Below are 288358 nucleotides of genomic sequence, written 5' to 3'. Positions count from 1 at the left end.
TGCAATAAACGAAATCCATATGAAATAGCAATAGCTTCCCAAGATAATTCCCTTAGTAAAGCATACGAATTCCAAATAACAGCCGAAGTCAAGAATCAGGATACAAGATGAACTGACTTTAATTCACACACACAGCCTTTTATGCAAGTCCCCATGCAAGGGGACATCCCACAGGGAGGGACAACATGTAACCAATCCCGTACAATAAAAACATAAAGCACACCCAGCACAAACACATAATTCCCTCCCCTAGCCCTGGAGATAATCAAGTCTGATAAAGTAATAACTTGATTATCTCCAGGCAGAAAAATCACTGTTTTCCCCAATATCTGGAACACCCCTTTATACATGGAGTATCCCCACAAATATGTCCCCTGATAGCCCCGATCTTGGTGATCAACATATTCAAATTTCACCCAGATCGGTTCAGGGGTTCTCAAAAACCATGGAAGTCCTTTGTGACCGGTTCACTGTGGGTGGGCTGCCCAAAACAGTTCCACAAGTTTGGGTGGTTTTGCCGGTCACTTTAGAAAAGGGAGAAAAATGAATAAAAGTACCGAATGGATTCCCCTGGCTCCTAGCAGCAATTGTTCCCCTCATTCGTATGCACAACCGTACCAAATAGCGCTCTTCTAGCTAATCGGTATATATAGTTCCCGGTGTTCGGGAAGTCGAGTGTCCGATTTTAGTTCCAGACACTCGACGACCAAGTCCCGCTGCCTTTGTTCGTATGAAAAAAGATGGCCGCGATTTTCTCAGCCACGTGGCATTCGGCAGTACGAACGCTGGCCGCACACGTAGGGGGTTTAATTGATGCCGGTTTTTAAGTTAAATGAGCCAGGGGGTGGTCTTTGTTCGGCAGTTTCATCTGCCGACTGGAAACTTGAAGAAATAGAAGGGAAACATGCAAAAATACCGAATACAGGGGTAATTTCTTCACACTGCTCCCCTATAAGTAAATAGGTCAGCATACCTACCTAGACCCTGTCGGGTTGGCTTGGGGATGCCCGAGAAAAAGTATGTTTTAGGAGTCCAGTTCGGTCTGTCGGGACAGACCATTCGCATTACCGTTTTGTTTGCCCGGACGGTATTGCATGGTAAAGTTATATGGTTGGAGGGCTAGGCTCCACCGTAATAGCCTGGGGTTGTCGCCAGCTACCCGGTTAAGCCACACAAGGGGGTTGTGGTCGGTCATAAGGGTGTAACGAAAATATACCCCAACACGCAGGATTCAACTAAACAGAAGACAACACAGAGGGGGAGATACGTCTGCGGACCTTAGAGTGGCCGGACTCGACGTATATAGGAGAAGTACAGAGTCAGGTGCCATCCGTGGTCAAGGGCACAAAGAGACAGCGTAAACTAGGACTAGCCGGGGTCTGGTACACAGTAAACAGCAAGCCGGCAAACAGAACAGATAAGGATAAAGAGATAACTTAGTCAGAAAACAAAGCCAAGGTCAAGTACGAAGGAACACAACTGAATACAACAAGGGAACTGAAACAGAAACCACGATAGGGCAAGGAACTAAGGGAAAAAGGGGAGTATATATATCTTAACATCTATTTTGATTGGTCCCTGTTACATCCACGCCCCCAAAAGGTAAGTGTATGGGGAGTGCGGCATGACAGGGACCAATGGGAGGCCTTTGCCAATTTAGGCTTCCACTGTCCCTTTAAGAGCGTGCCCGAGACCCGCGGCGTGCTCTTAGAGTCAGGCGGGACACGTGACAGCTTCTCGCGGTCACTGCCCGCCTTCCTGTTGCAGCCGTCGGATGAGTCGCGTGCGGCTTGAACAGAGGACCCCGGCCGGCCGCTGGAAAGGGTAATTACTGCTACAGTACCCCACCCTGAGAACACGCCATCCGGGCGGAGAGGGCCAGGCCTGGCAGGAAAACGAGAATGCAAGGAACGCACAAGGCGAGGAGCGTGAACAGCGTCAGCGGAAATCCAACTGTGCTCCTCAGGCCCATAGCCCTTCCAATGCACCAGATATTGAAGTCGACCCCTAAGGAAACGAGAGTCAAGAACGGCAGAAACTTCAAACTCCTCATGACCCTCCACAGAGACAGGAGGGGGAGGGGGAGGGGGAGGAGGAGTATGCCGGGTATAGCGGTTGCGTACGTAAGGCTTCAACAATGAACTGTGAAAGACATTAGGAATACGCAGATTCTTAGGAAGACCCAAGGCATACGAAACAGGATTAACCTTATGCAAAACACGATAAGGACCAATAAAGCAGGGAGCCAATTTCATAGAAGGCACCCGGAGGCGAATATTTCGCGTGGAAAAGCAAAACCCTGTCCCCCACGACATAAGAAGGAGCCGCCCTGCGATGCTTGTCAGCCTGCACCTTCTGGCGAGCAGCGGAATCCACCAAAGACCGCAAACCAGCCAAATGCTCATCCAGAACTGGCATGCCCTGTGAGGAGAAAGCAGCCGGAAGAACAACGGGATGCTGGCCATAGACAACGTAAAAAGGACTTTTGCCGGAAGAATCATGAGTAGCGTTATTCCGAGCAAACTCAGCCCAAGGAAGAAGGTCAGCCCAATTGTTCTGATGGTGGGATACGAAACAACGAAGGTACTGCTCCAGAGATTGATTGGCACGTTCAGCAGCTCCATTAGACTGGGGGTGGTAAGCGGAAGAAAATGAGAGAGTAATACCCATTTCTGAACAAAAGGCTTTCCAGAACCTGGAAATAAATGGACTACCCCTATCGGACACAATAGATACGGGAATGCCATGCAACCGAAACACCTCTCTAGCGAAGATAAATGCCAGTTCCTTAGACGTGGGCAGCTTGCGAAGAGACACAAAGTGAGCCATCTTGGAAAACCGACCTACTATCATTAGGATAACCGTGTTACCATTCGAAGGGGGTAATTCAACAATAAAATCCATGGACAGGTTAGACCAAGGTCTCTCGGGAACGGGCAACGGATGCAACAGCCCACAAGGAACTCTACGAGAAGATTTCATACAGGCACAAGTAGTACAAGCACTTATATAGTCAGTAACATCCCTGCGTAAAGAATCCCACCAAAAATACCGAGAAACAGCTGACACCGTTTTGGAAATACCAGGATGTCCAGCAGTCTTAGTGTCATGATACAACGACAGAATATCCCGTCTCTCGGGAACATCGTCGAATAGTTTATCAGTAGGCCTCTCGCTAGGTGCCATGCTTTGTTTCGCTTGTATGGTCTGCAAGAGGGACGAGGAAATAGACAAAATAGTAGTAGCTATTATCCTGTCTGGGGGAATGACAGGAGTGACATCAATCTCCTGTTTGTCAGCAGGTTTGAACTGTCTGGACAGAGCGTCCGCTTTAGTGCTGCGATCACCTGGCCTATAGGTGATAATATAATTGAAATGGGATGAAAACAGTGACCACCTAGCCTGCCTAGAAGACAATCTTTTAGCCTCACTAAGGTAGGATAGGTTCTTGTGATCCGTAAATATGAGGATGGGATCCTTAGTTCCTTCTAACAAATGTCTCCATTCTTTGAGTGCTAAAATAATAGCAAGGAGTTCGCGATTACCCACATCATAATTATTTTCTGCTTTGTTTTTTTGTTTTAAATATGTTTATTGGTTTCGTGTCTTGAGTTCACGTATCAAACAAATTTTCATTAAAGCGTACAGTCGCCTACGCAGAGGCTTAAGTATCGGTTCATAAAAGTAGATGCGGATTATCGCCTGCGCAGAGGCGATTTGATCAGAACATTCGAACATGCATATATTTTATAGGAATGCATTTGCAGGTATAACTGCACCAACTGTGCACACTGTATCTATTTAACGTTATTCTAGCTGCACATGGGTGTGAAGCTGCATGGTTAAGTATCCCAGAACTGCGCTTTGTGGGCATGAGAAAACCAATAAGGCAAAGAAAACAAAGACATAACTGTATGCATTGTGTATAAGCTCATATATATCCGCTTAAACATAAAAGCAGATCAGGATCAGTATCTATTTAGAATGCTGTAATCATCTGCAGCTAACTTTTAGCCTTTATGGGCACCCTGGCATAAACAGCGTATACGTTGCTAAACAAATATAAACCCTTTCCAACTTTTAACCTAGGGGGCATAACAGTTTTTAAGCTGCTGTGCATTTAGGATACAGGGAAGCTATCGGGCTATCATGTATGCGGAAATAAGTGACTTTACAGGCTATCAAGCAACAGGAAGCCTTTAAGTATGCAACGGCAGACAACATCAATCCTTGGCCCCTATGGGTGTCATAGTGTGCCCTGTATATTTCTTTGGCATTTCAGGCCGACATAGCGATTTTAAATACGAAAAACAAAGAGGATAGAAAAAAAAATAAGAAAAATTGCAACTGTCAAGATACTAATGCAAGCTATCAATCGACAGGTTGGTTATGTTAGTCCCCACAGTGTATAGTGAAGCCATCTGGTTGTCCAGTATGCAGAGATATGCGACTATACAGCTTATCATGTATCTGGCAGCTATTATGTATGCGGCATTAGGCAGCGTCGGTCTTTGGCCCCTAGGGGCATTATAGCATAGACTGGGTTCCTTTAGCATTTTAAGTTAACATGGTAATGGCAAATTGGCATCAAATAAGCATAGTAAGTAAAAACTGAATGACAGTGTAGTGTCCTGTTGCTCGGTCATTAAGGTGTTTCACCAGTTATCGTTCCGTGGAACTAGTTTGAGAGTCTCTCCACTGGAGGTGGCGATGTAATGCCTGATGTGAAGCACTGTCCAGCGCGGGGCCAATGGACCCACCCGGTATAACATTGCCGTGGCCTCTTGCAGGCTTGTGTCTGGGTGTATATGCTTGCCTAGCTGGTTATTCAGTGCAGGGCCCCTCCCGCTCCCCCGGTGTGACCAACCCCCCCTTTGTTCCACTCCAGGTCTGCTCTGGCCGGTCGGCCCGGAGAGTAGCAGTGCTGTGGGCACTCAAGGACAGCAGCAGCCCGGCAGACTCCCACCCCTGAAAAGTCCTCGGGCCCCTCGTCCCCTGCACCTCCCCATCACCTGCAGTTCCCCTGCGAAGCTCCAGCTCCGTTGTGCCTCCCCCCTCTCCGGTCACATACTTGTCGCCGGTGTTCGCCTCCCCGGCTACCGGTCCGCCGAGGGTCCAGCTCACCCCGGCTCCACAGGGCTCTCAGAGTTGGGGGCAGGCCTCCCTGAACCACCACCAAATCCAGGGGTTAGAGCCGGCTCCGCGTCGACCTTTCTGCTGCCCGGAGGGGTCCAACTGTGGGATCAGTCTCCCCGGTAGACCAGGGCGACCCCGCCTGATTCCCAGTAGTGTGTGCGCAGAGTAGCCATCTTGGTGCCACGTGGGAAAGGGCTCCCCAGTGTGTAGGTCCTCCGCCTCCAGTCTCCGGAGCGTTGACTTGTGGGCCGGGATCACCCCCGCCGGCCCAAGGGGGGGGAAACGGGGCCGGACCCCCTCCTCTCCCTCAGCCATCCGATCTCGTGGATCCTGCCATCCCCTTGTGCGGGTATGTCCCATAGGCTCAGCTCGGTCGGGTCGTGCGGCTGTGGCTTAGCGGGTGTCACTGTAGCTTGCTCCTGTGTCTCTCCCCGCTCAGGGCTTGTTTTTGCCCCTTCTCCGGATGGGTTTTGGTGCAGTATTGTGGCTTTTTTTGCGTTTTTAAGCGTTTTTAGGCAATCCAGAGCCAGAGCTGACATGGCTTGCTGCCGCTCGGCTCGGCGGCCCGGCCCCCCTTATTTTCTGCTTTGGACATTTGTTTGGAAAAGAAACCACAAGGATGCAATGGCTTTTCATGCGACTCTCTTTGGGATAAGACAGCACCTACCCCGATATCGGAAGCATCAACTTCAAGAATATAGGGCAGTGAGGGGACAGGATGCTGTAAAATAGGTGTAGATGCGAACGTAGTTTTAAGAAATTCAAAAGCCTGAAGTGCCTCGGGAGACCAGACACGTGTATTGCCATCCTTTTTTGTTATTCGGGTGATAGGTGCTACAATAGAGGAAAAACCTCTAATAAAGCGTCTATAATAGTTAGAGAAACCAAGAAAACGCTGAATGGCTTTCAAACCTTGTGGTAGAGGCCATTCTATGACAGCAGAAAGCTTCTGGGGATCCATACGAAAACCTTTCGCGGAAATCAAATATCCCAAAAACTGGACTTCGGATTGGTCGAATAGACATTTTTCCAGTTTACAATAAAGACCATTAGCAAGAAGGGTCTTCAGGACTGTTGTAACATGTCTGTGATGAGTGTGTAAATCTGTAGAGTATATTAATATGTCGTCCAAGTACACAATTACAAATGTGCGAATAAAGTCTCTTAGGACGTCATTAATAAATTCTTGAAATACTGCTGGGGCATTACATAGACCAAATGGCATCACAGTATACTCGTAATGGCCAGATCTAGTGTTGGATGCCGTCTTCCATTCGTGGTCTTTCTTAATACGTATTAAATTGTATGCACCTCTAAGATCCAATTTAGTGAATACAGTAGCATGTTTTAGCCTGTCAAATAATTCCGTGATTAAAGGTATAGGGTATGCATTTTTTTATTTTTTTTTTTAAATTCTTTATTTTTGTTGTGCGGGTGGTACATGGTATCAACAGATGCCACAACGGCGTATTGCAAGATTTATACATTTTAGACAGTGGCATAGAGATTCGCACATGTTATGTGTTTTTATCCAGCGTAACTAACGATTGTAGTGCCATAGTTAAAGTAAATGAAGAAAATGAAAACAAGTTATGCTTGACCATGCTAGATTAGCTGTATTAGTGTAGTTAGATCTATATGCTGGGTTACATGCTAGTTGAGTCGTCATAGTAGTCGCTTATGTAAATGCTATGTGTTTGCACATTTAGCTTATCCCAGCTAGCTAAATAGTGATTGTTCTGACAGGCATACTTATGAATACCCTACACTTACACAGAACATTAGCTTATCACAGTTGCAGAAAACCTTTGCATAGAACAATTGCATAGAACGTTTGCATATATTTGCATAGAACAATTGCATAGAACGTTTGCATATATTTGCATATATGGATTGCATAGGACGTTTGCATATAAAATTAGCATATATCGGTTGCATAAAATATTTGCATATCATTATTGCATGGGCCGTTTGCATATAATATTTGCATATAGCATTTGTGATAGAGTTAGTAAAAGCAAAAAAGACATAGTGGGGTATTCAGCTTGTGAGCAGGGTCGCGTGTGTGAAGAGACTGATCTGCTAAGAGGGTGAGAAGGGGACATCAGCGCTGTCATGGACGCTCCGTGCGCCATCAGTATGAACCCAAAGGAAGACCCGTTCTGTCCATCAGCATTGGGGGCTGACAGGGTAAAGTAGGAACTATTAACTGTCCCCAGTGAGGCATGCCCGCTTATGAGGCACCAAAGTAGTACCTTCAGCCGATGCCCAGTGCGTTTACTTGTCCCTTGCTGTCTGTGTTTGACTCTGCAGAGGCTCCCCTGGACTGGGGCTCAGCTCCGGCAGCATGTAGCAGAGTGTGCAGCTTTACGGCGCCCTGATTTGCGGCTGTGGCTTAGAGGGATTGTGACAAGCTGTGCCGTGCACCGGTTCCCGGGTCGGGTGGGTGGTTTGTGAAGTAATCCCCAAGCTCACTTGTGTGCTGCTCGGTGTCCATGTTATATTGTGCGCTGGTTAGGGGTTAGGTGTTGGTCGGCCATCTTGGGGCACGCCATCCAGGCCGCAATGCTCAGCCGGGACCGGAGTGGAGGTGTTGGGGGTATGCAGTGGTGGTCGCCTGTGGGGACCGGGATGACTCCCCGGTCCAGAGGGGGGGGGGGGGCAGAGCGCCGGTCGGAGAACCGGGCAAGCTTGTAGGCCTCCGGCCTCTACCGGGTTACTTTGGTGCTGCTGGGGGTCTTGTTGGGTATCACCTGAATCCCCATCGCCTGACCAGTGCTGTGATCACAAATTCAGGTCGGTGTCTGCTTGTGGCCCGCAGTTAGCACCGATATTCCAGCTCAGAAGCAGGAGCTCAGACGAAACACGTCTGATCCGACCGGCGGTCAGGCCCCGCCCCCCTGAGGGTATGCATTTTTGATGGTGATTTTATTTAGACCTCTATAATCGATGCACGGTCTTAAATCACCTTCTTTCTTCGATACAAAGAAGAACCCCGCTCCAGCCGGAGAAGAGGATCTCCTAATAAACCCCTTTTCTAGTGATTCCTTAATATATTCCTCCATGACACGGTTTTCTTGAACAGATAAAGGGTACACCCTGCCCTTAGGAGGTATAGGGCCAGGCAATAAATCGATAGCCCAATCGTAGGGTAGGCGGTAATTTGTCAGCCTCTCTTTTATCGAAGACAGTCTTGAGAAATAAGTACTGAGGGGGTATTACAATAGACAAAGGAGGAGTAGTTGGAATATTAATAGAACTCAAAGGGGTGATTTCAATAGTACAAGACTTGTGGCAGGCTTTGCTCCATGATTTTATTTGCCCTGACTCCCAGTCGAAAATGGGATTGTGAGCACGTGAGAAGAGGGAGAGGTAATGACCTGGAACCAAATGGTTTCAAAGTGTAAAACCCCTGTATACATGTGTAAAGGTACAGTTTCATGAGTAACAACTAGAGAACTTAATGGTCTACCATCTATGGCCTCAATGGCCAAGGCTATCTCCTTCTCTCTGATGGGAATGTTGTTTTTCTTAAAATTTTCAGCTGCCCTGGAGTCAACCAGAGCGTATATGTTCTCAGCTATGCAACTCTCTCCCATATGTAAAGAAACAGGGAGAAGCAAACGGTTAGGAGGCAACTTAGGAGACTTAGATATCACACCCAAGGCCAGTCCCCTATAAGGTCTTAGGTGCGAGAGTTTTCCGGAAGCAAAGGACATTCCTTTACCATATGGTCTCTCCTACCACAGTATAGGCAGAGCCCGTCCCTTCTCCTATGTAATTTTTCAGTATCAGAGAGTTTGGCAACCCCTAATTGCATGGGTTCCTCCTACGATACTTTAACACTCTCAGGTTTATCAACTCTGGGGTTAATAGGTGTAACCAAACGTCTATTCCTGTTCTTCGTATAGAGCCTGTCACGAATCCTATTATCTATATCAATGAGGTAGTCAATAAGGTCCTCTAATGCAATAGGAAGCTCCTTAGCTGCTACCTCATCCAATATAGTGTCAGATAAACCTTCCATGAATGCAGTAGTTAACCCATTGTTGGTCCAATCTACCTGTGAAGCAAGGGTACGAAACTGAATAGCATAGTCAGCCACAGACCTAGAACCCTGTTTAATTCTCATTAATGCTCTTGCGGCATTTTTTTTAACTTTTTGTTGTGTCAAAAGTTCTACGAAAAGCCGTAAGAAAACTATTGAAATCATGCACCATAGGTCCATTAGCCTCCCAAATAGGATTTGCCCACTCAAGTGCTTTATCGGTAAGCTGGTGCATACGGAACCCCACCTTAGACCTTTCTGTGGAAAAGGAACGTGGATACATCTCAAAGTGGAATTCTATTTGATTAATGAAACCTCTGCATGTCTTAGAGTCCCCTCCATACCTAGGAGGAGGTGTTAAATGGGCCAAAGTATTAGGCAAAGTAGATACTTCAGGAAGAAGAGGTGTAGGAGGGTTAGGTGTGGTTGCTGGAATAGTTCTAGATAAGAGCGTCTGGAGAGCCTGGGCTATCTGATCCATACGGTGATCCTGCTCTACAAATCTAGCCTCATGAGACGCCATCTGCTGAGCCAAATCTGCGGGGTCCATGGCCCTATCGTAATGTAACGAAAATATACCCCAACATGCAGGATTCAACTAAACAGAAGACAACACAGAGGGGAGATACCATCTACCGGACCTTAGAGTGGCCGGACTCGACGTATATAGGAGAAGTACAGAGTCAGGTGCGATCCGTGGTCAAGGGCACAAAGAGACAGCGTAAACTAGGACTAGCCGGGGTCTGGTACACAGTAAACAGCAAGCCGGCAAACAGAACAGATAAGGATAAAGAGATAACGTAGTCAGAAAACAAAGCCAAGGTCAAGTACGACTGTACACAACTGAATACAACAAGCGCTAAAGGGAACTGAAACAGAAACCACGATAGGGCAAGGAACTAAGGGAAAAAGGGGAGTATATATATCTTAACATCTATTTTGATTGGTCCCTGTCACATCCACGCCCCCAAAAGGTAAGTGTATGGGGAGTGTGGCATGACAGGGACCAATGGGAGGCCTTTGCCAATTTAGGCTCCCACTGTCCCTTTAAGAGCGCGCCCGAGACCCACGGCGTGCTCTTAGAGTCAGGCGGGACACGTGACCGCTTCTCGCGGTCACTGCCCGCCTTCCTGTTGCAGCCGTCGGATGAGCCGCGCGCGGCTTGAACAGAGGACCCCGGACGGCCCCTGGAAAGGGTAAGTACCACTACAAAGGGTAAATGCCGGTCCATACAGATATGGCTGGAGTTTCTTGAGTGCCCAAACGAGAGCTAAGCACTCTTTCTCCACGGTGGCATAGCTGACCTCTCTGGGCAAAAGTTTACGGCTGAGATAAGCCACCGGGTGTTCCATGCCGTCGTCTCCCACTTGGCTCAACACGGCTCCCAACCCAAACATGGAGGCATCTGTGTGGACAAGAAATTGTTTAGTGTGGTTGGGTGCTGCCAACACAGGAGCCCCACTCAATGCCGCTTTATGTTTCTGGAAAGCGTCTGCGCACTCTGGGGTCCAGGAGACCTGTTTTGGTAGGGCCTTTTTGGTAAGGTCGGTGAGAGGTTTCGCCAGGGCGCTGTACTCTGGGACAAACTTTCGGTAATAACCGGCCATCCCTAAAAAGGCTAGTACCTGGGTTTTGGTACGGGGTTGGGGCCAATTAGCTATGGCCTCTACCTTAGCTGGCTCTGGAAGCTGCCTACTGGAACCCACCCTGTGGCCGAGATACTGTACCTCGGCCATGCCTACATGGCATTTGTCCGGTTTCAAGGTGAGCCCTGCGAGGTGGATTCGCTTGAGTACCCTGGACACGTGACCCAGATGGTCCCCCCATGTGCGGCTGTAGATGGCAATATCATCTAGATACGCACATGCAAAGTCCTGAAACCCCTCCAGGAGCCTATCGGCCATCCTCTGAAACGTAGTATTTTACATACTACACTATTGGTTGTCCGTCTTTCCCTTTCTGTCTTTTCATATGAGAGGAACCACTGCATTGGTAGAGGACATCACCAGCTAAGACCATTTGTAAGGACACAATAGTTGGACTTCTTTTTTCTCTGGACTTTACTCCGAATTTGTTTTTATTGTAAGCGCAGCCTTTTCTATTGTTTTTTACTTACCGTATATACTCGAGTATAAGCCGACCCGAATATAAGCCGAGGCCCCTAATTTTATCCCAAAAAACTGGGAAAACTTATTGACTCGAGTATAAGACTAGGGTGGGAAATGCAGCAGCTACTGGTAAATTTCTAAATAAAATTAGATCCTAAAAAAAATATATTAATTGAATATTTATTTACAGTGTGTGTATAATGAATGCAGTGTGTGCGTATGTGTGTGTGTATGAGTGCAGCGTGTGTGTATGAGTGCAGCGTGTGTGTATGAGTGCAGCGTGTGTGCATGAATGCAGTGTGTGTGTGCATGAATGCAGTGTGTGTGTGCATGAATGCAGTGTGTGTGTGTATGAATGCAGTGTGTGAATGCAGTGTGTGCAGGGCCTGTGCAAGGATATTTGCCGCCGTAGGCAAAAAAAATTTTGCCGCCCCCTCCCCCCCCATATGTCCTGACTTCCCCTCCTCCTCCCTTAGTGGTCCTTACCTCCCCACCCCCGTGTTCCTTCACCCCCCCCCCAGTGGTCCTGACTCACCCCTCCCCTAGTGGTCCTTACCCTCCCCTCCCCTAGTGGTCCTTACTTCCCCCTCCCCTAGTGGTCCTTACTTCCCCCTCCCCTCCCCTAGTGGTCCTTATCCCACCCCCTCCCTCTCATAGTGGTCCTTATCCCCCTTCTCCCTCCCATAGTGTTCCTTATCCCCCCCATCCCTCCCATAGTGGTCCATATACCCGCCCCTCCCTCCCATAGTGGTCCTTATCCCACCCCCTCCCTCCCATAGTGGTCCTTATCCCACCCCCTCCCTCCCATAGTGGTCCTTATCCCCCCCCTCCCTCCAATAGTGGTCCTTATCCCCCCTCCCTCCCATAGTGGTCCTTATACCCCCCTCCCTCCCATAGCGGTCCTTATACCCCCCTCCCTCCCATAGTGGTCCTTAACCCACCCCCTCCCTCCCATAGTGGTCCTTATACCCCCCCCCCCCCCCATAGTGGTCCTTATATCCCTTTTTTTTGTTATTATTAAAAAAAAATATTATTTTTATTTTTTTATTATTTCTTTTTATTTATATATTTTTTTTTTCGTCCCCCCTCCCTGCTTGATATATGGCAGGGAGGGGGGCTCTCCTTCCCTGGTGGTCCAGTGGCAGTTCAGTGGGGGGGAGAGGGGGGCTGGCAGAGCTGTAACTTACCTGTTCTGCAGCTCCTGTCAGCTCTCCTCCTCTGCGCCGTCCGTTCTGCTCTTCTGTCAGCTTACACTGTAAGTCTCGCGAGAGCCGCGGCTCTCGCGAGACTTACAGTGTAAGCTGACAGAAGAGCAGAACGGATGGCGCAGAGGAGGAGAGAGCTGACAGGAGCTGCAGAACAGGTAAGTTACAGCTCTGCCAGCACCCCTCTCCCCCCAGTCTGTATTATGGCAATGCAAATTGCCATAATACAGACCTTGACTCGAGTATAAGCCGAGTTGGGGTTTTTCAGCCCAAAAAATGGGCTGAAAAACTCGGCTTATACTCGAGTATATACGGTATCTAGTTTTAAAGGGTCTGAGGGATCCCCTTTTAATAGGTTGCTGCTTTTAAGTTACCTAGCGCTGTATCTTTGTTACCATTTCTTAAATTTCCCTTTTGGGATAGCTGCTTCCTAACTTTTTACAATATGTCTATCTTTGAATATAGGAACAAATTTACCATTGATGTCAATAATGTATTTAATACAGAGGTAATTAACTCTATACAAACAATTCCTCATTATTCTAATCAACAAGATTTGTTTATGAAATTAGAAAAAGCCCTATCCACAGAAATTAAGCTTAAATGGGAAATTGCCACCTTTAAAAAATACATAGACGAGCAAATTACCCCCCCGTGGTTTAAGGCTTCTAAAACTACCCACCTCTGACCAAGATGACCTAGAGTTCATGGAGGAGTGGAATAATAAATTAGAGTTATGTACTTTTGGTTTAATGGAAACATTAATAGTTAAAAAAAGTAAAAAAGTGTCTATTTTAGATATTGAGATAAATGAGCTTAGAGAGAAACTCTTACCATTTACCGAAACTAAGGCTTATAAACAAAACTCTGTACTAATTCAGAACAAAATTGAAAAGGTTGAAGTTGACACAAAACACTTAAAAATCAAAAAATATATCCGAGATAAAACTGATTATTCGAACAAACAAGTGAGAACCTACCATTTAAAAAAAAAATTTTTAAATATAGAATTTCCGATTACCCCTGTTATTTATTTTCTTCCCAAAATTCATAAGAATGAACAACACCCCCCAGGTAGACCAATCGTTTCTGGGATTGGTTCCCTTTTATGTAACCTGTCTAAATATATTGATACCCTTCTTCAACCTTCGGTCAAACTCATGAAATCCTATTTAAAAGACTCTATGTCACTTTTAAAATTTTTAAATGATTTTAGCTGGAAAAATAGTTTTATATTAGTTACATGTGATGTACAGTCCCTTTATACTATTATTCCTCATGACATTGGCTGTCAAGCTATAAAATAAATTTTAACTCATGAAGCTAGGATTCCTGACACTCAAATTGATTTTATAATAGAAGGTATTAATATTATTTTAAAAAATAATTATTTCTGGTTTTTAGACTCATTTTATTTACAAAAAAGAGGTACTGCTATGGAGACTAGGTTTGCCCCAGCTATGCCAATTTGTTTATGGCTGACTGGGAATCAGAAGCTATTTGGGGCCATCATCAATGGCGGGCAAACCTAGTCTCTTATTTTAGATACATAGACGACCTCTTTTTTATTTGGGATGGACCAGAGAATCATCTTATTGATTTTATTAATCATTTAAACAACAACAATAGGGGTATTATTCTCACACATTAATTTAGTAATAAATCCATTCATTTTTTAGATCTTAACATTTTTATAAATAAAGGACAACTCCAAACAAAAACGTTTTTTAAAAAAGTATGCGTAAACACGGCTATAGATAAATCTAGTTGCCATTATAAACCATGGCTCGAGAGTGCCCCTAAGAGTCAGTTTTTACGCCTTCGTAGAAACTGCTCAGAACTTACTGATTTCAATGAACAAGCAGAATTTTTAAAAAACAAATTTATGGAAAAAAAATATTTAGAATCAGATTTAAATACTACAATTAATACAGTGAAACAAAAAGAACGAAAATAACTTCTGACGTACAAAAATAAAGAAAATAACGAACCAATAGTACTCCCAATTATTTTTAATTTTAACAATAAAAATAATGATGTTAAAAAAATAATAAGAAAACACTGGCACATATTGAAACACGATGAAATACTTAATCCTATTATACCTACTTTTTTTTTTTTTTTTTATTAATCACGTTTTATTGAATTATACATGTATATATATCAGTAGGCAAATTTGGGCCCGCAGGCCCGCAGAAAAGGCGTAATATATTAAGAACAAGGTTAACATAGTAGGAACGTAACACTATACAATACATATCATAGAGTATAAATATTGACTGTTGCAGGCTCAGGTAACAGTAGAGCGCTAGTGTCAAGTGATATCTCGTTCCTTCTTAAGAGGTGCAACATCATAGCTCTTGTTAGTTACGTTATTTACCAGGTTCAATCAACCGCGGGCTAGAACTGTGCGGGTAAATCTAAAGGCATAAGAGCCTTGGGTTCATGTGTGATCCAGTGGTTGGTGATAAGAGTCTTAAGTGGGGTGTATGAGAGTGTAGTGTGGTGCAGTGTGTTAGTGTGTGGTATAACCCGAGTGGGTTCGATGTTGTTGGTGGCGTTGAAAAGGAGTGGTACTGGACGATCAAGGAGTAAGCGGGGGGCAGAGCAGGATTAACGAGGTTGCATAATAGTGTAAAGGGACCCCTCCATTTACATGAGTTTCTAATCGAGGTTTCTACGGGCATGTCTCGACTGCTCCTATGTGTCGTGGAGGAGCCGGTTAGAGAGGGCCTCGTCTCTTCGTTTAGTCTCCCAGTTCCCGGCTGGCCCGTCTAATGGTTTTTTGGTTCTCATGTCGGGTCGTGTATTGTCTGAATGCGTATATCGCGGTTAGGGCGTGCTAGGGGTATCGTGGTGAGAGGTGTGTGATGATGGGGGTGTGGGAGTCGAGCCAAGTCTGATCCCATATGGTCAGGTGAGGGTTCTATTAGGGTAGCCAGAGAGTACGAGGTTGTGAAAGTCCCGTAGGTGGTCATCAGTGGGTCTCGTGTTGCCCCGAGTGTCAAGATGTGTGGTGCGTCTGATTCGGTCTCGTCTGGCCGCTACTATCGTGCCTTGCGTGAGTTGACCACCTGTAGATACTAGATCAGTACGTTGGGTGTTTTGTATTTGGTCAGGTGTAGGGGTCGTATGGCGTCAGATCTATGTCGGATCTCCCCGTCTTTCCCATATGGGCAAGGAGAGCCTTAAGGTTCGGCCTTCTCATCCCGAATAGGTTCATGGTCATGTTATTGTCACACAGTACAAGTATGGGCAGCTTATGGGTGTGAGTCCGTTGGATAGTCTCGTGTATGTGGGTGTGTTCCCCATGAGCTTTCCTGTCGTTATGAGTTAGTCGTGGTGTTGTGTACGTCTTGTCAGAGAGATGTGGTCGGTCCGTGGGGTGTGGTGGCAACCGTTGCCAACTGATTAGAGTCGCTGTAGGTCGTATGGGTGTAAGGCTGGTGGTTCACGAGGGCTGCGCCATCCCCCGGGCCCAAGCCCCCCCCCCGACGGTACCCCCCTACGATCTCGTCCGAAAGTCGAGCCATGGCGCCCAGACAGCCACGTATTTTGCTTCCCTGCCCGTCAATTCCGCCTGAAGCGATTCCGCTGCTCTGATGTCGTCGACCCTGTGTATCCACTCTTCCCTGGTGGGGGTATCTGTTGTCCTCCAGTGTACCGGGATGAGTGACTTGGCCGCATTCAAAAGATGGCGTAAGACTGACCTTTTGTAGACAGATAGTGACTGTGGGGATATGTGCAATAGGGCCAATTCTGCCGTCCATTCGGTGTCCTCTTCAAGGATTAGGTGGATATCTGATTCAATTTGATCCCAAAATGGTGCGATGAGTCTACATTCCCACCAGATGTGTAGTAGGGTCCCGTTGTCTTCCTGACACCTCCAGCATGTCGGTGGGGTGGTAGGGAAGATCCTATGTAGTAGTGCTGGTGTTCTATACCACATGGATATCAGTTTGTAATTTACTTCCTGATAACGAGAGCTGGAGGAGCTCTTATGTTGCCATATCAGAGCTTTCTCCCATTGTGTCTGGGTGAAAGTCTTGTCCATGGCCCATTCCCATCTTCGTTGGAAGGCATTGGTGTCTGTTGTGGGCTCGGTCAGCAGGTATTGGTAGAGATTCGAGATGGTCCTCTCAAGCGGTGCACCTCGGGTACAGAGGTTTTCATATCGTGTCAGTTCCTTCTGTAGTTTGTCCTTGTGAGGTAGAGAGGCTAAGTAGTGCTTCAGTTGAATATACCGGAGAGTGATCATCGGGGATCGGTGTCGGCCTTCTAGTAGTGTGTCCAGTGTCTTTAGGGTGCCGTCCTGGGTGACCATCCGTATCGGGATGTAATCCTCCTCCCCTAGGAATTTCCACGCCTCTGTGGGTAGTCCTCCCCCTATATTGGGGTTGTGGGCAATCGGCATCAGGGGGCTCGGGGTTGGGGATATCCCGGGTGTCTCCCGGAGGCTCTCCCATGTGAGTAATGTGTGCGCCACCGGGCCCTCGTCCTGTCTCCTGCTGCCCCTTGTCGCCCGTCTCTTCCACACCGACGCCTTCAGCTTTGCTGTGTCGCCCTCCCTGTCCAGGTCCACCCATTGTTTGTCCGTGGTTGTCTCATGCCACTCGAGGATACGCTGTAGTGTTGCCGCCTGGTGATATTTTTTGAAGTCCGGCAACGCCAGGCCCCCCCTATGTCTGGGTAGGCATAGTAGGTCATGGCGCAGCCTGGATCTTTCCCCTCTCCATATGTAGTGGATGACCGCCGATTTGAGTCTCGAGAAGAATGTCGATGGTAAGGCTATGGGTGTGGTTTGGAACAAGTAGAGGACCCACGGGAGTATGTTCATTTTGAGGACCGCTATGCGGCCGTGCCAGGTTATGTGCGAATGTGCCCACCTCTTCAGGTCGAATTCAATCTTCTCAAGGAGCGGTGTGAAGTTAAGATTATATATGTCTCGTGGGTATTTCATCGCCCCCGTACACCAGCGAAAGGGGAATAGAGGGCCCAGGGCCTTGTAGTCTGCTGGCTGGGTGGTGATGTTGAGTGCCTCGCATTTTGCTAGATTCAGCTTGAATCCGGAGATCTGGCCGAATTTGTCGATTTCGGACAGTATGCAAGGCAGTGTGATCCGTGGCTGGGAGACAAAGAATAGGAGGTCATCCGCATATGCGGCCACTTTATGTTCCGTGCCTTGCCATGAGTATCCATGTATGTCCGGGTGGTTTCGGACCGCCTGTAGGAGCGGCTCCAGGGAGAGGGCGAACAGGAGAGGCGACAAGGGGCAGCCCTGTCTGGTGCCGTTCGTAATGCTAAAGTTTGTAGTTAGCGCACCGTTGACCCGAACTGACGCCCTTGGAGAACTATATAAAGCCGCGATCCATGCCATAGTCCGCTGTCCAACGCCCATATGTCGAAGCGTTTGGGACATATATGACCAATCCACCCGGTCAAACGCCTTCTCCGCGTCTGTGGATAATAATAGGAGGGGTTTCCGGTATTTCCGTGCGTGGTGTTGTATGGAAAACAGGCGCAATGTACTGTCCCGTGCCTCTCGGCCTGGGATAAATCCCGTCTGGTCTACATGAACAAGGTTCGGTAGGACCCTTTGGAGTCTGGTAGCTAGGACTTTTGTTAGGAGCTTCGTATCTACGTTCAGCAGGGAAATTGGGCGATAGCTGCTGCATTGTTCTGGGTCCTTCCCAGGTTTAAGTATCACCGTGATAGTAGCCATTAAGGATTCCATGCCGAATTGTGCCCCTTCCGCCACCTTGTTGACAGCTTTAGTTAGCCATGGCAGTAATAGCTGGGCGAAGTGTTTGTAATAGCCTGTAGAGAATCCGTCCGGTCCCGGGGCCTTCCCCGTCTTCGTACTTTTAAGCGCTGCGGCTAGGTCATCGGTCGTAATTAGTTCGTCAAGCATAAGTGTCGCTTCTGGGTTTATTCTCGTTCGGATATTGTCCTGTAGGTATGTCCGCTCTCGTTGCTCCAAGTCTCGTCGATGTGATGGGTCTCGGGGTTGGCGTAGGTTATATAATGAGGCATAGTATTCCCGAAACTTCCGTGCTATGTCCTCGGGGAATTGTGATGTGGCTCCCGAGGTCAGGCGAATCTTGCGCACCTGTGTGCGTGTTGCATCCCCTCGTAGTAGCCGTGCTAAGAATTTTCCCCCTTTGTTCACGTGTGTGTAGAAGAAGTTTTTCGATCTTTGAAGCGAACGTAGGTGTCGTTGTGTGAGTAGGGCTGTCAGGTTGCGTCGGGCTTCTGTCAGTTCGGCATATGTTTCGACTAGTTGGGAGCGTTTGTGTTGGAGCTCGAGACGTGATATGGTGCAGTACAGGGCGGACATTGCCTGTGTTGACTCACTTCTCTTGCGAGTCGCGATACCGATAAGAGTGCCACGTATGACACTCTTATGTGCTTCCCAAACGGACACCGGGGATGTTTCGTCGATCCCATTCTCCTCAAAGTAGCGTTCCAAGGCCTTGGAGACCTCAGTCCGTACCGCTAGGTCTTGGAGTAGGGACTCGTTCAGGCGCCAGGACCTGATTGCCGGCTTGAATAACGGGGATTCCAATTCTATCTGGACCGAGCCGTGATCAGACCATGTTGCCGGTTCAATGGATGCCTTCCTCAATCGCGATAGGCCTTCCTGTTTAATGAAAATATAGTCAATCCGGGAGTAACGGTTATGTATTGTCGAGTAGTGTGTATAGTCTCTGCTAGTGGGGTATAGCGTTCTCCAGCAGTCAACCAAGGATAATTCCCCCAGAGACCTGCGTATGGATCTAATGTGGGTCTGTGGAAGGCTGCTGTGTCCCGTAGAGGAGTCCGTAAGTGGGTCTAGTGGGGCATTAAAATCCCCCCCTACAATCAAGGCACCCTCCGAGAAGTCGTGTAGTTTACGCAGTGTTTTCCGTAGAAATCGTGCTTGCTTCGAATTGGGAGCATAAATAGATGCGAATGTGAATATTCTGTCGGCTATCGTTCCTTTGAGGAAAAGGAAACAGCCCTGGTCGTCTGTCATCCTGTCTAGTTCTTGAAATCCTAAGTCGGCAGCTATAAGTATTGCTACTCCTGCCCGTCGAGCCAGTGGGTGATTGTTACAGTAGCTGATCGGGTAGTAAGCGGAGCTTGGGCGCCGCGCCATCTCGAAAGTGGGTTTCTTGGAGCAGTGCGATCGATATGTGCTTTCACCTCAGCGTCCTCAGCAGGTGGGTGCGCCGTTCTGGCATGTTCAGGCCTCTGCAATTAAGCGTCATGACTGTCATAGGGGAGCGTTGGTACGCCATGGTCCCGTCCGCTGCTAGGTGGTTCGGATCTCAGGAGGTCCGCCCGAGCGGTGCAAGGCCCCCGGTCGACGGCGCAGCCCCGCGAGTGTGTGTGTGTAGTGCTGTCCTATGGGGGCCCGTGTGTCCGGTCGAAGTTTATGTGGAGGGTCGTGTGAGTAGCAGGTGGTCTCGTTTATCGTCTGTCGTGTCCCCGTCCCTCCCCTCGTAGTTCCAACGTCCAGTCCTTTCGAGTGTGGGACTAAAAAAGGGGGGCGATGTACGTGCAGGTGTACGTGTATGTATGTGGGGGGGTTTATAGGTGTCGAATGTAGGTGTGAAGTAGGTAGCGTGAGTTGGGAGATTAAAATAGGGGTGGGCAGAGGGAGCCCCCCTGTGGGGAAGTATCCCCGTGGGATAGACGTTGATACTATCCCAGAGTCTCCTTCGAGAAGGAGTAACACTTACTCCTCGGCGTGAGTGGCCAGGCTTCACCCCGATAACCAGATCGGTGAGTGAGTGTGCCTGTGGCTCCGTCGAGTTACTTGCGTAAGTGGTTATGTAGAGCAATGGTTGGGGTCGAAACCGTATATAGTGAAGCGTATCTATATATGTAATCAGGTATGGGTCAATAATACCCGCTCCAGCCGGTTCCTAGCCCGCGTGTTGTTGATCATGGGAGATATAAATGTACCCGAAGGTGTCCAGTCCAGCAACATATACAAATAAAAAAGAATCAGTTAACAGTAATAACAGTTGGGAAACATAAGGCCTTCAACATCCTCCATTGGTCCTGTCAGCCACCATTCATCTCTGCCTAGTTCCCCTATCAGGATTTAGGTGATTCATTCTGTCCCCCCTTCCCTCTCCGCCCCGTTCCATATGTCCCGCCGGCCCAGAACATTAGGTGTAGTGGTTTTTAATTAGGTTATGGTAGCCCAGTCCCCCCCGTCCTATATCCCATGCAGAGTGCTCTCGGGTGCGGGTGGTCCCACTGAGTGCACGAATATAGTATGTGGGTATGGGCCTCATCCTTCCGATGATCTCAGAAGTATACGTGGTTGTGCAGCTCATATCGCAGTGAGTGGGGATTATTGTAAATAATAGTGGTAGTGGCAGGGTCCAACTCCCACACCATGGGTATTACGGCGGTTCCCCTCTCCAAGCCCCCCCCCCTCTTTCCCCCCCCCCCCCCCGTTAGTCGCCACTCCCTCCCTCCTCCCCCCAGCTAGCCCCCCTTCTCCTAATTATGTCCTCTACTCCTCTCTCCCCTCCTCTCTCTCCCACCCACCTCCCCCCGTCTCCCCCCTCCCCCCCGCAGAGTCCCACTCCCTGTTGCATGTCACCCAAGCTCTCTTTCTCCGTTATGTTACTTTCCCATCAATAATAGAGGCATACACATCTGGTCTCTCAGATCTCCCCTCCCCTCCTAGCTCCCTCCCCCCGTAGGCAATTCAAAGCTTATCTTAGCGTGGTGCTATCAGATCAATTAATGCGTGGTATATATAAGGTTGGCAAACATCAGCTTGTGTCTACATACTAAGTGCAGATAACCATATTTGTAAAGAAAAGCAATGATACTTATCATGTCCAAGATTCAAATTCTGAGAAGCAGTATGCTGGTACAGTCTCGGTATGCGAATCAGAGAGTCCCATCCCACAGTATTAAATCGTGCATCAAGGTGAGGGTTCAGCCCGATGCCCCCAGGAAGGGGGGGGGTGATCAGCCCAACTTGCCCCACCATTTCCCCCATCCCAAAAATGCCAGTTAGGAGCCCCTTAATAAGCATCCGTGGAGGAAGTTCTGCGTGCAGGAGAAAGGGGGCGAGGGGAGAAGGAGGGAGAGAGAACGGGGTCCGCAGATGGCAATAAACGTGGTAGTCAGCTAGAGTGTCATTAGGGGGGTATGGGCCGTGTCCACTATGTTCGGTAGATATGCCATGTATGAGAGGGCCAGCGGTCAGGTCCCGGCCAGTCCGGCAAGGGGAGGACAGTACCTTAATGTTGGGAACGTCACTTTATTGATGAATCGGTGGGTCCACGAGGTCGGTCTTCAGTTCTGGGCCTCACGTGCTCCGCGACGGTGATGAGCAGGTCCCGGTGGTGAGTGGTTTCTGTGTCGGCGGGGCATACGTTGTGGTCTCAGTCCGGGCCCCAGGATCCAGTTCGGTATAGGTGTAGGGGGGAGCCCCAACTCTTCCAGAAAGCTGGGGGCCTCGTCCGGCCCGCGGAGCGTTATCCAGCCATTCCGGTGTCTTGCCGATAAGGAGAATGGGAAGCCCCACCTGTACGGTATATTGCGGTCTCTTAGTAAGGAGGTGATAGGCCGCAGAGCCCTTCTAGCGTCCAGGGTGGTCGGAGACAGATCATTGAATAGCGAGACTTGCGCACCATGATAGTCCCATGTGGGCCGGGCTCTAGCTGCCTTCATGATGGCGTCTTTCGTGGCGAATGAGTGAATGCAGCAGATTATGTCTCTGGGGCCTTCCTCTAGTGATCGAGGACGTAGGGCCCTATGTGCCCTTTCATATCTGAGCGGTGGTAGGGCGTCACCAGGTAGGATCAGATGAAACAACGCTGTTAGGGTACCTTCTATGTCTTCTTCGCCTTCTGCCTCGGGCATACCGCGGACCCTAATATTGCATCTACGGCCGCGGTTGTCGAGGTCTTCGACTGACCTCCTCATTTGGAGCAGGAGATCACCCTGTCTCGTTAAGGCAGTATCGGTTGCCGTTATCCTGTGTGTTTGGGCCTCGTGGGAGTGTTCCAGGGCCTGTAGTCGGGTGCCTTGTGCCGTCACCTCCGTCCGGAGACCGGCTAGTTCTGCCCGCATTGCGTCCTGGATCGTGGTCGTCAGGACCAGGAGGTCCGCTTTCGTGGCCATCGTGGCCATAGCTGCTGATATAGTGCGGAGTTAGTCTCCGATGCCTTCCAATGTAGGTGCAGGGGTGCCGTCGTGTCCTGAGGATTGTGCCGCCATGTTGAGGCCTTTGGCCTCGTCGTGTATTTCGGCCGGTGCTTGCAAAAAGTCATCCATCGTACCATGAGATTGGCTGGACTGGGAGTGTCTGGGGGTCCCAGGGGGGTCGCCCCTACGGTTTCGTCCCATGAGTGCTGATATTTAGCTTTAAATTATGGCTTTTGGTGAGCCGGTGGAGCGGAGCTCAGTGCTTATGCTTCCATCCCGGTCGACGTCCAAGCCACGCCCCCCTATTATACCTACTCATCCAAATATTGTTTTTAGAGGAGCACCTAATTTTAAATCTATTTTAACTACAAATTTTACTAAAAAATCTCCCTCTAAAAATCTATCCTTTTTTCCCCAGACAAAAGGTTTTTACAAATATAAACAATGCATCGTATGCAAAACCACAGACAATTCTATTTCATCTAAAGTCACAAATTTTATGTCTAATCGGACAAAAAAAGTGTATAATATTCATGATTTTATATGTTGCAATACGAAAAATGTTATTTATCTGCTCGAGTGCCCATGTGGCCTCCAATATGTGGGGATGACCACAAGGTGCTTAAAGATAAGACTGAGCGAACATTGCAGAAATATCAAAAATGGATACTTAAACCATACAGTATCCAAACATTTAATTATGCACAATAAAGACCCACGCCTACTAAAATGTATTGGTATAAAAAAATGTTCCACCTCTTGGCGTGGAGGTGATATAAAAAAGCTGCTTGGAAAAACAGAGATGGAATGGGTGTATAAACTTCAGACTCTTATACCCCATGGTCTTAATGCAGATTTTGATTTACATATTTTTTTATAATATTGTTGCCTGTACCTTTAAATAATTATGCTTTTATTGTTATTTATGGATAATGTATTTTTTATATTTAGATACTCTTATCATTGTTTTACTTTTACTTTTTTATGTTTATAAGTTCCCCTTTTTAAGCCTTTGCCATGTATTTATTATTGCATATTGCCTTTTTTTTAGTATATCTATTTATTCATCTGCTGTACCTGTCCCCATTATTGCTGGCTAAACTACATTTCCCTACATGCACTGCAGCTATATCCTCCAATTTGCAGGAAGTGCCGAATACCATGTGACCTATTTCGATCTGTTTTTAAGTCCATTTCTCCTCCTCGTTTTATATTTGTAACTCTATATATCACCCTGTACAGGCTCTAATTATGCAATCCATTGTTTATTTTTCTGTTACATGTGACCGCTTTTTGCGGCCATTTTGACTACATTTCCCATGTGGCATTGTGTTCTACTTCTGAAATGTGGAAGTGCTGTTTGGTCATGTGACTTTTTATTAATGTTTTAAAACACATTTGATCACCTTCGTTTTTTATTTAAACACATCAACCTCATGTCATAGTGCTATTATCTATATACTCATTGAGTTATTTATGCAATTTAATGTTTTAATTATATTTTTATTTCTAATTGGTTGTACCACTTTTGGCGCCAAATTCAAATGAGCCCTATCCTTATAAAACACCTATTAGCCAGGTATCATATGTAAATCCATTTGAAAAAGTCTTTTTTGAAGAAACGCGTTATGGAAACCTAAATTATTGTGTTTTTAAATATAGTAAAGTATTTTTTGGTCATTTGTTTGTGCCAATAATCTTTTTTATAGACACATATTTCATTTTACCCTGGCTTTTTAATTTTATTTTTACATTTTATTTTTATTGGTTTTATTAACACCTTGAAAACCCCTGGAAGTTTCCTGCACTTAAAGAAATCCTAGGTGGGGATCAATCCACCAAAGCTGTCAACATAGAGCAGTCGGTCTGCTCTTGGTTTATAAGTACATTCTTTTATTATTTTATCCACATTGCTATACAGTGAGCACTATCGGATATTTCTTTTATTTCCGAGAACTGGACACCAAGAACAGAGAGGAACCCATCAAAATCCCATAAGCGGGGATCAAACCGCTGTATGCGCTTCATTCCAGAGCTAGGACATTAGCTCTGGGAAATGTGAGTTCTATATTATTATTATTTCCATTTACAATAGTATTTTACATACCACACTATTGGTTGTCCGTCTTTCCCTTTCTGTCTTTTCATATGAGAGGAACCACTGCATTGGTAGAGGACATCACCAGCTAAGACCATTTGTAAGGACACAACAGTTGGACTTCTTTTTTCTCTGGACTTTACTCCGAATTTGTTTTTATTGTAAGCGCAGCCTTTTCTATTGTTTTTTACTTATCTAGTTTTAAAGGGTCTGAGGGATCCCCTTTTAATAGGTTGCTGCTTTTAAGTTACCTAGCGCTGTCTCATCTTTATCTTTGTATCCTCTGAAACGTAGCCGGGGCATTCTTCATCCCAAAGGGCATAACCTTGAATTGGTATAGCCGACGAATGCCGACTTGGGAATGGCCGCAGGCTCCAAGGGGATCTGCCAATACCCTTTGCACAGGTCCAGGGTAGTCAAGTAATTCCCCCCCGCCATACGGTCTAAGAGCTCATCTATTCTGGGCATGGGGTATGCGTCCATTATGGTACGATCATTAAGCCTCCGATAGTCTACACAGAAGGGAGTGGTGCCATCGCGCTTCGGTACTAGTACTACCGGGGAAGCCCAAGTACTTTGTGAGGGTTCTATAACCCCTAGCTGTAGCATATCCCTTAACTTGGTGAGCATACTCTCACGTACTGCCTCAGTTAGGGACATAGGTCGTGCTTTCTTGTTGCACACAATGAGTGGCTGGAGCCGTGTAGTTAGGCTTAAAAGTCGGTCTGCTCACCCCTTGTTCCTTCCTCCTGTTATCCTAATATTCATCCGCTAATCTGGCGGCTTCCTCCACAGTTTTAGGTTTTCTATCTTTTACCCAGTCTTTTATATCCTCTGCAGTGTGATTAAAAAAATTGCTCCAATAACATGAGCTGTAAAGCATCCTCCAGGGTGGTTGCTTGCCAGCCCTTCATCCAATTACGGGCGGCCCTGTGTAGCCGAAAAGCCCATTCAGTATGTGAATCTCTCCCCGTCTTCCGCAGATCTCTAAACTTTTTCCGGTATGCCTCAGGGGTTACAGCATATCTGGCCAACAAAATGTCTTTTATTTTTTCATAATTATGTATGTCCCCCTCAGGTACTGCTCGCAACGCCTCTGCTGCTCTTCCTGACAACTTGCTGCTAAGTACTGCAGCCCATTTTGTGGAGTCTAATCCCTCCAGTGCACATTGACGTTCAAAGTCTTGCAAATAACTGTCAATTTCCATTTCATTGTCATTAAACGATTTAAATGCTGCATAATTTACCTTCTTTGGTAGGTCATTAGTACTTCCCGGGGAGTGTAGTAAATCTCCCTGTGACGGTCTGTCCCGGTCCTCTCGCTCTTTTTGCGATTGTCTGGCTTGTGCCATGACCTGCAGAACCGCCTCTGTAGCTGGGTTGGGTCCCAATAGACTGAGCATCCATCTGATGTCCTTCTGCATCACGGTTTCTTCCTCTTGTTCCATCTCTGTATTACTGGTACTGTCGCTCTGTATTAATTCTGCAATTAACGTGGCTTTTGTCTTGTTGCTTGCCACTATGCCTCGAGCTTCCAGTAAATCCTTTAGCGTGGTTCTTTTAAGTAGCTGGTACTGCTGAGCCATTCATTCCCTTGCTTGGTTTGAAACGTCCATTCGGGATTCGAATCCCTCCGCTTGGCTCCAGTTGTAAGGAAACCAAGTGTATTTAAACCTCCTTCGGTAGTTTCCTCCCGAACCGCCAGAGCCTAGTATATATAGCTCTCCGTTCGGTAGTTGCAATAAACGAAATCCATACGAAATAGCAATAGCTTCCCAAGATAATTCCCTTAGTAAAGCATACGAATTCCAAATACCAGCCGAAGTCAAGAATCAGGATACAAGATGAGCTGGCTTTAATTCACACACACAGCCTTTTATGCAAGTCCCCATGCAAGGGGACATCCCACAGGGAGGGACAACATGTAACCAATCCCGTACAATAAAAACATAAAGCACAAACACACAATTCCCTCCCCTAGCCCTGGAGATAATCAAGTCTGATAAAGTAATAACTTGATTATCTCCAGGCAGAAAAATCACTGTTTTCCCCAATATCTGGAACACATGGAGTATCCCCACAAATAATATGTCCCCTGATAGCCCCGATGGGTGACCGACATATTCAAATTTCACCCAGATCGTTTCAGGGGTTCTCAAAAACCATGGAAGTCCTTTGTGACCGGTTCACCGTGGGTGGGCTGCCCAAAACAGTTCCACAAGTTTGGGTGGTTTTGCCGGTCACTTTAGAAAAGGGAGAAAAACGAATAAAAGTACCGAATGGATTCCCCTGGCTCCTAGCAGCGATTGTTCCCCTCATTCGTATGCACAACCGTAGCGAATAGCGCTCTTCTAGTTAATCGGTACATATAGTTCCAACGTTCGTGTGTTTGAGACCGGTGTTCGGGAAGTCGAGAGTCCGATTTTAGTTCCAGACACTCGATGACCAAGTCCCGCTGCCTTTGTTCGTATGAAAAAAGATGGCTGCAATTTTCTCAGCCACGTGGCATTCGGCAGTACGAACGCTGGCCGCACACGTAGGGGGTTTAATTGATGCCGGTTTTGAAGTTAAATGAGCCAGGGGGTGGTCTTTGTTTCGGCAGTTTCATCTGCCGACTGGAAATAGAAGGGAAACATGCAGAAATACCGAATACAGGGGTCATTTCTTCACAATGTATATTATTAAAGGGACACTCCAGGCTCCCACACACGTTAGATGCACTGTGTAGGTTAGGTTACAGTTATACTGGGTGGGTGTATATTATTAAAGGGACACTCCAGGCTCCCACACACGTTAGATGCACTGTGTAGGTTAGGTTACAGTTATACTGGGTGGGTGTATATTATTAAAGGGACACTCCAGGCTCCCACACACGTTAGATGCACTGTGTAGCTTAGGTTACAGTTAGTTATGCTGGGTGGATTTATATTATTAAAGGGACACTCCAGGCTCCCACACACATTAGATGCACTGTGTAGGTTAGGTTACAGTTATACTGGGTGGGTGTATATTATTAAAGGGACACTCCAGGCTCCCACACACGTTAGATGCACTGTGTAGGTTAGGTTACAGTTATACTGGGTGGGTGTATATTATTAAAGGGACACTCCAGGCTCCCACACACATTAGATGCACCATGTAGGTTAGGTTACAGTTAGTTATACTGGGTGGGTTTATATTATTAAAGGGACACTCCAGGCTCCCACACACGTTAGATGCACTGTGGAGGTTAGGTTACAGTTAGTTATACTGGGTGGGTTTATATTATTAAAGGGACACTCCAGGCTCCCACATACGTTGGGTGCACTGTGGAGGTTAGGTTACAGTTAGTTATACTGGGCGGGTTTATATTATTAAACGGACACTCCAGGCTCCCACACACGTTGGGTGCACTGTGTAGGTTAGGTTACAGTTAGTTATACTGGGTGGGTTTATATTATTAAAGGGACACTCCAGGCTCCCACACATGGTAGGTGCACTGTGTAGGTTAGGTTACAGTTAGTTATACTGGTTGGGTTTATATTATTAAAGGGACACTCCAGGCTCCCACACACGTTAGATGCACCATGTAGGTTAGGTTACAGTTAGTTATACTGGGTGGGTTTATATTATTAAAGGGACACTCCAGGCTCCCACACACGTTAGGAGCACTGTGTAGGTTAGGTTACAGTTATACTGGGTGGGTTTTTATTATTAAAGAGACACTCCAGGCTCCCACTCACATTAGGAGCACTGTGTAGGTTAGGATACAGTTATACTGGGTGGGTTTATATTATTAAAGAGACACTCCAGGCTCCCACACACGTTAGGAGCACTGTGTAGGTTAGGTTACAGTTATTTATACTGGGTGGGCTTATATTATTAAAGAGACACTCCTTCCCAAGAGCTGGCTCATATATTTATACACAAAATAGTCAGATTTCATGGTATTCCGCTCAATATTGTGTCAGATAGGGGTTCCCAATTTGTGTCATGATTTTGGAGAGCATTTAACAAACAGTTGGGTATAGAATTATCATTTTCATCATCATACCATCCCCAAACCAATGGCACGGCTGAGAGAGCCGACCAATCATTGGAACAATATTTGAGATGTTTTATTAATGGCACTCAGGAAAACTGGTCTGATTTGCTACCATGGGCCGAATTCGGCAGAAATAATGCAATCCATGACTCATCTGGACATAGTCCATTTTTGGTTAACAACGGTCGTCATCCTACTGTCCTCCCTGAGGTGTTCTCTGACACGGCTTTTCCCGCTCTGGATGACCATCTCATATGTATACGTGAGATTTGGACTAAGGTCCACACATCTTTAGAAACAGCTACTGCTCTTTTCAAAATGCATGCCAATATGAAGTGTGTTGCCAACCCTGGTTACTAGGTGGATGACAAGGTCTGGCCCTCCACACGGAATATTAAACTCAAGGTCCCTAGAATGAAGTTTGCACCCAGGTTCATTGGGCCCTTTAGAATAATTTGCCGGATTAATCCTGTGTCTTATTCTCTGGCTCTCCCCACCTCTCTGCGTATACCTAAGTCAAGGTGGTTGACTTAGGCATCAAGTGCGGAGGGTCCTCATTTTATGACTATCGCAAATCAGTGTCGGCCAAGGCAGCTACTCATCTGGCACAGTTCAACATAAGAATCGACTGGTGCCAGATGGACACAGAACTGTTTTGCCGTCACTTTGCCAGTTTGAGGCCCCCGTCCTGTGCCTCCTGTGTTGTTCCACTTCTCACTCCACCGACTTGTGCCCTTGCGACGCAGACCCTTCCATTTCCACATCCACTTTTCACCACTCCTTCACCCCACACACAAGACAGGAAGGCGGGCAGAGAGACAAGCTGGACAGACCCATTTCATTCCTGGATTCCTATCTGTAGTCACACCCAGCTAGGCATTTGGTAGTTTTTCTGATGACGGGTTTCTCACAGGGGTTTTCACATGGGCCTTATTGCCATCCCCACAGGTACACTTGAAAGCCCTAAATGCTAATATCTGCATTCTATGACTCGCTTACGGTGGACCACCTTCTGTCCACAATCAAGGCTGGTGTCATGTTCAGCTCTTGCTCATCTTATACAAATACTCCAATAAAAAACTTTGTTTATTAACCTCTCTGCACCTAATTTCTTCCTCCATTCCCAGCATCAACTCTCTCATACCCGCTGAGGAGTTCTCACTATAATATGCCAAAACTGACAATGCCATGCAAGCTACTATCTCAGCGGTAGTAAGGCATGGTTAGGCAAGACAGGTATAACCAACGACTTTAAACTGCTACCCATTCACCCTTCACTACGGCACTTGTACGGTGTTAAATGGAGGGATAAGTATTTTTTCTCTACCCGGCTCACGTTCGGGTCTAGGAGCAGCCCCGAGTTATTTGACATCATCACAGAAACCCTCTGCTGGCTGCTCCTAAACATAATCAGGTGTCCGTCAGTTATCCACTATCTGGACATTTTTAGTTGTCTGTACCAGACTCACATACACCTAGCAGTATTCACAGCATCACATCCCCTTTTCACTACACTCGGGGTCCCCCAGTCACCAAGCAAATTTATAGTTTTTAAAATACGACAGTTTGAAGATGGCAACCGCCAGTGAAGTGAGCAATTTGGAGCAGTTTGTTTTTAACCTCTCTTCTCTGCCCTATTTGGAATCTATTAGTTCCTGTTGGCAGTTGGTGGAATGTTCGAGGGATTTGAAAGCTCTTCTCTGCTCTATTTGGAATCTATTAGTTCCTGTTGGCAGTTGGTGGAATGTTCTAGGGATTTGAAAGCTCTTCTCTGCTCTATTTGGAATCTATTAGTTCCTGTTGGCAGTTGGTGGAATGTTCGAGGGATTTGAAAGCTCTTCTCTGCCCTGTTTGGAATCTATTAGTTCCTGTTGGCAGTTGGTGGAATGTTCGAGGGATTTGAAAGATATGAAAGCTCTTCTCTGCCCTATTTGGAATCTATTAGTTCCTGTTGACAGTTGGTGGAATGTTCGAGGGATTTGGCAGATTTGGAAGCTCTTCTCTGTCCTATTTGGAATCTATTAGTTCCTGTTGACAGTTGGTGGAATGTTCGAGGGATTTGACAGATTTGGAAGCTCTTCTCTGTCCTATTTGGAATATATTAGTTCCTGTTGACAGTTGGTGGAATGTTCGAGGGATTTGAAAGATTTGAAAGCTCTTCTCTGCTCTATTTGGAATCTATTAGTTCCTGTTGGCAGTTGGTGGAATGTTCTAGGGATTTGAAAGCTCTTCTCTGCTCTATTTGGAATCTATTAGTTCCTGTTGGCAGTTGGTGGAATGTTCGAGGGATTTGAAAGCTCTTCTCTGCCCTGTTTGGAATCTATTAGTTCCTGTTGGCAGTTGGTGGAATGTTCGAGGGATTTGAAAGATATGAAAGCTCTTCTCTGCCCTATTTGGAATCTATTAGTTCCTGTTGACAGTTGGTGGAATGTTCGAGGGATTTGGCAGATTTGGAAGCTCTTCTCTGTCCTATTTGGAATCTATTAGTTCCTGTTGACAGTTGGTGGAATGTTCGAGGGATTTGACAGATTTGGAAGCTCTTCTCTGTCCTATTTGGAATATATTAGTTCCTGTTGACAGTTGGTGGAATGTTCGAGGGATTTGAAAGATTTGAAAGCTCTTCTCTGCCCTATTTGGAATCTATTAGTTCCTGTTTGCAGTTGGTGGAATGTTCGAGGGATTTGAAAGATTTGGAAGCTCTTCTCTGCCCTATTTGGAATCTATTAGTTCCTGTTGACAGTTGGTGGAATGTTTGAGGGATTTGACAGATTTGGAAGCTCTTCTCTGTCCTATTTGGAATATATTAGTTTCTGTTGACAGTTGGTGGAATATTCGAGGGATTTGAAAGATTTGAAAGCTCTTCTCCGCCCTATTTAAGTGTTCTTGCATAGCAAGACCACTTAATGTTATCTCACATATATATTATTATTCTTATTATAGCCAAATTTACCACCCTAACTCCTCCCACAGTTTTTACACTACATAGACAAAAATATACCAAAACGTGCAGATTGTTCCCCATCGGATTGCTATTACTTTGTGGAACGTTTCGCCGAATGGTTCTCGGAATATCGTCGTTCTTGAGGCAAAATTGGTCCCATAGGAATGAATGGCAAAGCTAGAGTGGGAGCTGGCAAAAGCTGAAAAATCAGGACATGATTTCTAAACTGCCACCACTCCCTCATTTTCAGGCCCACCTACACAAATCTTATATCAAAACGTTCAGCTATCCCTGCTGCCACTAGAAATGTCCACGGCTAAGCCATAGTCCTGATAGTTTTCACAATATGACCATTTGTTTGCAACTCACGCCGTCCATTGACATTCATTGAAACTCCACTCTGCAAAGCTCACATTTGAAGGGCAATTTCTAAACTGCGACTGTGCCTCCATTGTTAATATTGCAGAGACATACTATACATCAAAATGTAGGTCTGGGTCTTGTGATTCTCACAATATAAAGCTCTTCACTGTAGGATTTATAGTTTTTAAAATACGACCGTTTGAAGATGGCAACCGCCAAAATACTCTGACCTGTGCCAGGCTGCAGCAGCAAGTGAGGTCATAGACAGGGCCTTTTGTACACCTGCTAATGTTTTTATAACTGTATGTTTTAATGTAACTGTGAAGCACTTTGGGCAACAACGTTGCAATTAAATGTGCTATATAAATAAATAATAACAGTTACTCCGCCCACTCCAGTTGTAGACTACTGGTGGAGGCAAGAACACTTCACACATTTTCCCCAGACATTGTAGCTTTTCTATTTGGAATCTATTAGTTCCTGTTGGCAGTTGGTGGAATGTTCGAGGGATGTGAAAGATTTGAAGATCTTCTCTGCCCTTGCTGTAGAGTGAGTTGCCATCAGAACCCAGGTGTGTGAGCAGCCAGCAGAGTGTTCCGGAACACAGAGGCTGCTCGATGAAACACATTCTCTAAACTGCTGTCATTCCTACAGTTTGGATAACACAAAAGTGATCACTATCACATTTAATAAATTTATTTCCATGTTAGTCAATTCGTTATACCTGTAACAGAAACACAGTAACATACAATGTTACAACAATACAGCTAATCAATGTTTCATAAAGTTACTCTGCCCAGTTCAACCTTTCCACAGTTTCTCCAGCTACTCCGCCCACTCCACCCAGTTACTCCGCCCACTCCAACCACACAACAGTTACTCCAGCCACTCCACCCAGTTACTCCTCCCACTCCATCTGTAGACTACTGGTGGAGGCAAGAACACTGCACATAATTTCCCCAGAAATTGTAGCTTTTCTAGTTTGTAATGTTATTATATGGACATGCTGTATATATTATATAATGTTATTATATGAACATGCTGTGTATATAATATATAATGTTATTATATGGACATGCTGTATATAATATATAATGTTATTATATGAACATGCTATATATAATATATAATGTTATTATATGAACATGCAATATATAATATATAATGTTATTATATGAACATGCTGTATATAATGTTATTATATGGACAATCTATATATAATATATAATGTTATTATATGAACATGCTGTATATAATATATAATGTTATTATATGGACATGCTGTATATATAATATATAATGTTACTATATGAACATGCTGTATATATAATATATAATGTTATTATATGGACATGCTGTATATAATATATAATGTTATTATATGAACATGCTGATGACACTCAGATATACCTCTCCTCACCGGACCTCTCCCCGGCCGTCCTGCAACGTGTCACTGCTTGCCTCTCTTCCATCTCTGACTGGATGTCGTCACGCTTTCTCAAACTTAACCTCTCAAAAACTGAACTCCTTGTCTTTCCTCCTCCTAATACTGATCCTCCTCTCTCACTCTCCCTTCAAGTCAGTGATATCCACATAAGTCCATCCCTACAAGCGCGCTGTCTTGGCGTCATACTTGACTCTGGTCTCACCTTTGAGTCTCACATCCAGTTTGTTGCCAAGTCCTGTAGGTTCCAACTCAAAAACATAGCCCGCATCCGCCCCTTTCTTACGCAAGATGCTACCAAGGAGCTTGTCCATGCTCTAGTAATTTCCCGCATGGATTACTGTAACCCTCTCCTGATTGGTCTCCCCAAAAGCCGTACTGCCCCGCTACAGTCTGTAATGAATGCTGCAGCTAGACTGATTTTCCTATCCAGTCGGTCCTCTCACACCTCGCCCCTCTGCCAGTCCTTACATTGGCTCCCTGTATCCTATAGGAGTCAATTCAAAGTGCTAACCCATACATTTAAAGCACTGAACAATTCCAACCCCTCTTATATCTCTTCACTGATCCAGAGGTATGCCCCTCCTCGTACCCTCCGCTCTGCCCGCGACCACCTCCTGACCGCTGCTCGCACCCGTACGGCCAACTCACGCTTGCAGGACTTCTCACGGGCGGCTCCTCTCCTATGGAATAACTTGCCTACTGCCATCAGACTCTCCCCTAGTCTTCAATCATTTAAGAAGGGCCTTAAAACCCATCTCTTCAGGAAAGCGTATGGCCTCCCAGAGTAATCTCTCCCTTACATACCTGTCGCTTGCTCTCCTATGGGATAGTGCTTTGCTCTCTCCTCCAGCTCTGCTTCACTCCTACTTGATATTTCCTATCCTAATGTTTCTAATACCCCACCTCCTATAGACTGTAAGCTCATTTGAGCAGGGTCCTCTTCAACCTATCATTCCTGTAAGTTTTCTTGTAATTGTCTTATTTATTGTTAGATCCCCCCTCTCAAAATATTGTAAAGCGCTACGGAATCTGTTGGCGCTATATAAATGGCAATAATAATAATAATAATAATAATATAATGTTATTATATGGACATGCTGTATATATAATATATAATGTTATTATATGGACAATCTATATATAATATATAATGTTATTATATGGACATGCTGTATATAATATATAATGTTATTATATGGACATGATGTATATATAATATATAATGTTATTATATGGACAATCTATATATAATATATAATGTTATTATATGGACATGCTGTATATAATATATAATGTTATTATATGGACATGCTGTATATATAATATATAATGTTATTATATGGACAATCTATATATAATATATAATGTTATTATATGAACATGCTATATATAATATATAATGTTATTATATGAACATGCAATATATAATGTATAATGTTATTATATGAACATGCTGTATATAATATATAATGTTATTATATGGACATGCTGTATATATAATATATAATGTTATTATATGGACAATCTATATATAATATATAATGTTATTATATGAACATGCTGTATATAATATATAATGTTACTATATGAACATGCTGTATATATAATATATAATGTTATTATATGGACATGCTGTATATAATATATAATGTTATTATATGAACATGCTGTATATAATATATAATGTTATTATATGGACATGCTGTATATATAATATATAATGTTATTATATGGACAATCTATATATAATATATAATGTTATTATATGGACATGCTGTATATAATATATAATGTTATTATATGGACATGCTGTATATATAATATATAATGTTATTATATGGACAATCTATATATAATATATAATGTTATTATATGGACATGCTGTATATAATATATAATGTTATTATATGGACATGCTGTATATATAATATATAATGTTATTATATGGACAATCTATATATAATATATAATGTTATTATATGAACATGCTGTATATAATATATAATGTTATTATATGAACATGCTATATATAATATATAATGTTACTATATGGACATGCTGTATATAGTATATAATGTTATTACATGGACATGCTGTATATAATATATAATGTTATTATATGGACATGCTATATATAATATATAATGTTATTATATGGACATGCTGTATATATAATATATAATGTTATTATATGGACATGCTGTATATAATATATAATGTTACTATATGGACATGCTGTATATAATATATAATGTTATTATATGGACATGCTATATATAATATATAATGTTACTATATGGACATGCTGTATATAATATATAATGTTATTATATGGACATGCTGTATATAATATATAATGTTATTATATGGACAATCTATATATAATATATAATGTTATTATATGGACATGCTGTATATAATATATAATGTTATTATATGGACATGCTGTATATATAATATATAATGTTATTATATGGACAATCTATATATAATATATAATGTTATTATATGGACATGCTGTATATAATATATAATGTTATTATATGGACATGCTGTATATATAATATATAATGTTATTATATGGACAATCTATATATAATATATAATGTTATTATATGAACATGCTGTATATAATATATAATGTTATTATATGAACATGCTATATATAATATATAATGTTACTATATGGACATGCTGTATATAATATATAATGTTATTACATGGACATGCTGTATATAATATATAATGTTATTATATGGACATGCTATATATAATATATAATGTTATTATATGGACATGCTGTATATATAATATATAATGTTATTATATGGACATGCTGTATATAATATATAATGTTACTATATGGACATGCTGTATATAATATATAATGTTATTATATGGACATGCTATATATAATATATAATGTTACTATATGGACATGCTGTATATAATATATAATGTTATTATATGGACATGCTGTATATAATATATAATGTTATTATATGAAGATGCTGTATATAATATATAATGTTACTATATGGACATGCAATATATAATATATAATGTTATTATATGGACATGCTGTATATAATATATAATGTTATTATATGGACATGCTATATATAATATATAATGTTATTATATGGACATGCTATATATAATATATGTTATTATATGGACATGCTGTATATAATATATAATGTTATTATATGGATATGCTGTATATATAATATATAATGTTATTATATGGACATGCTGTATATAATATATAATGTTATTATATGGACATGCTGTATATAATATATAATGTTATTATATGGACATGCTGTATATAATATATAATGTTATTATATGGACATGCTGTATATAATATATAATGTTACTATATGGACATGCTGTATATAATATATAATGTTATTATATGGACATGCTGTATATAATATATAATGTTATTATATGGACATGCTGTATATAATATATAATGTTATTATATGGACATGCTGTATATAATATATAATGTTATTATATGGACATGCTGTATCTAATATATAATGTTATTATATGGACATGCTGTATATAATATATAATGTTATTATATGGACATGCTGTATATAATATATAATGTTATTATATGGACATGCTGTATATAATATATAATGTTATTATATGGACATGCTGTATATAATATATAATGTTATTATATGGACATGCTGTATATAATATATAATGTTATTATATGGACATGCTGTATATAATATATAATGTTATTACATGGACATGCTGTATATAATATATAATGTTACTATATGGACATGCTGTATATAATATATAATGTTATTATATGGACATGCTGTATATAATATATAATGTTATTATATGGACATGCTGTATATATAATATAATGCTATTATATGGACATGCTGTATATAATATATAATGTTATTATATGGACATGCTGTATATATAATATAATGCTATTATATGGACATGCTGTATATAATATATAATGTTATTATATGGACATGCTGTATATATAATATATAATGTTACTATATGGACATGCTGTATATAATATATAATGTTACTATATGGACATGCTGTATATATAATATATAATGTTATTATATGGACATGCTGTATATAATATATAATGTTACTATATGGACATGCTGTATATAATATATAATGTTACTATATGGACATGCTGTATATAATATATAATGTTATTATATGAACATGCTGTATATAATATATAATGTTATTATATGGACATGCTGTATATAATATATAATGTTACTATATGGACATGCTATATATAATATATGTTATTATATGGACATGCTGTATATAATATATGATGTTATTACATGGACATGCTGTATATAATATATAATGTTATTATATGGACATGCTGTATATAATATATAATGTTATTACATGGACATGCTGTATATAATATATAATGTTACTATATGGACATGCTGTATATAATATATAATGTTACTATATGGACATGCTGTATATATAATATATAATGTTATTATATGGACATGCTGTATATAATGTATAATGTTATTATATGGACATGCTGTATATAATATATAATGTTACTATATGGACATGCTATATATAATATATGTTATTATATGGACATGCTGTATATAATATATAATGTTACTATATGGACATGCTATATATAATATATGTTATTATATGGACATGCTGTATATAATATATAATGTTATTACATGGACATGCTGTATATAATATATAATGTTATTATATGGACATGCTATATATAATATATAATGTTACTACATGGACATGCTGTATATTTTATATAATGTTACTATATGGACATGCTGTATATATAATATATAATGTTATTATATGGACATGCTGTATATATAATATATAATGTTACTATATGGACATGCTGTATATAATATATAATGTTATTACATGGACATGCTGTATATAATATATAATGTTATTACATGGACATGCTATATATAATATATAATGTTACTACATGGACATGCTGTATATATAATATATAATGTTACTATATGGACATGCTGTATATAATATATAATGTTATTACATGGACATGCTGTATATAATATATAATGTTATTATATGGACATGCTGTATATATAATATATAATGTTACTATATGGACATGCTGTATATAATATATAATGTTACTATATGGACATGCTGTATATAATATATGTTATTATATGGACATGCTATATATAATATATAATGTTATTATATGGACATGCTATATATAATATATGTTATTATATGGACATGCTATATATAATATATAATGTTATTATATGGACATGCTATATATAATATATGTTATTATATGAACATGCTATATATAATATATAATGTTATTATACATTGCGTGCAGAATTATTAGGCAAATGAGTATTTTGACCACATCATCCTCTTTATGCATGTTGTCTTACTCCAAGCTGTATAGGCTCGAAAGCCTACTACCAATTAAGCATATTAGGTGATGTGCATCTCTGTAATGAGAAGGGGTGTGGTCTAATGACATCAACACCCTATATCAGGTGTGCATAATTATTAGGCAACCTCCTTTCCTTTGGCAAAATGGGTCAAAAGAAGGACTTGACAGGCTCAGAAAAGTTAAAAATAGTGAGATATCTTGCAGAGGGATGCAGCACTCTTAAAATTGCAAAGCTTCTGAAGCGTGATCATCGAACAATCAAGCGTTTCATTCAAAATAGTCAACAGGGTCGCAAGAAGCGTGTGGAGAAACCAAGGCGCAAAATAACTGCCCATGAACTGAGAAAAGTCAAGCGTGCAGCTGCCAAGATGCCACTTGCCACCAGTCTGGCCATATTTCAGAGCTGCAACATCACTAGAGTGCCCAAAAGCACAAGGTGTGCAATACTCAGAGACATGGTCAAGGTAAGAAAGGCTGAAAGACGACCACCACTGAACAAGACACACAAGCTGAAACGTCAAGACTGGGCCAAGAAATATCTCAAGACTGATTTTTCTAAGGTTTTATGGACTGATGAAATGAGAGTGAGTCTTGATGGGCCAGATGGATGGATTGGTAAAGGGCAGAGAGCTCCAGTCTGACTCAGACGCCAGCAAGGTGGAGGTGGAGTACTGGTTTGGGCTGGTATCATCAAAGATGAGCTTGTGGGGCCTTTTCGGGTTGAGGATGGAGTCAAGCTCAACTCCCAGTTTCTGGAAGACACCTTCTTCAAGCAGTGGTACAGGAAGAAGTCTGCATCCTTCAAGAAAAACATGATTTTCATGCAGGACAATGCTCCATCACACGCGTCCAAGTACTCCACAGCGTGGCTGGCAAGAAAGGGTATAAAAGAAGAAAATCTAATGACATGGCCTCCTTGTTCACCTGATCTGAACCCCATTGAGAACCTGTGGTCCATCATCAAATGTGAGATTTACAAGGAGGGAAAACAGTACACCTCTCTGAACAGTGTCTGGGAGGCTGTGGTTGCTGCTGCACGCAATGTTGATGGTGAACAGATCAAAACACTGACAGAATCCATGGATGGCAGGCTTTTGAGTGTCCTTGCAAAGAAAGGTGGCTATATTGGTCACTGATTTGTTTTTGTTATGTTTTTGAATGTCAGAAATGTATATTTGTGAATGTTGAGATGTTATCTTGGTTTCACTGGTAAAAATAAATAATTGAAATGGGTATATATTTGTTTTTTGTTAAGTTGCCTAATAATTATGCACAATAATAGTCACCTGCACACACAGATATCCCCCTAAAATAGCTATAACTAAAAACAAACTAAAAACTACTTCCAAAAATATTCAGCTTTGATATTAATGAGTTTTTTACGTTCATTGAGAACATGGTTGTTGTTCAATAATAAAATTAATCCTCAAAAATACAACTTGCCTAATAATTCTGCACTCCCTGTATGGACATGCTGTATATAATATATAATGTTACTACATGGACATGCTGTATATAATATATAATGTTATTATATGGACATGCTGTATATAATATATAATGTTATTATATGAAGATGCTGTATATAATATATAATGTTATTATATGGACATGCTGTATATATAATGTTATTATATGGACATGCTATATATAATATATAATGTTATTATATGGACATGCTGTATATAATATATAATGTTACTATATGGACATGCTGTATATAATATATAATGTTATTACATGGACATGCTGTATATAATATATAATGTTATTATATGAAGATGCTGTATATAACATATAATGTTATTATATGGACATGCTGTATATATAATGTTATTATATGGACATGCTGTATATATAATATATAATGTTATTATATGGACATGCTGTATATAATATATAATGTTATTATATGAAGATGCTGTATATAATATATAATGTTATTATATGGACATGCTGTATATATAATGTTATTATATGGACATGCTGTATATATAATATATAATGTTATTATATGGACATGCTGTATATAATATATAATGTTATTATATGAAGATGCTGTATATAATATATAATGTTATTATATGGACATGCTGTATATATAATGTTATTATATGGACATGCTATATATAATATATAATGTTATTATATGGACATGCTGTATATAATATATAATGTTACTATATGGACATGCTGTATATAATATATAATGTTATTACATGGACATGCTGTATATAATATATAATGTTATTATATGGACATGCTGTATATATAATATATAATGTTACTATATGGACATGCTATATATAATATATGTTATTATATGGACATGCTATATATAATATATAATGTTATTATATGGACATGCTATATATAATATATGTTATTATATGGACATGCTATATATAATATATAATGTTATTATATGGACATGCTGTATATATAATGTTATTATATGGACATGCTGTATATATAATATATAATGTTATTATATGGACATGCTGTATATAATATATAATGTTATTATATGAAGATGCTGTATATAACATATAATGTTATTATATGGACATGCTGTATATATAATGTTATTATATGGACATGCTGTATATATAATATATAATGTTATTATATGGACATGCTGTATATAATATATAATGTTATTATATGAAGATGCTGTATATAATATATAATGTTATTATATGGACATGCTGTATATATAATGTTATTATATGGACATGCTATATATAATATATAATGTTATTATATGGACATGCTGTATATAATATATAATGTTACTATATGGACATGCTGTATATAATATATAATGTTATTACATGGACATGCTGTATATAATATATAATGTTATTATATGGACATGCTGTATATATAATATATAATGTTACTATATGGACATGCTATATATAATATATGTTATTATATGGACATGCTATATATAATATATAATGTTATTATATGGACATGCTATATATAATATATGTTATTATATGGACATGCTATATATAATATATAATGTTATTATATGGACATGCTATATATAATATATGTTATTATATGGACATGCTATATGTAATATATAATGTTATTATATGGACATGCTATATATAATATATAATGTTACTATATGGACATGCTGTATATAATATATGTTATTATATGGACATGCTATATATAATATATAATGTTATTATATGGACATGCTATATATAATATATGTTATTATATGGACATGCTATATATAATATATAATGTTACTATATGGACATGCTGTATATAATATATGTTATTATATGGACATGCTATATATAATATATAATGTTATTATATGGACATGCTATATATAATATATGTTATTATATGGACATGCTATATATAATATATAATGTTATTATACGGACATGCTATATATAATATATGTTATTATATGAACATGCTATATATAATATATAATGTTATTATATGGACATGCTGTATATAATATATAATGTTACTACATGGACATGCTATATATAATATATAATGTTACTACATGGACATGCTGTATATAATATATAATGTTACTACATGGACATGCTGTATATAATATATAATGTTATTATATGGACATGCTGTATATAATATATAATGTTACTACATGGACATGCTGTATATAATATATAATGTTACTACATGGACATGCTGTATATAATATATAATGTTATTATATGGACATGCTGTATATAATATATAATGTTATTATATGGACATGCTGTATATATAATATATAATGTTATTATATGGACATGCTATATATAATATATAATGTTATTACATGGACATGCTATATATAATATATAATGTTATTATATGGACATGCTATATATAATATATAATGTTACTATATGGACATGCTGTATATAATATATAATGTTATTATATGGACATGCTGTATATAATATATAATGTTATTATATGAACATGCTGTATATAATATATAATGTTATTACATGGACATGCTGTATATATAATATATAATGTTACTATATGGACATGCTGTATATAATATATAATGTTATTACATGGACATGCTGTATATAATATATAATGTTACTATATGGACATGCTGTATATAATATATAATGTTATTATATGGACATGCTGTATATAATATATAATGTTATTACATGGACATGCTGTATATAATATATAATGTTATTATATGGACATGCTATATATAATATATAATGTTATTATATGGACATGCTATATATAATATATGTTATTATATGGACATGCTATATATAATATATAATGTTATTATATGGACATGCTGTATATAATATATAATGTTACTATATGGACATGCTGTATATAATATATAATGTTACTATATGGACATGCTGTATATAATATATAATGTTATTATATGGACATGCTGTATATAATATATAATGCTATTATATGGACATGCTGTATATAATATATAATGTTATTATATGAACATGCTATATATAATATATAATGTTATTACATGGACATGCTGTATATAATATATAATGTTATTATATGGACATGCTGTATATAATATATAATGTTATTATATGGACATGCTGTATATATAATGTTATTATATGGACATGCTGTATATATAATATATAATGTTATTATATGGACATGCTGTATATAATATATAATGTTATTATATGAAGATGCTGTATATAACATATAATGTTATTATATGGACATGCTGTATATATAATGTTATTATATGGACATGCTGTATATATAATATATAATGTTATTATATGGACATGCTGTATATAATATATAATGTTATTATATGAAGATGCTGTATATAATATATAATGTTATTATATGGACATGCTGTATATATAATGTTATTATATGGACATGCTATATATAATATATAATGTTATTATATGGACATGCTGTATATAATATATAATGTTACTATATGGACATGCTGTATATAATATATAATGTTATTACATGGACATGCTGTATATAATATATAATGTTATTATATGGACATGCTGTATATATAATATATAATGTTACTATATGGACATGCTATATATAATATATGTTATTATATGGACATGCTATATATAATATATAATGTTATTATATGGACATGCTATATATAATATATGTTATTATATGGACATGCTATATATAATATATAATGTTATTATATGGACATGCTATATATAATATATGTTATTATATGGACATGCTATATGTAATATATAATGTTATTATATGGACATGCTATATATAATATATAATGTTACTATATGGACATGCTGTATATAATATATGTTATTATATGGACATGCTATATATAATATATAATGTTATTATATGGACATGCTATATATAATATATGTTATTATATGGACATGCTATATATAATATATAATGTTACTATATGGACATGCTGTATATAATATATGTTATTATATGGACATGCTATATATAATATATAATGTTATTATATGGACATGCTATATATAATATATGTTATTATATGGACATGCTATATATAATATATAATGTTATTATACGGACATGCTATATATAATATATGTTATTATATGAACATGCTATATATAATATATAATGTTATTATATGGACATGCTGTATATAATATATAATGTTACTACATGGACATGCTATATATAATATATAATGTTACTACATGGACATGCTGTATATAATATATAATGTTACTACATGGACATGCTGTATATAATATATAATGTTATTATATGGACATGCTGTATATAATATATAATGTTACTACATGGACATGCTGTATATAATATATAATGTTACTACATGGACATGCTGTATATAATATATAATGTTATTATATGGACATGCTGTATATAATATATAATGTTATTATATGGACATGCTGTATATATAATATATAATGTTATTATATGGACATGCTATATATAATATATAATGTTATTACATGGACATGCTATATATAATATATAATGTTATTATATGGACATGCTATATATAATATATAATGTTACTATATGGACATGCTGTATATAATATATAATGTTATTATATGGACATGCTGTATATAATATATAATGTTATTATATGAACATGCTGTATATAATATATAATGTTATTACATGGACATGCTGTATATATAATATATAATGTTACTATATGGACATGCTGTATATAATATATAATGTTATTACATGGACATGCTGTATATAATATATAATGTTACTATATGGACATGCTGTATATAATATATAATGTTATTATATGGACATGCTGTATATAATATATAATGTTATTACATGGACATGCTGTATATAATATATAATGTTATTATATGGACATGCTATATATAATATATAATGTTATTATATGGACATGCTATATATAATATATGTTATTATATGGACATGCTATATATAATATATAATGTTATTATATGGACATGCTGTATATAATATATAATGTTACTATATGGACATGCTGTATATAATATATAATGTTACTATATGGACATGCTGTATATAATATATAATGTTATTATATGGACATGCTGTATATAATATATAATGCTATTATATGGACATGCTGTATATAATATATAATGTTATTATATGAACATGCTATATATAATATATAATGTTATTACATGGACATGCTGTATATAATATATAATGTTATTATATGGACATGCTGTATATAATATATAATGTTATTATATGGACATGCTGTATATAATATATGTTATTATATGGACATGCTATATATAATATATAATGTTATTATATGGACATGCTGTATATAATATATAATGTTACTATATAGACATGCTGTATATAATATATAATGTTATTACATGGACATGCTGTATATAATATATAATGTTATTATATGGACATGCTGTATATATAATATATAATGTTACTATATGGACATGCTATATATAATATATGTTATTATATGGACATGCTATATATAATATATAATGTTATTATATGGACATGCTATATATAATATATGTTATTATATGGACATGCTATATATAATATATAATGTTATTATATGGACATGCTATATATAATATATAATGTTACTATATGGACATGCTGTATATAATATATGTTATTATATGGACATGCTATATATAATATATAATGTTATTATATGGACATGCTATATATAATATATGTTATTATATGGACATGCTATATATAATATATAATGTTACTATATGGACATGCTGTATATAATATATGTTATTATATGGACATGCTATTTATAATATATAATGTTATTATATGGACATGCTATATATAATATATGTTATTATATGGACATGCTATATATAATATATAATGTTACTATATGGACATGCTGTATATATAATATAATGTTATTATATGGACATGCTGTATATAATATATAATGTTATTACATGGACATGCTGTATATAATATATAATGTTATTACATGGACATGCTGTATATATAATATATAATGTTACTATATGGACATGCTGTATATATAATATAATGTTATTATATGGACATGCTGTATATAATATATAATGTTATTACATGGACATGCTGTATATAATATATAATGTTATTACATGGACATGCTGTATATAATATATAATGTTATTATATGGACATGCTGTATATATAATATATAATGTTATTATATGAACATGCTGTATATAATATATAATGTTATTACATGGACATGCTGTATATAATATATAATGTTACTATATGGACATGCTGTATATAATATATAATGTTATTATATGGACATGCTGTATATAATATATAATGTTATTACATGGACATGCTGTATATAATATATAATGTTATTACATGGACATGCTGTATATAATATATGTTATTACATGGACATGCTATATATAATATATAATGTTATTATATGGACATGCTGTATATAATATATAATGTTATTATATGGACATGCTGTATATAATATATAATGTTATGACATGGACATGCTGTATATAATATATAATGTTATTATATGGACATGCTATATATAATATATAATGTTATTAAATGGACATGCTATATATAATATATGTTATTATATGGACATGCTATATATAATATATAATGTTATTATATGGACATGCTGTATATAATATATAATGTTACTATATGGACATGCTGTATATAATATATAATGTTATTACATGGACATGCTGTATATAATATATAATGTTATTATATGGACATGCTGTATATATAATATATAATGTTACTATATGGACATGCTATATATAATATATGTTATTATATGGACATGCTATATATAATATATAATGTTATTATATGGACATGCTATATATAATATATGTTATTATATGGACATGCTAAATATAATATATGTTATTATATGGACATGCTATATATAATATATAATGTTATTATATGGACATGCTATATATAATATATAATGTTACTATATGGACATGCTGTATATAATATATGTTATTATATGGACATGCTATATATAATATATAATGTTATTATATGGACATGCTATATATAATATATGTTATTATATGGACATGCTATATATAATATATAATGTTACTATATGGACATGCTGTATATAATATATGTTATTATATGGACATGCTATTTATAATATATAATGTTATTATATGGACATGCTATATATAATATATGTTATTATATGGACATGCTATATATAATATATAATGTTACTATATGGACATGCTGTATATAATATATAATGTTACTACATGGACATGCTGTATATAATATATAATGTTATTATATGGACATGCTGTATATAATATATAATGTTATTATATGGACATGCTTTATATATAATATATAATGTTATTATATGGACATGCTATATATAATATATAATGTTATTACATGGACATGCTATATATAATATATAATGTTATTATATGGACATGCTATATATAATATATAATGTTACTATATGGACATGCTGTATATAATATATAATGTTATTATATGGACATGCTGTATATAATATATAATGTTATTATATGAACATGCTGTATATAATATATAATGTTATTACATGGACATGCTGTATATATAATATATAATGTTACTATATGGACATGCTGTATATAATATATAATGTTATTACATGGACATGCTGTATATAATATATAATGTTACTATATGGACATGCTGTATATAATATATAATGTTATTATATGGACATGCTGTATATAATATATAATGTTATTACATGGACATGCTGTATATAATATATAATGTTACTATATGGACATGCTGTATATAATATATAATGTTATTATATGGACATGCTGTATATAATATATAATGCTATTATATGGACATGCTGTATATAATATATAATGTTATTATATGAACATGCTATATATAATATATAATGTTATTACATGGACATGCTGTATATAATATATAATGTTATTATATGGACATGCTGTATATAATATATAATGTTATTATATGGACATGCTGTATATAATATATGTTATTATATGGACATGCTATATATAATATATAATGTTATTATATGGACATGCTGTATATAATATATAATGTTACTATATAGACATGCTGTATATAATATATAATGTTATTACATGGACATGCTGTATATAATATATAATGTTATTATATGGACATGCTGTATATATAATATATAATGTTACTATATGGACATGCTATATATAATATATGTTATTATATGGACATGCTATATATAATATATAATGTTATTATATGGACATGCTATATATAATATATGTTATTATATGGACATGCTATATATAATATATAATGTTATTATATGGACATGCTATATATAATATATAATGTTACTATATGGACATGCTGTATATAATATATGTTATTATATGGACATGCTATATATAATATATAATGTTATTATATGGACATGCTATATATAATATATGTTATTATATGGACATGCTATATATAATATATAATGTTACTATATGGACATGCTGTATATAATATATGTTATTATATGGACATGCTATTTATAATATATAATGTTATTATATGGACATGCTATATATAATATATGTTATTATATGGACATGCTATATATAATATATAATGTTACTATATGGACATGCTGTATATATAATATAATGTTATTATATGGACATGCTGTATATAATATATAATGTTATTACATGGACATGCTGTATATAATATATAATGTTATTACATGGACATGCTGTATATATAATATATAATGTTACTATATGGACATGCTGTATATATAATATAATGTTATTATATGGACATGCTGTATATAATATATAATGTTATTACATGGACATGCTGTATATAATATATAATGTTATTACATGGACATGCTGTATATAATATATAATGTTATTATATGGACATGCTGTATATATAATATATAATGTTATTATATGAACATGCTGTATATAATATATAATGTTACTATATGGACATGCTGTATATAATATATAATGTTATTATATGGACATGCTGTATATAATATATAATGTTATTACATGGACATGCTGTATATAATATATAATGTTATTACATGGACATGCTGTATATAATATATGTTATTACATGGACATGCTATATATAATATATAATGTTATTATATGGACATGCTGTATATAATATATAATGTTATTATATGGACATGCTGTATATAATATATAATGTTATGACATGGACATGCTGTATATAATATATAATGTTATTATATGGACATGCTATATATAATATATAATGTTATTAAATGGACATGCTATATATAATATATGTTATTATATGGACATGCTATATATAATATATAATGTTATTATATGGACATGCTGTATATAATATATAATGTTACTATATGGACATGCTGTATATAATATATAATGTTATTACATGGACATGCTGTATATAATATATAATGTTATTATATGGACATGCTGTATATAATATATAATGTTATTACATGGACATGCTGTATATAATATATAATGTTATTATATGGACATGCTGTATATATAATATATAATGTTATTATATGAACATGCTGTATATAATATATAATGTTACTATATGGACATGCTGTATATAATATATAATGTTATTATATGGACATGCTGTATATAATATATAATGTTATTACATGGACATGCTGTATATAATATATAATGTTATTACATGGACATGCTGTATATAATATATGTTATTACATGGACATGCTATATATAATATATAATGTTATTATATGGACATGCTGTATATAATATATAATGTTATTATATGGACATGCTGTATATAATATATAATGTTATGACATGGACATGCTGTATATAATATATAATGTTATTATATGGACATGCTATATATAATATATAATGTTATTAAATGGACATGCTATATATAATATATGTTATTATATGGACATGCTATATATAATATATAATGTTATTATATGGACATGCTGTATATAATATATAATGTTACTATATGGACATGCTGTATATAATATATAATGTTATTACATGGACATGCTGTATATAATATATAATGTTATTATATGGACATGCTGTATATATAATATATAATGTTACTATATGGACATGCTATATATAATATATGTTATTATATGGACATGCTATATATAATATATAATGTTATTATATGGACATGCTATATATAATATATGTTATTATATGGACATGCTAAATATAATATATGTTATTATATGGACATGCTATATATAATATATAATGTTATTATATGGACATGCTATATATAATATATAATGTTACTATATGGACATGCTGTATATAATATATGTTATTATATGGACATGCTATATATAATATATAATGTTATTATATGGACATGCTATATATAATATATGTTATTATATGGACATGCTATATATAATATATAATGTTACTATATGGACATGCTGTATATAATATATGTTATTATATGGACATGCTATTTATAATATATAATGTTATTATATGGACATGCTATATATAATATATGTTATTATATGGACATGCTATATATAATATATAATGTTACTATATGGACATGCTGTATATATAATATAATGTTATTATATGGACATGCTGTATATAATATATAATGTTATTACATGGACATGCTGTATATAATATATAATGTTATTACATGGACATGCTGTATATATAATATATAATGTTACTATATGGACATGCTGTATATATAATATAATGTTATTATATGGACATGCTGTATATAATATATAATGTTATTACATGGACATGCTGTATATAATATATAATGTTATTACATGGACATGCTGTATATAATATATAATGTTATTATATGGACATGCTGTATATATAATATATAATGTTATTATATGAACATGCTGTATATAATATATAATGTTATTACATGGACATGCTGTATATAATATATAATGTTACTATATGGACATGCTGTATATAATATATAATGTTACTATATGGACATGCTGTATATAATATATAATGTTATTATATGGACATGCTGTATATAATATATAATGTTATTATATGGACATGCTGTATATAATATATAATGTTATTATATGAACATGCTATATATAATATATAATGTTATTACATGGACATGCTGTATATAATATATAATGTTATTATCTGGACATGCTGTATATATAATATATAATGTTATTACATGGACATGCTGTATATAATATATGTTATTATATGGACATGCTATATATAATATATAATGTTATTATATGGACATGCTGTATATAATATATAATGTTATTATATGGACATGCTGTATATAATATATAATGTTACTACATGGACATGCTGTATATAATATATAATGTTATTATATGGACATGCTGTATATAATATATAATGTTATTATATGGACATGCTGTATATATAATATATAATGTTACTATATGGACATGCTGTATATAATATATAATGTTACTATATGGACATGCTGTATATATAATATATAATGTTATTACATGGACATGCTGTATATAATATATAATGTTATTATATGGACATGCTGTATATAATATATAATGTTATTACATGGACATGCTGTATATAATATATAATGTTATTACATGGACATGCTGTATATAATATATAATGTTACTATATGGACATGCTGTATATAATATATAATGTTATTACATGGACATGCTATATATAATATATAATGTTATTATATGGACATGCAGTATATATAATATATAATGTTACTATATGGACATGCTGTATATAATATATAATGTTATTATATGGACATGCTGTATATAATATATAATGTTACTATATGGACATGCTGTATATAATATATAATGTTATTATATGGACATGCTATATATAATATATAATGTTATTATATGGACATGCTGTATATAATATATAATGTTATTATATGGACATGCTGTATATAATATATAATGTTATTATATGGACATGCTGTATATAATATATAATGTTATTATATGTACATGCTATATATAATATATAATGTTACTATATGGACATGCTGTATATAATATATGTTATTATATGGACATGCTATTTATAATATATAATGTTATTATATGGACATGCTGTTATGGTACTTTTTGAAAGTAAACCAAAATGTTCAAAGTCTATCTGTTCCTGTCCAAATCAATAAAGTTAAATTGCGTATATACGCTGAAGTAATTAAGTCTGACACGCAAGGTTCAGGTTAAAATAACTTCGAGAAAGTTTATTGGCAAGTGAAGAAAAAGCGGGCGCGCAGGCCCTTTTAAGAGGCATTTTGCGTCATCATTGATTATTAGAATATCAGCAAATAAACATCATCAATTGGATTAATTGTTAAGTGACGGGGTTAGTGTCTTACCTATTGGTTCGTAAAATTAAGAGGTTAGTCCCGTGCCCACCCATCAGAGGTGGGATTATTCTGGACACGGGTGGGGGACAAGGGGGTCCTAAGCGTCATTTTACACGGTCAATGATATCAGGCTTTATGTCCAGGTGCAAGGTCTCTTATGAATAGAACATTTCATTACTACTGTGTTCTGTGGCCTTCAAACTGTACTATCTTACAAGCTCTAAGGAGTAGCCAGCAAGTCTTAAGGAGTAGCCAGCACCTCCTGGTACTTGTCCTTGAAGGAAACACGGTCTTTGTCTACTGTATTAATTGGGTTGAGAAGTTCAGTCACATAATGTAGTTTTAAAATGAACAAGTTAAGTCATGAGGACAAAATGGAGGATTGAAGAAGTCAGGTTAGGAGGACAAAATGGAGGACGAAGTCACAGTATAAAGTTAAAATGGAGTTAGTACAATAATTCAATACAAGTACAATAAAGATTTTTAATAATTCCACATCAGTCCCCCCTATGAAATGTTAGATTCTAAGAGATAAAACTTTATTATGTTAGTATCAGAAGACGTGTTAACCCAAAGGCACAGAAACCCCGTGGCCGCTAGCTAGGTGTTAATGCAAAGTGCAAGGCTGTCCCTAGATCTGACCCTAATAGGCTAACCATCCGTCAGTATGGCTCTCGAACGCTTCACACCCAAGGGTATCCCATGGCAGCTAACCCACCACTTCTCCACATGGGGCCTTTACCATTCACTGACAGATGCTGTCCCTGAGCTAGTCCCTTCCTAGAATTCCTGCACTTTATCAACAAAAGGGAATGTTTGCAGCGGCAGACAGGGTGAGTTGATGTCTTGGAATTCTTGGTCATCAACTTCGAGATGGGTCAAAGTGGGTGCTGCTTGGTCAACAGTCTTCATGAGGGATTTTCTCAGACATGGGAGGACACAACAAAAGAGAAGAGCAAAAATAAAAAGAAAAATTAGTATAGCCATACCAATCTGCATTAAAGCCTTTTGCCATCCTGTCATCCAACCAAACCATCTTTCCCAGGGATCTTTTATCCCAGAATTCCTTTTTAACTCTTCAGACAGGTCATTTAATTTTTCTATAGCTAGTGTGACTTTACCATTAGGGCCTGTGTTTTCTGGGATGTAGGTACAACATGTCATAGTGTCGGGCAAAATCTTACAAACCCCTCCTTTTTCGGCTAAGATCATATCTAGGGCCATTCTATTCTGGAAAGTCATTTGGGATGTGGCCTGCAACTGTTCGGCCAACCCCTGGAGGGCGTCTCTGGTGTAATTGACAAAACGCTGTTGATTATAATAAATGTAATTTATCCAATTTAGATTCTTGTTTGCGGTAACTATGGTAAAAATTGATTCAAATCCTGCAGCAACTTCATCCCTAGCTTTAAACTCATTGGGCACCCCCCTGGGCACTCCAATGGCATCAATATATACATGAGGATCAAAACTTCCTTTCACTGGGGCGTCACGTTTAACCTTAGTGTGGCTGAACTCATGGGTGTTGAGGTGTGTGTCAGAAATAATATGTATAGGCATAATGGCCTTAGTCAAAGTACACTCTCCCCACCATTCTGTGTCCATTCTGGATCTTAGCTGTAAATCCCCACACAACCAATAAATGTCTCCTAGTGACCTAGTGTGATGTTGCAGCAAGCGTACAGGGACAGTTCTGTATGTAGCACAATAGCCTTTGGAAAAGTTACCTACAAATTTACCAATACCATCGTACATGGCATAGCAAGTGTAATTACCTTTATATACGGTAATACCATCAGGGGGTTTGACGTCTTTGGCTAGAAGAGGATACTCCTTTGTCCATGCAATACATATGGACCTGTTAAAATTATAGTGATAGGCAAAAAGGCTTAAAACACATTCTTCTATATCTACGGGTAGGATTAAAGGTACGGTACCCAGGTGAGGCCGGGCACCGCCACACACATAACATGCGGTTCTATTATGCTTATTAGCATTATATTTCATCCATTCTAACCATAAATTTACATCATTAAAACCTGTTTCAGCGGCCATGGTATCTTCAAAAGTGGGGTTAGCAATGGCCATCATGTCCTGAAAGGTCTGGATATGAGGTTTTAATGGGTTAGGGACCATATGGGTGGCCCCTTGCCACTCAGAAGAGTTGCACATATCTTTGAGGTAGAAATGCCCTAATTTCTGGTAGGAACCCCTTTTCCAGTACATTCCCATCACATACTGGTCTGCATCTGTTGGGCTTGGGTGCTCAATGTTAAGGATTAATTTCATTGGTGTGCTCCCCCCAGGCTTTCTTAAAGTCATTCTCTGGAGAAGCGATCTACCACGATCATCTACTTTAGCTACGGCACTTTTTGGTTTGTAACCCCAGGCAGGCCCGGCATTCCACCCCGCCGCCCCCCAATGGTCACAATTGTGCCCCCATTGCTTGTCAACTACACAAACATATGGGTCTTTCGAATGAGGGATATCTCTATAGATGCTCTGGATTTGTGGTGTGGGAAATGGGCATTCTACAATATCACAGTAGTCAAAGGTATAAGTAGCCACCTGGGTGCATGATGAATTATACCAGAAGGTGTACCCACTAATGTCTTTGGTAATGGCTACTTGCTGGGCCTTCATAAGGCTAATTAAGGAGAAGATGTACCAGAGATACATGTTTGTGCGATATTCGCTTCCTCTGGGGCAGGAGATTTCTTGCAGTGGGAAGCGTGGATCCAATTTGGCCTACCGGCCAATTTGACGGAGGTTGCGGTAATCAGGAGAACTTGGAATGGACCGTCAAATCTTGGTTCCAGGGTATTTTTCCGCACAAACTTCTTGACCAGGACCCAATCTCCGGGAAGTAGGTTATGGGAACCTGTATCCAATTCGGGATCTGGAATTGAAGAGAAAACTTGGGCATGTATTTTGTTTAGGACATTTGCAAGTTCAGTTACATAGTCTACTAAAACATCTGATTGGAGTTGCAACTGCTGCGGATAATAACAACCTAGTCTGGGTGCTGTCCCAAATAGAACCTCATATGGGGACAGTGAATGCTTCCCTCTAGGTGTGTGCCTAACACTGAATAGAGCTATTGGTAGGCTTTCTGGCCAGGGCATCTTTGTTTCTTGTGACATTTTTAACATTCTGGTTTTTAGAGTGCCATTCATGCGCTCCACTTTACCACTACTTTGTGGGTGGTAAGGGGTATGGAAGGCTAGGGTCACCCCTAGAGCAGTCCAAATTTCTTTAGTCACAGTTGCTGTAAAGGCTGGGCCTTGATCACTCTCAATGACTTCTGGGAGTCCGAATCTGCATACAATATCTGTAATTAGGCGCTTTGCGGTTGTCTTTGCAGTGATATTGGCCACTGGGTAGGCTTCTGGCCAGCCTGAGAACATGTCCACTATTACTAGTGCATATTCATGGGGCCCACTCTTGGGCATTTGGATGTGGTCAATTTGAATTCGTTGGAAGGGGTACATGGGCTTTGCCAGGTTCTTTGCAGGCACCTTGACTGGTCTTCCCGGATTGCATTTTGCACAAATAACACAGGCTTTGCAGAAGTTGCTTATCAATGTTGTGATTCCGGGTGCTTCATAATACTTCTGTATGAGGGCGGCCATCAGTTCTTTTGACAGGTGTGCAGGCCCATGTGCCCATTGGACCACTGCTGGGTATAAATTTCTGGGAAGACAAAATTTGAAGTTGTTGTAATATATTCCGTCCTTTTGGACAGCTCCTTTCTTTTTCCATTTCTGGATTTCTTCAGGAGTGACTGCAGCTTGCTGTTCTTGTAAAATTCGCAAATCAGTAGGAAGAGTTTGCAAGGCAAAAATAGGGACTTCTTCTTCTTGTCTGGACACTTCTTCATCCACTTCCTGCAAATCCCTGGCCGCTAACTTAGCAGCCTGATCAGCCAAATGGTTGCCCTTTGCTTCATCTGTATCCAATTTCCCATGGGCCTTTACTTTCAAAACGGCCACTTCTTTGGGGAGTAGGAGGGCATCCATTAGCTCCTTGATTGCAGTGCTGTGTTTGACTGGTGTACCGGCGGTGGTAAGAAATCCTCTAGTCTTCCAAATTAGGCCGAAGTCATGTGCCACGCCTAGAGCATATCTTGAATCTGTATAGATGTTGGCACGTTTTCCTTCGGAAATTTTGCATGCTGAAGTCAGAGCCTGTAATTCAGCTTCTTGTGCAGACATTGCTGGCGGTAAGGATGATGATTTAATAACTTCATCTGTTGTGGTTACGGCATATCCTGTATGATATGTTCCTCCTTCATCGGCATATCTCGATCCGTCCACAAACAGGGTAAAATCCGGATCTGGTAATGGGTTCTCATGCACAGTTGGTAAGTGCACTGTTTCCATTTTCATCTGTTCAAAACAGTCATGAGGTGTTTCTGGGTCATAATCATTCTTTATGACCAGATCTTGAAATTCCTTTTCCAGGAAATGGCGTGGCCATGCTTCTAGAAGGTCAGTTGTTGGGTATTTGACAATACCATTTTCCTGTAGCTGTTCTTCATTCATGGTGGCCCATAGTTTTGCCATGGGCCCAAGATCATTCCATGACCTTGTCTTCAACTTGGTAACAGGAATATGTGGGATAGCAGTATCCCAATGACGGTAAAGGTAGTTAAGTTGTTGAGGTAGCTGGATCAAGACCATACTATTGCCGTCAGAGTCACAATAGAAGTCTTGTGCAGTAAGCTTTACATCGGTCCGGTGGTAAAGCTCATCTTCATAGCAAGGTTCAGGGGTAATGTTTGGTTTGTACCACGTGGTGCAGAAGGCGTGATCTGGGCCTTCACAGAGAGGTTTTTCACCTTCATAAAATGTCAAATGTGGATGCATGACTTTCTTGATACATCCACAGAGCAGGTGAATGTAGGTTTCATCCGTGATAAATCCATAATAGATACCCCCCTCAGGGAGTGGAAGAAGAGTGGACGGATTAAGCACTTGACATCTTTGGATGGAAATGTTGTCAGGCAAAAGAAGATGACACTGTAAGCGCAGATGTCTGGCTGGAGACACGTGCTTGAGCTGGACTTGGTTGATGATGGCAGAAATGTCATGAGGGGCCAAAACAACCAGAGGGTGGCCAAGGACCAGGTCTGAGGTTCTTTCTATGAGTTCTCTCGCAGCAAAAACAGCCCTGAGACAGGAAGGAGTCCCTCTGGCCACAATGTCCAGTTGACATGAGAAATATCCAATAGGCCTCTGGCGGCCTCTTGAGTCATTAGTTTGGGTGAGGACTCCTGTTGCATGGCCTTGTCTTTCAGAGACGAATAATTTGAAAGGTTTGGAGTAGTCAGGTAGGCCCAAGGCAGGAGCTGAAGCAATGGCACGTTTTAAAGCAACGAAATTGTCCAGGACGTCATTGGTCAGACAAAACGGGTCAGACTTAAGAGCGTCATAGAGAGGTTGCATAAGCAGAGAGGCTTCTGGGATCCATGCTCTGCAGTAGGAAATGAGGCCTAGGAAGGCATGAAGAGACTTTGAAGTCCTTGGAGGTGGAATGTCCAGAACAGCTCTTACCCGGTCCCGAGTAAGATGTCTGGTACCTTGAGATAGGCAATGTCCAAGGAAGATCACTGAAGATTGACAGAATTGTAGCTTGATGAGTGAAGCTTTGCATCCCTGTTCTGCCAAATAGGAAAGAAGACTGATTGAACACCTTTCAGTAGTGGGAATATCATCTCCACACAGCAGTAGATCATCCACATACTGAAGCAGGACAACTTCTGGGTGCTCAGCTTGCCATGGGTCAAGGATGGTGCCCATGGCCTTAGCAAATTGACTTGGAGAATTTTGTGCCCCTTGGGGCATGACAGTCCAGGTATACTGTTGCATCTCATGGGTGAAAGCAAACAGGTATTGGCAGGATGGGTCCAGTGGGACACTGAAAAAAGCATTTGCTAGGTCAATAACTGTGAAGAATTTTGCAGATGGTGGGAGCAGAGTATGAGAGCAGAGTATGAGGATTTGGTACAAGAGGGGTGTCCAGGACTGTAGCTTCATTAACAGCACGGAGATCCTGAACCATCCTGTACTTCTCTGGCTCACCCTTCGGAGTTTTCTTTTTCACAGGAAATAACGGGGTGTTGCATTCAGATTTACATTTGACAAGGGCACCCTTCTCCAAGAGTGCCTTAATGTGGACAGAAATTGCAGCAGACTGTGCTGGTTTTAATGGATATTGTGGTTTTCTTGGTAACTTAGCTCCTGGAATAAGCTTTACCACCACAGGGGGAACATTTAGGTGACCTATGTCCTCTGGGCCTGAGGACCATAACTTTGCGGGCACCTGTGTTTTTAATTCCTCTGGGAAATTGGACCTTAATTCTGCTGTCTCCTCACGGGGCTTTTCTAAATGCAGCATCAGAGGCAAAGAGCATAGGGCTGAAGTGTCTGATACAGACAGAGGTGTAAACATTTCTACCTGCCCATCCGGGGTAAAGGTGATGGATGCTTGCAGGCGTGAGAGGACATCAGCACCTAACAGGTTAATGGGGCATGTGGAGGATACTACAAAGCGAGCGAGCAGGCTAGAGCCAACTCGTAGCGGGGTTGTTAGAGGGCTATGTCTCGGCTGGCCATCCACTCCAACACAAGAGACATCAATATTGGACAGGAAAGATGGGTCTGGCAAGTCTCGTTCTCGTAGAACACTACGGGCTGCACCTGTGTCAACAAGAAATGTGGTAGGGTGGCCTTCAATGGGCAAAGTTACTGTAGCAAGTGGCCCCCCCTTATCCCCTGTAGACACTGCCATAACAGGGGTTAATGACACAGGCTTGCCAATTTCCTAGTCATCTGGTTCCTCAATTATTGGAACCTCCTTCTCAGTCTTAGGGGCCGGGGCAGGCCTGTGTGGCTTTCTTGGCTCTCTCTTGGGTTCCGGGCAATCACTTTTAAAATGCCCTTTGACCTTACAATTAAAACAAACACCTTCCTCTGGTCTGGTACCCTTGGGAATAGGGGTAGTGCGTGCCACCATGAGGGGAGCAGAATTTGGCCTTCTAAGGGTCTGGGCAGACTCTAGGCCCCTAGCAACTAGGAGTAAAGTATCTAGGGGAACAACCTTATATTCGGGGCGTGCAGCAATGATTCCCTTGCGTATTGGGTCTTTAACACCTTGGACGAACGCACCGGACAACATTTGTGAATGAATCTTGTCAGTGAGATCAAACCCCAAATCTGTGAACATTTGGTACAGTCTTGCATGAAACCTTTCCACTGATTCTCCTTTTTCTTGAATAACATCAGTAAGGCCAGCAGCCTGATCCGCAAGTTTGTCCTTAGCCCATTCTCTTAGTTGGGTGCAAAAAGTTACTCCAGAGGGGTAATCAACATCACTGCTGAGTAGATCAGTACTGAGGTGTCGGGCCATGCTCGGCCAATATGCATCCCCTGCTTTAATAGCACAAATACTCAGTAGATCACGCCATGCGGCGGAATAAGTCTTTTGAATTTGAACTACCCCTCGGTAGAAGGGCATAGGCTGTTTTTCTGGGTCAGGGAGTGATTTCATTAGAGCACTAGCTTGAGTGGGATTGAAAGCAACATATTTAGGAGGGGCCTGTTCTCCCCGACCCTTGTGGCCAAAGGGGTCATCGATAGAACGATGAGTTGGGGCTCCCGCGGCAAGCTCTGATGAGACATGGGACACCCTGTCCATCTCGTCATCATCGAATTCTATGATATTGGCTCTTTTGCGTGGTGCAGGGCCCGAATGAGGTGAAAGGATCGGTGGTTGGGAACGAGCCCCAGATGCAGGGGTGGCTAGCGAGTCATAACCTGGGGATAGGTAGTCACCGGGGATTACCGGCATCAGGGCCGAACTGGGGGCCGCCATATTGGTGGCCGGAGAAGGTACTACATTAGGGTTAAGGGAAGAAGCGGCGGCCATGTTGGAAGAGGGCACGTCTGGGGCAGACTGTGCCGGACTGGGCATGACCGGAACCTGGGGAGTGGCTTGGGGAGTGGGTAGTGGATATCCGGGATAGGGCAGGGCCATGGGATATGGGAAGGGGTAGGGCCAGGCTGGGGAGGGGAAGGAGGTGGGGTATTGAGCTGGGGTGGAGATGGGAGGGAACTGAGAGGGATTGGTAGGGGTGGGTGTAGAGGGAGGAGCCGGGGCAAGGGTGGAGGAGGTGGTTAGTTGGGCGGAGGAAGAGGGGAGGGGATCATCAACGGAGAGAGAGTGTAGGGAAGGAATGGCAGGTGAAATTTTAGGGGGAGGTACAGCAGGTAACGTAGGGATGGATGAGGATGATGGGAATGTTAGAGACGGGGAGGGGGAAAAGAAAGATCCATCAGAATTCAGGACTGGGCAGACAGGGGAGGTGACGGGATGGGTGTTAGGAGGATTGGGAGTGGGGAACATAGTCAGCTGGCTATCACCTACTACTGACTGAACCTTGGGGATAGACGTCCCCTGGGCGCCACTTTGGGGCGCTGGCTGAGGGTAAACTCCAGCAACACAGTTATTATGATACACAAACAATTTCACACCTTTGTGATTTATCTCTTCCTCAACCCAACCTTCTAGCTGAATAGCCTTTGCTACTCTGTACCATGCTTCAGCAGTCTTTAATAAACCATTATCTGTAAGCTTGCCTTTCATTTCTGCCAGTAACTTGCGCCAACTTTCTGGTTGCAATCTTCCACCCGTTGGTACAGTAATTTTACATACTTTTGCAATCTTTTCAACACCTTTAACCATCTCCTCACCCTCTCTGTTTTCTACCAAATCACATGCTAACCAGCCCTTACTGGGCTTGCTTAAATCCTGTCCCATAATCCCTTTACCCCTATACCAGCGTCCTGGATATAGAGAGAGAGAGAAGACTGAACAAGAACGTCTACAATGCTCGACTGCCACCCGAGAACCGTGGGACTTTCTCAGGTGCGTCTTCCCAAAACGTAGACTAGTCACTGAATCCGCCTACCCGGGGTGGTAGACACGGATTGGAGCGAGGTGAGAAGTGTGTGACCAATCACTTCTCTTTTAAGAGGAATGGGAGTGGATAGTATAATAATATAGGAAGTATAGAAAAGATGAAAGACAAGGAAAATCCTTAGAGACAGACACAGGAGTTCATGAGACTCCTATTTAGACAAACAAGACAACAATACAATTGAAATACAGTGCATGCATCACAATTCAAATGAAATTAACAATAATCCCTTTCCTTTACTCGTGTGCTTATTCCAAAGTCACCTCCCTCAACCCCGTAGTGTCTCCGCTCGGAGAACGACTTTCGTAAGTCTCACTACCAGCGGCCACGGAAACCAACTGACACCGGTCCGAGTTCCGTCAGCCTCTCTCTACTCTGCAGTCCACAAGAATGTGGCCACGTCTATCCTCACTCCCGTAGTGCCCCTATAAAACCCACTTTATAAGTCTCACTACCACGTGATGCGGAAAACAAGCAATGCCTACTTGAATCCCCCCAGGAAACAGAGTCCCCCTCACAAATAAAACAGAAAACTGGAATTTCACAAGCCCCAGCGCTCAGGGTTGTGGTTACCAAAGAAAAACCGGACTCCCCTCAGCCAAAGCTGTGGGTTACCAAAACCGGACTCCCCTCAGCCGAAGCTGTGGGTTACCAAAACCGGACTCCCCTCAGCCGAAGCTGTGGGTTACCAAAACCGGACTCCCCTCAGCCGAAGCTGTGGGTTACCAAAACCGGACTCCCCTCAGCCGGAGCTGTGGGTTACCAAAACGCTAGCTAGACTGTAAAACGGGCAACAGAAGACCCCCAGGAACACATCCACAGGTCCACCCCCCCTTTATCCCAAAAAGGGGCAAAATACAAACAGATAAGCAGACAAACCGAAGACCCAGGCAAATCCCCTCAGGTCCACCCCCCTTTATCCCAAAATGGGGAAACAGGCAAACAATTCAAACACACCCAGGCAACAGATAGACCAAAATGCAGGTAAACAAGTGAGTAACGAGACACCGGGCAAGATATTACCTGTCTTTGATGTCCTCCCGGGAAGCAGTCACAGACACGTGGACGGGTCAATCAAAGGGGCCGGAACGTACCGGTGGCTCTGCAGAAGTCTCTACCGTGTATCTGGAGGTGATCAATCTCCCTTCCTTCCCCCTGGATTCCTCCGTCCACCCTTGTCTTCCTTAGGACGGCTCACCGGCCGGACATAGCCCGATGCCCCACGTTGGGCGCCAAGTTGTTATGGTACTTTTTGAAAGTAAACCAAAATGTTCAAAGTCTATCTGTTCCTGTCCAAATCAATAAAGTTAAATTGCGTATATACGCTGAAGTAATTAAGTCTGACACGCAAGGTTCAGGTTAAAATAACTTCGAGAAAGTTTATTGGCAAGTGAAGAAAAAGCGGGCGCGCAGGCCCTTTTAAGAGGCATTTTGCGTCATCATTGATTATTAGAATATCAGCAAATAAACATCATCAATTGGATTAATTGTTAAGTGACGGGGTTAGTGTCTTACCTATTGGTTCGTAAAATTAAGAGGTTAGTCCCGTGCCCACCCATCAGAGGTGGGATTATTCTGGACACGGGTGGGGGACAAGGGGGTCCTAAGCGTCATTTTACACGGTCAATGATATCAGGCTTTATGTCCAGGTGCAAGGTCTCTTATGAATAGAACATTTCATTACTACTGTGTTCTGTGGCCTTCAAACTGTACTATCTTACAAGCTCTAAGGAGTAGCCAGCAAGTCTTAAGGAGTAGCCAGCACCTCCTGGTACTTGTCCTTGAAGGAAACACGGTCTTTGTCTACTGTATTAATTGGGTTGAGAAGTTCAGTCACATAATGTAGTTTTAAAATGAACAAGTTAAGTCATGAGGACAAAATGGAGGATTGAAGAAGTCAGGTTAGGAGGACAAAATGGAGGACGAAGTCACAGTATAAAGTTAAAATGGAGTTAGTACAATAATTCAATACAAGTACAATAAAGATTTTTAATAATTCCACATCAATGCTATATATAATATATGTTATTATATGGACATGCTGTATATATAATATAATGTTATTATATGGACATGCTGTATATAATATATAATGTTATTACATGGACATGCTGTATATAATATATAATGTTATTACATGGACATGCTGTATATATAATATATAATGTTACTATATGGACATGCTGTATATATAATATAATGTTATTATATGGACATGCTGTATATAATATATAATGTCATTACATGGACATGCTGTATATAATATATAATGTTATTACATGGACATGCTGTATATAATATATAATGTTATTATATGGACATGCTGTATATATAATATATAATGTTATTATATGAACATGCTGTATATAATATATAATGTTATTACATGGACATGCTGTATATAATATATAATGTTACTATATGGACATGCTGTATATAATATATAATGTTACTATATGGACATGCTGTATATAATATATAATGTTATTACATGGACATGCTATATATAATATATAATGTTATTATATGGACATGCAGTATATAATATATGTTATTACATGGACATGCTATATATAATATATAATGTTATTATATGGACATGCTGTATATAATATATAATGTTATTATATAGACATGCTGTATATAATATATAATGTTATGACATGGACATGCTGTATATAATATATAATGTTATTATATGGACATGCTATATATAATATATAATGTTATTAAATGGACATGCTATATATAATATATGTTATTATATGGACATGCTATATATAATATATAATGTTATTATATGGACATGCTGTATATAATATATAATGTTACTATATGGACATGCTGTATATAATATATAATGTTATTACATGGACATGCTGTATATAATATATAATGTTATTATATGGACATGCTGTATATATAATATATAATGTTACTATATGGACATGCTATATATAATATATGTTATTATATGGACATGCTATATATAATATATAATGTTATTATATGGACATGCTATATATAATATATGTTATTATATGGACATGCTAAATATAATATATGTTATTATATGGACATGCTATATATAATATATAATGTTATTATATGGACATGCTATATATAATATATAATGTTACTATATGGACATGCTGTATATAATATATGTTATTATATGGACATGCTATATATAATATATAATGTTATTATATGGACATGCTATATATAATATATGTTATTATATGGACATGCTATATATAATATATAATGTTACTATATGGACATGCTGTATATAATATATGTTATTATATGGACATGCTATTTATAATATATAATGTTATTATATGGACATGCTATATATAATATATGTTATTATATGGACATGCTATATATAATATATAATGTTACTATATGGACATGCTGTATATATAATATAATGTTATTATATGGACATGCTGTATATAATATATAATGTTATTACATGGACATGCTGTATATAATATATAATGTTATTACATGGACATGCTGTATATATAATATATAATGTTACTATATGGACATGCTGTATATAATATATGTTATTATATGGACATGCTATATATAATATATAATGTTATTATATGGACATGCTATATATAATATATGTTATTATATGGACATGCTATATATAATATATAATGTTACTATATGGACATGCTGTATATAATATATGTTATTATATGGACATGCTATTTATAATATATAATGTTATTATATGGACATGCTATATATAATATATGTTATTATATGGACATGCTATATATAATATATAATGTTACTATATGGACATGCTGTATATATAATATAATGTTATTATATGGACATGCTGTATATAATATATAATGTTATTACATGGACATGCTGTATATAATATATAATGTTATTACATGGACATGCTGTATATATAATATATAATGTTACTATATGGACATGCTGTATATATAATATAATGTTATTATATGGACATGCTGTATATAATATATAATGTTATTACATGGACATGCTGTATATAATATATAATGTTATTACATGGACATGCTGTATATAATATATAATGTTATTATATGGACATGCTGTATATATAATATATAATGTTATTATATGAACATGCTGTATATAATATATAATGTTATTACATGGACATGCTGTATATAATATATAATGTTACTATATGGACATGCTGTATATAATATATAATGTTACTATATGGACATGCTGTATATAATATACAATGTTATTATATGGACATGCTGTATATAATATATAATGTTATTATATGGACATGCTGTATATAATATATAATGTTATTATATGAACATGCTATATATAATATATAATGTTATTACATGGACATGCTGTATATAATATATAATGTTATTATCTGGACATGCTGTATATAATATATAATGTTATTACATGGACATGCTGTATATAATATATGTTATTATATGGACATGCTATATATAATATATAATGTTATTATATGGACATGCTGTATATAATATATAATGTTATTATATGGACATGCTGTATATAATATATAATGTTATTATATGGACATGCTGTATATAATATATAATGTTATTATATGGACATGCTGTATATAATATATAATGTTATTATATGGACATGCTGTATATATAATATATAATGTTACTATATGGACATGCTGTATATAATATATAATGTTACTATATGGACATGCTGTATATATAATATATAATGTTATTACATGGACATGCTGTATATAATATATAATGTTATTATATGGACATGCTGTATATAATATATAATGTTACTATATGGACATGCTGTATATAATATATAATGTTATTATATGGACATGCTGTATATAATATATAATGTTACTATATGGACATGCTGTATATAATATATAATGTTATTATATGGACATGCTATATATAATATATAATGTTATTATATGGACATGCTGTATATAATATATAATGTTATTATATGGACATGCTGTATATAATATATAATGTTATTATATGGACATGCTGTATATAATATATAATGTTATTATATGTACATGCTATATATAATATATAATGTTATTATATGGACATGCTGTATATAATATATAATGTTATTATATGGACATGCTGTATATAATATATAATGTTATTATATGGACATGCTGTATATAATGTTATTATATGGACATGCTGTATATAATATATAATGTTATTATATGGACATGCTGTATATAATATATAATGTTACTATATGACATGCTGTATATAATATATAATGTTATTACATGGACATGCTGTATATAATATATAATGTTACTATATGGACATGCTGTATATATAATATAATGTTATTATATGGACATGCTGTATATAATATATAATGTTATTATATGGACATGCTGTATATAATATATAATGTTACTATATGGACATGCTGTATATATAATATAATGTTATTATATGGACATGCTGTATATAATATATAATGTTAATATATGGACATGCTGTATATAATATATAATGTTACTATATGGACATGCTGTATATAATATATAATGTTATTATATGGACATGCTGTATATATAATATATAATGTTATTACATGGACATGCTGTATATATAATATATAATGTTATTACATGGACATGCTGTATATATAATATATAATGTTATTATATGGACATGCTGTATATAATATATAATGTTATTATATGGACATGCTCTATATAATATATAATGTTAATATATGGACATGCTGTATATAATATACAATGTTATTATATGGACATACTGTATATATAATATATAATGTTATTATATGGACATGCTGTATATAATATATAATGTTATTATATGGACATGCTGTATATAATATATAATGTTAATATATGGACATGCTGTATATAATATATAATGTTAATATATGGACATACTGTATATAATATACAATGTTATTATATGGACATACTGTATATATAATATATAATGTTATTACATGGCCTGTGCTATGTCACAGCTGGTTGCTGCGGGGGATTCTGGGTTTTGTAGTCCCGGCTCAGTGATTGCCATTGAGGGAGAGTCTCCGCGCACTACATGTCCCATCATTCCTTGCGAACATCCAGTCCAGCTCCTGGTTCGTGGCTCCCAGCTTCCTCCAGCCGGACTAGCTTTGTCTCCTGCTCGCAGTGCATGCTGGGCCTCGGGAACAGTAGCATGGCACAGGTAGGGCACAGCCAGCTGCTGGGAGTAGTACATACAGAGCACGGACACCCGGGAGGGGGAGGGGGAGGGGAGGGGGGAGGGGGGGAGCTGGGGTAATATCATACTGTCTGTCTGTCTGTCTCCCATACTGTCTGTCTGTCTGTCTGTCTGCTTCCCATACTGTCTGTCTGCCTGTCTGCTTCCCATACTGTCTGTCTCCCATACTGTCTGTCTGTCTGTCTGCTTCCCATACTGTCTGTCTCCCATACTGTCTGTCTGTCTGTCTGCTTCCCATACTGTCTGTCTGTCTGCTTCCCATACTGTCTGTCTGTCTGTCTGTCTGCTTCCCATACTGTCTGTCTGCTTCCCATACTGTCTGTCTGCTTCCCATACTGTCTGTCTGTCTGTCTGTCTGTCTCCCATACTGTCTGTCTGTTTGTCTGTCTGTCTCCCATACTGTCTGTCTGTCTGTCTGTCTCCCATACTGTCTGTCTGTCTGTCTCCCATACTGTCTGTCTGCTTCCCATACTGTCTGTCTGTCTCCCATACTGTCTGTCTGTCTGCTTCCCATACTGTCTGCTTCCCATACTGCCTGTCTGTCTGTCTGCTTCCCATACTGTCTGTCTGTCTGTCTGTCTGCTTCCCATACTGTCTGTCTGTCTGCTTCCCATACTGTTTGTCTGTCTGCTTCCCATACTGTATGTCTGTCTGCTTCCCATACTGTCTGTCTGCTTCCCATACTGTCTGTCTGCTTCCCATACTGTCTGTCTGTCTGCTTCCCATACTGTCTGTCTGCTTCCCATACTGTCTGTCTGCTTCCCATACTGTCTGTCTACTTCCCATACTGTCTGTATGTCTGTCTGCTTCCCATACTGTCTGTCTGTATGTCTGCTTCCCATACTGTCTGTCTGTCTGCTTCCCATACTGTCTGTCTGTCTGCTTCCCATACTGTCTGTCTGCTTCCCATACTGTCTGTCTGTCTGTCTGCTTCTCATACTGCCTGTCTGTCTGCTTCCCATACTGCCTGTCTGTCTGCTTCCCATACTGTCTGTCTGGTTCCTATACTGTCTGTCTTCTTCTCATTCTGTCTGTCTTCTTCTCATTCTGTCTGTTTGCTTCTCATTCTGTCTGTTTGCTTCTCATACGGTCTCTCTGTCTGTCTCCCATACTGTGTGTCTGTCTGCTTCCCATACTGTGTGTCTGTCTGCTTCCCATACTGTGTGTCTGTCTGCTTCCCATACTGTGTGTCTGTCTGCTTCCCATACTGTGTGTCTGTCTGCTTCTCATACTGTGTGTCTGTCTGCTTCCCATACTTTGTGTCTGTCTGCTTCCCATACTATGTGTCTGTCTGCTTCCCATACTTTGTGTCTGTCTGCTTCCCATACTTTGTGTCTGTCTGCTTCCCATACTTTGTGTCTGTCTGCTTCCCATACTTTGTGTCTGTCTGCTTCCCATACTTTGTGTCTGTCTGCTTCCCATACTTTGTGTCTGTCTGTTTCCCATACTTTGTGTCTGTCTGCTTCCCATACTATGTGTCTGTCTGCTTTCCATACTGCCTGTCTGCTTCCCATACTGTCTGTGTGCTTTCCATACTGTCTGTCTGCTTTCCATACTGTCTGTCTGCTTTCCATACTGTCTGTCTGCTTTCCATACTGTCTGTCTGCTTCCCATACTGTCTGTCTGCTTCCCATTCTGTCTGTCTTCTTCACATTCTGTCTGTCTGCTTCTCATACGGTCTGCCTGTCTGTCTCTCATACTGTGCCTGTCTGCTTCCCACACTGTCTATCTGCTTCCCACACTGTCTGTCTGCTTCCCACACTGTCTGCTTCCCACACTGTCTGTCTGCTTCCCATACTGTCTGTCTGCTTCCCATACTGTCTGTCTGCTTACCATACTGCCTGTCTACTCCCTATACTGTCTGTCTGCTTCCCATACTGTGTGGGTGTCTGTCTGCTTTTCATACTGTCTGTCTATCTGCTTCACATACTGTCTGTGTGCCTGACTGCTTCACATACTGTCTGTGTGCCTGACTGCGTCTCATACTGTCTGTGTGCCTGACTGCGTCTCATACTGTCTGTGTGTGTCTGTCGGCTTCCCATACTGTCTGTGTGTGTCTGTCTGCTTCCCATACTGTCTGTGTCTCATAATGTCTATGTGTCTGTCTGCTTCCCATACTGTCTGCGTGTCTGTCTGCTTCCCATACTGTCTGCGTGTCTGTCTGGTTCCCATACTGTCTGCGTGTCTGTCTGGTTCCCATACTGTCTGCGTGTCTGTCTGGTTCCCATACTGTCTGCGTGTCTGTCTGGTTCCCATACTGTCTGCGTGTCTGTCTGATTCCCATACTGTCTGCGTGTCTGTCTGCTTCTCATACTGTCTGTTTGCTTCTCATACTGTCTGTCTTCTTCTCATTCTGTCTGTCTGCTTCTCATACGGTCTGTCTGTCTCTCATACTGTGCCTGTCTGTCTGCTTCCCACACTGTCTATCTGCTTCCCACACTGTATATCTGCTTCTCACACTGCCTGTCTGCTTTCCATACTGTCTGTCTGCTTACCATACTGTCTGTCTGCTTACCATACTGTCTGTCTGCTTACCATACTGCCTGTCTGTCTACTCCCTATACTGTCTGTCTGCTTTTCATACTGTCTGTCTGTCTGCTTTTCATACTGTCTGTCTGTCTGCTTCACATACTGTCTGTGTGCCTGACTGCTTCACATACTGTCTGTGTGCCTGTCTGCGTCTCATACTGTCTGTGTGTCTGTCTGCTTCTCATACTGTCTGTGTGTGTCTGTCTGCTTCCCATACTGTCTGTCTGTCTGGGTCTCATAATGTCTATGTGTCTGTCTGCTTCTCATACTGTCTGTGTGTCTGGTTCTTATACTGTCTGTCTGCTTCCCATACTGTCTGTATGTCTGCTTCCCATACTGTCTGCATGTCTGTCTGGTTCCCATACTGTCTGCGTGTCTGTCTGCTTCCCATACTGTCTGCGTGTCTGTCTGGTTCCCATACCGTCTGCGTGTCTGTCTGGTTCCCATACCGTCTGCGTGTCTGTCTGGTTCCCATACTGTCTGCGTGTCTGTCTGGTTCCCATACTGTCTGCGTGTCTGTCTGGCTCCCATACTGTCTGCGTGTCTGTCTGGCTCTCATACTGTCTGCGTGTCTGTCTGGCTCCCATACTGTCTGCGTGTCTGTCTGGCTCCCATACTGTCTGCGTGTCTGTCTGGTTCCCATACTGTCTGCTTCTCATACTGTCTGTCTGCTTCTCATACTGTCTGTCTGTTTGCTTCTCATACTGTCTGTCTGTCTGCTTCCTATACTGTCTGTGTGTCTACTTCTCATACTGTCTTTGTGCTTCCCATACTGTCTGTCTGCTTCTCATACTTTCTGTGTGTCTGCTTCTCATACTGTCTGTGTCTGTCTGCTTCCTTTACTGTCTGTGTCTGTCTGCTTCCTTTACTGTCTGTTTGCTTCTTAAATTTGTGTCTCTGTGTCCTGCATTCTGTGTGTCTCTATGTGTACTGAACTCTGTGTGCACCTTGTGGACTTCAATAAAAGTGATGGAAGTTGAATTTGGGGAGACTGTTACAGCCCATGGAATGCAGTGGAAGGACCAGGATTGGCTAATAGGTCTCACACAATTCTTTGAAGGAGCTGATTCAGCTATTCATGGGGAGACAGAGATTGCAGGAGAGCTTACAATCTAACAGAGACCTTTTTTAATTATTTAGACATCTTTCTATAAAGTCTCATTCTCTAGATAAAGAGCTGTTATGCTTACTCTGCTATAGTATGTATTACAAGGATGGACCCCTTTTACCATTTAACTCTCTCTCCACATGCTCCAGGTTCCCCCGACGTTCGATGATGTGGCCGTTTATTTCTCCCAAAGTGAGTGGAAGAGTCTGAGCAGCGCTCAAAGAGAGCTCTACAAGTGTGTGATGAAGGAGAACTATGAGTGTATGCTGTCTCTGGGTAAAGATCTTTTCAATAATCATTTGCTCTTAAAGAATCAGAGAAAATAAAACTGTCCTCACTGTTATTGCTTTCCGTTGATCTGGAGTTAAAGCTGTTCCTGCAGGTGGAACTTTCATTTTAAGAGACAAACCTATAAACATGAATTAATATACTTGTATTTGAGTGATGTCTTGATGTTATTATATATTATTCCTGCTTTGCATTCATCCCTCCTTTGCCTTTTACAGGATATTCCATAGTGAAACCTGATGTTGTGGCCCGGATTGAAGGAGGAGAGGAGCCGTGGTGTGATGCCAGGTCTCTATGTGAAGGGGACGGACCGGTTGGTGTGCCAGGTGAGGATAGAGGTAATTACATATTTTCTCTGTTTCTACTTAATTTGAAGCATGCTTGCAAAAAAAGCTACTCAATAAAATGGTTTTGAAATATATCATTTTACATGGAGGGCACTGGAGATCTGAGTATTATACTGGTTTGGGATAATCTAGAGATATATTTAGTTGACATGTAATGGAGGATGGGAATTGTGCTCCAATATTTTGTAATATTATATTTCACCTCTTGTTTGGTAGATGAGAATCCAAATATGGGACCAGAAGCACTTATTTCAACAGAAAACTGCTGGACGGATATTGCGTTACCAAAGGGTTCATCTTGGGAGTTGGATATGAATTCCTTAGCAGTGGTGCAAATTGAAAACCTGGAGATGGTGTTGGACTCGGAACCAGTGAAGATGCAGATCTCTGCTGAAAAGCCTCATATCTGCAGCCATTGTGGGAAGAGCTTCAACTGCTATGCCTCGGTCATAAGGCATCAAAGAATGTACATGGGCCAGAAGACTCACCATTGTACACACTGCGAGAAAGGCTTCGTACAGAGGTCAGACCTGATGAAACACCAAAGGATTCACACTGGTGAGAAGCCATATCAGTGTAGAGACTGTGATAAGAACTTCACAGAGCGATCTGCCCTTATCAACCACCAGAGAACACACACGGGAGAAAGACCTTACAAATGCTTGGATTGTCCAAAAACCTTTAATCAGAGGTCAGCATTAACAAAGCATCGAAGGACACACACGGGTGAGAGACCGTATTGCTGCTCTATATGCTTAAAGAGCTTCATCCAGAACTCTGATCTGGTGAAACATCTGCGGACACACACTGGGGAAAAACCATATCAATGTCACACATGCAATAAAAGATTTACAGAAAGTTCCGCATTGATTAAACACAAGAGAACACACAATTCTGACCGGACCCACAAATGCTTGCTGTGCAGTAGAAGCTTCTCCCAGAGTTCAGACCTTATTAAACACATGAAGACACACAACAATATTAATACTACTGTGCCTGATGCCGATGAATTGTTAGGCATCCAGTCTGACACTTTAAGCTCGTGTAAGGAAATGATCAAAGCTACTGTTGCTCCTTATGTTTGTGCTGAGTGCGGGAAAACATTTAAACAGTGGGTTTCTTTCATCAGACATCAACAATCTCACTCCAAGGACAGACCGTACAGATGTCCTGAGTGTTGCAAAACCTTCATTCAGAATTCTGATTTAGTGAAACATTTAAGAACACACACAGGGGAGAGGCCCTATCAATGCGAAGAATGTGACAAGGGCTTCATCCAGAAATCTGACCTTGTTAAACATTTAAGGACACACACTGGTGAGCGACCGTTCCATTGCTTACACTGCCAAAAACGCTTTACTGAAAGGTCTGCCTTGACTAAACATCAGAGGATCCATACTGGGGAAAAACCCCACAGGTGTGCAATATGTGAAAAAGGGTTTACTCAGAGGTCAAATCTAATCTTACACCAGAGGATACATACTGGTGAACGCCCCTATAAGTGCGCCCACTGTGCCAGAGGGTTCATCCAAAACTCAGACATGGTAAAGCACCAGAGAATTCACAGAAAACCGCAGTATGTGGTCTCCAAACAACATGGTGATGTTTCATTGCCTGGTTCTCATCCGCAGACTTTCCACAGCCAAGATAAAATTACCCTCTTTACAAAGTTTGATAAAAATATGGTTCTAAGATCCAATCCAGTGGAGCAGTTAGAGAATAAAGTAGGAGAGAACCTATACCAGTGTATTTTATGTGAAAGCAGCTTCCTTCAGAAATCTGCTCTCCACAAACATTGGAGAACTCATACTGGAGACAGGCCATACGCATGCCAACATTGTGAAAAAAACTTCACTGAAATATCGGCACTTATTAAACACCATAGAACTCACACTGGGGAAAGGCCTTATAAATGCACCGTCTGTGAAAAGGATTTTATTCAGAGGTCTGCTCTGACCAAGCACATGAGAAGCCATACTGGAGAAAAGCCTTATTCCTGTCTTCAGTGTGGGAAGAGCTTCATCCAGAACTCCGACCTGGTCAAGCACCAAAGAATCCACACTGGAGAGAAACCGTATCACTGTACGGAATGTAACAAAAACTTTACGGAAGTCTCATCTCTGGTGAAACATCGGAGGACACACACTGGGGAGAGACCATATCCATGTCAACAATGCAAGAAGAGCTTCACACGGAGCTCTGACCTTGCTAAACATATAATGATACATTCTGTAGAAAGCCCACCAATTGCTACTGCCTTCCATGAAATAGTTATTGAAGAACCTGAAAAAATTAGACAGACTTCAGTAGAGCAGACATCTCCATATCAATGTCCAGAATGTGACAAGATGTTCTTGTTGAGACCTGCTCTTATGAAACATCTGAGGACTCATCTGACAGAGAAACGATATCCGTGCAATGAGTGTGATAAGAGCTTCTTTCAAACCTCAGACTTGGTTAAACACCTTCGAACTCACACAGGAGAACGCCCCTATCATTGTGCACAATGTGACAAGGGCTTTATTCAGAACTCTGACCTTGTCAAGCATCACAGAACGCACACTGGTGAGCGACCTTTCACATGCAATGAGTGCGACCGTGGCTTTGTCCAGAGATCAGCCTTGACCAAGCACATGAGAACTCACACTGGAGAAAAGCCATACAGTTGTGAGCAATGTGGGAAATGCTTCATTCAAAACTCCGACTTGGTGAAACATCAGAGGATCCATACAGGAGAAAAGCCTTATCACTGTCCAGAGTGTAACAAGAGCTTCACTGAAGGATCATCTCTGATCAAGCACCGGAGAATTCACAGTCAGGATAGACCCTATCCTTGTGCACAGTGTGGAAAGCGCTTCAGTCAGAGCTCCAATCTCCTGAAACACTTTAAGAGCCACGTAGAAGAAAAGCCACAGATTAATTTGGGAGAGGCCCATAGTGCTTCTTTTCTTGAATCCGTTATAAACAGGCCCAGCACTGGTGGTGATTCTTCAAGTCCTGATAAAGGAAGTAATGTTACTCCCATTCCAGTAATTGGTGCTGGAGAAAAGGTGTTTAAATGCACTGAATGTGAGAAGAGCTTTGCAAATAGATCTGTACTCAATAAACACATGCGAATCCACACCGGAGAGAGACCGTACAAATGCTCCCAGTGTGTACGGAGCTTTATCCAGAAATCTGATCTTGTCAAACATTACCGTATTCACACTGGCGAGAGACCCTATAATTGTAACGATTGCGGGAGGCGCTTTGTGGAAAAGTCTGCTCTCTGTAAGCACCAGCGAACCCATATGAGACAGAGCCAAAGTCCCAAAACTGAGAACATTCAAGAGCCGGACCAGCTACAGCACCATATTACATACTGGGGCGAATCAGAAGATGACCCGCAGAGTTTGATTCCAAAGCTACATGTTGTTAAAGAAGGCAATAACCCTCCAATTATCAGACCATATTATCTGGGCAGCAGCTTCAAAAGTTTTTATCCTTTGTTGAAAAATAAAAGAATGTCACCCAGAAGTCCATCATACAGCTGCCAGCATTGTAGTAAGAATTTCATGCACAAATCTGTTTTCATGAAGCACCAGAAAATGCATGCCGAGGGAGGGAAGTCTCATAATTGTAGTGAGTGCGGCAAAAACTTTTGCCAAAAATCAGCTTTGGTAAAGCACATTCGAAAACACACTGGCGAGAAACCATACAAGTGCACAACGTGTGGGAAATGCTTCGTTCAGAACTCCGATCTTGCCAAGCACATGTGGGTTCACACTAGCGAGAAGCCATACAAGTGTAGTATATGTGAAAAGCGTTTTGTTCAGCGCTCAGCTGTGGTCAAGCACTTGAGGATCCATACTGGTGAAAGACCGTATAGGTGTACAGAATGTAACCGGGGATTTGTTCAGCGATCTGACCTTACAAACCACCAGCGGATCCACACTGGAGAAAAGCCTTATTCCTGCAGTGGGTGTGGCCGTGGCTTCAGTACCCGCTCTGCTTCTCTACGACACCAGCGAGTGTGCTGTTCTGTGAGACTGAACCAATATGCAGAGAACGATGGCAATCTGCAATCCAGTTCTTGGACGAAACCTTCTACAGACTCTGCCATAGCTCCTACCTTAATTGGAGAATCCCCAATCGTGATGGTGAAGATGTAACGAGATTATTTATAAAGTAAACTGTCCTACGGAATGATGTTTTAATGAAGTATGGACTATATGGAAAATATTTTTGGACAGAAAAGAAATACACCTGGACAAAATAACAGTATTGAAACTTATGTTCTGGATACACAGAGAAGGAATATTATTGTGAGCTTTGGTGAAAACCATGGAGAATATTTAATAGGTTTAAATTCTTTTCAGTGAGTTTTTCCTTGCTGCGTGATAGTTAATTATTTGCCTTTATTTACAGGGCACTGAAAGTGTTAACAGATTAAACCCAATACATTTTTTTTGTTTAGGGTGCTGGGCAATCAAAAGGATACAAGCTAAAACAGATAAAATATATAATCTCATTAAGCCAATGTGGCACGACAGTATGTTCCCGAAAAATACAATATTTAGCAGGTAAGCTCCATTTCCCATCTTCAAATAGAAATATGGATTATTTTGGGGGCTAAACATGTCAGGATCACATCTACCCTAGAGGCCAGAATTTCAAATACAACTAAACTAACCGTCCCTTAGTCCCAGTCTTTTTTTTTTTTTTATTCCTTCACCTACTGGGTGTGGGGGGATATTTGTATTTCATGGCTCACCTGTCATTGATTTAATATTGAAATAATTACACAATATATAATTATATGCTCACTGTTTGACCCATACATAGCCTTCTGTAATTTAGTGACCAGTATTATCCATATATAAAAGCAGATGAATGCAGATATATTTGGGCAACGTAACCAGCTTACTTAAACTTCATGCTGAATACTGAACAAATTCATGATGATCCAATTGGTACCGGGCCACAAGAATTCTCTTTACCTGCTCCGAGGGCGGTAACTCATTTCAGTGCGTAAATATTAATGAAACTGAGAGGTTAGCTGAGTTTGTGGCTACTTAGGCATGCCACATGCCAGTGTGTGAGAATGGATCGTTTGGTACTTTGTGAAGAAGAGTGGTGAAATTTTGTCTGGATCCAAATGTTTGTACTTGATTGCCTGTTTTTGGTGAGGTTGTTAGGAATTTTCTAGACCTGAGATGGCAGACCTTTCATTAATAGCTATCAGTGCTCTAGGCCAATGTCACAATCTTAGCCTGAAATTACAATTAATTTGCAGCAGTTTAACGACGTCTCAGAGCTGTTTGTAAAGTGTCATTGTGTCCGTATGAATGTCAGGTCCATGTTACTCATATGTATCTATGGCTCTATCGCCACTGTCCAACGATGATGGGTCTTTTTACAATGTGTGCACCAAAGATGATCTACAGTGGCACGTGGAATTCACGCAGTGTCTAAAATAAATTGATTGGCCAGATTAAACTTTTATTGAATGTGGGATGTTAAAACTCTGTAATTTAAAAAGAATCTCCTGTAGCAAAACAAAGTAAAGTGTTACAGCAATGGCTACAAAGATCTGGTGCCCTAAAGCCAGACTCGGGACACGCATTCTCTGTATGACGTTCCTGCTGATCAGAGAGACTCCAAACCCAACAGTTTAGTGTTAATGTGATAGAACGTATGTGTGGAGTACCACTGGTTTCTGCAGTTGCTTCCAGTCGCCCAGTACTCAGAACAATGAAGAGCGTATAGGGAGAAAGTCGTAAACCACAAGGTCAAATCTTCAAGATCTCGCAATGACATTAATTCCCCAATTCACACTTCAGCATTACAAACCTTTATTTAATTTTGTATCGATTGTGGGTTTCATTCCGTCTGCTATGAAATCGAACGCACACCCTACATATAGATAATATTACTCCGTTAGGCTTGTTCTGTTTTTCTTTTGAAAGACTAATGAAAGTATTTAGAAAACTGGGCAGACTAGATGGGCCGAATGGTTCTTATCTGCCGTCACATTCTATGTTTCTATCAGTTTCCGTATGTTGTGTGAGTACAGTTTGGCCATCTATAGTATCAGCATAGTCGTACAGAATGAATCCATCCAGCAGCACGGACTGTATTGACACAGTCAGTGTAAGTCTCCATGTGGGTGGGCAATGCAAGCTTTGTATCTACTCGTCAACATTCCGTTACATGGGTTCAAGTATCTGCTTCACACAATGAAATGAAAATAGAATTCATGGTATTTATTATAAAAAATGGGAAATGCATCATTTTATCCTGCAATATGTGGAAATAGGTTTATTTTGCATTGTGTGTAATTATATTTACACAATAAAACATTGGATTTTTTTCCTTCAAATTAACATCTTTGTTAAGATGTTTGTGGGTCTACCTTTTGTTCCATTAACCCCCTTGTTCTTCACATGCCATCCACTAATTTACAAGAAGGAATGTGATTTAAGGAGATTAAAATAAAAGCTTCTTAATAAAACTTCAAATAATGTCAATTCATAGACCTTGCAACAGATCATGGGCCATTCCTACGGAGCCATTCCTACAGGGCCATGTGCTGTGTTCAGGCTATAAAGAATACAGGGCGACTGGCAATGGAACAGAGACATGTGGTTTAATTTAGTGACGGCCAACGGTGTCTGAGCGAAATTTCCTCTCAATGCTTGGTTAGCCTTATTGTTCAATGGCTGTAATCGCTTGCCATCAAATAATCAGGTCATTATTTTCTCAGGTTGAGGTGGAAAGCTGTGACTTCCTTCTACTGTCCCACCAAAATGATGCAATTGTTTGCTATCCGTGGGTGATGAATAAAGGGGTGGGGGGATCTGATATGTAACTGCGTCTCTTATAGGGGATAGCAACATTTAGCAGAAGATCAAGGTTCACAGAACAAACAGTAACAAGAGACAGATTCTGGACAATGAGGTAGACATAGTTTATTTCTGACAAACAGTACACAAAATATCTGCAGGATAAGACTCGCGTAACAACACCTCCAGCTCTGACTCCCCAAGTCCTCGAGGCACGCTACAGCACCTCCAGCTCTGACTCCCCAAGTCCTCGAGGCACGCTACAGCACCTCCAGCTCTGACTCCCCAAGTCCTCGAGGCACGCTACAGCACCTCCAGCTCTGACTCCCCAAGTCCTCGAGGCACGCTACAGCACTGCGGCTGTAAACTAATCGAGATCTATTCAGCATTTGAGACCAAAATGAAAGGGCTGGAATAAATGTTTCCAGAAAAAAAATTAAAATGGAATAGAGCAAACCACTAAAAAAGGGGGAAAAAATCAAATATTAAATGATCAAAACCAGTAAGAATAAAAAAAAAAAAAGTGAATCTGGTACAAATGTTTAATATTAAAATAGCTCTCTGTATTAATCTCCTTTCTTTATAAACGATAGAATGGCACACGGTTTGTTGATATAGTCTACAAGAGGGAGTTATTCTGTTCTCTGTATTTGGTGTTCTGGAGAGGCGGTTGGTTGGCAAATTAACCAGTTTACCACATCCTGCCAAACCTGGAACGATTTTACACAACATGCATGGCCCTGCATGGCAAGAACCAAGTCTGTATACACAGGTTTCACTCTCAGTTTGTCGGTAAAGTCTTTAACATTGTCAGCACCTTCCATTAATGTATACATATTTACAGTTTCATGTTCATAAATTAAAATTCTGAAATTATAAAAATATAGATATGCGTATCAGTTCATTATAGGCATCTCCACCGAGGGCCAACTGTTGAATACGTAAAATAACTACCTTCTGATTAATTAATTTGGATTTCTCTAGCACTCTGTCGGTTGACATTGACGGAGCAGGAGTAGACACACAACTTTCATTCATACTCGGGATAAACAAGCTCCTCTGGGTCCGGAAGGGTTCTGATTGCTAGATGTACCACTCGGACAATTGCTTTCTATATCTGCACCAGTGGAGACGCTTCTGTGTTCTGCTGGAGTCACGCCTTTACTGTCCAGATGCACTGTGGCTGGTGAGACATTTTTATTTAATCTTATCCTTCACATATCTGAGACTGTGGACAGGCTGGAGTGGAACTGGTGGGTCATTTGAGAAGTCTAGGGTGTGTCAGAGATACCTGCACAGAAAGGGACATGGTTATGAGGTGTGATTGGTAGCAGTTGGCTGATCGAAAGCCTTTAATCAAAGTTCAATCGTTAAATTCTGAGAAAACGTCAACAAATCAGGATTATTTCAAGAAGCATGTGAAATCCTGTCTATAATCCGTTAAACTCTCAAAACAGGTTTATAATACATTGCTTCCTCTTGTGATTAATCACCAGAATAAACATTAAATGGAAACATTAAATAACATTTTTAATATTATTATAAAACAATTATTCTTTATTACTTTTCTTTCTATCTTTATTAGTGGGTATCTGACGCAGGATTCAAATGAGTAAATCACAACAACTTATACAACTTTTTCTGTACACGTTTTAACCAGCAACTGGGCGCCTCCATCTTAGCTCCCTGTCAATCATTGTTATAAGCTCCGCCCTTTACACCTGGCAGTCAGTATAGAGAGAGCCACCTCCATCTTAGCTCCCTGTCAATCATTGTTATAAGCTCCACCCTTTACACCTGGCAGTCAGTATAGAGAGAGCCACCTCCATCTTCCCTGTCAATCATTGTTATAAGCTCCGCCCTTTACACCTGGCAGTCAGCATAGAGAGAGCCACCTCCATCTTAGCTCCCTGTCAATCATTGTTATAAGCTCCGCCCTTTACACCTGGCAGTCAGTATAGAGAGAGCCGCCTCCATCTTAGCTCCCTGTCAGTCTTTGTTATAAGCTCCGCCCTTTACACCGGGCAGTCAGTATAGAGAGAGCCACCTCCATCTTAGCTCCCTGTCAGTCATTGTTATAAGCTCCGCCCTTTACACCTGGCAGTCAGTATAGAGAGAGCCACCTCCATCTTAGCTCCCTGTCAGTCTTTGTTATAAGCTCCGCCCTTTACACCGGGCAGTCAGTATAGAGAGAGCCACCTCCATCTTAGCTCCCTGTCAGTCTTTGTTATAAGCTCCGCCCTTTACACCGGGCAGTCAGTATAGAGAGAGCCACCTCCATCTTAGCTCCCTGTCAGTCTTTGTTATAAGCTCCGCCCTTTACACCGGGCAGTCAGTATAGAGAGAGCCACCTCCATCTTAGCTCCCTGTCAGTCATTGTTATAAGCTCCGCCCTTTACACCTGGCAGTCAGTATAGAGAGAGCCACCTCCATCTTAGCTCCCTGTCAGTCTTTGTTATAAGCTCCGCCCTTTACACCGGGCAGTCAGTATAGAGAGAGCCACCTCCATCTTAGCTCCCTGTCAGTCATTGTTATAAGCTCCGCCCTTTACACCTGGCAGTCAGTATAGAGAGAGCCACCTCCATCTTAGCTCCCTGTCAGTCTTTGTTATAAGCTCCGCCCTTTACACCGGGCAGTCAGTATAGAGAGAGCCACCTCCATCTTAGCTCCCTGTCAGTCTTTGTTATAAGCTCCGCCCTTTACACCGGGCAGTCAGTATAGAGAGAGCCGCCTCCATCTTAGCTCCCTGTCAGTCTTTGTTATAAGCTCCGCCCTTTACACCGGGCAGTCAGTATAGAGAGAGCCACCTCCATCTTAGCTCCCTGTCAGTCATTGTTATAAGCTCCGCCCTTTGCACCTGGCAGTCAGTATAGAGAGAGCCACCTCCATCTTAGCTCCCTGTCAGTCTTTGTTATAAGCTCCGCCCTTTACACCTGGCAGTCAGTATAGAGAGAGCCACCTCCATCTTAGCTCCCTGTCAGTCATTGTTATAAGCTCCGCCCCTTACACCTGCCATAGAGAGAGCCACCTCCATCTTAGCTCCCTGTCAATCATTGTTATAAGCTCCGCCCTTTACACCTGGCAGTCAGTATAGAGAGAGCCGCCTCCATCTTAGCTCCCTGTCAATCATTGTTATAAGCTCCGCCCCTTACACCTGCCATAGAGAGAGCCACCTCCATCTTAGCTCCCTGTCAATCATTGTTATAAGCTCCGCCCTTTACACCTGGCAGTCAGTATAGAGAGAGCCACCTCCATCTTAGCTCCCTGTCAATCATTGTTATAAGCTCCGCCCTTTACACCTGGCAGTCAGTATAGAGCGAGCAACCTCCATCTTAGCTCCCTGTCAATCATTGTTATAAGCTCCGCCCTTTACACCTGGCAGTCAGTATAGAGCGAGCAACCTCCATCTTAGCTCCCTGTCAATCATTGTTATAAGCTCCGCCCTTTACACCTGGCAGTCAGTATAGAGAGAGCCATCTCCATCTTAGCTCCCTGTCAATCATTGTTATAAGCTCCGCCCTTTACACCTGGCAGTCAGTATAGAGAGCCACCTCCATCTTAGCTCCCTGTCAATCATTGTTATAAGCTTCGCCCTTTACACCTGGCAGTCAGTATAGAGAGAGCCACCTCCATCTTAGCTCCCTGTCAATCATTGTTATAAGCTCCGCCCTTTACACCTGGCAGTCAGTATAGAGCGAGCAACCTCCATATTAGCTCCCTGTCAATCATTGTTATAAGCTCCGCCCTTTACACCTGGCAGTCAGCATAGAGAGAGCCACCTCCATCTTAGCTCCCTGTCAATCATTGTTATAAGCTCCGCCCTTTACACCTGGCAGTCAGTATAGAGCGAGCAACCTCCATCTTAGCTCCCTGTCAATCATTGTTATAAGCTCCGCCCTTTACACCTGGCAGTCAGCATAGAGAGAGCCACCTCCATCTTAGCTCCCTGTCAATCATTGTTATAAGCTCCGCCCTTTACACCTGGCAGTCAGTATAGAGAGAGCCATCTCCATCTTAGCTCCCTGTCAATCATTGTTATAAGCTCTGCCCTTTACACCGGGCAGTCAGTATAGAGAGAGCCACCTCCATCTTAGCTCCCTGTCAGTCATTGTTATAAGCTCCGCCCTTTACACCTGGCAGTCAGTATAGAGAGAGCTGCCTCCATCTTAGCTCCCTGTCAGTCATTGTTATAAGCTCCGCCCCTTACACCTGCCATAGAGAGAGCCACCTCCATCTTAGCTCCCTGTCAGTCATTGTTATAAGCTCCGCCCCTTACACCTGCCATAGAGAGAGCCACCTCCATCTTAGCTCCCTGTCAATCATTGTTATAAGCCCCGCCCTTTACACCTGGCAGTCAGTATAGAGAGAGCCGCCTCCATCTTAGCTCCCTGTCAATCATTGTTATAAGCTCCGCCCCTTACACCTGCCATAGAGAGAGCCACCTCCATCTTAGCTCCCTGTCAATCATTGTTATAAGCTCCGCCCTTTACACCTGGCAGTCAGTATAGAGAGAGCCACCTCCATCTTAGCTCCCTGTCAATCATTGTTATAAGCTCCGCCCTTTACACCTGGCAGTCAGTATAGAGAGAGCCACCTCCATCTTAGCTCCCTGTCAATCATTGTTATAAGCTCCGCCCTTTACACCTGGCAGTCAGTATAGAGAGAGCCACCTCCATCTTCGCTCCCTGTCAATCATTGTTATAAGCTCCGCCCTTTACACCTGGCAGTCAGTATAGAGCGAGCAACCTCCATCTTAGCTCCCTGTCAATCATTGTTATAAGCTCCGCCCTTTACACCTGGCAGTCAGCATAGAGAGAGCCACCTCCATCTTAGCTCCCTGTCAGTCATTGTTATAAGCTCCGCCCTTTACACCTGGCAGTCAGTATAGAGAGAGCCACCTCCATCTTAGCTCCCTGTCAATCATTGTTATAAGCTCCGCCCCTTACACCTGCCATAGAGAGAGCACACAAAGAGGAGATTGGGGTATTTATCACAGTGTTCTAAACACACCGTTAAATTCCATCATTATTTGGACATACTGTATACTGGTTTATTAATGTGATCTAAAAAGTGATGGTTTTTACAGAAATTTTAATCTGAGAAGATTGTCAAATTTAGAATTATGGGAAAAAGATTTGAAACAAAATAGGTTTCTATTAGAAAAAGTGAAGAGAAGAATGACAAATCTGTGGCATAACTGAAAAACGGCCATTATCATAAATGATAATTGGGAAGCAAACGAAGGTACTCATGAAAATGCTAGATTTATTGAATTGCGTCAAATATTTGCTGTTTTTAATTAAATGTAAATGTGTCAGTGACACTTTGATAAACCCCCCCCAATGTTTCTATATCTCCTCTTCATTTGCATTGTGTGCCTTGGCTGAACCGGGTTATGCTGTAATTTGAAAAATCTGTAATATAAACTTTAAATAAAATTGGGCCTTTAAATAAAAAGGTTAAAACAATTATATTATTATATTATAATAATAACAAAGTATTTAACCAGGAAAGGCACATTCAGATTACTCTGGTTTTCAAGTACGTACTGGGGATGTTACCTTAGCCCAACATCCAGGGGTTGTTATAGATGATTTTCAATATTTATTTCAGTATAAATTCCAGAGAATCAATAGTTTCTATTTAATTTTCTATCACTAGGGGATATGATGTGTTTTTTCCCCCCATTCTTGTTTACCAATTCACACGATTTCCAGATAAAGTTAAAATAATCTCTCTCCTTGAGCTATTCCTCAGGGCAAGCAGCACTTAAAGCAGCCACAAGGTATTGTTTGGATAACACATGAAAAGACCTTAAATGTATAACTACGCCATCAGCTGAGCTCCAGAAAACAATTAACATAAAAATAAATATTCTGTATAGACATACACACTATATATGGGTATGGGAGAATTATAAACAGGACACTGGGACCCTCAAATCTAAATAAATTATAGTAGTATCTATTAGAACACATTACCAGATCAGCACCTTATAATTCATTTACTGAGCTCTCTGCTCCTTTAAGTCCTCTCAACCCACGAATCTGGTGAGCTCTGCATGTCCGGCTGTCAACAGCCTATCTTGTTAATCCCATCAGTACTCTTCCAACCTTGTCTCTCTGTCCTGAGTTTATCTTTTTTTACCAGTCCTGCCAATCTTTCGTCTTGAGCTGGTCTTCCACCCATCACTCCTTCAAAGCTTGTCATCTGTCTTTCCTTCTGAGCTGGTCTTCCGCTCCTGCCCATTTCTCCTCCTGATCTGGTTTTCAATCCTACCTGTCTCTCCTCCTGAGCTTGTATTCCACTCCTACATCTCTCTCCTCCTAAACTAGTCTTTCACTTTCACCCATCTCATCACCTTGTCTTTTACCCATCTCCCAAATTGAGTTTGTCTTCCAGCTCACGTCCTGTGCTGGTCTTCCACTTCTGCCATCTCTTGTCCTGAGCTGGTCTTCTCTACTTCCACCCATCTCTCCTCCTGAACTAATCTTCCAGTCTTGCCCATCTGTCCTAGTTAGCTAGTCCATAGCTTGCCTCCACCCATGCCTGTGTCTCGTAAGTTGGTAATTTTCCTACTCGTTCTGGTCTCTCCTTGTCCTGAGCTGGTCTGCTGGAATATAATGCTTCTCCATCTCTATCTCAATTAATGCTTCAGTTCTTGTTTGTCTTGCTTTTTTTAATCCTGCACTAGTTTCAACGTTTAATGAATCCACTTTTGGTTCAGGCAGGATGCAAGCGAACAAGCCTTGTATCTCTGTAGAGGACAATCCTTTCTCTCAGCTCATCGTAAACAAAAACGTTTATAGTAGATGAGAAACCAAACAGCATTTCCTCTTCCTTCCATTCCATCAAGGCATCTTCACGTTTCTGTAAAAAAGAAAAGAACCACAATATAGTAATTACCAAGGGAATTCAACTTGATTAGTCTGTTGCTATTGAAAAGGATGTGTGCACAAGTCTAATGGCAACAAGCCCTTAAATTGCCAGGACACTAAAATAGCACAGATTAAGGTTATATGGACTGGGTAGTTTTATAACAAAGATTACCACTCAGTGACTGTAGAGCAGTAAACCCCTACCTCCTGTGGGGCAAAACTAGGCTAATACGTAAGCAACAACCTCTCTTTCCTCAAAAGCAGTCAGGAATTGTCTGCATGTATCAGCCATCTGTCAAGATATTGAGCAGTGAGAAGAAGACAGTCATGCAGGCTTGAAGGTCAGGAAGGGACATAGTTTGCTAAAGCTGTTAAATGACACCTTGACATGTCTCAATTAGTAGATACAAGAAATGAAGCACTTGGAAAATAGGGACCATACTGCGTTATCATTTGTAATCAGCTTAAAATAATAATAAAAATAAAATTAACATGTGGGCTGCACAAAATTCAAATTGTTTAATTTCTTTTGCTTAACTTTTTTTGGTTCAATCAATATCAGAAGCAGAGATTTGAGATAGGCTGGAAGACAGGGACCTAGGTAAACAGATTGTAAATGGTCAACCAGCCTTTACTGTGCACGAGGAAGGAAGGAACAGAAAGCTTGATTCAGTCTTTGTAACCATTCTGTGTCTTATGTAACACCAAACAGGACGCCAAAAGATTTATTTTAAACGGTTTTAACACAGTATATTTCTTGGTACAAAGCCAATCACCATAGTAGAGATATCACAGGTAATTTCTACATACTGTTTGTCTATGTATACACATAACATACAGACACATTTATGTGAAGACATTACCAGGAGGGGTTGTGCTTTTAAACCACCAGGTGGCGCTCTGGCTGTATTCACTGGGGTGGTTAGTGGATGCTAATGAAGACATGTCTTTCAAGAGCTTCTCCAAGCCACTGAGATGTTCATTAACAGTAGTGACACCTAGAACAAACAACACAGAACAAATCTCAAAGACAATGGGAAATACAGGAGGCATGACATCATAGTTCAGTGATCTGTTTTTGTGGAACTAGGTACTAGGTTTTATTTTAGTGGGGTTTTTTTTTTTTTTTTAACCTCCTTTTCGAAGATTTGTCTCCTGCCCAGATGGACCAGGATGGAGGTGTTTATCCAGATTTCTCCTGCTGTCCCTTGTCAGGTCAATGTATAGCCGCTGCCTCTTCTCCACATCAGAGGGTTTCCTGTGACTGGCTGGTAGGGAAAGGTGGTGATTAAATAAGGAAAGATCCCAAACTAAACAAGGGTGAGAAAGAGACAAAGCTGGGAAATCAGAGAGAGATAAGGAGTAAAGAACAATAGCACAATGTGTAGGAGACATTACACGGATAGAAATGGCAGAAAGTGGAAAAGATAAATGGAGGATATAGACAGCACTAAATAGAGAGAGGGATGAGAGGGCAGGACGAGATAATAGATTGCAAGCATTATTGGGACAACAAAATAATAAAGGAACGATAAATAAAAGAAGAATATACCATACCCTAACCTGACAGCTAATGTTGCTTGATATCAATTTAGGATTAAATAACAAACTGGTGCCTCAATATATAACCAATCCCCCTAGCTCCCGAAGGCTGAAATATAGAAACTTACCCCAAGGATACAGTAAGAACCCTTGCAAAGGGTAATTATGACCGAGGTTGCCATCTCATTAGGAGGGTCCAACATATAGACCAGCGATGACCAAAAGGTAGATCCTCAAATGTTTTAAAAGTACAGATTCCATGACGCTTTGTCATTCTAAAGGAATTTTAAAGACATGCAAAGTATCATGGGAGTTGTAGCTTTACAACATCTGGTGATCGACTTTTTGGGCACCCCTGATCTAAATGTTGAACCCTCCCAATGAGGTGGTGAAATATTGGAAATTTACTGGATTCTGAAAAAAGGCTCATTCCAATCATTTAAACATCTCTTACCATCATTGGAAGCCACTCCTCGTCCAAGCTCTGGGGTCAGATCTTTGGATTTAGCCAGGTGTTCCTCTGTGGTCAGGTCAATACATTGGCTGCTGGTGACCTGGAACGTAGATGGGCTGGTGGCTGCGTGGGAAGAGAACAGACAGCGTCAGACTGTCTAAATTGTCAGTGCTCATTAATGGGCTGCTAATACCAGCCATGTCAGACACACCTGACCTCAATCCCAACTTTTATCAATGATTGTTAAATAATACAGGTATAAATGTCAGCAAACACATGGCCACATGTTTAAACAGAATGCACATTAAAGGGACATGGTAAAACACTGTACTGTTAACAGATTTAGCCACTCACACCCCATGCAGGTGAGAATGAAGAATATACCTTCTCTGGAGATGGGTCTCTGCTGTCTTTCCCGTGTGGAGGATGTGGCACTACCTTCCCTGGAAATGGGTCTCTGATGTCTGTCCATTGTGGAGGATGTGGCTCTACCTTCACTGGAGATGGGTCTCTGCTGTCTGTCCATTGTGGAGGTTGTGGCTCTACCTTCCCTGGAGATGGGTCTCTGCTGTCTGTCTGGTGTATAAGACATGGCACCACCTTCCCTAGAGATGGGTCTCTGCTGTCTGTCTGGTGTACAAGACCTGGCACCACCTTCCCTGGAGATGGGTCTCTGCTGTCTGTCTGGTGTATAAGACATGGCACCACCTTCCCTAGAGATGGGTCTCTGCTGTCTGTCTGGTGTACAAGACGTGGCACTACCTTCCCTGGAGATGGGTCTCTGCTGTCTGTCTGGTGTATAAGACATGGCACCACCTTCCCTAGAGATGGGTCTCTGCTGTCTGTCTGGTGTACAAGACGTGGCACTACCTTCCCTGGAGATGGGTCTCTGCTGTCTGTCCATTGTGGAGGATGTGGCACTACCTTCCCTGGAGATGTGTCTCTGGTGTTTGTCCATTGTGGAGAATGTGGCAGTACCTTCCCTGGAGATGGGTCTCTGCTGTCTGTCCATTGTGGAGGATGTGGCACTACCTTCACTGGAGATGGGTCTCTGCTGTCTGTCCATTGTGGAGGATGTGGCACTACCTTCCCTGGAGATGGGTCTCTGGTGTTTGTCCATTGTGGAGAATGTGGCACTACCTTCCCTGGAGATGGGTCTCTGGTGTTTGTCCAATGTAGAGGATGTGGCAGTACCTTCCCTGGAGATTGGTCTCTGCTGTCTGTCCAGTGTATAAGACAAGGTACCACCTTCCCTGGAGATGGGTCTTTGCTGTCTGTACAGTGTGGAGGATGTGGCATTACCTTCCCTGGAGATTGGTTTCTCTTGTCCGTGCTGTGTATAAGATGTGGTACTACTTTCCCTGGAGATGGGTCTCTGCTGTCTTTCTGGTGCGGAAGAGGTGGCACTACCGTCCCTAGAGATGGGTATCTGTTGTCTGTCCGGTGTGGAAAATATGGCATTACCTTCCCTGGAGATGGGTTTCTGCTGTGTGTCTGATGTAAAGGATGTCACACTAACTTCCCTGGAGATGGGTTTTTGCTGCCTGTCTGGTGTGAAAGAGGTGGAGCAAGTAACCCTGGGGATGGGTCTCTGTTGACATTCTACGACAGAAGTGGTGGTGGTTGTGCCCCCTGAGATGGGTTTCTGGTACTTGTCTACTGAGGGAAGCATGGTGTGCCTCCAGGTGGGTTTTTGTGGCCTCTCAGAGGCGGAAAGAGTAGAGTTCATGCCCAATGAGAGGGGTTTTTGATGCCTATTTAGAGTAGAAGGGGTGGTATTGATGCAGATTGATTCTTCTTCTTCCGTTAAATCGATGCACTGACTGCGGGCAGAAGGGTTCCTCCTGGGACTGTTTGACCCACAGCCTAGTCCGGCATCAGCTTTAGCTGTAAAACCAATATAAAAGTGAGAAACAGCCTAAAGCAGTGATCTACATACTACATTTTTGAGTTATTTACATATATAACTAGTCAGAAATAGCACTATGTAACGATATAACTAGTCAGAAATAGCACTATGTAACGGTATAACTAGTCAGAAATAGCACTATGTAACGGTATAACTAGTCAGAAATAGCACTATGTAACGATATAACTAGTCAGAAATAGCACTATGTAACGATATAACTAGTCAGAAATAGCACTATGTAACGATATAACTAGTCAGAAATAGCACTATGTAACGATATAACTAGTCAGAAATAGCACTATGTAACTATATAACTAGTCAGAAATAGCACTATGTAACGATATAACTAGTCAGAAATAGCACTATGTAACGATATAACTAGTCAGAAATAGCACTATGTAACGATATAACTAGTCATAAATAGCACTATGTAACGATATAACTAGTCAGAAATAGCACTATGTAACGATATAACTAGTCAGAAATAGTGCTATGTAACTATATAACTAGTCAGAAATAGCACTATGTAACGATATAACTAGTCAGAAATAGCACTATGTAACGATATAACTAGTCAGAAATAGCACTATGTAACGATATAACTAGTCAGAAATAGCACTATGTAACGATATAACTAGTCAGAAATAGCACTATGTAACGGTATAACTAGTCAGAAATAGCACTATGTAACTATATAACTAGTCAGAAATAGCACTATGTAACTATATAACTATAACAAATGTTCCACCTGTGAGGAAGGTCCAAACGAATATGGACCAATTCACTGGTGGAGGAGCACCTATTGGGACACTCCAGGGGTGTCCTGGGGCTTAACCCCTATAGCTTAGAATAGTCAAAAAAACCTCAACTGCTGGAGTGAACCAGACTAGTTAGGTGTACAACTGGATATGATGAACGAAATAATATTGGTAATATGACAAATACCGTCTAGTGAAACACCAATAAATAGTAGTGAGAATCTAGCCAAAATGGCTTACCTCTATGTACAAAAAATAATAATAATAAATAAAAGAATGATGCCTATGGACCTACAAGGCTCCCAAATAGCTAACTGGCTGGAGACTTTAATCAGTACAAAAAAATGGTCAAACCCAGAGCTAGGGGCCCATACAGTAGGTATGAGTCAAATGACAAGCATAGGTATCAGGGGTGCTGTCACGTTCAGCTAAACACGGTGCTTGGATCGTGCAGCTGTAAGAGGGGCTATGAACTTGGTAACCAGTGTAATATAAAATCTGATCGGCGGTATACCAAGCAATAGTCCCACTAAAAAGGGGGGTGTCAAAAGATGAGTTAATGTATACTTCTCATAGATGACATAGGGAAGAGGTATATGGATAGAACCTCCCCCTCTATAACTCGATAGCTGTAACACTAAACAGATAATAGTTACAGTATATAACCGAGAAGCCCCAATTAGTACTACTGAGGTATACTTCAGCAGATACAAAACGTGACCCAAACCCTAGTACAAATAGGAGGTAAAAAACACACAAAAGGGTGACTACATGTGTATAACCATACTTAGTATGTTGGTTGCCTACACATGGTGATAGAGATCCCTAAGTGAAAAAACGTGAGTAGAACAGAGAGCCCTTAGAGCCCGACGCGCGTTTCGGTGCTCGCTCTGGATGCACCTTCGTCAGGGGCTAATTTGAGACTGGTCAAAAGTCTCCTTTTAAATGAATCCAAGTCCCAGCCACTTGCTAATTGTCCAATGAAACCGCCGGAATTCAGCGCCAAACCAACCACGTGGGCGTATGTAAATGCCCTGGGTGGATGGACCAATCACTAATCTCCTCGTCAGACGTCATCTGACGTTTCCTTTCGTATGCACTTTTTCTTATCAACACCAGTTTGTTAACCCAATGTGTGCCAAGTGGATTTGGTCTATTATCATACCGATACATATGTAGAGTTGTAGCATTTTGCTACACAGCCGTGTTATTAATCAAATCTTTAGATATTGTTACGGGTTTCAGATACACTTAGATCGAGAGTTCGTCTAAAGTGTTAACATAAAGTATTTTTCTTAGCTCTTCCAGCCTCAGAAAAAACTGAACACTTCCCCATCGTTTGGTCCGATTTGTCCCTTTGGGGACTAAGATCGGATGGAGTGGCTACTGACTTGTAGCGATTGCTGAGAGCCTCCACTGTATTTGGAGTGCCAGTCTTATGCTGACAGCTAGAATAGCATGATAGAGAGATCCTTTATCTTAGGACTAGTGGGGGTCTAACAGTACCCAAAATATCTTTAGCATCTGCATCTAAAATGGGTACACAGCTTTCCATTGCACAAAAGCTTCGGATATACTACCCTTTAAATACCGAGGGATGTCAATAAAACAAGCCTCATGCTGTTATGTAGGGTATGTGTATCTCCACATAGGAGACTTGTGTTGCCTAGTGCAGGTATAGGGTTTTGATCGTGAACACCCTATATTGAGTAGCAGTGCTAGCTGGCAGAGCGCCGCAAAATGTACCAATACTCGCCCTACTATGTCCACCAGGACTGATAAAAGGATGATACGCATAGTGTTCTATTTGTACAGTGGTTATGTACTGGGGTGTTGCAGGTTAGGAGGTAGGTAGTGCGCCCTATGTGTGGATGATCAAATAACGTTATGATGCTTTGGAGTCAACCCTTCGGGCATCTTTGTGCACACAACTCCATAGACATTCATACTATGTTGGGTAACCACCCCTCTATTACATAGGGGATAATGGAAAGTAATCTCTTATTAGTGTATGGATATCTATACTGTGTGGGGTGGAGATTAGAGGCTGGGCAGGGGCTGGGCGGTTGGGCAAGGGACTTGGAATACAAAAGGTGATAGTTATAGTAGTGACCAGAAGGAACTAGATATTTACAGGTATTTACAATATATACATTTCTATTAAAATTGGTAGTAATCAGTATAGCGTGCTTAGGAAGCTGGATTTATCAGGGCACTTTACGGGAGGGTACGGATCATAGTATTGGTAAGGAATGGCGAGACATTCATCCGCAAATGCTGTGTATGTCCAGTAAAGTACTTCTTGGGATGAAATGAACTCACTATCCTTAGTTGGTGAGGAGAGGTTTCATATAAAGGGGGTGTAGGAGAAGCCCTCATTCAATCCGTTTGGAGATAGGGTTTTTAATGTAAAAATCCAATAGCTCTCTCTTTGGAGCAGTTTGGTATCAATATCACCCTTTCTGGGACCTAGCTTCATCTTTTCAATGCCGTTAAAACGTAGGCCTTGTGCTGAGCCACCATGTTTAAATTTTAGATGTCTGGATATGACTGTGTCGATTTGTCTCGTGGGATTTACCGAGTTTACGTGTTCGAGAATCCGGTTCTTGAATGGTCTAAAGGTTTTCCCTACATATTTTAGACCACAGCTACATGTTAGGAGATATACCAGGCCCTCAGTCTGGCAGTTGAAAAAGGTCTTCACTGCATGTGTCTGGGTGTTTGTTGAATTCGAGAAGGTCTTAGAATTTCTACGAATGAACTTGCATGCCTTGCAACGGCCGCATTGGAAAGTGCCTATAGCTGGGGATTTCAGCCAGGTGCCTTCCGACTTAGGTGGTGGAAGGTGGCTGGGTACCAAAATGTCCTTTAAGTTACGCCCTCTTCTGGCTGTAAGTGAGACATATGGGGTAAGGACCTCCTTTAGGTGTTGGTCTTGGTATATGAGGGGCCAGTATCTCCCAAGGATCTGTTTTACTGGGTCCCAGCCGGCGTCAAAAGTGCCGATGCACCGGATTATGTTTCGAGATTTGTCATTCTTCTGTTTATCAATCAGGAGTGTTTCACGTTCAGTCGTTATGGCTCTCTTATAGGCGGATTTGAGACACCTATTGGAATAGCCTTTGGATTTGAACTGCGCCCTTAGGATCTTGGCTTTGCATTTAAATTCTTCAAGGGTAGAACAGTTGCGTCTGACACGCAGGTATTGGCCTGTCGGTATACCCTTTTTAAGAGTGCTGGGGTGATGGCTTTGCCAATTCAGGAAGTTGTTCGTAGCTGTAGGTTTCCTGAAGAGGGTAGTGGAGATACATTGTTCATTCTCCATAGTTTGTAATGTTAGGTCCAGGAAATTTATATATTTTCCGCCTATCTCGTAAGTAAACTTGAGATTCAAGTTGTTTATATTGAGCGCTTTCACAAACTCTTCGAAGTATTCATTAGTTCCTGTCCAGATGATCAGCACGTCATCTATATAGCGTTTCCACATCTTGATGTGGTTATGGTAGTTTGCAAACTCTTGACCAAACACTACGTTATATTCCCACCACCCCAGGTGGAGGTTTGCATACGAAGGGGCACAAGTTGTCCCCATCGCGGTCCCTCTCACCTGGTGGTAGTATGTGCCTTCAAACAAAAAATAGTTGTGCGTTAATACGAACTGTAAGAGTTGCAGCACGAAATGGTTGTGTTGTTGTAACGATGGGTCTCGTGTTTGGAGAAACCATTTGATGTTGTTAAGGCCTATTTTGTGGGGGATGGAACTATACAACCCTTCTACATCAAGGCTACATAGTTTCGCCTCGGGTGGTAAAATCAGGTCATGTAGTACTTTTAAAGTTTGTTTCGTATCCCTAAGGTAGGATGGGAGGGTCTTCACTAGTTCACTCAGTATATGCTCAACGTAGACACTGCAATTCTGCGTAAGATTATTATTGCCCGACACAATAGGTCTACCCGTTAATATTTTTTGTTTTTTATGTATCTTGGGCAGTGAGTAAAAAGTAGCTGTTGTTGGTTTTTTATTAAGCATAAACTTATACTCGTCCATACTTATTAGTTCACTGGAGAGGGCTTGGTCGAGGATGTTTTTCAGTTCTGCAAAAAATCTTTTGGTAGGATCCATGGAAAGTGCCAGATAGGTGTCCTTGTCATCCAGTATACTGTGCACCATTTGGACATAGTGGGTTCTGTCCATTATCACCAGGTTCCCCCCCTTGTCTGATGGTTTGATGATGATCATTTCATTTCTTTTGAGTTTACCTAAGGCTTTTATTTCCAAGGGGTTCAGGTTATTTGGCTGAAAGGGGTACTGGGAATTCGTGTCCAGTGCTTCAATCTCTTTACAGGATAGTTCCACAAATAAGTCTATATACTTGTAATCAGGTATATAGGGTGTAAACCTGCTTTTTGGTTTTAGATTGGTGAACGGTGCTTGCTGTGTACTGAATGGTTCATTATTGCTGAGCAGTTCTACTAAGCTGTCTAGCACGTCCATGTCCCTCGCTTCCAAGCCTAGTCTCGATGCTTGTTTATTTCTTTTAATGCAATGATATTTATGGAGAGCTAGTTTCCTAGCAAATAAGTGGATATCTTTGGTCCAACTAAAGCTATCGAATGTTGGTGTTGGGACAAAGGACAGGCCTTTTTTCAATAGTTCTATTTCCGGGGTAGTCAATTGGTAGGAGGATAAATTAATAATTTGGCTCTCTTGAGTCAGTACGCTTTCCTTCGTTGGAAGCCTCGAGTGCTCTTGCTTCTTGTGTTCCTCTGTGGTTTTGCGTCTTGATTTGCCCTGGCTAAAAAATTAATCCCTTTTTTAAGAATACTTTTGGGATTAGGTTCAGGGAGGGCAGAGGTACTATCAGAGCTGAGTTCTAATTCTGAGCTACTGGTCTCATACTCAGAGGTGGAGAATTGATCAAACTCGACCCTTCTACTCTGTTTAGACCTCTGGTAAATATTCCCTGTTTGGAAGTCTTTGTTGTCCCTTATGAATTTAGAATGTTTGCGTGATTTTATGGTGGATTGGAATCTTTCCAATTGATTTTTCAATTTAATTTCAAGTTGTTCGAAACTGCTCTCAGTCTTAAAGGTTTCGATTTTTTCTATCTCCTCATCCACTTCTTTGTTAATTTTGTCTAGTCTTTGTTTTTCTGATCTACACAAAATATCCATAAATTTACGGGAACAAGTACTAGCTGCCTCCTCCCACTCTTTGATGAATTCTGTACCTTCAATATGGGGCCCTGGTATATTTTGAACTCTCAGGCCCCTTGGTATCAGTTCTTTATTTAGATATTTTTCGAGAGAGGCAACCTCCCAGCCTGCTCTGATCTGTTGTTTAAACAGGTAAGTCAGGTGATTAAATGCTGCATTAATATTAGTGTACGTGACGCTTTCATTCAAGTGCCCTTCAGAGAACACAGTGTCAATGTCCGTATACCAAGCTTCCCTTGTGGCTTTATCTGATAGAAATCCAGCCATGCTAAAGCAACGCTTAATAGGTGATAGGTATTGAAACCCGATAATTAATAAATTTAACAAATGTTCCACCTGTGAGGAAGGTCCAAACGAATATGGACCAATTCACTGGTGGAGGAGCACCTATTGGGACACTCCAGGGGTGTCCTGGGGCTTAACCCCTATAGCTTAGAATAGTCAAAAAAACCTCAACTGCTGGAGTGAACCAGACTAGTTAGGTGTACAACTGGATATGATGAACGAAATAATATTGGTAATATGACAAATACCGTCTAGTGAAACACCAATAAATAGTAGTGAGAATCTAGCCAAAATGGCTTACCTCTATGTACAAAAAATAATAATAATAAATAAAAGAATGATGCCTATGGACCTACAAGGCTCCCAAATAGCTAACTGGCTGGAGACTTTAATCAGTACAAAAAAATGGTCAAACCCAGAGCTAGGGGCCCATACAGTAGGTATGAGTCAAATGACAAGCATAGGTATCAGGGGTGCTGTCACGTTCAGCTAAACACGGTGCTTGGATCGTGCAGCTGTAAGAGGGGCTATGAACTTGGTAACCAGTGTAATATAAAATCTGATCGGCGGTATACCAAGCAATAGTCCCACTAAAAAGGGGGGTGTCAAAAGATGAGTTAATGTATACTTCTCATAGATGACATAGGGAAGAGGTATATGGATAGAACCTCCCCCTCTATAACTCGATAGCTGTAACACTAAACAGATAATAGTTACAGTATATAACCGAGAAGCCCCAATTAGTACTACTGAGGTATACTTCAGCAGATACAAAACGTGACCCAAACCCTAGTACAAATAGGAGGTAAAAAACACACAAAAGGGTGACTACATGTGTATAACCATACTTAGTATGTTGGTTGCCTACACATGGTGATAGAGATCCCTAAGTGAAAAAACGTGAGTAGAACAGAGAGCCCTTAGAGCCCGACGCGCGTTTCGGTGCTCGCTCTGGATGCACCTTCGTCAGGGGCTAATTTGAGACTGGTCAAAAGTCTCCTTTTAAATGAATCCAAGTCCCAGCCACTTGCTAATTGTCCAATGAAACCGCCGGAATTCAGCGCCAAACCAACCACGTGGGCGTATGTAAATGCCCTGGGTGGATGGACCAATCACTAATCTCCTCGTCAGACGTCATCTGACGTTTCCTTTCGTATGCACTTTTTCTTATCAACACCAGTTTGTTAACCCAATGTGTGCCAAGTGGATTTGGTCTATTATCATACCGATACATATGTAGAGTTGTAGCATTTTGCTACACAGCCGTGTTATTAATCAAATCTTTAGATATTGTTACGGGTTTCAGATACACTTAGATCGAGAGTTCGTCTAAAGTGTTAACATAAAGTATTTTTCTTAGCTCTTCCAGCCTCAGAAAAAACTGAACACTTCCCCATCGTTTGGTCCGATTTGTCCCTTTGGGGACTAAGATCGGATGGAGTGGCTACTGACTTGTAGCGATTGCTGAGAGCCTCCACTGTATTTGGAGTGCCAGTCTTATGCTGACAGCTAGAATAGCATGATAGAGAGATCCTTTATCTTAGGACTAGTGGGGGTCTAACAGTACCCAAAATATCTTTAGCATCTGCATCTAAAATGGGTACACAGCTTTCCATTGCACAAAAGCTTCGGATATACTACCCTTTAAATACCGAGGGATGTCAATAAAACAAGCCTCATGCTGTTATGTAGGGTATGTGTATCTCCACATAGGAGACTTGTGTTGCCTAGTGCAGGTATAGGGTTTTGATCGTGAACACCCTATATTGAGTAGCAGTGCTAGCTGGCAGAGCGCCGCAAAATGTACCAATACTCGCCCTACTATGTCCACCAGGACTGATAAAAGGATGATACGCATAGTGTTCTATTTGTACAGTGGTTATGTACTGGGGTGTTGCAGGTTAGGAGGTAGGTAGTGCGCCCTATGTGTGGATGATCAAATAACGTTATGATGCTTTGGAGTCAACCCTTCGGGCATCTCCCGTAAAGTGCCCTGATAAATCCAGCTTCCTAAGCACGCTATACTGATTACTACCAATTTTAATAGAAATGTATATATTGTAAATACCTGTAAATATCTAGTTCCTTCTGGTCACTACTATAACTATCACCTTTTGTATTCCAAGTCCCTTGCCCAACCGCCCAGCCCCTGCCCAGCCTCTAATCTCCACCCCACACAGTATAGATATCCATACACTAATAAGAGATTACTTTCCATTATCCCCTATGTAATAGAGGGGTGGTTACCCAACATAGTATGAATGTCTATGGAGTTGTGTGCACAAAGATGCCCGAAGGGTTGACTCCAAAGCATCATAACGTTATTTGATCATCCACACATAGGGCGCACTACCTACCTCCTAACCTGCAACACCCCAGTACATAACCACTGTACAAATAGAACACTATGCGTATCATCCTTTTATCAGTCCTGGTGGACATAGTAGGGCGAGTATTGGTACATTTTGCGGCGCTCTGCCAGCTAGCACTGCTACTCAATATAGGGTGTTCACGATCAAAACCCTATACCTGCACTAGGCAACACAAGTCTCCTATGTGGAGATACACATACCCTACATAACAGCATGAGGCTTGTTTTATTGACATCCCTCGGTATTTAAAGGGTAGTATATCCGAAGCTTTTGTGCAATGGAAAGCTGTGTACCCATTTTAGATGCAGATGCTAAAGATATTTTGGGTACTGTTAGACCCCCACTAGTCCTAAGATAAAGGATCTCTCTATCATGCTATTCTAGCTGTCAGCATAAGACTGGCACTCCAAATACAGTGGAGGCTCTCAGCAATCGCTACAAGTCAGTAGCCACTCCATCCGATCTTAGTCCCCAAAGGGACAAATCGGACCAAACGATGGGGAAGTGTTCAGTTTTTTCTGAGGCTGGAAGAGCTAAGAAAAATACTTTATGTTAACACTTTAGACGAACTCTCGATCTAAGTGTATCTGAAACCCGTAACAATATCTAAAGATTTGATTAATAACACGGCTGTGTAGCAAAATGCTACAACTCTACATATGTATCGGTATGATAATAGACCAAATCCACTTGGCACACATTGGGTTAACAAACTGGTGTTGATAAGAAAAAGTGCATACGAAAGGAAACGTCAGATGACGTCTGACGAGGAGATTAGTGATTGGTCCATCCACCCAGGGCATTTACATACGCCCACGTGGTTGGTTTGGCGCTGAATTCCGGCGGTTTCATTGGACAATTAGCAAGTGGCTGGGACTTGGATTCATTTAAAAGGAGACTTTTGACCAGTCTCAAATTAGCCCCTGACGAAGGTGCATCCAGAGCGAGCACCGAAACGCGCGTCGGGCTCTAAGGGCTCTCTGTTCTACTCACGTTTTTTCACTTAGGGATCTCTATCACCATGTGTAGGCAACCAACATACTAAGTATGGTTATACACATGTAGTCACCCTTTTGTGTGTTTTTTACCTCCTATTTGTACTAGGGTTTGGGTCACGTTTTGTATCTGCTGAAGTATACCTCAGTAGTACTAATTGGGGCTTCTCGGTTATATACTGTAACTATTATCTGTTTAGTGTTACAGCTATCGAGTTATAGAGGGGGAGGTTCTATCCATATACCTCTTCCCTATGTCATCTATGAGAAGTATACATTAACTCATCTTTTGACACCCCCCTTTTTAGTGGGACTATTGCTTGGTATACCGCCGATCAGATTTTATATTACACTGGTTACCAAGTTCATAGCCCCTCTTACAGCTGCACGATCCAAGCACCGTGTTTAGCTGAACGTGACAGCACCCCTGATACCTATGCTTGTCATTTGACTCATACCTACTGTATGGGCCCCTAGCTCTGGGTTTGACCATTTTTTTGTACTGATTAAAGTCTCCAGCCAGTTAGCTATTTGGGAGCCTTGTAGGTCCATAGGCATCATTCTTTTATTTATTATTATTATTTTTTGTACATAGAGGTAAGCCATTTTGGCTAGATTCTCACTACTATTTATTGGTGTTTCACTAGACGGTATTTGTCATATTACCAATATTATTTCGTTCATCATATCCAGTTGTACACCTAACTAGTCTGGTTCACTCCAGCAGTTGAGGTTTTTTTGACTAACTATATAACTAGTCAGAAATAGCACTATGTAACTATATAACTAGTCAGAAATAGCACTATGTAACGATATAACTAGTCAGAAATAGCACTATGTAACGATATAACTAGTCAGAAATAGTGCTATGTAACGATATAACTAGTCAGAAATAGCACTATGTAACGGTATAACTAGTCAGAAATAGCACTATGTAACTGTCAGGATCGGGACAGGGATCCAACACGCAGAGAACAGGAGAGGAGTACGTATACCGGACCTTAGAATGGCCGGACTAACGGAAGGAAAAAGCAAAGAATGGTCAGAGACAAGCCGAGGTCGAGGGACCGAGAGAACAGGTAAGCGAGAGACAAGCCGAGGTCAAAGGACACGAGAGGTAAACAGGAACGATAGTACAAGCCGAGTCAAAACCAAATAGAACAATAGACATAAGAGCACTGAGGAACCAGACAAGCTAGAACCACGATAGGGCAATGAACCATTACACACATCCCTCTTTTAGACCCTGGTTCTCTAATTGATGGCTCCGCCCTTGCCGAGCCCTGATTCGTTGTTCCGAACTAGATTGACAGGTCGGGATGTGATTGCCGTCATGACGTCGGCTCCCGAGCGTCGTGTCATGAAAAGGAAGCGGGGCTATCGCGGCCGGCGTGGGAATGACTAAGAGAGCTGTGAGGATTGGATGAATCAGCCCCCCTGAGAGAACGGCCGTCGGGAAGTCTAACCTCCTCCGAGGTAGAGACTTCAGGTACCCTGACAGTACCCCCCCCCCCTCAGAAACGCCCACCGGGCGGAAGGAACCGGGGCGAGACGGAAAGCGAGCATGAAAAGCCCTGAGAAGGCGAGGAGCATGCACATCCTCCTGGACCACCCAAGATCTTTCCTCAGGACCATATCCTTTCCAGTCAACAAGATATTGCACCTTCCCCCGAGAAATCCGAGAATCGAGGATGGAATTGATCTCATACTCCTCCTGACCCTCAACCTGGACAGAACGAGGGGAAGGCACAGTGGAGGAAAATCTGTTACACACCAAAGGCTTCAATAAAGAAACATGAAAGGAGTTCGGGATGCGTAAAGCAGGCGGAAGAGCCAGACGATATGCAACAGGATTTATACGACACAGAACCCTGTAAGGACCTATGTAACGAGGAGCAAATTTCATGGAAGGAACTTTCAAGCGGATGTTCCTGGTACTCAACCATACCCTATCACCCGGAGAGAATACCGGAGCCAGCCTTCTGCGTTTGTCAGCGTGTCGTTTGGACACCATGGAATTATGAATAAGAATTTGTCGAGTCTGATCCCACAACTTTCTCAGATTGGCAACATGAATATCAACCGACGGTATCCCCTGGGAGGGGGAGGCCGACGGAAGAACGGAAGGATGAAAGCCATAATTCATGAAAAAGGGGCTAGAACGAGTAGAATCGCAAACACTGTTGTTGTGCGCAAACTCCGCCCAAGGAATCAGACCGACCCAATCGTCCTGGTGTTCAGAAACAAAACAACGCAAGAACTGTTCAACCTTTTGGTTGGTGCGTTCGGCAGCCCCATTGGACTGGGGATGATAGGCAGAGGAAAAAATTTAATTTGATACCAAGCTGAGAACAGAAGGATCTCCAAAACCGGGAAACAAATTGGGAACCTCTATCAGAAACGATTTCAGAAGGAATCCCATGTAAACGAAAAATCTCCCTCGCAAAAATTTCAGCCAATTCGGGAGAAGAGGGCAATTTGATCAGAGGTACAAAATGAGCCATTTTGGTAAACCTGTCAATTACTGTGAGGATAACCGTATGTTTTTTAGAAACCGGTAAATCAACGATGAAGTCCATAGCCAAACAAGACCATGGTTTCACAGGAATTTCTAGGGGGTGCAAAAGCCCACATGGAAGCGTATGAGGTTGTTTAGTCCTCATACAGACATCACATGCCCCGACGAATTCCTTAAGATCCTTACGTAATGAAGGCCACCAGAAATCTTTAGAAATCAGAGAACATGACTTGCGTATGCCAGGATGTCCGGCAAATTTACTGTTATGAAAACACTGCATAAGTTCCAGTTGGAGTTTAGGAGGAACGAAGTAACGGTCCCCCGGAATAGGTCCGGGTGCCAGATGTTGTAACTTCTTGATCTCATCCAGCAACGGAGAGTGAATCTTGATGCTAGTGCTGGCAATAATATTACGCTTGGGAACTATAGAAGAAAAAAACACATCAGGCATAGTAGAAGGTTCATGTTGGCGGGACAATGCATCGGCCTTAGAATTCTTAGAACCAGGTCTATAAGTGAGAACATAGTTGAAATGAGTAAGGAACAAAGACCAACGAGCCTGCCTGGCAGATAATCGCTTGGCTTCCCCTATATATGACAAATTCTTGTGATCCGTCAAAATAGTAACCGGGTGTAAAGTCCCTTCCAACAGATGTCTCCACTCCTTTAAAGCCAAAATTACCGCTAACAGTTCCCTGTCACCAATATCATACCTGCTCTCAGGCCCAGACAATTTCCTGGAAAAAAAACCACAAGGATGCAGTGGTTTATTCAAACTTAACCTTTGGGACAGAATAGCGCCTACACCTGTCTCTGAGGCGTCTACCTCGAGTAAGAAAGGCAAAGATGTGTCTGGATGAACTAATATCGGTGCTGAGGCAAACTGTTCCTTGAGAGTACTGAAAGCAACAAGCGCCTCCGGGGACCATGTCTTAGTATCAGCACCCTGTTTAGTCATGTTGGTAATAGGAGCAATAATAGACGAGTACCCCTTAATGAAGTGCCTGTAGTAATTCGAGAATCCGATAAACCTCTGAATGGCCTTGAGTCCCTTGGGCAATGGCCAATCCAAGATAGATTGGAGTTTAACAGGATCCATCTTAAACCCCTCACCAGAAATAACGTAACCAAGAAAGTTTACCTGAGATTGGTCAAAGCTACACTTCTCCAATTTGCAATACAACCCATGCTGTAGGAGTTTGTGCAATACCCTTCTGACTTGTTTGTGATGAACCTCAGGCTCTTTAGAGTGTATTAGTATATCATCCAAATAAACTATAACACATTCATGTTGAAATTCCCTAAGAACCTCATTAATCAAGTCCTGGAATACAGCAGGGGCATTGCAAAGCCCGAAGGGCATTACCGTGTACTCGTAGTGGCCATACCGGGTATTGAAAGCCGTTTTCCATTCATCGCCCTGCTGAATTCTCACCAAGTTATAAGCTCCCCTCAGATCTAACTTGGTAAAAATCTTAGAGCCTTTAAGGCGATCAAATAGCTCAGTAATTAGGGGAATCGGATAAGCATTTCTGATAGTTATCTTATTCAAGCCCCGATAATCAATGCAAGGCCGTAGTGTACCGTCTTTTTTATCTACAAAAAAGAAACCGGCTCCGGCTGGAGAAGAGGATCTTCTAATAAATCCTTTGTCTAGATTCTCCTGAATGTACTCTTCTAAGACTAAGTTCTTCTTAGTGGATAGAGGATATACATTGCCCCTCGGAGGCATAGTACCAGGTAGGAGATTAATCTTACAATCAAAGGACCTGTGTGGGGGTAAAGTATCAGCCTTCCTCTTATCAAAGACTGCCTTTAAATCCTGGTACTGGGAAGGTATCTGTAATTCTGTGGGCTTGTTAGAGTTACTAGGTGTGTCCACTACGCACAATGGTGAGACTTTCTGTACACAACCTTTCTGGCAACCCTGACCCCAAGAGACTATTTCACCTTGCTCCCAATCAATAGTAGGGTTATGCTTTTTAAGCCAGGGATACCCCAAAACTATAGGAACTGAAGGGGATGAGATAAGCATGAGAGAGATATCCTCCTCGTGTAAAATACCAATGGTTAACTTAACTGGTATAGTTTCACGAGAAATCACAGGATCTGATAAAGGTCTACCATCTATGGCCTCAACGGCCAATGGAGTCTCCTTTAGCTGAGATGGGATAGAGTGGTTTTTGACAAAAGTTTGATCAATAAAGCTTTCAGCTGCTCCGGAATCTATTAATGCCATAGCTTTAAGTACTCCCTTTTCCCAAGTTAAAGAAACCTGTAGTAGTAACCTATGATCCCTGTAATCATATGTAGAGGACAAAATAGAAACACCCAAGGCCTGTCCTCTGGAGAAACTTAGGTGCAAGCGTTTCCCGGACGGTTAGGGCAATTTAGGCGTAAATGCCCGCCTACTCCACAATACATACACCGACCCTCCCTTCTCCTATATTTTTTTTTTTTTTTTTGGTCTGGATGTTTATTTTAATTAATGGTGTACATGTACAGAAAATAAATGGAGACACAATTCTCAATAGCATGTACCATTCTACAGTGAATTTCTCAAATCATCCTTCTTTTCCTTTAAGAAGAGAGTGTGTACGGTTTGGCCTCCCGGCGAGAGCTTCATTTAACAGATGATTCTTTCTTGATGGCTCTGGCAAGCGTAACAATGTTCTGTGCCTGCTTAAGCAAAGGCATGTCTATCATGCTCCCATGGAAAGTGAATGCACCCTTTCCTAATCTTTGGTGCTCTTGAAAAGCAGAAATCAATTCATGGGCCCATTTTATTTTGTCAGCGCTCGGAGTAAACTGCTCTTGGACAATAGGAATCTGGCTCGGGTGAATCACCTGCTTACAGCAGGTGACTTAAAGAGACCAGCTTCATTATATGCTGTAGAATAAATTGCTTTACGGGTAAATCTGCAAGTTGTTACAGAGTCACTTGAGTACGTGGATTATTCAGGCATGGCCCCAGCTCCGCATGTCCTTTGACACCTTTCCTCTCAGCCGGCGCCTTCTGAGTTTATCGGTCTGTCCAGCTGGGAGGTTGCTTGCCACTCCGTGGTTTCCGCGTTTGGTGGGTGAGTGTCCATCTCATTTCAGTGTGTGGGGTGGCTGAGATGTTGTCTTGTTGGATGCCCCATGCTGCTTAGAGCCGGCGCTGGTACGGCAGGGTGCTGTCTCGGCCTCCTATGCTTGAGAATGGGCTGTGGGGCAAATCCACTCAACGGGGTCAGCATCAGCTCTGCTATCACTGGTGTGTTGACACTTGACAGGCTTAGGGATCAGTTTTGTCGGTTCGCGTGGTGCCCGCTGTTCAGCCAGACTGTGCATTTGCACGCTTGTTTGGCGCTTGGCGGCCATCTTGCGGCCCTCCAGAGGGGCACCGTCCGGTGGATGTTGCGCGCCCGGTCAGCCTTCCATGGCCGGCCTGGTGCGGTGGCCGGCACCCTTGCAGACCGGGATAACCCCCCCGGTCCAGAGGGGGGGGGGGGGGGGAGCGAGACGCCGGCCGGAGACCCGGGAGAGCGGCCGACTCGTCCCGCCTCAAGCTCCAGCAGACTCCGGGCCCCTGTCGGGTTGCTGTCGGTGCTCGGGCGGTATCAGTGTGGTACCTGTTGTGGGTCAGTATGTGCGGTTGGCCTCCAGCTAGCTCCGGTTTTCGGACCCTGGAGCGGGAGCTCAGACGGAGCACGTCTGATCCCGCCGGCGGTCAGGCCCCGCCCCCCCCTTCTCCTATATTGTCTTTCATTCTCTGAAAGGCGAGTGTTACCAATTTGTATAGGTTCTGGGAGAGCTAGTATAGTAGATTCAGAATTCTGAAATGCGGGAGTTAGTCTTAAGGAAGGTCTATAACCATTATCACGAGTGTTCTGCCTCTGTCTCATACGTTCATCTATACGAGAAATAAATGAAATTAATTCCTCTAAATTTTCAGGAAAATCCCTTGTGGCAACCTCGTCTAAGATCGCATCTGATAATCCGTTCAGAAATACGTCCATATAGGCTTGTTCATTCCACTTGACCTCTGCCGCCAAGGATCTGAACTCTAGCGCATAATCCACAAGGGTTAGATTATGCTATCTAAGACGTAATAGTAATCTAGCTGCACTGGCCTTTCTCCCTGGGGGATCAAAAGTCCTCCTAAAAGTAGTAATAAACGCATTATAGTTATAGACTACTGGATTATCATTTTCCCACAGCGGGTTAGCCCATCTAAGAGCTTTGTCAATGAGTAGCGAGATTATGAATCCAACCTTCGCCCTGTCAGTAGGGTAGGCGCGGGGTTGTAATTCAAAATGAATTCCTATTTGGTTTAGTAAACCTCGACAGGTATCCGGAGCACCGCCATACCGTAAAGGGGAAGTAACACGGGAAGAAGTTCCCACTGTGGCTACCTCTAGGCCTGAGTTAGCAAGAGAGATAGATGGAGTACGCATCTCCTCTGCTTGATTACTCGGATGGGATAGTAATGCTTGCAGCGCTAGGGCCATTTGGTCCATTCTATGGTCCATGGCTTCAAACCTCGAGTCAGGCGGACCAAGCTGAGCGTTTGTACCTGCAGGATCCATGGCCCTGTCGTAATGTCAGGATCGGGACAGGGATCCAACACGCAGAGTACGAACAGGAGAGGAGTACGTATACCGGACCTTAGAATGGCCGGACTAACGTAAGGAAAAAGCAAAGAATGGTCAGAGACAAGCCGAAGTCGAGGGACCGAGAGAACAGGTAAGCGAGAGACAAGCCGAGGTCAAAGGACACGAGAGGTAAACAGGAACGATAGTACAAGCCGAGTCAAAACCAAATAGAACAATAGACATAAGAGCACTGAGGAACCAGACAAGCTAGAACCACGACAGGGCAATGAACCATTACACACATCCCTCTTTTATACCCTGGTTCTCTAATTGATGACTCCGCCCTTGCCGAGCCCTGATTCGTTGTTCCGAACTAGATTGACAGGTCGGGATGTGATTGCCGTCATGACGTCGGCTCCTGAGCGTCGTGTCATAAAAGGAAGCGGGGCTATCGCGGCCGGCGTGGGAATGACTAAGAGAGCTGTGAGGATTGGATGAATCAGCCCCCCTGAGAGAACGGCCGTCGGGAAGTCTAACCTCCTCCGAGGTAGAGACTTCAGGTACCCTGACAGTAACGATATAACTAGTCAGAAATAGCACTATGTAACGGTATAACTAGTCAGAAATAGCACTATGTAACGATATAACTAATCAGAAATAGCGCTATGTAACTATATAACTAGTCAGAAATAGCACTATGTAACGATATAACTAGTCAGAAATAGCACTATGTAACGATATAACTAGTCAGAAATAGCACTATGTAACGATATAACTAGTCAGAAATAGCACTATGTAACGATATAACTAGTCAGAAATAGCACTATGTAACGATATAACTAGTCAGAAATAGCACTATGTAACGATATAACTAGTCAGAAATAGCACTATGTAACGATATAACTAGTCAGAAATAGCACTATGTAACGATATAACTAGTCAGAAATAGCACTATGTAACGATATAACTAGTCAGAAATAGCACTATGTAACGATATAACTAGTCAGAAATAGCACTATGTAACGATATAACTAGTCAGAAATAGCACTATGTAACGATATAACTAGTCAGAAATAGCACTATGTAACGATATAACTAGTCAGAAATAGCACTATGTAACGATATAACTAGTCAGAAATAGCACTATGTAACGATATAACTAGTCAGAAATAGCACTATGTAACGATATAACTAGTCAGAAATAGCACTATGTAACGATATAACTAGTCAGAAATAGCACTATGTAACGATATAACTAGTCAGAAATAGCACTATGTAACGATATAACTAGTCAGAAATAGCACTATGTAACGATATAACTAGTCAGAAATAGCACTATGTAACGATATAACTAGTCATAAATAGCACTATGTAACGATATAACTAGTCATAAATAGCACTATGTAACGATATAACTAGTCAGAAATAGCACTATGTAACGATATAACTAGTCATAAATAGCACTATGTAACGATATAACTAGTCAGAAATAGCACTATGTAACGATATAACTAGTCAGAAATAGCACTATGTAACGATATAACTAGTCAGAAATAGCACTATGTAACGATATAACTAGTCAGAAATAGCGCTATGTAACGATATAACTAGTCAGAAATAGTGCTATGTAACGATATAACTAGTCAGAAATAGTGCTATGTAACGATATAACTAGTCAGAAATAGCACTATGTAACGATATAACTAGTCAGAAATAGCACTATGTAACTATATAACTAGTCAGAAATAGTGCTATGTAACGATATAACTAGTCAGAAATAGCACTATGTAACGATATAACTAGTCAGAAATAGCACTATGTAACGATATAACTAGTCAGAAATAGCACTATGTAACGATATAACTAGTCAGAAATAGTGCTATGTAACTATATAACTAGTCAGAAATAGCACTATGTAACTATATAACTAGTCAGAAATAGCACTATGTAACGATATAACTAGTCAGAAATAGCGCTATGTAACGATATAACTAGTCAGAAATAGCGCTATGTAACTATATAACTAGTCATAAATAGCACTATGTAACGATATAACTAGTCAGAAATAGCACTATGTAACGATATAACTAGTCAGAAATAGTGCTATGTAACGATATAACTAGTCAGAAATAGCACTATGTAACGATATAACTAGTCAGAAATAGCACTATGTAACGATATAACTAGTCAGAAATAGCACTATGTAACGATATAACTAGTCAGAAATAGTGCTATGTAACGATATAACTAGTCAGAAATAGCACTATGTAACGATATAACTAGTCAGAAATAGCACTATGTAACTATATAACTAGTCAGAAATAGCACTATGTAACTATATAACTAGTCAGAAATAGCACTATGTAACGATATAACTAGTCAGAAATAGCACTATGTAACGATATAACTAGTCATAAATAGCACTATGTAACTATATAACTAGTCAGAAATAGCACTATGTAACGATATAACTAGTCAGAAATAGCACTATGTAACGATATAACTAGTCAGAAATAGTGCTATGTAACGATATAACTAGTCAGAAATAGCACTATGTAACGATATAACTAGTCAGAAATAGCACTATGTAACGATATAACTAGTCATAAATAGCACTATGTAACTATATAACTAGTCAGAAATAGCACTATGTAACGATATAACTAGTCAGAAATAGCACTATGTAACGATATAACTAGTCAGAAATAGCGCTATGTAACGATATAACTAGTCAGAAATAGCACTATGTAACGATATAACTAGTCAGAAATAGCACTATGTAACGATATAACTAGTCAGAAATAGTGCTATGTAACGATATAACTAGTCAGAAATAGCACTATGTAACGATATAACTAGTCAGAAATAGCACTATGTAACGATATAACTAGTCAGAAATAGCACTATGTAACGATATAACTAGTCAGAAATAGCACTATGTAACGATATAACTAGTCAGAAATAGCGCTATGTAACTATATAACTAGTCAGAAATAGTGCTATGTAACTATATAACTAGTCAGAAATAGCACTATGTAACGATATAACTAGTCAGAAATAGCACTATGTAACGATATAACTAGTCAGAAATAGCACTATGTAACGATATAACTAGTCAGAAATAGCACTATGTAACGATATAACTAGTCAGAAATAGCACTGTAAATATTTGTACACAAAAGGCCTATTTCCCTCAAATATTGTTCACAAATCTGTCTAAATCTGTGTCAGTGAGCACTTCTCCTTTGCCGATATAATCCATCCACCTCACAGGTGTGGCATATCAAGATGCAGATTAGACAGCATGATTATTACACAGGTGTGGCTTAGGCTGGCCACAATAAAAGGTCACTCTAAAATGTGCAGTTTTATCACACAGCACAATGCCACAGATGTCGCAAGTTTTAACGGAGCATGCAATTAGCATGCTGACTGCAGGAATTTCCACCAGAGCGGTTGCCTGTGAATTGAATGTTCATTTCTCTACCATAAGCCGTCTCTCCAAAGGCGTTTTAAGGAATTTGGCAGTACATCCAACCAGCCTCACAACTGCAGACCACGTGTAACCACACCAGCCCAGGACCTCTACATCGAGCATCTTTACCTCCAAGATCGTCTGCGACCAGCCACCCGGACAGCTGCTGCAGCAATCGGTTTGCATAACCAAAGAATTTCTGCACAAACTGTCAGAAACCGTCTCAGGGAAGCTCATCTGCAGGCTCGTCGTCCTCATCTGGGTCTCGACCTGACTGCAGTTCGTCGTCATAACCCACTTGAGTGGGCAAATGCTCACATTCAATGGCGTCTGGCACTTTGGCGAGGTGTTCTCTTCACAGATGAATCTCAGTTTTCACTGTACAGGGCGTGTATGGCCTCGTATGGGTAAGCGGTTTGCTGATGTCAACTTTGTGGATCGAGTGGCCCATGGTGGCGATTGGTTTATGGTACGGGCAGGCGTATGTTATGGTCAAGGAACACAGGTGCATTTTATTGATGGCATTTTGAATGCACAGAGATACCGTGATGAGATCCTGAGGCCCCTTGTTGTGCAATTTCACCACGACCATCGACTCCTGTTGCAGCATGATAATGCATGGCCCCATGTTGCAAGGATCTGTACACAATTCCTGGAAGCTGAAAACATCCCAGTTCTTGCATGGCCAGCATAATCACAAGACCTGTCACCCATTGCGCATGTTTGGGATGCTCTGGATCGGCGTATACGACAGCCTGTTCGAGGTCTTGCCAATATCCAGCAACTTTACACAGCCATTAAAGAGGAGTGGACCAACATTCCACAGTCCACAATCAACAACCTGTTCAACGCTATGTGAAGGAGATGTGTTGCACTGCATGAGACAAATGGTGGTCACACCAGATACAGACTGGTTTTCGGACCCCCCCCCGGACACCCCAATACAGTAAAACTGCACATTTTAGAGAGGCCTTTTATTGTGGCCAGCCTAAGGCACACCTGTGCAATAATCACGCTGTCTAATCAGCATCTTGATATGCCACACCTGTGAGGTGGATGGATTATCTCGGCAAAGGAGAAGTGCTCACTAACACAGATTTAGACAGATTTGTAAACAATATTTGAGAGAAATAGGCTTTTGTGTACGTAGAAAAAGTCTTAGATCTTGAGTTCAGCTCCTAAAAAATGGGGGCTAAAACTAAAGTGTTGTGTTTATAATTTTGTTCAGTGTATATAACTAGACGGATATAACACTATGTAACTATATAACTATGTTTCTCCCAGACAGGGTGGAAAATAAGCGACACATAATAAACATGTTTAATGAATCCCACCAGAAAGGATGCAAAGCTTCCCCATTGTCTCCTATAATCCACATTCTGCTGATCTGAGCATGTTAGAATGTAACGTTTATATTAGGAACGTGGCTATAATTGGGCCAGGAGGTAAGTTAGCATGGCAGCGGAGCTATCTGTAACTACCTCACACATTATTCCAGAATGTGGAAATTTCATTGAATAAAAGGTAAGATACGCACAAATTGCAGCCAGTATCAGTTTCATAAACGGCTCCCAGAGAATTACACATCAATAAACGTGCGCACATTTCCATTAATAAAACCTGGGTTTGGGGGTCTGGGAGAACAGCTAGCATTGGTGGCTGGCTCCATATTACCTCCTGCAGTAAGACAGGGCTGACTCTGCTTCTCAGTTAACGGCTGGGGTGACATCTGCCAAACATCTGAGGAAGGAACAGAACGACTAAACAGTAAATTGCTTTTAATACCATGAGGTTACATTACCAATTGACATATTATGCATTTTATCAATGGATTATTTAGCCAGTCAGTCAAGACAATAGCTTTACTCATCTCAAGATTGTATGGACAGTTTATCACCAGCTAACCACCATCTCACTACCTGTTCATCCCCAGCTAACCACCATCTCACTACCTGTTCATCCTCAGCTAACAGCCATCTCACTACCTGTTCATCCTCAGCTAACAGCCATCTCACTACCTGTTCATCCCCAGCTAACCGCCATCTCACTATCTGCTCATTACCAGCTAACCACCAACTCACTACCTGCTCATCCCCAGCTAACCACTAACTCACTGACTGCTCATCCCCAGCTAACCACCAACTCACTACCTGCTCATTACCAGCTAACCACAAACTCACTACCTGTTTGTAAAGAAATCTACACTTTTTGCTTAGTTAACTTTGATTTTCCTAATTCGGTAGATAAACTACCGAACACCAACCACCCCCCGCCCCCTCCCAGCTCATTAAGTACAAAGAAAACTGCAGATTTAGTGCTCTCTCTGTGAGGCCACAGTTTGTATGGCCAAACGCCACGTGCTGGAGAAAATTGTCGGACATCTCGTTGCATGAAAAGAGGCAGAGGGACTTGGTCGTCGAGTGTCTGAAACTACAATTGGACACTCAACTTCCCGAACGCCGGTCAACTATGCGAATGCCTGCTTCTTTTCACCGACCAGCCAGGAGAGCACTATTCGGTAGGTTTGTTTTACCACGAACTGGGGGAACAAAAGCTACCCATGAGCCAGGTGAACAGTTCGTGGATTTGTTCGGTTTTAGAACCCGAAATGGACCGACCGCTACCTGTGAAACTGTGGAACTGTTTGGGGTATAAGACTTTGTTATGACTTCCATGGAACCCCTGAACCGATTTGGGTGATTTTTTGATATGTTGGTCCCCCAGATCCGAGATATCAGGGGATGCAACTTTTGTGGGGTTCCCATGTGTTTTGGGATGTTGTTAAAAGGTATGTTTTCTGTGCCTGGATATAATGGAGTTTAGTACAGTTCCTGACTCAATTATCTCTCAGGCACAGGGGACGGATTACCCTGTTTTGTGTGGGAGTGTCCTGGACCTGAAAGCCAGTGTAATTACAGTGTGTACTTTGCCATAGTCTCCTCTCAGGTCTAACAGGGAATGCCCCTGGAATGGGAGTTGGGAAACCCCTTGCATGGGGAGTTGCATATAAACCGGCCAGTTGGCCTAAATAAATTAATTCCTGTTGTACCCTTCATCTAGTTCAGGGTGATGTTTGGGTATGCATCTGATTACTTGGTGGATTTACTCGTATGCTTTAATTTTGTCTGGAGAACGTTCAAATCAACTCCCGAACTGCGAGCTATAATCATTTACCCTCTAGCAGTTCGGGAGAAAACTAACGAACGGGTATCCGAAATACCAGCGTTCCTAACACTGCTTATCACCAGCTAACCACCAACTCCCTACCTGCTCATCACCAGCCAACTACCATCTCACTACTTCACAATGTCAAAAACTTACTATAAACAAACCGCCTCCTCGCTGCTAACACAATGACAAGTAATCACCAATTCCCTACCAACCCATCACTAACCACCAACTAGCTGCTAAATAACTTCATTATGTTATATTTGCCATTACTCCCCCTTCATTATGTTATATTTGCCATTAATCCCCCTTCATGATGTTATATTTCCCATTAATCCCCCTTCATTATGTTATATTTGCCATTAATCCCCCTTCATTATGTTATATTTGCCATTAATCCCCCTTCATTATGTTATATTTCCCATTAATCCCCCTTCATTATGTTATATTTACCATTAATCTCCCTTTATTATGTTATATTTCCCATTAATCCCCCTTCATTATGTTATATTTCCCATTAATCCCCCTTCATTATGTTATATTTCCCATTAATCCCCCTTCATTATGTTATATTTCCCATTAATCCCCCTTCGTTATGTTATATTTCCCATTAATCCCCCTTCGTTATGTTATATTTCCCATTAATCCCCCTTCATTATGTTATATTTCCCATTAATCCCCCTTCATTATGTTATATTTCCCATTAATCCCCCTTCGTTATGTTATATTTGCCATTAATCCCCCTTCATTATGTTATATTTGCCATTAATCCCCCTTCATGATGTTATATTTGCCATTAATCCCCCTTCATTATGTTATATTTCCCATTAATCCTCCGTCATTATGTTATATTTCCCATTAATCCCCCTTCATTATGTTATATTTCCCATTAATCCCCCTTCATTATGTTATATTTACCATTAATCCCCCTTCATTATGTTATATTTGCCATTAATCCCCCTTCATTATGTTATATTTCCCATTAATCCCCCTTCATTATGTTATATTTGCCATTAATCCCCCTTCATTATGTTATATTTCCCATTAATCCCCCTTCATTATGTTATATTTCCCATTAATCCCCCTTCATTATGTTATATTTCCCATTAATCCCCCTTCGTTATGTTATATTTCCCATTAATCCCCCTTCATTATGTTATATTTCCCATTAATCCTCCGTCATTAGGTTATATTTCCCATTAATCCCCCTTCGTTATGTTATATTTCCCATTAATCCCCCTTCATTATGTTATATTTGCCATTAATCCCCCTTCATTATGTTATATTTGCCATTAATCCCCCTTCATTATGTTATATTTCCCATTAATCCCCCTTCATTATGTTATATTTACCATTAATCCCCCTTCATTATGTTATATTTACCATTAATCCCCCTTCATTATGTTATATTTACCATTAATCCCCCTTCATTATGTTATATTTACCATTAATCCCCCTTCATTATGTTATATTTACCATTAATTCCCCTTCATTATGTTATATTTGCCATTAATCCTCCTTCATTATGTTATATTTCCCATTAATCCCCCTTCATTATGTTATATTTCCCATTAATCCCCCTTCATTATGTTATATTTACCATTAATCCCCCTTCATTATGTTATATTTACCATTAATCCCCCTTCATTATGTTATATTTGCCATTAATCCCCCTTCATTATGTTATATTTCCCATTAATCCCCCTTCATTATGTTATATTTCACATTAATCCTCCTTCATTATGTTATATTTGCCATTAATCCCCCTTCATTATGTTATATTTCCCATTAATCCCCCTTCATTATGTTATATTTACCATTAATCCCCCTTCATTATGTTATATTTCCCATTAATCCCCCTTCATTATGTTATATTTACCATTAATCCCCCTTCATTATGTTATATTTGCCATTAATCCCCCTTCATTATGTTATATTTCCCATTAATCCTCCTTCATTATGTTATATTTCCCATTAATCCCCCTTCGTTATATTTGCCATTAATCCCCCTTCATTATGTTATATTTGCCATTAATCCCCCTTCATTATGTTATATTTGCCATTAATCCCCCTTCATGATGTTATATTTGCCATTAATCCCCCTTCATTATGTTATATTTCCCATTAATCCTCCGTCATTATGTTATATTTCCCATTAATCCCCCTTCATTATGTTATATTTCCCATTAATCCCCCTTCATTATGTTATATTTCCCATTAATCCCCCTTCATTATGTTATATTTGCCATTAATCCCCCTTCATTATGTTATATTTGCCATTAATCCCCCTTCATTATGTTATATTTCCCATTAATCCCCCTTCATTATGTTATATTTGCCATTAATCCTCCTTCATTATGTTATATTTCCCATTAATCCCCCTTCATTATGTTATATTTCCCATTAAACCCCCTTCATTATGTTATATTTCCCATTAATCCCCCTTCATTATGTTATATTTCCCATTAATCCCCATTCATTATGTTATATTTGCCATTAATCCCCCTTCATTATGTTATATTTACCATTAATCCCCCTTCATTATGTTATATTTACCATTAATCCCCCTTCATTATGTTATATTTGCCATTAATCCCCCTTCATTATGTTATATTTCCCATTAATCCCCCTTCATTATGTTATATTTCCCATTAATCCCCCTTCATTATGTTATATTTCCGATTAATGCCCCTTCATTATGTTATATTTCCCATTAATCCCCCTTCATTATGTTATATTTGCCATTAATCCCCCTTCATTATGTTATATTTCCCATTAATCCTCCTTCATTATGTTATATTTCCCATTAATCCCCCTTCGTTATATTTGCCATTAATCCCCCTTCATTATGTTATATTTGCCATTAATCCCCCTTCATTATGTTATATTTGCCATTAATCCCCCTTCATTATGTTATATTTCCCATTAATCCCCCTTCATTATGTTATATTTCCCATTAATCCCCCTTCGTTATGTTATATTTCCCATTAATCCCCCTTCGTTATGTTATATTTCCCATTAATCCCCCTTCATTATGTTATATTTCCCATTAATCCTCCGTCATTATGTTATATTTCCCATTAATCCCCCTTCGTTATGTTATATTTCCCATTAATCCCCCTTCATTATGTTATATTTACCATTAATCCCCCTTCATTATGTTATATTTACCATTAATCCCCCTTCATTATGTTATATTTGCCATTAATCCCCCTTCATTATGTTATATTTGCCATTAATCCCCCTTCATTATGTTATATTTGCCATTAATCCCCCTTCATTATGTTATATTTGCCATTAATCCCCCTTCATTATGTTATATTTCCCATTAATCCCCCTTCATTATGTTATATTTCCCATTAATCCCCCGTCATTATGTTATATTTCCCATTAATCCCCCTTCATTATGTTATATTTCCCATTAATCCCCCTTCATTATGTTATATTTACCATTAATCCCCCTTCATTATGTTATATTTGCCATTAATCCCCCTTCATTATGTTATATTTCCCATTAATCCCCCTTCATTATGTTATATTTCCCATTAATCCCCCTTCATTATGTTATATTTGCCATTAATCCCCCTTCATTATGTTATATTTACCATTAATCCCCCTTCATTATGTTATATTTACCATTAATCCCCCTTCATTATGTTATATTTGCCATTAATCCCCCTTCATTATGTTATATTTGCCATTAATCCCCCTTCATTATGTTATATTTGCCATTAATCCCCCTTCATTATGTTATATTTGCCATTAATCCCCCTTCGTTATGTTATATTTCCCATTAATCCCCCTTCGTTATGTTATATTTCCCATTAATCCTCCGTCATTATGTTATATTTCCCATTAATCCCCCTTCATTATGTTATATTTCCCATTAATCCCCCTTCATTATGTTATATTTACCATTAATCCCCCTTCATTATGTTATATTTGCCATTAATCCCCCTTCATTATGTTATATTTCCCATTAATCCCCCTTCATTATGTTATATTTACCATTAATCCTCCTTCATTATGTTATATTTCCCATTAATCCCCCTTCATTATGTTATATTTCCCATTAATCCCCCTTCATTATGTTATATTTCCCATTAATCCCCCTTCATTATGTTATATTTGCCATTAATCCCCCTTCATTATGTTATATTTGCCATTAATCCCCCTTCATTATGTTATATTTACCATTAATCCTCCTTCATTATGTTATATTTCCCATTAATCCCCCTTCATTATGTTATATTTCCCATTAAACCCCCTTCATTATGTTATATTTCCCATTAATCCCCCATCATTATGTTATATTTCCCATTAATCCCCATTCATTATGTTATATTTGCCATTAATCCCCCTTCATTATGTTATATTTGCCATTAATCCCCCTTCATTATGTTATATTTACCATTAATCCCCTTCATTATGTTATATTTGCCATTAATCCCCCTTCGTTATGTTATATTTCCCATTAATCCCCCTTCATTATGTTATATTTCCCATTAATCCCCCTTCATTATGTTATATTTACCATTAATCCCCCTTCATTATGTTATATTTACCATTAATCCCCCTTCATTATGTTATATTTGCCATTAATCCCCCTTCATTATGTTATATTTCCCATTAATCCCCCTTCATTATGTTATATTTCCCATTAATCCCCCTTCGATATGTTATATTTCCCATTAATCCTCCTTCATTATGTTATATTTCCCATTAATCCTCCTTCATTATGTTATATTTGCCATTAATCCCCCTTCATTATGTTATATTTCCCATTAATCCCCCTTCGTTATGTTATATTTCCCATTAATCCCCCTTCGTTATGTTATATTTCCCATTAATCCCCCTTCGTTATGTTATATTTCCCATTAATCCCCCTTCATTATGTTATATTTCCCATTAATCCCCCTTCGTTATGTTATATTTCCCATTAATCCCCCTTCGTTATGTTATATTTCCCATTAATCCCCCTTCCTTATGTTATATTTCCCATTAATCCCCCTTCCTTATGTTATATTTCCCATTAATCCCCCTTCGTTATGTTATATTTCCCATTAATCCCCCTTCATTATGTTATATTTCCCATTAATCCCCCTTCATTATGTTATATTTCCCATTAATCCCCCTTCATTATGTTATATTTCCCATTAATCCCCCTTCATTATGTTATATTTCCCATTAATCCCCCTTCGTTATGTTATATTTCCCATTAATCCCCCTTCGTTATGTTATATTTCCCATTAATCCCCCTTCGTTATGTTATATTTCCCATTAATCCCCCTTCGTTATGTTATATTTCCCATTAATCCCCCTTCATTATGTTATATTTCCCATTAATCCCCCTTCATTATGTTAAATTTCCCATTAATCCCCCTTCGTTATGTTATATTTCCCATTAATCCCCCTTCGTTATGTTATATTTCCCATTAATCCCCCTTCATTATGTTATATTTCCCATTAATCCCCCTTCGTTATGTTATATTTCCCATTAATCCCCCTTCCTTATGTTATATTTCCCATTAATCCCCCTTCGTTATGTTATATTTCCCATTAATCCCCCTTCGTTATGTTATATTTCCCATTAATCCCCCTTCATTATGTTATATTTCCCATTAATCCCCCTTCATTATGTTATATTTCCCATTAATCCCCCTTCGTTATGTTATATTTCCCATTAATCCCCCTTCATTATGTTATATTTCGCATTAATCCCCCTTCATTATGTTATATTTCCCATTAATCCCCCTTCGTTATGTTATATTTCCCATTAATCCCCCTTCGTTATGTTATATTTCCCATTAATCCCCCTTCATTATGTTATATTTCCCATTAATCCCCCTTCATTATGTTATATTTCCCATTAATCTCCCTTCATTATGTTATATTTCCCATTAATCCCCCTTCATTATGTTATATTTACCATTAATCCTCCTTCATTATGTTATATTTGCCATTAATCCCCCTTCATTATGTTATATTCCCATTAATCCCCCTTCATTATGTTATATTTCTGATTAATGCCCCTTCATTATGTTATATTTCCCATTAATCCCCCTTCATTATGTTATATTTCCCATTAATCCACATTCATTATGTTATATTTCCCATTAATCCCCCTTCATTATGTTATATTTCCCATTAATCCCCCTTCATTATGTTATATTTCCCATTAATCCCCCTTCATTATGTTATATTTGCCATTAATCCCCCTTCATTATGTTATATTTGCCATTAATCCCCCTTCATTATGTTATATTTGCCATTAATCCCCCTTCATTATGTTATATTTCCCATTAATCCCCATTCATTATGTTATATTTCCCATTAATCCCCCTTCATTATGTTATATTTACCATTAATCCCCATGCATTATGTTATATTTCCCATTAATCCCCCTTCATTATGTTATATTTACCATTAATCCCCCTTCATTATGTTATATTTGCCATTAATCCCCCTTCGTTATGTTATATTTCCCATTAATCCCCCTTCGTTATGTTATATTTCCCATTAATCCTCCGTCATTATGTTATATTTCCCATTAATCCCCCTTCATTATGTTATATTTCCCATTAATCCCCCTTCATTATGTTATATTTACCATTAATCCCCCTTCATTATGTTATATTTGCCATTAATCCCCCTTCATTATGTTATATTTCCCATTAATCCCCCTTCATTATGTTATATTTACCATTAATCCTCCTTCATTATGTTATATTTCCCATTAATCCCCCTTCATTATGTTATATTTCCCATTAATCCCCCTTCATTATGTTATATTTCCCATTAATCCCCCTTCATTATGTTATATTTGCCATTAATCCCCCTTCATTATGTTATATTTCCCATTAATCCCCCTTCATTATGTTATATTTACCATTAATCCTCCTTCATTATGTTATATTTACCATTAATCCCCCTTCATTATGTTATATTTGCCATTAATCCCCCTTCATTATGTTATATTTCCCATTAATCCTCCTTCATTATGTTATATTTCCCATTAATCCCCCTTCGTTATATTTGCCATTAATCCCCCTTCATTATGTTATATTTGCCATTAATCCCCCTTCATTATGTTATATTTCCCATTAATCCCCCTTCATTATGTTATATTTCCCATTAATCCCCCTTCATTATGTTATATTTCCCATTAATCCCCCTTCGTTATGTTATATTTCCCATTAATCCCCCTTCATTATGTTATATTTCCCATTAATCCCCCTTCATTATGTTATATTTACCATTAATCTCCCTTCATTATGTTATATTTGCCATTAATCCCCCTTCATTATGTTATATTTCCCATTAATCCCCCTTCATTATGTTATCTTTCCCATTAATCCCCCTTCATTATGTTATATTTCCCATTAATCCCCCTTCATTATGTTATATTTCCCATTAATCCCCCTTCATTATGTTATATTTCCCATTAATCCCCCTTCGTTATGTTATATTTCCCATTAATCCCCCTTCATTATGTTATATTTCCCATTAATCCCCCTTCATTATGTTATATTTCCCATTAATCCCCCTTCGTTATGTTATATTTCCCATTAATCCCCCTTCGTTATGTTATATTTCCCATTAATCCCCCTTCATTATGTTATATTTCCCATTAATCCCCCTTCGTTATGTTATATTTCCCATTAATCCCCCTTCATTATGTTATATTTCCCATTAATCCCCCTTCATTATGTTATATTTCCCATTAATCCCCCTTCGTTATGTTATATTTCCCATTAATCCCCCTTCATTATGTTATATTTCGCATTAATCCCCCTTCATTATGTTATATTTCCCATTAATCCCCCTTCGTTATGTTATATTTCCCATTAATCCCCCTTCGTTATGTTATATTTCCCATTAATCCCCCTTCATTATGTTATATTTCCCATTAATCCCCCTTCATTATGTTATATTTCCCATTAATCCCCCTTCATTATGTTATATTTCCCATTAATCCCCCTTCATTATGTTATATTTACCATTAATCCTCCTTCATTATGTTATATTTGCCATTAATCCCCCTTCATTATGTTATATTCCCATTAATCCCCCTTCATTATGTTATATTTCCCATTAATGCCCCTTCATTATGTTATATTTCCCATTAATCCCCCTTCATTATGTTATATTTCCCATTAATCCACATTCATTATGTTATATTTCCCATTAACCCCCCTTCATTATGTTATATTTCCCATTAATCCCCCTTCATTATGTTATATTTCCCATTAATCCCCCTTCATTATGTTATATTTCCCATTAATCCCCCTTCATTATGTTATATTTGCCATTAATCCCCCTTCATTATGTTATATTTGCCATTAATCCCCCTTCATTATGTTATATTTCCCATTAATCCCCATTCATTATGTTATATTTCCCATTAATCCCCCTTCATTATGTTATATTTACCATTAATCCCCATGCATTATGTTATATTTCCCATTAATCCCCCTTCATTATGTTATATTTACCATTAATCCCCCTTCATTATGTTATATTTGCCATTAATCCCCCTTCATTATGTTATATTTCCCATTAATCCCCCTTCATTATGTTATATTTCCCATTAATCCCCCTTCATTATGTTATATTTACCATTAATTCCCCTTCATTATGTTATATTTGCCATTAATCCTCCTTCATTATGTTATATTTCCCATTAATCCCCCTTCATTATGTTATATTTACCATTAATCCCCCTTCATTATGTTATATTTACCATTAATCCCCCTTCATTATGTTATATTTACCATTAATCCCCCTTCATTATGTTATATTTGCCATTAATCCCCCTTCATTATGTTATATTTCCCATTAATCCCCCTTCATTATGTTATATTTCCCATTAATCCTCCTTCATTATGTTATATTTGCCATTAATCCCCCTTCATTATGTTATATTTCCCATTAATCCCCCTTCATTATGTTATATTTACCATTAATCCCCCTTCATTATGTTATATTTCCCATTAATCCCCCTTCATTATGTTATATTTACCATTAATCCCCCTTCATTATGTTATATTTGCCATTAATCCCCCTTCATTATGTTATATTTCCCATTAATCCTCCTTCATTATGTTATATTTGCCATTAATCCCCCTTCGTTATATTTGCCATTAATCCCCCTTCATTATGTTATATTTGCCATTAATCCCCCTTCATTATGTTATATTTGCCATTAATCCCCCTTCATTATGTTATATTTCCCATTAATCCCCCTTCATTATGTTATATTTCCCATTAATCCTCCGTCATTATGTTATATTTCCCATTAATCCCCCTTCATTATGTTATATTTCCCATTAATCCCCCTTCATTATGTTATATTTACCATTAATCCCCCTTCATTATGTTATATTTGCCATTAATCCCCCTTCATTATGTTATATTTCCCATTAATCCCCCTTCATTATGTTATATTTGCCATTAATCCCCCTTCATTATGTTATATTTGCCATTAATCCCCCTTCATTATGTTATATTTCCCATTAATCCCCCTTCATTATGTTATATTTGCCATTAATCCCCCTTCATTATGTTATATTTACCATTAATCCTCATTCATTATGTTATATTTCCCATTAATCCCCCTTCATTATGTTATATTTCCCATTAAACCCCCTTCATTATGTTATATTTCCCATTAATCCCCCTTCATTATGTTATATTTCCCATTAATCCCCATTCATTATGTTATATTTGCCATTAATCCCCCTTCATTATGTTATATTTACCATTAATCCCCCTTCATTATGTTATATTTACCATTAATCCCCCTTCATTATGTTATATTTGCCATTAATCCCCCTTCATTATGTTATATTTCCCATTAATCCCCCTTCATTATGTTATATTTACCATTAATCCCCCTTCATTATGTTATATTTCCCATTAATCCCCCTTCATTATGTTATATTTACCATTAATCCCCCTTCATTATGTTATATTTGCCATTAATCCCCCTTCATTATGTTATATTTCCCATTAATCCTCCTTCATTATGTTATATTTCCCATTAATCCCCCTTCGTTATATTTGCCATTAATCCCCCTTCATTATGTTATATTTGCCATTAATCCCCCTTCATTATGTTATATTTCCCATTAATCCCCCTTCATTATGTTATATTTCCCATTAATCCCCCTTCATTATGTTATATTTCCCATTAATCCCCCTTCGTTATGTTATATTTCCCATTAATCCCCCTTCATTATGTTATATTTCCCATTAATCCTCCGTCATTAGGTTATATTTCCCATTAATCCCCCTTCGTTATGTTATATTTCCCATTAATCCCCCTTCATTATGTTATATTTGCCATTAATCCCCCTTCATTATGTTATATTTGCCATTAATCCCCCTTCATTATGTTATATTTCCCATTAATCCCCCTTCATTATGTTATATTTACCATTAATCCCCCTTCATTATGTTATATTTACCATTAATCCCCCTTCATTATGTTATATTTACCATTAATTCCCCTTCATTATGTTATATTTGCCATTAATCCTCCTTCATTATGTTATATTTCCCATTAATCCCCCTTCATTATGTTATATTTACCATTAATCCCCCTTCATTATGTTATATTTACCATTAATCCCCCTTCATTATGTTATATTTACCATTAATCCCCCTTCATTATGTTATATTTGCCATTAATCCCCCTTCATTATGTTATATTTCCCATTAATCCCCCTTCATTATGTTATATTTCACATTAATCCTCCTTCATTATGTTATATTTGCCATTAATCCCCCTTCATTATGTTATATTTCCCATTAATCCCCCTTCATTATGTTATATTTACCATTAATCCCCCTTCATTATGTTATATTTCCCATTAATCCCCCTTCATTATGTTATATTTACCATTAATCCCCCTTCATTATGTTATATTTGCCATTAATCCCCCTTCATTATGTTATATTTCCCATTAATCCTCCTTCATTATGTTATATTTCCCATTAATCCCCCTTCGTTATATTTGCCATTAATCCCCCTTCATTATGTTATATTTGCCATTAATCCCCCTTCATTATGTTATATTTGCCATTAATCCCCCTTCATGATGTTATATTTGCCATTAATCCCCCTTCATTATGTTATATTTCCCATTAATCCTCCGTCATTATGTTATATTTCCCATTAATCCCCCTTCATTATGTTATATTTCCCATTAATCCCCCTTCATTATGTTATATTTACCATTAATCCCCCTTCATTATGTTATATTTGCCATTAATCCCCCTTCATTATGTTATATTTCCCATTAATCCCCCTTCATTATGTTATATTTGCCATTAATCCCCCTTCATTATGTTATATTTCCCATTAATCCCCCTTCATTATGTTATATTTCCCATTAATCCCCCTTCATTATGTTATATTTCCCATTAATCCCCCTTCGTTATGTTATATTTCCCATTAATCCCCCTTCATTATGTTATATTTCCCATTAATCCTCCGTCATTAGGTTATATTTCCCATTAATCCCCCTTCGTTATGTTATATTTCCCATTAATCCCCCTTCATTATGTTATATTTGCCATTAATCCCCCTTCATTATGTTATATTTGCCATTAATCCCCCTTCATTATGTTATATTTCCCATTAATCCCCCTTCATTATGTTATATTTACCATTAATCCCCCTTCATTATGTTATATTTACCATTAATCCCCCTTCATTATGTTATATTTACCATTAATCCCCCTTCATTATGTTATATTTACCATTAATCCCCCTTCATTATGTTATATTTACCATTAATTCCCCTTCATTATGTTATATTTGCCATTAATCCTCCTTCATTATGTTATATTTCCCATTAATCCCCCTTCATTATGTTATATTTCCCATTAATCCCCCTTCATTATGTTATATTTACCATTAATCCCCCTTCATTATGTTATATTTACCATTAATCCCCCTTCATTATGTTATATTTGCCATTAATCCCCCTTCATTATGTTATATTTCCCATTAATCCCCCTTCATTATGTTATATTTCACATTAATCCTCCTTCATTATGTTATATTTGCCATTAATCCCCCTTCATTATGTTATATTTCCCATTAATCCCCCTTCATTATGTTATATTTACCATTAATCCCCCTTCATTATGTTATATTTCCCATTAATCCCCCTTCATTATGTTATATTTACCATTAATCCCCCTTCATTATGTTATATTTGCCATTAATCCCCCTTCATTATGTTATATTTCCCATTAATCCCCCTTCGTTATATTTGCCATTAATCCCCCTTCATTATGTTATATTTGCCATTAATCCCCCTTCATTATGTTATATTTGCCATTAATCCCCCTTCATGATGTTATATTTGCCATTAATCCCCCTTCATTATGTTATATTTCCCATTAATCCTCCGTCATTATGTTATATTTCCCATTAATCCCCCTTCATTATGTTATATTTCCCATTAATCCCCCTTCATTATGTTATATTTACCATTAATCCCCCTTCATTATGTTATATTTGCCATTAATCCCCCTTCATTATGTTATATTTCCCATTAATCCCCCTTCATTATGTTATATTTGCCATTAATCCCCCTTCATTATGTTATATTTGCCATTAATCCCCCTTCATTATGTTATATTTCCCATTAATCCCCCTTCATTATGTTATATTTGCCATTAATCCCCCTTCATTATGTTATATTTACCATTAATCCTCCTTCATTATGTTATATTTCCCATTAATCCCCCTTCATTATGTTATATTTCCCATTAAACCCCCTTCATTATGTTATATTTCCCATTAATCCCCCTTCATTATGTTATATTTCCCATTAATCCCCATTCATTATGTTATATTTGCCATTAATCCCCCTTCATTATGTTATATTTACCATTAATCCCCCTTCATTATGTTATATTTACCATTAATCCCCCTTCATTATGTTATATTTGCCATTAATCCCCCTTCATTATGTTATATTTCCCATTAATCCCCCTTCATTATGTTATATTTCCCATTAATCCCCCTTCATTATGTTATATTTCCGATTAATGCCCCTTCATTATGTTATATTTGCCATTAATCCCCCTTGATTATGTTATATTTGCCATTAATCCCCCTTCATTATGTTATATTTCCCATTAATCCTCCTTCATTATGTTATATTTCCCATTAATCCCCCTTCGTTATATTTGCCATTAATCCCCCTTCATTATGTTATATTTGCCATTAATCCCCCTTCATTATGTTATATTTGCCATTAATCCCCCTTCATTATGTTATATTTCCCATTAATCCCCCTTCATTATGTTATATTTCCCATTAATCCCCCTTCGTTATGTTATATTTCCCATTAATCCCCCTTCGTTATGTTATATTTCCCATTAATCCCCCTTCATTATGTTATATTTCCCATTAATCCTCCGTCATTATGTTATATTTCCCATTAATCCCCCTTCGTTATGTTATATTTCCCATTAATCCCCCTTCATTATGTTATATTTACCATTAATCCCCCTTCATTATGTTATATTTACCATTAATCCCCCTTCATTATGTTATATTTGCCATTAATCCCCCTTCATTATGTTATATTTGCCATTAATCCCCCTTCATTATGTTATATTTGCCATTAATCCCCCTTCATTATGTTATATTTGCCATTAATCCCCCTTCATTATGTTATATTTCCCATTAATCCCCCTTCATTATGTTATATTTCCCATTAATCCTCCGTCATTATGTTATATTTCCCATTAATCCCCCTTCATTATGTTATATTTCCCATTAATCCCCCTTCATTATGTTATATTTACCATTAATCCCCCTTCATTATGTTATATTTGCCATTAATCCCCCTTCATTATGTTATATTTCCCATTAATCCCCCTTCATTATGTTATATTTCCCATTAATCCCCCTTCATTATGTTATATTTGCCATTAATCCCCCTTCATTATGTTATATTTACCATTAATCCCCCTTCATTATGTTATATTTACCATTAATCCCCCTTCATTATGTTATATTTGCCATTAATCCCCCTTCATTATGTTATATTTGCCATTAATCCCCCTTCATTATGTTATATTTGCCATTAATCCCCCTTCATTATGTTATATTTGCCATTAATCCCCCTTCGTTATGTTATATTTCCCATTAATCCCCCTTCGTTATGTTATATTTCCCATTAATCCTCCGTCATTATGTTATATTTCCCATTAATCCCCCTTCATTATGTTATATTTCCCATTAATCCCCCTTCATTATGTTATATTTGCCATTAATCCCCCTTCATTATGTTATATTTGCCATTAATCCCCCTTCATTATGTTATATTTCCCATTAATCCCCCTTCATTATGTTATATTTACCATTAATCCTCCTTCATTATGTTATATTTCCCATTAATCCCCCTTCATTATGTTATATTTCCCATTAATCCCCCTTCATTATGTTATATTTCCCATTAATCCCCCTTCATTATGTTATATTTCCCATTAATCCCCCTTCATTATGTTATATTTGCCATTAATCCCCCTTCATTATGTTATATTTACCATTAATCCTCCTTCATTATGTTATATTTCCCATTAATCCCCCTTCATTATGTTATATTTCCCATTAAACCCCCTTCATTATGTTATATTTCCCATTAATCCCCCATCATTATGTTATATTTCCCATTAATCCCCATTCATTATGTTATATTTGCCATTAATCCCCCTTCATTATGTTATATTTGCCATTAATCCCCCTTCATTATGTTATATTTACCATTAATCCCCCTTCATTATGTTATATTTGCCATTAATCCCCCTTCGTTATGTTATATTTCCCATTAATCCCCCTTCATTATGTTATATTTCCCATTAATCCCCCTTCATTATGTTATATTTACCATTAATCCCCCTTCATTATGTTATATTTACCATTAATCCCCCTTCATTATGTTATATTTGCCATTAATCCCCCTTCATTATGTTATATTTCCCATTAATCCCCCTTCATTATGTTATATTTCCCATTAATCCCCCTTCGATATGTTATATTTCCCATTAATCCTCCTTCATTATGTTATATTTCCCATTAATCCCCCTTCGTTATGTTATATTTCCCATTAATCCCCCTTCGTTATGTTATATTTCCCATTAATCCCCCTTCGTTATGTTATATTTCCCATTAATCCCCCTTCATTATGTTATATTTCCCATTAATCCCCCTTCATTATGTTATATTTCCCATTAATCTCCCTTCATTATGTTATATTTCCCATTAATCCCCCTTCATTATGTTATATTTACCATTAATCCTCCTTCATTATGTTATATTTGCCATTAATCCCCCTTCATTATGTTATATTCCCATTAATCCCCCTTCATTATGTTATATTTCCGATTAATGCCCCTTCATTATGTTATATTTCCCATTAATCCCCCTTCATTATGTTATATTTCCCATTAATCCACATTCATTATGTTATATTTCCCATTAATCCCCCTTCATTATGTTATATTTCCCATTAATCCCCCTTCATTATGTTATATTTCCCATTAATCCCCCTTCATTATGTTATATTTCCCATTAATCCCCCTTCATTATGTTATATTTGCCATTAATCCCCCTTCATTATGTTATATTTGCCATTAATCCCCCTTCATTATGTTATATTTCCCATTAATCCCCATTCATTATGTTATATTTCCCATTAATCCCCCTTCATTATGTTATATTTACCATTAATCCCCATGCATTATGTTATATTTCCCATTAATCCCCCTTCATTATGTTATATTTACCATTAATCCCCCTTCATTATGTTATATTTGCCATTAATCCCCCTTCGTTATGTTATATTTCCCATTAATCCCCCTTCGTTATGTTATATTTCCCATTAATCCTCCGTCATTATGTTATATTTCCCATTAATCCCCCTTCATTATGTTATATTTCCCATTAATCCCCCTTCATTATGTTATATTTACCATTAATCCCCCTTCATTATGTTATATTTGCCATTAATCCCCCTTCATTATGTTATATTTCCCATTAATCCCCCTTCATTATGTTATATTTACCATTAATCCTCCTTCATTATGTTATATTTCCCATTAATCCCCCTTCATTATGTTATATTTCCCATTAATCCCCCTTCATTATGTTATATTTCCCATTAATCCCCCTTCATTATGTTATATTTCCCATTAATCCCCCTTCATTATGTTATATTTGCCATTAATCCCCCTTCATTATGTTATATTTACCATTAATCCTCCTTCATTATGTTATATTTCCCATTAATCCCCCTTCATTATGTTATATTTCCCATTAATCCCCCATCATTATGTTATATTTCCCATTAAACCCCCTTCATTATGTTATATTTCCCATTAATCCCCCATCATTATGTTATATTTCCCATTAATCCCCATTCATTATGTTATATTTGCCATTAATCCCCCTTCATTATGTTATATTTGCCATTAATCCCCCTTCATTATGTTATATTTACCATTAATCCCCCTTCATTATGTTATATTTGCCATTAATCCCCCTTCGTTATGTTATATTTCCCATTAATCCCCCTTCATTATGTTATATTTCCCATTAATCCCCCTTCATTATGTTATATTTACCATTAATCCCCCTTCATTATGTTATATTTACCATTAATCCCCCTTCATTATGTTATATTTGCCATTAATCCCCCTTCATTATGTTATATTTCCCATTAATCCCCCTTCATTATGTTATATTTCCCATTAATCCCCCTTCGATATGTTATATTTCCCATTAATCCTCCTTCATTATGTTATATTTCCCATTAATCCTCCTTCATTATGTTATATTTGCCATTAATCCCCCTTCATTATGTTATATTTCCCATTAATCCCCCTTCGTTATGTTATATTTCCCATTAATCCCCCTTCGTTATGTTATATTTCCCATTAATCCCCCTTCGTTATGTTATATTTCCCATTAATCCCCCTTCATTATGTTATATTTCCCATTAATCCCCCTTCATTATGTTATATTTCCCATTAATCCCCCTTCGTTATGTTATATTTCCCATTAATCCCCCTTCGTTATGTTATATTTCCCATTAATCCCCCTTCCTTATGTTATATTTCCCATTAATCCCCCTTCGTTATGTTATATTTCCCATTAATCCCCCTTCATTATGTTATATTTCACATTAATCCCCATTCATTATGTTATATTTCCCATTAATCCCCCTTCATTATGTTATATTTCCCATTAATCCCCCTTCATTATGTTATATTTCCCATTAATCCCCCTTCGTTATGTTATATTTCCCATTAATCCCCCTTCGTTATGTTATATTTCCCATTAATCCCCCTTCGTTATGTTATATTTCCCATTAATCCCCCTTCGTTATGTTATATTTCCCATTAATCCCCCTTCATTATGTTATATTTCCCATTAATCCCCCTTCATTATGTTAAATTTCCCATTAATCCCCCTTCGTTATGTTATATTTCCCATTAATCCCCCTTCGTTATGTTATATTTCCCATTAATCCCCCTTCATTATGTTATATTTCCCATTAATCCCCCTTCGTTATGTTATATTTCCCATTAATCCCCCTTCCTTATGTTATATTTCCCATTAATCCCCCTTCGTTATGTTATATTTCCCATTAATCCCCCTTCGTTATGTTATATTTCCCATTAATCCCCCTTCATTATGTTATATTTCCCATTAATCCCCCTTCATTATGTTATATTTCCCATTAATCCCCCTTCGTTATGTTATATTTCCCATTAATCCCCCTTCATTATGTTATATTTCGCATTAATCCCCCTTCATTATGTTATATTTCCCATTAATCCCCCTTCGTTATGTTATATTTCCCATTAATCCCCCTTCGTTATGTTATATTTCCCATTAATCCCCCTTCATTATGTTATATTTCCCATTAATCCCCCTTCATTATGTTATATTTCCCATTAATCCCCCTTCATTATGTTATATTTCCCATTAATCCCCCTTCATTATGTTATATTTACCATTAATCCTCCTTCATTATGTTATATTTGCCATTAATCCCCCTTCATTATGTTATATTCCCATTAATCCCCCTTCATTATGTTATATTTCCGATTAATGCCCCTTCATTATGTTATATTTCCCATTAATCCCCCTTCATTATGTTATATTTCCCATTAATCCACATTCATTATGTTATATTTCCCATTAATCCCCCTTCATTATGTTATATTTCCCATTAATCCCCCTTCATTATGTTATATTTCCCATTAATCCCCCTTCATTATGTTATATTTCCCATTAATCCCCCTTCATTATGTTATATTTCCCATTAATCCCCCTTCGTTATGTTATATTTCCCATTAATCCCCCTTCATTATGTTATATTTCGCATTAATCCCCCTTCATTATGTTATATTTCCCATTAATCCCCCTTCGTTATGTTATATTTCCCATTAATCCCCCTTCGTTATGTTATATTTCCCATTAATCCCCCTTCATTATGTTATATTTCCCATTAATCCCCCTTCATTATGTTATATTTCCCATTAATCCCCCTTCATTATGTTATATTTCCCATTAATCCCCCTTCATTATGTTATATTTACCATTAATCCTCCTTCATTATGTTATATTTGCCATTAATCCCCCTTCATTATGTTATATTCCCATTAATCCCCCTTCATTATGTTATATTTCCGATTAATGCCCCTTCATTATGTTATATTTCCCATTAATCCCCCTTCATTATGTTATATTTCCCATTAATCCACATTCATTATGTTATATTTCCCATTAATCCCCCTTCATTATGTTATATTTCCCATTAATCCCCCTTCATTATGTTATATTTCCCATTAATCCCCCTTCATTATGTTATATTTCCCATTAATCCCCCTTCATTATGTTATATTTGCCATTAATCCCCCTTCATTATGTTATATTTGCCATTAATCCCCCTTCATTATGTTATATTTCCCATTAATCCCCATTCATTATGTTATATTTCCCATTAATCCCCCTTCATTATGTTATATTTACCATTAATCCCCATGCATTATGTTATATTTCCCATTAATCCCCCTTCATTATGTTATATTTACCATTAATCCCCCTTCATTATGTTATATTTGCCATTAATCCCCCTTCGTTATGTTATATTTCCCATTAATCCCCCTTCGTTATGTTATATTTCCCATTAATCCTCCGTCATTATGTTATATTTCCCATTAATCCCCCTTCATTATGTTATATTTCCCATTAATCCCCCTTCATTATGTTATATTTACCATTAATCCCCCTTCATTATGTTATATTTCCCATTAATCCCCCTTCATTATGTTATATTTCCCATTAATCCTCCGTCATTATGTTATATTTCCCATTAATCCCCCTTCATTATGTTATATTTCCCATTAATCCCCCTTCATTATGTTATATTTACCATTAATCCCCCTTCATTATGTTATATTTGCCATTAATCCCCCTTCATTATGTTATATTTCCCATTAATCCCCCTTCATTATGTTATATTTGCCATTAATCCCCCTTCATTATGTTATATTTGCCATTAATCCCCCTTCATTATGTTATATTTCCCATTAATCCCCCTTCATTATGTTATATTTGCCATTAATCCCCCTTCATTATGTTATATTTACCATTAATCCTCCTTCATTATGTTATATTTCCCATTAATCCCCCTTCATTATGTTATATTTCCCATTAATCCTCCGTCATTATGTTATATTTCCCATTAATCCCCCTTCATTATGTTATATTTCCCATTAATCCCCCTTCATTATGTTATATTTACCATTAATCCCCCTTCATTATGTTATATTTGCCATTAATCCCCCTTCATTATGTTATATTTCCCATTAATCCCCCTTCATTATGTTATATTTACCATTAATCCTCCTTCATTATGTTATATTTGCCATTAATCCCCCTTCATTATGTTATATTTCCCATTAATCCCCCTTCATTATGTTATATTTCCCATTAATCCCCCTTCATTATGTTATATTTGCCATTAATCCCCCTTCATTATGTTATATTTACCATTAATCCCCCTTCATTATGTTATATTTCCCATTAAACCCCCTTCATTATGTTATATTTCCCATTAATCCCCCTTCATTATGTTATATTTGCCATTAATCCCCCTTCATTATGTTATATTTGCCATTAATCCCCCTTCATTATGTTATATTTCCCATTAATCCCCCTTCATTATGTTATATTTCCCATTAATCCCCCTTCGTTATGTTATATTTCCCATTAATCCCCCTTCATTATGTTATATTTCCCATTAATCCTCCGTCATTATGTTATATTTCCCATTAATCCCCCTTCATTATGTTATATTTCCCATTAATCCCCCTTCATTATGTTATATTTACCATTAATCCCCCTTCATTATGTTATATTTGGCATTAATCCCCCTTCATTATGTTATATTTCCCATTAATCCCCCTTCATTATGTTATATTTACCATTAATCCTCCTTCATTATGTTATATTTCCCATTAATCCCCCTTCATTATGTTATATTTCCCATTAATCCCCCTTCATTATGTTATATTTGCCATTAATCCCCCTTCATTATGTTATATTTACCATTAATCCTCCTTCATTATGTTATATTTCCCATTAATCCCCCTTCATTATGTTATATTTCCCATTAAACCCCCTTCATTATGTTATATTTCCCATTAATCCCCCATCATTATGTTATATTTCCCATTAATCCCCCTTCATTATGTTATATTTGCCATTAATCCCCCTTCATTATGTTATATTTGCCATTAATCCCCCTTCATTATGTTATATTTACCATTAATCCCCCTTCATTATGTTATATTTGCCATTAATCCCCCTTCGTTATGTTATATTTCCCATTAATCCCCCTTCATTATGTTATATTTCCCATTAATCCCCCTTCATTATGTTATATTTACCATTAATCCCCCTTCATTATGTTATATTTACCATTAATCCCCCTTCATTATGTTATATTTGCCATTAATCCCCCTTCATTATGTTATATTTCCCATTAATCCCCCTTCATTATGTTATATTTCCCATTAATCCCCCTTCGATATGTTATATTTCCCATTAATCCTCCTTCATTATGTTATATTTCCCATTAATCCTCCTTCATTATGTTATATTTGCCATTAATCCCCCTTCATTATGTTATATTTCCCATTAATCCCCCTTCGTTATGTTATATTTCCCATTAATCCCCCTTCGTTATGTTATATTTCCCATTAATCCCCCTTCGTTATGTTATATTTCCCATTAATCCCCCTTCATTATGTTATATTTCCCATTAATCCCCCTTCATTATGTTATATTTCCCATTAATCCCCCTTCGTTATGTTATATTTCCCATTAATCCCCCTTCGTTATGTTATATTTCCCATTAATCCCCCTTCATTATGTTATATTTCCCATTAATCCCCCTTCGTTATGTTATATTTCCCATTAATCCCCCTTCGTTATGTTATATTTCCCATTAATCCCCCTTCGTTATGTTATATTTCCCATTAATCCCCCTTCGTTATGTTATATTTCCCATTAATCCCCCTTCATTATGTTATATTTCCCATTAATCCCCCTTCGTTATGTTATATTTCCCATTAATCCCCCTTCCTTATGTTATATTTCCCATTAATCCCCCTTCGTTATGTTATATTTCCCATTAATCCCCCTTCATTATGTTATATTTCCCATTAATCCCCCTTCATTATGTTATATTTCCCATTAATCCCCCTTCATTATGTTATATTTACCATTAATCTCCCTTCATTATGTTATATTTGCCATTAATCCCCCTTCATTATGTTATATTTCCCATTAATCCCCCTTCATTATGTTATATTTCCCATTAATCCCCCTTCATTATGTTATATTTCCCATTAATCCCCCTTCGTTATGTTATATTTCCCATTAATCCCCCTTCATTATGTTATATTTCCCATTAATCCCCCTTCGTTATGTTATATTTCCCATTAATCCCCCTTCGTTATGTTATATTTCCCATTAATCCCCCTTCGTTATGTTATATTTCCCATTAATCCCCCTTCATTATGTTATATTTCCCATTAATCCCCCTTCGTTATGTTATATTTCCCATTAATCCCCCTTCATTATGTTATATTTCCCATTAATCCCCCTTCATTATGTTATATTTCCCATTAATCCCCCTTCGTTATGTTATATTTCCCATTAATCCCCCTTCATTATGTTATATTTCGCATTAATCCCCCTTCATTATGTTATATTTCCCATTAATCCCCCTTCGTTATGTTATATTTCCCATTAATCCCCCTTCGTTATGTTATATTTCCCATTAATCCCCCTTCATTATGTTATATTTCCCATTAATCCCCCTTCATTATGTTATATTTCCCATTAATCCCCCTTCATTATGTTATATTTCCCATTAATCCCCCTTCATTATGCTATATTTACCATTAATCCTCCTTCATTATGTTATATTTGCCATTAATCCCCCTTCATTATGTTATATTCCCATTAATCCCCCTTCATTATGTTATATTTCCCATTAATGCCCCTTCATTATGTTATATTTCCCATTAATCCCCCTTCATTATGTTATATTTCCCATTAATCCCCCTTCATTATGTTATATTTGCCATTAATCCCCCTTCATTATGTTATATTTCCCATTAATCCCCCTTCATTATGTTATATTTCCCATTAATCCCCCTTCATTATGTTATATTTACCATTAATCCCCCTTCATTATGTTATATTTACCATTAATTCCCCTTCATTATGTTATATTTGCCATTAATCCTCCTTCATTATGTTATATTTCCCATTAATCCCCCTTCATTATGTTATATTTCCCATTAATCCCCCTTCATTATGTTATATTTACCATTAATCCCCCTTCATTATGTTATATTTACCATTAATCCCCCTTCATTATGTTATATTTGCCATTAATCCCCCTTCATTATGTTATATTTCCCATTAATCCCCCTTCATTATGTTATATTTCCCATTAATCCTCCTTCATTATGTTATATTTGCCATTAATCCCCCTTCATTATGTTATATTTCCCATTAATCCCCCTTCATTATGTTATATTTACCATTAATCCCCCTTCATTATGTTATATTTCCCATTAATCCCCCTTCATTATGTTATATTTACCATTAATCCCCCTTCATTATGTTATATTTGCCATTAATCCCCGTTCATTATGTTATATTTCCCATTAATTCTCCTTCATTATGTTATATTTCCCATTAATCCCCCTTCGTTATATTTGCCATTAATCCCCCTTCATTATGTTATATTTGCCATTAATCCCCCTTCATTATGTTATATTTCCCATTAATCCCCCTTCATTATGTTATATTTCCCATTAATCCCCCTTCATTATGTTATATTTCCCATTAATCCTCCGTCATTATGTTATATTTCCCATTAATCCCCCTTCATTATGTTATATTTCCCATTAATCCCCCTTCATTATGTTATATTTACCATTAATCCCCCTTCATTATGTTATATTTGCCATTAATCCCCCTTCATTATGTTATATTTCCCATTAATCCCCCTTCATTATGTTATATTTGCCATTAATCCCCCTTCATTATGTTATATTTGCCATTAATCCCCCTTCATTATGTTATATTTCCCATTAATCCCCCTTCATTATGTTATATTTGCCATTAATCCCCCTTCATTATGTTATATTTACCATTAATCCTCCTTCATTATGTTATATTTCCCATTAATCCCCCTTCATTATGTTATATTTCCCATTAAACCCCCTTCATTATGTTATATTTCCCATTAATCCCCCTTCATTATGTTATATTTCCCATTAATCCCCATTCATTATGTTATATTTGCCATTAATCCCCCTTCATTATGTTATATTTACCATTAATCCCCCTTCATTATGTTATATTTACCATTAATCCCCCTTCATTATGTTATATTTGCCATTAATCCCCCTTCATTATGTTATATTTCCCATTAATCCCCCTTCATTATGTTATATTTCCCATTAATCCCCCTTCATTATGTTATATTTACCATTAATCCCCCTTCATTATGTTATATTTCCCATTAATCCCCCTTCATTATGTTATATTTACCATTAATCCCCCTTCATTATGTTATATTTGCCATTAATCCCCCTTCATTATGTTATATTTCCCATTAATCCTCCTTCATTATGTTATATTTCCCATTAATCCCCCTTCGTTATATTTGCCATTAATCCCCCTTCATTATGTTATATTTGCCATTAATCCCCCTTCATTATGTTATATTTGCCATTAATCCCCCTTCATTATGTTATATTTCCCATTAATCCCCCTTCATTATGTTATATTTCCCATTAATCCCCCTTCGTTATGTTATATTTCCCATTAATCCCCCTTCATTATGTTATATTTCCCATTAATCCTCCGTCATTATGTTATATTTCCCATTAATCCCCCTTCATTATGTTATATTTCCCATTAATCCCCCTTCATTATGTTATATTTCCCATTAATCCCCCTTCATTATGTTATATTTACCATTAATCCCCCTTCATTATGTTATATTTACCATTAATCCCCCTTCATTATGTTATATTTGCCATTAATCCCCCTTCATTATGTTATATTTCCCATTAATCCCCCTTCATTATGTTATATTTCCCATTAATCCCCCTTCATTATGTTATATTTACCATTAATCCCCCTTCATTATGTTATATTTACCATTAATTCCCCTTCATTATGTTATATTTGCCATTAATCCTCCTTCATTATGTTATATTTCCCATTAATCCCCCTTCATTATGTTATATTTCCCATTAATCCCCCTTCATTATGTTATATTTACCATTAATCCCCCTTCATTATGTTATATTTACCATTAATCCCCCTTCATTATGTTATATTTGCCATTAATCCCCCTTCATTATGTTATATTTCCCATTAATCCCCCTTCATTATGTTATATTTCACATTAATCCTCCTTCATTATGTTATATTTGCCATTAATCCCCCTTCATTATGTTATATTTCCCATTAATCCCCCTTCATTATGTTATATGTACCATTAATCCCCCTTCATTATGTTATATTTCCCATTAATCCCCCTTCATTATGTTATATTTACCATTAATCCCCCTTCATTATGTTATATTTGCCATTAATCCCCCTTCATTATGTTATATTTCCCATTAATCCTCCTTCATTATGTTATATTTCCCATTAATCCCCCTTCGTTATATTTGCCATTAATCCCCCTTCATTATGTTATATTTGCCATTAATCCCCCTTCATTATGTTATATTTGCCATTAATCCCCCTTCATGATGTTATATTTGCCATTAATCCCCCTTCATTATGTTATATTTCCCATTAATCCTCCGTCATTATGTTATATTTGCCATTAATCCCCCTTCATTATGTTATATTTGCCATTAATCCCCCTTCATTATGTTATATTTGCCATTAATCCCCCTTCATTATGTTATATTTCCCATTAATCCCCCTTCATTATGTTATATTTGCCATTAATCCCCCTTCATTATGTTATATTTCCCATTAATCCCCCTTCATTATGTTATATTTCCCATTAATCCCCCTTCATTATGTTATATTTCCCATTAAACCCCCTTCATTATGTTATATTTCCCATTAATCCCCCTTCATTATGTTATATTTCCCATTAATCCCCATTCATTATGTTATATTTGCCATTAATCCCCCTTCATTATGTTATATTTACCATTAATCCCCCTTCATTATGTTATATTTACCATTAATCCCCCTTCATTATGTTATATTTACCATTAATCCCCCTTCATTATGTTATATTTCCCATTAATCCCCCTTCATTATGTTATATTTACCATTAATCCCCCTTCATTATGTTATATTTGCCATTAATCCCCCTTCATTATGTTATATTTCCCATTAATCCTCCTTCATTATGTTATATTTCCCATTAATCCCCCTTCGTTATATTTGCCATTAATCCCCCTTCATTATGTTATATTTGCCATTAATCCCCCTTCATTATGTTATATTTCCCATTAATCCCCCTTCATTATGTTATATTTCCCATTAATCCCCCTTCATTATGTTATATTTCCCATTAATCCCCCTTCGTTATGTTATATTTCCCATTAATCCCCCTTCGTTATGTTATATTTCCCATTAATCCCCCTTCATTATGTTATATTTCCCATTAATCCTCCGTCATTATGTTATATTTCCCATTAATCCCCCTTCATTATGTTATATTTCCCATTAATCCCCCTTCATTATGTTATATTTACCATTAATCCCCCTTCATTATGTTATATTTACCATTAATCCCCCTTCATTATGTTATATTTACCATTAATCCCCCTTCATTATGTTATATTTGCCATTAATCCCCCTTCGTTATGTTATATTTGCCATTAATCCCCCTTCATTATGTTATATTTGCCATTAATCCCCCTTCATTATGTTATATTTGCCATTAATCCCCCTTCATTATGTTATATTTCCCATTAATCCCCCTTCATTATGTTATATTTCCCATTAATCCTCCGTCATTATGTTATATTTCCCATTAATCCCCCTTCATTATGTTATATTTCCCATTAATCCCCCTTCATTATGTTATATTTACCATTAATCCCCCTTCATTATGTTATATTTGCCATTAATCCCCCTTCATTATGTTATATTTCCCATTAATCCCCCTTCATTATGTTATATTTACCATTAATCCTCCTTCATTATGTTATATTTGCCATTAATCCCCCTTCATTATGTTATATTTGCCATTAATCCCCCTTCATTATGTTATATTTCCCATTAATCCCCCTTCATTATGTTATATTTGCCATTAATCCCCCTTCATTATGTTATATTTACCATTAATCCCCCTTCATTATGTTATATTTCCCATTAAACCCCCTTCATTATGTTATATTTCCCATTAATCCCCCTTCATTATGTTATATTTGCCATTAATCCCCCTTCATTATGTTATATTTCCCATTAATCCCCCTTCATTATGTTATATTTCCCATTAATCCCCCTTCATTATGTTATATTTACCATTAATCCCCCTTCATTATGTTATATTTCCCATTAATCCCCCTTCATTATGTTATATTTACCATTAATCCCCCTTCATTATGTTATATTTGCCATTAATCCCCCTTCATTATGTTATATTTCCCATTAATCCTCCTTCATTATGTTATATTTCCCATTAATCCTCCTTCATTATGTTATATTTCCCATTAATCCCCCTTCGTTATATTTGCCATTAATCCCCCTTCATTATGTTATATTTGCCATTAATCCCCCTTCATTATGTTAAATTTGCCATTAATCCCCCTTCATTATGTTAAATTTCCCATTAATCCCCCTTCATTATGTTATATTTCCCATTAATCCCCCTTCGTTATGTTATATTTCCCATTAATCCCCCTTCCTTATGTTATATTTCCCATTAATCCTCCGTCATTATGTTATATTTCCCATTAATCCCCCTTCATTATGTTATATTTCCCATTAATCCCCCTTCATTATGTTATATTTACCATTAATCCCCCTTCATTATGTTATATTTGCCATTAATCCCCCTTCATTATGTTATATTTCCCATTAATCCCCCTTCATTATGTTATATTTCCCATTAATCCTCCTTCATTATGTTATATTTCCCATTAATCCCCCTTCATTATGTTATATTTCCCATTAATCCCCCTTCATTATGTTATATTTGCCATTAATCCCCCTTCATTATGTTATATTTACCATTAATCCTCCTTCATTATGTTATATTTCCCATTAATCCCCCTTCATTATGTTATATTTCCCATTAAACCCCCTTCATTATGTTATATTTCCCATTAATCCCCCATCATTATGTTATATTTCCCATTAATCCCCCTTCATTATGTTATATTTGCCATTAATCCCCCTTCATTATGTTATATTTGCCATTAATCCCCCTTCATTATGTTATATTTGCCATTAATCCCCCTTCATTATGTTATATTTGCCATTAATCCCCCTTCATTATGTTATATTTGCCATTAATCCCCCTTCATTATGTTATATTTACCATTAATCCCCCTTCATTATGTTATATTTACCATTAATCCCCCTTCATTATGTTATATTTCCCATTAATCCCCCTTCATTATGTTAAATTTCCCATTAATCCTCCTTCATTATGTTATATTTCCCATTAATCCCCCTTCATTATGTTATATTTGCCATTAATCCCCCTTCATTATGTTATATTTCCCATTAATTCCCCTTCATTATGTTATATTTCCCATTAATCCCCCTTCATTATGTTATATTTCCCATTAATCCTCCTTCATTATGTTATATTTCCCATTAATCCCCCTTCATTATGTTATATTTCCCATTAATCCCCCTTCATTATGTTATATTTCCCATTAATCCCCCTTCATTATGTTATATTTCCCATTAATCCCCCTTCATTATGTTATATTTGCCATTAATCCCCCTTCATTATGTTATATTTCCCATTAATCCCCCTTCATTATGTTATATTTGCCATTAATCCCCCTTCGTTATGTTATATTTCCCATTAATCCCCCTTCATTATGTTATATTTGCCATTAATCCCCCTTCATTATGTTATATTTCCCATTAATCCCCCTTCATTATGTTATATTTCCCATTAATCCCCCTTCATTATGTTATATTTCCCATTAATCCTCCGTCATTATGTTATATTTCCCATTAATCCCCCTTCATTATGTTATATTTCCCATTAATCTCCCTTCATTATGTTATATTTCCCATTAATCCCCCTTCATTATGTTATATTTCCCATTAATCTCCCTTCATTATGTTATATTTCCCATTAATCCCCCTTCATTATGTTATATTTGCCATTAATCCCCCTTCATTATGTTATATTTGCCATTAATCCCCCTTCATTATGTTATATTTCCCATTAATCCCCCTTCATTATGTGATATTTCCCATTAATCCCCCTTCATTATTTTATATTTCCCATTAATCCTCCTTCGTAACGTTATATTTCCCATTAATCCCCCGTCTAACATACTGCCAAACAAATCATAACCAACAGCTCCTCACCTTCATTGTTCCGCTCACATCTTCTCTTCACACTGGGCTCCTGGTCGCCCTCACTGGATGGGATACTGACCACCGTCAGAGGACTCAGGCATCCAATGTCAGGGACACCATTAACCACCTTCTGTAAGCCAGTGAGGGCAGAGTACGAAGAATCAGCTGCAAGAGAAAAGGAGACATCATGATGACCAAGCTAAGGAAGAAGAGAGGAAGTGACACCACTGATGTAGTGAGAGGTTAGTGTGACAGGATACAGAATATACAGTGTAGATATGTAGATTGTCTTTCATTTGTAATTATATCATAATCTGCCATCATTATACTGTGTACACACTTTAATTACCTTCATTATATCATAATCAGCCTAACTGTACACTTCCTTAACCCTCCTTCATTATGTTATATTAGCCATGAATCCCCCTTCATTATGTTATATTTGCCATTAATCCCCCTTCATTAATTTTATTTACCATAGATATTGATTACATTAATACCCACCTCCACTCACAGGCCAGTCCTCGTCAGTCAGGAAGGAGAAAGATGATTTATGAAAATTTTCAACTGCATTATGTCCATTAGAAGTGTCTGCTGAACAGAGAACAATAAATATAACAGACCCCAGCGGTCACACAATACACAGATAACACAATATAGAGGGGTCATTATCTGCGAATAATGTTACAGGATGATAGGGGAGTCTCACCCAGTACAGGCGGCTCAGTCCTTTTCCTGACTGAGGTCTCCATTGCTGGTTCGCTGGCCGTGGTACTAACAGCAGAGAATGGACTTACACAACCAACCTCGGAAAATCCATTCACCACCTTCTGTAGCCCACTGAGTGCGGAGTATGAGGAATCTGGTGGGACAGGGACACTCTTTACAACCAAGAGAGGACATGCAGGCACTTTGTAGGACAAAGTCCAAGTTGTGGGAGAAACATGTTAATGTGTGTGGTGCGTGAATGGATCCCTGACAGGATTGGTATAGGAGGACACAGAGCAAAGGGAGAGGTAAATGAGAAACGGCCCGTTATATACCATATTTTATCAATGAGCTTTACAAATAAGCCTTACAACTACATAGTATAAGGGCGTATGTACTTGTATAATAAAAGATGCAATATTAAGCTATGCACCCCATTTTATTTAAGGCTTGTTTATTTATTTTTCTAAATAAATTTTGCTGCAACCTTTATAACGACACAATTTCTACTCTGTGTGCTACATTGTGGGCTTAAATCAATAATCCCAACACGTGAAATAAAAGTTACACAGACATCTGCTGGTACTGTGTGTGAGATTTGGTATGTTTTATTATATTGGTACTGTGTGTGAGGTTTGGTATGTTTTATTATATTGGTATTGTGTGTGAGGTTTGTGTTTTATTATATTGGTACTGTGTGTGAGGTTTGGTATGTTTTATTATATTGGTATTGTGTGTGAGGTTTGTGTTTTATTATATTGGTACTGTGTGTGAGGTTTGGTATGTTTTATTATATTGGTATTGTGTGTGAGGTTTGGTATGTTTTATTATATTGGTATTGTGTGTGAGGTTTGTTATGTTTTATTATAATGGTATTGTGTGTGAGGTTTGGTATGTTTTATTATATTGGTATTGTGTGTGAGGTTTGTGTTTTATTATATTGGTACTGTGTGTGAGGTTTGGTATGTTTTATTATATTGGTACAGTGTGTGAGGTTTGGTATGTTTTATTATATTGGTACAGTGTGTGAGGTTTGGTATGTTTTATTATATTGGTACAGTGTGTGAGGTTTGGTATGTTTTATTATAATGGTATTGTGTGTGAGGTTTGTTATGTTTTATTATATTGGTATTGTGTGTGAGGTTTGTTATGTTTTATTATAATGGTATTGTGTGTGAGATTTGGTATGTTTTATTATATTGGCATTGTGTGTGAGGTTTGTGTTTTATTATATTGGTACCGTGTGTGAGGTTTGTTATGTTTTATTATATTGGTACCGTGTGTGAGGTTTGTTATGTTTTATTATATTGGTATTGTGTGTGAGGTTTGGTATGTTTTATTATATTGGTACTGTGGGTGAGATTTGGTATGTTTTATTATATTGGTATTGTGTGTGAGGTTTGAGTTTTATTATATTGGTACCGTGTGTGAGGTTTGTTATGTTTTATTATAATGGTATTGTGTGTGAGGTTTGGCATGTTTTATTATATTGGTATTGTGTGTGAGGTTTGTGTTTTATTATATTGGTACCGTGTGTGAGGTTTGGTATGTTTTATTATAATGGTATTTTAGGTGAGGTGTATAAGGTTTTAATATGTTGGGATTGTGTGTGAGATTGTTTGCAAATTACCTGTGTCTTCGTGATCTGAATGCTTATTTGCAGTTATTTCTGGGAGGTTGGAGCTGGATTGTATCCTAATTGCAGCAAACGGACTCACACATTCCTGCTCAGAAAACCCATGGACCACCTTCTCCAGACCACAGAGAGCTGCATATGAGGCTTTCCCTGCACAGAACACACAGGAGTAGGTTCCATCATACATACAAAGAGACAGCGATCCCTACCCGCAGACAGCGATCCCTACCCGCAGACAGCGATCCCTACCCGCAGACAGCGATCCCTACCCGCAGACAGCGATCCCTACCCGCAGACAGCGATCCCTACCCGCAGACAGCGATCCCTACCCGCAGACAGCGATCCCTACCCACAGACAGCGATCCCTACCCACAGACAGCGATCCCTACCCACAGACAGCGATCCCTACCCACAGACAGCGATCCCTACCCCCAGACAGCGATCCCTACCCCCAGACAGCGATCCCTACCCCCAGACAGCGATCATTACACCCAGACAGCGATCATTACACCCAGACAGCGATCATTACACCCAGACAGCGATCATTACACCCAGACAGCGATCATTACACCCAGACAGCGATCATTACACCCAGACAGCGATCATTACACCCAGACAGCGATCATTACACCCAGACAGCGATCATTACACACAGACAGCGATCATTACACACAGACAGCGATCATTACACCCAGACAGCGATCATTACACCCAGACAGCGATCATTACACCCAGACAGCGATCATTACACCCAGACAGCGATCATTACACCCAGACAGCGATCATTACACCCAGACAGCGATCATTACACACAGACAGCGATCATTACACCCAGACAGCGATCATTGCACCCAGACAGCGATCATTACACACAGACAGCGATCATTACACCCAGACAGCGATCATTACACCCAGACAGCGATCATTACACCCAGACAGCGATCATTACACCCAGACAGCGATCATTACACCCAGACACCGATCATTGCACACAGACAGCGATCATTACACACAGACAGCGATCATTACACACAGACACAGATCGGGGCTAAGCCACCACCAACATTTGCAGCCTTCCACTGCTATCCGGGATGGATGGCTTTGTTTGGATAATGTGGAAACAAAATATGACACTACCTCCAGACAGGTTTGTTGCCAGGCTGTGTGTGCTGGCAGGACCCTGGATTTTACAAAGCTTCTTGGAAATAGTATAATGAAAACCAGAGGAACTGCACACACAAAGCACTACCTCAACAACTATATTAAGTGTTAACAATAGCAGTGCTTAGAGCGTCCCTTAAAGAAACTATCAGAAGATTCAGTGATTTTATTACATGGTTAATGGAAGACGATATGGTACGGTAAAAACGCCATCTAATATGTCATCTTACCGTCCTCAGCAGAACAGCGGCTGCCAGCGTTCACTAGAGTGCTTCTGAGAGGTTCCCGTCCTTTCTCGTTTAATCGAGTAGAACAGGGAGGTCCTAGGGAACAAAGCGTTCGTGTATAAAGTGCCGGGATGTTAACTTGAAGGAAAGGAGGAGAAAGGGCAACTGGCAAAAAATCTATTATTATTACATGCATGTTAAATGGTGAATTAACTGGGCTTATAATTAGAGAATACTAATAGAAATGAGGAAATATTCAGTATAAACAAAATCAGGGAGTAAAGAGATATTTGCTGATGATAATATTACATTAATAGAATCACAAACAAAGCTATTTATAAAAAGAATTACACTTTGTTGACTCCTTTCTTCTCCTATCACAGATTACTTTGAATATATTATTATTCCTGTTTTCTGTGGGGTATATCGAACGCTCGTGTATCTCTCACCGTCACACACTCTGCACTTACCGGGAGCAGATTCCTTACTCTTCCTGACCCCGCTCTCCTCTGCGACTTCAACAGAAACCGGTGGAGCAGCCACTGCTACCAGGGGACTGACTGACCCAAGCTCAGCAAACTCGCTGACGACCTTCTGCAATCCGTCAATCGCAGAGTACGAAGGATCCACTAAGGGGAAAACACAGAAATGAACCCATCCTTCTGGGCCAAGCTTCAAATTGTGAGACAACTCTTAAACAAAGTGTTCCTTCTAAGGTGAACGAGACAACCGTAACACAGAAATATGAAATTAGCGCAGTTCTGTAAAGTAAGTTCATCTAAATCTGTATTGCTAATAATCCAGCACTGGGCTCCTCACACAGTTACCAACCTGTTAATTAAACAAATCCAGCATAGTACAGCACTATAAAAAAAGTACGTCATTCTGGGTAGACTGGAAAATGGAGTTTTAAATCCTTCACTAATGAATTCACACATTTACACAATTCCCTGCATATGAAAAATGGATGGGAACAGTCCCTACACAGTGACTGAGTCACAGACCGGGCGTTATAGACTGAAAGACAACCAAGACAGGGCATTATAGATTAAAAGACAACCAAGACAGGGCATTATAGATTAAAAGACAACCAAGACAGGGCATTATAGATTAAAAGACATCCCAGACAGGGCATTATAGACTAAAAGACATCCCAGACAGGGCGTGAGACAGACAGACATCCAAGACAGGGCGTGAGACAGACAGACATCCAAGACAGGGCGTGAGACAGACAGACATCCAAGACATAGAGTGAGACAGACAGACATCCAAGACAGAGCGTGAGACAGACATCCAAGACAGAGCGTGAGACAGACAGACATCCAAGACAGAGCGTGAGACAGACAGACATCCAAGACAGAGCGTGAGACAGACATCCAAGACAGAGCGTGAGACAGACAGACATCCAAGACAGAGCGTGAGACAGACAGACATCCAAGACAGAGCGTGAGACAGACATCCAAGACAGAGCGTGAGACAGACATCCAAGACAGAGCGTGAGACAGACATCCAAGACAGAGCGTGAGACAGACAGACATCCAAGACAGAGCGTGAGACAGACATCCCAGACAGGGCGTGAGACAGACAGACATCCCAGACAGGGCGTGAGACAGACAGACATCCCAGACAGGGCGTGAGACAGACAGACATCCAAGACAGAGCGTGAGACAGACAGACATCCAAGACAGAGCGTGAGACAGACAGACATCCAAGACAGAGCGTGAGACAGACAGACATCCAAGACAGAGCGTGAGACAGACAGACATCCAAGACAGAGCGTGAGACAGACAGACATCCAAGACAGAGCGTGAGACAGACAGACATCCAAGACAGAGCGTGAGACAGACAGACATCCAAGACAGAGCGTGAGACAGACATCCAAGACAGAGCGTGAGACAGACAGACATCCAAGACAGAGCGTGAGACAGACAGACATCCAAGACAGAGCGTGAGACAGACAGACATCCAAGACAGAGCGTGAGACAGACAGACATCCAAGACAGAGCGTGAGACAGACAGACATCCAAGACAGAGCGTGAGACAGACAGACATCCAAGACAGAGCGTGAGACAGACAGACATCCAAGACAGAGCGTGAGACAGACAGACATCCAAGACAGAGCGTGAGACAGACAGACATCCAAGACAGAGCGTGAGACAGACAGACATCCAAGACAGAGCGTGAGACAGACAGACATCCAAGACAGAGCGTTATAGACTGAAATACTGGCAAGACAGGGCGTGAGACAGACAGACTGGCAAGACAGGGCGTGAGACAGACAGACATCCAAGACAGGGCGTGAGACAGACAGACATCCAAGACAGGGCGTGAGACAGACAGACATCCAAGACAGGGCGTGAGACAGACAGACATCCAAGACAGGGCGTGAGACAGACAGACATCCAAGACACGGCATAAGACAGAGTGGCAAGATGGGGCTTGATACACATAGGGACAGACAAAGCAGAGTGTTAGAGACAGCCAGGTAACCCAGGGCATGATAGACAGACCGGCAAATTGGGGCATTATAGACAGAGATCAAGACAAGAGAGGGCGTTCTAGACAGAAATGCAGAAGAGGGCATGACAGACAAAGAGACAGGTCGTTACAGAGAAGCAAGAGAAGTTACCATTCTCTGAGGACACGCTGATGTCATCACTGAAAACGGAGTCCACGGATGCAATGGTATCATTAGACTCTGGCTGGAAAATAGTGTCATCTAGAAGAAATGGGATTATGTTACAGGGTCAGCATGCACAAGAGATTAGTGTGGCGGGACATCGCCACTAAGTGCCATGTCCCCTGAGTATTCAGAGGTTTGGTTTTATATTTTGTGTCTCCAATATGTACTGTGATGGTTTTCCCTTGTTAAGTATGTGTTTCCCTTTGTATTTGGCAATCACTTGCCCCTGTCCCCTGTGGCAAACCTAGCCACTTACAGAATGTCCTTGTATATATCTTGCTATTACTGCATTGCAGAACATTTAAAAGTTGACAGTTAACTCCGGGAGCTGTGAATAAAAATTGTCAGTTGACTCCCAGGCTGTGTGTCGTCTGGTCCTTGGGAATGGGAGTTATGCTGTGTGTCCTGCCTTCTGTATGCTGAACCCTGAGTACCAGCGGAGAGCCCTTGGATTAACCCCTGCCGCTCCGCTACAATGAGATGGTATGGGGATCTCAGAACGAGCTGTGCCATGATTAACCTGAGATGGTATGGAGATCTCAGAACGAGCTGTGCCATGATAAACCTGAGATGGTATAATTATCTCAGAACGAGCTGTGCCATGATTAACCTGAGATGGTATAATTATCTCAGAACGAGCTGTGCCATGATTAACCTGAGATGGTATGGAGATCTCAGAACGAGCTGTGCCATGATTAACCTGAGATGGTATAATTATCTCAGAACGAGCTGTGCCATGATTAACCTGAGATGGTATGGAGATCTCAGAACGAGCTGTGCCATGATTAACCTGAGATGGTATGGAGATCTCAGAACGAGCTGTGCCATGATTAACCTGAGATGGTATGGTGATCTCAGAACGAGCTGTGCCATGATTAACCTGAGATGGTATGGCGATCTCAGAACGAGCTGTGCCATGATTAACCTGAGATGGTATGGTGATCTCAGAACGAGCTGTGCCATGATTAACCTGAGATGGTATGGAGATCTCAGAACGAGCTGTGCCATGATTAACCTGAGATGGCATGGTGATCTCAGAACGAGCTGTGTCATGATTAACCTGAGATGGTATGGCGATCTCAGAACGAGCTGTGCCATGATTAACCTGAGATGGTATGGTGATCTCAGAACGAGCTGTGCCGTGATTAACCTGAGATGGCATGGTGATCTCAGAACGAGCTGTGTCATGATTAACCTGAGATGGTATGGCGATCTCAGAACGAGCTGTGCCGTGATTAACCTGAGATGGTATGGGGATCTCAGAAAGAGCTGTGCCGTGATTAACCTGAGATGGTATGGTGATCTCAGAACGAGCGGTGTCGTGATTAACCTGAGATGGTATGGTGATCTCAGAACGAGCTGTGCCATGATTAACCGGAGATGGTATAATTATCTCAGAACGAGCTGTGCCATGATTAACCTGAGATGGTATGGTGATCTCAGAACGAGCTGTGCCATGATTAACCCGAGATGGTATGGGGATCTCAGAACGAGCTGTGCCATGATTAACCTGAGATGGTATGGTGATCTCAGAACGAGCTGTGCCATGATTAACCCGAGATGGTATGGTGATCTCAGAACGAGCTGTGTCGTGATTAACCCGAGATGGTATGGGGATCTCAGAACGAGCTGTGCCATGATTAACCAGAGATGGTATGGCGATCTCAGAACGAGCTGTGCCGTGATTAACCTGAGATGGTATGGGGATCTCAGAACGAGCTGTGCCATGATTAACCTGAGATGGTGTGGTGATCTCAGAATGAGCTGTGCCATGATTAACCCGAGACGGTATGGTGAACTCAGAATGAGCTGTGCCATGATTAACCTGAGATGGTATGGCGATCTCAGAACGAGCTGTGCCGTGATTAACCAGAGATGGTATGGGGATCTCAGAAAGAGCTGTGCCGTGATTAACCTGAGATGGTATGGTGATCTCAGAACGAGCGGTGTCGTGATTAACCTGAGATGGTATGGTGATCTCAGAACGAGCTGTGCCATGATTAACCTGAGATGGTATAATTATCTCAGAACGAGCTGTGCCATGATTAACCTGAGATGGTATGGTGATCTCAGAACGAGCTGTGCCATGATTAACCCGAGATGGTATGGGGATCTCAGAACGAGCTGTGCCATGATTAACCTGAGATGGTATGGTGATCTCAGAACGAGCTGTGCCATGATTAACCCGAGATGGTACGGTGATCTCAGAACGAGCTGTGTCGTGATTAACCCGAGATGGTGTGGTGATCTCAGAATGAGCTGTGCCATGATTAACCCGAGACGGTATGGTGAACTCAGAATGAGCTGTGCCATGATTAACCTGAGATGGTATGGAGATCTCAGAACGAGCTGTGCCATGATTAACCTGAGATGGTATGATGATCTCAGAACGAGCTGTGCCGTGATTAACCTGAGATGGTATGGCGATCTCAGAACGAGCTGTGCCATGATTAACCTGAGATGGTATGGTGATCTCAGAACAAGCTGTGCCATGATTAACCTGAGATGGTGTGGTGATCTCAGAAAGAGCTGTGTCGTGATTAACATGAGATGGTATGGTGATCTCAGAAAGAGCTATGTCGTGATTAACATGAGATGGTATGGGTATTGCAGAACAAACTGTGCTGTGAGTAACCTGAGATGGTATGGGGATTGCAGAACGAACTGTGCTGTGAGTAACCTGAGATGGTATGGGGATTGCAGAACGAGCTGTGCCATGATTAACCCGAGATGGTATGGGGATCTCAGAACGAGCTGTGCCATGATTAACCTGAGATGGTATGGTGATCTCAGAACGAGCTGTGCCATGATTAACCCGAGATGGTATGGGGATCTCAGAACGAGCTCTGCCATGATTAACCAGAGATGGTATGGCGATCTCAGAACGAGCTGTGCCGTGATTAACCTGAGATGGTATGGGGATCTCAGAACGAACTGTGCCATGATTAACTTGAGATGGTGTGGTGATCTCAGAATGAGCTGTGCCATGATTAACCCGAGACGGTATGGTGAACTCAGAATGAGCTGTGCCATGATTAACCTGAGATGGTATGGAGATCTCAGAACGAGCTGTGCCATGATTAACCTGAGATGGTATGGCGATCTCAGAACGAGCTGTGCCGTGATTAACCTGAGATGGTATGGCGATCTCAGAACAAGCTGTGCCGTGATTAACCTGAGATGGTATGGTGATCTCAGAACAAGCTGTGCCATGATTAACCTGAGATGGTGTGGTGATCTCAGAAAGAGCTGTGTCGTGATTAACATGAGATGGTATGGTGATCTCAGAAAGAGCTGTGTCGTGATTAACATGAGATGGTATGGGGATTGCAGAACGAACTGTGCTGTGAGTAACCTGAGATGGTATGGGGATTGCAGAACGAACTGTGCTGTGAGTAACCTGAGAACACGCAGCTCGTCTGTGTGGCTGTCTGATTCTATTTGCACACACCGTGGGCATTTTATCACAATCTAAACTCTTACAGAGATCTGTGCCATCAACAACCATGCCATGTGGTGTAAGCCGCAGGGGGCACTGTATACTGGTATCCTGAGTAATAATTATAGCATCACACGCAATGCATTGCTAGTACACAGGCGCTGGCATGGGACAACACACAGTCACACAAAGGGACAAACTACTGATAAGAATAGTGGAGATTAAATTTGGAGATCACAAGGAAAAAAAAATTCTAAAATGCAAACCAAGATTCTGCAATCCTCCACGTGCAGCAGAAATGGCAAAGTTAAAAACTTTCTGACAATGCAGCCTCAGATTGGTTCAAAGTGAGTATACTGTGACATATTGGAGAGACATGCAGTGCCACCAGTGGAAACAATGTGACCGATTCACTTCTTACCGGCAGGTAGAGGGAAGTGACCAGTCCGTTCTGCTCTCCTAATCTCAGTGCGTCCCACAGCGATACTGAACATAGCCCTGGACGAGCTGCCCGAATCAGGGCGTGGGATATCCTCCATTAGTTTCATCAGACCAATCAGGTGCATGTTTGGAAAAGATGGTCCTAGATAAAGAATAAAGTGTTATATCCATTTACACACACACGCCGTGATATATCTATGCACACACACACACACACACACACACACACAGTTAGCCACAAACATACATAGTTAGCCACTCACACACACACACACACACACACAGTTAGCCACACACACACATAGTTAGCTACACACAGATAGTTATAGCCATTCTCAAACACACACACACACACACACACACAGATATAGCCACTCACACACACACACACACACAGTTAGCTACACACAGATAGTTATAGCCATTCTCAAACACACACACACACACACACACAGATATAGCCACTCACACACACCACTCTAATAATTTCTACAGGTCATTACAAAAACCTGTCGCTGAGAGATTGCATTCCTAGCATCCCCTATAATGTCATGCAGAATGTTTACATCACAGCATGGTATCCAGCACAGAATATTCTTCTTACCATGTCCCTCTGTGTCCCTGGGGCTGCTGGGCGGCTGCACCCACTGACCAGGTACTGCCAGTGCTGGGCTCGGACACTTCTCTTCTTTCACATGGACTTTAGTCTTATTGTCCATAATGATTCCTGGAGAGGAGACCAGAAATATCACCTGGGATATAACACACCCTCCCTGCCACTCACCTGGGATATAACACACCCTCCCTGTCACTCACCTGGGATATAACACACCCTCCCTGCCACTCACCTGGGATATAACACACCCTCCCTGTCACTCACCTGGGATATAACACACCCTCCCTGTCACTCACCTGGGATATAACACACCCTCCCTGTCACTCACCTGGGATATAACACACCCTCCCTGTCACTCACCTGGGATAGAATACACCCTCCCTGCCACTCACCTGGGATATAACACACCCTCCCTGTCGCTCACCAGGGATATAACACACCCTCCCTGTCGCTCACCAGGGATATAACACACCCTCCCTGTCACTCACCTGGGATATAATACACCTTCTCAGTCAGTCAGCTGGGATATAACACACCCTCCCTGTCATTCACCTGGGATATAATACACCCTCCCTGTGACTCACCTGGGATATAATACACCCTCCCTGTCATTCACCTGGGATATAATACACCCTCTCTGTCACTCGCCTGGGATATAATACACCCTCCCTGTCACTCACCTGGGATATAATACACCCTCCCTGTCACTCGCCTAGGATATAATACACCCTCCCTGTCACTCACCTGGGATATAATACACCCTCCCTGTCACTCACCTGGGATATAATACACCCTCCCTGTCACTCACCTGGGATATAATACACCCTCCCTGTCACTCACCTGGGATATAATACACCCTCCCTGTCACTCACCTGGGATATAATACACCCTCCCTGTCACTCACCTGGGATATAATACACCCTCCCTGTCACTCACCTGGGATATAATACACCTTCTCAGTCACTCACCTGGGATATAATACACCTTCTCAGTCAGTCAGCTGGGATATAACCCACCCTCCCTGTCACTCACCTGGGATATAACACACCCTCCCTGTCACTCACCTGGGATATAACACACCCTCCCTGTCACTCACCTGGGATATGATAAACGCTCTCTGTCACTCATTAAATATAATAAATGAACTCACTTGGAATGTTAGAACCTAGCCTGACTGGGTTCCCGTATTACCTACCTTGGCTGTGGGTTTGGCTGAGATCACATTCAGTGGTTGTTAGATCTTGGGCAGACCGTGGACCCTTGACAGGTGGGCTGGGCCTACAGTGAGGGATCTTCTTCACACAGTTCACCACATTCACCAAATGGGACTTTCCAGTTGGGTTAGCTGTGAAAATAATGTAAATGATTAAGAGGTGAAAGAACAGGAGGCCAGCTGACTGACTGCACAATACTAATAGCCAGCATTACAATTACTCTAGAAAACGCTGACCGAGGATGATGGGGATGATGAGCTAGCACTATCATACGAGCACTAGCTGGGTTACAAGGAGTGTGAGGGACTGCTTTAGGGTAAGAATACCTTCACTCGGCCCTCTCAAATCCTCTGGGGGGCGCCACAAGTCATACTGCCCAGGGAAGCTGTTAGAGATAGGATGAGAAGGGCTGGAGGGCTCCAGAACTGGTCTCTTGCTGTCCATTGACCCAGATGGGGGCACCATGTCTGCAGGAATATATATTACTCCATTAATAGGGCATTAAAGTGATACAGGAAGGGAGATTCAACGTGGAGAATGGGGCAGAAAACAGCTCTGAGGACAGGAAACTGAACAAACAGGACAAGCTTAGCGCGTTTCACCGTATGCATGGCATACGTGGTGCTGAGTATTGTTATGTTTATCATGCTGGCCTCAGAATAAGATGTTTAACACTTTCAGGTCCTGTGACTTCAGATATCGTTTAGCATGCCCGCCCTCTCTCTCTCTGTTTGCTGACTGCATGATTTAATGCATGTATTTGGCAGGAAAGAATCAGTGCTGGTTCATGATCGCCAGCGAGATCACGGGTGACGTACTTCTGGCAGTTAGACTGACGGCTTAGATTTAAAAGGGACACTATAGTCACCAAAACATTATCTTAATGAAGCAGTTTTGGTGTATAGATAATGTCCCTGCAGTCTCTCTGCTCAATTCTAAGCTATTTAGGAGTTAAATTGCTTTGTTAATGCAGTCCTAGCCACGCCTCCCCTGGCTGTCAATCACACACTGTTTATTTAATAACATTAGGTGGTTTTACATGTATATGCTCAATATGTCTGTAATAACCATTAATCGGACACTGTCCAGCATTAATATGGGAGTTCGTGTTAGACAAACAAAGGGTGGATCAGCTTAGCTGTAGAACAAGCATGTCAAACTCAAAGGCTAAGACAGGCCAAATAAACAAGGTTTACGCCAAAAAAAACCCCAAAACATCAGTTTTCATAGAAACGTAGGATTATTTCGAAAAGTACAGTATAAAAAAAGTTGCCTAACTGACACTGGACGTCCTCACGCTTGTAGGGCTTCAAAGTAAACAAAATAGCAAATTTATTTTAACCCCTTAAGGACTGAGCCAAACGTACGTTTGTTCTTCACTTTGGCTGAGATCATCAAACTTGATGTTCCCAGCCAATCCAATGCTTTCCCATAGGAAAGCATTAGGAGGCTATTGTACATGTGTGGCCAATCAGCATCTCCATGGGGAGCGTTCAGCCCATTAATACACGGCTCTCCCCCCAATTTAATACACTGTCCCTTCCCTCTCTTAAATGAATACACTGCCCCCCCAATTTAACACACTAGCCCCCTCCTTCCCTCCCATTAATACACTGGCCCCCTCCCTCTTCCAAATTAATACAGTGCCCCCTCCCTCCCTCAGATTAATACAGTGCCCCCCTTCTTCCCCCAAGCCCCTCTTCTCCTACCTTACAATTCGCTGTCTGTCCTTCAGTTTCAGCTCCAGCCCTGCTCAAGCAGGCCAGATGCTCCTCTGGCACTGCGAGCAGGAGGGAAAGGGCAGGGTCTGGCACTGCGAGCAGGAGGGAAAGGGCAGGGTCTGGCACTGCGAGCAGGAGGGAAAGGGGAGGGTCTGGCACTGCGAGCAGGAGGGAAAGGGGAGCGTCTGGCACTGCGAGCAGGAGGGAAAGGGGAGGGTCTGGCACTGTGAGCAAGTGGGAAGGGGGAGGGATTGGCACTGCGAGCAAGAGGGAAGGGGGAGGGTCTGGCACTGCGAGCAGGAGGGAAGGGGGAGGGTCTGGCACTGCGACCAGGAGGGAAGGGGGAGGGTCTGGCACTGCGACCAGGAGGGAAGGGGGAGTGGCTGGCACTGCGAGCAAGAGGGAAGGGGGAGGGTCTGGCACTGCGAGCAGGAGGGAAGGGGGAGGGTCTGGCACTGCGACCAGGAGGGAAGGGGGAGGGATTGGCACTGCGAGCAAGAGGGAAGGGGGAGGGTCTGGCACTGCGAGCAGGAGGGAAGGGGGAGGGTCTGGCACTGCGAGCAGGAGGGAAGGGGGAGTGGCTGGCACTGCGAGCAGGAGGGAAGGGGGAGTGGCCGCCATTTTGTGCCATTTTATTTTGCCGCCATTTTGTGCCGGTGCTCCGTGGATGCAGACCGAGGCGCAGAGTTTGTGGTTATGAGAAGAGAAAGGTGAGCAACAATGATGGTGATCGGTAGGAGGGGAGTGTTGTGCTGAGCTGCTCCCCTCCTGGCGCTGTTGTAACGTGGCCAAGCGGACTGCAGTCTGCCAGGAAGTGCTCACTGAGAGAGCACTTTCTGTTAGACCGGGTACTGTACCATGGTGATCAGGTACATTTCGGGAGGGGGGAGGGTCCCCTTGAAAGGAGGAGATGCACATAAATAGGTACAGGAAGGGAGGGAAAGGGGGGAGGGACATGGACAGGTACAGGAGGGGAGGGGGGAGAGACACATGGGCAGGTACAGGAGGGGAGGGGGGAAATGATACACATGGATGGGGCTAGGAGGGGTAAATGGGACACATGGATGGGGCTGGGAGGGGGGAATGGGACACATGATGGGGCTGGGAGGGGGGGATGGGACACATGGATGGGGCTGGGAGGGGGGAATGGGACACATGGATGGGGCTGGGAGGGGGGAATGGGACACATGGATGGGGCTGGGAAGGGGGAATGGGACACATGGATGGGGCTGGGAAGGGGGAATGGGACACATGGATGGGGCTGGGAGGGGGGAATGGGACACATGGATGGGGCTGGGAGGGGGGAATGGGACACATGGATGGGGCTGGGAGGGGGGAATGGGACACATGGATGGGGCTAGGAGGGAGAAATGGGACACATGGATGGGGCTGGGAGGGAGAAATGGGACACATGGATGGGGCTGGGAGGGGGGGATGGGACACATGGATGGGGCTGGGAATGGGACACATGGATGGGGCTGGGAGGGGGGGAATGGGACACATGGATGGGGCTGGGAAGGGGGAATGGGACACATGGATGGGGCTGGGAGGGGGGAATGGGACACATGGATGGGGCTGGGAGGGGGGAATGGGACACATGGATGGGGCTGGGAGGGGGGAATGGGACACATGGATGGGGCTGGGAGGGGGGAATGGGACACATGGATGGGGCTGGGAGGGGGGAATGGGACACATGGATGGGGCTGGGAGGGGGGAATGGGACACATGGATGGGGCTGGGAGGGGGGAATGGGACACATGGATGGGGCTGGGAGGGGGGAATGGGACACATGGATGGGGCTGGGAAGGGGGAATGGGACACATGGATGGGGCTGGGAAGGGGGAATGGGACACATGGATGGGGCTGGGAAGGGGGAATGGGACACATGGATGGGGCTGGGAGGGGGGAATGGGACACATGGATGGGGCTGGGAGGGGGGAATGGGACACATGGATGGGGCTGGGAGGGGGGAATGGGACACTTCGATGGGGCTAGGAGGGGGTAATGAGACACCAGGAGGGGCTGGGAGGGGTAATGAGACACCAGGAGGGGCTGGGAGGGGGAATGAGACACCTGGAGGGAGGAACGAGACACATGAAGGGGCTGGGGGGGGGGGGGGGGGGTTAATGAGACACTGGGAGGGAGGAATGAGACACATAGAGGGGCTGGGAGTGTGTAATGAGACACTGGGAGGGAGGAATGAGACACATAGAGGGGCTGGGAGTGTGTCATGAGACTGGGAGTTAGGAATGAGACACATAGAGGGGCTGGGAGTGTGTAATGAGACACTGGGAGGGAGGAATGAGACACATGGAGGGGATGGGATGAGGTAATGAGACACTAGGAGGGAGGAATGAGACACATGGAGGGGCTGGGAGGGGGTAATGAGACACTGGGAGGGAGGAATGAGACACATAGAGGGACTGGGAGTGTGTAATGAGACTGGGAGAGGAATGAGACACAGAGGGGCTGGGAGTGTGTAATGAGACACTGGGAGGGAGGAATGCGACACATGGAGGGGCTGGGATAGGGTAATGAGACACTAGGAGGTGGAATGAGACACATGGAGGGGCTGGGAGGGGGTAAGGAGACACTGGGAGGTGGAATGAGACACATGGAGGGGCTGGGAGAGGGTAATGAGATACTAGGAGGTGGAATGAGTCACATGGAGCGGCTGGGAGAGGTAATGAGACACTAGGAGGTGGAATGAGACACATGGAGGGGCTGGGAGGGGGTAATGAGACACTAGGAGGTGGAATGAGACACATGGAGGGCTGGGAGGGGGTAATGAGACACTAGGAGGTGGAATGAGACACATGGAGGGGCTGGGAGGGGGTAAGGAGACACTGGGAGGTGGAATGAGACACATGGAGGGGCTGGGAGAGGGTAATGAGATACTAGGAGGTGGAATGAGTCACATGGAGCGGCTGGGAGAGGTAATGAGACACTAGGAGGTGGAATGAGACACATGGAGGGGCTGGGAGGGGTAATGAGACACTAGGAGGTGGAATGAGACACATGGAGGGGCTGGGAGGGGGTAATGAGATATTAGGAGGGAGGAATGAGACACATGGAGGGGCTGGGAGGGGGTAATGAGACACTAGGAGGGAGGAATGAGACACATGGAGGGGCTGGGAGGGGGTAATGAGACACTGGGAGGTGGAATGAGACACATGGAGGGGCTGGGAGGGGGTAATGAGACACTAGGAGGGAGGAATGAGACACATGGAGGGGCTGGGAGGGGGTAATGAGACACAAGGAGGTGGAATGAGACACATGGAGGGGCTGGGAGTGGGTAATGAGACACTGGGATGTGAAATGAGACACATGGAGGGGCTGTGAGGGGGTAATCAGACACTGGGAGGTGGAATGAGACACATGGAGGGGCTGGGAGGGGGTAATGAGACACTAGGAGGTGGAATGAGACACATGGAGGGGCTGGGAGTGGGTAATGAGACACTGGGATGTGAAATGAGACACATGGAGGGGCTGTGAGGGGGTAATCAGACACTGGGAGGTGGAATGAGACACATGGAGGGGCTGGGAGGGGGTAATGAGACACTAGGAGGTGGAATGAGACACATGGAGGGGCTGGGAGGGGGTAATGAGACACTGGGATGTGGAATGAGACACATGGAGGTGCTGGGAGGGGGTAATGAGACACTAGGAGGTGGAATGAGACACATGGAGGAACTGGGAGGCGGTAATGAGACACTGGGAGGGGGTAATGAGACACTGGGGGGGGGGGGGGAAATGAGACACGCGGAGCGTCTCAAACGAACCAGAAACAAGTGCAGTGCTACATTCAACAAGTGCAACATTGCGTTGTCGAGTTAGATTACGGATGATTTGATGAAGATTTTAATATAGTATGTCTTCCTTTAAAATTCCTACAACATACATGTATTTGTACTTCATAATTCAGGTTTTTAATGGTAAAATGTGTTGGTCAGGAACGGAACCCGTGTTTATTACATTGTGTCTATGGGAAATTAGTTCTCACTTTATGAACTAGGCTTTGGAACTGATTCGATCGTAAAGTCGGGAACTACCTGTACTTTTATTTCATACTTTTCTGCAATGTGACAAAATAATCGGACTTTGACACATATTATTCCTGTTTAATATTGTTTGCTCTGTTTTTTCCTGATGACCACTGGTTACATTCACTAAATAAGACAAATGAATAGCATTACAAGGGGAAAAATCCCATTTATATTTTATAGGATTTTTATTCCTTTAAGGGACACTCCACACACTTAAAGCAGTTTCGCTTGTTGTAATGCTTTATTATGAGCAGAGTGCGTCTTTTTTTCAGTTTACAAAATGTATAGGTTTAATTAGAAATTGGCACTTTTATAAATTAACCTTGTTACACCCCCCACGGCTGTCAATCAGATACCTGATCCCGTTACTTCCTGGTTTGTTTAGCTCACTGGAGATAAACTCAAGAGGCAGCAATTGCCCAGAGTACTTTGTAATGACTTCTCATTGAGGGGTCTTCGATTGGGCTGCCACTGAAAGACTGGGTGGTCTTGCAAAGGCTGCAGAGGAGAGATCTGCATCTTTTACAAGCTGTTTTTAGATATACCCCCTATGATATAAAATAGAATGTTCCTTTAAAGTAAAAATAATGACAGTGAAAGATGCTTACATGTTTCAGAAAATCCACCACTCAGACAGTGACAAAAACAAGTGAATTCTTCCACCCATTTGTAAACCAAAAACAAGAAACAAACTGAGCAGGAAAATAAAGTGACACAAGAGGCACAGTATGGAATAATGTGATGCCAACACAAAAAGGTAACGCAACCCTTTGACACATAACCCCAATAAATACAGATTCTCCCCCTAGATCAACACACCCTCTGAATGCGTTCTTTTCACGCCCAGGACTGGTCTTCGCATCTCCTCAACCATCTGGGGCCCAGACCTTCCCAATCCATGCAAACCATGGACACGCATAGCAACTTTATCCAGAAACTTCCCTAGAAGAGAGCGGAAACACAGCAGAAAGTCTGTCTTCCCCCACTACGACACACACCGGCAAGAGATAATAAAATGGACCCTGTGGCAATGTCTGCGACTGAGTTAATCTACAAAAAACGATTTCCCGCTAAAATAAAAAACTAAAAGCACTTAGTAGGTATAGACGCTAAATGCGTGTTCATTGATCTATTAAATGTGAAAAGTGCTCTGTGCATAAAAACAGGCGCTCGAAAGGCCAATCTAAAAAGCTGCTACAACACTGATGTGGAGATCTCAACTGCCCACCAAAATCTTAAATATTGTGTAAATAACGGGGTTAAAAGGTGGTGTTCACCATCAATCCCTTAAGTGGAGCGCTGTATGAATACACTCACCCTTGAAACAGAGATATATCTAGTCCAATATACAAATATGGAAAAAATGGAGAAAGAAATCTAATGGTGAAGTATGTATAGAACTTAAGATAATATATAAAAAAATATAAACAACAAACTCACAAGTAAAGAGCCAAATATTGGACTGGCTCAAATCACGTTCACTTTGATGTATTAAGGGGACATCCATCCCTCTTGTTTCTTCTCATAAACTCAAAAGAAAACCGAGGGTAGAAAGAGGGCTTCTAGTGTAGCAAGTCAAACACCATCTGAGAGAAAATAAAAATAAGTATTGCTTGTTAGCCACTAAAGGGGGGGTAGCCCGTCTTTGTTAGAGGTAGATGGAGTCTACAGCCGGTGGGACTTAAAATCCAGTTTTTCTGTACATATAAATATATATTTATTTATATTTACACATCTTTTAGACATTCAAGCGTATTTTAATATATGATGCCATTAGAAGGGAATTGGGGACTCAGTTCTTTACGCTTTTTATACTATCTGCGATAGTTAGGGATACTACTGACCCCTTGTTATCTATTTTCTATTCTATATATTCCACATTACGTGGTTGGAAAATGGACAATCATATTGCCCATCCAATAATAACAAAGTCTGAACTTCCGGACATAGAATACACTCGGCCAGCAACCCCTCTAAGGGTTAGTGAAGGGCCGCCAGAAAGTAAAATGGCCGCAAGAGAAAAGGTAATGACGAATGAGATATTATGTCACTTCCTTTAACCGGGATGGTGAGCAACATCAGCTGTGGGGATGATGCCCACACTCTCCGTGAGGAACAAATGATGTAACGGAACACAGATTTAAAAAGAGGAAATGGGAGAGAGATTGAGAACGCCTGTGGGAAGGGCGAAACGCGTCTTGAAGCAGGATAAAGCCTTATTTGTGGACATTATTTTATTTGTTCTAATTCACTTTGTGTGTTTATGTTTAAATAAATGTATCCAACTGGATTTTAAGTCCCACCATCTGTAGACTCCATCTACCTCTAACAAAGACGGGCTACCCCCCCTTTAGTGGCTAACAAGCAATACTTATTTTTATTTTCTCTCACATGGTGTTTGACTTACTACACTAGAAGCCCTCTTTTTACCCTTGGTTTTCTTTTGAGTTTATGAGAAGAAACAAGAAGAGGGAAGGTTGTCCCCTTAATACATCAAAGTGAACGTGATTTGAGCCAGTCCAATATTTGGCTCTTTACTTGTGAGTTTGTTGTTTATATTTTTTTATATATTATCTTAAAGGACCACTCTAGTGCCAGGAAAACATACTCGTTTTCCTGGCACTAGAGTGCCCTGAGGGTGCCCCCACCCTCAGGGACCCACTCCCGCCGGGCTCTAGGGGAAGGAAGGGGTTAAACTTACCTCTTTGTCCAGCGCCGGGCGGGGAGCTCTACTCCTCCTCCTCTTCTTCCTCGCGACGTCATCGGCTGAATGCGCATGCGCGGCAGGAGCCGCGCTCGCATTCAGCCGGTCGCATAGGAAAGCATTCATAATGCTTTCCTATGGACGCTTGCGTGCTCTCACTGTGATTTTCACAGTGAGAAGCACGCAAGCGCCTCTAGCGGCTGTCAATGAGACAGCCACTAGAGGCTCTGGAGGCTGGCTTAACCCTCAGAATAAACATAGCAGTTTCTCTGAAACTGCTATGTTTATAAAAAAAAGGGTAAAAGCTAGCTGGACCTGGAACCTAGACCACTTCATTAAGCTGAAGTGGTCTGGGTGCCTAGAGTGGTCCTTTAAGTTCTATACATACTTCACCATTAGATTTCTTTCTCCATTTTTTCCATATTTGTATATTGGACTACATATATCTCTGTTTCAAGGGGGAGTGTATTCATACAGCGCTCCACTTAAGGGATTGATGGTGAACACCACCTTTTAACCCCGTTATTTACACAATATTTAAGGTCTATTAAATGTCTGGATCTTTAACTCAGCAGCTGCCCATAAATTCTAACACGGACAGCAGGCATGCTATTTTCTTTCAATCAGCTATGGAAGATGGTGGAATATTCCGCAGTAATTGATGAAAAAGACATTTCACATACTCTATACATACCGTCTCGGCCAGGCTGTGGGCTCCAAGTCTCTGGCGTACGCTGCTGTGCATAAGGCATCCGGGAAACTCCATTTGTGACGGCCACCGTGAAAGGGTTGGGTGGAACCGGTGAGATTTCGGATGTACGGGTGACTACAGACCCACCGGATCGGATGGTAGTCTCTAAAGACAAAACATTAATATTATCCAAAGCAGACAACAGAAAACAGAGGTAGCAAGAATGTCTGCTACCCATCTCTATATGTTGACAGCAAGCTATAGGGATCACCATCCCAAACAAATCAGACCTGGGTACAGAGAGCATCTATTCGAAGGCTGGCAGGGAATTATGGGAAATTTACTCAAACAATAACTATAGGTTCAGGAATGGACATCAATGGAGCCATCAGCACTGTATCAAGGAAAAGCGGATTGACACACTATTTGCCAATATGAGCATTGCACACAACATCATTATTTCAATGCTAAGTAAAAGGTTATTCGGTAAACTGGAATTTTACATGGAAAAGAAAATTGTAAATTTTTTAGAAAATGGAGAAGTCTTTGTCTACAACTTAAAATGAATTTAACAATTCTCCACATTTGAAAGTTCAGTAAACAAACTGTTTTAAACTACAACAAGGGATCCGCATCAAACTTCAAAATCCGTGCAGGTCAGCGAATGTTACTCCGTCAGTAAATACAGATATGTTACATCACGGTGATTGAAAAATACAAGGGATCTTTCCCTGACCAAGAATAGTTTTCAATGATCAATCTTATGGAAAACAGGGTTAATTGCAGAGAATGTGCAACTGTTGCTTATAGAGTCATAAAATACAGAGCTTGTGCAAACCATTGCATTCTCAGAACCTGCACCAATTACCATTGCAGGGTTAATGGACCTGGGACACTGCTCCCAGACCACTTCAATGAATACCTATAGTGTCCCTTTAAACTGCTCAGCGATCCTGCGAATATCTGCCCTCGTAACACACGACAGTCTCACCTGCACATATTCTGCCCAGCTCCGAGCCCCACCGCGCAGACGTGATGGTGTTGCTGTAAGGACGGGGCTGGCATGCAGATATCTCCTTCAAACAGTTCATCAAGCCATGCAGATGGGAATTACCTGGAGGTATGCCTGGGAAAAGGAACAACAACCAATGGATCGGATCCAGAAACTCGATAACAAGTTTCCAAACAAAGGGGGAGAAAAGCACAAACATATATTAAAGGGGCAACAAAGGCACCATTACCAAGTGGCTACGGTGATTGGAGTCGCCATGAGGGTGGGCAGTGACAGCCTGAGAGTTTCAGCTCCATGCTCTGTTCTCAGCATTTCATGAAGCGCGATGTGAAAGCGTGAACTCTGCCTTCTGGCAGCTTTTCCACCAGCATTCCTCATAAATACCTCGAAAAAATGGGCTGCTGGGCATGTCCTGGCCATTCAGCTTTACTGATCCGTAACCTGCTGTTACTGTGCATTATTGAGGTTCTACCGCTGGAGCACCATATTGTCTGATCTATTCCCAGAATTCCCTGCACACTGACAAGCCATTAGCGTTTTGTTATTCAAGATTTGCCCTGAATTCCATGCTATGTTATAGCTGCTAGATAACCCTTTGTTACCCAAGACAAGCCATTCAGAGTAGAGCAACCACTATTTATATTAAAATGAACCTTTTTGCTATGGAATATTTGTTTAGCTATGGGTTCTGCAGTTTATCCTTTTCAACCAGCTTAATTCAGAATTTGTGTGGCTCACCCAGAGCATACCACATAAATTTACCTATGCAGTGTAAGGCACTACTGAAGGAAAACCTTGTACCATGTTTTCACGTTGACGCCTGTGGAGTGCGAATACGAAATTGCTCCAGACAGTGTGCTTTTACTACCTCTGCTGTATACCCACTAAAATCACTTCAATGGCGTTTACAGGAGTGAGGGAATCAGGGACTGTCCAGAGACACACGTTCTGATTTAATCCCAGGATGTAAATTGAAAGATTTTGCAGTCGGGTGCTGCTGAGGTGATCTCATTCCATGACGCTTAGCGGGATATTCTCCAGTATTTGTTTTTAGATAATTTAAAAGGTTTAGGTTTCTTTTTACTTTTTAATAAACTATGACCATATAAATATTTATGGCCTGGGGGCTAAACCCATGCATGCCGCCATGGGCTGAAACCTCATATGTGATTAAGTGTTTCACACATCCCAGATCTTAATACAGGAAGAATAGAGGGGTACGTGATATTGCCTGAGGGGCGAGAATCCAGTCTCTATCAGCCTCCTAACAGAACACCCCACGGTGCAGTGACAGTGGGGGTAAATCCGGAGAGTAGAATATATGCTTACTGTCTGCAAGAGACCTTCTAGGGGCTTCCGGCCTTCGATGCCCTCTGCTCTGTTGCAGGGGATCAGCAGGTGGGGCTGACAGCTTCCTAACATCAGATAGGCACACAGGCAAATTGTCTTCACTCCCAGAATCCTCTGCAAAGACAGAAACGACCTGACATGGGATCAAATAACAATATGACAAACATTTCTGTGAGATTAAAATGTTGGTTAGCCTCTGCTGGCAGGACTGTGAATTACTGTGTTATCTGTAAACAGAGTTCAGTGAGGGAAGGTCAAAAAAGACATGAAAAGGGAGAAAACACAATTAGATTTACTAACCAGTTAAATCCCTCAAACACTAAGCTTAACCATGGCAAACCTAACCTCTCATTCTATAAACCCTCTGGGTACGAGTTCATCATTGCCAATATTCTGATAAACAAACAGCACAATACCGAGACATATCTTTCTATTAAAGGGACACTAAAGTCACCCAGACCACCTCAGCTCAATGAAGTGGTCTGGGTGCCAGGTCCCCCAGGTTTTAACCCTTCACGTGTAAATATTGGAGTTTCAGAGAAACTGCTATGTTTACATAGCAGGGTTAATCCAACCTCTAGTGGCGGTCTTCCTGACAGCCGCTAGAGTTCGCTTCTGCAACACTGGATGAGAAAATAGCATCCAGCGTGCAGAACGTCTATAGGCAAGCATTGAGAAATGCTTTCCTATGGACTGTTTGAATGCGCGCGCGGCTCTTGCCGCGCATGCGCATTCCGCTCCACACGGGAGCTGACATCGGCAGGGGTGGAGAGGTCACCAGCGCCGAGGGAGCCTGGCGCTGGATTAAGGTAAGTAACTGAAGGGGTTTCAACCCCTTCAGCGCCAAGGGAGGGGGACCCTGAGGGTGGAGGGGTCCTAAGGATGATATAGTGTCAGGAAAACAAGTTTGTTTTCCTGACACTATAGTGATCCTTTAACTGACATAAGGCACCGCACCACCTTCCCGGGGTCACTGACCTTGTTTAATGTTAAGGATCCCTCCTGAGATGCCACACTCTGGGGAAATGCTCTGGTTTCCAGGCGATGTTCTGAGAGCGTGATCTGGTGGCGCCCGAAGCCATGTGCTCGGACTCCCTGCAAGGTAATGAAAAAAAAAAGTAAAGTGTAGAAAGCAGAAGTCGCTCGGAGAAGATTAACTCTCTCTAGAGTAGGTTTTAAAGTTCTACAAAGCAAGAAATGCCTGCTGAATGCTGTGTCAGTATAATTAATATTAGACTATACATTTCTAGTATTCGAATCAGATTAATATGAATTGACTAATCTCCTCTGACATTACGCAGTAAAATCTTCCTTCCATTAACCCTTATAATTAGAACCTCAGATCTCAGGCCTATGCTCGATACACGAGACCCACCTTTACAATTAATTGTTCGGATTACAGCCTCCGGTGTATGGTCTCCCTGGGAACACAGGCCGTGCGATAGTTTTTTTAATGCGTGAGGGGCCCGGTGTGTCAGATCAGGAATTGTTTTCGGTCCCAAAAAGCCATGTACAGGGGTGCAGGTTGGAGACCGCTCTGCGAAGCAAATTTTCAGATTTAAGTAGGTGGTAAAAGGAGGAGACGACTGATGACAGAAAAATTCTGGAGGACTCTTTATTACTGAGAAAGGAGTGGACCAGGAGTGGGGCAGATTGCCTGAGGACTACATTAACCAACACCTTTACAGCCAGAGCCTGCTAAATGTGGCTCGGGATTGTGAGTGACCCATTAACTTTGATTCTAATCTGATTTTTAAAACAATATTATGCTATGTTAGCTTTTATGTTTTTACAGATTAACCAGACAATATGTAATGTATGAAAATTGGTTTTAACTCACAGTTTTTTGCTTGTAATTTGCACCCCCTTTTAATATATCTTGTTTTCGGTTTTAATTAAGTGTCTTATTTGTGGTTAAGGACACAAGATTAGCGTCAATCCCATTTCTGTTTGGGTTTGTTATTACTGAAATGATCAGATTTCTTCTTCCGTGCTTCACCCAGATGTAAATGATCACATTAACAGATCTGAGAATTTATCTTACTGAAAGCAATCTTCTATAAATGAAAAAAAAACTGAAGAATTAAGTGCAAGTGCATACACCCGTCACTAAATGATCAATATTTCCCTCCTGGGTAAAAAAATATATATAGGAACCTAAAACAAAAATGCAAGCATATAGTGAAGTATGTAACAGCTCTACATAACGCAAATATATGCTGTAAATATCGCACTCACATACTGCGGAGTCAGTTGTAGCGGACTCAGACTTAGAAGCTTGTATAAAAACTCCTTCAGTAGGCTGTATACCCCTTCTCCAAAGATTTCCTGGTTGGGGTAAATGCTGGTTCCAATCTAAAGTATGGCACAGGAAACTTGTGTGTAACTTTATTCCAAATAGAAGAAAACGTCAGTGCTTGAATTTTAGGAGTTTTTATACAAGCTTCTAAGTCTGAGGCCGCTACAACTGACTCCGCAGTATGTGAGTGCGATATTTACAGCATATATTTGCGTTATGTTGAGCTGTTACATACTTCACTATATGCTTGCATTTTTGTTTTAGGTTCCTATATATCTTTTTTACCCAGGAGGGTAATATTGATCATCTGTAGTGAGGGGATATGCACTTACATTTAATTCTTTAGTTTTTCACGATTGACTATTTGTTGTGGGTAGTGACACAATTTAGCAAGTGTTGTTTTCTACACTATAACTCGCCTAGCATACTTTACCTCTGCACACTTGTTTGAAGCTTTAATAAATATTCTCGTATTTGATATTCTATTGTGTGGGTGTGTATACATGGTAATAAACTGTAAATCCTGCAAATGTCTTGGTTTTAGATGACCTTGTTTAATGCTGCATTCTTCTTCGTCAAATTCGCTTTTAGCAATCAGGTCACAGGCCGGACGAGTCTTGTTACAGGAAGATGGATGAGATGGACTGAAGGAATCCTCATGTTTGGCAGCTGCTCCTATAGCAACCTCTGCTGGTAGAACAGTGAAAGATCACATTAAAGGACAACATTTACAGGAGTATTAAATGCGGCACGGACACTTTTTTTAAATTAATGCTTTTTGACCCTCCATTTTCCCTTATTTTTTTGTATGTTAAATTAACTTTTTTTTTTATAAATGAGACAAAGCAAGAGTAATTTTTGTTATGCAGAGTCTTTGGAAATGGACAGATCTGACGCAAGTTCATCTGTCAATAGTATAACAGAATATAATAGAATAAAATAGGATATAATAGGATATAATAGTGTGATAGAATATAATAGATAAACAGAAGAGATCCAGAAAGCGGATCTATAGAAATAGATCTCAAGACATCTATCTGGGACAGGAGGAGAAAGTTTTATTACGGGCTCTACATTCTAATCAATAGGCTTTAGATATATTGTGGAAGGCAGTAAAGGGTTCTATGCAAAATATTGCTTGAGGATCGAATACCCTTCAGTCCATGCTAATGTCACCGATAGAGCCAACTTAATATTAAGCAGTTGTGGAGAGATATACTCTCATGGTTGAAAGGGATGAAGATTTCAGGGCCCTAAAATAAATAAATAAATAAAGAATTCCACTGGGAGCAATGGTGAACCGTGGGATCATAAATACAACCAACAGAAATTGATATACCTCCATATCAAAGCCCTTTCACGAAAAGAGAGATCAGAGTGCTGAGACACTCAACTCTGTAAAGGTAGCCAAGGATATACGTTTTCCATGGCCTTCAGAAGGGTAATAATTACAATGGTTCAAAAACCCTTATATTTAATGCCTTCTTTACAATATCAAAACCTTCAGAATAAGGAAAGTGGCACTGGATCTGAAGGAAGAGGGAGAACTCTTTTGGGAGATCCCATGGAGGTACTGAAGAAGATAAACAGAAGTGGAAACGATGGACTGGGTACCACTATGGAATGGTCAGGATGATTGATATTGGCCCTTGCAACCTATGCATAAGAGAAATGTTGGATGTTAAGGGTGTCCCTTTCCTGAACGTATTCAATTTTGGAGAAAAGTTCCTTAACCCCAGTTGATGGTTATTCATAGTTATCACTGGCCAAAGAAAAATTCCATAGGAAAGTTAACCTTCTCCCTTGTGCCATCTTATCAGATCTATGGTGGAGGACCTGGATCGAAACACTCTCTGCTGAGGTAATATGAGAGTCTGAAGAGAGCTGTGCTGTGCCCTGGACCGTGTTAAACTGTGTTCCCAGATATACCCTGAACTGGAAGGGAGCAAGGTGACTACAGCCGACATTCATCTTTCAGCATGAAGATGTAAAAATAAAAAGGTCAATCCACTGCAATCTGAGGCACATCTGGTGATGTGAGGAAATGGATACATGGGAATAGGCATCCTGCAAATCTATAGACATCACCCAATGTACTAGGAATTTATAAAGAAGAATGTTCAAGAATCCTGTAAACTAGAATGGATTTCCATCCACCGGTTAGAAACTAAATCTTTGTTTTCTAGCTGCTTTTAACATTTCCCTCTAACTGAAGGGAAGCCATGGAATTTACAAAGCATCTCTTTTTACCTTTTCTCTTCCTCTGATAGAAAAATGACCACTTACATGAAGGTTGAGATCTGCCATACTCTCTTCCTGGTGTGAAATACCTTGGTCCGAGAAGGAAGTTAATGAGAGTGCTTAAATCAAAAGGGTCTCCTGAACCTTAGGTCTTGAAGTAGACAAGCTTTACTGCCGGTGGCAAGCTCCCCTTTTTACCTGAGTTTGCCACGAGCTCCTGGAGGAGCCTGCCCACCAGCCTCCTACCCACAGACTATGGGCCCTGCAGGAAAACCTGTAAAAGACTACCGAACTTGACCGACTGTTAGCACTGATTTCCCTGGAACTGTCTTGGGCACGGGGCCATGCTTGCGGTCGGTCAAAACTATGACTTCCAAGAAATTCCTGAACCCCTGAACCGATCTGGGTGATTTTTGGATATGTTGTTCACCCAGATTGTGGTTTTGTGTGTTTTTAAGGGGCTTTTTTGGGTTTCATAAAATTTTATGTTTTTTCTGTGCTTTATATGTTTAGAATAAGTGAGCCCAGCGGCTCAGCATTAATGTGATATTTAGAAGAAGTGAGCCCAGCGGCTCAGTATTAAAGTGATATTTAGAATAAGTGAGCCCAGCGGCTCAGTATTAAAGTGATATTTAGAATAAGTCAGCCCAGCGGCTCAGTATTAAAGTGATATTTAGAATAAGTGAGCCCAGCGGCTCAGTATTAAAGTGATATTTAGAATAAGTCAGCCCAGCGGCTCAGTATTAATGTGATATTTAGAATAAGTCAGCCCAGCGGCTCAGTATTAAAGTGATATTTACAATAAGTCAGCCCAGCGGCTCAGTATTAAAGTGATATTTAGAATAAGTCAGCCCAGCGGCTCAGTATTAAAGTGATATTTAGAAGAAGTGAGCCCAGCGGCTCAGTATTAAAGTGATATTTAGAATAAGTGAGCCCAGCGGCTCAGTATTAAAGTGATATTTAGAATAAGTCAGCCCAGCGGCTCAGTATTAAAGTGATATTTAGAATAAGTGAGCCCAGCGGCTCAGTATTAAAGTGATATTTAGAATAAGTCAGCCCAGCGGCTCAGTATTAATGTGATATTTAGAATAAGTCAGCCCAGCGGCTCAGTATTAAAGTGATATTTACAATAAGTCAGCCCAGCGGCTCAGTATTAAAGTGATATTTAGAATAAGTCAGCCCAGCGGCTCAGTATTAAAGTGATATTTAGAATAAGTGAGCCCAGCGGCTCAGTATTAAAGTGATATTTAGAATAAGTGAGCCCAGCGGCTCAGTATTAATGTGATATTTAGAATAAGTGAGCCCAGCGGCTCAGTATTAAAGTGATATTTAGAATAAGTGAGCCCAGCGGCTCAGTATTAAAGTGATATTTAGAATAAGTGAGCCCAGCGGCTCAGTATTAAAGTGATATTTAGAATAAGTGAGCCCAGCGGCTCAGCATTAATGTGATATTTAGAATAAGTGAGCCCAGCGGCTCAGTATTAAAGTGATATTTAGAATAAGTGAGCCCAGCGGCTCAGTATTAAAGTGATATTTAGAATAAGTGAGCCCAGCGGCTCAGTATTAATGTGATATTTAGAATAAGTCAGCCCAGCGGCTCAGTATTAATGTGATATTTAGAATAAGTCAGCCCAGCGGCTCAGCATTAATGTGATATTTAGAATAAGTGAGCCCAGCGGCTCAGTATTAAAGTGATATTTAGAATGAGTGAGCCCAGCGGCTCAGTATTAAAGTGATATTTAGAATAAGTGAGCCCAGCGGCTCAGTATTAAAGTGATATTTAGAATAAGTCAGCCCAGCGGCTCAGTATTAATGTGATATTTAGAATAAGTGAGCCCAGCGGCTCAGTATTAATGTGATATTTAGAATAAGTGAGCCCAGCGGCTCAGTATTAATGTGATATTTAGAATAAGTGAGCCCAGCGGCTCAGTATTAAAGTGATATTTACAATAAGTGAGCCCAGCGGCTCAGTATTAAAGTGATATTTAGAATAAGTGAGCCCAGCGGCTCAGTATTAATGTGATATTTACAATAAGTGAGCCCAGCGGCTCAGTATTAAAGTGATATTTACAATAAGTGAGCCCAGTGGCTCAGTATTAAAGTGATATTTACAATAAGTGAGCCCAGCGGCTCAGTATTAAAGTGATATTTAGAATAAGTGAGCCCAGCGGCTCAGTATTAAAGTGATATTTAGAATAAGTGAGCCCAGCGGCTCAGTATTAATGTGATATTTAGAATAAGTGAGCCCAGCGGCTCAGTATTAAAGTGATATTTAGAATAAGTGAGCCCAGCGGCTCAGTATTAAAGTGATATTTAGAATAAGTGAGCCCAGCGGCTCAGTATTAATGTGATATTTACAATAAGTCAGCCCAGCGGCTCAGTATTAATGTGATATTTAGAATAAGTGAGCCCAGCGGCTCAGTATTAAAGTGATATTTAGAATAAGTGAGCCCAGCGGCTCAGTATTAAACTGATATTTAGAATAAGTGAGCCCAGCGGCTCAGCATTAATGTGATATTTAGAATAAGTGAGCCCAGCGGCTCAGTATTAAAGTGATATTTAGAATAAGTGAGCCCAGCGGCTCAGTATTAATGTGATATTTAAAATAAGTGAGCCCAGCGGCTCAGTATTAAAGTGATATTTAGAATAAATGAGCCCAGCGGCTCAGTATTAAAGTGATATTTAGAATAAGTGAGCCCAGCGGCTCAGTATTAAAGTGATATTTAGAATAAGTGAGCCCAGCGGCTCAGTATTAATGTGATATTTACAATAAGTGAGCCCAGCGGCTCAGTATTAAAGTGATATTTACAATAAGTGAGCCCAGCGGCTCAGTATTAAAGTGATATTTAGAATAAGTGAGCCCAGCGGCTCAGCATTAATGTGATATTTACAATAAGTCAGCCCAGCGGCTCAGTATTAATGTGATATTTAGAATAAGTGAGCCCAGCGGCTCAGTATTAAAGTGATATTTACAATAAGTCAGCCCAGCGGCTCAGTATTAAAGTGATATTTAGAATAAGTCAGCCCAGCGGCTCAGTATTAAAGTGATATTTAGAATAAGTGAGCCCAGCGGCTCAGTATTAAAGTGATATTTAGAATAAGTGAGCCCAGCGGCTCAGTATTAATGTGATATTTAGAATAAGTGAGCCCAGCGGCTCAGTATTAAAGTGATATTTAGAATAAGTGAGCCCAGCGGCTCAGTATTAAAGTGATATTTAGAATAAGTGAGCCCAGCGGCTCAGTATTAAAGTGATATTTAGAATAAGTGAGCCCAGCGGCTCAGCATTAATGTGATATTTAGAATAAGTGAGCCCAGCGGCTCAGTATTAAAGTGATATTTAGAATAAGTGAGCCCAGCGGCTCAGTATTAAAGTGATATTTAGAATAAGTGAGCCCAGCGGCTCAGTATTAATGTGATATTTAGAATAAGTCAGCCCAGCGGCTCAGTATTAATGTGATATTTAGAATAAGTCAGCCCAGCGGCTCAGCATTAATGTGATATTTAGAATAAGTGAGCCCAGCGGCTCAGTATTAAAGTGATATTTAGAATGAGTGAGCCCAGCGGCTCAGTATTAAAGTGATATTTAGAATAAGTGAGCCCAGCGGCTCAGTATTAAAGTGATATTTAGAATAAGTCAGCCCAGCGGCTCAGTATTAATGTGATATTTAGAATAAGTGAGCCCAGCGGCTCAGTATTAATGTGATATTTAGAATAAGTGAGCCCAGCGGCTCAGTATTAATGTGATATTTAGAATAAGTGAGCCCAGCGGCTCAGTATTAAAGTGATATTTACAATAAGTGAGCCCAGCGGCTCAGTATTAAAGTGATATTTAGAATAAGTGAGCCCAGCGGCTCAGTATTAATGTGATATTTAGAATAAGTGAGCCCAGCGGCTCAGTATTAAAGTGATATTTACAATAAGTGAGCCCAGTGGCTCAGTATTAAAGTGATATTTAGAATAAGTGAGCCCAGCGGCTCAGTATTAAAGTGATATTTAGAATAAGTGAGCCCAGCGGCTCAGTATTAAAGTGATATTTACAATAAGTGAGCCCAGCGGCTCAGTATTAAAGTGATATTTAGAATAAGTGAGCCCAGCGGCTCAGTATTAAAGTGATATTTAGAATAAGTGAGCCCAGCGGCTCAGTATTAATGTGATATTTAGAATAAGTGAGCCCAGCGGCTCAGTATTAAAGTGATATTTAGAATAAGTGAGCCCAGCGGCTCAGTATTAAAGTGATATTTAGAATAAGTGAGCCCAGCGGCTCAGTATTAAAGTGATATTAAGAATAAGTGAGCCCAGCGGCTCAGTATTAATGTGATATTTAGAATAAGTGAGCCCAGCGGCTCAGTATTAAAGTGATATTTACAATAAGTGAGCCCAGCGGCTCAGTATTAAAGTGATATTTAGAATAAGTGAGCCCAGCGGCTCAGTATTAAAGTGATATTTAGAATAAGTGAGCCCAGCGGCTCAGTATTAATGTGATATTTACAATAAGTCAGCCCAGCGGCTCAGTATTAATGTGATATTTAGAATAAGTGAGCCCAGCGGCTCAGTATTAAAGTGATATTTAGAATAAGTGAGCCCAGCGGCTCAGTATTAATGTGATATTTAAAATAAGTGAGCCCAGCGGCTCAGTATTAAAGTGATATTTAGAATAAATGAGCCCAGCGGCTCAGTATTAAAGTGATATTTAGAATAAGTGAGCCCAGCGGCTCAGTATTAAAGTGATATTTAGAATAAGTGAGCCCAGCGGCTCAGTATTAATGTGATATTTACAATAAGTGAGCCCAGCGGCTCAGTATTAAAGTGATATTTACAATAAGTGAGCCCAGCGGCTCAGTATTAAAGTGATATTTAGAATAAGTGAGCCCAGCGGCTCAGCATTAATGTGATATTTACAATAAGTCAGCCCAGCGGCTCAGTATTAATGTGATATTTAGAATAAGTGAGCCCAGCGGCTCAGTATTAAAGTGATATTTACAATAAGTCAGCCCAGCGGCTCAGTATTAAAGTGATATTTAGAATAAGTCAGCCCAGCGGCTCAGTATTAAAGTGATATTTAGAATAAGTGAGCCCAGCGGCTCAGTATTAAAGTGATATTTAGAATAAGTGAGCCCAGCGGCTCAGTATTAATGTGATATTTAGAATAAGTGAGCCCAGCGGCTCAGTATTAAAGTGATATTTAGAATAAGTGAGCCCAGCGGCTCAGTATTAAAGTGATATTTAGAATAAGTGAGCCCAGCGGCTCAGTATTAAAGTGATATTTAGAATAAGTGAGCCCAGCGGCTCAGCATTAATGTGATATTTAGAATAAGTGAGCCCAGCGGCTCAGTATTAAAGTGATATTTAGAATAAGTGAGCCCAGCGGCTCAGTATTAAAGTGATATTTAGAATAAGTGAGCCCAGCGGCTCAGTATTAATGTGATATTTAGAATAAGTCAGCCCAGCGGCTCAGTATTAATGTGATATTTAGAATAAGTCAGCCCAGCGGCTCAGCATTAATGTGATATTTAGAATAAGTGAGCCCAGCGGCTCAGTATTAAAGTGATATTTAGAATGAGTGAGCCCAGCGGCTCAGTATTAAAGTGATATTTAGAATAAGTGAGCCCAGCGGCTCAGTATTAAAGTGATATTTAGAATAAGTCAGCCCAGCGGCTCAGTATTAATGTGATATTTAGAATAAGTGAGCCCAGCGGCTCAGTATTAATGTGATATTTAGAATAAGTGAGCCCAGCGGCTCAGTATTAATGTGATATTTAGAATAAGTGAGCCCAGCGGCTCAGTATTAAAGTGATATTTACAATAAGTGAGCCCAGCGGCTCAGTATTAAAGTGATATTTAGAATAAGTGAGCCCAGCGGCTCAGTATTAATGTGATATTTAGAATAAGTGAGCCCAGCGGCTCAGTATTAAAGTGATATTTACAATAAGTGAGCCCAGTGGCTCAGTATTAAAGTGATATTTAGAATAAGTGAGCCCAGCGGCTCAGTATTAAAGTGATATTTAGAATAAGTGAGCCCAGCGGCTCAGTATTAAAGTGATATTTACAATAAGTGAGCCCAGCGGCTCAGTATTAAAGTGATATTTAGAATAAGTGAGCCCAGCGGCTCAGTATTAAAGTGATATTTAGAATAAGTGAGCCCAGCGGCTCAGTATTAATGTGATATTTAGAATAAGTGAGCCCAGCGGCTCAGTATTAAAGTGATATTTAGAATAAGTGAGCCCAGCGGCTCAGTATTAAAGTGATATTTAGAATAAGTGAGCCCAGCGGCTCAGTATTAAAGTGATATTAAGAATAAGTGAGCCCAGCGGCTCAGTATTAATGTGATATTTAGAATAAGTGAGCCCAGCGGCTCAGTATTAAAGTGATATTTACAATAAGTGAGCCCAGCGGCTCAGTATTAAAGTGATATTTAGAATAAGTGAGCCCAGCGGCTCAGTATTAAAGTGATATTTAGAATAAGTGAGCCCAGCGGCTCAGTATTAATGTGATATTTACAATAAGTCAGCCCAGCGGCTCAGTATTAATGTGATATTTAGAATAAGTGAGCCCAGCGGCTCAGTATTAAAGTGATATTTAGAATAAGTGAGCCCAGCGGCTCAGTATTAAACTGATATTTAGAATAAGTGAGCCCAGCGGCTCAGCATTAATGTGATATTTAGAATAAGTGAGCCCAGCGGCTCAGTATTAAAGTGATATTTAGAATAAGTGAGCCCAGCGGCTCAGTATTAAACTGATATTTAGAATAAGTGAGCCCAGCGGCTCAGTATTAAAGTGATATTTAGAATAAGTGAGCCCAGCGGCTCAGTATTAAAGTGATATTTAGAATAAGTGAGCCCAGCGGCTCAGTATTAATGTGATATTTACAATAAGTCAGCCCAGCGGCTCAGTATTAAAGTGATATTTACAATAAGTGAGCCCAGCGGCTCAGTATTAAAGTGATATTTAGAATAAGTGAGCCCAGCGGCTCAGTATTAAACTGATATTTAGAATAAGTGAGCCCAGCGGCTCAGTATTAATGTGATATTTAGAATAAGTGAGCCCAGCGGCTCAGTATTAAAGTGATATTTAGAATAAGTGAGCCCAGCGGATATGACCAGGAAAGTTTAATATACTATTATATTATGTTATACTATAATATTCTGAGCTATTACTCTCCCCCCGGGGTAACCTGCACACACGATCCTGAGCTATTACTCTCCCCCCAGGGTAACCTGCACACAGGATCCTGAGCTATTACTCTCCCCCCAGGGTAACCTGCACACAGGATCCTGAGCTATTACTCCCCCCCCCGGGGTAACCTCCACACAATCCTGAGCTATTAGTCTCCCCCCGGGGTAACCTGCACACAGGATCCTGAGCTATTACTCTTCCCCGGGGGTGACCAGCACACACAATCCTGAGCTATTAGTCTCCCCCCGGGGTAACCTGCACACAGGATCCTGAGCTATTACTCTTCCCCGAGGGTGACCAGCACACACGATCCTGAGATATTACTCTCCCCCCGGGGTAACCTGCACACACAATCCTGAGACATTACTTTCCCCCCGGGGTAACCTGCACACACAATCCTGAGCTAGTACTCTCTCCCCAGTAGTAACCTGCAGACGGGAAGGATTCTGAGCTAAAATCCACTTAAGGGTAAGTTACAGACAGTCTGTAGGCTGAGCGAATGCCATCTCGGGGGTAACTTGCCTGTTTTAGATTCCTCTGTTTTGGTCACAGACTTAATTAGAACAGGCTCAATATTCTTCACCATCCTCCGGTTGACAGAGTATATATCTGGTGTCTCTCTCAGGTGGGGGACATGGAGAGAAACTGGAGTGCAGGCTGGGGAGCTTTCTTCAGTTTTAACTAAATGAAAATAATACACAGAGAGTAATGATATACTAGGAGATACAGATTATACGGAGCAGGTCTCAGTAATACACAGCGAATGTTTCTATACGGAGAGATACAGATTATACGGAGTGGGTCTCAGTAATACACAGCGAGTGATTCTATACGGAGAGATACAGATTATCCGGAGCGGGTCTAAGTAGTACACAGCAAGTGATTCTATACGGAGAGATACAGATTACACGGAGCGGGTCTCAGTAATACACAGCGAGTGATTCTATACGGGGAGATACAGATTATACGGAGCGGGTCTAAGTACTACACATTGAGTGGTTCTATACGGGGAGATACAGATTATACGGAGCGGGTCTAAGTAATACACATTGAGTGTTTCTATGCGGAAAGATACAGATTATACGGAGCGGGTCTAAGATGTACACATTGAGTGGTTCTATACGGAAAGATACAGATTATACGGAGCGGGTCTAAGTAATACACATTGAGTGATTCTATGCGGAGAGATACAGATTATATGGAGCGGGTCTCAGTAATACACAGCGAGTGTTTCTATGCGGAGAGATACAGATTATATGGAGCGGGTCTCAGTAATACACAGCGAGTGATTCTATACGGAGAGATACAGATTATACGGAGCGGGTCTCAGTAATACACAGCGAGTGATTCTATACGGAGAGATACAGATTATACGGAGCGGGTCTCAGTAATACACAGCGAGTGATTCTATACGGAGAGATACAGATTATACGGAGCGGGTCTCAGTAATACACAGCGAGGGATTCTATACGGAGAGATACAGATTATACGGAGCGGGTCTCAGTAATACACAGCGAGTGTTTCTATACAGAGAGATACAGATTATATGGAGCGGGTCTCAGTAATACACAGTGAGTGATTCTTTACGGAGAGATACAGATTATACGGAGCGGTCTAAGTAGTACACATTGAGTGATTCTATACGGGGAGATACAGATTCTATGGAGCGGGGATCAGTAATACACAGTGAGTGTTTCTATATGGGGAGATACAGATTATATGGAGCGGGTCTCCGTAATACACAGCGAGTGTTTCTATACGGAGAGATACAGATTATATGGAGCGGGTCTCAGTAATACACAGTGAGTTTCTATACGGGGAGATACAGATTATATGGAGCGGGTATCAGTAATACACAGCGAGTGATTCTATACGGGGAGATACAGATTATATGGAGCGGGTCTCAGTAATACACAGCGAGTGATTCTATACGGGGAGATACAGATTATATGGAGCGGGTCTCAGTAATACACAGCGAGTGTTTCTATACGGAGAGATACAGATTATACGGAGCGGGTCTAAGTAATACACAGCGAGTGTTTCTATACGGAGAGATACAGATTATATGGAGCGGGTCTCAGTAATACACAGCGAGTGTTTCTATACGGAGAGATACAGATTATATGGAGCGGGTCTCAGTAATACACAGCGAGGGAATCTATACGGGGAGATACAGATTATATGGAGCGGGTCTCAGTAATACACAGCGAGTGTTTCTATACGGAGAGATACAGATTATATGGAGCGGGTCTCCGTAATACACATTGAGTGTTTCTATACGGAGAGATACAGATTATACGGAGCGGGTCTAAGTAGTACACAGCGAGTGATTCTATACGGGAGATACAGATTATACGGAGCGGGTCTCAGTAATACACAGCGAGGGATTCTATACAGAGAGATACAGATTATACGGAGCGGGTCTCCGTAATACACAGCGAGTGTTTCTATACGGAGAGATACAGATTATACGGAGCGGGTCTCAGTAATACACAGCGAGCGATTCTATACGGAGAGATACAGATTATACGGAGCGGGTCTAAGTAGTACACATCGAGTGATTCTATACGGGAGATACAGATTATACGGAGCGGGTCTCAGTAATACACAGCGAGTGATTCTATACGGGGAGATACAGATTATACGGAGCGGGTCTCAGTAATACACAGCGAGTGATTCTATACGGAGAGATACAGATTATATGGAGCGGGTCTCAGTAATACACAGCGAGTGATTCTATACGGAGAGATCCAGATTATACGGAGCGGGTCTCAGTAATACACAGCGAGTGATCCTATACGGAGAGATACAGATTATATGGAGCGGGTCTCAGTAATACACAGCGAGTGATCCTATACTCGGAGGTGACTTACTCTCTGAAATTGGTCCGAGGTTTTCGTGCTCTTCCAGGCTCCCAGCAGGAGACATGCTGCCATCAGTAACAGAGCTGCCAAGCAGGAATCCAGGAATTTCATTCACCAACCTCATCAAGGCACCAAGGTGACTGCTGCCCTCTGCAGATGCTGCCCAATGAAAGCAATAGATCATTATGCAGTGCCTTAGCAGGGGGTCTGATTACTATTGAAACTTCTTTTAGAATGTCATAAAGAATAACCACCAGCCCACTGTTAGTATAATGCCAAAAACCGATAGAATTTGTGATGTCGAGAAGAATTATCCAAAACCACCACATGCCTTTTACAGGATAAGAATCATACCGGATTTATTAACCTTCTGTTCATTACAGAAATCATATCTACAGTAATGTAGTCGCCAGAATATAATCCCATATTCTAAATTACACCTCCACAGCGCCCTTCGTTCCCAGGAACGAACCAGAACCCTAATCTCATGAATGCAATTCATTCATTCTTTTACATGTAATGTAAACACAGCCATGATTTCCAATGCCATCTGACTTCCTCAATCTATAAACTCAATCAAATTGTGTCTACATAATGAATTAAATAAACGTATGTCACACAATCCCCTCCTTTAGTCATATTTTCATATTCCGGCTGTCTACAATCACTTACCTCTGTCAGCGGTGCGTTGCGGCTTCTGTGTGTCTTTCCTATCCAGACAGTGGATCGCCTCTACATCCATGTCTAGGGGGCACCAATGCTCCTCCTCTGTGCCCATAGAAAACCAGGAGAGGACATTAGTACACAGTGTGTGCAGCAGTACACAAACACACAGTAACAAAGCTCTACATTGTAACATTGACAATATACCCTGTCCAGTCTATCCATTAAATAATATAATCGCTAAACATCAAACCAAGAACATGTTAAAAACGACACCAAACTCCTCTCACCCCGCTCAGCTTGGCGGTCCTTGCAATCACGGTCACTGTTCTTCCACAGGTCGAGCTGCTCATTTTCAATGCACACGATGAGGTCTGGCTTTTCTTTCGAATACCCTGTAAGAGGAGTGTTAGCAGAATAAAGAACGTATCGCTTGTAGCTGATCTCCACATACAAAGCCTATAACTGGGATTACCAACAGGTACCAGACAGAAGCATTTCAATCCCATGAGACACCACGTGGGACTCACTGTGCCCAATCACCACACACACACTTTATCTGAACTGGATCAAAGAGCCAGTAACTGCCCCAGCTATACATCTAACAGACATTACCCAGAGAGCCAGTAACTGCCCCAGCTATACATCTAACAGACATTACCCAGAGAGCCAGTAACTGCCCCAGCTACACATCTAACAGACATTACCCAGAGAGCCAGTAACTGCCCCAGCTATACATCTAACAGACATTACCCAGAGAGCCAGTAACTGCCCCAGCTACACATCTAACAGACATTACCCAGAGAGCCAATAACTGCCCCAGCTATACATCTAACAGACATTACCCAGAGAGTCAGTAACTGCCCCAGCTATACATCTAACAGACATTACCCAGAGAGCCAGTAACTGCCCCAGCTATACATCTAACAGACATTACCCAGAGAGCCAGTAACTGCCCCAGCTACACATCTAACAGACATTACCCAGAGAGCCAATAACTGCCCCAGCTATACATCTAACAGACATTACCCAGAGAGTCAGTAACTGCCCCAGCTATACATCTAACAGACATCACCCAGAGAGCCAGTAACTGCCCCAGCTACACATCTAACAGACATTACCCAGAGAGCCAGTAACTGCCCCCAGCTACACATCTAACAGACATTACCCAGAGAGCCAGTAACTGCCCCAGCTACACATCTAACAGACATTACCCAGAGAGCCAGTAACTGCCCCAGCTACACATCTAACAGACATTACCCAGAGAGCCAGTAACTGCCCCCAGCTATACATCTAACAGCCATTACCCAGAGAGCCAGTAACTGCCCCAGCTATACATCTAACAGCCATTACCCAGAGAGCCAGTAACTGCCCCAGCTATATATTTAACCGACTTACCCAGAGAACGTAAGTTGTGGTAATTTTCCATCATTACGTCTTTGTAGAGTTCCTTTTCTTCATCCCCTAACAGCTGCCATTCGTCCTTTGAGAAATACACAGCAATGTCCTCAAATGTCACCAAATCCTAAGGAAAAAAAGACGAGACAATCACCTCAGGATTTCTCCATGTCTTCAGCACTGGGACTCGAAAATAGGCCCCAACTAACTGGGTAAAGAGACCTGGCGAGCAGAAACTCACCCCTGGTGGGTGCGCCATGAACCCTCCAGGCTTGCAGTGGCTTGTCAATGTACTGCCTGGCTAATCGCATAGAACTTGAAATTCTGAGACACAGACACACACACACACAACCACACCGTAACACAACACATCAAATAATGATTTTCCTTTAAGAGATCATGTTACACAGAACACATTACCCTGTGGAGTTCATAGTTGCACTGAGACTCAAATTCAGAGGGACATTCATGGATCTTCAGGGAGAGTGGCTCCATCCCATCCTCCTACAATAAAGACGCAGAATTCATCCGGTTATGCTGGAAACTAAACCAGCAGCGATCAATCTGTCCTCATCCAGTGTCACTGGATCTAGGGCACAGGATCTGCCTCTTGGAGAAGGTGTATAGGTCAGGCATGCCATTGGAGTGCCAGTTTTTGGCTGGCAGAGAATTATGGGGAATGTAGGACAGAAAAGGTTGGCCACCTATAGTCTATAGAGCGCTAGCTTTCAAACAATATCTAGCTACAGAAAGACAAACTAGTATGCGACAGGGAATGAGAGTGCATTAAAAACAGAACAATCTCTCAGTGCTTTTTTCCTATTTTAAATGTGCTATACCATACAAACATAATATAACAATACAGGGTAACGTGTGGTACCGGTTTTAAAGATCCTGCCAGAATGGTGGTTGCTGAAGGTGGTGAGGGAGGATACTCTGTGGGGGCTTCTGAATCGGAAGGCGGGTGTTCTGATAGATCTCTGGGATTCCTGAGATTTATTTGTAAATGTTCTTCATGTGTCTGTAAAAACAAACCATTGTGACCATTGTGACTGCAATACCAGACGAAGAATCATTACAGAAAGCACTACACGTGGCCTGATGTGCAAAACTCTGTCACTCAAGGGGTTTAAAAACCCCAAAGAAGTCTTAATGTAAAGTCCTCTGCATTAACAATAAATAGCAGCAAGCTGTACAGTAGCCCCCAGTATCACGTTCCCTCGTCCCACCTAAATTCCCATGGTCCTCTGCATTAATAATATCAGCTAGCTGTACAGTAGCCCCCACTATCACGTTCCCCCGCCCCACCTGAGTTTCCGTGGTCCTCTGCATTAACAATATCAGCTAGCTGTACAATAGCCCCCACTATCACGTTCCCCCGTCCCACCTGAGTTTCCATGGTCCTCTGCATTAACAATATCAGCTAGCTGTACAGTAGCCCCCACTATCACAGTGCCCCGTCCCACCTGAGTTTCCATGGTCCTCTGCATTAACAATATCAGCTAGCTGTACAGTAGCCCCCACTATCACGGTGCCCCGTCCCACCTGAGTTTCCATGTGCTGTTGTCTGGAGTCTGCAGGGGGGGACTGGTCCCTGGAGGTCTGCTGAGTGGGCACGTCCAGCTTCACTGGGTTATTGCCCTGCTCCAGGAAATTAATGATTATCTGCAAATGAACAGAAAACGGTACATCTCCAACCAAAATGTGCATGTTGTCCTTTAAACATTTTATACTACACAGAAATGCAATAATACAAAAACACGGTATGCTGGGCTCATTTGTTGCTTTTCCTCATAGTTTAAAAATATAAGGTAGAGTTATGGGGGACTGAAACTTCTCTGGCATTTACAGCACAGAATAAAAAGAGGAAAATCACCCGGAACGCGTGATAACATTATATCATGAGATGCTATGTTTACTTCAAACCAGGCACACATTGTGCTGGGAAGGAGAAATAGTACCATTGTTTCAGGTCTCCTCCTCTCTCTATGCTGACTGCCAGGTGTAAAGGGCGGAGCTTATAACAATGATTGACAGGGAGCTAAGATGGAGGTGGCTCTCTCTATACTGACTGCCAGGTGTAAAGGGCGGAGCTTATAACAATGATTGACAGGGAACTAAGATGGAGGTGGCTCTCTCTATACTGACTGCCAGGTGTAAAGGGCGGAGCTTATAACAATGATTGACAGGGAGCTAAGATGGAGGTGGCTCTCTCTATGCTGACTGCCAGGTGTAAAGGGCGGAGCTTATAACAATGATTGAAAGGGAGCTAAGATGGAGGTGGCTCTCTCTATGCTGACTGCCAGGTGTAAAGGGCGGAGCTTATAACAATGATTGACAGGGAGCTAAGATGGAGGTGGCTCTCTCTATGCTGACTGCCAGGTGTAAAGGGCGGAGCTTATAACAATGATTGACAGGGAGCTAAGGTGGAGGTGGCTCTCTCTATGCTGACTGCCAGGTGTAAAGGGCGGAGCTTATAACAATGATTGACAGGGAGCTAAGATGGAGGTGGCTCTCTCTATGCTGACTGCCAGGTGTAAAGGGCGGAGCTTATAACAATGATTGACAGGGAGCTAAGATGGAGGTGGCTCTCTCTATGCTGACTGCCAGGTGTAAAGGGCGGAGCTTATAACAATGATTGACAGGGAGCTAAGATGGAGGTGGCTCTCTCTATACTGACTGCCAGGTGTAAAGGGCGGAGCTTATAACAATGATTGACAGGGAGCTAAGATGGAGGTGGCTCTCTCTATACTGACTGCCAGGTGTAAAGGGTGGAGCTTATAACAATGATTGACAGGGAGCTAAGATGGAGGTGGCTCTCTCTATACTGACTGCCAGGTGTAAAGGGCGGAGCTTATAACAATGATTGACAGGGAGCTAAGATGGAGGTGGCTCTCTCTATACTGACTGCCAGGTGTAAAGGGTGGAGCTTATAACAATGATTGACAGGGAGCTAAGATGGAGGTGTCTCTCTCTATACTGACTGCCAGGTGTAAAGGGCGGAGCTTATAACAATGACTGACAGGGAGCTAAGATGGAGGTGGCTCTCTCTATACTGACTGCCAGGTGTAAAGGGCGGAGCTTATAACAATGACTGACAGGGAGCTAAGACGGAGGTGGCTCTCTCTATACTGACTGCCAGGTGTAAAGGGAGGAGCTTATAACAATGACTGACAGGGAGCTAAGATGGAGGTGGCTCTCTCTATACTGACTGCCAGGTGTAAAGGGCGGAGCTTATAACAATGATTGACAGGGATCTAAGATGGAGGTGTCTCTCTCTATACTGACTGCCAGGTGTAAACGGCAGAGCTTATAACAATGATTGTCAGGGAGCTAAGATGGAGGTGGCTCACTATACTGACTGCCAGGTGTAAAGGGCGGAGCTTATTACAATGATTGACAGGGAGCTAAGATGGAGGTGGCTCTCTCTATACTGACTGCCAGGTGTAAATGGCGGAGCTTCTAACAATGACTGACAGGGAGCTAAGATGGAGGTGGCTCTCTCTATACTGACTGCCAGGTGTAAAGGGCGGAGCTTATAACAATGATTGACAGGGAGCTAAGATGGAGGTGGCTCTCTCTATACTGACTGCCCGGTGTAAAGGGCGGAGCTTATAACAATGACTGACAGGGAGCTAAGATGGAGGTGGCTCTCTCTATACTGACTGCCAGGTGTAAAGGGCGGAGCTTATAACAATGATTGACAGGGAGCTAAGGTGGAGGTGGCTCTCTCTATGCTGACTGCCAGGTGTAAAGGGCGGAGCTTATAACAATGATTGACAGGGATCTAAGATGGAGGTGTCTCTCTCTATACTGACTGCCAGGTGTAAAGGGCAGAGCTTATAACAATGATTGTCAGGGAGCTAAGATGGAGGTGGCTCACTATACTGACTGCCAGGTGTAAAGGGCGGAGCTTATTACAATGATTGACAGGGAGCTAAGATGGAGGTGGCTCTCTCTATACTGACTGCCAGGTGTAAAGGGCGGAGCTTATAACAATGATTGACAGGGAGCTAAGATGGAGGTGGCTCTCTCTATACTGACTGCCAGGTGTAAAGGGCGGAGCTTATAACAATGATTGACAGGGAGCTAAGATGGAGGTGGCTCTCTCTATACTGACTGCCAGGTGTAAAGGGCGGAGCTTATAACAATGATTGACAGGGAGCTAAGATGGAGGTGGCTCTCTCTATACTGACTGCCAGGTGTAAAGGGCGGAGCTTATAACAATGATTGACAGGGAGCTAAGATGGAGGTGTCTCTCTCTATACTGACTGCCAGGTGTAAAGGGCGGAGCTTATAACAATGACTGACAGGGAGCTAAGATGGAGGTGGCTCTCTCTATACTGACTGCCAGGTGTAAAGGGCGGAGCTTATAACAATGATTGACAGGGAGCTAAGATGGAGGTGCCCAGTTACAGGATAAACGTGTGTGTGGTATGAAAAATTTAATCATAATGTAGAAATCCAAATACATGTTTGTTAAACATGGAGATTAGTAAAAATAATATTAACCCCTTAAGGACATGCTGGGAATATCATGTGCATGGGAGCACTCCATTAAAAATATATTTAGACTCGATCCACAAGCATGGGATATGGCATGATAGCACCGAAATGCATTGCATATCATGTAAGTGCACTGAGGGGTTGTGTGTTCTATGAGCAAAGCAGAAGGTGGACAGTATTATAGTATGCAGTGATATAAAAGGGACACTCCGGTGCCAGGAAAACAATCAGTTTTTCCTGGCACTGCAGGTCCCCTCTCCCTCCCATCCCCAGTTGCTGAGTTGCCCTTCAGTGACTTACCAGAGGCAGCGACGATGTCCCTCAGCGCTGCTCCTCGTCACCATGTCATTCGGCCGGGGAGACTGATGACGCCAGCCGGCGGGGGAGACCTAATGCGCGTGCTTTCAATGCTTTCCTATGGGGATTTTAGCGATGCTGGAGGTCCTCACATAGTGTGAGCACGTCCAGCGATGCTATAGCACAGAAAACCTGTGCTATAACCTCGGAAGTGCCCTCTAGTGGCTGTCTAGTAGACAGCCACTAGAGGATGAGTTAACCCAGCAAGGTAATCATTGCAGTTTATGAAACCTGCAATATTTACAGTTGCAGGGTTAAGGGTACTGGGAGTTGGCACCCAGACAACTCCAATGGGCAGAAGTGGTCTGGGTGCCTGGAGTGTCCCTTTAACAATAAAGCTGAACAATAAGTATAACTGCACCAATTTAGCCGGGGCAAAATCAGAATAATATGTATATATAAACAAATATTAACTGCTTACAGCACATAACATAGAAAACAATGTGAAGCATAAGCAAATCCTAGTGTCGTGGCTAACGCTGTGTAGCCCAGCGCATGCAGGATCATGGTATGCCTGGAATATGGTTAACTGGTTCCCTCCAAGGGAAAATGCATAAACCCAGAGGACCTTGGGCCCCGATGTAGACAGCCAGGAATGCTGGGAAAGGCTCACATGTCCCTGTCACCAGGTAAGTATTGCGTCCAATATGGTATCAACCCGAGAACTCTGCTCCCATTTGAGACAGTGCCAACTACTTCCGGGGCCTGCAGGGTCGTGACAGAGTATGCTTCTTCGCCCTCCTGTGGATAAACCTCCCCATCCCATTCACTTTGAAGGGATCCCTAGCACCAGATTCTCAGGGAAGGTAGGCATCAGCTGCTTTGGTACGAGATATTCTACTGAAATCCTCTCTTTTATAAAGTGCCACAAATATGACTGTGCTTTATGTGTGTGTGTGGAGTGCTCCTTTAATTAACAGCATGCTTGCTTTACATGACAGGGTCAGTGTATAAAGGGGCTGAGAGTTACATAAACAAAGCAGAACTGAAGGGGCCAAGGGGCGGACAGACCTGTTTTACGAATGGAGTGGACTGATGGCAGGAACACTGGGAGGTAGAGGCTGAAATGCAACAGCTGTGCGAGGACTCTTGGAGAGGAACTTTGTGCTGTGCCAGTAAACTGTCAACATACTACAAGAAAATAAACAGGAGATTCAGTCAGTGACAGACAGGGGGATGATTCACAGTCAGTGACAGACAGGGGAGGTTCACAGTCAGTGACAGACAGGGGAGGTTCACAGTCAGTGACAGACAGGGGGGGTTCACAGTCAGTGACAGACAGGGGGGGTTCACAGTCAGTGACAGACAGGGGGGGTTCACAGTCAGTGACAGACAGGGGGGGTTCACAGTCAGTGACAGACAGGGGAGGTTCACAGTCAGTGACAGACAGGGGAGGTTCACAGTCAGTGACAGACAGGGGAGGTTCACAGTCAGTGACAGACAGGGGAGGTTCACAGTCAGTGACAGACAGGGGGGGTTCACAGTCAGTGACAGACAGGGGAGGTTCACAGTCAGTGACAGACAGGGGAGGTTCACAGTCAGTGACAGACAGGGGAGGTTCACAGTCAGTGACAGACAGGGGAGGTTCACAGTCAGTGACAGACAGGGGGGGTTAACACAAGTACGGTGACTTCATGTTTACAAATCTTTTTTTAATATTCATATTAATTGACAGGAGGATGTAGAATCCCCATGGGAGACGACGCACCTGGTTTATGGAAGGCGTCAGAAAGCAGGGGTCACACTGTGCGTGTTTCTGGCAGAAATGGGGTCTTTGTGGGAAGTACGAGCTGCTTGCGGCTTCTTCCTTAGGATTCCTGAGGTGTTTCTGCAGATACTCCATGCTGAGCTGCAAATACAGAGTGATCACAAGCCAGCACTAGGGGAAGCTGATCATAGATAGACAGGCTATTAAACACAATGTGCAGGACAGGTACAGGTGTATTAAAGGTACTGGCTATAGACGGACTCTGCACAGACTAGGTTAAGGGGCAGACTGTGTACAAGGACAATACAGGTACTGGCTATAGATATAGAAAATATCCCATATGCAATGCACTATATGAATCAAGCTGCGTTCTAGTTTGTACGACTTTTGTCTTGTTCCGAGCTCAGATACCTCAGTCTGGGTGGAGGTGCTCACAGTGTGCTGGGGCTCCTGGCACAATTTTGGGGGGCTGTGCTTGGCAAGATGGGGTACATCCTCTGGTCCCCGTGTTCGCTCGGTCTGGGTGCTGGTGGTCACGCTGTGGGAGGGTTCCTGAGACGTGCTGGGAGGGGTGTGCTTGGGAGGCTCCATTAAGATAATGACAACCTGCAAAACAATTAAAGAGACTTATAGGTGCTGTGACCGAAAGCAAGGAATTGTGCTGGAGGGAATCTATATACCTCCCCAGATTTTGCAAGGATCCTACTTTGTGTAATTAGCCCCAGGGAAATGTGTAATGTTATAATGAATGTTGCACTTTAAATATGTGTATATTTGGGCCCTGGGGTGGAGTACTTGGAGAGTAGGGTGGGCCAGTGCTCCACTCCACATTTTGGAAGTTGCTTGTAACCTACAGGTGAGAAGTCCAGTTCCAGAGTTTGAATCCTAATTTAACTCACCTGAAAAGGATTGTCAATTAGCGGTGCTATTAAGTACTCCCCTGCCAAGGAAGGAGGGAGATTGTGTTTGGTTTCTGTGAGTGGAAACAGAGAGCTGAAAACCTGAAACAGTAAGGTTGTTTATGCTTATGTTGGGAAATGGACAAGCCATCCAACCCAGATAGCTGATTATTTTGTTTAGTTAGTGCTCAGAAGAGCAAGGCTTTTGTTTTGTATATTTTTGTTACCTTTATACCTTACTGTGCAATTATTTTGGAGCCACAATAAAAGAGCAAGTCCTTTTACCTCATCCAGCGTGTTTAGTGTCTCTAAAGCCTGAAAAGACTGTGTGTAACACCCCAATCCCAGGACAAGGTACCAAGGGAAAGGAGTACTTTTGTCACAGTGCCTTCATCTGAAGAGAGGACATCACTTTATCACTACACGATCAATGGAAAAAGAAATGGTCCTCTGTGGCCTGTCGTTCTCTCGGTACCCTCCGTCCATCACCAAGTGTTCCTCTTCTCCCCCCACATCCATGTGATCCTCGTCCTCCCTCCCATTCTTTTGTCTGCCTTTGACCCTCTCCCCCTACCTCGCTGTACTGCACCCAGACCAACTCAAATGAAAACGGCCAACTCCTCCCGCCATGCCGGCTAGCACGCTCTAAGGAGCTAGGAGTACATGCCCGCTCCATGATGACAATTTGTCAATGCATTCTGAAAGCGTTGTGTGATCTGCCGTTAGATGAAATGGTAAATGGCAGCACTCAGGGAGGATCCCTTTATACTCACCTGTTTTACCATGCCCTGTGTAATATTGCATGACCCGGAGCACTGCGCAGCACACTGGACGGACACATTATCCCCAATCAGCTTCTTATTCTGCTCCAGGAAATTAAGGACAATCTAATGTGAACAAGGGAGGAAAGCAGCACACTTTCAGTAAAGAAAAGAAAAAAGACAAAAACATCCCAAACAAACATGGAAAACGCAAAGCACCATAACCACTACACTCTGTGCTGTCCTAGCTTTGGTGTCAGAAGTAACCATTTTAGCAGAGCAACTTGTGACCACATCCGCTGTATCCAGCATTCTCTATAAAACAATGCAGGAATATGCAGGGCTGAGCTCATTGACTCCAAGCATCCGCTGATCGCTCTCAGCCAAACAGTACAGTCCTGTGCAGCGATGCTTTACTCTACAGCAAGACTGTCAAACTTGCAGCCCACAATGGACATCGTGCAGCCCGGCGAGCCGCAAGTGCATGCTTAGTGTTAAGGCAGAGTAGGCATCTGCATTCTCCACATTGCAGGTGCCTACTCTGCTAAAGGTTACCCGGCCGGGGATCAGAGGTTCCTGGCAGCAGCGAGGGAGCTCAGTCTTCCTTCTCCTCACTGCTCCCTCGCGTACGCTGTCTGTAGTGATGCCGGGTGCTGGAATATGGCGTACTCCAGCACCCAGCATCACTAAACTGCGCGCGTGAGGGAGCAGTGAAGAGCAGGAAGGAGATTTCCAGATGGATGAGGGCCCACACCAGCTCCCAAAGGTAAGGAGCAATAAATAAAATGATGTTAGTGCAAGAATCAGTGAGTGTCTGTCAGTGAGTGTGTGTCAGTGAGTGTGTGAGTGTGTCTGTCAGTGAGTGTGTGTGTCACTTAAAGTGTTCGTTTAAGCAGATTGATTGAATAAACTATGACGGAACCTTATTACTTAGAAATGGGAAACCTTAGGAAAGAGGAACATTAGACGTTATGCAGGACTTTAATACAGGAAGAGATCTTACACGGGCTGTCTCTGGCAACTAAAACTCACTTACAACTTGCTCTCAGCTTTTTTATTTCTGATTTATTTATCACTGTCAGTAAGCTTCAAAGAACATTTCCCCTTTGCCCACCCGTGGCACTTGCTGGAATTATTTTTGAGATTATTCTATGTGAAACATCCAATAATTCTGCAAAATGTGTGGCTGTAACTCAAGCAGCAACTACTTGGCCCCCTCTGAGATCTGCTATCTGGCAGGGCCAATTGACAGCCTCAGGAAGGGTGAAATGTCTCTGCAGTAGGTTACTCCAGATCACTTCAGGTGCTGTTCATATTGCTTTACTCTCCCGTGTCGAAGGCAAACAGCAAGGTGGACCCTGAATAAAAAGCAGGCCCAGTCTGAGTGGTATGGTGGCCAGGACTTGCCTAGACAGTCGGAGCGGCACATCACATTATTTCTGGCATTTATAAAGCGCCAACATATTACACAGCGCTGTACAATTGGGAAAAGGACATCACAATAAGAACAGACTGAAACAGGTAGAGGGCCCGTGAGCTTACAATCTACATATCCACTATGACTTCTCCCAGCCAAGCAGGAGTTTTATAAAATCTGGGGACCATCATAAAGGGGCAAAAATTATAAAAAAAATTACACATTAAGAGACTTGCCTACTAAATAGTGAAATTAAATTGCTGTTAACGTAACACCAACAGAAAACTACGGATGAAAAGTTGCCCACCATTTACGCAGCAATATATCCAATAAAGACCTGCATTTTATACTTTTGGACAAACTTTTCAAATTATTTAATATTTTGGGATGAGCTTTTAAAATTATTTTTTCAAAATATTTATATATTTGAATATATCAAATGTAATATAAATATATATATCAGTATATTAAAAATATAAAAATTTTAAGATATTCAATTATTTTTCAAAGTATTAGGTAATTTTAAAAGTTTATCCAAAAACATTAAAGGGACACTGTAGGCAACAAACCAAAATCAGCTTAATGGAGGAGATGTGTCATACAGATCATGTCCCTGCAATCTCACTGCTCAATTCTTTGTCATTCAGAAGTTTGTTTATGCAGCCCTCCCTGTGACAGCCTTCCTAATCACTTCCTGTAAAGAAAGATCTCATGTCTAAACTTATTGAACATTCGGTTTACTTTTCTTTTAATATTTTTTTTTTTATCTTCTGCTCTGTTAGTAGCCTTCTAGACCCTGCAGATGCCTCCTGCCTCCTGAGTTTGAGTAAAGTTACAGTTACAGAGCAGGAGATAAAAACTTCTAAAGCAAGTTAATATCTAAATGAAAATTAAACACTTTTTTCATGCAGGCTGTGTCAGTCACATCCATGGGAGGCTGCATGGACAGAAACAAAGTGATTAAACTCCCAAATGGCAGAAGATTTATGCAGAGGTATGAGCAGAGGTAGGAGCTATATACCAAAACTGCTTCATTCAACTAAAGTTGTTTAGATGCCTAGAATGTCCCTTTCAATCATTTAAAAAGCTCATCCAAAAATATTAAAATCGTGGTTCTTGATAGGGAAAAAAGGTTATTTCTACCCACGCATTGTTTCTATCAAGTGTACAGTATAATCACGATTCCATCTATGTGATTTGGTTGAACTTATCTATTGCAGTTTTCTGGGCACTTGTCACAAAGCAGAATGTTTAATAGGGCATGCAGAGATATTTTCTTGCAACGTTTTTTTTTTGTGCACTGGTCACTTTAAAAATGTGGTTCACTAACTATATGGTCTAATTCACGTTTAACCCCTTAAGGACCAAACTTCTGGAATAAAAGGGAATCATGACGTGTCTCACACATCATGTGTCCTTAAGGGGTTAATATGAGTATAAAACTCAGAGAGTTCAAATTTACAACTTATTAAGATAAGAATAATTTATTAAATATAACATACATATGATTCTGAGTTAAGTTTGATGATAATGACACTTCTCTGTTTCTAGTAGATACTTACTATTATAATATATTCCGCCCGACGATATGGGTGATAGCCCAAAAAGGCGGGACGTACAGGACGTCATGTGGAACGCATAATTATCCGGATATTACTACTTCCGGTCCCGTTAATGCCGGTGCGCCAATGTCAATCAAGCCGTTATGATGGAGACTACAAACACATATGGAGATATCAGCAGTTCACCAATGGAACTCGGGTATGGTGAAGGACGCCCACTTATCCACTAATGACTTTTAGGGACTAGCCCTATTTAAAGAAACTCTTGGGGTGGGGATATTAGGATTTGTTATTATTGTTTGTAAGTGCAATTTTATCTTTTGTATTATTGTGGTCCCTGAGGAAGTTCCGCTAGGGAACGAAACGCGTTGGACCGTTTCTTTTTTCTTTACGTTTATATTAACCTTTATGGTGATGGGTTGTCACCTTTTTATAAATAAATAATCCTTTTTATACCTTCACCTTCCTGGAGTCCTGTTCCATCAACTGGCGACTGTGGAGTGGAGAGTGGGATTACTAGCCCCCCAGTTACTTCAGGGGAGGCACATTCTGTGAGTGCATTTCATGTGGCGCATGATATATTGAGTGTTTACTGTATTGCACTATTTTTTGTTTATTTCCCTGTGTTTTAGATTTATTCAGCTGTATCCCCAATCTGCTGCTGGTTGTATAAAGCAGGACACGTCTGAAGCTTTGTCCAAGGGACTCACCTGGTCCATGTTTTGGTGGGAGCTGCGAACCATAGTTTGAGTGACGCAGTGTAATGGACAGGAGCATTCCTTCCCAGATTCAGTCTTAGATTTGAAATGAAGGTCAGGGTGCGCAACTGGGACCTGAAGACACAAACAATCAAAGAGTAATTATCCCCACCACAACACACAAGACAACACTGCAACAGACAAAGCACAGCTGGCATCCTAAATCCCGACACACAGGCCACCTTCCTCTTGGATATTGAGGTAAGGATGCTGTGACAAACACTCCTTCCCATGTACGTTTGCCACGGACTCCTGGAGGAGTGTGGAAGCCGGCCTCCTGCCCACCGACTATGGCCCAGGTTTGGGAAGCCGTTTCGGAGTTACTCTGCCCAGCCGCAATTAACAACTTTCCCTGGGTGCCTCTGGTCCGGCACTTTCCCTTCATGCAAATGGAACCGAACGCTGGCCGTTCACATGAACCAAAGCCACAAATAGTCCCAGCAGTACTTAGCCGCAACCGCTAAGGAAACAATTTCATCATGAGGACTTTGTGGGTTCCCAGTCACCTCAGCGAGACTTCGTCGCGAATATTATAGAATGTTTTTTGGCATGAGGTGACCGTGCGGTACCAGGAGAGTGTTTTTTGGAGGGACGGTGCCTGAGACTAAGGGCAAGAAACACTACCGTAGAGCAAGGCGGAGCACCCCGTATTGCGGCCACAGGAGCTCACGAATGTTGACCGGCAGAAGCACCAAGCACCCTGGAAGTATTTTAGGCATAGGACAACTTTGCGGCCAGTCAGAACTTGTGCACTCAGATCAGGGCTATTTGGGGATGTTAAATATGTGGGGTTATTGTATGTTTTGGGGTACTTGTTTTTATATTTTGTGTTGGGCTCTCTGTTCCTAAGAGATAATTAGAGTATTTAACCCCTTAAGGACACAGCTTCAGAAGCTGGACATACCCTTAAGGACACAAGCAATTTTTGCATTTTTTGCTGTTTGTGTTCAACTGCAATTTGCATCGCTCTTATTTATTGTACCAACACATATTATATACCGTTTTTTAGACAACAAAAAGGGCTTTAATTTGATGTGACCTATACATGTATAAATTCTCATTTATTCCAAAAAAAATGCAAAATAATGTGGAAAAAACAAAAACAACGCTTTTTTCCCCACGTTTTGGAATAATAATGTGTGCATAATATGTACAGCTTAGGAAAAGTAATTCAAAATCAATTAATTTATGTGTCTTGATTTACAAAGTACATAATATGTGTAGGATTTCAGTTTATTTTGAAAGTTACAGGTCACAAACTACAAGGTCTAAAATAAAATTTCAATGTGAAACAATTTTAGAATTTGGTATGTTTGTCTTGGAAGTTTAATACCCATTACAGGAAACAAAATTGCCACACAAAAGTATATATTTATATAAAGTAGACATCACAGGCTATTTACCTAAGGTTAGTTTGACACTTTTTGCATAGCCATTTCACCGCCAATCTCTGCTAAATATTGGAGTAAAATTGTGTTTTTTCTCTATTTTGGCATATTCACATATAACAAAGTTTTTGTAATGTGTATTTCGTAAATCTAGTGCGTGCTATCCCTGTACAGAACCCCATATTGTGTTCAGCTACATCTGCTGAGTATAACGATACCCCCATTGTATACCTTTGCCCCTATTCTGTGAAGCTACAGTGCCATATAGGAGACCATGCTATTTCAGTTTCTATAGTTGGAATTTCCATAGATGGTCATATGTCTGAATTTGTGGCATTATAGCCATTTGACTGTTCAAATAACCCAATAAAGGCCTTCCATTTTAGAAAGCAGACACCCAAGGGTATGTTATTAGGCATATATTATACCTTAACTTGCCACCATGTTTTCACCGATTTATTTCAAATTTTGTGGTGAGAAAAAAAAATTAATTTTTTTTACATACATGTTGCATTTTCGCTGGGTATTTCTTACATTTGATAAGTGCCACTGTCATAAATTCCCCCTAGGTATGCTCAGTTACCTCTTCTGAGTAAAACAATATGCCCAATGTATGACCCAGACACTATTTTGTGAAGTTACAGTGTTGTGAAAGAGATGTGATAAGTTCAGGTTTTTAAGTGTGAATTTACATGGAGAGTTTTAATGGGTCCGTATTCTATTTTTCAATATGTTAGCAGGCTGCTTTTTCCAATTACCCCAAAAAGGCATACTATTTCTTAACCCCTTAAGGACCAAACTTCTGGAATAAAAGGGAATCATGACATGTCTCACACGTCTTGTGTCCTTAAGGGGTTAAAGAAGACGCCCAAGGGTATTTCAAATGGCAAATTTTGAACCTTAACGTGGGATAATTTTTCCGTTAGCTTGTATCAAGTGAGTTTGTACTGTATATTTTGCAAACCTTATGTGTGCTACGGCTTTATAATACTTTATATGTTGCTCAGCTATGTTGTCTGAGTACAGCAATACCCCCGTATGTACCTTTGCCAGTTATATGGGGACGTTGAAGGGGCACATTTCAGACACAGCCATTGCAGGTTTTGTCAAACTTTGAATTTTTACGCTGTGTTGTTACCCCACTTTGACGTTTTTTAGCAGGCTATATATTCCAACTATCCCATAAAAGCATACTATTTCTTAAAGAATACATCCCAGGGTATTTCAAAAGGCATATTTTGAACCTTAGTGGGGGATCATTTTTCTGCTAGCTTGTACCAAGTGTAGTGGTAATAAGCATTTTTTCTGCTTTTTTGACACACACTGTGAGTTTGTACTGTATATTTTGCAAACCTTATGTGTGCTACGGCTATATAATACTTCATATCTTGCTCAGCTATGTCGTCTGAGCACAGCAATACCCCCATATTTACCTTTGCCAGGTATATGCGGACATTGAAGGGGCACATTTGAGACACAGCCATTTAAGTTTTTTCAAACTTTACATTTTTACGCTGTGTCCATACACCACTTTGGAGGTGTGTTTGTAGGTTAATTATTCCAGCTACCACATAAAGGCATACCATTTCCTAAAGAAGACACCCCAGGGTGTTTCAAAAGGCATATTTGTTTCAAAAGGCAAGTGTAGCGGTAATACGCATTTTCTCCCTTTTTTAAACATTTTTTTAACTTTGTAAAAGTTTTTTTTTAACTTTTAAAAAGTTTTATTTAGCATTTAACAACTTATTTTACTATTTTAAAACTTTGTTTAAACTTTTCAAAAGCTTTTTTTAACTTTTTATTGTTTTTTTTTTAACTTTTAACCCCTAACTAGCCTAACCGTAAATCCCCAAATTTCCCCACTAACTTCTACCCACCTTAGCTAAATAAATAAATATTTTAAAATATTTAAAAGAATTAATTAAATACATTTAACCCCTGAGGATTAAAAAAAATAAAAGTTAACCCTCAGGGGTTAAAAGAAAAAAATCAGATCACAGTGAAATACTGTGATCTGTATTTTGTATCACTGCAGGCAGTGATCAAAGGGCAGGGAAGGGGTTACATTTTATTTGAAAGAGGTGAGGGGGGGGTGGGATTTTGCTACAAACACTTTTTTTTTACAGCCAGAGACAGATCAGCACCGATCTGTCTCTCTGCTGTTCACAGCTCACACAGAGCTGCAGGGAAACAGATCGGGTTTCACTGCAGCACGTGTGATCACTCTGACTCCCGGTCAGAGCGATCACATGGGCTGTGAAAGTAAAACTGCCCATGGTAGTGTGCCTCCGATAGGGAGACACACTACAGTAAGATTAACCCCACGATTGCCGCGATTGTGGCAATCAGGGGTTAATTTTCATTTATGACGGAAATTTTCCGTCCAGCGTCCTTAAGGGGAGTGCTGCAATGACGGAAAATTTCCGTCATGCGTCCTTAAGGGGTTAATGTAATTATCTCCCAGGCCCAGAGATTCCTGGGAGGGGCTTGTGTTGAATACAATGAAGACACCCTGCTGGGGTCTGTGCAGAAAAGGCAGAGTTTGGCTCATTAAAATCAGTTGTACTCCCAGAACGATGTGTCGTCTAGTTACTGGGAGAAATAGAGCTAGTTCCCTATCCTGTTCCAGGACGGAGAGGCTCTAGGAGGACCCCAGTCAAGCCATGGCGACCCTGGTTCCAGCTAGGAAGCGGTCCTTGGCGGAGGTTCCCAGCTAATCAGCAGAAGGAATGGAGTGTCTGAACTACAAATTAGATGTTATATTGTTATATAGCGTGACATTCATGAATGCACCCTTCGACCAGTATTCTGATCCCTACTACTGATAAAGTTATCCAGAACATGCAATAACAATAGAGTAACTGATTTATGAAGGTGGACAATAACACATGTGAAGATGGCCTGTCAGCTCGCTCCTAACACACGTTATCTGCACAATAGGAGGGGTCTGTTGGACCGGCAAGGGTCAGTTACCAGTGGGGCTTTTGCATGGGGCGGTCTGGTTTCTGTGTCCTAAAACTCTGGAGATATGACAACATCAGAAGCCTAAAAACTAAGAAATTCTAAACTATTATTTTACTGGACGTTGGGATGTTTACCTCCATATATAAAACCAACACTGGGCCATCTTACAGGCAGGAAGACCCATATTAGCATCAGTGTGCACAATAAGAGATGTTTAAAGGGCTCTATAACATGTGAGAAAATTAACATCAAATCTGGAATGAGGGCATGAAATAATCAGAAAAACTCAATGATTTTTTTTCCCTCTCTATTAAAGCAGCTGTGTACCCACCGAAAAAACCGCTAGCTACGGCTGTGGGAAAAAGGAACGGTCTTACTGATTGTGAGTCAATATCTAAGGAGGACCCTGTTGTCTCACGGTATTTTCTATTGATGTTAGTGTTTTACTCTTGACAATGGCAGCACCCGGGGGGGGGTGAGCATCCGCTAAATATAATTCACCTTAAAAAACGCACCCCTAGGCAAGCACACACTGACTTGAGATGTCACCATTGGGGGTCTTTGCAAAATAAGATTAGATTTGCCAGCGTCCCAGTTCTATTGACTCCATCACACTCTATTAAAGAATGTTCCATAATTCTTTATTTAAACGGTTCTTCTCGGACCTTCCAAACACTACTGCCATTATATGTGGATATTTGTTGTTATACAATACACTGCTATATGATATGATGTGATACAATACGGCTATATAATATGATGTGATACAATACACTGCTATATGGTATGAGGTTATACAATATGGCTATATAATATGATGTGATATACACTGCTATATGGTATGAGGTTATACAATACACTGCTATATGGTATGAGGTTATACAATATGGCTATATAATATGATGTGATATACACTGCTATATGGTATGAGGTTATACAATATGGCTAGATAATATGATGTTATACAATACACTGCTATATGGTATGAGGTTATACAATATGGCTTTATAATATGATGTTATACAATACACTGCTATATGGTATGAGGTTATACAATATGGCTATATAATATGATGTAATACAATACACTGATATATGGTATGAGGTTATACAATATGGCTATATAATATGATGTGATACAATACACTGCTATATGGTATGAGGTTATACAATATGGCTATATGATATGATGTTATACAATACACTGCTATATGGTATGAGGTTATACAATATGGCTATATAATATGATGTGATACAATACACTGCTATATGGTATGAGGTTATGCAATATGGCTATATGATATGATGTTATACAATACACTGCTATATGGTATGAGGTTATACAATATGGCTATATAATATGATGTGATACAATACACTGTTATATAGTATGAGGTTATACAATATGGCTATATAATATGATGTGATACAATACACTGCTATATGGTATGAGGTTATACAATATGGCTATATGATATGATGTGAAACAATACACTGTTATATGGTATGAGGTTATACAATATGGCTATATAATATGATGTGATATAATATGATGTGAAACAATACACTGTTATATGGTATGAGGTTATACAATATGGCTATATAATATGATGTGATACAATATGGCTATATGATATGAGGTTATACAATATGGCTATATAATATGATGTGATACAATATGGCTATATGATATGATACAATACACTGCTATATGGTATGAGGTTATACAATATGGCTAGATAATATGATGTGATATAATACACTGCTATATGGTATGAGGTTATACAATATGGCTATATAATATGATGTGATACAATATGGCTATATAATATGATGTGATACAATACACTGCTATATGGTATGAGGTTATACAATATGGCTATATAATATGATGTGATACAATACACTGCTATATGGTATGAGGTTATACAATATGGCTATATAATATGATGTGATACAATATGGCTATATGATATGATGTTATACAATACACTGCTATATGGTATGAGGTTATACAATATGGCTATATAATATGATGTGATATAATACACTGCTATATGGTATGAGGTTATACAATATGGCTATATAATATGATGTGATATACACTGTTATATGGTATGAGGTTATACAATATGGCTATATAATATGATGTTATACAATACACTGCTATATGGTATGAGGTTATACAATATGGCTATATAATATGATGTGATACAATACACTGCTATATGGTATGAGGTTATACAATATGGCTATATGATATGATGTTATACAATACACTGCTATATGGTATGAGGTTATACAATATGGCTAGATAATATGATGTGATATAATACACTGCTATATGGTATGAGGTTATACAATATGGCTATATAATATGATGTAATACAATACACTGTTATATGGTATGAGGTTATACAATATGGCTATATAATATGATGTAATACAATACACTGTTATATGGTATGAGGTTATACAATATGGCTAGATAATATGATGTGATATACACTGTTATATGGTATGAGGTTATACAATATGGCTATATAATATGATGTAATACAATACACTGCTATGTGGTATGAGGTTATACAATATGGCTATATAATATGATGTGATACAATACACTGTTATATAGTATGAGGTTATACAATATGGCTATATAACATGATGTGATACAATACACTGCTATATGGTATGAGGTTATACAATATGGCTATATAATATGATGTGATATAATACACTGCTATATGGTATGAGGTTATACAATATGGCTAGATAATATGATGTGATATAATACACTGCTATATGGTATGAGGTTATACAATATGGCTATATAATATGATGTGATATACACTGTTATATGGTATGAGGTTATACAATATGGCTATATAATATGATGTTATACAACACACTGCTATGTGGTATGAGGTTATACAATATGGCTATATAATATGATGTGATACAATACACTGTTATATAGTATGAGGTTATACAATATGGCTATATAATATGATGTGATACAATACACTGCTATATGGTATGAGGTTATACAATATGACCATATGATAGATAGTAAGCGGTTTTTTCTCACCTGTTCACCATTCTCTGAACATTCGTCATTGGGCCTAATCGGAGCTGTAAGAAAGACGGAGGGCTGTGCACCATATCGCAGTTTGCGTTTCGCCCCTCCTGGTGCTTCTCTATTGGGTGAGGACAGACTTTCCTCAAAATCACTGTCAGCAAAGTGCAGGGAGCAGATATGATACTTTGCAGAGTGACCTTGTTCCACATCCTGTATTAAGTGGTTACGGTCTGCTTCTGACACTTCGCACAGGCCAGCCCAGCGTCGCGCTGCCTCCACGCAATCTGGAAATGCATGAAAAGTAACCGATGGGTCTGACGTGTCGCAGCAGTTCCTGCAGCCATGAGCGAGGCAGTGAGGCATCATGAACCTAGATGCAGAATGAGAAAGGGATAGATTTAAAACCTGACCCCCATTTTGGAAGCATTATATCAATTTCCATGTAATATAGAGACTCCATGAATGTATTCATTTATTAGTTTATCTGTTTTACACCAGGAAATCTAGATAAAGATGCCTGATTGGGCTTTCTTTGTGTAAATTGATTGGGACGCTGTGTATAGGGGGAGATAAATAGTATTTTACACACAGATCGTTACATCATCCACACATGTATTTAAACCATTCTGTCAGATTTTGTAGGTTTTGGACTTATGTCCTCTAGGTGGCCCCTCTGTGTTATCTCTGGGGTGCACGGTGCGCCCCATCGCAGGGAAACACATAGGGACCGATCCTACTATCCCGACAAGTAAGTAGGACGGGGCTCTTTAAGACGGCTGCATTGCAAGCTGTTGCATGTCTGAGTGCTGCTCTTGAAATGCAAGGGAAAGGGGGGTAACTGATCACACAGAACAGCTGCAAGTCACTCCATACGCTTCACACCCCTCATTGCTGACAACACATGGAACATTCGATGTATTGAAGTAACCATTTCATGTCTAGTGCTGTTTAAAGGCAAAGCATGATTTCTCTGGAAAATATACAGTGGAACAAAACACTGAAAATCACCTAGAACGCGTGTTTTTCTTTAAGATTTATCAGTTGCCATCACAATCCAGTTCAGTCCTGGCACATTGATTCTGGTTTTGCTCTGTAGCGGAGCGCTAGTCCTGAACAGGACTTTCCTCCGCTGGATCCGGGATAACTGGAACAAGGCACTGGAATGTGGATAGCTCTATCCCTCCCCAGTAACTGGACGACACCGTTCTGGGAGCACAACTGATTGTATCGTTACACTCGGCTTTTAATGCACAGACCACCAGCATTGGGTCTCCATTCAACACAACACAACACAAACCCCCCCCAGGCGTCCCTGTGTCTGGGAGATAATGGAGTCAAAGACCAGTCACTCAATTATCTCTCAATTACAGGGAACCACATAAGAAATACATAAAGCACCCCAAAAATACAGCCATGGTACACAGGAACCCCACAATTTATATATCCCCGAATTGCCCAGGTCTGAGCCCCAAAATTGTCCATATAGCGCTCAGACCCCTTCGGTAGAACAGAATCGCCATTCAGGTACAGTTCTGACCGGCCGGCCACGTGGTGGCTACGTGCCTTGGCAGGAAGGGGCGGAGCTGATAAAAATGTCTGACAACGCGACATGATGAAGGCAGTGAGGATTTCTAAATTTTAATTTCTTTTTCACAAACACGCTTGTTAAAGAACACTAAAGTCCCCAGACCACGTTATCTCAATGAAGGTCTGGGTGCAGTAAGGTAAAACCTTAAAAAAAAGTTGTGATGTTTACATTGCAGGGTAAATCCACCTCTCCCGGCTTCCGCAGTACTCACCGAGTAAGACTGGATCACGTGACGTGAAAGCGCATAGGAAAGCATTAAATACATGATGCTAAAGCTCATATGAGGAGAAACTGGACTGGCCATCACTGGAGGAAGCCAGGACTCTACCATGATGTTGCGGGAGGTCGGAAAAGACAAATAAAACTTCAATTCTATTAAATTTTATTGGAAAAAGGTGTTGGGGGGGGGCGGAAGAATACAACTAGGGACAGGGGAACCATGACATTAGGTTTGTATCCCTAAAGGAGCTAGCTGCATACCTGAGCAGACACATCCTGCTGAGGACATTGTTATATCTTGCCAAAAAACAGATTTTTTTGGGGGGTGGAATTCAGGTAGTTACAATATAGTACACCTGACCCCTGATCTTAGAAGAAATATTGGTCCAGAAAACTAAGAAATCCCGGGCTGGTAAGGCCCTCACCAGCCGTAACATCGGCTATCTGCGGAGCTCACAGAGGGCCACATGGGAATAGATGGCACTGGAGGATGAGGGATCATCGTACTCATCTGAACACACCTTTATATATCCAGAGGAGGGGGCTGCGTTGGGCCACACCATTGAGGGCACCACCACGAGGCTTACGCTACTGGAGGCCTCACACAGCACGCAAAAATCCCTCCTTACTTCGGTGGAAAAGAAAATGTCAGACCAACAACTGAGAGATCTTTATTTTTGCATTGACAACTACTGAAACAGTGCAGTGATAAGAGGCTTACGCAGAAGCTTGCTTTTGGAAAGGTATCAGCATGATAAAATGACAGGACATAAATGATGTGGGTTGCATACATGCCATTGTTCGTGCTTAGCTTTGTCACAGTTTGTCAGAATTCGAGATGAACACTAACAAAAGAAACATAACAAATACAAACGAACAGTGTGCAAAAATGGGCTCTGCATGTCTTTCTCTGCGTTCTGATGTAATCGGGTAGCTAAGTGGGTGGAGGAGTGCTAAGCTCTGTGACACGACCATCTAAGGGGCTAATCTTCATATGGTTCCCATAAGTCCCATACTTTGTGGAAGGTGGTTGTGGTGTTGCGGATTTGTGCTGTTAAGTTGTCCATTAAATAGATGTCCCTAATTTTCGCTAGTACCATGGACATATGTGGTAACTCCGGAATAGCCTATTTTTGTGTCAGTGCTCTCCGTGCTGCTGAGTAGAGCATGTTTAATAACTTTTGTTCGTGTCTGGTGAGGCCCTCCGTGGGTCTGGAGAGTAGGCATCCCCAGGGCTCAAGTTCTAATTGCGTTTGTAACACTTTAGAGCTAGGGTCTACCATTTCCCTCCAGGATTCTCTAACTTTTGGGCAGTGCCACTACATGTGTATATAACTACCTTTTTCTCCGCATAGACGCCAGCATGTATCAGTGGGACTCAGTCTCATGTGACATTGCTTGACTGGTGTCGTGTACCACCTAAATAGCATTTGTAGCATTGCTCCTGAAGCGTTACACACATTGATACTTTGGTGCACGCTTCCCAGATCTCCTGCCAGTCTGTTCCCTCAAGCAGCTCCCTCAGCTCGGCCTTCCATTGGTCAGTGTATCTAAGAGGTCCCGATTCCCCCGCCTTGGAGCTGATGTGTTGATAAAGTAGAGTGATAATTTTAGTCTGGGTTGTTTCTTCGAGGCATAGTTTTTCATAGAATGTTAATGGACGCTCCGCTGCTGTTCTGACCTCTTTGGAACGTACGAAGTCCCTGATCTGTAAATAGTGGAAATAGTCCCGCTTTTGGAGTGGGGCTTGAGTTCGCAAGTGGTCATAAGAGACTATGTCTCCATTCATTTGTAGGTGTATGTACCTTTGTAACCCCGTAGACTCTATTCCCCGGAAGTCCCCGGCCCTCATCCCTGAGAACCGGTGTCATCTGTGAAGGGTCGCTCCCTAGGGCATATTTGAGCGTCACCTGGTCCCATAAGCGAATGGAATTGAGAACGGCTGGACATGTCATCCATAGTATGACCCTTTGGGTTTTCGGGGCCCATAAGTAGAAACGGGTAGATCCGCCCCCATGAGCAGGGATTCTATGTCCACCCATCTCCTATGGTCTGGGGTGAGTGCCAATGTATAATCGGAGTGACTTGGGTCGCTAGATAATAATGGTACAGGTGCGAGAGGCCCAGTTCACCCACCCACCTGGGATGATACAATAGGCCAGTCTGGGTCGCTTTTTCTGCCATATGAATGAGTCTATTGCCTTCTGCATACATGTTAGGTAACATGTCTGGTTACATGTCTGGTTACATGTCTGGTTACATGTCTGGTAACTTTTACTGGCAGTGACTGGAACATGAACAGTAGTCTCAGCAGGTTATTCATTTTCGCAGAGTGCAGGCGCCCTAGCCAAGAGATGGGCTTCTCTGTCCACTTCTCTAGGTCACCCATGAGAGTGTGGAACAACAGGGCATAATTACGTCTGTAGAGGGTGGCGGGGTCAGCCGCCAGGTTAACTCCTAAGTATTTAAACTCTTCTGTTGCTATTTTAAAGTGATATGTCTGTCTGATGGCGGCAGTGTCCGGGATCGAGAGGTGGAAAGGCATTACAACTGATTTGGAGAGATTAACTTTTTTTAGCCGGAGATGTCTCCATACTGGTTTAGTAGTGCGTCAAGTTTGGGCGCGCTTGTTATCGGGACTGTAAGAGTCAAGAGGACATTGTCCGCGTACGCCGCGACTTTAAATGGTTGATGTGCTATTTCTACGCCTCAGATCAGTGGGTCTGATCTGATGGCCAGAAGCAGTGGCTCGAGGATGAGCACAAACAGCAGCGGCAAGAGTGGGTACCCTTGCCACGTACTGTTGCCCAGGGGAAAGGGAGTCTTGGGGGCCCCCATTATGAGTGTTTGTGCTCTTAGATCGGAATACACAGCTCTAACCGCAGTGATGAAGGGGTCTGGGAATCCAATTTTGCAGAGTAATTTTTAACCCTGTCAAAAGCCTTCTCAGCATCGAACGATAGTGCCAGAGAGGGCTTTTTAGACTCCCTCATATACCACAGCAGGTCTGCACTTCGACGGGTATTCTCGTACAGCTGTCTCCCTGGTATGAAGCCCACCTGGTCTGGGTGTATCAGACGGGTCAATAGGTTAGATAGGTCTGTAGCTTGTGGTTTTGGTATTAGCACTATGTTTGCTGTTGTCATGTCAGTGTCTGGTGTGCCACCCTGGCGGAAGTGATTGTACAGGGCTACTAGGTGGGGCATCAGGTCATCCTTGAGTTTTTTGTAGTAGCTCATGTGCAAAATAGGTTGTGACGGTTTCTTTAGTGGATGCCAATACCTATTCGTCTTTTAGAAGAGTGGGGTTCAATTTCCATGTCGAATTAGGAGTATTGGAGTCAACCTAGTGTAATTGCGATGTGTGCGTGCTCAGACCAGGTGATGTTATTTATTTCTGAGTGTATCAACTTGTGCATGCCTATGTCGCTTAAAAATATGTAGTCAATTCTAGAATAAGTATCGTGTGGGTTTGAGTAAAATGTGTATCTTGTATGCTGGGGTGTTGTAGTCTCCAGGCATCTAACAGGCCAGTGTGAGTCAAGAAGGTATGGAGGAGCTTGTTCTGTCCCCCTCTGCCCTTGGATCTCTGGGTCCCTGGTTTCTTGCTCCTGTCGATCGCCGGACACGGCACCGCGTTGAAAAGTACTTTTTGATATGATACAGTCCACGTAGTACAGTAAGTACTTTTTGATATGATATAATCCACGTACAGTAAGTACTTTTTGATATGATATAATCCACGTACAGTAAGTACTTTTTGGTATGATATAATCCACGTACAGTAAGTACTTTTTGATATGATATAATCCACGTACAGTAAGTACTTTTTGGTATGATACAGTCCATGCACAGTAAGTACTTTTTGATATGATATAATCCACGTACAGTAAGTACTTTTTGATATGATATAATCCACGTACAGTAAGTACTTTTTGGCATGATACAGTCCATGCACAGTAAGTACTTTTTGATATGATATAATCCACGTACAGTAAGTACTTTTTGATATGATACAGTCCACGTACAGTAAGTACTTTTTGGCATGATACAGTCCATGCACAGTAAGTACTTTTTGATATGATATAATCCACGTACAGTAAGTACTTTTTGATATGATACAGTCCACGTACAGTAAGTACTTTTTGATATGATATAATCCACGTACAGTAAGTACTTTTTGATATGATATAATCCACGTACAGTAAGTACTTTTTGGTATGATATAATCCATGCACAGCAAGTACTTACAATTCTTCTAGATCTATTTCCAAAGTTTCCAAACCCTTCTCCCATCAGCTCTCCCTCTGTCTTTTCTCTGCACTTTTCTTCCCAATTGTGGCTCCAAGAGCTGCGTCTGCTGAGTCGAATTTCTGGAGAGATTCTTTGTGAAATACACAGTTCTCTCTCTGCTCCATACGGGCTTCTTTTTATCACAAAAATCTTTTTGTAACAGGTGGGACACAGACCTACCAGGGAAGGTCTACTTTTCCTTTGACATGCGCGCTAATCCAATTTCGTTTAGTCCTTTTGTGATATACCAAGGCATTACAGCAACGGTTATCACATGGGTGATGATATTTCCAAAGCAATTTGTTTTTTTTTATGGTATTTACAAACTGATTTAACATCACCTCCTACCTGTGAACACAGTAACGCTGTTTCTTCTTTGCTGTAGTCACCAACATAGTCATAGGTCTGTTTATGGCACACTAACATCCCACGGAACACTGGATTTGCATATTTTGAGAAAATCTACCCACATATCAGTAAATACTAACATCCTTCAGCTCCTAGCCTCTAGCTCCCAGGAATGCAGCCAGCACACTGACAAGCTGTGCCCACCGACTCGCAGGTTGGAGCACGCTCAGACACGCAGACAGGCCTTCTCATGTCTGTGCTGACATGACAGATCATGCTTCACTTCGGCCAGCAGCAAGTCTAGCAACCTGTTAGACCTCAGTGTCAATCATAACCACCGTAAAATCCTGCTCATTATCATTATTTGTTCTGCTTACATTCCAAATGAACATTTCTCAAAACACATGAATAAAACTGGTCTTTCCCCAGATTTCTATTAGTCCTAACTCTGTAACAATGGAATCTCAAACTCTTTATTTTCCCAGCAGGGGATTTCGGGTTGCTCTCTCATCCCCCACCAGAGATATTCAGCTAAAATAGTGGGGAAATTATTATTATTTTTTTAAAAGAGAGAAGTCTCAAACCTGAAAAGTTCTGCCTGTACGTTATACTTACCTGGGTAGCCCTTCTATAAATTGTAGGACTGAGACTCGAGCCCTTCCTATTATACATTGACCATTAAATTCAAACTTTCAGCTGTCTCGAGCATTACATTAGGAATTACATTCTAAGTCTAAGGAACAAGAATGTGCAAAACGTGTATTTGTGGACCAGAGTGAGATGACCTGAATTTCCAGACTGGAATATTCCAAACAGTGTACAATCCATGTACAGTTAGTACCCTCTGATACTGTTATAGAATTAGTAAAACCCTCATTAAATTTCCCATTAACTCCATTAAACTTCATTATATGACAGATTTTCCTAACAGCATTTAGAATATTAGAAAGAGAATGTATTTTCTGGAAGGATATGAGTAACACCGGAATTGTCAAGTTCCTGTAATATGAAACAAAGTATACCATAGTTAGATCATGAGAACTGCACTAATGAAATGTCCATTCACTAAAAAGCCTTGAACCTGACCTCGAATCTAACATCACTAACTACTCAAAATGGCGCCTAAAGCCCCCCTCCCATCGAGTAAGCCTCGTGCTAGCAAGATGGCGTCTGAGCCATCGTGTCCACACCCGTGTCCAAGATGACGCCACCTCTCGGTGGGAGGACATTTAGCCAGCCACTTAGTACTTAAGCCAATTAATAATATTGATGGGTGGATATTGACATAGCCACTTAACACCTAACCCAATTAATGATGTTTATTTGTTGTTATCTTGATATTCAATGATGATGTAATATTGCTCTTATAAGGGTCTGCGAGCCCGCTTTTTAACCAGATGCCATTAAATTTTCTCAAAGTTCTTTTAACCTGAACTCCGTGTGTCAGTGTGAATTTACTTCTGCGTATACGCAATTTAATCATCTCAGATTTGGACAGGAACAGATAGTCATTCAAACATATTTGTTTGCTTAAAATAATCTATACACGGTATACAATCCATGTACAGTAAGTACCCTCTGATACCATACACAGTATACAATCCATGTACAGTAAGTACTCTCTGATTCCAAACACAGTGTACAATCCATGTACAGTAAGTACTGATTATTATCATTATTATTATATAGCACCGTCAAATTCCGCAGCGCTTTACAATGGGTGGACGAACAGAGGGGTTGAGGGCCCTGCTCAATGAGCTTACATGCTAGAGGGAGTGGGGTAAAATGACACAAAAGGTAAGGATAGTATTAGACTGGTGACAGTTGCAGAAGAGGAACCAGTCAGGAGCTATTTTAATTGATATGCTTTTATGAAGAAGTGGGTTTTTAATGATTTTTTTTTTTTGAAGGAGCGGAGACTGGGTGAGCATCTAACGGAGGAGGGAAGCGAGTTCCACAGGAACGGTGCAGCCCTCGAGAAGTCTTGAAGGCGAGCATCAGAGGTGGGAGTACGGACAGAAGATAGACGTAAGTCTTCAGCAGATCGTAAGGGCCTAGACGGGACATACTTGTGTATAAGGAAGGATAGATAGGTGGGAGCAGCATTATGTAGACATTTAATAGCAAGAACCAGAATTTTAAATTGAGCTCTATATTTTATAGGAAGCCAATGTAGGGACTGACAGAAGGGTGAGGCATGGGAGGTGCGGGCGGACAGGAAGATGAGCCTCGCCGCCACATTCATTATGGACTGTAACGGCGCAAGTTGGGAGCACGTAAGACCACTGAGAAGCGGATTACAGTAGTCAAGGCGAGAAAGTACAGTGGAATGGACCAACACCTTAGTCGCATCTGGCGTTAAGTAGGGGCGGATTTGCGCAATGTTTTTGAGATGGAAATGACAGGATTTGGCGATATAGTGAACATGAGGCTTGAAGAAGAGGTCGGAGTCAAAGAGAACACCTAGGCAGCGAGCCTGCGTGGTGGAGCTGATGGTAGCACCATTGACTTGGAGGGAGACGGACACAGGAGTAACAACACTTGAGGGAGGAAAGACCAGAATTTCAGTTTTGGTCAAGTTTAGTTTAAGGAAGTGGGCAGCCATCCAGTTAGAAACAGCAGAGAGGCAGTCAGAGACACTAGTCAAGAGGGACGGGGAGAGATCAGGAGAGGACAGGTAGATTTGCGTGTCATCTGCATAGAAATGATATTGGAAGCCAAAGGAGCTAATGAGTTTACCAAGGGAGATAGTATAGATGGAGAACAGTAGGGGACCAAGGACTGAACCTTGAGGGACACCAACAGAGAGGAGTTGGGGAGAAGAAGCAGAGCCAGAGAAAGAAACACTGAAAGAGCGCTGGGAGAGGTAGGAGGAGCACCAGGAGAGAGCAATATCTTGTAGACCGATATTGCGGAGGATGAGAAGAAGCTGTTGATGATCAACAGTGTCAAAAGCCGCAGTACCGTATGGTACTGATACCATACACAGTATACAATCCATGTACAGTTAGTACCCTCTGATACCATACACAGTATACAATCCATGTACAGTAAGTGCTCGCTGATACCATACACAGTATACAATCCATGTACAGTAAGTACTATCTGAGATATGATGCAATTCATGTACAGCAAGGATTCCTTCTTATAAGATACAATCCATGGACTATAAATGCCCTCTCTGACAGATGCAAATACAGTCACACACCTTAAATGCCCCCGCACATAAAACATAAGATATCCACAAATTACATCAGTCCTCCCAGCCCACACTGTGATGCCATGGTAATGGTGTCAAATATTATTATTTTATTATTTGTATACTGCCATCAGATTCCGTAGCGCTGTACAATGGGTGGACTAACAGACATGTAATTGAAACCAGACAACTGGACGTACAGAAACAGAGAGGTGGAGGACCCTGCTCAATGAGCTTTCATTCAATGTGATGGGGCAGATGGAGGGCTGCCAGGATAATGGGTGTCAGTGAGATTGGGGTGGGCTTCCAGGTTAGTTGCTGTTAATATGATTGGGGTGGGCTGCCAGGGTAATGGTGTCAGTGTGATTGTGGTTGGTTGCCAAGGTAAGAGGTGTAATTGTGATGGGGGTGGGGTGGGTAAGAGGCACCAGTGTGATGGGTTGCCAGGGTAGGAGGTGCCAGTGTGATGGGGGAGGGATGGGTTGCCAGGGTAAGAGGTGTCAGTGTGATGGGGGAGGGGTGGGTTGCCAGGGTAAGAGGTGTCAGTGTAATGGGTTGCCAGGGTAAGAGGTGTCAGTGTGATAGGGGAGGGATGGGTTGCCAGGGTAAGAGGTGTCAGTGTGATGGGGGAGGGGTGGGTAAGAGGCACCAGTGTGATGGGTTGCCAGGGTAGGAGGTGCCAGTGTGATGGGGGAGAGATGGGTTGCCAGGGTAAGAGGTATCAGTGTGATGGGGGAGGGGTGGGTTGCCAGGGTAGGAGATGTCAGTGTGATGGGGGAGGGATGGGTTGCCAGGGTAAGAGGTGTCAGTGTGATGGGGGAGGCGTGGGTTGCCAGGGTAAGAGGTGTCAGTGTAATGGGTTGCCAGGGTAAGAGGTGTCAGTGTGATGGGGGAGGGGTGGGTTGCCAGGGTAAGAGGTGCCAGTGTGATGGGGGAGGGATGGGTTGCCAGGTTGATGAGTGTGATGATGGAGGTGATGGCTGCCAGGTTAGTGGGGGAGGGGGTGATAGTTATCAGATTGATGGGGGAGGGGTGATACTATCTGGCTAATGGGGGAGGGTAATGGCTGCCAGGTTAGTGGGGGGCCCCTTACCTTGCAGAGCCATCCTGTCAGTGCTATTGTCCTGTGAGTGCTGCTCCTGGCTGAGGGGACACTCAGAGCCCGTGCTCACAGGAAGTAGGAGGAGAGAGCTGGGCAGGACTAGCCCCCCTCATCCCTATAACCCCCCCAAACAGAGCCCAGGGGCCCAGAACCCGGACCATCCCCCTCCCCCCACCACCAGCCCTCACCCACCTAGCTCACTGCTTCCATGCCATGCCCACAGGGTGCCAGGGGAGACCTGCAGCCCGCCGCAGTGCACTACTGGGAGTTGTAGTTTCCTGGCAGGAAGAGGCTGCAGGGGGCGGCGCCAGTAAAACTACACCTCCCGTGAATCATTGCGCGAGTATGATGGGCCAGGATGGGAGCACAGGGGTGGCATAATGGTCCCCATGGCTGAGAGACTGTCAGAAATTAGACAGACTCCATGTCAGTAATTAGAGAGAATTAGACAGACCCCATGTCAGTAAATAGAGAATTGAACAGACCCCATGTCAGTAAATAGAGAGAATTAGACAGACACCGTGTCAGTAAATAGAGAGAATTAGACAGACTCCATGTCAGTAAATAGAGAATTAGACAGACCCCATGTCAGTAAATAGAGAATTGAACAGACCCCATGTCAGTAAATAGAGAGAATTAGACAGAATCCATGTCAGAAAATAGAGAATTAGACAGACTCCGTGTCAGAAAATAGAGAATTAGACAGACTCCATGTCAGTAAATAGAGAGAATTAGACAGACACATGTCAGTAATTAGAGAGAATTAGACAGACTCCGTGTCAGAAAATAGAGAATTAGACAGACTCCATGTCAGTAAATAGAGAATTAGACAGACCCCATGTCAGTAAATAGAGAGAATTAGACAGAATCCATGTCAGAAAATAGAGAATTAGACAGACTCCGTGTCAGAAAATAGAGAATTAGACAGACTCCATGTCAGTAAATAGAGAGAATTAGACAGACTCCATGTCAGTAAATAGAGAATTAGACAGACCCCATGTCAGTAAATAGAGAGAATTAGACAGACACCGTGTCAGTAAATAGAGAGAATTAGACAGACTCCATGTCAGTAAATAGAGAGAATTAGACAGACTCCATGTCAGTAAATAGAGAATTAGACAGACACCGTGTCAGTAAATAGAGAGAATTAGACAGAATCCATGTCAGAAAATAGAGAATTAGACAGACTCCGTGTCAGAAAATAGAGAATTAGACAGACTCCATGTCAGTAAATAGAGAGAATTAGACAGACACATGTCAGTAATTAGAGAGAATTAGACAGACTCCGTGTCAGAAAATAGAGAATTAGACAGACTCCATGTCAGTAAATAGAGAATTAGACAGACACCATGTCAGTAAATAGAGAGAATTAGACAGACTCCGTGTCAGTAAATATAGAATTAGACAGACTCCATGTCAGTAAATAGAGAGAATTAGACAGATTCCGTGTCAGTAAATAGATAATTAGACAGACTCCATGTCAGTAAATAGAGAGAATTAGACAGACACCATGTCAGTAATTAGAGAGAATTAGACAGAATCCATGACAGAAAATAGAGAATTAGACAGACTCCGTGTCAGTAAATAGAGAATTAGACAGACTCCGTGTCAGTAAATAGAGAATTAGACAGACTCCATGTCAGTAAATAGAGAGAATTAGACAGACACCATGTCAGTAATTAGAGAGAATTAGACAGAATCCATGTCAGAAAATAGAGAATTAGACAGACTCCGTGTCAGTAAATAGAGAATTAGACAGACTCTATGTCAGTAATTAGAGAGAATTAGACAGACTCCATGTCAATAAATAGAGAGATTTAAACAGACTCCATGTCAGAAAATAGAGAGAATTAGACAAATTCTGTGTCAGTAAATAGAGAATTAGACAGACTCCATGTCAGTAAATAGAGATAATTAGACAGACTCCATGTCAATAAATAGAGAGATTTAAACAGACTCCATGTCAGTAAATAGAGAGAATTAGACAGACACCGTGTCAGTAAATAGAGAGAATTAGACAGACTCCGTGTCAGTAAATATAGAATTAGACAGACTCCATGTCAGTAAATAGAGAGAATTAGACAGATTCCGTGTCAGTAAATAGAGAATTAGACAGACTCCATGTCAATAAATAGAGAGAATTAGACAGACTCCATGTCAGTAATTAGAGAGAATTAGACAGACTCCATGTCAGTAAATAGAGAGAATTAGACAGACTCCATGTCAGTAAATTGAGAGAATTAGACAGACCCCATGTCAGTAAATAGAGAGAATTAGACAGACTCCATGTCAGTAATTAGAGAATTAGACATACTCCATGTCAGAAAATAGAGAATTAGACAGACTCCATGTCAGTAAATAGAGAATTAGACAGACTCCATGTCAGTAAATAGAGAATTAGACAGACCCCATGTCAGTAAATAGAGATAATTAGACAGACTCCATGTCAGTAATTAGAGAATTAGACAGACTCCATGTCAGTAAATAGAGAATTAGACAGACTCCATGTCAGTAAATAGAGAATTAGACAGACCCCATGTCAGTAAATAGAGATAATTAGACAGACTCCATGTCAGTAATTAGAGAGAATTAGACAGACTCCATGTCAGTAAATAGAGAGAATTAGACAGACTCCATGTCAGTAATTAGAGAGAATTAGACAGACTCCATGTCAGTAAATAGAGAGAATTAGACAGACTCCATGTCAGTAAATAGAGAGAATTAGACAGACTCCATGTCAGTAAATAGAGAGAATTAGACAGACTCCATGTCAGTAATTAGAGAGAATTAGACAGACTCCATGTCAGTAAATAGAGAGAATTAGACAGACTCCATGTCAATAAATAGAGAGATTTAAACAGACTCCATGTCAGTAAATAGAGAGAATTAGACAGACTCCATGTCAGTAATTAGAGAGAATTAGACAGACTCCATGTCAGTAAATAGAGAATTAGACAGACCCCATGTCAGTAAATAGAGAGACTTCATGTCAGTAAATAGAGAGAATTAGACAGACACCATGTCAGTAATTAGAGAGAATTAGACAGACTCCATGTCAGTAAATAGAGAGAATTAGACAGACTCCGTGTCAGTAAATAGAGAGAATTAGACAGACTCCATGTCAGTATGTGGTGGAATCTCAGTAAAAATAAATTTACTAGGACAAGATTGCCACATGGTATGTGCATTTGCATATGTTGATGTACCAGTTAAGTCAGTTACACGTAGCTAAGATACAATCAGTAGTGTAAGGAGCATAAGTAGGAATACAGGATATACGAGTATTTCCCCTCCTCCATTGTGCTGGGCAAGCCATGTGGTCAAACAGGATTTTAGTCTCTATTCGGTTGATTAGATAAGAGTATGTGTAGGTTGAACTGATTATGGGAGGAGCTACATGCCTATATAAGGGACCTACACTGTATGATCAGGACTCAGGACTCAGACAGGCTGTTTTTTGGTGACATTAGTCCCTCTGAGTCCCGGTCGGTGCATCGAATAAAGAATCTCTTCCTTCCTGAAGAAACCTGTGTCCATCTCTCTGTGCTTGGCTTCCGTCAGTTTCTCCGGTATCATTTGGTGCATTGGCCGGGAAGCTCATCGTTCAACGGTAGCTGAGAAGCAGAGGCGTGAGACGGTCTATCTTTGCCCACGTTCTCTACGGCTGCACCCCTGAACTTCTGCGTGGACCTCCTTTCGTCTCGGCGCCACTGGTCTGTTGTCCAGGAGATCATCGGCCTCTACGTAGTAAGTGCTGGGGTGCCCCCGTCGATGAGTGTGAACCCAGGTTCAGGAACGAGGAGGTAAGACGACCGCTGTTTTAGACGGCGGACCCACTAGGGTATTGGATACCGATTGTGCGGTAGGCCCATAAGGGGTTATTTGGAATCTGCCCCCTCCAGATTTGACGCCGTTTCTAGTTCCTGGTCAGGCTCCTCCTAGCCCGGCCCGGAATATTTTACTCACGACCTCCCCCTCAGTAAAGCGTCCCCATCCCCTTGTCTTACTACCCCTCGACCGGAACCCCTAACTGACGTTCCTAAACGAAGCCCCATACTAACCCGACAATTGACCGGTACCCTACAACCCCGACATTATCAAATGCCACTTCGACTGACACCTGGCCCGACACACATTAACGGTGACGGCCAGATACAATATGCTGATCCAGTATTCGTTTATGTTCCCTTCACAACTACTGATCTATTTAATTGGAAGACCCATAACTCCTCATACACCGAAAAGCCTCAAGCCATGACGGATTTGTTTACCTCCATAGTCCAGACACATAATCCCACTTGGGCTGATTGCCAGCAACTGCTTATGACATTGTTTAATAATGAGGAAAGGACAAGGATAAACCAAGCGGCAATTAAAGCGCTGGAAGAAGTGGCCCGTACACAAAATCAGGCCAATCCGGCAGCATGGGCCGCAGCACATTATCCAAACACTGATCCGGAATGGAATATCAATGGCGCAGATATGGCCCTTTTAAAAGCATACAGGGACGCTATTATTGCTGGCATGAAAGCTGGAGGAAAGAAGGCGATTAACATGTCTAAGACGGCTGAGGTATTGCAGAAATGTGATGAATCGCCCGGTGTCTTTTATGACCGATTATTGGAGGCATACCGCTTGTATACCCGGAGGCCCCTGAGAATTCCCAGATGGTTAACTCTGCCTTTGTCAGCCAAGCCTACGGAGATATAAAGCGTGTAACGGATCAACTGGCACCCCGACTGGGTACCTCCGTTGAAAGATGCTCCTAGCGCTTCCAGAGGACTCCAAGCACTCCACCAGACACCATAAGCACCGCAGGCTGCAGCTATCTCCCTTCAGAACGAAGCAGGAACAAGCTCTTACAAGAGCTCATGGATTATAGCAAGGGAATATGCCTAGCATAGCAATCCCTTGTAGCAGATTCCCCCAATAAGAGACAGGACTCAAGTTGAGGGTAAAAATAGAACTCTCTGGCTGCTAGCTTGCAGCCCTTTTTATTAGGTGATCCCATGAAGGGGAGGGACACACACAGTAAAGTACATTAACCAATCACACAATAGTTACATCCCACACATAGCCCTCCCCTCTACCTGTAAACTAATTATCTGTACACACAGGAAAATACAATTATCATAGGTAGGGAAAATACAGTTTTTACACAACATTCATAACTCCCAAAATATACATCACATTCGCATAAAAATACATATTCACAATCAATCCATTCAGGGGAATAACATATAAAAAAATGGCATGAATCAGACCAGGGGTTCAAAAGTTAGTAAAAGTATCTTTTGTTCCCCCTGGCTGATTGTATTTTAATCTGGCTCAAACAGTAAAAGTCAAACATCCCCACAATGCATCCTGGCTTCCTCCCTTCTGCCCTGGAGATAATTGGAGAAGGAATCTAATTATCTCCAAAGACAGAGCCAAATTCCATTACCCACATGGCAGACAAAAAGACAGTAAAAGACATAAAATTACATACTGATACATTTAGTACATAAAACACACATTTCTACATATCCCCAGATAGCTTTGATCTGACTGCACATTATTAGATGAATGGCACTCAGATCACACGAATAAGCCTTTCTGCAGGGAAAATAAACAGTTTAACCTGCAGGGCCATAGTCCAAAGGCAAGAGGCGGGCAAGCAGCCCCCTCCAAGGACACGTGGCGAGGTCGGTTTCGCCACAAAGCGCAAGCTACAAAAGTTAGAAGGGTTTGTAGGGATGTCCATAACCCAACTAATGGAGGTAGCGAATAAGGTGTATATGAATAGGGAAACAGAGACAAAGAAAGAGGAAGAGCGCAAGATGCGTAGAAAGGCAGATATGCTAGCGGTAGCAATCACAGGCGTAGATAGAAGGGAAAAGGAAGTATATAGGGGAACAGATAGAGGCGATAGTAAGTGGAATGGGGAACCCTTGAGTAGAAATCAGTGCGCATACTGTAGGGAAGAAGGGCATTGGAGAAGTGAGTGTCCGCGAAGGGAACAGTATGAGAGAGACAGACTTAGGGCAGGATATGGTAATTATAGAGGCAGAGCGAGAGGTAGAGGAGGTCCTGGAGGGAATAATGGTAGCAATAGAGGAAGTGTTAGAGAAGACAGGTATTATCCAGCAGCGCAGAGATCCCGCGATAGAGAAGATAGGGACTTTGTAGGATTGGCTGACACGGTCATGGAGGACTATTGATACCGACCGGGCTCCATTCCCCTTGGCCAAGCGGAGCCTATGGTCGATGTATCAATAGGGGGAAAAAGGAGTTCTTTCATGATCGATACTGGTGCTGAACATTCGGTGGTGACTGACCTAGTTGCTCCTCCATCCGGAAGAACTATCACCGTAATAGGAGCAACTGGAAGGAGTGCTGCTAAACCGGTTCTTAAAAGTCGACTCTGTACATTGGGAGGCCACGTAGTAAAACATCAATTCCTTTATATGCCTGAATGTCCAGTCCAACTGTTAGGACGTGATTTGTTGTCAAAACTACAAGCGCAGATAACGTTTCTACCAAATGGAACAACATCTTTAAAGTTCAATGGACCTTCAGGTATAATGACAATATCTGTACCAAAGGAAGAAGAGTGGCGACTTTATACAGCGTTGACTAGCCAAAACCCTAAGAGTGATGAATCCTTGTTTAATATACCAGGAGTGTGGGCAGAGAACAACCCACCAGGACTTGCTCGCAATATCCCACCAATTCGAATCGAACTGAAACTTGGGGTCTATCCAGTGAGCTTAAGGCAATATCATATCCCACAAAAGGCCAAGAAGAATATACAATCGTATTTGGATAAGTTCATACGGTATGGTATCCTAAAATTCTGTACTTCCCCCTGGAACACCCCATTGTTGCCTGTTCAAAAGCCCGGTACAGATGAGTATTGCCCTGTGCAGGACTTGAGAGCAGTCAATGATGCGGTCGTAAGTATACACCCAGTTGTGCCCAATCCATATAACCTGCTTGCTTTAATTCCGGGCGTGGCTACCTATTTCACTGTCTTAGATCTCAAAGATGCCTTCTTTTGCCTTCGAATTGCTGCGGAAAGCCAGTGTATCTTCGCATTCCAATGGGAAAATGCTGTAACGGGCTCGAAACGCCAGATGACTTGGACAAGACTGCCCCAAGGGTTTAAAAATTCAACCACCCTATTTGGATCAGCTTTAAGTCAAGACTTACTGGATTTCAAGTCCATCCCAGGAGAGTGTGTACTATTGCAATATGTAGATGATTTGTTGATAGCGGCAGTTACAAGAGAAATATGTCAGCAAGCAACACATGATCTACTACACATTCTCTGGAAGGCAGGATACAAGGTGTCCAGGAAGAAAGCTCAGTTGTGTCAGCCAACTGTCAAGTATCTGGGATTCCATATCTCTGAAGGTCAAAGGATAATGGGGCCAGAGAGAAAAGAAGCTGTATGCCAAATACCAATACCCAAGAATAGAAGACAAGTGCGGGAATTCTTGGGGGCAGCAGGCTTCTGTAGGATATGGATTCCCAGTTATGCGATATTGGCGAAACCTCTTTATGCAGCTATAAAAGGTACAGAACACGATCCCTTCCTGTGGACCCCTGAACAGCAAAAGGCATTTGAAGATGTGAAGAAGGCTTTGATGAGTGCCCCAGCATTAGGTCTACCTGATCATACACGTCCATTCTACTTATATGTACACGAGCAAAGAAGAATGGCTGTGGGAGTATTGACACAGTACTTGGGATCATGGCAAAGACCTGTTGCATATATGTCCAAACAACTGGATGCAGTGGCCAGTGGTCTTCCACCTTGTCTAAGAGCTGTAGCTGCCGCCGCCCTGCTGGTAGCCGAAGCTGATAAGCTCACTCTGGGTCAGGAACTCTACGTGCGAGTCCCGCACGCAGTACAAACGTTGCTAGACTATAAAGGCAATCATTGGTTTAGTAATAGCCGCATGACTAAGTATCAAGCTATGTTGTGTGAAAACCCAAGAGTGCATTTAGAGACTGTTAATACCTTGAATGCAGCTACCCTTTTGCCACAACCTACTGAGAGTCAACATGATTGCCTGGAGGTGATGGATGAAGTGTTCTCAAGTAGACCGGACCTTCGTGATTTTCCTATCCAGAACCCTGATGTCCAGTATTATACGGACGGCAGTAGTTATGTGAAAGAAGGGATTCGCTATGCAGGATATGCAGTGACTACCATAGACAAGGTGATAGAAGCTCAGCCATTGTCAAAAGGAACATCGGCACAGAAGGCAGAATTAATTGCACTAACACGAGCGTTACAATTGGCAGAAGGTTTAAGAGTGAACATCTACACGGACTCCAAGTATGCGTTTTTAACCACTCATTCCCATGGAGCTTTGTATAAAGAATGAGGACTATTGAATTCAGAGGGTAAAGAAATTAAGTACGCAGCTGAAATATTGCAACTACTGGAAGCCGTGTGGGAACCGAAAGAAGTTGGTATTATACATTGTCGGGCGCATCTGAAAGGAGATGGTGACGTAACCAAAGGAAATCGGATGGCAGATAATGCAGCTAAGCGTGCCGCTGAATCAGGAAGACAGGAATATGTGGAACATATAGCTGCACTTATACCGACTCCACTGTCTCAATGGACTCCAGTGTATACAGCTCTAGAAGAAGAGTGGTTAAAGACAGAAGCTGGGAAATACCTGGAGAACAAATAGTATCAGTTAGAAGATGGAAGAATAGTCATTCCAGCATCACTAGCTGTAGAAATTGTCCAGAACTATCACAACGGGACACATTCTGGAAGAGATAGTATGGAAGAATCTCTCAGAAAACATTTCTACATACCAAGATTGTCCAACTTGACTCAAGCCATTGTACGAAGATGTGTAATATGTGCTAAGAATAACGCAAAGCAAGGACCAGTGAAACCACCGGGAGTCCAGTATATGGGGGGACTCCCTATGTCCGATCTTCAAATAGACTATACGGTAATTCCTAAATCCGGCGGACATCGCTACCTACTAGTAGTTGTGTGTACCTACTCAGGTTGGGTAGAAGCATGTCCCACTCGTACAGAGAAAGCAGGAGAAGTTGTGCGATTCCTGTTACGAGAAATAATACCCCGATATGGACTACCATGTTCTATAGGATCGGATAATGGTCCAGCCTTTGTTCACCAGTGCCTACAACAACTGACTCATATGCTTGGTATTAAGTGGAAGCTTCATACGGCATATAGACCTCAGAGTTCTGGGAAAGTGGAAAGGATGAACAGAACTATTAAGAACCAATTGGCAAAGATGTGTCAAGAAACTCAACTTAAGTGGAATGTTCTTTTGCCTATAGCTCTGTTACGTATTCGTAGTACACCTACCAGAAGGATGGGTCTCTCACCTTTTGAAATCATGTATGGGCGTCCACCTCCCGTACTTGGTAACTTAAGGGGGGATTTGAGTCAGTTGGGAGAAGGAATTACCCGGCAGCACTTTGTAGAGTTGGGTAAAACTATGGAGGAGGTACAGAAATGGGTACAAGATAGATTACCTGTGAATATTTATCCCCCTGTTCATAGCTATCATCCAGGAGATCAAGTGTGGATTAAAGAGTGGAACAGTATACCCTTAGGGCCTAAGTGGAGGGGTCCTTATGTTGTTCTTTTGTCTACCCCTACAGCAATAAAGGTGGCTGAAGTGACTCCGTGGATTCATCACTCCAGGGTTAAACCAGCAGCAGTAGATTCTTGGCAAGCTACACCAGATCCAGAGAATCCCTGCAAGATCCGGTTAAAGCGCATGACTCAGTCGGAGTAACGAGGAGATATTGGGATTACAAGTGTGTTTAAAGAGATCAGTAAGTGAGTGTTTTGTCGGCCATAATAAAGCCAGACCACTCACCCACGTGACATAGCCAGGGTGTCTCGAAGGGACCTCTGTGAAGGGAAGAGAGGACCTGCAGAACTCCATTCCTTGCAGCCCTTACAACCTGGAAGCTGAGGTGCCATCGCACGGACGAAGACTGAGGATGAAGACGTCGAAAGAAGTGCTCTTGATAATGTGTATTTTTATGTTTTTTTATTATTCAGGAAGGTAGAGGTACCGACACACCTAGCTGTGAGGTTTGCATTAAGACAACTATAACAGGTAATCATATTTCCCAGACCCTAATTTGGCATTCACAATATGAATGTAAAGGATATGTATCAAGGTGTAGATACTTAGGTATAGAGTATAGTGTATGCCATTTAGGAGTAGGCGAACCTAAGTGCTTCAATCCAGAGTATCAACCCCGTACAATTTGGTTGACCCTCCGGAATGGAGACTCACAGGGGACCCTAATAAATAAAACAGTATTAGAAACCGTACATTCTTCGGGTGTTCTGCTATTTGATGCATGTAAGGCGATATCAAGTGGTAGAAAACCGTGGAATGTATGCGGGGATCTTAAGTGGGAGAGAACGTATGGGTCTAACGATAAGTATATTTGTCCCAGTAGTAAAAATAAGTACGTAAGTCCAAAATGCCCAGATAGGGATTACAATTATTGCCCATATTGGTCTTGTGTGGGGTGGGCAACTTGGGGACAGACAGTAGATAAGGATATGATTGTTACTAAGTTGCCTACCAAACCGTATTGTAAGTCTATGGAGTGTAACCCAGTCCATATACTTATTACTAATCCTGAACAGTTTATAGATAGGTTCGGAAACTTATTTGGGTTCCAGATATATGGGACGGGTTTGGATCCTGGGACAATATTATTCATATGGATAGAGACTGATACCGTAGCATCCCAAATTCATCAGGTTTTCCATTCTTTTTATGAAGAGATGAGTGTAGAAAATAAGATCCCCCATAATGCTAAGAACCTGTTTATTGATCTAGCCGAGAGTATTGCTGGTAGTCTTAATGTGACCAACTGCTATGTGCAGGGCCGGATTAAGAGCACACTGGGCCTGGTGCTGACAATTATGATGGGCCTAATTACGGAATCTTATCGACCAAAAACATTAAAACAGTCATACCTCCCAAGCGTCATGTATCTGATGGAGATGGTGCTGGAGGGAAACTCATAGGATGCAGCTATAAGAAAACACATACTCTATGCTAATCTCTCTCTAATTTATATCTTTCATCTTTCAATTAAATCCATAACCCTTAACAGCAGTGTCCAGTGAAGCAGGCAGTCAATGGGCGGTGTAAAAGGGTGGCCCCTGGTGCGAATCACGTGACCAGACCTGCCAAAAGGGGGCATGTCTGTCCAAAGAATTTGAAGGACAGCCTGGCATGAATGCATGTCAGGCTGCCCGCCAATTATGCAGGCTGTCCAACTAAGGGCATACTACGCAGGCAGCACCCTGAGCTTGACATAAATGCGTCTAATGATGCGCTCACTCAATGCTCTCTAAGAACTGTCCCCTAGCACTCGCTGGTCCACTTGTCTCCTTACCTTCTTACTACCAGGCAGAAGTTCCTGGTATATAGTCTGAGACAGATAAAAGGTGTATGTAGTGAGTGTAGATGAATGGGGACATGCCACAGTGTTAGAGAGACCAACGTCTGCATTACCTAAACTAATTTTATTGTCAGCCAGTCCACACAAGTTTTGTTCCCATACATCCCTCTTAAGCTTCCAAACTTAAAGGGACACTATAGTCACCAGAACAACTACAGCTTATTGTATTTGTTCTGGTTAGTAGAATCATTCCATTCAGGCCTTTTGCAGTAAACACTGTCTTTTCAGAGAAAATAACTCCAATGGCCACTCCTTAGATGGCTGCTAGAGGTGCTTCATGGGGCAGTACTGCCTAGTGTGCAGCACTGCCATTCAGTGTCTCCACCCTCGGCATGCAGACACTGAACTTTCCTCATAGAGATGCATTGATTCAATTTATCTTTATGTGGAGATGCTGATTGGCCAGGGCTATGACTTGTGCTGGCTCTGCCCCTGATCTGCCTAGTTGACAGTCTCAGACAATCCTATGGGGAAGTATTGTAATTTGCTCAGACCACCACTTCTGATGATGTCAGCAGACAGTCAGTTCAGAGGCAGAGCCAGCAGCTGCAGACTTGAATACAAGTTATATTTTACTATACTTAGGGAGGCAAGAAGGGGACAGGGTGGTGGTTTTAACATAATAGGGTCAGAAATACATGATTGTGTTCCTGACCCTGTAGTGCTACTTTAAGCAAGAGTATGTGAAGAGTAGTTAAGGTTGCCACCTTTCTTGGAACAAAATACCAGCCTTAATCCTTTGTATAATCACAAGGAGTGACATCAGAGAAAATTCTGTAAAATCACCAACAAACTACTCACAGTTTGATTCTGCTGTATAGATGGATTGCTCCCAGTGCCTCAGTCTTGCAAGTCACCCAGTGTCTCAGTGTCCCTATGTATCACAGTGTCAGTGTCCCCATGTCGCCCAGTCCCCTAGTCTCCCAGTGTCTCAGTGTCCCCATTTCTCCCAGTGTCTGTGTGTCCCCATGTTACTAGGACATTGAGAGACATGGGGACACTGAGACCTGGGGACACTGAGAGACCCGGGGACACTGGAAGGCATGGGGACACAGACATTTATGGAAACTGGGAGAAATGGGGACACAGACACTGGGAGACATGGGGACATTGAAACATTTGGGGACACTAAGACACTAGGGACACAGAGACATGGGAACACAGACACTGGGAGACTAGGGGACACTGGCTGGGAGACAGACACTTGGGGACACTGGGAGACATGGGGACAGTTGTGGACATAGACATGGTGACACTAGGCACACAGAGACATGGGACACAGACACTGGGAGACTTGGGGACACTGAGACACTATCGACACTGGATGGGGGACACTGGGAGAAACAGCGTCGCCATGTGTCTCAGCATCCCCATGTGTCTCAGTGTCCCCAAGTGTCTCAGTGTTCCCAGGTCTCCCAGTGTCTGTGTCCCCATGTGTCCTAGTGTCTGTGTCCCCATGTGTCTCCTAGTGTCTCAGTGTCCCCATATGTTCCCTAGAGTCTCGGTGTCCCCTAGTGTCTCAGTGTCCACATGTGTCCCCTAGTGTCTCAGTGTCCCCATGTGTCCCTGCTGCCTTTCCCCCCCATCCCTCACTTATCTGAGCTGTAGAGCTGCTGTCTGGACTCTGTGCTGTGTTGCTGGTCCCCACGGATCAGTGAGTAGTACAGAGAGGCAGGGATATGCATAGACATAAAATACTAGACGCCGCATTGACTGCTACTTCCTATTGGCGCTGATGAGCTGCGGGGCTGCCATCTTGGATCGGTCACAGTGTGATCTGCAGCATAGACATATATAGAATATATATGTCTGTGATCTGCAGAGCCAGGTCCTCAAAGTAAACATGGTTAGTCTTAAAATCCACCTGGAGGGTGTATAGATCCAGTAGCATGATGTTTAATCCTGGGATATTAAATAAAATTAACTGACATTTGCTGCTTTAAGATCTCTGTGGTTATTTACGTTATCGACTAAGTTTACTCAATACATTGAAATTATTTGAATTTCCAGATTGAAACCATACGTTGCATTTGGATTAAGGTTTGCTAAAATTAAAAGTTTAGTGAACTAACCCCACAATCTATCATCTTAATATACATGTTTTAAACTGGGACTGGATCTTTGCCTGATTTGTAATGTATTTACTTTTCACCTATTTTTAACTAAAATGGATTTTGGAACTGTGCAAAATAAAATGTAGATATTTACAACTCTTTATTATTGTCAGCTCTGTCTTTTGCACTTTGAAGTCCGCATGGAGATAGCATAAAGAGAATAGGAGAAATCAAACAATGACATCACTATTTACTAAAGTGAGATTTGTCACTAAGGCAAAGTAAATAAAAAAAATTAGGGACAGAAGTCCTAATATATAGACATATAATACCACACCGGGTGACCGGACCAAAATGGCGCCCGCATTTCATGGCCCCCCGAGGTCAATGCGGCGTCTAGGTATTATATGTCTATGGGGATAAGCTGTAACTTCCTATCCCTGCCTCTCTCCACACACAGTGACCCCTACTGGCCGGTGCTGGTATTGTAGAGTAATCTCCATTTATTCTGAGAAAAATACCTGCATTTGTATTGCCAGTATTACTGCAATACCGGCACGGCCAGGCAGTCTCAAATACCGTCTGTGCCAGTAAAATACCAGTCAGGTGGCAAACCTAAGAGTAGTGTGTGTGTAGAAAAAAAAGAAATGTAAAAAAAAAAATTACATTTTTTTTTTTCAATGGGCCTATTCCATGGGCCTGGGCCTGGAGCTGCAGCTCCATCAGCCCCTATGTTAATCCGGCCCTGGCTATGTGTGTGGAGGTACTAATATGGGAGACCAATGGCCCTGGGAAGCAAAGGAGGTAATGTATTCTGGTTCTGAGACAATTGAACAGATAACATCTTCTCAAGCCGATTATCAAATGAGTGTTAGAGGTAAATCTGAGTGGCGATTAAAGACCTCCATTATAGGTTATGTTTGCATAGCAAGAAAAGGAATAATGTTTAACACATCTGTAGGAGAACTAACTTGTCTAGGGTAAAGAGCTTATGATGATACTACAAAGAATACAACCTGGTGGTCGGCTTCAAATGTCTCAGAACCACCTAACCCGTTTGCAAGTTATGCCAATTTAAAGGACGTGTGGTTTGATCTATCTATCACATCTAGTTGGAAAGCCCCAGCAAATTTGTACTGGATCTGTGGTAAGAAGGCCTATTCGGAGTTACCACAGGACTGGGAAGGGGCATGTGTGTTAGGTATGCTCAAACCATCCTTCTTCTTGTTGCCTATTGAAACAGGAGAGACTTTGGGAGTTAAAGTATATGATGTGAATCATAGGAAGAAAAGGGGACCCCTAGAGATAGGTACCTGGGAAGATAATGAATGGCCTCCCCAGCGTATCATAGATTATTATGGGCCAGCCACTTGGGCAGAAGATGGTACTTTCGGATATAGAACCCCAATATATATGCTCAACCGCATTATAAGGTTACAGGCAGTGGTTGAGATAATTACCAATGAAACATCACAAGCGCTCAATCTCCTAGCGAAACATAATACTAGGATGAGGACAGCCGTTTACCAAAATATATTAGCCTTGATTACCTATTGGCAGTAGAGGGAGGTGTATGTGGGAAGTTTAACCTAAGCAATTGTTGTCTTCAAATAGATGATGAAGGGCAAGCAATAGCTGAGCTTACTAGCCATATGGTTAAACTAGCGCATGTGCCTACCCAGGTATGGAAAGGGTATAATCCAAGTAGTTGGTTTGGTAATTGGTATGAGCAGTTTTGAGGACTTAAGGCATTGGTAGGTGGAGTCATGCTAATTTTGATGCTGTGCCTTCTCCTACCATGTCTGATTCCTTTGGTAGTTAGGTCTGTGCAGAGCATTATAGAGAATATAGCAGAGAGAAAGGCTGCTGCACAGATAATGGCTATATATAGGTATGAGGCTCTAAATCAGGGAGAACTAGTACAGGAAGAGGAATGTTGAGGGATTCGTATCGTTAGGGAGTCGCAAAGTTTGGTCTGGTTCATAGCAACCTGAGGTGTAAGCAAACTATGGTTAAGTGATGCATCTGGAATTGTGAAATATCAGAAGCATCAAAGGGGGGAATGTGGTGGAATCTCAGTAAAAATAAATTTACTAGGACAAGATTGCCACATGGTATGTGCATTTGCATATGTTGATGTACCAGTTAAGTCAGTTACACGTAGCTAAGATACAATCAGTAGTGTAAGGAGCATAAGTAGGAATACAGGATATACGAGTATTTCCCCTCCTCCATTGTGCTGGGCAAGCCATGTGGTCAAACAGGATTTTAGTCTCTATTCGGTTGATTAGATAAGAGTATGTGTAGGTTGAACTGATTATGGGAGGAGCTACATGCCTATATAAGGGACCTACACTGTATGATCAGGACTCAGACTTTGCTGTTTTTTTGGTGACATTAGTCCCTCTGAGTCCCGATCGGTGAACCGAATAAAGAATCTCTTCCTTCCTGAAGAAACCTGTGTCCATCTCTCTGTGCTTGGCTTCCGTCAGTTTCTCCAGTATCAAGTAAATAGAGAGAATTAGACAGACCCCGTGTCAGTAAATAGAGAGAATTAGACAGACCCCATGTCAGTAAATAGAGAGATTTAGACAGACTCCATGTCAGTAAATAGAGAGAATTAGACAGACTCCATGTCAATAAATAGAGAGAATTAGACAGACCCCATGTCAGTAAATAGAGAGATTTAGACAGACTCCATGTCAGTAATTAGAGAGAATTAGACAGACTCCATGTCAGTAAATATAGAATTAGACAGACCCCATGTCAGTAATTAGAGAGAATTAGACAGACCCCATGTCAGTAATTAGAGAGAATTAGACAGACTCCATGTCAGTAAATAGAGAGAATTAGACAGACTCCATGTCAGTAAATAGAGAGAATTAGACAGACCCCATGTCAGTAAATAGAGAGATTTAGACAGACTCCATGTCAGTAAATAGAGAGAATTAGACAGACTCCATGTCAATAAATAGAGAGAATTAGACAGACCCCATGTCAGTAAATAGAGAGATTTAGACAGACACCATGTCAGTAATTAGAGAGAATTAGACAGACTCCATGTCAGTAAATAGAGAATTAGACAGACCCCATGTCAGTAATTAGAGAGAATTAGACAGACCCCATGTCAGTAAATAGAGAGACTTCATGTCAGTAAATAGAGAGAATTAGACAGACACCATGTCAGTAAATAGAGAGAATTAGACAGACTCCATGTCAGTAAATAGAGAGAATTAGACAGACCCCATGTCAGTAAATAGAGAGAATTAGACAGACCCCATGTCAGTAAATAGAGAATTAGACAGACCCCATGTCAGTAAATAGAGAGACTTCATGTCAGTAAATAGAGAGAATTAGACAGACTCCATGTCAGTAATTAGAGAGAATTAGACAGACTCCATGTCAGTAAATAGAGAGAATTAGACAGACTTCATGTCAGTAAATAGAGAAACTCCATGTCATGTTTTAGAGTGGCCTTTTATTGTGGCCAGCCTAAGGCACACCTGTGCAATAATCGTGCTGTCTAATCAGCATCTTGATATGCTACACCTGTGAGGTGGATGGATTATCTCGGCAAAGGAGAAGTGCTCACTAACACAGATTTAGACAGATTTGTGAACAATATTTGAGAGAAATAGGCCTTTTGTGTACATTGAAAAAGGCTTAGATCTTTGAGTTCAGTTCATGAACAATGGGGGCAAAAACAAAAGTGTTGCGTTTATAATTTTGTCCAGTGTATGTTGTATATTTCCGGTTTTCATGGATAGTTTGAAGATTCTTGTTTTAATGTGTCCTTCGGCCCCACCATCTGTTCCCTCGATCCTATTCACTTGTATCTCATCCACACTATGTCGCCTTCTCTTGCTCTGCCTCTCACAAAAATTTCCATTCTCTCCCTTTCCTCTTGCATATTTCCTTCAAACATGAAACCGTAACAAACTCAACCTTGACCCTAACTTCCTGTCCAACTACCGACCTATCTCAGTACTGCCGTTTGCCTCCAAAATCCTTGAGAGAGTTGTGTATGTGAGATTGACAGACTTCCTCTATTCCAACTCTCTGCTTGACCTGTTTTGCCTGAATTCCGCGCTCGTCACTGTTGAAACGTCTGTGACAAAACTATCCAGTGATTTAATTGCTGCTAAATCTCGTGGTGCCTCTTCTATCCTAATTCTACTTGACCTTTCTGCTGCTTTTGACACTGTTGATCTTTAACAGCTTCTGTTCTGTCTACGGGATACCGCTCTCTCCTGGTTATCCTCCTCTCCCAGTGCTCTTATAGTATTTTTCTCTGGGCCTCTTCTCCCCAACCCCTCTCTGTTGGTGTTCCTCAAGGTTCTGTCCTTTGTCCCCTACTTTTCTCGATCTATATTGCCTCCATTGGTAAACTCATCAGCTTCTAATATAATTGCTATGTGGATGACAAGCAAATCTATCTGTCCTCTCCTGATCTCTCCCTGCCCCTCTTGACATGTGTCTCTGATTGTCTCTCTGCAATTTTTTAACTGGATGGCTGCCCAGTTCCTTAAACTCAGTTTGTCCAAAACAGAACTTCTTGTCTTTCCTCCCTCACGTGTTGTTATAACTGCGTCTCCCCCCCCTTCCAAGTCAAAAGCAATACCATCAGCTCTACCTTGTAGGCTCCCTGCCTAGGTGTTCTCTTTAACATAAAACAATAGACATGTGCAATTCGTTTTGTTCCGAATGCAAATTCGGACGAAATTCGGAAGTCCAAATTGTCGAATTTCCGAAGTGCCGAATTTCGGAATGCCGAACCGAATTTCTGAAGTGCTGAATTTCAGAAGTGCTGAAGTGCTTCGGATTTCTGAAAAGTGGCAAAACAGGAGAGGGTTAGGGGTTGGAGTAGACTGCTCAGGCTATGGATGCTCCAAACAAATCACTGGATAGGTATCTCACAAGGAATCGACCAGGCAGCAGCTTTCTGACATTAATCTTTATAAATTAAAATAGGGAGATGTTTAACATAACCCTCCTGGAAATCGAGTCCCCCACATATGGAATGCTCCAAGTACTGTCTGGTTCCATGCTAGCTCTGGACCTTTCACTTGCAACTCCAGTTCTGGGAGGCGAGTCAATGACATCACACGCAGCATGATGACATCACTCAGAATAACATGTTTTGCCAACTGGCTTCCTCACTTCTGCCCTCTCACTGCTACCAATGGTATGTGTGTCCATTCTATGGACGGGACACCTCCTTGTGATTGGCTATTATTATTATTATTAATTTATTATTATTCATATAGCGCCATCAGATTCCGTAGCGCTGTACAAAGGCTATCACAGAAAACCTTAATTTCCATGCTTAAAGAAGAATGGTTAGATAAGAAGATCAAACTCTATATTTAACCCATTAGGTTCCAACGTCCTGAGCTTATGTACCCATTTCATCTCCTCTCTACATATATTTACAATATGATCAACCCCTCTCCATGACTTTTTAACTAATGGATTCCTAAAATATGAGTCCCTTTGCACTACCCTCTTTTCACCTTAAAGGCATAGTACATTTTTATGAGAGCAGGAATACTCATGAAAGATATTTAAAGTTACAGCGCACCTTAATTTTGTTTTATTTTATTGTAGTGTATTTTATGAGCTATTGCACTTTGATAGTGTTGCTATATTACTTAATTTTAATTTTTTTTAAAGAAAGAAACGCCATTATCACTTGGAATTTTTATTAGGTGTTCTTTTTTATCCGCTTCTCAGTGGTCTTACATGCTTGCAGTTACAGTCCATAATGAATGCGACGGCGAGGCTCATCTTCCTGTCCGCACACACCTCCCACGTCTCCCCCCTCTGTCACTCCCTACATTGGCTTCCTGTAAGATATAGGGCTATGTAACGGTCCGTTTCACTTACAAGAGGATAAAACCCAGTTTAGGCGATATCCCCCTTCCCAGGTGCAGAGGCAGCTACTGCAAACACTACTCTCCCGACTGGAGACACCCGAACACTGGAACAGCTGAACAAGAAAAGCAGACATCAGCTTACACTCCTGGCAGTCAGCATACAATCCAATTCCCCCAAAGAACGAGACGACACATCGCTTTGAGGGTTAAGCAGGAACTCTGGACTGGCTCATCCAGCCTGGCTTTTATTACAAGAGTACACATACAGGCCACACCCAGGGGGAGGCATAAAATAACCAATGACATAGATGTTACCTCCCACACATCCACTCCCCTTAGTGTGACACATAATCCCATTATGCATACAGTTTAAAATATACTTTTTACACAATATTTATAACTACAAAACCATACATCACATTCACACAAAATTACATATCGACAATCAATCCATTCAGGGGAACAACATATTTAAAAATGGCATGGATCAGACCATGGGTTCAAAAGTTAGTAAAGTATCTTTTAAAACCCCTAGCTTTCCAGGTTTACAGGGCCTTCTCTGTGCTGGAGAAGTAATCCAATTATCTCCCAGCACAGAGACAGACTCCATTAAGCACATGGGGACACAAAGACAGTAAAACACTTTAAAATACATAAATTCACCTTTTACACATAACACACAGACATTTCACCTATCCCCAGATAGCTGGGATCTGCGCGCACAAAACTACCGAATAGCGCGCAGATCCTACTCACACAGTACAATTGCCATGGAGCTAAAGTCTTTCCCATAGTCTTTCATTATATGAATAGGCTCCATGGTATAGCTATCTGGGGTATCACATTCCCATAAAGTCTGGTCCATAGTCCAAAGGCAAGAGGCGAGCAATCAGCCCCCTCCAAGGACACGTGGCGAGGTCGGTTTCGCCACAGGCTATATTAAGAATTCTGGTTCTAGCTTACAAAGCTCTAAACAATGCTGCTCCAACTTACCTATTCTCCCCAATACACCAGTATGTCCCTTCTAGGCCTCTGCCGGAGACCTACGTCTATCCTCTGTCTGTACTCCTACCTCTGATGCTCACCTTCAAGACTTCTCAAGGCCTGCACCGTTCCTATGGAATGCTAGACTTTCACCCAGTCTCCACTCCTTCAAAAAATCTTTGAAAACTTATGTAACGGAGCTCCGTGTACTCCGACCGAGTACCCTCCGTTGATGGACGTTTCCTAGCTTGCGCCGAGGACCACAAGCATCGCACTGGACACCACAACCACCGCAGGCTCCACAACCGCCGAAGCTTAACTGGAGCCGCGCCGTCTTCCTTCCACCCTGGATCGGCTTCTGTCCTCCAGGACCGTGTGGGGAAGACCTCTCCTCCAGGAGAGCATAACAGGAACAAGCTCTTAAAAGAGCTAAGTGATTAAGAGCTCAGGGGAATATGCAGAGCGTAGCAATCCCCAGTGTGATATAGCAGTTCCCTCCAATAACGAGACAAAGCTACGTATTGAGGGTCAGAAGAGGTCTGAGGACTGGAACACCCAGCCTGCTTTTTATTAGGATAAGGTACACACAGGACACTCCCAGGGGGAGGATGAAATTAACCAATCACCTACATGGTAACACCCTCACGTCTCCTCCCCTCAGATAAACACATAACATAATTAAAACGTACATTATTTTACCCAAAGTCTGGATGTACCCTAAAAACAGGGGGTACAGCTTTAAATCTGGTATCCCCAGATAGCCCTTGTTCAGGGGACCAACATACCTAAAAATCAGTCAATTCGGAGGAATGGTTCGAGAGATACAGAGTTCCAAAGTTTCGACCGACCGCACAGACCAACTAGCCGAAAATAGTTCCATGAGATTTGGCCTTGCGGTCGGTCTCCGTTCGCATGAACAAAAGATACGAAATTCTTGCCATCCATTCGCATCTCCGTGATCGCTAGAATCCCCATATCAAGTTAAGTATAACTACCGAACGGCCGGTCGTTCGGTAGTTTCCGTACGAAGTTCTGGGTGCATGGAGGTCTCAGCGGTGTTCGCCTGTTTGTGTATCCGATTTTAGTTCCATGCGTTCACAGGCAAACACCGCTGTTCGTGCGTAAGATGGCCGCGAACACGTGTAAAGTCCCGAAATGGCGGGCACCTATTCGGCACACAAAGGATTCGTATAGAATCATACGAACGGTTTTACTACCGAATCCCCACAAGGCATTTAAACATATTTTATGTGTCCATAGTCTCTGTACAGCCCATTTAAAGAGCCACAGACAGCATACTTGTGGCGAAACCAGCTTCGCCACTGTGAACTGGAGAGGCCTGGCTGCTGGCCTCCTGCCCGCTGACTATGGCCCCTGGACGTGTTGCACTTTAGAAACTATATTTGGGCAGGTAATAATTTGTATTGCTGCTGCTGGCCCTTTAAAAGCAGCGATGGACATATTGGGACTTTTGGGACTAATGTCCCTTTAAGACTTTGTAACATATCACAGTAATACTGTCTTAAATATTATGTAGGTATTTATGTGTTCAGTTAAACTGGGGATATGTAGAAATGTGTGTTTTATGTGTTAAATGTATCAGTATGTAATTTTATGTCTTTTACTGTCTTTTTGCAACCATGTGGTTAATGGAGTCTGACTCTAGTCCTAGATAATTGAATTACTTCTCCAATTATCTCCAGGGCAGAAGGGAGGAAGCCGGGATGCATTGTGGGGGATGTTTTACTTCTGTTTGAGCCAGATTGTGCCATGCTGCAAGCCCAGGCCCAAAATATACTTTTTAGTAACTTTTAAACTCCTGGTCGGATTCATGCCATTTTTTAATATGTTGTTCCCCTGAATGGATTGATTGTGGATATGTATTTTTATGTGAATGTGATGTATGGTTTTAAAGTTATGGAAGTTGTGTAAAAGTATATTTTAAACTGTATGCATAATGGGATTATGTGTCACACTAAGGGGAGGGGATGTGTGGGAGGTAACATCTATGTCATTGGTTCTTTTATGCCTCCCCCTGGGTGTGGCCTGTATGTGTGAGTTGGAAATAAAAGCCAGACTGGGTGTCCCAGTCTAGAGTTCTTGCTTAACCCTCAAAGCGATGTGTCGTCTCGGTCTTTGGGGGAATGGGATTGTAAGCTGACTGCCAAGAGTGTAAGCCGATGTCTGCTTTTCTTGTTCAGCTGTTCCAGTGTTCGTGTGGATCCAGTTCGTGAGTTCTGATGTTCTGCAGTAGCTGTGCCTTTCTGAGGAAAGGGGATTATCGCCTAAACTGGGTTTTATCCTCTTGTATGCTGAAACGGTCCGTTACAATTGGTGGCAAGCGGCGGGATCGTTCCTACAACCAGAGGGACAGCTACAGACAACACCATTTCTGGATTACAAATTGAGGGCAACGCTAGTATCCGTACAGCGACCCTATCTACAAAGGAAATCAGGAAAATGGAAGGAGACAGAGTCGCAGCTGCTGCAGCACCTCCGAGGGAGGAGGAGGAATCCGAGTTTGCCAGGGAATATAGGAGCAGGATGGCTCTATTCTCACCAGCCCGAGCGGAGCAGATGGCAGACCGGGTCTACAACGATGTACAGGCGTACCTCATGCTGCGAACGACGCAGAGAAACCAACAAGCTGCGGGATCGTTCCTACAGCCAGAAGGACAGCTACAGAACACCAATTCCTTGGAGTTACAAATTGAGGGCAACGTTAGCATTCGTGCAGCGCCCCTGGCAGCAGAGGTATCCAGCGACTTGGAGCAGACAAGTATGGAAGGCTCTGACGCTGAAGATGATTTTATGGCCAAGGTGAGGCAGCAAGTGGCCCAGTATGGGGGTTATATATCCATGGACACATTCCAGGGGATCTGGAACCAGGTCATGGCTGAGCAAAACTCAAAGATGGACGAAGAGTATGATGAGCAGGAAGAGTGGTACAGCAGCAGAGTAGAGGCTGCATCCGAGGAGGTTAGCCGCCCCCCCCCGAGGCGGCAGGAAGAACCCGAAGTAGGGGTCCTCATAGATTGGTCCTGTGAGGAACCACAACAGGCAGGTGGAGATGGGACCGAGGTCTCTCTACCGGCCCTACAGGGATGCTGGGCAGTCGGCCCAGATCCCCAGCGGCAGTGTGTAACCCAGGGAGCTGATGGTGTCGTCCATCCTCCCCAGCGGCAGAGTAAGTCCCAGGGAGCTAAAGGTGTCGTCCTTCCTCCCCAGCGGCAGATTGTATCTCAGGGAGCTGAAGGTGCCGTCCTTCCTCCCCAGCGGCAGTGTGTGTCCCAGGGAGATGAAGGTGTCGTCCTTCCTCCCCAGCGGCAGGCTGAGTTACAGGGGGCAGAGGTTGTTGTTCCTGCCCCCCAGCAGAAAAGTGATATGCCAGGAAGGCAGTGTGAAGTAAAGGGAGAGGAGAGCAGCGTCCTCCCTCCCCAGCGGCAGTGTGTGTCTCCGGGAGCTGATGGTGTCGTCCATCCTCCCCAGCGGCAGGCTGAGTTACAGGGGGCAGAGGTTGTTGTTCCTGCCCCCCAGCAGCAACGTGATATGCCAAGAAGGCAGTGTGAAGCAAAGGGAGAGGAGAGCCGCGTCCTTCCTCCCCAGCGGCAGTGTGTACCCCAGGGAGCTGATGGTGTCGTCCATCCTCCCCAGCGGCAGTGTGTCCTGCAGGGAGCAGAGACAGTCAGTCTCGCACCCCAGCAGCCGGACAAGAGAATGAAAGGGGAGACAGCTGGTCCCCCTTTCCACCAGCAGAGAGAGTGGCAAGGAGAGGAGCCTGCTAACCCCCCTCCCCAGCGGCAGTTTACCGTCCAGAGAGAGGAGCTTGTTACACCCTCTCTCCAGCGGCAGCCTAACCCACCAAGGGGAGATGTTAAGCCCCACAACTGTGCAGATGGGACCGTAGTCTCTGCACTTACAGCACAAGGGATAGGGACGGTCGGTCCTGTTCCCCAGCCTCAGGGTGATGGATCCAAAGGGGAGACAGTCGGTCTCCCCCTCCGGCAGTCGAGCTGTGCACCTAAAGGGGAGACAGTCAGTCTCCAGCAACCAGACGCCCACCAGACTACTCCCGTGGTAGTGCTGGCAACCGGACAGAGTACCGCTGGTCTCTGGCCCCTCAGCAACCCACCAAGGCAGCCTACCAGTCTCCCACCCAGCAGTGGTGAAACACCAGAACCTGGACAAAATTCTTCCTCACCCAGATGTAGTAACCGGTTAGTGTGGGTGGGCTGCTCTGTTATTTCTATTTTGTGGGTGGGTTGCTGGACTAACCAGGGCACTGACCGGCAGAAAGTCAGGTACCCTGTTAGTCTAATTGGCAAAGGGGAGAAATGTGGCGAAACCAGCTTCGCCACTGTGAACTGGAGAGGCCTGGCTGCTGGCCTCCTGCCCGCTGACTATGGCCCCTGGACGTGTTGCACTTTAGAAACTATATTTGGGCAGGTAATAATTTGTATTGCTGCTGCTGGCCCTTTAAAAGCAGCGATGGACATATTGGGACTTTTGGGACTAATGTCCCTTTAAGACTTTGTAACATATCACAGTAATACTGTCTTAAATATTATGTAGGTATTTATGTGTTCAGTTAAACTGGGGATATGTAGAAATGTGTGTTTTATGTGTTAAATGTATCAGTATGTAATTTTATGTCTTTTACTGTCTTTTTGCAACCATGTGGTTAATGGAGTCTGACTCTAGTCCTAGATAATTGAATTACTTCTCCAATTATCTCCAGGGCAGAAGGGAGGAAGCCGGGATGCATTGTGGGGGATGTTTTACTTCTGTTTGAGCCAGATTGTGCCATGCTGCAAGCCCAGGCCCAAAAGATACTTTTTAGTAACTTTTAAACTCCTGGTCGGATTCATGCCATTTTTTAATATGTTGTTCCCCTGAATGGATTGATTGTGGATATGTATTTTTATGTGAATGTGATGTATGGTTTTAAAGTTATGGAAGTTGTGTAAAAGTATATTTTAAACTGTATGCATAATGGGATTATGTGTCACACTAAGGGGAGGGGATGTGTGGGAGGTAACATCTATGTCATTGGTTCTTTTATGCCTCCCCCTGGGTGTGGCCTGTATGTGTGAGTTGGAAATAAAAGCCAGACTGGGTGTCCCAGTCTAGAGTTCTTGCTTAACCCTCAAAGCGATGTGTCGTCTCGGTCTTTGGGGGAATGGGATTGTAAGCTGACTGCCAAGAGTGTAAGCCGATGTCTGCTTTTCTTGTTCAGCTGTTCCAGTGTTCGTGTGGATCCAGTTCGTGAGTTCTGATGTTCTGCAGTAGCTGTGCCTTTCTGAGGAAAGGGGATTATCGCCTAAACTGGGTTTTATCCTCTTGTATGCTGAAACGGTCCGTTACAATACTGAAAATTCATTAAGCCCAGATATAGTTTTTAACGTGCAATATGTCCTGGGGCCATAGTCACAGGGGAGGAGGCAGGCAAGCAGGCCTCTCCAGGACAAAGTGGCGAAGGGCACTTCGTCACAACTTACTTCTTCTTTTCCTCGGGAGAAGACGAAGCAGACCTCCCGGTTGAGCCGACACCAAAAGCGGTTACTCAAAAGGCATATGCCTCACCGGTAACGACGGCGGTGCTGAAATCACTGCTCGCTGACCTCCAACGTATCCTCCAATCGGATGTGGCGTCCCTGCGGGCCGACATCCACGGCCTAACAGGGAGAATAGGAGCCCTGGAGACGGAGTCCAATAGCCAAGCCACGCAACTAGCAGCGCTGCAAATGGAGGTACAGGGCCTCAAAAGCCAGAATGATAGACATGAGCGCCGGTTCGCGGCACTCGAAGATGCAAGGCGGGCTAATAACTTAAAAATCCAGGGCATTCCGGAGGATACCCCAACAGCCGAATTGCCACACATACTAAGGCGCTTGCTGACAGCCCTGCTTCCGCCGCGACAGGCCAAAACAACGCAATTAGACGGCTTCTTCCGAGCCCCAAAACCAGCCACGACACCTACCACAACACCCAGAGATCTTATCATAAAATTTCAGTGCCACAGGGACAAGATGGCGGTCGTGGCGGCGACCAGGGGAAGTTCACCCTATCAGTTTGAGGCGATGGATCTATCATTCTACGCAGACTTAACTGGCAGCACACTCACCTGGAGAAGGTCCCTCAGACCATTCACCATGCTCCTAAGGCAGAAAAACATACCCTGCAAGTGGCTGATGACCCGAGCCTTATGGATTCAGAAAGGAGAAACCAAGCACACAGTAAGCACCCTCACAGAAGCAACAGCGCTGCTACCTGTCTTGGGGCTGCCGATGGACTCACTACACCCCGCTGCAACCCAAAGTGCTACCACCTCGACACATATATGGAACCCTGATCGGGTGACCCCCTTTGTCCCACGAGGTTGACCCGGGAACAACATGATTCGGCAACAACCTGAATTCACAGGCGAGAGCCACCACCCTAAGGACTTTGCACTAAAGCATGATTTTTTATACTTTCTCTGTTTTCAATGTTAACCTTTGAATGTTTAAATGTTACCAAGACGACTAACCACACTCTCAACACACCTGACTAGACGGCCGGTGGGCCATGAACCACTACCCTCCCCCCGCCTGATAGAACTAACGCATGGAACACGCAACCCAACCCGACAAAGACAGGCGACACACCAAGCAAGGCACCAAGCGACATGACATCCCGCTACAGGGAATATGTTATTTAAAAGCACCACTCACTATTAACCCCTTAAGGACCAAACTTCTGGAATAAAATGGAATCATGACGTGTCACACACGTCATGTGTCCTTAAGGGGTTAAACTTCCCGGGTTAAACCAGGCATGCCAAACAGGTCAGACACAAGCTTATTTGCTTACACGCAGCACACACTGCTTATTTCACTCAAACCGCACCTAGCCAAGTGTACAACGGAGACAACAAGCTCACACTGGACACCGGGAATGCAACCCCAAGCTGTAGAGACCGCTATATATAATGCGACCAAAACCAATGTGCATGAAACGACAAGCCATGCAATGTTGCGGACTGTTTATTGTTTATTATTTAAAGTCGCAAAGCTGTTGTGGCAATGTGACTATATGTGTTACTCTACGCACAACCAAAATAAAGAATAAAAAAAAAAAACTTACTTCATTAGGAAAGCATATCAATTAAACTGTCAACTGCTTTCCCTCCCCGCACCCTGATTCCTCTCTTGTAGCTGTCATCCAAAAATAAATAAATAAAAATATAAAACACAAGTCCTCAGTGAATACTATTCTACTGACCTACTTCTCTTCCCCCACCATTTATGTGACTATACCCCACTCCCTCTAACATGTAAGCTCAATGAGTAGGGCCCTCAATCCCTCTGTTACTGTGTCACTATATCCCACTGCCTCTAGCATGTAAACTCACTGAGCAGGACCCTCAATACCTCTGTTACTGTGTCACTATACCCCACTCCCTCTACCATGTAAGCTCACTGAGCAGGGCCCTCAATCCCTCTGTTACTGTGTTACTATACCCCAGTCCCTCTAACATGTAAGCTCACTGAGCAGGGCCCTCAATCCCTCTGTTACTGTGTCACTATACCCCACTCCCTCTAACATGTAAGCTCACTGAGCAGGCCCTCAATCCCTCTGTTACTGTGTCACTATAACCCACACCCTTTAGCATGTAAACTCACTGAGCAGGGCCTCAATCCCTCTGTTACTGTGTCACTATACCCCACTCCCTCTAGCATGTAAACTCACTGAACATGGCCCTCAATCCCTATGTTACTGTGTCACTAAACCCCACTCCCTCTAGCATGTAAACTCACTGAGCAGGCCCTCAATCCCTCTGTTACTGTGTCACTATACCCCACTCCCTCTAACATGTAAGCTCATTGAGAAGGGCCTCAATCCCTCTGTTACTGTGTCACTATACCCCACTCCCTCTAACATGTAAACTCACTGAGTAGGACCTCAATCCCTCTGTTACTATGTAACTATACCCCACTCCCGCTAACATATAAGCTCACTGAGCAGGGCCTCAGTCCCTCTGTTACTGTGTCACTATACCCCACTCTCTCTAACATGTAAACTCACTGAGCAGGGCCCCCAATCCCTCTGTTACTGTGTCACTATACCCCACTCCCTCTAACATGTAAGCTCACTGAGCAGGACCTCAACCCCTCTGTTACTGTGTAACTATACCCCACTCCCTCTAACATGTAAGCTCACTGAGCAGGGCCTCAGTCCCTCTGTTACTGTGTCACTATACCCCACTCCCTCTAACATGTAAACTCACTGAGAAAGGCCCTCAATCCCTCTGTTACTGTGTCACTATACCCCACTCCCTCTAGCATGTAAACTAACTGAGCAATGCCCTCAATCCCTCTGTTACTGTGTCACTCTACCCCGCTCCCTCTAACATGTAATCTCACTGAGCAGGCCCTCAATCCCTCTGTTACTGTGTCACTATACCCCACTACCTCTAGCATGTAAACTCACTGAGCAGGGCCCTCAATCCCTGTGTTTCTATGTCACTATACCCCACTCCCTCTAGCATGTAAACTCACTGAGCATGGCCCTTAATCCCTCTGTTACTGTGTCACTATACCCCACTCCATCTAGCATGTAAGCTCACTGAGCATGCCTCCAATCCCTCTGTTACTGTCACTATACCCCACTCCCTCTAACATGTAAACTCACTGAGCAGGCCCTCAATCCCTCTGTTACTGTGTCACTATACCCTACTCCCTCTAGCATGTAAGCTCACCGAGCAGGACCCTCAGTCTCTGTTACTGTGTCACTACACCCCACTCCCTCTAACATGTAAACTCACTGAGCAGGCCCTCAATCCCTCTGTTACTGTGTCACTACACCCCACTCCCTCTAACATGTAAACTCACTGAGCAGGCCCTCAATCCCTCTGTTACTGTCACTATACCCCACTCCCTCTAGCATGTAAGCTCACTGAGCAGGCCCTCAATCCCTTTGTTACTGTGTCTCTATAACCCACTCCCTCTAGCATGTAAACTCACTGAGCAGGCCCTCAATCCCTCTGTTACTGTCACTATACCCCACTCCCGCTAACATGTAAGCTCACTGAGCAGGGCCCTCAATCCCTCTGTTACTGTGTCACTATACCCCACTCCCTCTAACATGTAAGCTCACTGAGCAGGGCCCTCAATCCCTCTGTTACTGTGTCACTATACCCCACTCCCTCTAACATGTAAACTCACTGAGCAGGGCCTCAATCCCTCTGTTACTGTGTCACTATACCCCACTCCCTCTAGCATGTAAGCTCACTGAGCAGGGCCCTCAATCCCTCTATTACTGTGTCACTATACCCCACTCCCTCTAACATGTAAACTCACTGAGCAGGGCCCTCAATCCCTCTGTTACTGTGCGTCCAACTCGTCTGGTTACAATTACGTGTCTGTTAGTCTACGTATTGTACAAGGCTGCAGATATGTTGGTGGTTTATAAATAATAAGAAATGTAATTGTTTTAAAAGCAGCCGGTCACTTGGTGTAAGAGGCAAACACTGTTTATTTCCTAATGGGGTTTATTCATTATGTATAAAATTACATAAAGAATGCACGTTATCAGTGTTAATTTTGTCGACTAACAATTTTAGTAAAATTTTAGTCGACTACCATTTTTGAGATGTAGTCGACAGACTAGACCAAAAACTAAAATAATTCAGATGACTAAAATACGACTAAAACTAAAACGCTTTTTAGTCAAAAGACTATGCGTAGCGGAGCCCTAGTCCTAGCAGGGACTCTACTCTGCTGGTTACACCAAATTACAGTCATGCACAAGTAAAACAATCCAATAGAACAGTCAGGCACAGCAAAGCAATCCAAGTATCTCCCACCACAACCTCAGTAACTGGATGACACACAGCTCTGGGGGTATAACTGAATTTTATTAACACATACACGACTTTTATGCCCAGTCCCATGCAAGGGGTTTCAAATACAGAAGATGCAGGAATTTTAATCCAAATCCTAAGTAAACTCCTCCAATTTAATTATCTCTCAGGCACAAAAATATCCACAAAATATCACGTACCCCAATAGTCCCCCAACCATACATAGGAACCTCACAAAAAACATTTCCTGATAGCCCCGATCTGAGTGACCTACATATCCAAGAATCACTCAGATCGGTTTGGTAGAACTGGAATGCCATTGTGTGGAAGTTTTGACCGGCCAGACACGAGACGATAGCCCCAAATAGTTTGTCTTGGCCCGTCTCCGTTCGTGGGACTCCCATGTGAAAACCATGCAAGGGAATCTCTCGCTTTCAGGGTACGAATGTTCCACCTGTTCGGTAGTTTATATCTTGCGAACGCCGTTCGCGTAGGTGGTTGGGAACAGGAACGGGCAGCAGTCAACAGTTTACCGGTGTTCACACTGCCAAGCCGAAAATAGAGGCACTCGAGGACCAAGTACTGCTGCCCTCACTCGGGAGACAAGATGGCCAACGTTCTCTCAGCCACGTGTTTGGTTATACTAAATGGTGGCCACTCAGGAGAAGCACTTCTTAATTGTTTCCCTTGCGGTTTCACACTTACGTGGTTAGTGTTAACATTCTAATGGGGCACAGGGGTGGTCCTTGTTCGGGAAACTAATGGATTCTGTTCGTATGAAGTCTCCGAATGGCCAAAGAAGAACCACACTAAATAACCGGGGCAAAAAACACAAAATAACGGGGGAAGATACGGACAGCCAATATAGTGGATACAAATTAGCTTGCAAATGACTTGGGAGAGAGAAACCTAGAGGGACTGGGAGGACACAAAGAGAAACAGAGGGGCTGGGGAAGGGGCATAAGAAAAGACAGACCAGGGCTTGAAAAGAGACAGACACCTAGAGGGGCTGGGACACACATAAAGAGACACAGAGGGGCTGGAGAAGGGGCAAAAGAGACAGAGGCTTTAACTAAACCCAGAAGGTTTTAGTTGAGTCGAATTAAAATCTACTGGAGATTTAGTCAACTAAAACTAAAACAATTCAGATTATTAAAATACGACTAAAACTAAAATGGCTTTTTAGTCAAAAGACTATGACTAAAACTGAAATAAAATTTGCTGCCAAAATTAACACTGCCTGTTATCATGGTTGACAAATTTTCTTACCTGTTTGGTGTTAAATTTACATATGTGTGTGTGTGTATACATGTATGTATATTGTGTTTTTTTATATATTTTTTTGTAATATAATATCGTACCTAGTGTAACAATGCAATGTTCGTACCTGATAACAAGAGAACTCTCAATGTATCTTTTTGGTAAAATATTGTATAAATCAATAAATTCGTGAGGCTGATGGGGAAGAGCACAGATCCAAATAGTTACAAGTCTGTCTGATTCCTGCTGGCTATATTGATCTGAAATCAACCATTTCCTTGTTAATTCTCAGTTTAGCGATGGTTCCCCATCTATGTAAAAGGAGTGCAGACACAGTAAGTTCAAAACACACTGAAAGAGTTACTTTAAGCATCATGACAACTTCAGTCATTTCAAGCGGTCATGATGCCAGGAGTCTGTATGTGAAAAATACCGAGTTGAGCCTCTTTGCTGCCGTTCCAGGCTGGATAATATCCGTTCTGAAATTTAGATTTACAAACACTCATTGATTGGTTGAGAAAGATCAGCTGGCACTATCAGCCAACGTATGAGAGGCCGGATCAACATCCCGCTTCCCCAGTTCGGCATTAACCCTGCTTTACAGGAGCCCAGCAGGACCAGGCAATAGGGCAAACCGGTTTGTCCCATTATTGGGGAACATTGCTAGGTACTCTCTACCACCATAACCACTACAATGGGCTGTATTATCTATGTAGGGGTACTGTCATAACCCACAGTCTTCTGCCTATACGCACCTAGACACAGAATCTGGTCAGCACTGTTTGGGTAATACTATACATACTCAGAGATTGGATGGATGGTCACAAATTGGTTATCTATTAACCTCTGAATTTTAGGGAAATATATATTAGTATTAAGATTATAATACCAGGGGATTTTTTCGGTGGAGAGAGGAGCAGGGGTTGGGACTCCACCTCAGTTCTGTTCACAGCGTTGCTATTTTAGACCAAATTGTAATTTTTTTTTTTTACATTTCCTAAAATGACTTGTGTGAATAACCCTGACAGACTATGTACCATATCTCATATCACCCTGTTAGTGACCATGCTTTATATTACATTCAGACCGCTCGTTGGTTTTAAAAAGAACGTTCCTGTTTGACCAAGTATTGTACACATTCCCTTACAACCAATACTCCATCCCCAGTCAAATCCCCAGTCGAAATTATTCAAACTCTTGTAGAATTCTAACAATCTAGCTTGTAGCAATAACGATTGCATGCTGCCTTGCCTAACACGTGTTTCGGCGCTAAGGAACGCGCCTTCTTCCGAGTGCTGGCTGACTGGGGATGGAGTATTGGTTGTAAGGGAATATTCTAGGAAGACTCAGAGTTTGTGTTTCTCTCTTTATCCCTGAAACAACCTCCTATACATCTTTTACTAATTCAAGCTGCAGATATCTGGTACTTTTTAGCTGCCTCTTTATACAGGCTTATAGCTACAAGCTGCAGCAACAGTGTATCTTATCCTCTTTATCCACATAACTTAATCTAACTCTAGCAAGCTCTACCCTCTATGTGACACATTGTAACACCTTGCTACTCCACTAGACCTTACAAGTCTGCATTTAGAGATTACTAGGCAAGGTGTTTCAAGTACACATAGGGCAATATTGTATCCAGCAGCTACTATTAGCCCACCTATAACGATTACAGCACCTATATGGGACCTATCTTTATTTGAAGATTTCTGTGTTGATTAACGACATCTTCTAGATATGTACATGTCCCATTTATGAGCATACAGTCTATCTCGCCCTACTCCTTTTTTATTATTATTTTTTTGTGTTTTGAAGGTTTTTTTTAATAGTTATTTTATGTTCTATGCTATTAAAAGCTAAGTTTTAAATTAACCAATATATACATACCCACCAGGGGGCGTCCAACTCCTACCAGACCCACAAGATCTGTTTCTCTATATTCCTTCTTCTGCCGTCATCGGCTGAATGCGCATGCGCGGCAAGAGCCGTGAGCGCATTCAGCCAGTCTCATAGGAAAGCATTCTCAATGCTTTCCTATGGACGCTGGCGTCTTCTCACTGTGAAAATCACAGTGAGAAGCGCCTCTAGCGGCTGTCAATGAGACAGCCACTAGAGGCTGGATTAACCCATTTATAAACATAGCAGTTTCTATGAAACTGCAATGATTACAGCAGACAGGGTTAATCCTAGATGGACCTGGCACCCAGACCACTTCATTAAGCTGAAGTGGTCTGGGTGCCTATACTGGTCCTTTAATTCAAGCTGTCTAGTGGCCCCAGAAGTGACCGTTTCGTTAGAAAGCTCCCTTTTCTGATTTACCGTTTATATAGACCCTGCAATTGGCGTCACTAACCCCAAGTTCCCACCTGAGTTTTTTAATGATATTTAGCCCCCTGGGCATATTGTAAAAGTTATTTTAACACCCAGAACATCATGTTTGGTGAGAAACGCAGAGATTAACTCAACAATGGATCCCCAGTATTGCACTAGCTGTTAGTATGAAAACGAGAACAAGGGGAGGATCAGAGGTAGAGACTATTTCAAACCTCCCGAGCCTGACCTATAGAGCTGGAGGAGCAATCCATAAATTATTAAAAAATAACCTTTAATAAGTATAATAAAAAAAACTCCAACGTGTGGGTTTGGAAAGTAGTTACAAATAAGTCCTAAATTCTAAATGAATAGTGCTAACAAAAAATAAAGTAACCGGATATTGCTGAAAAATAAAGGGGGGGGGGGGGGAGAGAAAGAATATGAGTGCTGGCTGCAAAATCGCAGATAAAGCGTAAATGTTAGGAAGGTAGGGGTATGAATATGGAAAGGACTGAAAGATAGCCAATATCTATGCCCTAACGTGCCTTCGAGGGCACCCCCTTAAAAAAAATCTAAACCTCCAAGCCCCCCGGAGTCCCAGACACTAATACCATGAAGTGAAACAAACCCCTTTCCCGCTCACCAACAGCAACAAAAAATATATTTGTCGAAGCGCTCGTCAAGACAGATTTAGCAGTGGTTGGCAGTGAGACTAGGGATGATGCTGCAGCTATCTTCTAAGATGAAGACAAGCCACCACGCTGTGATTTTAGTGTAAGATCTTTAATTATAATTATATTTATTTTCCTTGATATTTTATGTTGCTGGGGGTGAGCGGAAAAGGGGTTTGTGTCACTTCATGGTGTTCTTTTAATTATATTATACTTATTAACCCCTTAAGGACCAAACTTCTGGAATAAAAGGGAATCATGACTTGTCACACATGTCATGTGTCCTTAAGGGGTTAAAGGTTATTTTTTAATCATTTGTTTATGGATTGCTCCTCCAGCTCTATAGGTCAGACTCGTGAGGTTTGAAACAATCCCCAGTGTAGAATGCTTGAACACCATATAATTCAATGTATTGCTCTACTCAAACAACTAGGCTAAAAAAGCACTTCCACCTCCCCCATACAGTGAGGAAACAACACACAGAAATAGTCCAACGCCTAATGTAAAACTATAGAGCTCTAGCATAATGGGGATTTTCATCTGATGGTCCCAACAAGAGGCTGAAGTGTTATGAAATGTGTTACTGTTTGTTAGCCTATTATGTATTTTGTATGATGTTCAAACACGTGCATGACTGCTGTGGTCTGCTGGGTATCGAGCAGGAGTCCATTTCCCAGCAATATTACGCCGTCTGTTTGTTTGAGATCTTGTTTTATCTCGACATGCATATGTCCTAGCATTCTCTATTTTCTGCGTACCGGTTTGAGAGGACTGAGGAATTCCTAAGGATCGGCTGTGCGATTTATAAGGTAACTCTACGGTGTTTGTTCATGTGGTGTGTCTGCTTTGAGACTTGGGCTGTGTGGTTAATATTGTGTTTTCTACAATAAATGCAACTTAGCATCTTGATAGTGTTTTAATGTTTTTAGAAGTTTATTCATGTCACATTCTGACAGTCTCCAGTTTTCCATGTGTTGGACTCTCTGTTCATTATGCACCTCGGTCTAGATATTACAGGACTGGAACTTCGGAGATCCCATCACAGCTATATCGTTCTACCAGTTACACAGTCCCCATCACTATAATTTATTTTTCTACAAAGGATGTTAAGTTAAATACAAACAGTGAAATTACAATTATTATAATAAAAGTCTCACGGTGCTAGACTGCTAGCAGCTGTGGTTTAACGGTCTGCTAGCATTTAACCAGCGTTGTTAGAGCAGATTATCAGAATACGCTGGTGAAATCTCTTTGGGAGGTGTGATTCCTGTGGTGTTTAATGAGAGCAGACTGATAACGGAAAGTCTTATCACACACTGTACATTTGAATGGCCTTTCCCCAGTGTGGATTCTCTGATGAACCACTAGGTTGGATTGCTGACTGAATTGCTTCCCGCACTCTGCACATTTGTACGGTCTCTCTCCAGTGTGCGTCCTCCGATGGACTGTGAGTTTGGACATTTTAATAAAACTTTTCCCACACTCCCCACATATGTATGGTCTATCTCCAGTGTGTGTCTTTCTGTGCTCTGTTAGGTGGGACCACTGTATAAAGGTATTTTCACACAGGGAGCATTTGAAGGGTCTCTCGCCTGTGTGAGTCCTCTGGTGGACAACAAGCTTGGACTTCTCAAGGAAGCATTTATCGCATTCAGGACATTTATGCTGCTTATCTGCAGGCAGGAGAGCACCGAGATACTCACTCAATGGAGACCAAGGGATGTAGGTCTTCTCACAGTCATCAACGGCATTCGTGGTCTCCATCAAGTCAACTGCATGTGACAACTCTGGCAAAGGTTTGCATTTGGGAGTATCTATCAATGGGCTTTCACTCAGCGAGTCAAAATGGTTTGCTTCATACTGGATAGTATTTTCATGTTGTGTTTTGCTATCGTGCGTTTTCTGATGCAGTTTAAGGTTAGATTGTTGACTGAAAGCCTTGTCGCACAGAGAGCACTTGTATGGTTTTTCTCCAGTATGAGTCCGTTGGTGAACAACCAGGGCATAATGGTAACTAAAGCTCTTCTCACAGTCATTGCATTTAAATGGCCTTTCCCCAGTGTGTGTCCTTTGATGGACCACCAAGTTGGACTGCTGGCTGAAGCTCTTATTGCACAGGGAACATTTATAGGGTTTCTCCCCTGTGTGGATCCTCAAGTGGACAATCAGCTTGGACATCTTGATAAAGCTCTTATCACATTCAGTACACTGGTAAGGTCTGTCACCTGTGTGGGTTCTTTGATGCTCTACCAGGTTTGATGGATAGTGAAAGGTCTTATCGCACTGATTGCACTTGTGTGGTTTTTCTCCAGTGTGGATCCTCAGATGCTCAGTCAGGTGAGATCTCTTGGAAAAGCTTTTTGAGCACTCGGTGCATTTAAATGGCTTCTCTCCTGTGTGAATTCTTTGGTGCTCGATTAGTTTGGATTGCTGGTTGTAACCCTTCTCACACAATGTGCAGTTGAACGGTCTTTCTTCTATGTGACATTTCTTGTGCACAATCAGCTGTGATCGTTTCATAAAACTTTTGCCACACTCCAAGCATTTGAAGAGCCTTTCTCCAGTGTGTGTCCGCTGGTGCAATGCCAGGACAGAGTGGTTACTAAAGGTTTTTTCACAGTCATTGCACTGGTAAACCCTTCCCATGGGGTAATGTGGTTTCTGGGTAGTTACAAGCGACTGATCGTTGATAACTTCACTTGGAGTTTGTTTTTTATTTTTTTCTCTCTCGTGGTTTTTCTTATGAGCCACCAGATGGGACCAGCTGCCAAAAGCCTTCTTACATTCAAAGCATTTGTGCAGTTTCTTGGTAGATGGCTGCTTTCTATGATTACACTGAGAATGTCCATTTACGGGACATTCAGAGCAGATGAACACACTGTTCTCCAATACTTGTGTCCCTTGCTCTCTCTCTTTCTGTGGTGCCGTCTCAAAACCACCACCGAGTTCTGTCCCACCAACAGTAAGAAGAGGACAGTCTTTTTCTGAAATGATAAAGCAGTTATTAAAAGAGTTGTTACACTGCTCTAGTTACATGGAAATCAAACAAATTACTGCAAATTTTGTAATGACATTTAGAAAAAAAACCATCATGTATAACTTTTATGTAGTAACTATACAATTAAAGGGTTACTGCAAGCATTATAACCACTATAGCCCGCTGTAGTGGTTATGATGTGAGGCATACGCTGGCCCTGTTTCCTGGTAATGGGGTAAACTGTTTTGAAATGGTTTGCCCTCTTACCTGGTCCTGCTGAACACCAGGTCTACTTTTAGGGTGACTGTGACGTGCTGGGTTCTGCAGACTGATGCTAATCCTGCTCACCATTTATTGGCTGAGAGAGTCAGCTGACTACTCTCACCCAATGATTGCAATTCTGTACAAAGGAATATACAGAGAATTAGCCAGCCAGGAACTCGAGTTCTGGGTGGTTGATGACCCCCCAGTAACTGGTGCAGGGGTTAATCTCCCTATGTGCAGCAAAACTATAGGCACCACCACCACTTCAAATCACAGACATTGTCATTGTACTTGGAGTAACCTTTTAACTGCTCAGAAGGAATATACTAGTAAAAGTAAGGGCACATCTTAATTTGCCAAAATGCTCTTCCGAAAGTAATAATCATTTAAATTAAAACTATGTATAAAGCGCCAACATGTTCAGTGGCGCTCTACAACAGGTTAACTAACAACATGGATTCAACAAGGCAAGGCAAACAGACGGAAACAAGAAGACAATTCTAACAATAAGAAATGGGTGATCGTTCTATACATTTCCAGCTATTAGTCATCTGGCTGCCAACACTAATTATTAATTATAATAAAATGTGTAAGTCGGCTAATTCTAGCATTCAAGGCTCTCACATATTGATTTGTGCAAGAGCTAACGTGTTCACCCCGAAAACTCTGAAAATCTTCCAGTTCACTGTGAGAATCTGCACATGAACCCCAAAACCCAGATAATCTGCCCATTCACCCAAAGAATCCGCTCATTCCCTCACTCTTAGCTCTTGGTTGTTTCAATGTTGGTTCTATGGTTTAACCACTAGGGGGCAGTACATCACAAGCACAGAACTCTACACGGGATTTAGACGGTTGCAGTCTGGAATGTGTTTAATTGTAGATTGTAATTGTATGTTAGATTTGTGTATCCAGTTTCTCCTTAATTACAATTTGTCTGAATTCTGGACACTTGGTGCCTCGGCTGAAATTCGAAAATCCAAAATGGCGTATGAATGAATCGGCAAACAAATCAGGCAGTGGATTGGCTATTTTGTTTGATTCTGAATTCCGTCTATGCTACCATAAAAAGACCATCGATGGGACAGCCACTAAATGCTGACTTATTTTACCGGTCGAGTGAGAAGTGACCAAAAAGGAGAATCATTAAAAAAACTAAACATTTTATATATTCAATAAATATATCCATTAGAAAAATATTTCATTTTTTTTACGTTTTCTCCCTATTTATTCTCACTTGATCTGTAAACCAAATGTCGGGAAATGCTCCATTTAGTGTGCTGTAAAATATACACATAATATTTAGATTTTGCAGTATGTTGATTGGCCCATTTTTGCGCCTTTTTGATGCGTCCAAATTATTTTCACAAATCATTTGCGTGAATGAAATTATTCTAAACCAAAACACCATGGGAACACATTTCGGAGTAACTGAACTAATACATACATATATATTTTGGATAAACTGAATTCTTTTTTCCCCCATGTAAAACTCTAGTATAAATGGGGGCTTACCCAAGTGGTCTCCCATATAATGAACAAGACATCTGTCCTCTGGGATGTACAGGGGCCCAGGACGGGTTTGGTGATACTGATAGCCTGGGGAGAGATACAAATATAAATCTTTCATTTATTAATTAAAACACATTCATTATGCACATATCATGTCACTATTACAATATCATAACTACATGTTTCATATTTTCATTCGTTAATCCCATTTCCAATCCCAATTCCATTTGCTGTAAAACAATCAGTTTAGCAAACTAAACGGCTGGTAAGTGTAAATTAAACAAGTATTCATTGTAATAATTTGATATCATATGATTTACAGTGCCTCCCATTGACATCCATCACCTTTGGACATTTCCTTAACTTTTATTGTTATAACCGGTATTTAAGAGGATTTAACCGTTCGACTTATACTATTTTTTTTTTTTTTTTATAAACTATTGCTATTTTTGCAACCAAGTGCCTTTAAAAAAAAGTCATATAATCAGTTGGTCTGAGTCATATTATCTGAAATTACATAAATCTATTCCTGGAAGTCCCCAGAGCTTGCTAGAGAGGACATCCAACCAAACAGCGCATGGAGATCTTAGCACTATCAAAACAAACATGTAATGAAGTTCAGAAGAAGCACGGTTGGTTTATATAAAATATCCTAAAATTTGAATGTCCCTCATAGCACCATCAAAGGGACAATGTAAGCACCAAAACAACTTTAAGTTAATGATGTGGTTTTGGTGTATAGATCATGTTCCTACGGTTTCACAGCTCAATTCTCTGCTGTTTAGGAGTTAAATCACTTTGTTTATGCAGCCCTAGCCACACCTCCTTTGGCTGTCAATCACACAGCCTCCATGATAAAAGGCTTATTTTCTACAGAGCAGTGTTGTAAACAGTACACTGTCTTATCTCCTGCTCTGTTATGGACTCGGGAAAAATTATGTTTATTTTAATTGGCTTTGGAGTTAATGTAATAGAAGGCACTGTGAATGCCGTTAATCAGATACGTATACTACATCCCAAAGCCGGAAGTAAATCAATTACTGCAACATTTCCTGAGCATCACACCAAAATGAACCCACATGTTTTATGTATTGTTATAGGTTTCTGTGTATGTATATAGGCACCCAACTCAGCCCGAGTTTATTATCTCCGGCTGATAAAGGCTGCTTCCTGTCTCTTATCTATGGGGGCACTGCATACAAACTGCTGTGTTGTCATGGCAACGCCGGTCTCTTTCACCCTCAGGCAGCGCTAGGCGAATGTAAAGCACCGTTACCGTCACCGTGCCGGCCTGTGATACTTTCTGTAAAACCCATTAGTTGCCAATACAAATACTGCAGTAAATGCTACGTATAATGCGTTTGGGAAACCCATAGAGTTCTCAAATTAGCAGCAAAGATTTTTATTGTGATCATCAATAGAGAACATTTGTTTATTTACCTTTTAGTGGCTTTAAAAATGTAAAAAATAGATTTTCAGACACGTAGTGATCAATCACAGAAATCATAAACCTGTATCACCACAATTTTCTAACACGTCTCGCACTCTCCTGAACCTCAATCTCTTCAATCTTTTTTTATTTACTTTTTTTTATTTCAAAAGGCTTATTGTATTCACATCATCTTGCATACAGTGACAGTAGGAAATGCGGACATGTGACAGTATAGGCTGGTGTACAGTATTGTTGCATCGTTACAGTGTAGTGCAGGTAGTCATGGTAGCCATATTGCAATTTCAGAACTTAAAGCCAAGGCATCAAAAGAGTATTCTACAGGGATCGCATCTATTTGTAGGCGTTTGTAGTTAGGAGTGTGAGTGCAGAAGCATATTATATAATGAATGGACACATTTATAAAGTTGTGCTCATTGAACTCAATAACGAATAGGTTAATTAGTAGTATTATCAGTGGTAGCTTCCGGTACCTGCATTAATGTTAGTGGAAGTACATCAAAATTAGAGACGCGTACCTTAGAGATTTAGCTAATAATCGGTACGAAAACATGTGGGATTTAGTATTGCTGCTGGGGTCATGGTTCTGCAGCCCAGGCTACATATTAGGTTTGTGACAAGTATACCTCCCCCTGGCGATCTGGATAATTATAGTGCGATAAAATAAATTATAAGAGAAGGGGAAAAGTAAAAAGGGGAAGGGTGCCCCCGAGAGTGTGGAGGGGCTTGTAGGATAGGTCCCTACGTGAAGATTCTGGGGTAGGTCCTCTTGTGAACCCCAGGGATCTTGGTCCAAGCACGTGCGGCCAGGTTATAGGAGTTAAAAGTAGAAAAAATAAGTAAGTAAAGAAATACAATAAAAAATAACTGCCTGCCTTAGGTGAGAGCTATCCCTGCCTGTGAATGCGTCTCATGTCATCCCCTCTGCCCCTGTTCCCCTGTAATAGTGAGGGGTATTATGAAGCCTCTGTAGGGCCCACTCAATGCACCAACATCAGGCACCCGTGAGTGCCAACATCTGCATCAACATCCGACTCCTGGTTAAGCACCCCACCATGAGCTTCTTTGTACTGCGGGCACTCGAGGGACCCCCCAGTCCGTGAGACCCCCCTCTCCTAGAGTCCACCAACCAGATGGCCTCTGCACCTCCGCTGTCCCGGTAGAGTCTCAGTGAGTCAGACATGGCACATCCGTGGGCCCCCTCTATTGCCGGCCACTTTTCCTAGACATAGTCCACGCGGCCCCACGGCCATTGGTCCACCACAGCCCCCCACAGACCAGCCCGGCTGGGCTTACAGCAACGGGGAGCAGCCTCCTCCGGGTCTCCGGATCTCCCTGAGGTAGAGGTCGCCACTGTCCGACCCGAGACAGCCTGGTAGTCATGATGTCACTGCCCGTCGGCAACCCTCCCGGTGTGCCCGAGTGATACGTGAGCAGTCTCCTGGGTGAGTGTGTTAAGGGTTGTTTTGTCCGCTCCTTGAGAAGTAGGGGGTTGTCACAGTGTAAGTGTTCACGTAAAAAACAGAGATAAAAGATGGCGCTAAAAGTAATTATAATGTGTAGAATATCATATATAGAACCAGTGCAGCACACACAAATAACCACCCAAGTGTATAGTCACTGTATAACACTTACATACAAGGATAAAACGAAAGAGGACGGTGGTTGCGCACACAATGAATGATATCCTTAGTCTAAAGTGGAATCCCTAGGTTCTGTAAGCATAAAAAAACCATCGTAGGGCAATACATCTCAGACTTAAATAAAATATAAGAAAAACTTGGAAAACTCACAATATTTAGAGCCTTTCTGAGTTGGCTCTAAACTTTTAAAGCAGATTTGTCAATCTGGTGCAGATAATGCAATATAGGTCTGATGAAAAACGTCAAAAAGTCTTCTTAATGCAGAAATCAGGAACCAGGATCACCAGATGAATAAAGGATAAATACTTTAATTAGAAAATAATAGAAATCCAGCACAACGCGTTTCGACCTAGTGCAATAGGTCTTCCTCAGGTGCATAACATAAGACAGTCACATAACATTCTTATATACCATACAAAATAAGTATAATTACTAATAAAACATTTGCAGCTGTGAAGTCCGTCCTTAACTCCATATATGGAGTGTTTCCGGCAGGAAAAATTGTGTGTATGCCTCCTCCAAGATGGCCGCCGTGTAGTCTTGTCCATAGAGGTGCGCGCGACCTTCCCAAGATGGCCGCGCGTCATTGCCATGTAGCTGTGTATCATTACTTCCGGTTTCATTTTGCTCCGGTCACGTGGTACGGCTTCCGATCACGTGACACCGGAGGGGGCGTGGATAACATACGGCCGTGTCATTAATACAAAGGAGTGTCAATCTTATCACTCCCAGTTCGTATTTTAAGTCCATTTGGCATAAAAATTAGAGGAAGAGAAAGAGAATTGTATAAAACAGAGATCAAATATATAAAATATCCAACAGTAGTATAGTTTGAGAGAATAGGTTTCTTATATCTTAAAAAATAATTAAAAATATATATATTATTATAAAACCACAAAATGCATATATAAATATAATAAAATAATAATACACATATAAGGGAGAATTTATAAAATTGAACCAATTTCAAAATCAATGTTTAAGCCCTTTGGACATAAATGTTTGAAGCTCAAATGTCCAATTTGATTCTTTTTTGTTTAAATTCATAGCAGTATTGCCACCTCTCCAATGATTTTGTATTTTGTGAATAGCTGTAAATTGCAGTTCTTTAGGGTTAGAGTTGTGTCTTTCTAAAAAGTGACTAGATAAACTATGATTTAAAAACCCAATTTTTATATTCCGAATGTGTTCATAAATCCTAGTTTTTAGCGGTCTTGAAGTTTTTCCTACATACTGTAAGCTGCATGTACATTGTAACAAATAAATAACATTAGTAGACTCACATGAAATAAAATAATTGATATTAAAACATTTTTTGGTTATATTTGAAGTAAAGTCAACTTTCTTTTTTTTAATTATATGTGTGTTTCTGCAGGCATAACAATTACCGCAATGATAAAAACCTTTTTGGGTTTCTGACCATTTAGTTAAAAAATTAGAATTTTCATTTTTATTTTCTTTGTCTACATAGTTTGAGGTTAAAATTTGCTTAAAATTTCTTGCCCCTCTGAAAATGAACTTAGGTTTATCCCCTAAATAATCACGCATTTCATGTTCCTGTTGTAAAATATGCCAGTTTTTGTTTACAATTCTTTTTAAAGTGCCCACGTTACTACAATAATTAAAAATATAAGAGGGATTTGTTTGTTCTGTTCTGTTCATAGTTCCACTGCTATGGGGACCAAGTTTGCCCCCAGTTATGCTAACCTGTTTATGTCTTATTGGGAGCACTTATTTATTTTTCAGGAGCATGGCTGGGGAGCAAACTTGCCCCTATACAGACGGTACATAGATGATATTTTTATTATTTGGAAAGGAGCTGAGGCAGATTTTAACTCATTTTTTACGTATCTTAATTCAAACACCTGGGGAATAAAATTGACTAAAAATGTTAGCCCTAACAGTATCGATTTTTTAGATTTGAATATTTTTATCTCCGATAATAAACTTAAAACACGCACCTTCTTCAAACAAGTTGATGTAAATAGTTTTATCGAAACAAGCAGTTGCCATTATGATCCATGGATTAAAAATATCCCAAAAGGCCAGTTCTTACGCATTAGAAGAAATTGCACAGAAAAAAAGGATTTTAATTCTCAATCTTTATTTTTAAAGAAACAATTTGCACAAAAAGGATACTGTGAAAAAGATCTTCAACAGGACATTAATAACATTGGTGATTTAAATAGACCACATTTATTAAATTATAAGAGTAAGGATAAAAAAAGAACAGAACAAACAAATCCCTCTAATTTTTAATTATTGTAGTAACGTGGGCACTTTAAAAAGAATTGTAGATAAAAACTGGCATATTTTACAACAGGAACATGAAATGCGTGATTTTTTAGGGGATAAACGTAAACGTAAAAGTTAATTTTCAGAGGGGCAAGAAATTTTTTGCAAATTTTAACCTCAAACTATGTAGACAAAGAAAATAAAAATGAAAATTCAAATTTTTTAACTAAATGGTCAGAAACCCAAAAAGGTTTTTATCATTGCGGTAATTGTTATGCCTGCAGAAACACATATAATTAAAAAAAAGAAAGTTGACTTTACTTCAAATATAACCAAAAAATGTTTTAATATCAATTATTTTATTTCATGTGAGTCTACTAATGTTATTTATTTGTTACAATGTACATGCAGCTTACAGTATGTAGGAAAAACTTCAAGACCGCTAAAAACTAGGATTTATGAACACATTCGGAATATAAAAATTGGGTTTTTAAATCATAGTTTATCTAGTCACTTTTTAGAAAGACACAACTCTAACCCTAAAGAACTGCAATTTACAGCTATTCACAAAATACAAAATCATTGGAGAGGTGGCAATACTGCTATGAATTTAAACAAAAAAGAATCAAATTGGACATTTGAGCTTCAAACATTATGTCCAAAGGGCTTAAACATTGATTTTGAAATTGGTTCAATTTTATAAATTCTCCCTTATATGTGTATTATTATTTTATTATATTTATATATGCATTTTGTGGTTTTATAATAATATATATATTTTTAATTATTTTTTAAGATATAAGAAACCTATTCTCTCAAACTATACTACTGTTGGATATTTTATATATTTGATCTCTGTTTTATACAATTCTCTTTCTCTTCCTCTAATTTTTATGCCAAATGGACTTAAAATACGAACTGGGAGTGATAAGATTGACACTCCTGGGGGGCGGGGCCGGCCGCCGAGCTGCCTGGAAGCAAACTACAGGAGCTCCAGGCCTCAACAAACAAAAAAAGGCTTTATAATGCCCACAGAAGGCACAAAGATCTGATTACCCGCTGAAACAGGGTGGAGGAAACCACCAGCTTTAAGATGCTACCAAACGGAACCCAAAAGCAGGCTGGAAGCACCGCAAACGATCTTCAAGGCCTACCCACGGCCGCAAGCCCAGACTCGGACGACCACGAGTCGGTCAGTACGCATGCCGATCCCCCGCGTCAAGAAATAGACACAAAGCTGAACCCTACCCTGGTGGCAGATGCTGCTGGCTCGGGGCACGGCCCCGCTCCCCCCCCCCGGCCGGTGGGGGTCATCCCGGCCTCATGGAGGGGACACGGGCCGAGACGGAAGTTCCGTGCGGGGCCCAGATCAACCTCCTGGACTGGCAAAGGCTGCCGACAAGGAGCCCGCCAGCAAACGGGGCGGAAGAGGTATGAGGAAGCCCCTGGACAGAGACTATGGTGACAGGAGATAAGAACTTAGGTGCAGCTGCACTCTACCGACATCGACCTCACCACAACCGCACAGTTACTCCCGGGTAAAGATGGGGTGCTAACCTGGACAGCGCGGGTGGCCAAAGATGCTGCTGGCACCCGGATGGACTCCCCCGACTGACGGCCCACTGGAGGAGTGGGAGCCCTGACCGGCCGAGTCTGTGGTGGTCCTCGGCTGGACCTGCCCCGGGTGCTGCGAGCCCGGTGGACCGGGGGCGTGTGGGCCTTTCCGGCAGACCGGTGGCCTGGGGAGGTGCGAACCCCCCCCCAAGTATGTGGCCGGCGCCAGAAGGGATGGGGGGGCACACACTCCGCTGAGGCTTGAGAGGTGCTGGGGAGGTGCAGGAGGCGGATGTTTCTCGGACTCTAGGTGTGGGGGTCCTGCAAACAGACTCTGCCTCTGAGTGCCCACAGGGCCACGGAAAGCCTTGCCGGTGGGCTGAGTCCGGAACGGGAAGGACGGAAGGAGACCCGGCACACTGGGGTCACACGGTAGCTGTGTCATGGACGGCCCTAATCTGATCACCACAGAGTCCTAGGCTATTGCCATCTTGGTTGTTTAGTTTTTATTTCTTTTCTCTTTTCTTTTCTCTTTCTTTCCACTTATTTTGATTGCTCTATATGTTTTAGCTATAAATACGCAAGGATGGTATGGGAGCGTTATCTGCATCAAAGTACCCAGTATTGCATAAGCTCCGCTAGATGGCTGCCACCTATCTCGCAGGCCAACTACAATTACTTTTTATACACAGGCTGCATAAGTGTTGGTTTAATTTCTATGCTACATGTTAACTACGTATAAGACTAGAGATTACTTACAGTTTCTCTGCGCTATTAGATTTCTTGAAATAATTATTAAGGCATATATATGTTTAAGCCCACAAAGCGTGGCTACAAGCTACATAACCAGGAAGCCTACTTTTGCATACTAGTTCACCAGATAGCTGCATAATGTATTTCTGCACAGCAGTTTCATTTACAGCATATTAAGCCTGACAAGCAGCATTGCCCTTAGAGGCCAAAGAAAGTGATCAATTACATGTTTAAATGATGGTTCAGCATACTCTGTTGTATAGTACTAGAGAAATATAAAGCATACACTATGCCCTAGAAGGGAAGTATACGAAACACATACTTAGATATATTAAGTCAGGTCGCAGTACATTAATTGACATGATAGACGTGCCTATGCACAGGTAACAACTGGCCTAGGCCGAGTGTCTACGCCGCGCCCATGTTGACATACTACTAGACGTAAAAAGAGCCTTTAAGTCAGGCGCAATGCTATCAGGCGCAATACAGACACGATTTGGGCTTTATCTGAAAAAATAACTTATGAAGATTATATACACTTAATTCAATTAATTGCATGTTTAATAGATTACATACATGGCTACCCACGCTGAAAGCGCCATATCACAAGCAGTTAGACATGGGTATTGCTAAGAGGACTAATAAGCCTGTAAAATGCGTTACTATATCTGTCAAATGCCTTAGATAAACCAAATGTTGCGAAGTCGATGTACATCTTAATTACTCTATTGCTTGTTTATTCTGATTTATCAGCCTCTGCGCAGGCAACCATATGTTATTCTCAGATTCGTAAAATGTCTGCACACGCTCTTATGTTTGCGACATCAATAAACATATTTAAAAAAAAAAAAAAGATTGACACTCCTTTGTATTAATGACACGGCCGTATGTTATCCACGCCCCCTCCGGTGTCACGTGATCGGAAGCCGTACCACGTGACCGGAGCAAAATGAAACCGGAAGCAATGATACACAGCTACATGGCAATGACGCGCGGCCATCTTGGGAAGGTCGCGCGCACCTCTATGGACAAGACTACACGGCGGCCATCTTGGAGGAGGCATACACACAATTTTTCCTGCCGGAAACACTCCATATATGGAGTTAAGGACGGACTTCACAGCTGCAAATGTTTTATTAGTAATTATACTTATTTTGTATGGTATATAAGAATGTTATGTGACTGTCTTATGTTATGCACCTGAGGAAGACCTATTGCACTAGGTCGAAACGCGTTGTGCTGGATTTCTATTATTTTCTAATTAAAGTATTTATCCTTTATTCATCTGGTGATCCTGGTTCCTGATTTCTGCATTAAGAAGACTTTTTGACGTTTTTCATCAGACCTATATTGCATTATCTGCACCAGATTGACAAATCTGCTTTAAAAGTTTAGAGCCAACTCAGAAAGACTCTAAATATTTCCAAGTTTTTCTTATATTTTATTTAAGTCTGAGATGTATTGCCCTATGATGGTTTTTGATGCTTACAGAACCTAGGGATTCCACTTTAGACTAAGGATATCATTCATTGTGTGCGCAACCACCGTCCTCTTTCGTTTTAACAGTGTAAGTGTTGCCTGCTATGCAGTGGTTGGGTACATGCGGGTAGAGCTGCCTCCAGCGTCCCGCAATTGCAGGCTGGTAATCATTAACTTATGTATGGAACTTGCAGTTTAAGTCAGGAAACAAGTGAGCAAGTGAACTTGTGACCGCGATAACCCCCCTGGGTCCTGGGGGGGTGCGGGGCCGCAGCGCAGTTCTTCCTCTTGCACGTTGGGAAAGACAGGTGCTTCCATATCGTGTTTGTTCACGGAACATGTGCAGGGCGTTTCCAGGCTCAGCAATAGGCCGCAGGTTCATGCCATCTAGTAGGCCCGAGCTTTCAGATTTCTCACATTTTTGGGGTCTGCATCTCTTTGTGATGCTGGCCGGTTTCTCTAATCACATAGTATTTTGAAAGGTAGCTGGTCAGTTTGTGAGCAGTAAATCTGTGTTTTTTGGGCTCAGGACCGGAGCTGCATGGTTCTCACCCAATGATAAGAGAGGTTTTACTTTCTATATTGGTTCTCACCCAATGATAAGAGAGAGGTTTTACTTTCTATATTGGTTCTCACCCAATGATAAGAGAGAGGTTTTACTTTCTATATTGGTTCTCACCCAATGATAGAGAGGTTTTACTTTCTATATTGGTTCTCACCCAATGATAAGAGAGAGGTTTTACTTTCTATATTGGTTCTCACCCAATGATAAGAGTGGTTTTACTTTCTATATTGGGTCTCACCCAATGATAAGAGTGGTTTTACTTTCTATATTGGGTCTCACCCAATGATAAGAGTGGTTTTACTTTCTATATTGGGTCTCACCCAATGATAAGAGTGGTTTTACTTTCTATATTGGGTCTCACCCAATGATAAGAGAGGTTTTACTTTCTATATTGGGTCTCACCCAATGATAAGAGAGGTTTTACTTTCTTTATTGGGTCTCACCCAATGATAAGAGAGGTTTTACTTTCTATATTGGTTCTCACCCAATGATAAGAGAGGGGTTTTACTTTCTATATTGGTCTCACCCAATGATAAGAGAGGTTTTACTTTCTATATTGGTCTCACCCAATGATAAGAGAGAGGTTTTACTTTCTATATTGGGTCTCACCCAATGATAAGAGAGGTTTTACTTTCTATATTGGTTCTCACCCAATGATAAGAGAGGGGTTTTACTTTCTATATTGGTCTCACCCAATGATAAGAGAGGTTTTACTTTCTATATTGGGTCTCACCCAATGATAAGAGAGAGGTTTTACTTTCTATATTGGGTCTCACCCAATGATAAGAGAGGTTTTACTTTCTATATTGGGTCTCACCCAATGATAAGAGAGAGGTTTTACTTTCTATATTGGGTCTCACCCAATGATAAGAGAGGTTTTACTTTCTATATTGGGTCTCACCCAATGATAAGAGAGAGGTTTTACTTTCTATATTGGTTCTCACCCAATGATAAGAGTGGTTTTACTTTCTATATTGGGTCTCACCCAATGATAAGAGTGGTTTTACTTTCTATATTGGGTCTCACCCAATGATAAGAGTGGTTTTACTTTCTATATTGGGTCTCACCCAATGATAAGAGAGGTTTTACTTTCTATATTGGGTCTCACCCAATGATAAGAGAGGTTTTACTTTCTATATTGGTTCTCACCCAATGATAAGAGAGGGGTTTTACTTTCTATATTGGTCTCACCCAATGATAAGAGAGAGGTTTTACTTTCTATAGTGGGTCTCACCCAATGATAAGAGAGGTTTTACTTTCTATATTGGTCTCACCCAATGATAAGAGAGAGGTTTTACTTTCTATATTGGGTCTCACCCAATGATAAGAGAGGTTTTACTTTCTATATTGGTTCTCACCCAATGATAAGAGTGGTTTTACTTTCTATATTGGTCTCACCCAATGATAAGAGAGGTTTTACTTTCTATATTGGGTCTCACCCAATGATAAGAGAGAGGTTTTACTTTCTATATTGGTCTCACCCAATGATAAGAGAGAGGTTTTACTTTCTATATTGGTCTCACCCAATGATAAGAGAGAGGTTTTACTTTCTATATTGGTTCTCACCCAATGATAAGAGAGAGGTTTTACTTTCTATATTGGGTCTCACCCAATGATAAGAGAGGTTTTACTTTCTATATTGGGTCTCACCCAATGATAAGAGAGAGGTTTTACTTTCTATATTGGGTCTCACCCAATGATAAGAGAGAGGTTTTACTTTCTATATTGGGTCTCACCCAATTAAATGATAATGGACTCTTTCTAAATGATACAGAGAAAGAATTGGGGGCACACCCGAGTCCTGCATTTTACATATGGCCATATGGTGGAACTAAATCCCCAGATTTATTCGTAGATAGGCATTTTAGTAGCCTTCTTTGTGTTATATTTTTTGTAGTCTGAGTGCGCCGCAACTATTTATTCTCTCTTTCTAAATGATGTCTCATCCAACGATAACATAATGTCCGCTGCTGAAGTCATGCCTTAACCAATAACAGGACAACCTCCACTTCCTGAATGTGGGTTCACCCTCCTCCCAATTACGATGTACCCGGTACTTTATAAAGGGTCTCACTCAGTGACAGGACAGCCTCCAGATTCTCCTGCATGACCTCCTTGTACAAGTCTCTCTGCCAGTCCTTCAGATATTTCCATTCTTCCTCTGAGAAATAGACAGCTACCTCATCGAAGGAGACAGGAACCTGAAAAAAACAGCAGACACACAGTGATTCACCCAGATAATTTACAGTCTGTGTTATATGACACACCATGCAATACATCAATATAATGTGTATATATATGTGTATGAGGGTATCACAGAGCTCCACAGCAATATAACTCACAGTAACATGCAGTGTGTATGAATGTATCACAGAGCTCCAAAGCAATAAAACTCACAGCAATGTGCAGTGTGTATGAGGGTTTCTATGAAGAACTTCCCTATTTTAACTTTCCCCATTTCACCGAACCCAATCTTTTTTCGCTTTAGTTCAGTATTTTAAACTACCGAACATCAACCACCCCTGGCTAGTTAACGTTAAAAGAAACACTTAACTCAAGTGCTCTCTCTGGGTGGCCGCCATTAGTATAATCGAATGCACGTGCTACAGTGAATAGTGTCCATTTTGTCTCTCGAACGCAGGCAGCGGTACTTGGTTGTTGAGTACGTGGTACTGTATAACAGATATCTTAACTCGCGAACCCCGGGAACATTGTCCCGTCGCCTGCTTCTCTCACAGACAAGCCAGGAGAGCGCCGTTAGGGGAAAAGACACTCCCGAACAAGGAAAACATTTGCTCCCTACGAGCCAGGCGGATCATTCGTTTAAATTCGTATAGGAACTCCCGGAGATTGACCGACCGCTACCTCTTTTCTTATGGAACAATTTTGGACAGCAGCCACGTGTGCAGTCGGTCCAAACTTTACCCCAGTGGCGATTCAGCTACACGACTGGATCAAAGCACTATTTGGACAACTCGGGGCGCTCAGATCCAGGCTATCCAGGGATAGAAGACTTGTGGGGGTTCCTATCAATATTATATGTGTTTGAGCTGTTTTATGTGTTCTGTACTGTACCTCTAGTGCCTGGGAGATAATTAGTTTAAGCAAAAACAAACTCACTTATCTCCCAGACACAGAGACACCTGGGCGGGCTTACCTATGTTTTTGCTGGAGACCACATGCTGGAGGTCTGTGTATATAAACAGGCAACTTGGCCATATTAAACTATTCCTTTTGTACCATTCATATAGTCTCAACTGATGTTTGGGTGTGCGATAGAAGGAGCGCTTTAATCACATGAACCTTGCAGGAGTTCAGACAAATGTACCACTCTGTATACAGGCGGTTCGTAACAGTAGCACAGAGCTCCACTGCAATAAAGTATGAATGAGTATATCACAGAGCTCCACTGCAATAAAACTCACAGTAATGTGCAGTATGAATGAGTATAATCACAGGGATCCACTGCATTAAAACTCACACTTGGACAAGTCCTGTTTTTGAGCCCTTCTGCTATTTTTTTAACTCATCACTCCCTATTTCAGAATATCTGAGTCAGTGATGCTTGATTACGGCACCCAGACCTACTGCGCAATGTGTTAGAGAAAGCCGGTCCCAGGATGTTATATCCCAGTCAGTAGAAGCGTTAGGCGGAGTAGAAGGAACGGACTTGCTCTCCTAATACAGGTCCCCTGGGAGAACAAACAGGCAGTAGGTAAGTTGTGTATTACGGTCTGTGTGCTGATGGAAGTGTGTTATTCTCTCTGTATGACTGTCTGTCAGAGTGAATGTATGATTGCATGTTAATGTGTGTATGATTGCGTGTATGTGATTGCGTGTTAGTGTGTGTATGTGATTGCGTGTTAGTGTGTGTATGTGATTGCGTGTTAGTGTGTGTATGTGATTGCGTGTTAGTGTGTGTATGTGATTGCGTGTTAGTGTGTGTATATGATTGCGTGTTAGTGTGTGTATATGATTGCGTGTTAGTGTGTGTATATGATTGCGTGTTAGTGTGTGTATATGATTGCGTGTTAGTGTGTGTATATATGTGCGCATGTTGGGTGTGGGCCCCAACATATTTTCTTGGCCACGGCCCCATCCTCCACTCTGACCAGACACAATTTTATCCACATTTCACCACTTCAAGCTCGGCCTCTTCTTTAATGAACGCAATTAGGAGGAATGATCTTTTTGTTAGTGTTCTGCCTTGCAGCCATGAACGTCAGAGAGCAGCAGATCCGTATAACAGTGTTTGTCTTACACATGTTCCAGTTTATAGATTTGACATTTTGGATATATCAGCTTTATATATAAACTCACAGCTAACGAAGGACTCGTCCTGTTCATAGTTTATTTTCTGTTTGATTTATACAGCTGGAATTTATCAGACTGACTGACGTAGTGTTGAAGTTCCCAAATGGAGAGCTGGTTTGGAGTACAAAATGTTAATTAAAATTTTTTTTGGCACATTTCCCTGTTTTAAACGTTACTGTGACTATTGTGAAAGAAATAACTGTAGAATTCTGGGAATATTGTTTCCTATTCGTGTTCCTGCCTGGATGCCTCCCCCCCACCCGCTCCTTACCATAAAGGATAAATACCCCAATCGGCTCCCCACTGCCTCTCACCACTTCAATGATTAACGATTTATTTCATGAATTAAAATGGTGCAAATTCCCAGGTGAACAAGCAGTCAGTAATGTGGTATCAATGATAACTACTACTAAGGGGTAAAAAGGACAAGCCGTGTCCGTACATTGGGGGCCAGGACGCATAACGCAAACAATGGGACAGAGAGGGGAAGAGAAAGGAAAATAAATTAAAATAAGAGGTTAATGCTGATTGACAAGGCTCGGGAATAACTTGCATAAGTAAAATGATTTCTACAGACCAGCAGCGAGATATAATGTGGTGTTAAAATACTGCACGATATATAGTATCATTCTGTTACATGGGAATAGGTAGATTCATGGAATAACCTTCCAGCAGAGGTGGTAGAGCTAGGATAGGCTCAAATCAGGACAATGTTACCATTACTGTCATGATTTATTCCAAGGCGTCCGTTGTACAATGGGAATGGGCCATTTGGATTTACTGTGACGGTCTACGTTATATCTATAGAATGTACGCTCGATTGAGCGCGGTCCTCTCCAACCTATCGTTCCTGTTTTTTGTAATTGTCTATTTATAGTTAAATCCCCCCTCATAATATTGTAAAGCACTACGGAATCTGTTGGCGCTATATAAATGGCAATAATAATAATAATAATAATAATAACGGCTGTCACCCAACGTAGAAAGGGTTAATGCAGACACTCACCATTCCAAACTCTCCTCCCATCACAGATGGACTGCTGGCAGTGGCCCGGCTCCCCCCAGGATTCAGGAATCTGCAGAGAGAATCGGGCACAGGGGATGAGAGGGAGAGAGGGTTAGATTAGGAAGTGGGGGTTCCAGTAATTATGGGGGGCAGAGCAGCATTCTGCACTAATACAGCATTTGTTCATATTGACACTTTGCTTCCTGCTCCCAGAATGTCACATGATTCACTGCTTCCTGGTCAGTGCTGGAACTACATCTCCCAGCAGCCCTTGCACTGTGCAGATGGGCGTGGTCAGATTGTGCTGTGTTAGACTGCAATTCGTATCTCTGTTATATAATAATAATTATAACAAATAATGATATGATTAATATAGCTGCAAGCAGCCATTAGGTGGGCCGACCACAAAATCCTGGATAAATCGTACGAGCGAATATTGCAGGCAGAGAATTAAACCGGCACTCTTACACCCCTCTCTGAAAATGATTATTTTATTATCAGTAAGATAGAACGCCCATTCTCTGTCAGTGTTACCATCACCACCGCTGCCGCCACCACTATTAGCAGTAAGGTACAACGCCCATTCTCTGTCAGTGTTACCATCACCACCGCTGCCGCCAACACTATTAGCAGTAAGGTAGAACGCCCATTCTCTGTCAGTGTTACCATCACCACCGCTGCCGCCAACACTATTAGCAGTAAGGTAGAACGCCCATTCTCTGTCAGTGTTACCATCACCACCGCTGCCGCCAACACTATTAGCAGTAAGGTAGAACGCCCATTCTCTGTCAGTGTTACCATCACCACCGCTGCCGCCAACACTATTAGCAGTAAGGTAGAACGCCCATTCTCTGTCAGTGTTACCATCACCACCGCTGCCGCCAACACTATTAGCAGTAAGGTAGAACGCTCATACACTGTCAGTGTTACCATCACCACCGCTGCCGCCAACACTATTAGCAGTAAGGTAGAACGCTCATACACTGTCAGTGTTACCATCACCACCGCTGCCACCACCACTATTAGCAGTAAGGTAGAACGCTCATACACTGTCAGTGTTACCATCACCACCGCTGCCACCACTATTAGCAGTAAGGTAGAACGCCCATTCTCTGTCAGTGTTACCATCACCACCGCTGCCGCCAACATTATTAGCAGTAAGGTAGAACGCCCATTCTCTGTCAGTGTTACCATCACCACCGCTGCCGCCACCACTATTAGCTGTAAGGTAGAATGCTCATACACTGTCAGTGATACCATCACCACCGCTGCCACCACTATTAGCAGTAAGGTAGAACGCCCATTCTCTGTCAGTGTTACCATCACCACCGCTGCCGCCAACATTATTAGCAGTAAGGTACAACGCTCATTCTCTGTCAGTGTTACCATCACCACCGCTGCCGCCACCACTATTAGCTGTAAGGTAGAATGCTCATACACTGTCAGTGTTACCATCACCACCGCTGCCACCACTATTAGCAGTAAGGTAGAACGCCCATTCTCTGTCAGTGTTACCATCACCACCGCTGCCGCCAACATTATTAGCAGTAAGGTAGAACGCCCATTCTCTGTCAGTGTTACCATCACCACCGCTGCCGCCACCACTATTAGCTGTAAGGTAGAATGCTCATACACTGTCAGTGATACCATCACCACCGCTGCCACCACTATTAGCAGTAAGGTAGAACGCCCATTCTCTGTCAGTGTTACCATCACCACCGCTGCCGCCAACATTATTAGCAGTAAGGTACAACGCTCATTCTCTGTCAGTGTTACCATCACCACCGCTGCCGCCACCACTATTAGCTGTAAGGTAGAACGCTCATACACTGTCAGTGTTACCATCACCACCGCTGCCGCCAACATTATTAGCAGTAAGGTAGAACGCTCATTCTCTGTCAGTGTTACCATCACCACCGCTGCCACCACTATTAGCAGTAAGGTAGAACGCTCATACACTGTCAGTGTTACCATCACCACCACCGCTGCTGCCACCACTATTAGCAGTAAGGTAGAACGCTCATACACTGTCAGTGTTACCACCACCACCGCTGCCGCCAACATTATTAGCAGTAAGGTACAACGCTCATTCTCTGTCAGTGTTACCATCACCACCGCTGCCGCCAACATTATTAGCAGTAAGGTAGAACGCTCATACACTGTCAGTGTTACCATAACCACCGCTGCCACCACTATTAGCAGTAAGGTAGAACGCTCATACACTGTCAGTGTTACCATAACCACCGCTGCCACCACTATTAGCAGTAAGGTAGAACGCTCATACACTGTCAGTGTTACCATCACCACCGCTGCCACCACTACTATTAGCAGTAAGATAGAACGCTCATTCTCTGTCAGTGTTACCATCACCACCGCTGCCGCCAACATTATTAGCAGTAAGGTAGAACGCTCATACACTGTCAGTGTTACCATCACCACCGCTGCTGCCACCACTATTAGCAGTAAGGTAGAACGCTCATACACTGTCAGTGTTACCACCACCACCGCTGCCACCACTATTAGCAGTAAGGTAGAACGCTCATACACTGTCAGTGTTACCATAACCACCGCTGCCACCACTATTAGCAGTAAGGTAGAACGCCCATTCTCTGTCAGTGTTACCATCACCACCGCTGCCACCACTACTATTAGCAGTAAGATAGAACGCTCATTCTCTGTCAGTGTTACCATCACCACCGCTGCCGCCAACATTATTAGCAGTAAGGTAGAACGCTCATACACTGTCAGTGTTACCATCACCACCGCTGCCACCACCACTATTAGCAGTAAGGTAGAACGCTCATACACTGTCAGTGTTACCATCACCACCGCTGCTGCCACCACTATTAGCAGTAAGGTAGAACGCTCATACACTGTCAGTGTTACCATAACCACCGCTGCCACCACCACTATTAGCAGTAAGGTAGAACGCCCATTCTCTGTCAGTGTTACCATCACCACCACCGCTGCTGCCACCACTATTAGCTGTAAGGTAGAACGCTCATACACTGTCAGTGTTACCATCACCACCGCTGCCACCACCACTATTAGCAGTAAGGTAGAACACTCATACACTGTCAGTGTTACCATCACCACCGCTGCTGCCACCACTATTAGCAGTAAGGTAGAACGCTCATACACTGTCAGTGTTACCATCACCACCGCTGCCACCACTATTAGCAGTAAGGTAGAACGCTCATACACTGTCAGTGTTACCATCACCACCGCTGCCACCACTATTAGCAGTAAGGTAGAACGCTCATACACTGTCAGTGTTACCATCACCACCGCTGCCACCACTATTAGCAGTAAGGTAGAACGCTCATTCTCTGTCAGTGTTACCATCACCACCGCTGCCGCCAACATTATTAGCAGTAAGGTAGAACGCTCATACACTGTCAGTGTTACCATCACCACCGCTGCTGCCACCACTATTAGCAGTAAGGTGGAACGCTCATACACTGTCAGTGTTACCACCACCACCGCTGCCACCACTATTAGCAGTAAGGTAGAACGCTCATACACTGTCAGTGTTACCATCACCACCACCGCTGCTGCCACCACTATTAGCAGTAAGGTAGAACGCTCATACACTGTCAGTGTTACCATAACCACCGCTGCCACCACTATTAGCAGTAAGGTAGAACGCCCATTCTCTGTCAGTGTTACCATCACCACCGCTGCCACCACTACTATTAGCAGTAAGATAGAACGCTCATTCTCTGTCAGTGTTACCATCACCACCGCTGCCGCCAACATTATTAGCAGTAAGGTAGAACGCTCATACACTGTCAGTGTTACCATCACCACCGCTGCTGCCACCACTATTAGCAGTAAGGTAGAACGCTCATACACTGTCAGTGTTACCATAACCACCGCTGCCACCACCACTATTAGCAGTAAGGTAGAACGCCCATTCTCTGTCAGTGTTACCATCACCACCACCGCTGCTGCCACCACTATTAGCGGTAAGGTAGAACGCTCATACACTGTCAGTGTTACCATCACCACCGCTGCCACCACTATTAGCAGTAAGGTAGAACGCTCATACACTGTCAGTGTTACCATCACCACCGCTGCCACCACTATTAGCAGTAAGGTAGAACGCTCATACACTGTCAGTGTTACCATCACCACCGCTGCCACCACTATTAGCAGTAAGGTAGAACGCTCATACACTGTCAGTGTTACCATCACCACCGCTGCCACCACTATTAGCAGTAAGGTAGAACGCTCATACACTGTCAGTGTTACCATCACCACCACTGCCGCCAACATTATTAGCAGTAAGGTAGAACGCTCATACACTGTCAGTGTTACCATCACCACCGCTGCCGCCACCACTATTAGCAGTAAGGTAGAACACTCATACACTGTCAGTGTTACCATCACCACCGCTGCTGCCACCACTATTAGCAGTAAGGTAGAACGCTCATACACTGTCAGTGTTACCATCACCACCGCTGCCACCACTATTAGCAGTAAGGTAGAACGCTCATACACTGTCAGTGTTACCATCACCACCGCTGCCGCCACCACTATTAGCAGTAAGGTAGAACGCTCATACACTGTCAGTGTTACCATCACCACCACTGCCGCCAACATTATTAGCAGTAAGGTAGAACGCTCATACACTGTCAGTGTTACCATCACCACCGCTGCCGCCACCACTATTAGCAGTAAGGTAGAACGCTCATACACTGTCAGTGTTACCATCACCACCGCTGCCACCACTATTAGCAGTAAGGTAGAACGCTCAAACACTGTCAGTGTTACCATCACCACCGCTGCCGCCACCACTATTAGCAGTAAGGTAGAACGCTCATACACTGTCAGTGTTACCATCACCACCGCTGCCGCCACCACTATTAGAAGTAAGGTAGAACGCCCATTCTCTGTCAGTGTTACCATCACCACCACCGCTGCCGCCACCACTATTAGCAGTAAGGTACAACGCCCATTCTCTGTCAGTGTTACCATCACCACCACCGCTGCTGCCACCACTATTAGCAGTAAGGTAGAACGCTCATACACTGTCAGTGTTACCATCACCACCGCTGCCACCACCACTATTAGCAGTAAGGTAGAACGCTCATACACTGTCAGTGTTACCATCACCACCGCTGCCGCCAACATTATTAGCAGTAAGGTACAACGCCCATTCTCTGTCAGTGTTACCATCACCACCACCGCTGCTGCCACCACTATTAGCAGTAAGGTAGAACGCTCATACACTGTCAGTGTTACCATCACCACCGCTGCCACCACCACTATTAGCAGTAAGGTAGAACGCTCATACACTGTCAGTGTTACCATCACCACCGCTGCCGCCAACATTATTAGCAGTAAGGTAGAACGCTCATACACTGTCAGTGTTACCACCACCACCGCTGCCACCAACATTATTAGCAGTAAGGTAGAACGCTCATACACTGTCAGTGTTACCATCACCACCGCTGCCGCCAACATTATTAGCTGTAAGATAGAACGCCCATTCTCGATAGGGTTGGACATCCTTAACACGGGTTTGCAGAGTGGGATTGAGGCTGCGCTGTCAGCGGGGGGCGCGATGACGGCAGGAGGCGTGAGGGGAAGTCGTCATCGCGGTGGCGGGAGTCCTGGCCAGCGCAGGCAGAAGTGATGGAGTTGCCGAGGAGGCTTGGGGAGTCGCAGTCTGTTGGGAGCTGATGGCGGAGGCAGGCTGCTCATGGACTCATGGTTTGTGGGGATAGACCTGTCTGTTGGGCAATCACCCCAACAGCTGACAGTATTTTATGTTGCTGGCATGGAAAAATTAAATAAAGCTGTGGCCGATGCCCTTACCCAACTTAATACGGTCTCTGTGTGTCATTGGGAAAGGGGGGCATCAGGTGGGTGGTACAGTCATCTAGACAGCAGTCATGTCACATGATTCACTGCTTCCTGGTCAGTGCTGGAACTACATCTCCCAGCAGCCCTTGCACTGTGCAGATTGGCGTGGTCAGATTGCGCTGTGTTAGACTGCAATTCGTATCTCTGTTATATAATAATAATTATAACAAATAATGATATGATTAATATAGCTGCAAGCAGCCATTAGGTGGGCCGACCACAAAATCCTGGATAAATCGTACGAGCGAATATTGCAGGCAGAGAATTAAACCGGCACTCTTACACCCCTCTCTGAAAATGATAATTTTATTAGCAGTAAGATAGAACGCCCATTCTCTGTCAGTGTTACCATCACCACCGCTGCCGCCAACACTATTAGCAGTAAGGTACAACGCCCATTCTCTGTCAGTGTTACCATCACCACCGCTGCCGCCAACATTATTAGCAGTAAGGTAGAACGCTCATACACTGTCAGTGTTACCATCACCACCGCTGCCGCCAACATTATTAGCAGTAAGATAGAACGCTCATTCTCTGTCAGTGTTACCATCACCACCGCTGCCGCCAACACTATTAGCAGTAAGGTAGAACGCTCATACACTGTCAGTGATACCATCACCACCGCTGCCGCCAACACTATTAGCAGTAAGGTAGAACGCTCATACACTGTCAGTGTTACCATCACCACCGCTGCCGCCAACACTATTAGCAGTAAGGTAGAACGCTCATACACTGTCAGTGATACCATCACCACCGCTGCCGCCACCACTATTAGCAGTAAGGTAGAATGCTCATACACTGTCAGTGTTACCATCACCACCGCTGCCACCACTATTAGCAGTAAGGTAGAACGCTCATACACTGTCAGTGTTACCATCACCACCGCTGCCGCCAACATTATTAGCAGTAAGGTAGAACGCTCATACACTGTCAGTGATACCATCACCACCGCTGCCGCCAACATTATTAGCAGTAAGGTAGAACGCTCATACACTGTCAGTGTTACCATCACCACCGCTGCCGCCACCACTATTAGAAGTAAGGTAGAACGCCCATTCTCTGTCAGTGTTACCATCACCACCGCTGCCACCACTATTAGCAGTAAGGTAGAACGCTCATACACTGTCAGTGTTACCATCACCACCGCTGCCGCCACCACTATTAGCTGTAAGGTAGAATGCTCATACACTGTCAGTGTTACCATCACCACCGCTGCCGCCAACATTATTAGCAGTAAGGTATAACGCTCATACACTGTCAGTGATACCATCACCACCGCTGCCGCCAACATTATTAGCAGTAAGGAAAAACGCTCATACACTGTCAGTGTTACCATCACCACCGCTGCCGCCAACATTATTAGCAGTAAGGTAGAACGCTCATACACTGTCAGTGATACCATCACCACAACTACCGCTGCCATGACCACTATTAGCAGTTAGGTACAATGGCGGATCCAGAGCCTGATCTCGGGAGGAGCACTTGTATATTATTTCAATAAATAATCCATGCACAATAACCACTACAGCTCTGTGTAGTGGTTATGGTGCCAGGAGTGCCAGGACCCCCTCCCATAGTAAGTAGTCAAACCGTTTAACCCCTTAAGGACACATGACATGTGTGACATGTCATGATTCCCTTTTATTCCAGAAGTTTGGTCCTTAAGGGGTTAAGAACAGTTTGACAACTTACCTTGGGTCTGCTGGGATATAGGGCTGTAATAGGGCATAGGAGCAGTGGTGTGTGAGTGGTGCAATGTGTGAGGGGTGCAGTGTGTGTGAAAGGTTCAGTGTGTGTTTTTGGGGTGTGTAGTGTGTGAATGTGTAGGGTGTATAGGGCACTGTGTGTGTGGGGCAATGTGTATATGGGGGGCTGTGTATGTGTGTGGGGGGCAATGTGTGTATGGGGGTCTGAGTATGTGTGTGTGTGGGACAATGTGTGTATTTGGGGCAGTGTGTGTATGGGTGGGCAGTGTATGTGTGTGTGGGGCAGTGTATGTGGGGCAATGTGTGGGGGGGAGCAGTGTGTGAATGTGTATGGGGTGGCAGTGTATGTATGTGGAGGCAGTGTGTGTATATGTGGGGGAAGTGTGTGTATGTGGGGGAAGTGTGTGTATGTGGGGGAAGTGTGTATGGGGCAGTGTACGTGTGTATGTGGGGGCAGTGTACGTGTGTATGTGGGGGCAGTGTATGTGTGTGTATGGGGGACAATGTGTGTAGGGGGGCAGTGTGTGAATGTGTGGTGAGGATGGTAGGGGGGCTTTTCTATAATTGTATTTATTTTTTTAAAATACATTTATGTTCCCCCCTCCCTTCTTACCTTTACTGAGGAGCGGGGGATATTTCTTGATCTTGGTGGTCTGTGGGGAATCCCTGGTGGTTGCAGTGGTGGTGAGAGTGAACGCTAGCCCATAGTTTCAGGGCTAGAGTTCCTCTTGCTACATCCTGAGCGTTGCCGTGCAAGCTGAGCTCTCGGATCCTCTCTCCCTCCCCTGCCGGCTGCCAGCATGGTGCCTGCGGACCGGGGAGGGAGATCTCTGCATTAGCCGGCAGGGGAGAGCCTCGGAGGGGGCAATTGCCCCGTTGCCCCCCCTGGATCCGCCAGTGGTCTCCTAAGTGCAGTGTGTTAAAGGATAATAATGAAATGAAACACACATATAGGAACACTCACCTGATAAGGAGCGCTTCAAACTGACTCTAAGTTGAATCACTTTAGTGTCTTTTGTGGGTGACACTTCCCCTGTGGTACCCGGTATGAGGAGTCTGGATCCAGTTGTAAAGTGCACACAGGGCTCTTTACTTGGTCGAATACAATTAAAAATAATATGGAAAGGGGGGCGGGGCCGGACCGCCGGACTGCACGGACGCAAAATGGAGTAGCTCCTGCAAAAGCCTCCGATTTTAGCCTCAAAACAACATCTTTAAGCTTACCTGACGCCTGGCTGCTGAACCCCGAAGTGAGAGGCCACCCTGGTCCTGAGGAGAGGCTTGCCGAGAGGTTTTAGTCCCTTGGAGGAGCGATCCAAGTCTCACGATGCGGACCGCTCGGGCGGTGAGCGGGGTGGACGGCCGCTGCCCAGCTATCCTGCCCACCAGCGGTAAAGCAGACACCCGGGGCTAGGCGGGTCCGGCCACGTTTACCCCCCCTCTGGGCCGGCGGGGGTGATCCCGGTCCCCACCCTGATACCCATCGGATCACCATAACGCTAGCGCTCGGAGAGGTGTCAGAGAAGGCCCAGCGCACAAGCCACTTCTAAAATGGCGGAGACTTCGTGGCAGGCGACCCTGACGACAGCGGGGAGCACCCACCTCTCCGGTGGGCCCATGAACAGCCTAATGACCCAGACAGAGCAGGAACCGGCAGCAAAGGAAAATGAGCCACAGAGCAGACCTAGGGAAGAACTAGCACGATATGACAACTTACCTACCAAACCACGCTGCACACAGTGAAGGAGCAGAAACACACAGCCTGACCACTAATGGTAACCATGATTCCTGGAACCTTACCCAGTCTGAGACAAGCGTCGGACCGTTCCACACATAAAGGGACTGTGCCCAATGCAGTGTCTGCCGAGCTTCATGCACCAACAGTCATGCTGCACAAAGGCTGGTCTCCTGACAGGCAAACACCCTCGCCTGGCTGACATGGGACTCGCCTGGGGGGGGATGCTTCACAGGCTAAACATAAATGCTCGGGCTGTTTCTTAGAGGTGCACATGTTTTCTCGCCTGGATCACACAGGACTCACATGGGGTGGTAATTTTTAGCGTTGAAGCACAATCTCCATAGTTGACGCTGCATTTATATTTTATGTTCCTCTTTTTACCAAGCGCCAAAAGCTTGTTTACTTTATGATTTTCAATATGCAACTTACATATTATACTATGAGCAAACGAATACTCAAATATGTCACTCGAATGTCCAGCCTTAAATGCTCATGACACCAAACACCCTCATATGCAGGAGGGAATGCTGAGCCTGGAGATACCCGATTCGGGTCTCTCCTCCGCGGAAAAACCCACCTCTCAACCCGCGGCCTGCACAGGTGGGAGCCGTGGAGAGACGGCCGCTCTCCCGGGTCTCAGGCAGAGGAGGGGACACCCACACACCGCTTCCCCCCCCCCTCTGGACCGGTGGGGGATATCCCGGTCCCCACCAGCACGAGCAACAACAAGCCGAGACATATCGGCAGAAGCCACTAAACTTTCAAGCAGGAGGGAAACGGCGGCGCCCAAGATGGCAGACGAGCCCAGCTTTACTACACGTGGCCTGATACAGCCCCGTTACAGCAAAGACAGACACTCAGCAAAAGGGAGAAAAATGGCGAACCGAGGTACCAACAAAGCCCTTGCCACTCCACCTAGACACACCCAGGAGTTCTTTGACCAGCTCTGCTGCTACTTATGGTCACAACTCCATCGTAAGGTTCGGCCTTTTCAACAAGCGGTCCAAGCAATAGCAGCATGGGTCCGACCAGCTACCCGGCGGCTACTGAGTAAATGCCCACAACGAGCCCCCAGGGAAACCGTCAGAAGGGGACGAAGGCAGAGAACAAAGCAACGAGAGATGACGGATCGCCCCCCAGGCACCAACGCTCCCCCTCTCAAGCGCCCACACTTGCCGGTGAAAGCCCCGGAACAAACTACTACCCAGCCCCAGCGAAACCTCACCGCACACGGCCAAGCTGGACACCCAGCCCAAGCGACTGCTCACAGCCGAAACCACACAGCAGCAACACAGGAGATAGCCCCCTCACAGGAAGCCTCGGACTGCTTGCAGACCTATGCCGAAGGCCTGCCGACCTCTGGTATAGGGTAAAAGGGGACACACACAACAAGATGGCGGACTGAAATGACACTATACATGATCAACCGACCACCTAGCACCCTTAATACAGCTCATACTACCCCACCAAATATGGCATACACAGGGTCACCCAAATCGATTATATAGTAGATGTTACTAACCCTGGTTTATGGCATTTTTATTTTATTTTTTTATAAAGAGGTGTGCAATTGTAAAAGTTTGCAATGTGATGTGGTAGGTGTTCTAAGCTCTCTGCATATTCTAACTAAGCTATCTGGGCATACAAATATGCCTGACGTTCTGCTGCCCCCTGGTTTATAACCTTAATTGAGCTTACAGTAATCTAATATTGATAATGAACCTAATCTAAGTTTGAACGTCAAAATACAGCTAACTATTTTGTATTTCTCATGTATACCTAACACCATTGACGTTTTAGCCCTGTTGAACGACAGTTATCTTGCTACATTTTATTTACCTTCACGCTAACGACACAACTGTTCTAACCAAGCTTGTTATAATTATAAAAATGTGCAGTCTCTTATGCCACTGTTATGCCAATGTATGTCTTGCAATACGCTGTTGTGGCGTTTGTTGATTCCTTGTACCCACCTGCGCAGCAAAAATAAAGAATTAAAAAAAAAAAAAAAAAAAAAAATGCTCATGACACACTACTGTTGTCGCATAGCCTGTGATTTTCATGTCACAAATAGAGATCATATAAATCTACTGGGGCAACCTAAATCTTAACCTATTTAAAAATTAAGGCTGTTGGTTTATACACGTGTACAGGGCCGCCATCAGGGCATGACAACCATAACAGTTGTCATGGGCCCGGCGGCCCTGGGGGGCCCGGCGGCCCGGGCCCCACATGTGGGGCCCATCGGGTGGCCCACACACTTAGGGCCACCCGATGAGCCCCCTCCTTCAGGGGCCCGGTCAGCGCTGTGGCCGTTGTATAGCGCGACCGGGCCCCTTTAAAAAAAAAAAAAAAAAAAAGCAGCCGCAAGTGCTGCTGGGAGGAAGTGCTCACTTTCCCCCAGCTCACTCCGCGCGGGAGGAGCGCGCCCGCCCGCCCAGCCGTAAAGAGGGAGAGCCCGGCAATGAAGAGGGAGCAGCGCCGACTCCCATCATCCCCAGCCACCCTCCTGCAAAGAAAAGGTAAGAGACAGGAGGGTGGCTGGAAAATGAGCTGTGTGTGTGCATGTATGTATGTATGTATGTCTGTGTCTGTCTGTGTGTATGTATGTCTGTCTGTATGCATGTATGTGTATGTCTGTCTGTGTCTGTCTGTATGTATGCATGTATGTGTATGTATGTGTGTGTGTCTGTATGTGTGTCTGTATGCATGTATGTGTATGTGTGTCTGTCTGTATGTCTGTATGCATGTATGTGTATGTATGTGTATGTCTGTCTGTCTATCTGTGTGTCTGTATGCATGTTTGTGTATGTCTGTCTGTCTGTATGCATGTCTGTGTCTGTATGCATGTCTGTGTGTCTGTATGCATGTATGTGTGTCTGTATGCATGTCTGTGTATGTATGTATGTCTGTCTGAATGTATGTCTGTCTGTCTGTATGTGTATGTCTGTATGCATGTATGTCTATGTATGTATGTCTGTCTGGATGCATGCATGTCTGTCTGTATGTCTATGTCTGTCTGTATGTATGCGTGTATGTCTGTGTGTCTGGATGCATGTATGTGTATGTATGTCTGTCTGTCTGCATGCATGTATGTCTGTCCGTATGTCTATGTGTGTATGTATGTATGTCTGTGTGTATGTCTATGTATGTATGTCTGTCTGTATGTATGTATGTCTGGATGCATGTCTGTGTGTATGTCTATGTCTGTCTGACTGCATGCATGCATGTCTACGTATGTATGTCTGTCTATGTATGTTTGTGTATGTCTGTATGCATACATGTATGTCTGTATGCATGTATGTCTGTATGTATGTCTATGTATGTGTATATGTATGTCTGTATGTCATTATATATGTATGTCTGTATGTCAGTATGAATGTATGTCTGCATATTATTATGAACGTAGGTCTGTGTGTATGTGTGTATGGATGTCTGTATGCATGTATGTCTGTCAGTATGTCTGTATGTCAGTATGTCAGTATGTCTGTATATATGCATGTATGTCTGTATGTCTGTATGCCATTATGAATGTATGTGTGTATGGATGTCAGTGTCTGTATATATGAATGTGTGTGTGTGTGTTTGTGTATGTATGTCTGTATGTCGGTGTCTGTATGTATGTGTGTCTGTCTGTCACTATGTATGCCTGTGTGTATGTGTCAGTATGTATGCCTGTATGCGTGTATGTCTGTTTCAGTATGTGTGTCTGTTAGTATGTATCAGTGTGTGCGTTTGTGTCTGTGTGTGGACCCAGTGAGCGGTATTTGGAGGCGGGCCCCAGGGGGCCCAGACCCTGAGCTGAGTTAGGGGCCCCAAAATTTCTGGTGGCGGCCCTGCACGTGTAACCTCACCTGAAAGTACAAAACTATATATACTTTCTCATGTATAGGAGAGAATAGAAGCCTGATGTAATTAACGATATGACTCTAGCCACCTAACAGCAAACCCAGCAGCGTTAAGCATTACCTGTACTCACTTGTTTCATGTACTTTCATGTTCACTCTGATGTTTAAGCTCTCATAAATTAGAGATTTAAAGCAAGGTTAACAGATGTTGCTGCCTCTGAGAATAATTAACCCTAAGCATGACAATGTTGGCAATATCAGAACCTCTAGTTAACACGTATCTTCTATTCTGCATTACCTTTTCGGACCTAGCCTGTTATTATAATTTAAAAATGTGCTGTCAATCGCATGCCATGTCAAACCCAATGTTCCTAATCAACTTGCCAATGCTGTTGTGGCATCGCAAGAAAAATGTTATCCGTATTTCCATGCACAAGAAAAATAAAGAATTTTAAAAAAAATAATAATATGGAAAATTTTAAACTATTTGAAAAATAAACAAAAATATAAATACAATAATTATATCCTTGGATCCTCCGACCCCTGAGACGCGTTTCTCCTACTTAATAGGCTTTTTCAATCAGCTGTCCCTCCTATTCCGGGTTCCGGCGTTTTACCTGTGCTTCGTTTCCACCCTTAATAATACGTTCCAATCATTATACTTCTTGTTCTCTGATAGTCTCTACAATCACCTATCTTGCATTGCTGATTTTGGCGCCATGAGATTTTAGATACTTGCGATACATCACATCCAGGTTTCATTCGGAACTACAGCGCCCATAATGCTCAGTGCTGATATGTTCCGTCCCCGGTATAGGTAATTTTTAAACCCATTTACATAAATACACACAAAGAAAATAGATATAATCAATCAATGACAGACATAGATATCTTAATATATATACAGAGACAATAACAAATCTCTCTACTAGTGCAAATGTGACACAGAGGTATATAATTGATAAGAGGTAATACAATTAAATATGATAAAGAGCACCTACAATCGCTTCTGAATAAAATATTAATGTTTATAAATATTATTAAACCTAAGTGAAAATACCAGAATTTAATTAACCCCTTAAGGACACATGACATGTGTGACATGTCATGATTCCCTTTTATTCCAGAAGTTTGGTCCTTAAGGGGTTAAAAGGATTGGTTAAAAAACTGTATTAAAAAACAGATTATATCTCCCTGTTTTACATGCCATACGGAGACAACTATACCTGCATATTCAGAAGAACAAGAGGGGTTGTATGTCACCCTAAGGTATACCAGCTTCAAAGTTTAGAGCCTATATTTAAAAGGAGTTTTACCGTGTGAGTTTATTTCCACTCACCCTCACCAATATATTCCACCTATTGTGGATTTACACTATATATTTCTGTTTTTCTTTCTATGTATGACTTAACCCACCGTGACTATTGAAGGGTCAGTTTATGCTATACTTTATCCATTACATAGTGCTGCACTATTTGCACTTGGTGTTTTAGGGGTCAGCCACTTACACACCTGGTTTTGTGTGTTTTTAAATTATTTAGTAATGTGTGTGTTAGTTGTTGGCAATGACCTCATGTTATTCGATGTGTTAATAAAGCTGTATGCCGATTGCCAGGAGTGTAAGCTGTTCATAGGGCTTTTCCTGTTCGGCTGCTTCCAGGGTTCGTGTGTCTCTGGTTCGGGAGTTGGTGACTTTGTGCAGTTTGCAGTTCGGGAGGTTGGTGATTGCAGTAGCTGCTGGTCTATCTGGAAGGGGATTATCGCCTAAACGGTTTTTATCCTCTTGTGGGCAAAACGGTCCGCAACAGGTAGATATCTCCAAACCCTTTCCTACTTCAGGGGCCACCATGCTCTCTCAGCAAAGAACACAACATTCCTACAAGTGACAGTCCTACATTAACTTACAACAATATTTTATAAACAGACACCACTAGGAATAATAAATACATATAAATAGTCGCAAAAGTTAAGCCAATGAGACATATTTAAAAAAACAAAAAAAAGTTTATTCAGTTGACAAAATAATGAGCCATTTCCTGGTGTTTATGGTAAAAGGATGTTGTTGCTACAGAGGTATATAGACAGGTATTTAAATGAAACATTTAGTTTATTGTTTATGTTTGGGAGTGATTGGGCGTTTGTTACGTTTCTCGGATTTCAGGTACGTGCTGAGTTGTGGACGGGCTGCAAGGCGTTCCGTGTAGGCAGCAAGCAGGGGGAATGCGGTCAGACACGTTGGGGAGAGGTCGAGGTGGCAATGTAGGATGTCCAGGAGATTGTAATCAGCATATGAGATCTGTGGGACGAAGAAAAAATAGCTTTAATATCAAGTTAATCAGCGTTCTGTGTGTAAATGGTGTAAGCAGTAGATAACAACCGGTTCTGTTTACCTTATTGCCTACTACAAATTTGGTTCCATTGCTATTTTGAGAGAGAATTTTCTCAAAAGGAGCCAGTTGGTTGGGCAAATTCTTGATATAATTCTCTTTTCCTGTTTCCTGGAAAAAAATAAAAATAAAATGTTTTAAATCATCTGATTAAACCATTAGCATCGTAATATGTCAAAGATAAAATTGCCAAAGAGAGAGAAAAATACTGGTGGAACGGACTGACGTGCTCCCACAAAAAATAAAAGCAAAATAAAGATCTTTAAAGATAGGACCAAGCTGAAATAAATCGTACATGGAAATAGTATCAGTCTAATTACGTTTAGCAATGAGAAATAATCATTATCTCTTTATTAAAAGACCACTAATGGCACCCAGACCACGTCCTCTCAGTGGTCCTGTGGTTTTAACCATATAATCTAAAGCAGCAAATCATCAGCTTTGTAAATATGTCAATGTTTACACTGTACGGTTAACATACCCCTAGTGGCCGTCTGTCTGCATTGACAGAGCTGGAGCTCCAGGTGTCGACATGGACCCAATGATACTGGCCCTATGAGACTGTCAAAGGTCAATTACTGGATAATCCAGATCTGTATACGACCATTCTGTCAGTGGGCAGATCAGGTGGACAGATGTTTTACAATCCACTCTGCATGAATGGTGAGGTCATCAATACAACTATGTCCTGATTTTTAGGTGGCACCCATTCCCAGGTTGGGCAATTCTGAATTCTGTCCGTGGCAGAATTACCAGTCATTTCTGGAAATGACTGATGGCTAAAGGGCCGTGACTAAATGTTGATTTTATTCAATCAAGCTAGAAGTGAGGAATAGAGGCAGAATAGTTGAGCAGTAATATAATCTCTATTTACAGATTAAGAATTGAAGAAATATATAAATACATGCATTCCGAGTTTTATTGCTGCTCCTCCTCATTTTAACTTTATTCATTACGTGTTCTCACTTGATCTGAGAACCAAATGGTGGGAAATGCTCCTATCAGTGTATATTATTATATGATGCATATATTTAGAGCACATTGATTGGTCCTTTTTCGTGCCCTTTTTTGTTCTTCTCATTCGGTTTCAGAATCGGAATCTCGGTTCTAAAATTCTGCTGAGCTGAAACATAATTTAGTTAAAACTCAGGTTTTCAGAAAACAAAATTTGATTTTGGATAAAATGGTTCGGCTGAGCCACATTTTACCTCCATGCCCAAGTCTCCTAGATATTTATAAACCAGTGGATTTTCAGTTTTGTTTTGGTTTATTTTAGAGGGTTATAATTCAGCCCACTGTAGTGGTTCTGGTGTTAGGAGTGCTCTGGCACTGTGCCCCTCTAATGGGTTTGTCCTCATAGCTGGTCCCCCTGGCTGCCGGTGTCTGATGGAGGCTGGACCACATGCAGATACTTAGAGCACACTCAGTCAATGAATGAATGTTGGGCACAGAACTCCGTTTCCCACACTTGCACATTTACTGCCCTTCCGCACTCAATTCCTGGAAGCCGTCTGGAGACAGAATTCGTGTCATACAGGATGAGAATAATATAAAACTGTTAATATTACTTCACTTACAAATTCAAAGAATACCAGCTTGCCGAATTTCTGTCTCAGATCTTCCACTCCTTCATTCACCATGTCAATCCGAGCAGTATCCTTATCATTGCTGCCAGCAAGTCCTGAATGACAATTAACATATATTCCGGTTAGTGTGAGAGAGACAGGACAGAACAACAGGGAACCTTCTGGAACCTTTATAAAAAAGGGTGCAGATATAAAACGACAGACAGACAGACAAAGAAACAAACAAACTGACAAACTGACAACGGCGTTCCCATAATCACAGGACAAGGCCATCAATCAGCGTCTCACTGTAAGAAACTTGAGCTTTTTGACCAAAGACTAAAATATCCATAAAATTACTAAATTGGGTCAACAGTTTGAAAGTTACAAATGACTGATTTCATACTGGTAAGATATTAGCCCCTTCCCTCCCAACCTCAGGTATACACGTGTTACATTAGTTTTTGTTTGGAAGCCAAAACAAAGCAAAAACATGGGGAACTGGTGCTAAAATTGGTGATAACACACTGCATTAGGGGGTGACGGCTAATCTGAAACACATTCATCTTTTTTATCTACCATTTTACTTGTTACGTGTATAACTATAACTCAGTTTCTTAGAAGCATATACACAAAGTGTCTGTCCACATACAAGGAGTACAAGACAAGAAGTGGTCCATAGTCACGTGCTCACCATGTTTGTGTCCCAGGTATCTCAGAATGGCGTTACTCTGATACAAAACAAAATCTTCATCCTGGAACTTAGGCAGCTGACCGAAGACCTGGGAGACATCCAAATAAAAATATAAACCTGCGTAAAGACTGCTACTATACGGAGGGGAAATAAACGGGTCTGGAAGCGGAGAGGCAGCGAGATTAAAGAGTAAGTCTGGAATTCATCTATAACATAAATATGAAGAGAGAAAGTTTCTTTATAACTGATAACCAGAGGGAGATAACTGGCAGTTTATTTACTAACCCTCTATCAAGGTGTAACTATTCCCTCACTAACTTTTTGTTTTTCATTTTAAATAATGAACAGAATATATTTTTCTGATTTTGTACCGCTGCAGAAGCCATGCACACAGGGATCACGTTCATGTATGCCAGATACCGGTATATTGTATTTGGGGATAACTGTAATAAATGAGGGATTTAATGGGTGCTTTGACAATTTTCGCCCCAACTCTCGGGAGCCTATTTACTAAGCATTATTGGTGAGGGGACAACTGATCTGCAAGAAGTATCTGGACAGGAAAATAAATCTGACTTTTTTCTCTCGCCTATTACTGTTTCTATAATCTGAGACTGTTTCTGTGTACGTACAGCAGAAAGAGAGAAAGTATTTGTGAAATGAATTGCAGAACGCAGAATAGGAAGTATCAATAAATTATCCTCACAGCATTCTTTTTAAGATCGGTCTTTCCTGAGAACCAATCAGCAATCGGCACTTCGACCTCCGTCAATGCCGCTCCCTGATCTGCCAGCAGGAGGCGCGTACTCTCAGCCCGTCCTATTGGAGAGAAATACAGAGACATTAACGGCAAACTGCAAGTCTCTAACAAGATACAGATAGTACTAATTCATTCTCTAATTATTATTCTTTCAAAATATTAAAATATCAAAAAATATATCATACATAAAAAATATATCATTATAACAGAAAATATCAAAATATTACAATATCTTTAAACATGTTAATCCTTTTAAAAGTGCACCCAGAAATATGAACTCATTTGACAGCTTATCCACATTATCCAATCAGCAATTAGTATAGATGTTGTGATTAAAAAACTGATGTGTTGATAGATAGTTAATGAAGCAAATATTGTAGTTAGATTGTTTTATAGTCTTTTAAGAATCACTTACCTCTGACTGGGAAGTAGGTCAGTACGTATCCTGGCACTGAGGAAAGAAAGCACAATATTATTTAACAGACGAGCACGGTTACTGCAGGCAGAGATTAACAACTCACAGGGTAGTGTTTTACACATAATAATAAAAATAATAATAATAATATAATGCATCGCACAAGAAAATAGCAAAAAAAAGTGAAATAGATTTACAGGCAACGCATTGCAAGCTCTTTTCATAGATAATTAAAGGGACATGATAGTCGCCAGAAAAACTACAGCTTAATTTACAGTATAGAGCTTAATGTATAATATACAGCTTAATGTACGGTATACAGCTTAATGTATAATATACAGCTTAATGTATAGTATTCAGCTTAATGACTAATATACAGCTTAGTGTACAGTATACAGCTTAGTGTACAGTATACAGCTTAGTGTACGGTATACAGCTTAATGTACAGTATACAGCTTAATGTACGGTATACAGCTTAATGTATAATATACAGCTTAATGTACGGTATACAGCTTAATGTATAGTAAGCAGCTTGATGTACAGTATACAGCTTAGTTGTTCTATATCCTCTCCCTGCAGGCATTTTAATGTAAACATTAAAGCCTAGGGACACCTCCAGTGGCACTCACTGTCTCCACCCTCTGCATGGAGATACTGAACTTTGCTCATAGAGATTAATTGATTCAATGTATCTCTATGAGGAGATGCTGATTGGCTGATTGGCGTAGCACAGCATTTTGCTGCGCATGTTCATGAGCCTCCTAATGCTCCCTATTTGCAGATCTCAGCCAAGGAGGAGGAACTGGGGAGGGGCTGGCAGCAGCAGACACAATCTGCGCTGGAATAAACAAAAAAGATTACAGAGAGGAACAAAATAAATTGTTTAATATTATTTTTATTATATCTACCATTAAGGTGAGCAGAATAACAAAATTACTGTGATCCAGAGAGAGGCAGTACCCTAAACTTAGACAAATCAAGAATGCGGTTTGATATAGATTTTTATAGGCGTTATAGAGAGTTAATACTTGACTAGTGATATTCCATCGATACAGTAACAGAGCCCTGTTAGATGAAAGTCCTTCACTGGTTTCTATCTGATAATCTGTGACATCTCATAAACCTGTTATTATGTTAGTAAACAGCAGCTTCTACCTGCTCTGCGCGGACCCACCGCATTTCATTGTCTGACCGACTGCCACTTAAATAAACTAATAACATTGAATGGAACCTTATAGTACGCTGTATTGTACTGCAAACTAAGTACAAAAATCTGTCATTACCCCAGACAAAACCTGCGGGAATTGGAAGATAGATTAGACAGCAATATAAAAAGCAATCCCCCCCCCACCCCCAGCCTGACACAGGGGTACCGCCATCTTACTTGTTTAGTTGATGTCTGGATAGATTCAGTCGAGGAGCTGAGTGTTTGACACAGGAGCCGGTTGTGAAATCCTTGTTAGGAGTGGTTTTTATACATTGTGAGTCCTGCTGAGTCACTGTGAGAACACACCAAGCACAATGCATAGGGGACGCAGTAAACACAAATGTTACCAGACCAGTAAGTTTAACCCCTTAAGGACTGAGCCAAATGTACACGTTGTGAACAGAACAAAACCTGGCATTTGCGCTATATGTCTGTCCAACCGTAATTCACCTCTTTCATATTAAATGCACCCCCCTTATTATATATAATTTTATTCAGGGGAAACAGGGCTTTCATTTAATATCAAATATTTAGCTATGAAACATAATTTAATATGAAAAAAATGGAGAAAATAAGATTTTTTTTTTTTTTTTTTAGTTCTACGTGGCATTTTAACTGTCAATGTCATAATACTGTTTGCTTTTACTGCAATAAAATACACATATTTGTATTCAGCAAAGTCTCACGTGTAAAACCGTACCCCCTATGTACAGGTTTTATGGTGTTTTGGGAAGTTACAGGGTCAAATATAGCACGTTACATTTGAAATTGA

The 288358-nt window shown here is 41.2% G+C and overlaps 4 protein-coding genes across 5 annotated transcripts; 1 reads left to right on the top strand and 3 right to left on the bottom strand.

Annotated features, from left to right (window-relative positions):
• Positions 1-68197: 68197 nt before the first annotated feature.
• On the top strand, positions 68198-77281 carry LOC134609249 (zinc finger protein Xfin-like). 2 transcript variants are annotated; one of them, XM_063452886.1, is made up of 4 exons: positions 68198-68272; positions 72095-72221; positions 72452-72559; positions 72797-77281. In XM_063452886.1, exons 1-4 carry the CDS (start codon positions 68240-68242, stop codon positions 76729-76731), a joined length of 4203 nt encoding a protein of 1400 aa, XP_063308956.1. In that variant the 5' UTR covers positions 68198-68239; the 3' UTR covers positions 76732-77281. The 2 variants fall into 2 exon arrangements, with proteins under 2 accessions (XP_063308956.1, XP_063308955.1); XM_063452885.1 differs by having other exon boundaries at positions 72452-72571.
• A 2559-nt stretch (positions 77282-79840) lies between these two features.
• Positions 79841-213426, bottom strand: LOC134609502 (uncharacterized). The gene is made up of 40 exons (XM_063453162.1): positions 213347-213426; positions 202416-202776; positions 194925-195047; positions 191248-191361; positions 189987-190181; positions 189576-189716; positions 188879-188998; positions 184550-184669; positions 183885-184025; positions 183425-183508; positions 183005-183131; positions 181897-182001; positions 181616-181711; positions 180953-181102; positions 178602-178760; positions 169214-169351; positions 167741-167902; positions 167344-167460; positions 166345-166479; positions 164995-165129; positions 164007-164168; positions 161428-161550; positions 155168-155308; positions 154823-154972; positions 153616-153738; positions 152992-153153; positions 149078-149167; positions 146919-147077; positions 146452-146544; positions 145055-145210; positions 143426-143578; positions 143221-143310; positions 142726-142881; positions 112059-112124; positions 88663-90165; positions 88279-88401; positions 87416-87550; positions 87146-87280; positions 85397-86274; positions 79841-80695 (listed from the first exon to the last, which is right to left on the bottom strand). Exons 2-39 carry the CDS (start codon positions 202770-202772, stop codon positions 86267-86269), a joined length of 6447 nt encoding a protein of 2148 aa, XP_063309232.1. The 5' UTR covers positions 202773-202776; positions 213347-213426; the 3' UTR covers positions 79841-80695; positions 85397-86266.
• A 35131-nt stretch (positions 213427-248557) lies between these two features.
• On the bottom strand, positions 248558-267460 carry LOC134609251 (oocyte zinc finger protein XlCOF28-like). Its single transcript, XM_063452890.1, has 4 exons — positions 267396-267460; positions 264150-264276; positions 252400-252483; positions 248558-250627 (listed from the first exon to the last, which is right to left on the bottom strand). Exons 1-4 carry the CDS (start codon positions 267414-267416, stop codon positions 248871-248873), a joined length of 1989 nt encoding a protein of 662 aa, XP_063308960.1. The 5' UTR covers positions 267417-267460; the 3' UTR covers positions 248558-248870.
• Positions 267461-282542: 15082 nt separating this feature from the next.
• On the bottom strand, positions 282543-287883 carry LOC134609248 (glutathione S-transferase P 1-like). Its single transcript, XM_063452884.1, has 7 exons — positions 287764-287883; positions 286380-286415; positions 285911-286023; positions 285205-285292; positions 284523-284626; positions 282949-283056; positions 282543-282854 (listed from the first exon to the last, which is right to left on the bottom strand). Coding segments are annotated over exons 1-7 (639 nt in total). The 5' UTR covers positions 287765-287883; the 3' UTR covers positions 282543-282665.
• Positions 287884-288358: the final 475 nt, after the last annotated feature.

This window comes from Pelobates fuscus, chromosome 4 (genome assembly GCF_036172605.1).
Source record: "Pelobates fuscus isolate aPelFus1 chromosome 4, aPelFus1.pri, whole genome shotgun sequence".
NCBI classification, from domain to species: Eukaryota; Metazoa; Chordata; class Amphibia; order Anura; family Pelobatidae; genus Pelobates; species Pelobates fuscus.
The sequence above is the reverse complement of the archived record's forward strand: the minus strand, read 5'-3'. Positions and strand labels throughout refer to the sequence as shown.

Coding starts and splice junctions, on each gene's coding strand:
- LOC134609251 (XM_063452890.1), bottom strand. CDS start 267,416: ATGGGAGGAGAGTTTGGAATG. Junction 264,277..267,395: donor TGGGAGGAGAGTTTGGAATG/GTGAGTGTCTGC, acceptor TGTTTTTTTCAG/GTTCCTGTCTCCTTCGATGA. Junction 252,484..264,149: donor GGAGGCTGTCCTGTCACTGA/GTGAGACCCTTT, acceptor ATCTCTCCCCAG/GCTATCAGTATCACCAAACC.
- LOC134609249 (XM_063452885.1), top strand. CDS start 68,240: ATGCTGGGCCTCGGGAACAGTAGCATGGCACAG. Junction 68,273..72,094: donor GGAACAGTAGCATGGCACAG/GTAGGGCACAGC, acceptor CACATGCTCCAG/GTTCCCCCGACGTTCGATGA. Junction 72,572..72,796: donor TGTGCCAGGTGAGGATAGAG/GTAATTACATAT, acceptor CTTGTTTGGTAG/ATGAGAATCCAAATATGGGA.
- LOC134609502 (XM_063453162.1), bottom strand. CDS start 202,772: ATGATGCCTCACTGCCTCGCTCATGGCTGCAGGAACTGCTGCGACACG. Junction 184,670..188,878: donor CCACTCCATTCGTAAAACAG/GTCTGTCCGCCC, acceptor GTTCATTTGCAG/ATAATCATTAATTTCCTGGA. Junction 181,712..181,896: donor GGACCGCCAAGCTGAGCGGG/GTGAGAGGAGTT, acceptor CTATGGGCACAG/AGGAGGAGCATTGGTGCCCC.
- LOC134609248 (XM_063452884.1), bottom strand. Junction 283,057..284,522: donor AGCTGGTATTCTTTGAATTT/GTAAGTGAAGTA, acceptor ATTTTTTTCCAG/GAAACAGGAAAAGAGAATTA. Junction 282,855..282,948: donor AATTTGTAGTAGGCAATAAG/GTAAACAGAACC, acceptor TTCGTCCCACAG/ATCTCATATGCTGATTACAA.